The sequence below is a fragment of the Brachyhypopomus gauderio genome, chromosome 1 (assembly GCF_052324685.1).
Source record: "Brachyhypopomus gauderio isolate BG-103 chromosome 1, BGAUD_0.2, whole genome shotgun sequence".
Lineage (NCBI taxonomy): Eukaryota > Metazoa > Chordata > Actinopteri > Gymnotiformes > Hypopomidae > Brachyhypopomus > Brachyhypopomus gauderio.
Genome location: NC_135211.1, coordinates 23,336,789 through 23,625,146, shown reverse-complemented (window position 1 = coordinate 23,625,146; position 288,358 = coordinate 23,336,789). Strand labels below are relative to the sequence as shown.

Here is a 288,358-nt window from a genome sequence, read left to right as displayed (position 1 = left end):
GGTGGCTGAGAGCTGGCCGTGCATCTGTGGATGGTTTACAGTGTGCCTAGACTCAACAGGCAGTTACAGGTGGGCTGACAGACTACAGAGGACTGTGTGTGGGCTGCCTGTATTTTTATGGCTTGAGCAAAAAGATACACACTGGTAGCAAAAATTCGTCATGTAAAGGCTGAGCTGTGATTGTAGATCTCATGAAGGGAGACAAGCTAAGTTATGGGTAGGTGCTGTAGACCAGACCTGCTCATTGGACAGTGGACACACACACACACACACACACACACACATGCACACACACAAACATATTTCACTGCTGCTCCTGTTGAACAAACTTGAAGCAGGCCCTTTCATCAGAGCAGTGACTTTAGACGGAGGGTCGTGATGAGTCTGGTTTGCAGTTTGGAGTCTGGTGCATCTGATTGGCCGAGCTGACTTTAGCTGTGTGGTCCCTGATCCAGTGTGAGCCCCGGGTCGCACGCCTCACCATCACTTCTGCGCTGTCATTTCTGATCAAGCTCCTGCTGCTCTGCGAGTCAGAAGAGGAAACGGTTCGTTTCTGGCCAGAGCACAAGCATGGAAGCAATTAACGGGCAATGAAGAAAGACTCCAAAACAAAGAGCATACTTTTAGTCCTTAAACATTACAGCGTGATAACAACTCCTGGACGTTAAAGGTTTGGAATCACAAATGTTTGCTCTCTTAATACCGGCATATAAAATGCTGGAGACGATATTTGACACAACACCACACGATTAAAATCTGAGCCGTAGTAATACACACGTAGTAATGTTATTGTGATGGTTGTTTGTGCCGAGCTGGAGAACTTGCTCTTCCTGCTTCTAGTCGTAACAGAATTGCGACACTTGGCGGTGTTATGTAATCTTCTACGGCTCCGAAGCCCTGCCTCTGCTCCTTCCTTCAGGTGGCTTCCTTGATGCCGAGGGACCCTGGGGTAATAACGGCCTCACCCCACAGCAGCCCAGCGTGTGGCTGGCCGGGGGCCACTGAAGGGGTTAAGCACGCGGGGCCCGCCCCGGTAGGAGTTAATGATTAGAGAGCAGAGGAGGACAGGCAGCAGGCTGGGGCCACGCTGGGGTGTGTTAGTGTGTGTGAGTGTGCTAGGGAGGGGTGGGGGAGGAGGGGAGGGGAGGGGGTTGTTGGGGGGGGGGGGTTGAAGGGGGTGGGGTTATGTGTATGTAGTGTGTGTGCATGTGGGGGAGTGAAGGGGCGGAGTTATGTGTGTGGTGTGTGTGTATGGGGGGGGGGGGGGTGTTGCTTCTTGCAGCAAAGGCAGAGAGCAGGAGCTGCCGTGGTTAAACCCAGCTGGCGTCTCCGCTGGGAATGTAATCCATATGTGCACGGCAGTTCAACTGCAGGAGAAAGGAAAGGCACTACTGCGCAAAGAAGCCAACGCTTCAACTTTTCTTGTTTAAATTCCACTCATACCAGCCCTTGGATCCTAGCACACTTCCCACAGTCACCGCGAGAGAGGTAGAGAGAGGAGAGAGAGAGAGGTAGAGAGAGGAGAGAGAGAGAGAGCAGGGTAGAAAGAGAAAGGTGGAGAAGGTGAGCGTTAGCGATAGATCCCCTCAGCCCAGAGCCGTGCGGGAGAGAAGGAGAAATGATGGAAGCAGAGGAGTCAGTGGAAGGAGACGAGGGAGTCGTGAGGTAGGTACACGCCAGGCAGCGCCTCTCCCTCTGACCGTCTCTCTCCGCCTGTCCGCCTCCGTGTCTGACTCGTGTAAATGTTTCTCTTTGTTGCTGGGTTTGGTAGTGGCACGTTAACTTCACGCTCGGGTGTTTGGACTGCGTCTGGAGGAGAGGCGAGAGCAGACCATGTGGTGTGTGTGTGTGTGTGTGTGTGTGTGTGTGTGTGTGTGGAGTGTGTGTGAATATCTTGTGTATGTGTGTGAAAAGAGACAGACAGAGGGCGTGGGGCTCATGTATCGTTCAGCACTCTTTGCACAAGAGAACAAAAACGTATCTGAATTTGCAGAGTGGTGTTATTGTTATACTCTGTTGTTATTGTCTTTATTTCAGTTTATGTGCAGTTTCCTTTTTTATCTCCTGTCATTTAATCCTAGAAGGACCCCACTGTCGGGCATCTTATGACATTAATGGGTAACTGACTGCTTGTGGATTTGGCTGAAAGCTTGTGGCTTGCTTAGTTTGCAGTTCCTATCTCAGTATTGCTATAGACCTCATATTGTTTGGTGCCTTATCAGTAACAGGTGGGAGTGGAGGGAAATGAATCTGCTGTTTTTCATGGATAAACCCTCTAGATCCCCAGCTAGGTAAATGATTAGAGACTTAAATGACCTGCCCAGACCTCCTAGTGACCTCTTTCGGTTTAAAATGTAATTTTGGGTTGAGCTTCTAACAGATGTGAAGGGGGGTTGTGATGTCAACGCCTTGCCTTGGAGGTGAGCATGCAGAGTGAGACTGTTGGCTCAGTTGGAGGGGGTGGTCTTGGGTTCAGACATGAAGGAGACCGGCCCACCCCTGGCCCCGCCCCCAGCCTTGGCCCCGCCTTTGCTACCTCTCAGCTCTCCCGGGGCAGCCTGGAGGAATTTGGCTCATTTAAACACAGTTCGACTGTAATAATGATGAAGCCCCGCCCCAAAAAGCTGACAGACATGCACAAAGAACGATGTGTGGTGAAGAGCGGCAACGAGACAAACGCCGGGGGAAACCGTCGCCTTGGAAAGTCGGATTTGTTTGTTCCAAGCTCTCGGAGGCCTGCTGAAGTTGAGACGCCACGGCGACCTCTGGACTGGTCCTGATGCTCAGATTGCTACATTCTAGAGCCCACAGACACACCTGTTGACATACCTCACCTGACCTTTCGCAACAACAGCTGAGCAGATATTGACAATGGCGAGTCTCTTCGCACCTAGATAAGGCCGTCCTGACATGTTTTTGTGGAGACTTGGTGAAAGGCTGTCTCAGTGTGTAATGACAGCCCGGCTGTGTGTGAAGAAGCGCTGCTTCCGTGAAGGCGCTTGGCATCGATCTGAAGTAAGCGTTCTGCTGTCAGCACGGGGCGTTCCACGAGCTGGCATCATGCCACCCGGTTTGCCTCGCCCTCTCCTGCGAGGCCAGGCGTACGAGACAAGTGGAGAAGAGGGCCTTTGGTGCCCGCTGCACAGGAACATTGTTCCTGGAACCGCTTTCTTAACATCCGAGAGCATGTAGTGCTGCCAGACAGGAGTCATCCATCACAGAGCGGCAGATTAAGAATTGCGAAAAAGAGTAGCCATCTAAAATAAAAGCCCCAGGTGCTCATGAATGGTTCAGAAGACTGTTAATCCAGTCATCCTTTTTTTCTATTATGGAAGGGACCTTTTACCATATCAGAGCTTAGGTTACCAGCTTTATTTAGTTACCTGGCTTTTCATGCCCTTCTTTCGCAAAAATCAAGCAAATTCATTTCAACTTTGATGCGGTCGTTGGCATCACAGCAGTACACAGAACCTACCTGGCTTGTTGATTATGTACAGGAGGAAAACCCCCCTGTGGCTGAACCGAAAGCCCACCAACATGACTGGATGTCATTTGGTTTCTGAAGAGCGACACCCTGCACCGGTGCACCAGCCCAAGAAGTCGTGCAGCCTCTGTTGTGGCCTAGATTCCCCAAGCAGATGGGCAGAAAGGAGAGTGGAGGACACAGCCGTGGTCCACGGCCAAGGGGAGTTTGATTGGCCACTTAAAGTGTTAGGTGTTAAAGTGTTAAAGTGCTCCATGTAAACTGATTTATTTCAGTTTTATTTTGGAATTTACAAACAGTACGGTGTCAGTATAGCTTTGTTATGTTGTAAGTTAATGCTTAAATAAGCATATTTCATATTCATTATCGAAATATATGGATGGCTTCAGAAGACTGAGATTTCAAAGATCACTGCTCTTTTAATCTTTGGTCACTGTGGGGAGGCTGTGTGTGTGTGTGTGTGTGTGTGTGTGTGTGTGTGTGTGTGTGTGTGTGTGTGTGTGTGTGTGTGTTTGGATTGTGAGCCACTCTTCCTCTCTCATTAGTTCTCTAAACTGATTTTCTTGTTTCTCCAAAATGAATTTTTAATTATGTTTTAATGAAATTTGATTTTCCACAATCGCGGGCCTGAGTGTGATTGCATGTGTGCTCTAGAGTTGTAGAGCTCTGTTGTGTGTACCCTCTAGAGTTGTAGAGCTCTGTTGTGTGTTCCCTCTAGAGTTGTAGAGCTCTGTTGAGTGTTCCCTCTAGAGTTTGGGTGCTTTGTGTTATTCTTAAGACTATCTGGAAACATTTATCCAGAAGCCAGGCTGTGCATTGGCCTCTCTCCCCTCAGTCATGATAGATGTGTGCGCATAAATCGAGACCCAGACCAATTACACTGCTCTGCCTAGGCAGGTCTGGAGGGGCCTTTACATGTGTTATCACTGTACCCCAGCTTTGTAACGCAACACATAAAGCGTTGTTATTCTCATCACTCTTGCAGCAGCACTGCCATTTTATTGGATCATTAGATATGCTAGACGCACAAACTTCACAGTGCTGCATAATTATTCAAATCATTTTCACCTTTTAAGGGCACATTTGTGGATGCAGTGAACAATATCCACCCACATGGGAGAGCTTTATATCCTTCCTACAGCAGGTTCTTTACTTTCAAAATAGGTAGGTGTATGAAAGGTTCCCGAGCTGCACTGTGGTTAAAGAACTTACAGCAGCCATGCTGAATTGTGGCTGCGTGAAAGGAAAATACTGTGGTGCATATGAGCTATGAATTATATCTGTGTATAGTTCATATATGGTACATGTAATCTGTTCTGTAAATGCTGCTCTGTTCAGTTTCAAGTGCACTGCCAAGTCTACAATGTACCAGAGTCTCCAGAGGAACAGAGGGGTCACCCAGGGTTCACTGAGGGGTGCGGGAATAAACACGTATAGTGATGTTTTCTGTCTTGTTTGCAACAGTCTTTGCTGCTCTTGGAACTGATCCTGACCCGTGTCACGTCTGTGATGCATCTGTGACTCTCACCATCCAGTAAACACACCACCAAACGTAAAAAAAAAAACGAAAACATGTAATACTATCTAACACTGTACACAGAGAATGAATTACAACAACAAAGATGAACTCAGATCATCAGTGGATTAAGGAACATTGAGATGAGGGAGCTGTTGAGTTTTGTTTTGAGATAAGAAAGCACGAACACTGATTTAGTGGTAACGTAATTAGGGGATTAGAATCCTTCAGTTTGGTGTGCTGCTTCAACATGTTTTTGTCTAGCTGAAGAGGAGTTGGTCCGGAAGGGAGAGATTCCAGGTTTAATCTCCACGTTTGCTATGATGCGTGTTGTCAGCCCTGGCGTCCCGGTTCTGACCCATCTCTTGTTGATTATAGGGATTTAACGGCATGCCGTGCATGTTGGGAAGCAGGTCTCTGTTGACTATACCCACACCTTTTGCGTCCGTCCACCTTTATGTCTTGGCTATACCATCACCCATCGAGGCAGATGTTGCTCAAGAATACGGGACCTGCAGAACAGCCCTGGGACACCATGGAGAGGCAAACAGAGAATGTTAGCAGCTGGCCAGAACAAACAGCTGAGCTTCATATACCTGAGACTGTTTTCTTGCCTTCCTTTATTAGGTGTGTGTGTGTGTGTGTGTGTGTGTGTGTGTGTATTTGTGTGTATATTTGTGTGTGTGTGTGTGTGTGGGGGGGGGGGGGGTGGTACATGTGGGTACATGTGTTTTGAAAAGAGCAGAAGCTTTTTCTTTTTGGCATCTCCGTCATGTGTTTTCGTCGTGTATTGCCATTGGCAAGAAAGGTTCACCAAAAGCGTGGTGTAACGTTTAATGTGTGGTGGTAATGGACACAGCACGGGACGCTGAGGACATGACACATTATCATAATTTCACGAGGAGGTCCCGTCTAAATGTCTTTGTCTCCACAAAACTCTTAAAGAGAGATGTGATGGATTCCAGATTTTACTGTCAGTTGAGAACGATCTGGATTTGTTTTTTCTGTGAATTCACATTCATGGGTTTTTTACTCTTTTCTCACTATTTCCACTTAATCAAATCTGAATCTTTATCCCTTCAAACACTCATTCAGCTGTTGAGCCCAACTGTTCTCTGGAATGGAAGAGTCGTGGCAATGGATCTCAAACCACCATTCTGCACATAAATGGCAGACTCATGTCAGTGATGGGGGAGCTGGTTACTGGTTCTGTTCCAAACATCAACAGGCAAAACTCTCAAAGACACCCTTGAGGAAATATACCATTATTTATGCTTCTTAACAAGCCAGACTTCAGCAGCTATTGAAATCTCTATAGTATTTCAATGTTTCAGACTTTGTGTAGATTTATAGCTATAGATCTGGCATTCCAACTTTGCCGAGAAATGTCTGAGGGTTGCGGAGATAGAATGCGTACTTGAAGTCCCAGGTCGAGCATGTCAGCAGCTGTGTATGTCATCAGGTGATGTAAGGCTGAGCGTGCTCATGGCTGGTGTTGGTGTGGGGTTAGTCTTATCAGGTGATGTAAGGTTGAGCGTGTTCATAGATGGTGTTGGTGTGGGGTTAGTCTTATCAGGTGATGTAAGGCTGAGCGTGTTCATGGCTGGCGTTGGTGTGGGGTTAGTCTTATCAGGTGATGTAAGGCTGAGCGTGTTCATGGCTGGCGTTGGTGTGGGGTTAGTCTTATCAGGTGATGTAAGGCTGAGCGTGTTCATGGCTGGCGTTGGTGTGGGGTTAGTCTTATCAGGTGATGTAAGGCTGAGCGTGTTCATGGCTGGCGTTGGTGTGGGGTTAGTCTTATCAGGTGATGTAAGGCTGAGCGTGTTCATGGTTGGCGTTGGTGTGGGGTTAGTCTTATCAGCTGATGTAAGGTTGAGCGTGTTCATGGCTGGCGTTGGTGTGGGGTTAGTCTTATCAGCTGATGTAAGGTTGAGCGTGTTCATGGCTGGCGTTGATGTGGGGTTAGTTTTATCAGGTGATGTAAGGCTGAGCGTGTTCATGGCTGGCGTTGGTGTGGAGTTAGTCTTATCAGGTGATGTAAGGCTGAGCGTGTTCATGGTTGGCGTTGGTGTGGGGTTAGTCTTATCAGCTGATGTAAGGTTGAGCGTGTTCATGGCTGGCGTTGGTGTGGGGTTAGTCTTATCAGCTGATGTAAGGTTGAGCGTGTTCATAGTTGGCGTTGGTGTGGGGTTAGTCTTATCAGCTGATGTAAGGTTGAGCGTGTTCATAGTTGGTGTTGGTGTGGGGTTAGTCTTATCAGCTGATGTAAGGTTGAGCGTGTTCATAGTTGGTGTTGGTGTGGGGTTAGTCTTATCAGCTGATGTAAGGTTGAGCGTGTTCATAGTTGGTGTTGGTGTGGGGTTAGTCTTATCAGGTGATGTAAGGTTGAGCGTGCTCATAGTTGGTGTTGGTGTGGGGTTAGTCTTATCAGGTGATGTAAGGCTGAGCGTGTTCATGGCTGGTGTTGGTGTGGGGTTAGTCTTATCAGCTGATGTAAGGTTGAGCGTGTTCATGGCTGGCGTTGGTGTGGGGTTAGTCTTATCAGGTGATGTAAGGCTGAGCGTGTTCATGGCTGGCGTTGGTGGGGGGTTAGTCTTATCAGCTGATGTAAGGTTGAGCGTGTTCATAGTTGGCGTTGGTGTGGGGTTAGTCTTATCAGCTGATATAAGGTTGAGCGTGTTCATAGTTGGTGTTGGTGTGGGGTTAGTCTTATCAGGTGATGTAAGGTTGAGCGTGTTCATAGTTGGTGTTGGTGTGGGGTTAGTCTTATCAGGTGATGTAAGGCTGAGCGTGTTCATGGCTGGCGTTGGTGTGGGGTTAGTCTTATCAGGTGATGTAAGGTTGAGCGTGTTCATGGCTGGCGTTGGTGTGGGGTTAGTCTTATCAGGTGATGTAAGGTTGAGCGTGTTCATAGCTGGCGTTGGTGTGGGGTTAGTCTTATCAGGTGATGTAAGGCTGAGCGTGTTCATGGCTGGCGTTGGTGTGGGGTTAGTCTTATCAGGTGATGTAAGGCTGAGCGTGTTCATGGCTGGCGTTGGTGTGGGGTTAGTCTTATCAGGTGATGTAAGGCTGAGCGTGTTCATGGCTGGCGTTGGTGTGGGGTTAGTCTTATCAGGTGATGTAAGGCTGAGCGTGTTCATAGTTGGTGTTGGTGTGGGGTTAGTCTTATCAGGTGATGTAAGGCTGAGCGTGTTCATGGCTGGCGTTGGTGTGGGGTTAGTCTTATCAGGTGATGTAAGGTTGAGCGTGTTCATAGCTGGCGTTGGTGTGGGGTTAGTCTTATCAGGTGATGTAAGGCTGAGCGTGTTCATAGCTGGCGTTGGTGTGGGGTTAGTCTTATCAGGTGATGTAAGGCTGAGCGTGTTCATGGCTGGCGTTGGTGTGGGGTTAGTCTTATCAGGTGATGTAAGGCTGAGCGTGTTCATAGTTGGTGTTGGTGTGGGGTTAGTCTTATCAGGTGATGTAAGGTTGAGCGTGTTCATAGTTGGTGTTGGTGTGGGGTTAGTCTTATCAGGTGATGTAAGGTTGAGCGTGTTCATAGCTGGCGTTGGTGTGGGGTTAGTCTTATCAGCTGATGTAAGGTTGAGCGTGTTCATAGTTGGTGTTGGTGTGGGGTTAGTCTTATCAGGTGATGTAAGGTTGAGCGTGTTCATAGCTGGCGTTGGTGTGGGGTTAGTCTTATCAGGTGATGTAAGGTTGAGCGTGTTCATAGCTGGCGTTGGTGTGGGGTTAGTCTTATCAGGTGATGTAAGGTTGAGCGTGTTCATAGTTGGTGTTGGTGTGGGGTTAGTCTTATCAGCTGATGTAAGGTTGAGCGTGTTCATAGTTGGCGTTGGTGTGGGGTTAGTCTTATCAGGTGATGTAAGGCTGAGCGTGTTCATAGTTGGTGTTGGTGTGGGGTTAGTCTTATCAGCTGATGTAAGGTTGAGCGTGTTCATAGTTGGCGTTGGTGTGGGGTTAGTCTTATCAGGTGATGTAAGGTTGAGCGTGTTCATGGCTGGCGTTGGTGTGGGGTTAGTCTTATCAGGTGATGTAAGGCTGAGCGTGTTCATAGCTGGCGTTGGTGTGGGGTTAGTCTTATCAGCTGATGTAAGGTTGAGCGTGTTCATAGTTGGTGTTGGTGTGGGGTTAGTCTTATCAGCTGATGTAAGGTTGAGCGTGTTCATAGCTGGCGTTGGTGTGGGGTTAGTCTTATCAGCGGTGATCTGCTCAGACCGTAGCACCTGCACTTCTGTCAGCACACCTCCATCTCTGTCTTTTACTAGGAACTATGGCCACTAAAGGCCTGTTGTGTTCATTTTGACAACTGCAACTGTAATTGCATTCATACGTGACATGTGGCACGGGGAGGATGGGTGTGTGTGCGTGAGTGCATGCTTGCGTGTGTGTACATATGTGTGTGTGTGTGTGTGTGTCTGTGTGCATATTGTTTGATGCTCTTTGATCTTCTTTCTTCCTGCTGATTGCTCTAGTGTACGTGTTACACTCGGTTAGCATGACCAATGCCACGATATGACAGCACGGTGTGAGTGGGAGATTTTCGAGATGTCTGTAATTGTTTTGTGTTTTGAAGTGTAAGTCAGAACAGTACTTGTCTTAGATTAAGTCTTAGATTCCTGCCAGTGTATAGTGAAAATGTGGACAAATCGTTCTGTTTCTAAGGAACACATGACTATTGCACTCACTGTGCTTTACAGCTGCAGAACATCAGCGTCAAGTCCATCTTTAAAGACATTTTCATTAGCTAGAAGGAGAGAGAGAGAGAGAGGGAGGTCAGAGAGAGAGAGAGAGAGAGAGAAACAGATTGGGTGGGGGAGAGAGGGCAGTGGACCAGACACTGGACATACAGTCCACTGTATGATGTCATCAGGGTGTTTCTGACAGATTTACTCTTCCAGACAGACGGGGAAGTAATATGGCTGTCTCTGTCTCTGTCTCTGTCTCTGAAGACTGATGCTCCTCTGAAGTGCGGGAGATGAAACCACACAAACGTTTTATAGAGTCATCTCCTAATACCACACATTTACTTTTCACAACATGGAGAGTAAACGGCTGACATATGCTGAACAACCAGTTCATAATAGCCTAAATAAAGTTGAGTAATCATCTTTCAGCCACTAAGCCTGGTTTTATGACTTACATGATCTCACGTGCTATTATGGGATGTCCAGACCATGCACTTAACAGAAACACTTACATTGTGACAAGCCTGAGTGAGCATTAAAACAGGATATTAGATGTCCGACATAATGCTATGGTGATACTGGGTGTGCCGCATGTTATCCAGTGGAGGAGGAGGAGGAGGAAGATGAGGAAGGGTCTTTGTCTGGCTTAGTCCTTTGAGAGGAGCTAGGGAGCAAGGGGACGAGGGGAAGATTGTCAGTTCAACTGTGCAGCTCTCTCGGGGCAGTCAAGAAATAACATATCCTTGCTTGCTTAGACTGTAGATTACACATTGAGTGTTGTGCACATGAGGGTTTCCAGAGAGTTTAAACACCTTGTGGTCACAGACGCTCAGAGCTGTTGGCCATAGTTTACTGCCTCCCTACTGCCAGGAGTGTTACGATGTGGATCTCGGGCATTTGACATAGGTTTGGTTTGGAACAGCCTGCCTTACATACCTTATAATACATACATACCAAGATAGAGATCCAGTTTGTGGTCAGGTCTGTGAGTCACAGTGTGTGGTCAGGACTGTGAGTCACAGTGTGTGGTCATGTCTGTTAGTCACAGGACTCTAGCACTGGTCTTCACTGGTGACCAAATGTCAATAAGATTTTTTAAAGCTCATTAATATTCAGTACCTCATGGTCCTCTAAAACTGGAGAACTGTGTGCAAAAGGGCGGTGATTTCTCCATCCAGGATGGACACACACACACACATGCAGTAAGGCAGTGTGAACGGGATGTTTCGGCCCACGTAATTGTCACAAAGCTTGGTGTCCAAACCCAAGTGGCTCTTCACTACACCCAGCCCTGCGCACACCCGCCCCTGCCCACAGCGAGCTTTCATGTGGCTGTGCATATGCGTGCGTGGGTGTGCGTTTGCGTGCTCATGTTGTGAATATGAGGCCGACCACAGGAACGCCATATTTGAATGTATTCTCCTCCTCTGTGCTCATTAAAAGGGCGTGTACAGAGTTAATACGTACACTACAGGAAGAGCGGACCGCACCTGCACCGCTCGTCATCCACCTGCATGCGCTGTCTGCTGATTGATTTGTTTTTTAATTTACTATTGTTTTGGTCTTGCTCCTGGTTTATTTTCATTCTTTTGTTTTGGCTGTAAGGCGTGGCCACAGGAATGGTGGCTATTTCACATTCTGGACACAGACGACTACGGGGCCAGTTTTCGAATGGAGGCTGTGGCTGGCAGTAGCATGGGGAGACTGTGTTTGATAGGACCTCTTCAGGCATGTCAGACTAATCACCGCGTCACCGTGGAGGCTAATTGTTCATGTGCCCCCCCACCCTCACTCTTCCACCGTGTCCTCCAGCAGAGGATGTGGTTGCTGTGATGTGTGTGTGTGTGTGTGTGTGTGTGTGTGTGTGTGTGTGTGTGTGTGTGTGTGTTGGGGACGGGGCTTGTGGCTACATCATCTCTCAATGACCTGAGAGCCAATGTTTTGTATACACATTGACTGTATATACAAGTCTATATGGATACCAGACAATGGAAAGCAAACATGCATGTACACACACACAGACACACATACACAAAGGCAGTAGCTCCAGTATCAACACAGCCAAAATCCAACACAGAAATGGGGGAACTTGGGGAAATGCTGACCTTTAATACATACACTTATGTAATATTTAATATGTACCAAATCAGTACAAGATAAAAACGTGCAGTTTGTTAGGTGGGCAGAAGCAAATCAGAACCTATTTTGATTTATATGCAGTCATGCTTCATGGCTGATGTGCAGGAAAAGAACATGACCAGAACATAAGAATCAAGCGTCTCCTGTGTTGTTGAAAACTTCCCCACGTGTGTTTCTCTGCACATAAGGACTAGTCTGATGTGATCCTCTGTGATCTGAATGGGCTGTTTCAGTCAGAGAGTTAATTGGATTCATTTTGAGTTCTCACACACACTAACAACAGCTCGGCCCTCTGACCGACCTTCCTCGTTTCATTAGGCCCTGTGCTCACCACAATACTACACAGAACCCATGTCTGAAGGCCAGACAAAGGACTTCATAGGGAAGCAAATGGGTGGCCTACGCATCGCATCTCAGCGTAGTTTATCTTAGCTAAATAGCTCGCAGTGGGCATATGTTTAAGTACATTGCCAAAACCTTAAAACTAACCAGCTCCGTCAGTAGCATATTGTAATTGTTCTAGTGTCTAAATGCAGAGCAAACTTCCATCGTCGATAACCAGCTAAATACAGCGGTGTGGCGTGGAGAGTTAGTGCACAGCGTGTGTTATGAGGCTACATACCAAGATCCGTGCAAAAAGTAATTAAAAAATGGGCAAAAAATATACTGAACAGACATGCAGCCTGAAATAAAGACGTCAGTGCAATATAAATCTGAGGTAACGCCACAGGACACTCAAGGCAGGGGGCCCGTAGCTAATCCCTTTTAGAGGCACAGGTAATCTGCTTTCTCCTGCGTGCGTGACTCCACCATGTCCTGTCCGCAGTGGGAGCAGGACAGTGCATATGGAGACAAGACAGCAGATGAGTGAGCAGTGTCGGATGACATTGATGTCAATGCTGTCGTGATTTAGAGACATATCTCATTCATGATCGCAGTGAAAGGCCAGAAAGCTTGTGAATGAATGTGTTAAACCTGTAGAAATATCACAAGGTCACGCAGCCGAAAAGCAGTATGACAACCGTTTGAAAATCTTTCAGTTGTCGCTGGACCAACTGTCAGGTTTACAAAAATACTCTCATCTGTGTTGGCAGCATGATGTCTTGCAATGAACGATATTAGTTATTAGAAATTTCCTTCATGGTATTTTACACTAGATGCTAACTGATATATTTTGTATTATAGAAAATATTATAGATATTTTAGTTGTAAACTCGATTATACTGTGTCCTGATAAAAAACAGAAATCCTGTTTGTTAAAAGCAGGAACGGTAACATCTTTAGAATTGAGGCCATGAATAAAATTATCTGTCATGGATGCCTGTGACGTTGTGACATTTTCACGTGGCCTTAGTCCTGGCTTTGTGGTTTTAATGCTGTGGTTGTCATTATATGAACAAGGATGTAATTTTTTGTGGGTCGTGGGTGGCTTGTGTGCACCTACGTGTGTGTCGCTGGGTAGGATGAGAAATGGGGAGGATCCTAATGTGGAACGAAGCACCTGAATGGCTGGAGCCTTTTGTTTTTTTTTCTGTTTTTTTTTCCTCCTATGCTGTGGCTCCTCCCCTTCCTCTCCCTGTCTTAAGTCATGCTGTCATGGCTCGGTCATCGGTGGTAACGACTGTCCCCGATGGCCCGTCACACGACCTGGGGGACATGTCCACGTCTCTCTGATTTTAGGACCTCATATAGATCCTGTGAGGAGTAAACAAAATGAGGACGAGAGAGAGAGAGATGGAGAAAGAGAGAGGGAGTGGGAGAGGGATATGTGGAGAGAGGGATGGAGAGAGAAATAGTCCTTTAAACAAGCTGAGCCGTGCAGTTCTGGACAGGCAGGAGAGCGTGAGAGAGATATAGAGAGAGGGGGAGCAAGGGAGAGAGAGAGAGTGGAGTAGAGAGAGAGGGGGAGAAAGAGAGGGAGAGTGGAGTAGAGAGAGATAGAGAAGGAGAGAGAGATACAGAGGCTGGCTAGAGCAGTGCACGTTCTCAAGGAGAGAAAGGAGGACAGCAATTATTGTATCCAACACCCTACAGCGACAGTAATAAAGACTTGGGTAGCGCAAGCTAGCTGCTCTCTCTCTCTCTCTCTCTCTCTCTCTCTCTCTCTCTCTCTCTCTCTCTCTCTCCCTGTATCTCTCTCTCTCTCCAGCTAGCCTGTGCTTGCTACGTGTGTTATATGATTGATCCAGGTGAAAATGCTGAAGTTCAGAGCGGACCGGAGAGTGAGGTACGTGAGGCGGGGACACAGGGACGCTGGGACACAGGGACGCTGGGACACAGGGACGCTGGGATGCTGGCGGCGTGCTTTCCTGGAAGACAGCAGAAAAAGAGGAAGAGAGAGAGGGGGAGAGAGGGGGAAGTTTATAGCCACCGAGCTGAGACATGCGGCCAGGCAGCCAGCTATAGAAGCTGCATGATGGGAGATTCAGAGCTGGAGGTCAGAGAAGACTGCAATGCAGTGCTGGAGGGAGACGTCCCAAACTCTACAGAACAGAACCTTACGGGCTTTTGAGTCTCAGCATGGCGCGTGTTTATGTGCGTGTGGGGGGGTGGGTGTGTTTTTAATTCAGCATGACCGCAGCGCATAATGTCTGGTGGTGTGTTGACCATGTGCCCGAGTGTGGCGGTGAAATATGAGTGCTGTTGAAATGGTCTGAAATGGTTTTTGGCATAATGAGGATTCTATTGACAAACAGCCTGCATCATTGTGGACTGATGTATTCGTTATATGGTATATAGTTACATGGTATGTAGTTGTATGTTATACAGATATGCTATGTTGTGCATCTATGTAGGTTGTGGGTTATGCATGAGAAAGCATGCTCAGGTGCAGGACCCTAAGAGACCAAGTCAAAGCGTACGCACACACACACACACACACACACACACACACACACACACACACACACACACACACACACACACACACCTCAAACTGGTCTTTCTGTGGGGATGCTGGTATTCTTCATGCCTTTGTTTTGTGCTTTTATGTGTTATGGGGTACAAGCAAAGCTCTGGCATGTGTTTTTAAGGTCTGTGCCTCTAGAGTGACTGTGCCCCCGGCTGGTGTCCCCTGTCCTCTACCTATCTGTCAGTGTGTGTGTGTGTGTGTGTGTGTGTGTGTGTGTGTGTGTGTGTGTGTGTGTGCGCACAGGCTATGAGACTACCCAGAAAGCTAGTACTTGTTTTATCCTTATGAGCAAGCAGTGCCAAGAATTCCGCTGACCTCCGTGCACGTCCAGAACTCTCTGGAACTTCAGTGCTGGGCACCATGGGCCACACACGAGCCACTGTGCGTCACAGACGAGCCACATTTAGCTATATATGAGCCACACATGAGCCACAAGCAAGCCACCGCGAGCCACACAAGAGCCACACACAAGCCACCACGAGCCACAGATGAGCCACCACTTCGCCCCGACATGCAGACCGTCTGACTCCTCCCCTCCTGAACGCTCATTCAGCAGCACATGGTGCAGCTGGGACTGAACCCCAACCACGAGGCGTGCCTTCCCAGTGAGGCAGTGACTGGGCCTTTCCCTCTGCCAATGGCGTCACGCAGTCCCCTTTCTGCAGCCTGATGCCTCCTGGTTTTGTCTTCCTACTTCCTGTGACTGGCAGTGGCATGCAGGTTAATCAGACTCAGAACGCTCTGTGACCTCACAGGGCAGACCAGCTCTTCGCTCCTTGTGAGCGGCTGTGCCGCCTGCAGCCACGGATGGACACCGGCGCTCGGATGTCGGACATGTCCCTGGGGACCACTGTCTCTGAGAGCGTGGCACTTCCTTAAAGTGGGACGAGACACTGTGGTCAGCCTGAAGTGGGACTTGTCTGACAAGTTAAAGGCAAAACAGGTGTGTGTGTGTGTGTGTGTGTGTGTGTGTGTGTGTGTGTGTGTGTGTGTGTGTGTGTGTGTGTGTGTGTGTGTGTGTGTGTGTGTGTGTGTGTGTGTGTGTGTGTGTGTAAGACTTAGCAGAATGCTGTGACTTTGCAGATGATAAATGTTTAGACAGTCAAAGAGAAGTACCTGTTCTTCCTCCTCCAGTTTCATGTGTAGTTTATCTTCAAATATTTATTTTTGACATTGTTTATGGCTTCTATAACAGTGATGGTTATCAAATACACACAGTTCTTGTATTGCTGTCTCTGTGGGGCATGCTCACACTAACCAAGCGTAAATGTTTTGTAGTTTTTCTGAAGGTTCTTTTCAGTGAGCAACCAAATATATTTTAATGTCAAATGTCAAAAATTATGTTTTCCTCTGCTGAGGACATTTAGTTCCTACACACACCCTCAAAAACGTGCTTCAAAACACACATGCCGATCGGGGTGTGTGCTGACTCTATCGATTAAGTGTAACATTGTAATGCTGGCTGTTGAATTATTAAATAAGTCGGCCGACTCTGTTTTGGTGTTGTAAAGGGTTGCTGTGTTTGATCTGAAGAGGTGCCAGTGTGTTGACGGCACGTTTACTCTGCTTGTATTTCCTCCTTCACATGTATTTTGCTGTTTGTGATTACTTCACATGACTCTCCTGTTTGTGTTTACAGTACTCTCCTGTTTGTATTTACTTATCATTACTCTCCTGTTTGCATTTACTTCACATTACTCTCCTGTTTGTATTTAGTTCACATTACTCTCCTGTTTGTATTTACTTATCATTACTCTCCTGTTTGTATTTAATTCACATTACTCTCCTGTTTGTATTTACTTCACATTACTCTCCTGTTTGTGTTTACAGTAGTCTCCTGTTGTATTTGCTTATCATTACTCTCCTGTTTGCATTTACTTCACATTACTCTCCTGTTTGTATTTACTTATCATTACTCTCCTGTTTGTATTTACTTATCATTACTCTCTTGTTTGCATTTACTTCACATTACTCTCCTGTTTGTATTTACTTATCATTACTCTCTTGTTTGCATGTACTTCACATTACTCTCCTGTTTGCATTTACTTCACATTACTCTCTTGTTTGTATTTACTTCACATTACTCTCCTGTTTGTATTTACTTATCATTACTCTCTTGTTTGCATTTACTTCACATTACTCTCCTGTTTGTATTTACTTATCATTACTCTCCTGTTTGTATTTACTTATCATTACTCTCCTGTTTGCATATACTTCACATTACTCTCCTGTTTGTATTTACTTCACATTACTCTCCTGTTTGTCTGTCTTCTGCTTTTCAGCCAGAATGACCCGAGTGGGGCAGCCGGGCAGCCAGTGATCCTCAGCCGTCTGGAAGAGAACGGATACGCCCAGAAAGCCCTCCTGTATGTCTAATATTACATATACATATATACATATATATGCACTTTACTGGAAGCCCAATGCTACTTTCTGGAAACGACCTCTGAGCAAATGACCATCCCGTCTGGCTACACACACACACACACACACACACACACACACACACACACACACACACACACACACACACACACACACACACACTGCATCAGATACGTTGAAACATATTTTAGTTGTTTTTGATCTCACCTGTCAACCAGGTGAGCCTTTTTTATGCTGCTCTGCAGAAGGTGGATGTGTATGTGTGTATGAGTGTGTGTGTGAGTGTGTGTGTGTGTGTGTGTGTGTGTGTGTGTAGGTTTGCAGCATGTGAGAGTGATGACTGCTGGAGTGTGGATTATAGTCTAGTCCTATCAAAGGGTTGGCGTAGGAACACAGAGTTAGGATCAATTACTAAAAGACCAGGCATCTGGAACAGCCATGCAGTACTGTCACATGACTGTCACATGACTGTCACTATATTCTCAGTGGCATTGCTTTATTTTCTCTCATACTAAATACAAGATACAAGTAGAAATGAATACCACTCTTTCAGAGTCAGTCATGCCAAACTGACACCTAGTCATTTCTTGGACTTGCTGACACACATACTGCATGTTAAGTACTCCCTTCCCAAAATGTTTTTAATAAATGAGTGCAATAATACATCTCTGTACTTCATTCATATTAACAAAGTATTTTTAACAACAGGTGAATAGCGCTGAAATAGGTATTTAAACAGAACATATTCTTCATGTCAAGCTGATGTATATAACATCAAAACCTAACTGAAGTCACCATGTGTACCAACTTTTTTTTTTTACAAAATACGTCACGTCAGAAATGATGCTTAGTGTCAAAAGATAAAGTTTCCTGTAATGTAACAAAACAGGTGTATGTGTCTTTTCCTAATGAAAATCTAGAAAATCAAGATATCTACAATTGTAGTTTTCATGAAGGGTAAAGTGGCATCACATCTGTAATGTTCTTCTTGGTGTTGGAGATGGTTATAAATCTTTGATGTTAAGAGAATGGTCCAGTCTGCAGAGACACAATACACTCACCTCTTGTGCTGCTCTGGGCACTGACACGGATCAATGTAGGGCTGTACTGATGGGCTATATTGACAGCACATTAATAATGTATGACACAAGCAAAAGAGAAGCCCTCATTGGTCTGATGAAATTAATTTCCTGCCCCAGCACGAGGAACCAGTGGGAAGAGACATCTCCTTGCATCTTCACTTAAATTAACTCGAGCGAATTAGCTCAGCGCTGTTTCCTGTCTGGGCTTGTTCAGGTACTAATGCCTTGGGTGCATCGTTTGCTTTAATGACTTCACAACGTACGAGTCTGTGAGGACTCCATATAGATGCGTGCAATGCCCTCGGTTCCCCGGAGCTGTGTTTTGATAGGAGGTGCTTATTGGTTGAGAGTTTGTCCTGTGCAGTCTAGGTCTTGTTGCAGGGAGATTATAAGGCACAACTCTGAGTTGGCTGTGAGCGCTGGAGGTTCAGTCGTAAATTTGTGTGGTCAGCGGATCAATGGCTTGTGCGGAGGGCTAGGATCGGCCATGATTGGCCAGGATAATCAATACAGCTGACCAAGACTGCAGGTGAACATATGCAGCATCTCCCTCTCTTTCCCACTTCCACTCTTTCTTACTTTCTCTGTACTACTCCCTCTCTCTCCCTCTCTCTCTCTCTCTCCTTAGCTCTCCCTCTCTCCCTCTCCTTAGCTCTCATCCCTCTTTCCTCTGGGCTTTCCTCTCCCAATCACATTCTTCGTAAACCATCGCCTGTTTTTAAACTGCAGCCTCCAGGGTGCGGCCATGTGTCTACGCCAGAAGGGGATATAAATAGTGACCCAGTGTGCTCATGTATGCCCTGCTCCCATAGTCCCTCCGTGTCCTTTCCTCATCCCTCCCTTCCCATGCCGAGTCTCAGCGTATTGCTTCAAGAGCCGTCCGAGTTGGGGTGACAGGATGTGCAGCGAGGAGACGGCTCATCTCTCATACTCTTGTGACCACAGGAGCTCAGATTTGGACATGAATGGCAAGGCGGGTGGTAGAGGACCCACGAGCGTCACCGGCGAGGCCAACAGCAATGCAAACAATGTCAGCATGGTATCCGAGCCCAGCCCAGAGCTCCAGAATCACGCACGGGTCAGTACTGCCGCGTTACATCAGTGTTCAGGGGCGAAGAGAAACACAGACTTACAATATAAGAGAAATATACAGAGAAACATTAGGTTAATATATTTGAACCTTTTTATCTTTTGAAGGTTAAAATATACAGTGCCAAAAATTGTAAGACTGCAGAATAAACTAATCTAAATGAGAATTCAGTTTAAATTTTAATCCAGCACCTGCCTTAATTTTTGTCCAGAGGGCCAGTGCAATCCATCACTTTAACAGATTGCCATTTATGTAAAAGAGTATCATAATACAGTTTTCAGATAACAATATTTATGGATTAATTACAATGGCACAAAACTCCAGACCCCAGAGGATTAGAACTATATTTTTTCTCCTCTGACCTTGAGTATGCTGAACTGTAGGTTTTAGTATGGTCATGTTCCAGCTCACTAGCTAATTAACAAGCCCTCTGGGAGCTGCATCAGGTGTGTAAAACCAGAAAAAAATGCTCCATGCAATACTGGTGAAATCTAGAAGCAGGATTATGAAACGTGTTTAGAACTTCAAAAATATGTCTATACTGTGTGGTCTGTGACTCAAAATCACCCATCGTCCAGACTACCCACCCAGACGAGATTGTTATATAGTCTCCCATCCTGCTGCTTTTCAAGCAGGGCTCACGCACGCCCAAGAAAGCCGCCACATTCGGGAAGCGCTCAAACTCGATGCGTCGCAACCCCAAGGCTGAGGTGACCAAGCAAGGCTGGCTCTACAAACAGGTGCGTTCCCCCCAGCTCCCCCTCAGGTCCAGTTCTGTTCAATTCAGACTATTTCAGTCCAGTTCAGACCAATCCAGTTCAGTTCAGACCAATCCGGTTAAGCTCAAATCAGTTCATTTCAGTTCACACTAGATCAGTACAGTTCAACTGTCAGTAGATATATACTAATACTGAGAGGTATTGGCTAATCTCAAGGTGTCAGATGTGATTGAAAATAGTAATAACTAAAAGTAGACTAAATCATGGTACAGTGCATATTAAAAGCTTTCAGTTGATATTTGCCGTGGAGTTTTCCACATTTTTGTGTATTTCAGACTAATCCCAACATGGTTATTCCTCATTAGTCTACAAACAATATTCCAACTCAGTTTAGGTGGCTTTACCAACAATGACAAACTTGAGTCTTCTTGGGAGTCATCTTACAATAGTTCCAGCTCAGCAAGGTTTGATGGGGAGTGTTCATGCATGTCCATTTCCAGCTCCCTCCAGAGATGCTCTGTTGGGATCAGGTCCAGATTCTGGCTGGGGCACTCAAATACATCCACAGTTTTGACTGTATGGTTTGACTGTTGGTTTTGGCTGCTGTTGCTGTGTTTGACTGTAGGGTTTGACTGTAGGGTTTGTAGGGTTTGACTGTAGGGTTTGGTTGTAGAGTTTGACTGAAGGGTTTGGTTGTAGAGTTTGACTGTAGGGTTTGATTGTTCTGAGAGTTGTTCAGGTGTCTCCCAGCAGGCTCTAATGTGTCTGCAAGTGAGGAATGGATTTTTGTGTCTGGTCACCTTGTCATTAAAGCCTAATTGGGTAAAGGATTCACAAGGACCACTGAGGTCTTATTTACCTGCCCTTCATTCCTGATTACTCTGTTTGGTTCTTCTACAGACTTCTTCCATATCTTACATTTGGAAGTGTAGGATGTATGCTAATTAGATGTATGTTAATGTGCGTTTTTCAGCACTTTCAGTGCTGCAAGACTTTTCTTGTATCTTTAACCCATGTTTTGCCTTGGCAGAAGTCTCACAGGTCTACAGATATTAATGGCTTGGTTTTCAATCTGACATACTGTGAGAACTGTGACCTTATATTGACCTGTGCCTTTCCAAATTATGTCCAAATAAGCTTGGACATAACTCATTATATCCAATAAATTAACAGATAGACTCCATTGAGGAGCTAAAAACATTTCAAGTTCAGTTGATGGAAGGAGGATGCACAAGAGCTCAGCTGAGTGTCATAACAAAAGGCCCAATTGGGTACTTCTATTATTTCTGTCAAATGAACTGAATCCATGAAGTCAAACGAGTTGAATCCATTTTTAAGATGAGTCTGAAACATCTAAAAATGTTTATTTGATAAACGTTTAATGGAACAAAAAATCTTCTGTACGCTGTACATGGTGTAGCCCAGGATGCACCCCAGCCTCCCCACCACACTTAAGCACAAACTTAAGCGAGTGTGTCTGTCCAGCTCAACATAGTGAGGTTGACTCTGTTGGTTTGTGGTTGATGGACTATGGTTTCATTCTGCAGGCCAGCAGTGGTGTGAAACAGTGGAACAAGCGCTGGTTCGTGCTGACGGACCGCTGCCTCTTCTACTACAAAGGTAGGCCCACGGGTCTTTTCTCCTGCCACATTCTCATCACAGCAGCGTCTGTATCTATAGCATTTGGTTATTCCATCACTACGAGTTCCCTGAACGTGAAAACTTCTTTTTTTGTCCTCATTTGAATGCAGTGTTTTCTGACCGGGACTGTTCTGCAGAAATGCACTTGAGTTTGAACTGCAGAGCTTTCTCGAAGCATGCTCGCCGCTCGTCGGTGCAAATGTTTGGAGAGCTGCGTGTGGTCGTGCTGATAAACCGTACCCCCACCCCAATGTCCTACGGCACAGGAGGAAAGCCTTGGTGATTTGTCTTGAGTTTGTGTATGCCATCACGATTGGGCAGCAGTGTGTGTGCACAGTCGCTGCGCTGTCACAAGCTGACACGTCAAGACTGCATCAGCTGATTTCCTCATGACAGTGGCTTTCTGTGTGTATTCAATGTCTAAAAGGAGAGCTGCATGTTTAATCTGGGCTGTTAGATCTGTTTAACCAGTTTATGGGCATAGAAAAGCCGTGATGGATGGTTAAGTCTTTGTCGTTTGTTTATGAGTGCATAATTGCAGTCTTTCTGGTGTTTGATAGGCTATTGTAATAGAGCATGCTGTTTTCTCCCCAATTGCTGTGTGTCATGATTATATAATAAGGGTGAAAGAGATATGGCACTTTACTGGCTACGTGCTTAGTCCCTCTGCTGGCTGATTTCATGCCAGGGCAGCATTCATACTACATATACTCCATTTATACTGCACACATACTAGAGATACTCCATATGTACTTCATACATATAGAATACTACAGTCTAGCTGGTACGTACACCACAGTGTTAGCACTGGTTAGCAATAAGTCTGTGGTGCATCTCTACATCACTGAGCTGAATGCAGTGTTTAAGGACAGAACGTCAGTTCTGAGCTGCACAACTGAAAAGGTGAAATGCTTCACTTTAATCAGAAATGAATCCCAGACAAGTGCAGTTGGTGATGAGGATGACGAAGGCCCTCGTTCACACTGTCCAGGACTCTTTAGCCTCTTTAGACAGCCACTCTTTCAGCTGGACTCCGTTCCTTGGATGTCTGAGTAGTTTTCACTGGGTCTGCCTGGGACAGATTAATGGGTTCTCCAAGTCCAGAACCAAACGAGGACACATTTATATGCCCTGTCATCTATTCATTAAGGCAGAAGCTGTCTTTAAGGAAAAGGCTGAGGAGTGATTAGCTGTTTCACTAATTGTTTGTTTGCGTTGTTAATGTGTATCGCTTGGCTAAGGGTGTTTGCCTTTTTATTTGTTGTGGTGCCTAGGGCTGTGGGAGGGTTTCACCAGGGGCAAGATCCGTATTGTCATGCCAACATCACAGCCCTGCCAGGGAGATCATAGTGTCTTATTGTGTATCGAAAAACCCGTTACCCCTCCCTTCCATCCGGACTAGTTTCCTGCTTTTTCTCATTAGCGACCCCTGGTGGCTTGGCTGCTTGAATTTGGCAAGTGACACCTTTCCATAGCGCCTCACATTTTGTGGGTGACTTGCGATGTTGATAAGTTTATTTTATTTTATTTTGGAGGAGATTTCAGTGCTGCCCCAGGGTGGAGGTGGTCTCAGTGCTGCCCCAGGGTGAAGGTGTTCTCAATGTTGAGGAAGCCCTTTAGGTGGTTGTAATACCGGCCTGCAGGCTGTGACTCTGAACACTGCATCAACATGGTACTGTGACTGTGCACCAGCCTACCCCGTCACCCCGGGTAACCATCACTGTCACTGTAACCCTGCACTCAGGATCACCTGACAACAGGTTTCTCTCTCTCTCTCTTTTCTTTCTCTCTCTTTCTTTCTCTCCCTTTTCTTTCCTTCTCTTGTGCTCTCTTTCTTTCTCTCCCTTTCTCTCTCTCTCTTTCTTTCCCCATTCCTCTTTCTCACTCTATCATCTGGGTCTCTTTCATAGCCTCAGGTCTAGGTTCACAAGTCTGTGTTCTCTATTTGGGACTGTGTGTTCCACAATGATAGCACAGGAACCATCTTTATTATCTCAGAACATAATCCTGTGATTTGAGTTCATCTTAGCTAGAACAAAAAACCAACTGTCTGTTACTGAAACTACAGTACAAAGTGTCATGCTTAGGGTGAACTGATTTCAATGTGATTGTGATTGAGTTATTATGGTGGTTAGTTTTGCATTAAAAAAAGATTTGTATTGAGTGTGCGTGTGTGTGCGTGTGTGTGTGCGCGCACGTGTGTGTGTGTGTGTGTGTGTGTGGACCAGATATGAACTCCAGCCCTGGGAAGGAAGGCTGCTGGATACATGGATATCTTTCCCACACAAAGTGCAGATTTCACCTGAGAAGCCATGAGGCAAACCAGTAACTGAAGCTGGATTTACTCTTGGATTTAACAATGAGGAAGAGTAATAGTCGGTGGAAAACCATAACAATACTGGTGAAATGTGTGTGTGTTTGTGTGCGTGTGTCTTTGCGTGCGTGTGTGAGTGCGCATGTGTTTGTGTGTGTAGGTGGCTGCTACTGATGACAGTGTTTGAGGTTACAGGGATAGGAAAAGTGTCTCTTACTCCCTCTGGGCGAAGAGGAGATCAGACTTACACTTCCTGGTAGACTCACACCAGTCTTGTTTTGTTTATTGTGTTATACCTAGAAGTCTGAATGTTTACCTCTGCATACTCAGAGTGTACAATAAAAAGAAAAAAAATAGACAAAAAAAAAAAAGTTGTGTGTGTCTGATTATATATTCGCACCCACCTGGAAACTGCTTCACATGTGAATGTGTGTATAGCTGAGAAAGATTCCTGGTGAGTAACTATGGTGATTTAGAGAAATTCAAAATTGTAGTGAAGTACACAAGGTTTTCATTAAAGAGGTTTCAGACAGAGGTCCTTCATCAGCTGTGATGCAGGACATTTCAGACAGAGGTCCTTCACCAGCTGTGATGCAGGACATTTCAGACAGAGGTCCTTCATCAGCTGTGATGCAGGACATTTCAGACAGAGGTCCTTCACCAGCTGTGATGCAGGACATTTCAGACAGAGGTTCTTCACCAGCTGTGATGCAGGACATTTCAGACAGTGGTCTTCACCAGCTGTGATGCAGGACATTTCAGACAGAGGTCCTTCACCAGCTGTGATGCAGGACATTTCAGACAGAGGTCTTCACCAGCTGTGATGCAGGACATTTCAGACAGTGGTCTTCATCAGCTGTGATGCAGGACATTTCAGACAGAGGTCCTTCATCAACTGTGATGCAGGACATTTCAGACAGAGGTCCTTCACCAGCTGTGATGCAGGACATTTCAGACAGAGGTCTTCACCAGCTGTGATGCAGGACATTTCAGACAGTGGTCTTCATCAGCTGTGATGCAGGACATTTCAGACAGAGGTCCTTCATCAACTGTGATGCAGGACATTTCAGACAGTGGTCCTTCACCAGCTGTGATGCAGGACATTTCAGACAGAGGTCTTCACCAGCTGTGATGCAGGACATTTCAGACAGTGGTCTTCATCAGCTGTGATGCAGGACATTTCAGACAGAGGTCCTTCATCAACTGTGATGCAGGACATTTCAGACAGTGGTCCTTCACCAGCTGTGATGCAGGACATTTCAGACAGAGGTCCTTCACCAGTTGTGATGCAGGACATTTCAGACAGTGGTCTTCATCAACTGTGATGCAGGACATTTCAGACAGTGGTCCTTCACCAGCTGTGATGCAGGACATTTCAGACAGAGGTCCTTCACCAGTTGTGATGCAGGACATTTCAGACAGAGGTCTTCACCAGCTGTGATGCAGGACATTTCAGACAGTGGTCTTCATCAGCTGTGATGCAGGACATTTCAGACAGAGGTCCTTCATCAACTGTGATGCAGGACATTTCAGACAGTGGTCCTTCACCAGCTGTGATGCAGGACATTTCAGACAGAGGTCCTTCACCAGTTGTGATGCAGGACATTTCAGACAGAGGTCTTCACCAGCTGTGATGCAGGACATTTCAGACAGTGGTCTTCATCAGCTGTGATGCAGGACATTTCAGACAGAGGTCCTTCATCAACTGTGATGCAGGACATTTCAGACAGAGGTCCTTCACCAGACAGAGGTCTTCACCAGACAGAGGTCTTCACCAGCTGTGATGCAGGACATTTCAGACAGTGGTCTTCATCAGCTGTGATGCAGGACATTTTACATTTACATTTATGGCATTTGGCAGACGCCCTTATCCAGAGCGACTTACATTTTTTTTATCTCAATTTTTTTTTTATACAAGTGAGCAATTGAGGGTTAAGGGCCTTGCTCAGGGGCACCTCAGTCATGGCCTCAGGTCTGGGGATCGAACCTGCGACCCTCTGGTCACAAGACCAGTTCCCTAACCGCTAGGCCATGACTGCCCACATTTCAGACAGAGGTCCTTCATCAACTGTGATGCAGGACATTTCAGACAGTGGTCCTTCACCAGCTGTGATGCAGGACATTTCAGACAGAGGTCTTCATCAGCTGTGATGCAGGACATTTCAGACAGTGGTCTTCATCAGCTGTGATGCAGGACATTTCAGACAGTGGTCCTTCATCAGCTGTGATGCAGGACATTTCAGACAGAGGTCTTCATCAGCTGTGATGCAGGACATTTCAGACAGAGGTCTTCATCAGCTGTGATGCAGGACATTTCAGACAGAGGTCTTCATCAGCTGTGATGCAGGACATTTCAGACAGAGGTCTTCATCAGCTGTGATGCAGGACATTTCAGACAGAGGTCTTCATCAGCTGTGATGCAGGACATTTCAGACAGAGGTCCTTCATCAGCTGTGATGCAGGACATTTCAGACAGAGCTCTTCATCAGCTGTGATGCAGGACATTTCAGACAGTGGTCTTCATCAGCTGTGATGCAGGACATTTCAGACAGTGGTCCTTCATCAGCTGTGATGCAGGACATTTCAGACAGAGGTCTTCATCAGCTGTGATGCAGGACATTTCAGACAGAGGTCTTCATCAGCTGTGATGCAGGACATTTCAGACAGTGGTCTTCATCAGCTGTGATGCAGGACGTTTCAGACAGTGGTCCTTCACCAGCTGTGATGCAGGACATTTCAGACAGAGGTCTTCATCAGCTGTGATGCAGGACATTTCAGACAGAGGTCTTCATCAGCTGTGATGCAGGACATTTCAGACAGTGGTCTTCATCAGCTGTGATGCAGGACATTTCAGACAGTGGTCCTTCATCAGCTGTGATGCAGGACATTTCAGACAGAGGTCCTTCATCAACTGTGATGCAGGACATTTCAGACAGAGGTCCTTCATCAACTATGATGCAGGACGTTTCAGACGGAGGTTCTTCACCAGCTGTTCAAGCGAAGGGCTTCTGAGGTTCTGGGAGGAACCACTTAATGACCACGGGCTTCTAAAGCTGCAAGTTTCCTAACTTCATTGCTGCCATAGCAATACCTGGCAATACAATCAGACACGTATTTAATGCCTTTGCCAAGGCAGATCCTTCATTCTGATTGGTCCAGAAGTGTTCAGTAAGACAGTCCAATATAAAGCTGACTGCATGTCTCACAAACAATACTTTGGTACTGTAGGTTTGGGGCTCGAGTCCCAACCAGAACATCTCCCATGTGGTCCCGTAGGCAAGATCCTTCACCTACCTGCCTACCTCACTAACAATGAGACTATGAAAGAAGAAACCCACACCGGCTCGGGTGTCGCCTGGATCAACAAGGTGTGTGTCAGATGCTCGGGGACGAGGGCAGTCCGCTCAAACTGGTGGACGGGAGCGGAGAGTCTGAGCCTGTGGGAGGGGATCTGTGGAGGACGTGGGGATTACAGCTGCTTTGATACCCAACATCTAAACCAATACCACAACACCCAGCAGCCCATCGCTCCCACATCCCTCCGCTGCACCTGTGTTTGGCCATTTGTCTGAAGTTTTCCCACTGCTTGGAGGACCTGCCATGTTTGGGGTTCCCTGTGTCTCTAAGGGCCTGGCACCTCCACTACTCACTGTTTGAACTACGCTTGGCACACCTGTGGTTCCCCATGGGAGGAATCCCGTGTGTTTGATCCTGGCTTGTGCGGCGGGGAGAGGGCCTGACCCCTGACTGCACTCGCTCGCATGCATGAGTGGGCTTGTACAGCGGGGGTCAGGCTTGGTTCAGCATGTTCAGAAATGTGCTGCGCCCCTCTCACTTTGTTTGTGTGTGTGTGTGTGTGTGTGTGTGTGTGTGTGTGTGTGTGTGTGTGTATGAGCGAGAGTGCACCTTGGTTAACATGTCAGCACAGTGTGACCCCGAGCTTTGCACGCAGGTAGTGTGTGTCTGCGTGTTTGCGTAAGGGTGTGTGTGTGTGTGTGTGTGTGTGTGTCCATACGGGAGCAGCGTGTACAACCCATCTGGCCTGGCTTGGACTCAAACTGCCAGAGGTGAATATTTATTGCCATGGTAACCTAATTCTGATTGGCCACTCTGGTAACAAGTAACCAATAGTATATATCATGTTATATTATGAATATGATATTAAGGGACAAAACTTTCTCTTTCGTGGAGGTAAGACCCCTCTCTGTCATGAACATCAGACCCCTCTCTTCATGAATCAGACCCCTCTCTGTCACATATATCAGAACCCTCTCTTTCGCATATATCAGACCTCTCTCTGTCTCATAGATCAGACTGCCCCACCTGACCCTCCGTTCTCCACACCACCCCATCCTGCGTTGGGCTTCACAGTGAGAGGCCTGGTGTCTTTCAAACCCGCTGCTCTGCTTCGCTCTCCAGCCACTCCCACAGGCCTCAGGCTCCGTGCCTCGAGGCCGTTGTTTTGTTCCACAACCCCACGCCATGCTCACCCTGGCTGGACCAGGTCTCTGGCTCCATGACGCTGGGCCTTTCTCCCTCTCCTCAGCTCCATGGCATCCTACTGCACACCGCTCATTAATTCGCAGTCAAACTCGGCGAAACGTTGAGCTTGGCTGCCGGCCTTGCCGTCTCCCGCCGCCACCCTAGTTTCCGGCTGGAGAGGCGGGCGGAGGCGGAACACCCAGCGTTGCCTTGACACCCGTTTCCATGTCCCCCATCCGAGCTGTGAGAGACGGGGACGCAGGGGGATTTAATGGCTCGCCGTTCCAGTGAAGAGAAAGCAAAGATAAATGGGTAGTGTTGTTGTTGCTGGAGATATCAGAGCTGCATGCCAGCTATGAGAGAGGGGGGAGGGGAGGGGAGAGAGAGAGATGGGGGGGAGGAAGAGAGAGGGGGAGAGAGAGAGAAATGGAGAGGGAGAGAGAGAGAAAGAAAGGGAGAGAGAGGGGAAGAGAGAGAGAGAGAGAGAGAGAATTGTTAATATGAGATGAAATGGCTCAGAAAGAAGGAGCAGCTGAACAAATCTCTCTGCATGTCTGTCAGAACTGAGCAAGTTTGACTGCTTTTCCAAAGAAGCCAGTTTGCCCTGTTTTGACCAGGTCACTCCAGCTCCTGGATATTGTGTTTGATCTCAGTCCACATTCCTCTTTTAAACTTCCAAATAACTTCCAAATCTCAGCTTTCAGGAGAAACGCCACACAGCTGATCACAGGTCAGTTTGAAAGCACGAGTCATGAGCTGATTCCTAAAAGAAACAGATCAGATCAGATTGTATTGACATTTTGGAAGTTGCATGTTGTAAGAAGGGATGGTTTCTACACTTCATTAAAGCGCCATCACTACACTGACTGCTATAGCTGTCAGACACTGTGGAGTGAGCCGGAGACGGTGTGCGTGGGGATGTCTGCGTATGTGTCTAAGTACCAGGTGGATGAACTGCATGTGACGACATGTCGGTGTGTGTCGTGGGGCCTGTAATCTGGGGAATGTGGGTGTAAAAGTGTGTATTGTAGTTCCCAGAAAAGAGACCTTGAGTCCTTGAGGGTGTGATCCGCTCAAGCAAAATCAACAGGTTGCTGTTATGTTGTAACTGACATTTGAAGATGATTTTCTTAGGTAGCTGTAGACTACTAACTTTTTTTTTCTCTGGACTGGAGTTTGTATTGATTTTGTGTCTGATTTATTGTTCATTTTTCTTTCTGTTATGAACTATGAATATGAATTTTATGGTGGGTGTAAATTTGTTTGTGTAGGGATTATGTATAAATGATGTTATTTATTCAGAGATTACATAGAAAATACATTTACTGTTAAGTTGCTCTTACTGTTAAGTTGCTCAGACAGTTCTCTGTCTCTGAATTTGCGTGTGTGTGTATTTGTGTGCGCTTGCTGGGCGTTTCTGTTTACACTCACCTGTGTGTGACTGAGTATGAATTTTGGCTAGAGCAGGTACAGTACAGTTGGCTGAGAGCCAGAATTCCTATAACACTTAGTCAGAGGACTGATATTTTCTCTCTCTCTTTCTCTCTGACGCTCAGTTGTTAGAGGGGCACCATTTCCACGGCGGTCTTGGTAGTGGCAGCACAGCGGTGGCGAGGGAGAGAACAGCTGAGAACATCGAACCCTCCTGCCCGCCACACTCACACTCCCATTTAAAAATTAACAGCGTGCTCCATTATTTAGACAGCCAAAGTGCCCCATGCATTCCCTCCTCCCCTCCCTCTCTCTCTCCCTCCCTCCCCCTCTCTCTCTCTCTCATTCACTCCCTCTCTCTCCTTGCTATCTGACACTCCGTACTGTTGCTTCGTCAGAGCGTGTGTAAGGGTTGTGCCGGTTAGCGCGGCACCGTGAGACTAAAATGGATGTTTACATCGGTCTTCACCTGCTGCTTCTCCGGGGTTTTTCCGTTACACCTCCCATCCTCTGAAGAGTTGCGGAGTTGTGCTTCTCGGCAATCAGGGACTGTGGACTGTGTTTTTACTAACGGCAAGTGTTCTGAGGTCCCCGGGGTGTGGAGTGTCTTTCCCCTCGCTGCACTTGTGGAGGAATATTTCTATGGTCCTGACCTCTCGTTTTTGGTCTTCTGTTTTTTGCCCTGTCCAGACGAGAAAGAAGAAGTGGTGTTGGGCAGTCTTCCTCTGCTGAGCTTTAAGATCAGCCCGGTCCAGAATTTGGATAACATCAGTCGTAAGTTTGCCTTTAAGGTGAGTGAACGCGGGGGTCTGTGTATGTATGTGTGTGTGTGTGTGTGTGTGTGTGTGTGTGTGTGTGTGTGTGTGTGTGTGTGCGCGCATCTGGATTGGGTCTCTGTCAGTGTGGAGGTGTGGTGGAGTAGGAGGTGAATACTGGGGGGGGAGGGCAGCACTGAGCTGTGAGAGGTGAGAACAGTGTGTGGTCTGTATCTAAAATAATGGGTGTTGAACACAGTTACTGGAATCTTGACAAAACCACAGTACTTGTCAGTGTATTTATAGTATAGTATATAGTAATTGTGTGTGTGTGTGTGTGTGTGTGTGTGTGTGTGTGTGTGTGTGTGTGTGTGTGTGAGAGAGAGAGAGAGAGAGTGAGAGAGAGAGAGAAAGAGAGACTAATACGAAGTCTGTGTGTATTTGTGAAGTGTGTGAAGGGGTGTGAAGATTGAGTGCATTATCACATTCTGTTTCCTCCTTATCTCAAAGGGTTTGGCTGTGGGTGGTACTCAGATATGCAGCCTGATTGGATAATCTGGACTCTGACTGCATCTCCTTTCATACATGTTTTGGCAAAAGTGGTTTGTTTACCTGGGTTTACTGTAGATAAACGCGTTACCTGCATTACAGCAACAGAGGGTTTAGATGGAAGTTGTTTTGCTTATGTCTGCTGGAAACCCTTCCGTCATGGTGTTGTGTGTAGTGTAGTGTTTCCCAGTACTGATCCTGAAGTCGCCCTGCGGTGCGCGTCTCAGTGTTTATGCTGTTCCAACACTAAGGCCTTCTTAATTAGCCGCTAAAAAGCGCCCTTGTGGCACGCGATCAACGCTGACATTCGCAGCGTTGCACAGGACTGGATGAGATGCACGAGGATTAACGTGTGGACGCCGTGAACGCCACCTGCACCCCACCCTGGCCGGGGGTCTTCACCACACTTGTGTAGGGTTGCGATGTCAGGCTGTAAATCACACAGATGGCCTTCAGCGAAACAACAGCCTCGTCGAAGAGTCCAGCGGCTAGCGTGGGTGGGGGTGTGTCGTCCGAGACTCCAGGTGTGTAGCCAGGTGCCCGGTGGGTGGAGAACGCGAGGGTGTGTTTGGCGTGCATGGTGCCGCCTGCGGTATTTGCCACGTCGCCGTGGGGATGCCCCGTGGGCATGGGAGGAGACGGCACGAGCCGTCAGCGAGTCACCGCTCCTCCGTAGTTACGTGGCGTTGGACTGCCGCGATTCCCAAGAACTCTGGCGGTTTTCCAACCGCCACCAAGCAGTTTGCCCATAGGCTCGGAAGAAGGTTAGAGGTGATGACCTTTGACCTCAGTTTTTAAGGGGGCAGATGGGGGCTGCGGGCCTCAGTAAAACCTGTTTAATGCCGTTGGCTGTCTCTCTGAAAGTAGACTGACATCAGTTATATGTCTCCTAAAAACACCACCCTGGTGCTTGTAATGCTAAAAAAATCTAAAATTTTTTGGTTTTGTGCTAATATGTACATTATACCATGGAGAGACAGGTTGAATTGTGTTAAGTGCTATAAAATCCTAATCACACTGGGTGAAATCACAACACCATAACGCGCGAGTGTTTTCCGTATATGACTTGCTATTACACTAGAATCACGTGATCACACTCCGCTGTCATTTTCCTGACTTGTCATTGCGCAAGGTTAAGAATTAACTGGAAAATGTGTGTGTGTGGTTTGGGGGGGTGTCTGATATATTGGCTGCAGTCCTGCTTTGACAACAGTTCTGCGTCTTGGGTTGCCATCACAACCACACCAGCAACACCTCTGGCACCGTGCACCTACCTCCTGTTCCGCCCTCACAGGCCCCGCCTACTGATGTTCACGCCTTTGGGCCTGGCTGTCTACTACCGGCCAATCACAGTCCACCACCAGAGGACAGCCCCGGGCTGGCAGGGCCGAGATGACCGTTTGTGAATAGCCAGGATATTTGCTGATATTCCTGTGTCTGAAGTCCCCTTGGAGTTTGTCGCTGTGGGTGTGAACCATATGCGTTTAGTGCTAGTCAAACAGAGCGGTAAGCCTTTCCCACTTCAGACTCATCACTGGTGTTTTGGGTAGAGTTGAGATCTGGATGGAGGAGTGTTTCCCTTCCCAGACTGGGTGGTGGTGGAGTCTGTAGAGTGTGTGTGCTGCCTCTCTGGTTCAGGACGAGTCCACAGGGGCACACACAGCGCGGGCGGCTTGCCGGAGGGGCGGCTGTGAGCTCGGGTTCGTTTTCTTTCTTTTATTTCTTTTTTCTCTCTTATTCTCTCTGTTTCTGTCTTCTTCGTTCTGTAACAAGGCTCTAAAAATTACACATACACATGCACACACATTAACTAACACACACACACACACACACACACACACACACACACACACACACACACACACACACACACACACACATGCAGGAACCCCATCCTCTGCCTCAGAATAGCTCTGCTTGAATATTGATGAAGAGAGGTTGCATAACTGCAGTAAGACTGCATTAGAAGCCGGGGCTGCCCTTCCCCCAGGCACCCCCCCCCCCAAACACACACACACACACACACACACACACACACACACACACACACACACACACACTTCACTGCAGTCAAATTGCCCAACACGGACACACCACACATTGTTATTCTGTCACTACGTACTGTGACCGTGAAACGTCCTCCGATATGTTCAAAGCACTATTGGACAACCTATATGTTACTGGCAGGGCTGCGTCATGCTCTGTTGGTAATGACCCTCATGCTGTGACCAGTTGGCGGGTCCCATGGTCAGTATGCTGATGGGTGTGTTAAGGAAGGACAGACGAGGAATCTCATACCTCATTTGGATATTTTATAGTCACAGATCCCGAAACACAGGACAGTTCCCAGAGTGTCAGAATTCATGCTGATAAGAGATCAGTTGCACCTGGGTTGTGTCCGTCATGATCTTGGAGGGGGTCTACGGCACCCGCATGAGGGAGTCTGCTCAGGGTTCTGGGCAGTAACGTGGAGAGCTTGGGGTGGCCCGGTCTCACCATTCCCCTCCATCATCACCCAGCTCCACCTTCCCCTCCATCATCACCAGCTCCACCTGCGCATCCAGTCTCACCCCTCCATGAAACAGCTCGCTCAGTGACTCACACTGACACGCCTGTGGCAGGAAATGCTACAGATTTTGAAAACTGATTTAATATTGTGAAGAGAGGTTACTGGCAGAGCCAGCCGTCTCACTTTCAGTCTCCCGTCTCTTCCCTGATTACTTTACGTTGTTTGATTAGTGGATCCTAGAATGTGTGCACAGATCTAGGATGTGTCAAACAGGCAGGAAGGCTGTTTGTCCTGCTGGCTGCCCTGCCTGTACTTTACCCGGCTGCTTGGGTCCGGTGTCCCAGGGCTACTGTTTGCAGGACACCTTGGCCCGTGTGTGGGAGGGAAGCGTCGCTGTTATCGGCGGTGTTGTGTGTTTACTCAGTGTGGAACTGGGACCCCGTGCTCCCTGAGAACACACTGACAGCAGAAGGCTACGCAGTGTGTGGGAGGGTGAGCGCATGCGCGGTGGACGGAGAGCGAGACGGCGTGCACACACGCACACACACACACACACATGTTCGCACTTCCCTTGCGGACGCCTAGTTATTATTTCTTGCAGCAATCAGTAATTACCCAGTCTCGTCCTGGTTGCCGCATGGGTTCATGAGGACGTCTGGTTTGACAACACAGCGGTGAGTGCTCCTGCAGACTGTGGCTAGCATCTCATTGCTTTGCAGTATGAGTTTGAGAGAGAGAAAGAGAGAGAGAGAGTTGTGTGTGTGCATCTTCACCTGTGTTACTGGTCATGTTATATGTTGTGCTCACCGGAGAAGATTAGCTCTACAGGCTGTGTGACGTTTGGTGGATGGGTGAAGATTCTCCTGTGTCCCCTGGCGTGTCTACGGTGGTTCTGTGGGTCGGCCTGCCTGCCTCTGGCTCCAGCTCTTATCAGGAAGCATCAGAGTCAAACGAGGAGGCTACTGTGTGTTTCCCACACAGGGCTGGCTGAAAAAATAGATCTGCCTGGGTGGAGAGAGGAACTTTCAGAGATGGAGGTGGAAGCGAGTCCACAAAGATTTGGGAGGGGTCCACGGAGGGTGATGGAAAGGTGATGTGGGTGGGGCCAATGGTGGGCTAGGTTGAAAAGTGGGCAGGGTCAGTTGGCAGGATGAACAGGGTCGCTGCTATCATGACCTCATGATCAACATGGTGTCAGCATTGCCACAGTGCTCAAGTGCCAAATGTTTTTCTTCTGCTCTACACTGATCTGATCTAGCTCTGGTCTGATCTAGTTTGTGAATGCTCTTGTCTGTACAACACAGCAGGTGTGAGGAGAAGCATCTAGAGATCTGGTAAAGGGCCCATCGTCCTGCACATGTAAAACACGCCTGACCTGGAACTGGCCTGGGGATTGATTAGAGGTCACTGGCCAGACTCCACAGTAACACTTCAGGGAATCGGGGACTTCAGAAAGGCACATTGTTTTAAAATGCTGTCTCTTTCGATAACCTCTTGATCCATAGTGGCTGTTTTTCCTGGTATTCTTAGTCCCACGCTGGGCTGAAAGCTTCTTGAAGGACTTTGCCCTTAAAGCATAACAAATGACTCAGCGGACATGAATCATCGTGTCGTCCGCTATAGTGCAGCGCCATAAATGTCACCGCCGCCTCATCTTCATCCCTTCGCACACAAAGACCCTGCTCATTTCAGGTCTACTGTTGAGAAAACCCAACTGGTTTCACTTCACCCCCCTCTGGTGAACGGCTATCTGATGCGTGCCTAGAGGTCGCCGAGGCCACACCCCCCCCTAAGCAGCACTCTCATACGAGCGAAGGAGGACTGCAGAAACCAACAGGCGAGACTCGGGTTACCACGGGCACGGCTCTAGAACCCACTCTTGTCCTGCCGGTGAGACGCTGTGCCCCCCTACGCTGGAGTTTGTTGCCATTGGTTGCATCAGGTGGCAAATTACACAAAGTCAGTATAATGTTCGACTGTGTACAGTGGGGGAAAGCAGCGGGTGTGTAATGGATCTCATAACGATCTTCCCGAGTCGCGGTTATAAGCCGTCTTCCACTCGCCAATGTAAACTGTGCACAGCATGTCCAGGCTAAAGATGTTTTGCCTTCGAGTTGGCTTAGATGCCTATCAGACTATGATCCCCATCAGATGGCTGTGGGGACCTGGCCCACCGATACTAGTGGAAGAGATTGAGTGCAGGCTCGTGAGAAAAGACCCTCGCCTCTCACGAGCCTGGGCCGTTTCATACAGGCAGTTTCTCTTCACAGGCTGGTGGTGAGTGTTTGATTGAGGTTATCATTAAGCCCTGTCTAAATATAGAACAGTTTAAGACAGATAGCAAGACGGCCACTGACTGTGTTAATGGCTCTTGTGAGTCACCCATTTTGCTCTGGCCAGTGGTAGCAGGAGAAGAAGTTGTGCTGGAAGTCCTTGTGTTAGACACAGCTGAGATGATAGAGCACAGTAAATATATATCAACTCTAAATGAGGGGGTGACAAACGAAGTTGCCGGTTGCTTTCTTCTAGATGGTTCCCATGTCTTCTAGATGGTTCCCCACTTGCAACTTGTGATTGCTGGATTTGTTGGAACAGTTGACCTCATAACACATTAGAACATTTTTTCATATGAATCCTCTTAAGCTTTTGCCACCAACCTCTAATGATATGTGCTTCCTGGCACAAGCTGTCCTACTTGTGCGTGAAAGCTGTTATGCTAACGTCGGTGTTCCTAGTAAGTAATGTGTGATGCATGTGAGTGAGGAGAAAGGAGGTCTCACGTTTCCAGAAGATCAACCACGAGGTGTACCTGCAGGGAGTCGTGCGGCAACAATATCCCAGTGAATTCAGGCACGGAATGGCATCTCAGTTTCCCAAGGCCCTGAAATGAACCAGCGGTTAGGGGAGCGTTTGACATTTTCAAAAGGGAGAGGCTACGTGTGTAGGGAGAAGAAGACAGCTTCTCTGGGAACAGGCGCTGTAGTTTGAAAGGGGTTCGGGACAAACGCGATGTGGAGTGCTGGTTTCACGTGTGACCAGTTTTTCTCTGGTCTCTGTAAGCGGAGCAGCTGTGTGAAATGCAAGCACTTCAGGTGGCTTTTGTCTTGACCCTGTGGCCTCTACCGTTTCGGGCAGATCATAACAGAAGGCGGCAAACTCGCACAGCACATTCTGTGAGCTGCTCCAGAGATATGCACCGGAAATAAGTAGCTTTGCGGATCAGGCGGCGTCGAAGGGTGAAATGCGTTGGGAGATGTGGGTATTAAATGCCGTTTTGTTTGTTTGTTTATGTAAACGTTTCAGTTCCACTGGATGATTGGGAGTTATCTTGAGTTCAGCCAAAGTTCTTACCAGAGAACGTACCAGAGAAGAGCCCCTCTGTTTCTCGGCAGGCCATTCTTCGGTCTGCCGAGTTCGCCCGCGAGGCTTCTGTCCGTAGGCTCGCCCCCATCTGCCTTCAGTGTTGATTTAGATTTGTTATATCAAACAGCTGTGTTCTGCTCATTTGAGCTGATGCTAATAGTGTTGTTCAGTCCATTCAGAGAATCACGATCATCTAGATTGACCTTTCCCATCTCAAAAAACAAACAAAAAAAAAAATCTAATGCTTTCAGAAGCTTCTCTTGTGCAGTAAACATGATAAGGCCACACCCTCGTGTGGTCATTACAGAAGCTCGTGATTCATTGTGTATATAAGATATCGCTGGCACACCTACAGGTGACTAACTGCGCTTATTGGGGTGTCTTGCTCGTGATGAACGGACCGCATTACAGTAGCCGTGATTAGATAAATCAATGGCTTAGTCACGTCTCACGCTGACCGGTTTACTACATGCAATAAAACTGGTGCGGAGAAACACCTTACCAGCGCAGGAGCAGATTTGCGGGGATGTGTTGTTTCGCCTCAATGCAGAATGTTCTGGAAACTCAGCAAAACTGAGGTCATGTCATTTTTGGCAGATTCATGGGCGGTGTTGGGACAGAGTGTGCACCTGGCGTAGAGACATGGCAGGGACAGAAGCTGTACAGGAACGAGACCAATGATGTGATGTTCAAGTATGAGAACACACCTTGCTGATATGATTATAAAGTATCCCATGCAAGATAAACTTTTGATATGTTATCTGGTAGCGTATAAAAAAAGAAACACTGTATCTCAGTGAATTTATGTCTGTGGACATGATAGAGTCGCGCTAAAGCCTGGGGTATGTCCCGCTCGTATATCAGTGCACAGATATTTCAGGAAGAGGTTAGATGATAAACCTTTTGGGGGCTCCTTGATAAAACAATGCCTGCGTACAAGATGGCTTCTCTCTCAGTGTCTTTGTTGCCCCCATGTGGTTCAGTCTTTGAGCTGCAGTGTACCGTGACTGAGCAGTGTGTGTGTGTGTGTGTGTGTGTGTGTGTGTGTGTGTGTGTGTGTGTGTGTGTGTGTGTGTGTGTGTGTGTGTGTGTGTGAGTGAATGAAACAAAGTCTGTGCTTTGATTAAGTCATTAATCTACAAGATATTACAAAAAGTATGTGGAACCCACACACATTCTGTAATTCACAACGCCATAAATATTAAATAATTTAAAACAGAGGGTTGTTCTAGATTAATCTATTTTTATCAGTACTAATGTTGATTAACAATGCCTTACAACAATGCCACAAAGCTATTAACTACCTCCTCTTCCAGGAAATTAACTCCAGTAACATAGCAGTAATGGCTGAATGAAGATAGTTGACAGTGTTCAGTGTTTTTTATAACCTTCCAGACCACACCTAACCCTGTAGCTGACTAGCTGAGCACCATGTCTGAACCAGTTCTCCTCACCATCATTCTCTTCCTTCTTATCCTCACCATCCATACCACTGAGGGACCCCTGAGGGAGCTGGTCTCCACAGTGCCTGTGTAGAAATGAACTCTTTCTCGTAGGTATTTGAGTGTGTCATCTTCTTCCACTCCTCTTTGTTATCTGCATGTTGACATGTTTCAAGAGAAGACCAGACTCACGTACTTGCATTGTAGATACGGACTGATAACAGGGTAGTTGAGGAATTCTTGATTCATTGCATGACACAAACTGCTTAGTGTGTACATGCTGTATTTAGTGTGCTTGGTGAGTGGCAGGAATGTTTACTAACTAGTTTTAAGAGTTTCATACAGGATTTATATAATATACCTGGATTTGTTTTGGATATTCATGATGTGGCATGAACACAAAAGCTTACATGTTGTCTGGGTTTTGTCTTTTGTGGTGTTCATGGTGAAGGTATTTTGAAAAGTAACGACTCCCTTTCTCTCTTTCTTGCAGGTGTGGTTTGATAAAGAGGAAGAGGAGGGGGAGGAAGGCAGAGACCCTAAGGGCAGAGCTGCATTCTGTTTGCAGGTGGAGCACGCAGGGACTCGCACGTACTACTTCAGCGCGGAGAGAGTGGAGGAGCAGCAGGACTGGATCAAAGCCATGAACGAGGCCGCCAGGGTCCACGTCTCACCGCCAACTGGGTAGACACACACGCCCTCACACACACACCCTCACACACACACACACACACACACACACATGAACACACACACCCTCACACACACACACACACACACATGAACACACACACCCTCACACACACACACACAGACACACACGCCCTCTCACACACACACAGACACGAACACACACGCACACAAACACACACGTCCTCACACAAACACACACAGACACGAACACACACGCCCTCACACACACACACAGACACACACGCCCTCACACACACACCCTCACACACACACACAAACACACACGCCCTCTCACACACACACACTCCCACTCATACACACACACATGAACACACATGTTCCCACACATACACACACAAACACTCAGACAAAAACACAAACATACGCCCACACACACACACACACACACACACACACACACACACACACACGAACAAACACACTCCCACACATACACACACAAACACTCAGACAAAAACACGAACACACGCTCTCACACACTCTCACACACACACAGACATGAACACACACGCCCTCACACATACACACACAAACAAAAACATGAACACACGCCCTCACACACACACATGCTCCCACACATACACACATGAACACTCAGACAAAAACACACGCACACAAACACACATGAAGACAGTATCACACACACACACACACCAACACACATCCCCTCACACGCACACACACACAAGTCTACAGACCACACCTCTATATAAAATCTGTTCTCTCTGTATAATAATGTAAGCAGCATCTATTTATGTTTTAAATGCTTAACTTAGTTCTAAAGGTGGTGAGGCACCTGCAATCTGTGGTGATGTCATCTTCACCCAGACCTGCTCTTCCTGTCCTCATGGGTTATACAGGAAGAACTCGGAGCCATGCCTTACGGAGGACCAGGTCAACATCACGGGATCCGGGGCCCAGTCCCACCCAGACACCGCCGCTCCGAGACATGAGCATCTGGAACCCACCAATCACGGGGTCAACGGGGTGGAGACGTCCACCCCCACCACCCCGCTGCCCCCAGATACGAACGGCCGGATGGGGGACAGGCTAGGACCGCCACCCCCCCCACCACCCCAACGGATGGGGCACCTACGGGGTGTCCAATGGACCCAGCTACACCTCCCAGGAGAACGTGCGGGAGGTGCGGGAGGTGCAGCCCGACCTGCAGGAGAACACGGTGCTGCGCAGGGGGTTCGTTCCCCGCACGGCCCCCGAGAGGCTCGCCCAGAGGAAGAGCTCCATGACCCAGCTCCAGCAGTGGGTCAACCAGAGGCGGGGCGTGGCCACCCAGGAGGACCTGCACAGGTGAGGGGGCGGGACAAAAAGGGAGTGGGGGGGGGTACAACGTAGGATGGGCGGAGCTTCAGGAAGGCCTTAGCACCGTTAGAAATGTTGTGGGCACGTCTCATGTAATTGGTGGGGTGTGATGACAGCAGTGCAAGTATGTTGGCGTTGTGACAGAGACTGTAGCGCTGATATTTATGTTCGCTGTAATTATGGCATACCTAGTGTTATCAGATCTACGTTGGTGAACCTCCCATGTCCTGTGGGACTGTGGCTTAAAGATTTATGGTAAAATTGTTTGTTGAATCAATTTGATTGTGATGACTCGACAAAACCCTCATGAGGAACATTTGGGTTTGGTCACAACGATCACAGCAATAAATTACATTGAGATTTATTGGAAAGCTTGTTTTCTAATTGCGGCCGATATGTACAGTCAATGCTGTGACGATAATGAACAAATATATCATGCAGCCCTAGTTTCACAGAAGGAAGGTCTGACTTAACCGCTATAGTGATCAGCATGTCTGCCTGTCCTGCTTCTCTGTCTCCCCCTACAGTCCATCGCGGTACTACACGGTGAACCGAGGCGTGTCGGCGGACTACTACGGCGTGTACGGCGGGCCCCTGTATGTGGAGGAGTACCCCCTCTACCCCCCTGGCGTCCGGCCCGACAGCATCTGCTCCATGTCGGCCGCGTACGACCGGGCGCCCCCGCGCTGGACGGCGGAGGAGAAGCGGCGGTCGCTGCGTGACGGCGCCCTCTACGGGCCTTCCCGAGAGCCGCCCCGCGAGCCCCACTGGGCGATGGGCCCTCCGGCCGGACCCAACGCCGCCTACTACGCCCAGCTGGACTCCGCTCAGGGCTCCATGCGGAGGCTGTCCCTGCAGCCGCGCTCGCGCTCCGTGCCCCGCTCGCCCTCCTCCTCCTCGGCAGGCCCGTACTCACCCCTCCCCCACAACTTCATCTCGCCCGCGCGCTCGTCCAGCACCCGCTTCGACAGGCCCGTGGGCCGGATCCGCGAGGAGGGGCTCTACGCCGACCCCTCGGCTTACGGCATACGGAGGTCCCTTAGTTCCCCCAAGGTACGGGGTTCTCCCTCCGCACTGGTCCAAGGTGTCTCCAGTCCTCGCAGGTTCAGCAGCACTTCCTTTTTTAGAAAAGAATATTTCTGACCTTTTTTCTTGTGTTTCTCACTCTTTCAGTATGATTTTGCTGGCGATCGTCGGTCTTTGAGCCAAAGCATGTACTACAATTACCCAGCCTCCCCCTCTGTACATGGTAAAATGGTACGTCCCGCTAATGCGGTGCATCCTAACAGTCACACAGTAGCGTACGTTTACGATGCATGTAGGCACAAGCTCATCCGCACACGCATGGCTTGTTGCAAGTGCACGTTTGTCAGATGAAGTGGCTTTGCTGATGAAGGGTGATTGAGGAACAAGTGATATTGTGTGTGTGTGTGTGTGTGTGTGTGTGTGTGTGTGTGTGTGGTTTTGTATGTGTCCTGTTAACTGTCTTTGGTATCTGTCCTTTCCTATTTCCCTCTTTCTTTGACCCATTCTGTTTATGGACTTTGTGTCCGTCTACGTCTCTGCCTCAAATTCTGTCAATTTCTTGGTCTATATATATGATGTTTTTCGATGTCTCACTGTGCCTGTTTGTGTGTGTGTGTGTGTGTGGGGGGGGGGGGGGGGGGGGGTGTCTGCTGTGTGTTGCTTCTGGCTGGAACTGACTGGCATCTCTGCTGCTGCCGTTGCTGTATATACCAGGAGGACATTTTAGACCTGCAGCTCCAGAGGAACCTTGAGTACCTCGACCAGCAGGTAGGTGCCGCTTATCCCCGCTTATACCTGTCACCGCTAATGCACAACGCCTCTCACAGCACCGCGGCACGGATCGCTGCTAATGTTCTGACTCAGGCAGGGGACCTTGGGTGTACCAGTGTGGCCAGTCCAACAGGACATTTAGTATGTGTTCACTGTGACCATACACTGTGTTTCAGTCCGTGCTTCACTCGTACTCAATACATGTGCCATCTCTGCTATCACTGTCTTCCCACAAACCCCCCCAAACGTCCTTGTATGGTTACCCTCTTCAAATTAAAGTTTAAAAGTTTATCCGAAGTCAAAAAGCCTTGAAGAAACGCCTGTGCTTAGAAACGAGCAGACAAACGCACACATAATTGTTTTTGGCTACTTTCATACACCTAAAGGCAAATAACATCAGAAACCTGGTCTAGTTTAATTTGCCTTTTATTTTATATTGAGTGTGAACACATCGATAAGTAAAAAAAAAAAACTGACCCCAGATCAGATGGCTCATTGGGAGGTATTCTTACACATGGACATCCCAAACCTGCCCAGCTGATCACATCAGCCTCAAATTCACTCGACAAATGACGGTCTGTTTGCTCCCAGGTAACGGAGGGCGAACACCTAATCGGCATGGTAACCAGAATGGTTGGCCGCTCCTCTCCCATGACAAAGCTATACCCGCAAGTAAGAGAGACTGGAGTGGATTAGAGAGGCAGGCTTCGGGTCCCACCCACAGCCGCAGGCCCAATGCCACGCGTCTGCTTTTCCAGGCCTCCGTTTTGGCCTCTCGTTAGGCCCAACGGGCTCAAACAAACCCTGTGCTGAAACCTGAAGTCTGCCTCTCTCTCCTCTCTCTGGTTTAGAGGCATGTTCGATGTTAGATGGTGTGGTGAGAAAAAGCTTCTCTAGCTCCTTAAGGCGACCGTTTGTTTTATCCTCATTGTTCTCCTTAAGGCAGCTCTCACGGTCTCTGCTGTTTACATTTATCTCCGGCCTGATTTTGGTGCCCCTCATTTCTGCGTATCAAGTTCTCCGTCCATGTGTCCCGTGTTACATCCTCCATATTGCGCGTGCATTGTGTGTTCTGCAGTCTTGTGTGTTTCATCCTTCGTTCTTTGCGTGTGACATGTGTGAAATGCCCCTCATCCTCTGCCAGCTAGCGCTGCGATGGCGATCACGAGTGTGTTTTGTTTTGGCCATGGAGCTTATCATTTGCACAGCTTATGATAATGGCTTGTGGTGCTGCATAGGATATGAAATGCATCATTTTCTGTATGTGCAATATATATATATTTTCTCCATTTTGTATCATTGATGCCTGAATGGTGTGCACCAGCCGGATGGAGATGTGTAGAAGGCAATTGTAGGACCCTCAGAAGCATAAATTTCATTAATAACCTCCTCTTTGCTTTCCCTAGGTGCCTCCTTTCCATGATGTCTACAGGGATTTGCATCCCACGCTGAAACTCAATGAGATCGAGACTAGTGTAAGTTCAATAACATAGCTGTGCTTATTTCACACATTCTCAGGCTAGCTGCCTGTCTTATATGTTTAACAGTGGTGATACTAGTGGCTACACGTTTTGGGTCATATAACTATATAATGATGGAAACTGCTACCAACCACAACTGTGTCAGTTCACTTGGGGGCATGTCAGGGCGATGTGTTTAACATCTAGCCATCAACCCACTAGCCTGCCCAGCCTCCCCACAGCTTTGATGTCATCCTTCGAAATAGACCTTGTCCAGTACAGAAGGAATTACCCCTGGGGCTGTTAGAGTCTTTGTGTGACATGCTGTAAGCTAGTTAGCTAACTGCTTCTATCTGAACTGTAGGCTACATTGCCTACTCTACCAGTGTATGACAGTTTGTGTGGATGCATTAGGGCATGTTCATAGCTACATTATTATTATTTGTAGTATGGTTAGTCACATTTCAATCTGGCTAACGTCAGACAGCATTCCAGTTCTTCAGAGAAACACCTTTCAGATGTATTGTTCTAAATGAACAAGTCAAAATATAAGAAATATAAACTTTTATTTATTAACTACTGAGTGCTTAAAAACCTTGAAGCCCTTAAAAAGCCTTATTAGTATTCCAAACAGTAAAACCAGCACACAGTGACCTTTATGACCTTTTCAATTCCTCCCTTTTTTAATACTTGCTTGTATATAGTTTGTCCTACCTTTTTTGTGCTATTTCCACATAATAGAAGGCACATGTGGAAAAAAATGACTTAAAAATACATCATGTATTTTTGTGGTATATTCATTTAAATCTATGATCTACATTTTCAAGCTCTAGGGAAAAGCCTTGTTGCCTTTATTAGGAAGGGTCACATGCGTTGATCCCTGAAGCATATATTAAGCTATATTTTATGTCACAGCACCTCTTTTGAAACACAGGGCATTGCCTCAAAGTTTAAACTATAACTTTTAACATGAAAGAACACATCCTTTGGATTCTATTTTCCTGTCGCTGAAATCCTGTTGACACTTGAATGGGAATTACTGTGCAGATGATGGCGGTCCAGCAAAATAAGACTTGTCTAGTCTTTGTTCATGAACATTTTTTCCTGTTATTAAATAAACTGCTGGAATTTTTGTCCCTAAATGGTATGCATTTTTTTCTCCATGTGCAGAAACTGCTGAATCGATTATGTGAGCAGAACAGGCTTCTGAAGGAGCAGGAGACTGTTGTTCATCGATTGCGCATGGACAAGGTACGCTGAAGTCTGCTCTTCACCCACACCTCTATGACAGAATCCTCTATGACTCTTCCCATAATCCTCCCCGTTGTGCCTGGGTCGGCAGGATAACCTGGAGTCAGCGCTGGTGGCCACTCACCAGGAGATGGAGCTGTGTCGCGCTCAGCCTCTGGCCATGGACAAGCTGCAGATGAAGAAGGAGAGCCTGCAGAACCAGCTGATCAGCGTTCGGGGGGAGCTGTCTCAGGCGTCCAGCGTAAGCCTGTCCCGTCCTTGTCCCGGAGGGCCACGGATCGCTGGCCGTAGGGCCAAACGTTCGAGCAAATCGTCTTTTCGCCTTTTGTGTCGAATCCGCCGTGTTCTGTCATGGGCAAATCCCAAGTTGCATTGTGGTCCCACGGCGCTGGTCTCTGACAGCCTGGTTCCGAGACAGCGAGGCGTTAAAGGGAATTAGGGTGATGAAATATGGGCCCTGTGGCTGTGGCAATGTATTTGTAGTAGAAACGGGCTCCCAGTGAAGAGGCGATTACTGCTGATCATATGTTTTGACATCTGTGCAAGAGATGCATCAGTGTTTGTACAAGATCCCAGCTGTATGAAACAGTGAAGAGTTTCCTGTTGAAGGCAGTAATCTGTCTCTACACAGTAGCGTGTACTGGGGAAGACCCTGCTAGGAATGAGGGAAATAGATGGAAATGAATAGACTGAAATTAGTTTCCGGGTGTGGTCAGTGCGGAAAGCCAGGAGTCAGTGTGTCCTGCCTCTCTCAGGCCCTGACCACCTCCAGAATGGAGTTTGAAGCCCTGGAGGACGAGGTGAACGCCATTCATGGCGACCTGTGGGAGCAGCTGAACGCTGGAGGGCAGGTGGGTGCACTTTCATCTTCATCTCTGTCTTTATCCTCATCATCCTGTAATCATCTAACCTGTACCGATCACTTTAAGTCTGTGTTCGTCAGGATTCTCATTAAAGCCGTGTCATTTATTCATGATCACTTTCTCATATCGGCTCCTCTAAATGGACTGCATGTTAATTAACTGTTTTTGGAGAGCTTTGACAGTTTAATTTCAGTGACGGATAGCATCCTGTAACAGCTGTGATATAACAATGAAGGCTGTGAAACAGCAGCAAACTGATCCTGCTGTTTGTGAATCGGTGTAACGTCAGAAACCTGCCACACAAATGACCTGCTTCATTTACACGACACATTTGTTAGATCTATGAAAAAAGGCAGCTTTAGTTCTCCATCCAATCAATTATTGATTAGCATATGAATCTCTTATTAATTATTCATGAGCACAAAAATGTATTCCCTTGAAGCTCTTGACAGCACTCATGTATAATTTATATTTGATGATGGTATTGATGTCCTGTCTTAAACAAAAGGATTTTATAGCCAGACTAGCTTGTTAGTAATGCTAGTGTTCAAATGCTGCCACTTCTGAATTGTCAAGCTTCAAATTTTAACTAAAAGGTTTGTCATTTATTCAACAAACCCAGAATGTCCCTACAGTTTTTTAACAAGTACTCCTCCCCTCTCCTCCCCTATCTCCTTCTGTCTCTCCTCTTCTCTCCTCCCCTCTCCCCCTCTGCTTTTCTCCTTCTCTCTCCTCCCCTATCTCCTTCTGTCTCTCCTCTTCTCTCCTCCCTTCTCCCCCTCTGTTCTTCTCCTCCTCTCTCCTCCCCTCTCCTCCCCTATCTCCTTCTGTCTCTCCTCTTCTCTCCTCCCCTCTCCCCCTCTGCATTTCTCCTCCCCTATCTCCTTCCGTCTCTCCTCTTCTCTCCTCCCCTCTCCCCCTCTGCTCCTCTACTCCCCTCTCCTCCCCCCTCTCCTTCCCTCTCTCCTCCTCTCTCCTCCCCTCTCTCCACCCGTCAGAATGAAATGGTCCACCGACACTTGCAGAAAGAGTTCTGGAGGGTTCAGGATGTTCTTGAGGGGCTGCACAAGACCAACCCATCCCGAGGCACAGACACAGCTAAACACAGAGGTGAGACATTTCCCATGACACTGCCACAGCTACACACACACACCTTGGGACAGACCACCTCAGTGTCATACATAGTAGTGCATTACCACATCTATATTAAAGTGCAACACCAATGAAAGTGCAGAAATTTAACAAATTGTAGCAAACAAAAAAGTTGTATTTTCTTTTGAGTGTTTATGACTGTAATCAAGGGGGATGGATCTTTGCCAGAACATTTCTAGAGAAGCCTCTGGATTGCTTTGGGTTAATGTTGCATGCAACAATGTCATGAAGATCAAAAGGCATGGCTTAAAACCACTGAACCCGCCCAAATAGCTGGCTAAATGATTTAAAATGCAACTGTCACGGCAGGATTTTCGGTTTCTTTGGTGTTGGTAACAAACTCTACTTTAATGTGAAATCCCAACATAGCTGAGCTAGTTGTGGATGCTAAGGTAGACAGACTTGTGCTTAGCATGCGTCTGTTTTCTCTTTGTTACACTTTATTTAACTCAAGGGAGGATTAGCACACCCTTTATGAGCCAAGTAAATGTATTTAGGCGCATTAGCTTGGTAAGTTCGTTTCTTGTGGGTTTGTGGTCCTCTCACTTGTTCACAGAACCAAGGGCATGAGTGGTGACTAAACCGAAAGTTCATTATATGGATCAGACAAGGAGGATGGTTGCCTCTGTGTGTGCTGCACCCCTATAGTTACTTAGCTCCTAGGCCTAGCGCTAACATATCATTGTCACAGAGTTGGTCTGCCCATGACTTCACTGCGGCGATCCATTGGTATCTACCTCTGAACCCAAAAAGATGCGCAGAGATGGGAGGCGGGGCTAGAACACTGTTGGTGTTGCTATTTAAGCTCTGATTGGTGTGCACACAGTCCAGATGTAATGCTATTGTTTCTCTCCTGTCTGGTTTCTGCGTGGTGTAGCGAGCGGGGCGTCCGGTTCCTTCAGCACAAACAGTCCGGCGAGTCCTCTGAGCTCCGTGAGTCTCACCAGCCCCCTCAGTCCCTTCTCACCGGTCCCTGGCACCCAGACCTCACCCACCAAACTACCCGCCCCAGAGGTACGTCATACTACACCACTGAACGCCATGCCTCCACACACACACACACACACATAGTGCAAAAGGAGAGTGCAGAGAACGCTCGCCAGGAACCAGATGGTAGCTCACACTTTACAGAACAGTAGTTCACGTTTTAGAGAATGGAATTCCGTACGAATCAAAACGTGCAAACACTATTCAGCCTGGTCCATAACGTTATTACTGTTCAAGCTGCCAGACATAACACAAAGCCCTGATTTAACGTGAGAACTTCAAAATGTCTTTGAAACATGGGCCCATATTCGTTATTCGTGTTTAAGGACATCAACCCCAAGTGGAAGATAATTGATGGTGCTAAGCAAGTCTCCACCGCAAGCACTCGAAGAACATTTTCAGAAAAGCTGTTCACTTTTGAAAGCTTTTTTAAGTAAGCTGATGAGCATACCATGGTATTTCAGTGAAGGCTCAAAGCGAGGGACTGTGTTGACGTGCATGGCGCCCATAGTCTCTCTGCTTTAATTATTTGCCCCTTGTCTTCTCGAGGGCTTTGACCTTGATTTTGTCTTAGCACTACACTTTTTATCTCTTGCCTTCTTTGAAAATGCTAGATGTTCCTAGGCAATCCTACCCTTGCAATTTTGGGCTGACTTCAAAGCAGCCTGCATTTTAAAGAACCTCAAACAAACAGATCTGTGCCTTTTAAATTCTGGCCAAGAAGATTTGTTTGTCTGAACAATATTTCAATGATGCTGTTTGTTGAGGTGAATGTGACTGTCTAGTCCAGAGGTACTCAACTGGCGGACCGCGGTCCGGATCCGAACCTGAACGCAGTCCTGTCCGGACCCAATCTCATTCCTGATTAACTGGATACGGACCCAAAAAAAAAAAAAAATATATATATATATATATATATATATATATATATATATTTATATATATATATATATTAATTTTTACGGGAGAATTAGTTTTAAACCGGAGCATTTATTTCAGGGCTATTGAAAAAACACTCTGTCACGAGTGTTACGTTTGCAGGTCCGAGTTCACGAGTCCGTGACGCTGGCCGCGGGCCCTCTTTCCCTCACCACAGTGCCACCTGCTGGCTGTCACTGAGCAGTGAGAAGATCTTTACAGCAGTGCGGTGTTTGTGGTTGGCCCAGTGTACAAGCCTCTACCTGCCAGTGTAGCCACGTGACCTCAGTCTAGGGACCGCGTTGGGAGGAACAGTCCCACTCTCCTCCCTGCTCTCTGCCTGCATAGTCTTTCTCAATACACGGCTCTCTTCTCCTCTTCTTCTGTCTTGCTCCTCCTTTCTTTCCCTTCTATCTTTTCCCCTGTCTGTCCTGAGCTGTTTTTCTGCTGTAATCTCACTTGCCCTCCTGCTCTGTCTCTCTCAACCCTGCTTCCTCTTCCAGGACATTGGTCCTCCCCGGCCTCCACTCCCTAAGTCCTACCAGCCCCTGGAGTCGGCCCCGCCCATGCCCCCTTCTGTCCCTCCCCTTCCCCATGACAGCAACGCCTGGCTTCGCCCCACGGATGCCCCCCAGGACCACGGAGAGCCCCACAGCCGAAAGGTATCTCCAGAAAGGAAAAGCGTCTAAACAGCAGGATGCAACCACCCCGTCCATTACCTGGCAGCCTCTGATACCCCATAATCCCTAGATAGTTCTGACCCTCATCCCGATGACGCCCCCAAACCATCATCGTCCCCACCCCAGCACTGACATTGCCATAACCCCACCATCAGTGCACATAAGTAGGGTAACATCTTCATCCTTACTCATCTCCTTCAACTCATAACTTCATCTCTCCTCCTGCTTCTTGCTCTGCTTGTCACACCTACAGAGTTCGTTTTGTCTTGACATTTATAGTTTACCCTGACTCATTTCTGATCACATGACCATGAGTACAAAAACGTTCATGTCATTGGGTTGTCAGAAAATCTCTCACTGGGGTTCAGCGGAACATGTGCGCGCGCGCGCGTGTGTGTGTGTGTGTGTCCAACCCAGAGTACCTAGACATTGCCACACCATCATCACCTTCCTCACCTTACAGTACAGCCTGTCCAGCGCAGTATGTTAGCATGTAGGCAGAGTCGGTGGGGGAGGAACCACACGTTTTAGCACTTTGACACGCTTTTAGCACTCTGAGTTTACTCTGCTCTGCCTTTCAGCACAAATACAGCTTAGCAGTGGACACAGCTGGCGATTGTGACTCAGAACAAGACAAACAAGGCAGCCTGAACAAAGGTAGGAGAGTGGAGCCCTCCCCAGACCAGAGCTGACACCAGAGCTGACACCAGAGCAAACACCAGAGCTGACACCAGAGCTGACACCAGAGCTGACACCAGAGCTGACACCAGAACTGACACCAGAACTGACACCAGAGCAAACACCAGAGCAGACACCAGAGCAAACACCAGAGCAAACACCAGAGCAGACACCAGAGCAGACACCAGAGCAGACACCAGAGCAGACACCAGAGCAAACACCAGAGCTGACACCAGAGCAAACACCAGAGCAAACACCAGAGCAAACACCAGAGCTGACACCAGAGCTGACACCAGAGCAAACACCAGAGCAAACACCAGAGCAAACACCAGAGCTGACACCAGAGCAGACACCAGAGCAGACACCAGAGCAAACACCAGAGCAAACACCAGAGCTGACACCAGAGCTGACACCAGAGCTGACACCAGAGCTGACACCAGAGCTGACTGCAGAACTGACACCAGAACTGACACCAGAGCAAACACCAGAGCAAACACCAGAGCAGACACCAGAGCAGACACCAGAGCAAACACCAGAGCAGACACCAGAGCAGACACCAGAGCTGACACCAGAGCAAACACCAGAGCAAACACCAGAGCAAACACCAGAGCAAACACCAGAGCTGACACCAGAGCTGACACCAGAGCTGACACCAGAGCTGACACCAGAGCAAACACCAGAGCTGACACCAGAGCAGACACCAGAGCTGACACCAGAGCTGACACCAGAGCAAACACCAGAGCAAACACCAGAGCAAACACCAGAGCAGACACCAGAGCAAACACCAGAGCAAACACCAGAGCAAACACCAGAGCAGACACCAGAGCTGACTGCAGAGCTGACACCAGAACTGACACCAGAACTGACACCAGAGCTGACACCAGAACTGACACCAGAACTGACACCAGAGCTGACACCAGAGCTGACACCAGAGCTGACACCAGAACTGACACCAGAACTGACACCAGAACTGACAGCTTCGGTCAATGTCCTGAAATACAGTGAAGGCAGTTAAATTTCTGTATGAAGCATATTGTTTCAAAAGCTTATGCCAAGAGGCTAAATGATTTACTTGAAGCTGGTAAAAGTCGACATTAGATACAGTTTTTTCTTGTGCAGTAGGCATTGTACCACCCATGACCAAATCTCCCTCAGATGACAAGGATGCCCCCAACAGGAGGAGTGGAAAATTGGCCAACGGACACATCTCCAGGGTCAGTGGTCTCAGTCCTTTCACAGTCCGTATTAACCACATCATTACAGTAGATATTATTACACCTTGTCAAGGCGTCCAGTAACCTAAAGTGTTTCAAGTTTTATTTTGATAAATTTTTTAAATTCTTTTTTTTTATTGTTGGTGCAGGAGAGGCCAAAGAGTGCTGTGTTCACGGCTGAGGTGAAGTCCAAGATGAGTGTGGAGGAGCAGAACGAGAGGCTTCGTCGGAACCAGAGCAGCTCCGTCCGGGAGAAGAGACGCAGCCTGAACCTGTCCGGAGGCCAGCACGGGGACGGCCTGAAGCCCACCGTCAACTACAGAGTGGTGAGTCACTTTTACCCTGCTGCCCAGAGCAGCTTATCACCCAGTCAACCAGCGAAAAGCCCTCCCGATATCTCAGCTGGTTAGCCTACTAGCGTTCCCTGTTGTATGAGCCCTGTATCAGGTCTTTTGTTAGTTCCAGGTTACCTGTAGTTCTGCTTGAAGTGGAATTCTTTCTTTTATCTGAGGGCGTGGTCTCCTCTTGATTGGCGCTGTTGTTACCTAGGTGAGGAGGCGAGTGACAGCTCATGAGGTGGACATAAAGGACCTGGAGGCGGCTGTAAGGGGCGAGGGGGTGGAGTCTCCCAGGGAAGAGATCGCCCGCCTACGGCGACAGGTGGACCCTGACCAGTATGACATGGACATCGGAAAAGAGGTTAGAGGGCCCAACAGGGTTCTGTGCCTGGAGTTCTTGTGGTCTAAGGTTTAAGAGACTAGCAATGTGATTGGAACTGGGGGATTTCTCCCTGGTGGTCTGTGGCATCAATGTTGGTGGTCCACAACATGCTAACCAGTTTAACTACTGAAAATACTTTTTGAAAATAATTATTAACTAGTTAGCGAAACTAGCTAGCTAGCTATCAAAAGCAGATAGCTATATATCTAAATTGGAACCTAATATTCAGTTATGATTAAATGGATTTAGTACGTTTAGCATGTGGGGCGAAGGTGAATTCCTTAGATAGCCCGTCACTCTTGTGTGTTTTGTTCTTTTGATCAGCTGTCGCCCCCGGACAAGGTGCTGATTCCTGAGCGCTATCTGGACATCGAGCCAAACACGCCGCTCAGCCCAGAGGAGGAGCACGAGAAGCAGAAGAAAGTGGAACGCATAAAGACTCTCATCGCTAAGTCAAAGTATGATGCATCACTAGCAGAGATCCTGTTATCGGTTATTGGGTTTACCAGCAAATCAGACTCGCTGTAGATAACGATCTAGGTTAGGTATAGGTGATCTGGCCAAAATAACGAGTGAATAAAGTGTTTAGGTCTTTACAAGTAATAACAAGTCTATGATATTTCTGTAGTGCTGGGTTAAATGTTACCTGTATATCTGGGCTGTACTGGGATGGGGCGGATAACCCGAGGTCTATGATGCGTTTTTTTGGCTGTGTCACATGATTTTGGGCCAACAGCCCCAACTCTGGCCATGTGTCTCCAGCGTGGTGTGCTGAGGCGTGCTGAGTCGTGCTGAGTCGTGCTCTCCCTCTCTCCCACCGTGCAGCCTGCAGAACGTGGTGCCGGCGCTGGACGGCCCCGTGCAGGGTCTGCCCAACCCTGAGCAGCAGCTGCATGAACAGGAGAAACGCATCGAGATCTCCTGCGCCCTGGCCGCCGAGGCCTCCCGCCGCAGCCGTCTGCTCTCCGGTGAGGAAGCCTGCCGCCCTGAGGAGCCCGGTCAAGCCGTCGCGCCCGCCGTCTGACCCCGGGCCGACCTCTGACCTCCGCTCGGCTCCTCCCCTCTGCTAATCACCGACCCCGTCAGCTCTCACTCTTCTCTCACTGTCTTGAATCCAGACCTCAGAGCCAAGGTTGCACTCTCTGTGCTGACAGAACAGACTTTATATGACGTTGAAGGATTACATAAAACAAATGGAAAAACATATATATAGATTAAACAAGCATATTGCTAAGCAGTAGCCATCTCTCAAACATTCTTAACCTATTTGTACATATTTTGGAAATCTTAACCCCAGTCTTTACCACATTCTGCCGTGACCTCTGCTCTGAAGTGCTCTGTTTATTCCATATGAAGCAGGAATTTTGCTGCCAGCCAGAAAGAGGACATTTTTCCTACCTGAAGAGATTCATGTTAATTAAGGGACAGTGGATTTTCTTATGCCATTGCTCATATAAGAAACATAAACATGTTGACCATGATCATGTCAGCCGATGGAACATGACCACTCATACCCTCCCACAGAGAGAATAAGGGGGAGAAGCAGCTCTCATTATGTGCTGCTTCCTGGTTTGAATTTAATTAGATTTAGTTTTGCTCTGCATAAACCTAACAAAAGTAGACAGGCAGCTTTATTAACTGAAATTGATGGAAAACGCAGAAATCATTTTCTGAAACACTCAAGATTATGAGTTTCATTTCTTGAAGTGTTTCTTTTAGCTTGTGGTCCTTTGAGAATAGTTTTGTTTTTCCCTCTTTGGTCCACAACACTTTATTCTTTGCTGCTCACAAAACATTTGCGTTCACTTTTTTTATTTATTTATTTTGGCATTTCCCATCATTCCATTCCACTGCATTGCAGCCCAGTCAACTCCCAGTTTCCCTGACTTCCCAACCAACCTGGCCCCTCCCCTTCCTGCTGACTTCTCTGACTCTTCCCACATCATGAAGGTGTGAAAGTGTGAAGGTGAGTCCCGCCCACCACACAAAGTTCCCTCCCCCCTTTTTTTCACTTTGCCCCTCCCACAGTATGCCCTTTATGCTTCTCCCTTTACTGCTCCTTATGTTCTATTGAGTCTGCTTCTCTCACCAACTACAATTAGATCAATAATGGAACCAGCATTTCTATTTCAGTTTGGAAACCGAATCAGTACAATGGCATTCGTCCTTTGAGGAAAAAAAGAGTTAAATTAGATGAGATGAAACACACCCATATGAAAGGCTGGGATCTTATTCTGCCCACTGGTAGCATAGTTCCATCTGAAATCTCTGCTTTAGCTTTGCATAGTTAGCCAGTGGGTCTAAACATCGAATAGTCTTGTCAATAAAACTGGTTCAGGGTGTTTAAAAACTGTCGTTAACAGTATTTGCAGATCAGCAGATGCAAATAAGCATGCTTTTGAGGAATGTGATGAAAATGTGTTTATGAGCAATGGCTGTCGCTGAGTACCACTACTGATGTTAGTACCACTACCGATGTTAGTACCACTACTGATGTTAGTACCACTACTGGTGTTAGTACCACTACTGTGGTGGTGGTATTATTGTGCAAAGACAGTTCTGGTGCATGTATATGGGTGAAGCTTTTTTTCTCACTTTCTCACTTTTTTTCTTGTCATTCTCTACACCATTTGCAGCTCAAATGCTGGCTGCTGTCAAGTTCAGTCACGAACCCTTCTGAGCACCAACGTGGAGACGCAACGTTGGACAGATGAAACTGACAAAGTTTGATTCATCTCCCACAGCCAGTGTATTTATTTCACTAACAACAGAGGAATACAGCGATTGGAGGTGGGGACGTGAGGAAGTCTGAGAGATGCAGTTCAGACATCCCTCAGGGGGCGGGGTAATGCCATCTGGGGGCGGGGTTATGATATCTGAGGGGGAGGTAATGCATTCTCACCACTGGCCAACCTCTCCCACTGCACTCACTTACTTCTCTCTCTACTAAGTCTCTACTAATGCCTCTTAACCAGCGGCACGACTGCACAATATAAACCACAAACGAGGCTGACTTGTCCTGAGACGTCTAGCAGCCCCGCGACGGAAGCTACAAAACTAGCCAGAGAGTGGGACCTGTTTACACCAAACATATCTACTATTTGTCATATTAAAAGTGACTGAGGTAAATGTTACAGAAACACTGAAAATGTTACAGAAATACCTGCTGGGATCAGCAGATCAGACAGCAAGTGCAGAAGTGAAATCGGAGACACAAGTATGTTGTTAATGGAGCAACAGCCCGGGTAGGGAAGGCATGCATTCATGACACGTGCTGTGTCACAGAGGAATAATGTCAGTCCCAGGTTGAGGAAGAGGACGAGGAAGATGTAAGTTAAGACACAGCAGGCAGCAGGACTCAGACGGGACTCGGCAGCACAGCGGCAAAGACTACAGGAAGTCGACCAGACCAGCACATCAGCACATCAGAACTGGGAGGACTGGGAGCTAGCTTTACTACCAGCCCGGCGTAAATACGTGTCTCGAGGGGCAGACGTGTCTCGTCCGGCGCCCGCTGAGAGACGTCCTGGTGAAGGATGCATGCGTGCAGGTGTCCCTCCACATGATGGCGCCTCGGTGAGGAGATAGCTTAGGAGGGTCGGATGAAAGAGCCAGACATCGGCGGGACGTCCTGACATGGACTGGCCCCAACCCCCCCCCCCCCCAAATTCATAGGCCCTTCAGAGGAGATCAGGCCCAGCTCAAGACAGACTCACTGTGACGCCTGGCCACTCCGTCCCCTGCCTCCTTCCCTCCTGGGTTATATAGGGCTTGCTGGGACCTGGGCTTCCCAACCTCGAACTGTCTGGTACCTCCTAGCATTGTTAGCACCACAGTGTCTCAACCGATTTGGTCAAGAAACACAGCAAATATACATAGATAGATCTATAGAAAGTGCATATATATTGATTTGACGTGTAAACAAAGCCATATGGGCCTTCATACTGCTTTCACTGCTAGGATTTTATTTAGTGAAAATAGTACATAAAGTGTGTGTGTTGTGTGTGTGCCTGTGAGTGCGTGTGTGCGCACGTGTTTCCTTGTGTGTATGTGTCTAATAGGAATATAATTAGTATTACCTAATAGGCTATAGAGTGAAAGGTGATAAAGTGCCCTTAGAACTGTAAGTCTGCTAGTTGAAAACGTGCGTGTTATGGGATGAGGGACAGAGGGGGGATTCTCCGCCTGTATTATGACAACATGAAACGATGTAGCCCATAGACCCCATGTGAATACAATGCCCAGTAGAGAAACTCTGTGCCATGTCTTTTCATGCTTAGGCGAAACGTGTTGTGTAAATATTGATCTTATTTGATGCGGAACTAAATGAAACGAGTATTTTTCTATTACTGATGAATACCTTGGACCTGTGTAATCAAACGGCTTAATTATAGTGTATCAGAAAGTAATGAATAATTTGCCAAACCATACAAATCTCCTATTTTCTACTGATTCTGAGTTTTGGCTCTGTCATTGATAACCCCTTACTGAAACCTGACATCTTGTGCATTTTCAGCATTTTGGCTGTTTTATAAAGTAAGGAAAATTCATTTATCACCAGTGTAGCTTTAAACTGACTTGTGTACAGTACTCTGGTTTTATAGAGTTGTGTTTCATAAAGGTATGCTTCCCTCCCTCTCTCTCTTTCTCTCTCACACACTCACTCTCTCCTCAGTCTCTCATCTTCACTTTCTGTAACGTGAGGTAACAGAAGTGCGCAATGCATCTGATAGCAGATTAATGTTCTAGGATAAGTTCGTTAGCTCCAAAAAGGCAAGTTGAGAGGGGGAGGTGGGTGTTATATTTTTTATTGTTTTAAAGAAAGGGACAAATAAGGTCACCAAAAAGCAGTAAATATTTTTCTAAATGCATGGATATTTGATGAACTAGATAAAGTCTGATCGATAAAAAGCTCTAACTGAAAATAATAGTTTGGGCATTTTTCACAGCATGGGGAGAATAAGGCTAGAAAATCTTTATTTTGTTACTCTGAAGCTTAGTTTGGAAAGGTCTTGGTTAAGGATCATTTTTATTAACTTTATTTTTATGTAATTGGAGGAGATATGATGAGGAATGCAAAACGGTTGTAACAGAGAAGTCTAATATTTGGTTTAAAATGTAGCATATAAGGCTAACAAGAACTAAACATTGGTCTCTGTACATATTTTCAACCAAATTAAATCTTCATATTAACAGATACCGTTGCTACTTTGAAAAAAATACTGAAAAAAAAGCTTGAACTATGCAAATAAAACTGTCAATATGCTTGCTTTAGGCATTTCCTCATGCAATAAAGTGAATGTATTCAAAGTATGTTTTTGATGTATGTTTTTGTGTTCTCATCAACATAGCTCACACAGATTCATGAGTGAATTAATTTTTATATTATGATGTGTTCTACTGAATATTAATTTAAACAAGCTATGTCAATAAATAAAAGTCATTTCGTTCTTTTTGGATAGTTTGTGGCTGACAGTAATTACATTTGCTTCATATTGCATCATCTGTAAAGCGTTTCCATCCAGGTTTTTACGGCGCTGTATTTAGGCATGTATTATAGCATAGACGCATTAGCCTGCTTTATGAATGGCCTAAACTGGATTTTATAGTTGGCTCTAGGGTTAGTTACTGCAAGATACTTATGTCTCCACTAGAGGGCACTGTTTGACATTCTGAGTTTTTGGGTTCTTTAAGACTGGATGAACGAAGAAGACCATACTCTACAAACTGAAGTCTAAACAAAAACAGAGATAGTTGAGTTTAAACAAGTGTCTCAATAATAATTGAAATTTAATTTGTTCAGTCCTTGGATGGTTTACAAAAGTGTTGGTAGTTTGAAAACAATTTATCTAGCTTACTAAACAGATGGTTGGATATTGAACATCTCATGGATTGATAGTTGGATATTGAACATGGATATTGATCTCCTACTGTCAATGTCTGTCAGGATCAACAAAGTTCTTTCTGGCTTTCTAAACTTATTAATAAGCCAATCCCTTAATCCATAGCACCAACTATTATAATAAAAATACATACTATAATAAAATTTAAATAATAACAAATTGAGCAACAACTCAGCAATAATTTTTATCATGGCCAACTTTCATTTTTCATCACCTCTGTTCTTTGAGTCCACTGAACTGAAGCAACCTCTTGTGGTCTAAGGTGGTAAGCTGGCATTTCTCTGTGAATTTTTTATTAATAATTTTATTTTTCATTTGATCATCCTGAAAAGATGAAGGGAAAATTGTTACACAGCTGCAAATAAATAAAATAAATACATAGAATGATTAATTAAATAAAAATAGGGGAGAATAAATTTAGGGGAAAACTTAGATTCCAGAACACAAATTCATTAATTTAAGGTTTTTGGACAACATGACTGTGATTTAACTGAGAGGTGAATGAATCTCAAGGGTTCACACACATTTTCTGATTTCCTGTCCTTAAGGCCTGCTTGCCTCAGCTCACTGCCAACTATGTTCCTACATAGCAAAGGCTTCCCATTGGTTCAGATGTTGTCACCTGACTTTGTCAGCTGACTGTCCTGACTTTGCACATCACTGAGTTGCACCGTCCTCCATTAGATGTGCACTACTCTGAGAAATGCAGACGTTTCCAAGCCAAAGGCAACGAACCCAGCTTGGATGGCTTGTTTTCTACCACAGATTAGTTATTGAATGTTCAGATGTTTACACTAACAGAGGATGATCCATTTCATCACAGGGCAGTTTGTCTTTTCATTGGGTGTATTAATACATGCGTACTTTCTTATTGGGTGTGTGGCAAATTCATTAATTCAGAGTCATTGTCCTGGTTAATGTTTACTGCATTGTAACAGATATCAGGTTCAAAGGTCAGGTTTACGTGAGAGAGTCAGCAGGCAATTAGGAACTGAAGCAGTGATCATCTTGAGCCAATAAGTGGATGAAGAGTGAACGACATCATGGTGGCGATTACAGAGTTTCAGAGTGAGTGTATTTGATTAACTCCACGACGTTCCTCAAGTGCAGGTTGTGTGACCATGCAGAGTGAGTTTCTAGTGTGTTTGATCTACCCTCTCCTTCAGGATTAGTCATGGCTAAGGTTAAAATTCATTTATCAAGTCTGTCTGGATTATATGAAGGATTACTTCTCCTTTATTATATAAATCATCTTCAGACCAGCCTTTCTTATTGTAACAAGTGTGTTATGACAAGTAATCAAGGCTTTAAAAGTTATTACACACAGTCATTTAAGTGATTTTAGCATCATTGCCTCTATAATACCAAACACTGCATTTGTCAGGATTTTTCAGTACAGTGTCTTCAGTAGTTTTTGTTGTTGCTGTGTCATAATGGAACTGTAGAGGTGGGCGTGGGCTTGTCAGGATTCGGCGTGTTCTTCCTGCTGTTTGGAGTGCTGCTGTACTTTGACTCTGTCCTGCTGGCGTTTGGTAACGTGAGTACATTGCGTCTGAACCCCATGCTAAACACTCCGCCTCTGTGCTGTTTCGAGCATTACACAAGTTACTGTTCCTCTGCTTTGGTTTAGCCCAGCAGGCTCTGTTGAAGACAGCATGACTGTTTTAAAACCTTACACATTTAAATAACAGATGTCAACATCTGGTTGTTTGCATTATAACAATAATAGCAAAATACATTTCCAGTATTCTTCAAGAAGTCAGTGAATGAAATGGTCATTTTATTTTTTCTGTTAATGGTCTAATCCTATCGCCCCATCTCCAATCTCCTATCTCCCTATCATCTATCTCCCTATCATCTATCTCCCCATCTCCTATCTCCCTATCTTCTATCTCCCTATCTCCTATCCCCCCATCTCCTATCCTCCTATCTCCCCATCTCCTATCTCCCCATCTCCTATCTCCCTATCTCCCTATCATCTATCTCCCTATCTTTTATCTCCCTATCTCCTATCCCCCTATCTCCTAATCTCCTATCCCCCTATCTCCTATCCCCCCATCTCCTATCTTCCTATCTCCTATCCTCCTATGTCCTATCCGCTATCTCAGATCCTGTTTCTGGCTGGTCTGGCCTTCATCATCGGCCTGAGGAGGACTGCTCACTTCTTTTTCCAGAGGCAGAAGCTCAGAGGCTCCTCCTTTTTCCTGGGAGGCGTGGTTTTAGTGTTGCTACGATGGCCACGTATGGGCATGCTAGCAGAGACATATGGGTTCGTGCTCCTGTTTAAGTGAGTAGACTTCATTACCCAGTACACTTTGCCTAGCGGGTCTTATGCATTATCTTCAATATACCAACAGTATTTAGCAATATCTGGCCTAAATGGCAAATACAGTTATCATACAGTACTATACTACAGAGAAGCAACTGCTGTACATTCTATTCCACTCTTAGAATGTATGCTTGAAGAGTGCAGAGAAAAACTTTTTTCAGTGATCAGAATGCCTATGGCCACTTATGCAGTCTACACAGTGTACCAGTGTAGCTAGGCAGCCATGACAAACAAGTCCTAAAGACTTGTTCATGTCTATTTGTTTAAACAAAAACAGATTAATGCGATCCTCTACATTCTACAGTATTCTCTGCTTTAATCAGCACCATTTTATGAGCTGGGACAGTTTCTGTATTGTTGAGAAGGTTGGTGCATTAGAATGTCCTCTCTGATGAATTATGATTAATCTGTTCTGCTCCATTTTAGATCATTCTTCCCAGTGGTCTTTGGTTTCGTGACTACAGTAAGTGAAACGTGAGTGTGTTGTCTTCAGTAGCTTCAGCAGAGCACAGTCACAGGGCTGACACACCTCTCCTTTCTCAGCTGTTCGGTTTGTCCAGAAGCAGCTTCTCAATGGTATGAACACAAGGGGATGGACAACGGGATGCAAAAGGCAGAGCAAAAGCCACATGGATACAAAACCCGCACATGTTCCACACCCATAAACCACACATCAGTCAATTCCGCACATCTGTCAAACCCAAACATGTACCACACCCATAAACCCACACATCAGTCACTTCCGCACATCTACCAAACCCACACATGTACCACACCCATAAACCCACACATCAGTCAATTCCGCACATCTACCAAACCCACACATGTACCACACCCATAAACCCACACATCAGTCACTTCCACACATCTACCAAACCCAAACATCAGTCACTTCCGCACATCTGCCAAACCCACACATGTACCACACCCATAAACCCACACATCAGTCACTTCCACACATCTACCAAACCCACACATGTACCACACCCATAAACCCACACATCAGTCACTTCCGCACATCTACCATCAGGCATGAAAATCTGTCACCTTTCGGCGAAATTCGCCGTTTTGAAGTTGAAAAGGGTGACCTACGCGAGATCCGTGTAGATCCGAGGACATTTTTTGGGGGGGGATATATATATATATATATTAGTGGTGGGCCGTTAACAACGTTAACGGCGGTCGTTAATTTCGGTCGTCTTGTGATCATCCGTCTCACCTGTGGCTCGTCTCGTACTCACGTGGGACTTATGTGGTTTGTCTACTTAATGTGCGTTCGCGCAGTGTCTTGTGCTCGTCGTTGTTTGAGTCTGCACGTTGTGTGTGTATGTGTGACTGTTTCTCGTGCGCTTACTGCGCTATTTGTGTTAAAAATAAACAGTGACCGTGAGTGAACCAGCGGACTCGTGTCTCGTCCGTCAGCCGCCTCCCGCGTCACAAACCCTTACTCTGCCGTGCCACATACTCTAAAGGTGTTATCAGTGGTGTTCATGGACACAATCAATGAGAGATTATCTAATGTTTTTGAATTGCAATAATGAATGGTTACTGGAACAAAACATCTACATGGATTTGGCAAGGGTGTATCAAATATTGCCTAAAATGGAATAAATAACCTGGAAAAGCAGTTATGGCCAGTTGACACCTCTGTGAATCACCCCTGATCTTGGGTGTAGTCTAAAATCCATGCCCAAAATACAGGTTTTAGTTTGAGAAGGAAGAGTCAGTGACACATAAAAACACTGACTGTATAGTTTATTCACACATTTTTAGGTTGTAGGAGCAGGTTGTCCATCACTTCTGCAAGAGATGCTCCATGCGCTGGTCGATGAAGGAAAAGCCAGCAAAGGCACTTTGGTCCATGGAGTCACCCAAACCTTTCTCGCACTGGGACAGGAGGGGCTTCTGATCTAACATCTCCTGGTCAAAGTTTCTACAGTCATTCGGTGATGTCTGTGGTTGGAGGAGAATGGAAGCAAATCACATGATGAACAGTATCTGTATTTTTGCAATTTGCTCTATAAGCATACAGTATGAAAAGTAAAAAAAAAAAACAGGAATGAGAGGACTGTAAGAAATGGAAAGAGATGGAAAGAAAGCTCATACCACTTTTGGCTTGTAAGGAGGTTCGATTTCTCTCCTCTCCAGAGCAGACCAGTTAATAGTCTTGAAGAATGACTGAGACCGGATGTTACCCTCAACACCCAGTCTATGAGAAGGGTCTTGCTCTAACAGCTTTGTTCATGGAAGAAAACCAAAAGCAAGAATATTATTCATAATAGAAATATCTCAGTGTGTCTCCTTTTTAAGTGCAAAATCTCTCCGTTGATGTCTTGGTTGTGAAGTATTATTATTATTATTATTATTATTATTATTATTTTATTATTATTATTTTTTTTACTATTATTAATGTGTCATCAGGTGTGGTTTTGTGCATGCTTACTCGCTTTAGCATGTTTTTGGCAGGCACAGTGATGGAGCGAGGGAAGTAAACTGGGCCCCTACGGATGCACTCTAAAAGCTCGTCTTCATCTTCACCACCGAATGGAGGGTGACCAAGCAGCATCCCATATAGGAGCACACCGAATGACCACCAGTCCACTGAAAATGAATACCGCTTCTCCAGTAGGATCTACACACACACACACACACATTCACATTCAGGGCATACTGAATTACATTGACATTGCTACAGGTGAGAACATTCAATGTCAAATTCATTTGATACCATCTCATACCTCAGGGGCAATGTAGGATAGTGTCCCACAGAATGTTGTGGCTAGATCGTTTCCAAAGACGTTCTCTTTGCACATGCCAAAATCTGCTATTTTTATGTGACCGTCTCCGTCTAGCAGCACATTGTCCAACTTGAGATCCCTAATGCAGGAGAGAAATACAAAAATGTGGCAAAAGTGTGGTTTAGTAGACAAGAACAGTAAAGGTGAAAGTACAGAATGTCCATATAGATTTGTTTGTGTGTGTTACCTGTAGATGATGCCCTTTCCATGAAGGAACTGCAGTCCACATACAATTTCAGCTGCATAAAATCTGGAAAGAAGAAACAAACCAGGAGCCATCAGACCGGACTATAATTACACAGACCTACGTTTATATTTATATAAGGCATACAAAAAACATCATTGTGTGTGTGTGTTGCCTCACGTGGCTCTGGCGAGGTCAAAGCATCCTTTCTCCATCAAATGGAACATCAGGTCACCTCCGTTCAGGTACTCCATCACGAAGAACAAGTGTTCCTAACATGCAGACAATGCCATAAACACTTTGGTATGAGTACAAGCAGAATTACTGACTCAACAATCATCTAAATACCACAGTGATTCCATGAAGTATAAGGTACAGTAAACAGTTGTGACAATGGTGTGGTTAATTACTGCCTATACAAAAGAGTCCTGCTGGACATCCGATTACTGTTGACTGAGAGGTGGAGGAACTGTATAATATAACCTTTCATTTGTTCTTTACTACCTTGGTCTGAAAGGTGGAATAAAGATGCGTAAGGAAGGGACAGTCCCACGCCAGAGTTAGCACCCGCTTTTCCACCATTGTGTACTCTACATTATCATTCTTCAGCACCACGTCTTTTCTCAAGGCTTTCACGGCAAAGCAAGCCTCACTGCCCTTAAGTTCTGCCAGAAAAACCTGAGCAGGGAACAACGGAGAGAAATATGAATGAAAGGAAAACACACACACACACAGATAGTATTTAACAATAGTAGGGCAAAAGGACAGACATGTAAAAATGATAAGTGAATAGTCAGGAGAAGTGAAGAGAGACACAGTCAGTACATGTGTGGAGGATGCGGGAGCCGCGTGAAGGGGAAGACTCTACCTTGCCATAGCTTCCCTTGCCCAGTACATTGAGGAACGTGAAGTGCTCGGCAGTGATGCGTGTCTGGTGGCTGATCCTGGATGGGGGGCGAGGACTCGAACCCTCACACAGACCATCGCATGGAGACGCATCTACAGAGATTTACAGTAGTTTTTTTTTTTTTGTAATAAATATTTTCCATCATTCGGTGAATTACAAAGCCAGCCCTGCTCTTCCCTACAGGGATGCATGTGACACCATATGCCAAGCCCCTTCACTGCCCATTTTTAAAACAAATCTTTAAACCCACTTTAATTCATTGGCTTTTAACACAGCATGAGACTTTGTATATTTTTAGTTTTTACTATTTTAGTTTAATTCTTTGATTTGTTCTATTGATTCCTTTTACCACTTTAGTTAATATTGTTTTGTCCATTTTTTGTTATTATTTGTTTTATGTCTAATGTTATATTCTTATGTACAGCACTTTGTTTCATCTGCCGTTCTTAAAGTGCTCTATAAATAAAGTTGAGTTATATGAAAATAACTATTGAACATGTTGATATCAGCTAATCACAATATGTTATCAACTTGAGATTCACCTAGAGATGGGTTGTAGGAGTCCTCAGTCTCATCCAGGAGAACCTGGAGCAGCTCCTTCCAAGCATCGTCCAGAGTACATGTAGTCAAAGAGACCTCAATCTTATCAAGGTCAATGGGGAGATGCTCCTCACAGGGCTCATCTAGAACACTGTTAATCACAGGTGTTTCTGGAAAAACAAGTTTTTTTCAACATACATTAATTAGGTAATATATGATAGTAACATGTGAATGTTTTTCAGCTGAACTGTGTTAATATAAGCATGTCTTGCATTGATATTAAAAGCTATTGAACAGCTTGATGTCATCAAATTAGCCCTTGTGGCACTTGTGGGCATTTGACCTCAACCAGTCTTAACCCTCTCCTTTCTGAGTCCTTGCAGAGGCGGAGTCAACTAAGAACTACTTAGAACTCGTTCGTAAATTTGGAGACTACGAAGTACATAGTTGCCAGGTTCGCGGTTTTCACGGCTTGTTTTGGGCTTGTTTGAAAATCCAGCCGCGGGTAAAAATTCTGGGGTCGCGGGGTGCGGTTTTTTGGGCTACTTTTGAGTTGGGCCACCGCGGGAGTTACAAGTCAACACAAAGAATCGATCGCGATATAATTCTTAATTTGTCTCCATTTTAAACACTCGCCACCCCCCGTCGACAACTTACACTCGCCACCCCCCCACCACCCCCCATCCCGGTTTTACATTGATTTTGTGCGGGATATTTTTGTAGGACCTGGCAACCCTGACGAAGTAGAGGTCTGCGCGGGACTGCTTTTTTAATCCCGCTCCCGTCAAAAAATCGCTTGTTTTAATCCCGCACCCGCCCGCCACATACACATTTCTGTCGCCCCCGACCGCAATCCTAATATGAATAGAATTAATTAAATTTAGTACTTGAAAATGTCTTATGTATTTATTAAAACAGCAATATATTGATGGATCGCGCTGTCCCCTTTCTTACCACAGTCCAAACACATGCCGTCAGGTGAAGTACACCAACGATTTCCATCTCCATTAATTACAATGGAATATGACTTCCATACATCACTTTCCTGTAGTTGTCTTAATTGTGGTGTATTCGCCTGTTTTAATTGAATTTCCCACAGCTGAAACTGGTTGACCTACAATCTCTGCCATTTCGGTATCAAAATGACAAAATGACGCACACCTCATGTTCACGTGATCAGTTGCTTAGCCAATATTTTGAATTAGTTTATTGCTTACTTACTGAATGATTAGTTGTTTTTGTCCTGTTCCTTATGCATGGAAATCATTGCGTTGTTATTATTATAAATTTCTAGACTATTTATTAATTTGCGGGATTTTTCTACATGTATATGCGGTCCCGCTCCAGCATCGCTTGGACTAATTCAACTCCCGCTCCCGCCAGTAACAATTCTGTTGCGCCGCAAGATATTCTAACGGTCCCGCGGGATTACCGCGGGATTACCGACCTCTACTACAAAGGCTTTTGAGAAACACTCGTAAATTTGGCGTTCTTAAAGTTACGTCGTTCTTAAAATTGTTCGTTAAGCGTGACCCTAGATTTACATACGCTTTAATCGTAAATACAGTATAGAAAAAAACGAACAATGTTCTCGCGCGTACAGCGTGAGAAAGAGCGATCGCGTTGCCGAGATGGGCTTATCGTACACAACACTCCACAACACTCCACTGTGCTGTCAAAAAAACTTGGTAGGTGCGGCTTAATACATATTAATTAAAATAAGTTGTCGCCATTGTACACATTTACTCACTCAGCCCATGTGTGTTGTCGGTCTCCTGTTTTGTTTTTGTTTTGTTTTTTCTTTTTAGGGTTCACACACGTAGTGTGGGAAACCTATTGTAATTGCTGAGATTTTTCTTATTAGGGTTCACACACGTAGTGTGGGAAACCTATTGTAATTGTCGGGTTTTTTCTTTCTTATTATTATTATTATTATTATTTTTCTCCGCATAAAACGCATACTGCAGCCTAGACCGTAAGGCCCAGAGACACCAAACTTGGCAGAATGGTGTAGTCTCTTTGCGAGACCGTGCCAAAGCACAGAGACCCACATTGGCCTGATGGTGGCGCTATAGCGCACCATTTTGCGTTTAGGTCCATATCTCCCAAACCGTAGGGCCTAGAAACAAAATTCCACTTCTGATGGATTCCTTGGCTCAAGCCAAACAAAAAAGCCTCAAGAACCATTAAGCTCCGCCTACTTAGATTTTTTGCTAATTTGCATAATATGCAAAACCTACTTTTTTGTACTAGTCCCTGGTTTTTCATCCGATCACCACAACCTTGGTGTCAAAATATTCAGGAGAATCTCATTATCAAAGTTGCTTAAAAACATTTTGAGATTTGCATACAGTCTGGTTGTCACATGTCAATCAATAGCTCCGAGGCGTGGCCAAATTTACTTAAACAGCCATATCTCAGCAACGCTTTGACCGATCTTCATAAAATTTTAACAGTTGTTAGGGCACATGACTCCGAGGTCATAGGTCAAAGCTGGCCACGATTGTCCAATAGGGGGCGCTATAACATGGGAAAAACTGTATCTCAGAAACCGTTAGTCACATCAAGCCAAAACTTTACAGGCATCATCAGGGGCCCAAGTGATATCAAGACACACAATGATGCCATCATCACTCAAAAAACATGGCCGCCATGAGCCAATTAATTTTTATTTGAATTAATTGGCCATTTGACAGACTTACCATTGGCCAAACAACATGAAACCTTACCACTGTGCATATCTCAGGACTATGTGTCATGCTGTGCAGTTTTAAAACATTTGGCCACAAGGTGGCGCTATTTGTGAAAATCATGCATAACTCCTCCAAATTTTCACTTAGGAACATGCAACTTGTTTCTTTTTATTCCTTGCAGTAGACCTGACAACTTTGCAATTACAAGTCCTATTAAAAAATGCATACTTTTGTCACATTCATCTATTGTTTGAAAATAGCTATTTACAAACTAGTCATAGGAATTTGATCCAATTATGGAAAAATTGCTATGAGCATAATCAGTAGACTCTGTAGGTAAAAACTGATTAAAAAAATAATGGATTTCTATTTATCTGATTGGTCCATTTTCCCATTATATCATTGTGGCCATGCCATATATGACCTATATTGCTATAACTCATAAACCATGTATGCAATCAACTCCCAATTTGAAAGGCTTTTATATCGGGAAGTCCTTGTGAGGTATGCCAAGTTTGGTTCAAATTGGCCTGTCGGGGGCGCTACAGTACCCAAAAACCTAAGAAAACATAAAAACTCATGCTGCAATCTTGTTATGCAGAATACAGACAAGTAATTGGTCTTGTATGATCCAGATCAATAAGTTCTATAACATTGCAATTGCATCTTATAACAAAAAGTGCACTGCCTGACCAGAAATGAACCTTTTAATTCACCAAAATGTCATTGCATTACTGATAAAAATGAGATATCAGTATGATGGTACTTGGGCTCCATCTAGTGGCCAAACACCGAAACTGACTGAAAACTATTGCTCACATGAAACACCACACAAACACACACAAAGCTGATCTCAGCATGTGATTTAGTTCTGTGATCTGAATCATTTTGCCAATACACATTATTTTGATCCTTTTCGGCCTTTAGTGCCCCAATTGAACATTTTTTTGCACATTGATTTATTTGTGCATTTTTTCCACTCAAACAGCTTCTTTTGGGTCTAAAGGACCTATTGGGTCTATTGCCTATTGAAGCCAAGTGGCCTATTCGTGTGTGAACCCGCCAATTGCCGCTTGCGGCTATATTTCTTATTATTATTTTTCTCCGGATAAAACGCATACTGCAGCCTAGACCGTAAGGCCCAGGGAGACCAAACTTGGCAGACTGGTGTAGTCTGTTTGCGGGACCGTGCTAAAGTACAGACACCCAAATTGGCCTGATGGTGGCGCTATAGCGCAGCATTTTGCGTTTGGGTTCATATCTCCCACCCCGAAGGTCCTAGAAACAAAATTCCACTTCAGGTGCATTCCTTGGCTCCAGACAAACAAAAAAGCCTCAAGAACCATTAAGCTCCGCCTACTTAGATTTTTTGCTAATTTGCATAATATGCAAAACCTACTTTTTTATACTAGTCCCTGGTTTTTCATCTGATCACCACAATCTTGGTGTCAAAATATTCACAAGAATCTCATTATCAATGAATATCAACAAAACTGTGACATGGGTATACAGTCTGGTTGTCACAAGTCAATCAATAGCTCTGAGGCGTGGCCAAATTGACTTCAGCAGCTATATCTCAGCAATGCTTTGACCAGTCTTCATGGAAATTTATCAGTTGTTAGAGCACATGATTCAAAGGTCACAGGTCAAAGCTGGCCATGATTGTCCAATAGGGGGCGCTATAACATGGGAAAAACTGTATCTCAGAAACCATTAGTCACATCAAGCCAAAACTTTACTCGCATCATTAGGGGCCCAAGTGGTATCAAGGCACACATGGATGACATCATCACTCAAAAAACATGGCCGCCATGAGCTAATTAATTTTTATTTGAATTAATTGGCCATTTGACAGACTTACCATAGGTTCATACACATGAAACTGACATGGTATGTTCATGTACACACCCTCTAAGACATACTCATGTTAGAAGGGAATTGCACCACTAGGTGGCGCTATACTAGAAAATCCAGAATTTCTCCTACATATTTTCACTTATCAAGAAATGCTTGCACTCATATGATTGTATGCAGAATTCCTAGCAACTTTCTAATTACATGTGTTTTGCAAAAATGTACCACTTTTTCACTATTATCAAATATATATAACTTGTCATTTTCATACTAGTCCTAGCATTTTAACTCCATTACCTTTAAATCACACCTTGTAATACTCAGCAGACTCTGAAATGCTAAGATTAGCAAGAAAATCCTAAGGTTTTCACAAATTAATATTTTTCATATGCATCACAATGCTACCATCGTAACACATCAAATTCACAGTTCAATAACTATGCCATAATATGTCTGATTGTTATGAAAATTGACAGCCACATTCAAATGACCATTGTGGTGCTGTGTGCCAAGTTTGAGCCAAATCCGTCCACAAACAGCTCTACAGTGAATATTTTCATTTTCCATACTGACCAGTGCAGGGAGGCATAGACAGCTGCTAAGACACGCACGTTCTCACACACGCTGCCCCCCTCCTCCACTCCCCTATGCTTCTAACACTTTACAACCCTTGGGCTCTCCCTCCCCCTCTCTCTCCTTCACATGCACTCACAAAAACAAAGGCCTCTCTGGCCTATAGGTTTCACATACACACTAATTCTAGCCATTACTACCAATTACCCAGTGACTAATATACAGATATTTAGCCTCTTTTTTCCACACACCCTCACATAGGACTTCCTATATGCTTCATATATACATTTCTCTAGCCATTTCCAACACACTAACTGATATTTAGCTTCATTTTTCCATCCACACTCTCAACACATGCCCTCTATACATCCTGAAATGACATAAGAGAGGACAGACACATGTAATTCACATTTCACACACAACCTCTAAATAACTGCATGCTTTACTTATCATCAAAGTCTTGTTAGATACACATTCCTAGTGGCCTCCCTACTATGGGCACAACAGTGAGAACATGTCAGAGTAGGGATGAGAACATCATGAACAGGCCAAGATAAGAATATTTGTGTTATTTTATTGTATAGTAAGCCATCACTCTTTGGTTTGTTTGAGATTCACATGTGACAGATTTTGTCAGCTAAATGAAAAGGGTTAAAGAGTGGTGTTTACATGTGGGGCATTAACAAGAGCTCTCCTGCTGCTATGTTCACAACTTCTGACAAATTCAGCCAAAGGTATATTTATTTGACTAGGCCCCTGGGTCAGTGTGTCAGTGCTTTTAACCTAATCTCAGCATTTGATTTAGTTGTATGGTCTGAATCATTTTGTTTAATATCTTCCACACTGTATGGCCTAGAAACAAAATTCTACTTCAGCTGTATTCCTTTGCTCAAGCCAACCAAAAAAGCCTCAAGAAGCCCTTACTGCATACATGAAAAAACACACAAACACACACATACAAAGCTAATCACAGCATTTGATTAACTTCTATGATCTGAATCATTTTGCCATGACATTTTGTTTTGATCTTTTGGGCCTTTATTGCCCCAGTTGAATAATTTTTTGCAAATTACTTTATCTGTCCATTTTTTAGACTGAAGTAGCTTCATATCACTTGTTGGTCTAAAAGACCCTTTGGGCTTTTGTGCCTTTTTTTGTGTGAACCCGCCAATCGCCGCTTGCGGCTATATTTATTATTATTTTTCCCCCTGTAAAACGCATACTGCAGCCTAAACCGTAAGGCCCAGAAAGACCAAACTTGGCACCAAGGTGCAGCAGGTGTGCAATGAGAGAAATAGAGACAGGGACCCACATTGGCCTGATGGTGGCGCTATAGCGCACCATTTTGCGTTTTGGTCCATATCTCCCAAACCGTAGGGCCTAGAAACAAAATTCCACTTCTGATGGATTCCTTGGCTCAAGCCAAACAAAAAAGCCTCAAGAACCATTAAGCTCCGCCTACTTAGATTTTTTGCTAATTTGCATAATATGCAAAACCTACTTTTTTATACTAGTCCCTGGTTTTTTATCGGATCACCACATCCTTGGTGTCAAAATATTCAGGAGAATCTCATTATCAAAGTTGCTTAAAAACATTTTGAGATTTGCAAATAGTCTGGCTGTCACATGTCAATCAATAGCTCCGAGGCGTGGCCAAATTTACTTAAACAGCCATATCTCAGGAACGCTTTGACCGATCTTCATAAAATTTTAACAGTTGTTAGGGCACATGACTCCGAGGTCACAGGTCAAAGCTGGCCACGATTGTCCAATAGGGGGCGCTATAACATGGGAAAAACTGTTTCTCAGAAACCATTAGTCACATCAAGCCAAAACTTTACAGTCGTCATCAGGGCCCCAAGTGATATCAAGACACACAATGATGACATCATCACTCAAAAAACATGGCCGCCATGAGCCAATTAATTTTTATTTGAATTAATTGGCCATTTGACAAACTTACCATTGGCCAAACAACATCAAACCTCACCACTGTGCATATCTCAGGACTATGTGTCATGCTGTGCAGTTTTGAAACATTTGGCCACTAGTTGGCGCTATTTGTGAAAATCATGCATAACTCCTCCAAATTTTCACTTAGGAACATGCAACTTGTTTCTTTTTATTCCTTGCAGTAGACCTGACAACTTTGCAATTACAAGTCCTATTAAAAAATGCATACTTTTGTCACATTCATCAATTGTTTGAAAATAGCTCTTTAAGAACTAGTCATAGGAATTTGATCCAATTATGGCAAAATTGCTATGAGCATAATCAGTAGACTCTGTAGGTAAAAAGTGATTAAAAAAATTTTGGATTTTTATTTTTCTGATTGGTCCATTTTCCCATTATATCATTGTGGCCATGCCATATATGACCTATATTGCTATAACTCATAAACCATGTATGCAATCAATTCCCAATTTGAAAGGCTTTTATATCCTGAAGTCCTTGTGAGGCATGCCAAGTTTGGTTCAAATTGGCCTGTCGGGGGCGCTACAGTACCCAAAAACCTAAGAAAACATAAAAACTTATGCTGCAATCTTGTTATGCAGAATACAGACAAGTAATTGGTCTTGTATGATCCAGATCAATAAGTTCTATAACATTGCAATTGCATCTTATAACAAAAAGTGCACTGCCTGACCAGAAATGAACCTTTTAATTCACCAAAATGTCATATTGCATTACTGAGATTAATGAGATATCAGTATGGTAGTACTTGGGCTCCATCTAGTGGCCATACATTGAAACGAACTGAAAACTATTGCTCACATGAAACACCACACAAAAACACACACAAAGCTGATCTCAGCATGTGATTTAGTTCTGTGATTTGAATCATTTTGCCAATACACATTATTTTGATCCTTTTGGGCCTTTAGTGCCCCAATTGAACATTTTTTTGCACATTGATTTATTTGTGCATTTTTTCCACTCAAACAGCTTCTTTTGGGTCTAAAGGACCTATTGGGTCTATTGCCTATTGAAGCCAAGTGGCCTATTCGTGTGTGAACCCGCCAATTGCCGCTTGCGGCTATATTTTTCTTTTCTTTTTCTTTAACTCTGTCTCTTCTGGATTCCTCCTCTGTGTCAGAGTCTTCTTGGGTGCCTCCACAACACCATCCCCAGAGACACGTCCTTTTAATATCTTTCCACTTCATTGTCTTTACATAGACTGATATGGAATTATACTGTACATGCAATTATATACCCTCATCTGTTGTGCCGTCGTTATGACGACAGAGCAGGTATTATGACGTCATGTGGAATTGTGTCAATATTTTATTTATTTATTTATTTTTATTGAAGTTAAAAAAAAAAACATTACAACAAAAATGGCATCAAGATAATGTACTTTTGCCAGTTTGAACATAGACCATAACAGGTTATTACAATATATTAAAATATAGAATATAAACAAATTATTTTTTTATAAATAAACAAAAAAAAAAAAAAAACCACAAGAGATATCACTTGTGGACGAGGGATCATCTGAAAGTTTTCGTTTGTTAATAGCAGGGGAGAAAAAGTGGCCTGGGAGTTCCTGACAGGCCCATATATATATTAGGGGTGGGACTTCAACACGTTAATTTCGATTAATTAATTACAGGGAGAATAACGAACTAATAAAATTTACGCATTTTAACGCATGAGACACTTTTGCACCGTGGAATGTTTCTCAGTGCACGAGTTCCAGACATACAGATTATATGGACGCACAATAAGATGAGCATGATGGAGATGACTGAAGAGGCTACACTGGTGGATGGGAAATTTAAATATAAGAAACTTTCAGATGGAAGTACAAACACAAATAGTGTTATTTGCACTTTATGCAGGAAGGAGTTCGCTTATCACAGGAGTACTTGCACCCTTCATTACACCCTTACGTCTTGTATTGAAGAAATCATCGGTTGTGGGCTAACGCGCAGGTCAGTAATGATAACTTTGCTGCTAAATGTATTACTAGTACGAGCAAACAGTGTCGCCAGTCAACACTCGACCACATGTCGGGGTTCAAATTAAGAAATAAAATGTCCAAGTCAGATAAATTGACCAATTCACTGGCGAGATGGATTACTGTGGACTGTAGACAGCTCTCTTACAAGAAGCGCTGCTTATTGTGTCAGCTGATGCAAGTTACGAACTGCCATCCAGAAAGACAATGTAGAAGAAAATCCAGCAGCTATATGATGAGGAAAGGGAAGTAAAACAGGTTATTGTGAAGAGCGCTACAAATGTGGCTCTGACTGGGGATCACTGGACCTCTGTTAGCAACAAGAATTATCTTGGTGTAACAGCTTATATTATAAATGATGAATGGAAGATCCAGTCATTTGCTTTGAGCATGCAGAAGACCACTTCTAGGCACTATGGAAATGCCTGTGCAGAGGACTTTAGGGCTGTGGCAGAGGCCTGGGAAATCTAAGAAAAAGTCTACCATCTAAAATGGTATTAAAAACGTCTTCTGATTTACTTCAGTTATTCTTATTCTTCCAATACCCTGAGCAAAACTCCCAAAATTAAACAACATTTTTGGTCAGAATTTCCAGTGTTCTGAAAACTGTTTGCTCTGTTTTCTGCACTCATCTATTGGTCTGTGTAGAAGACTGGTGGAAAAATAAACAAGATGTTGAAGTTTATGTTTATGTTCATTGATTCATTCATCATTCAAACTTAAATTAATACTGAAATGCGATTAAAATGCGATTAATTAATTACAAAACGAATTAATTAATTTGATTAATTTTTTTAATCGCGTCCCACCCCAGAACAAATATACTACAGTCTGATATGGCAGAACTACAAAGTGCTCCTATATGATCTGTGGAACTGATCCACAAAGGGTATAGATACAAGGTGTTGTCATAATATTCTGACTTGACTGTGTACTAACAAGCACATTGATATAACCTCATTTAAAATATTTAATTTAACTATGCTGTGTTCTGTTCATATAGATCATCTACCTAGGAGCAGCCACAAACAACAAGGCATCTATGGTCCTAGGATTTTCTCTTCAGTCAGTGGAGAATCATGGTGTTCTAAATAGGTTTGTGCATATTACATTTGACCACTTAAAGTGGACCAACTATAGTATACTATAGTAGGAAAAAAAATAATGAAAGGGGCTACCCCCACTCAAAGTAGAAGAAAGCAAAACTATGTTTGAAATGTTTATTTTATGAAATGGATGATTGTATAAAAATATAAAAATGCAAAAGTAGCTTATTTGAATGATATTTGCATCCTCAAAACTTAACCCTCTGAGTTACTAGCCACTAGATACCCTTTCACCTGCACTGTAGAATACAAAGATGTGACCCAACCTGTGTAAATGTGTTTAGAGAATGACACAACATAGATTAATTAAAATGTATATATTTAAATTTAATTTAAAAAAAATCTTTTGAAGATACATTGTTGGTGTATGTGAATATTGGCAGCAACTGTGTTCATCTGAAGTTACATTAGGTATTCTAGATTTTGAAGTTTAGATACTTTATTGATCACAAAGCTGTGTTCTTCACATTTAGCCATGCACTTCGCAAATGCAAGTTAAAACCCCACTATGCAAAAAATAGACCAGATATTAACAAGATGCTGAAACACTGCCACCTTCTCTGGGCCTGAGATAAATTAAGATACTTTTCCACTTTCACAGTACATCTTAAATGATCTCGGAGCCAGAGAATATCTGATATCAGGCCTTATTTTAGTTACCAACGGTGCTGATGGAAGTCTATTTTCCTGCAGAGTTCAACTCCAGCCTTCACATAACCTGTGATCTTGCTAACAAGGTCTACTCAAAATTGACCCAAAGTTGTTTGGCTGGCACAGGTGTCAGGAAATGTGATCTGCAAGAATGTAAATATCCAAGAACTGAACTGTAGTAACATTTTGTATGTTTGTGTCACTAGGGTCAGAGCAGACCAGGGATGTGAAAATGTGGATATAGCTAGATGGATGTTCATGGTCCGTGGCTGTGGGAGAGGCAGCTTCATGTCAGGCAAAAGTGTTCATAATCAAAGGTATCACCACCTTATACATAAATCTAATCTAATCATGTAGATATGACCGTACATCTAGAGGGGTTCACACAGTATGTCAACTGTCCCACAAGACATGATAACATCCTGGATCTATGTTTTATCAATGTTAAAGATGCCTATAATGCACTGGCCATGCCACCTCTAAGTAAATCAGACCACAATTTGATTTATCTAAGACCACATTATAAACCATGTGTGAAGAGACTACTTCAAGGCCAAGTAGGTCAAGGCCAATGAATTCAACCACTTTTACAGTAGGTTTGATTCATCCAGTAATCTCTCCAACCCTTCTGCTGTGACCATTAGCTCTGCTCCATCCAGCAGCTGTACCTCTTCTAATGATACTGCTGTGACCACCTGCTCTGCTTCATCCAGCAGCTGTACCACCTCTACTGATGTGACCTCCTGCTTTTCTACACCAGGCAGTGACTTTCCCAGATTTACTGCTGTGACTCCACATGGCTTCTCTGTGGATGAGGTCCGGGCTGAGCTACGTAGGCTGCGACCAGGGAAAGCTACTGGTCCTGATGGTGTATCGCCTCGGCTACTCAGGGAATGTGCATCAGGACTGTCTAGGCCTCTACAATCAATCTTTAACCTGAATCTTCACACTGGACAAGTGCCTGTCAAATGGAAAACATCATGCCTCATGCCGGTCCCTAAAGTAGGGAGGCCGGTAGGAGTGAAGGACTACAGACCAGTGGTCCTGACCTCAGTGATTATGAAGACATTGGAGAGGCTTTTGCTCCGGATACTCAGGCCTTAGGTGCAGCAGTCTGGGGACCCGCTACAGTTTGCTTATCAGGAGAACATGGGCGTGGATGATGCATTAGTCTACATGGTACACAAGACCCTCTCGTTCCTGGAGGGGTCAGGGGGATATGTGAGACTCGTGTTTTTTTTATTTTACCAGTGCCTTTAACACAATCAGTCCTCATATTTTGAAGGAACAGCTGGAGAAGATAGGTGTGGATTCTACGATGGTAACATGGATTTACAACTACCTCACGGAGCGTCCACAGTATGTCAAGATGGGTGATCACTGATCTGAGATAGTGGTGACCAACATTGGGGCTCCTCAGGGTACAGCATTGTCACCCTTCCTCTTTACCCTATATACTGCTGATTTTAAACATGTGTCTGAACTCTGTCACATCCAGAAATATTCAGATGACACAGCAGTAGTAGCATGTATTAGAGGTGGAGATGAAGGAGAGTATAGAGATCTGGTGGCTGCCTTCGCAGCATGGAGTAGGAGAAAAGACCTTCTCCTTAATGCACTGAAGACCAAGGAGATGATCGTGGACTTCCGGAAACTGAAACAGTCCCATCAGCCTGTTATCATTGATGGACAGAAGATTGAGAATGTTCAGTCTTATAAGTATCTCGGAGTCCATCTGGACAACAAACTGGACTGGTCAGTGCATACGAGGGCAGCATACAAAAAGGGACAGAGCAGGCTTTACTTCCTCAGGAAGCTTAGATCATTTAATGTCTGTGATGAGTTTCTACACACATTTTATCATTCTGTGGTATCCAGTGCTGTCTTCTTTGGTGTGGTCTGATGGGGAAGCAGCATGTCGGTAAAAGACTGGAACAGGCTGGATAAGCTTATAAGGAAGTGTGTGTCAGTGATGGGGGGAAAGTGGACTCTGTGGGTAAGTTAGTGGAGAAGAGGACGAGGTGTTTAATGCATGGCATCCTCAATAACAGCAGTCACCCTCTGCATGGGACTCTGGTAGCTCAGAAGAGCTGTCGCAGTGATAGACTCCTCTCTCTATGCTGCAAGACTGAGAGGTTCCGGCGATCATTCATTCCTGCAGGAGTTAGGCTGCTAAACAACAACATACGATAGGTGTACTTATTAATCAAGCACTCACTAAGCACTTTAATTGGGTATGGTATGTTCTGTATATCTGAGTGTTCGTATTGTATTTATGTGTGCTGTTGGACAATTGAATTTCCCCATTGGGGATTAATAAAGTATCTATCAATCAATCAATCAATCAAATGTAAAAGGCACCCAAGTATAAACTGTAGCATATCAAACTGTTTATATATACACATTTGTTTGTACCAGTTGTATTGCTCAGAGCTGTGATCATGCATGTTGACCTCACTGGGAATAAAAGCTTGCTATATGTATGTGTGTGTTAAACAGAATAGAGCGTCTGTGGAGAGACCTGTGGGTGGCTGTCACTAGCACCTACTACAATGTGCTCCACAGTCTGGAGGAAGAAGGATTGCTGGATCCTGCTGACAGCAGTCACCTGTTTGCTGCACAGTACATCTTCTTGCCCCGGCTCCGAGAAGACCTACAAAGTTTATCTGCGACATGGGACAACCACCCACTTTGCACTGAGCAAAATCTAACCCCCGACCAACTGTGGGAAACGGGCTGCATCCAGAATCCCGTCTCCTCACCAGACTGTTCTGAGGTATCTTCAGTATAATCATTGTGGTTTTAATTTTTAATTTTTGTGCTGTGTTAAAACTGTCACTATAATAAACCTGAATGTTTCTTCTTTATAGGGCTTCTTTGATCTTGAGACTGAATGCCAACAGGAGGAGATGGCTGCAGGGACCGTATTGCCATCGGTCGCTTGTCCTCTCAACAGCCGAGGCCTAGAAGACCTTGCTGGAGTGATTAACCCCTGCGGGCCATCACAAAACCATGGCCAAGACATTTACATCTCAGTCTTGAATTGCGTTTTGCATGGAAACACAGTGTAAATGTGAATGAGACAAACTGTTTAACTAAACGTTTTAGCAGTACAACAGTATTTAAGTGAATAGTTAATAAAAAGTATAAGCAAAGAGACAGTTGTCTGCAAAAATACCTCAGTATTTTATTGTAATGTCTTACAAAATTCAGCATAAAATGACTGACAGCTGGTATTGCTCATATTTGAACAATTTAATTTGTTATTCTTTGTTTTTGTTTTTTTAAACAATTTAATCTGAACAATTTATTTTATACTGTATATAGAGGCAAAATATATTTTTTAGTTTTGCCTAACATTCTAACACTGTTTACACCCATTTCAGTTCAAGAACTAATTGATGAGCTAGGGAAACTAAATATGCAGTGGTCATCCAGGACCAGGGTTTAGCTTACAATGATACCAAATGGTTATTGTACTCCACTGAACTATGGCAATACAACAGAGGTTTTAAACACTGGTTTACGTAAACAATGTCACACAGTTGTTTTACCCTCTTATTATTGTTTTAACGACGAATACAATAGAACAGAGTAGGGCTTGTATCCCTTATAGTAATTGCATTGCTAAAAGCTATAATGGGAAGTCAGATACTGTAGAATCCTGCACCGTATCTTATTGAAATCAACATATTTTTCTGAAACTCATCAAAATTGTTAAGATGAGCTGTAGGGAAGGTAATGGTATTTGTACATGCACTCACAACTGGATAGCACACAGTATGGTGTGGCATGCGGTCTAGGCAAGAATGGTCAAAACGGATTGCTATTCTAAATCTTTGTCGCTCTGACAGAAGCAGGTGGCTGTGGGATTGTCCTGTAAGCCACCTCAGCACATCAGGGACAGTCAGCTTCTTTTGGCCTTCAGGATCAGCACCTTATAAAACATAATACAAGTGAAATCAATTAATCAAACCAGTTACCACCATATGCATTCCTGCAAATCTAAAAGCCCCCAATCCCTACCAGAAGTCTTTTCATGGTTGCATGCAACAGAATCGCCCTGAGCATGGATATGAAAATGACAAGAAGAATATTAAAAGTAAAAATGTATACTACAGAATAGACAGAAATTCCTGTAAGTGTTAGCTGTGTGCCTTACATCAGTGGTTCTAAAATCAGTCAAATTATTTTGATTTAGGAAATGGACGCCTTAAGGCAGGGCTATTCAACTATATTTTTCTGTGGGCCAGATTTGGCAGAGAGCTCTGACCTGTAGGCCAGACAATTTTCAGACCTATTCCAATACTGTCATAGTGGATGTAAAATTGAAGCAAACACTACAACGTAAATTGTATGATGAGATAAACACAGTTCCAATCTTTAAATCTAGACTTAAGACTCACCTATTTAATCAAGCCTTTAGCTAATATTTCCCTTGTAAGGTGTAGGGGCTTAGGGGCCCCCAGACGTTGAGACTTCTGGTAATCTGAGATGTTGATGCTGTCATCCAGCTGTGTCATGGCATCACTCTAGTTGTGACTATGACTTGACTGGAAAGCAATGTCTCAGTGAGCCCTCATGCCTGTGGTCACCTCTGAACCCCTCCCTTTAGTTATGCTGCTATAGATTAGCCTGCCGGAGCCACATGCTCATCATTGGCACGTGAGCTATGTACATTTAAATCAACGGTGGTTTAAATTCATGTCCACTCAGTCTGTATTTCTATCTTCTTGCATGCCTCCACCCAAGACGATTGGATACAGGCACCTGCAGGCACCTGGGGGATGGTCTGGCTTGCCGGTGGACGTGCTGATGCCGGGGCTGGATGAGCCGTTGGCACGAGGGGTCGTGCTGATGCTGGCCCACCTGAGGCCCACCGCCTGCACCGAGGGGACTGAGGCTGCTTGGCCAGGGAACAGGAGCCTTGACTGTTGCTGTGGAACTGTGGAACCACCCTGCGACCACGGACTTGTGTTAACGGGCCGCCCAATGGAGGATGGGTTCCCTTTTGAGTCTTGGTCCTCCCGAGGTTTCTTCCTAATCCCCACCCTATAGGGAGTTTTTCTTCGCCCCCCCCCCCCCCCCCCCCCCCCCCAGTTTTCTCACCTTTTTAACCCCTTACTATTTTCATGCCTGTACCAAACACTCACATGTACCACACCCATAAACCCACACATCAGTCACTTCCGCAAATCTACCAAACCCAAACATGTACCACACCCATAAACCCACACATCAGTCACATCCGCACATCTACCAAACCCACACATGTACCACACTCATAAACCCACACATCAGTCACTTCCGCACATCTACCAAACACTCACATGTACCACACCCATAAACCCACACATCAGTCACTTCCGCACATCTACCAAACCCAAACATGTACCACATCCATAAACCCACACATCAGTCACATCTGCACATCTACCAAACCTACACGTCTATCAGACCTACGTGTCTACCAAATCCACACATCTACCAAACCCAAACATGTACCACACCCATAAACCCACACATCAGTCACTTCCGCACATCTACCAAACCCACACATGTACCACACCCATAAACCCACACAACAGTCACTTCCACACATCTACCACTCACATGTACCACACCCATAAACCCACACATCAGTCACATCCGCACATCTACCAAACCCTCACATGTACCACACCCATAAACCCACACATCAGTCACTTCCACACATCTACCAAACACTCACATGTACCACACCCATAAACCCACACATCAGTCACATCCGCACATCTACCAAACCTACACGTCTATCAGACCTACATGTCTACCAAATCCACACATCTACCAAACCTACATGTCTACCAAACATACACGTCTACTAAACACACCTATCTATAAAACATACACATCTAACAAAGCCACACAGTCTACTAAACCTACACCTCTATCAAACATACACATCTACCAGACCAACTGACTATCAGATTATTTAATTCTGAGTTTCTCTGTATTGGTTGTATTGTATTGTAAAGATATTTACAGTTTTTTAAATAAATTAAGTTATAAAATAAGACCCCTTACATTTTATTGACTATATGAATAGTGTATAGGATTCATACACTGCATTAAAATTGTGCTTTAAAATAAAGCACTTAAAATTAATTAACTAAGGATGGAACCTTAAAAAACGGGTTTGTCTGTGCTGACTCTTCTGTGATTTCATTCGTCATCATCTCCTCATAATACTGCATATCGTTTCGAAACCTTGATCCACTCTCTAGTGCTCTGCTTACATTTCAATAGAACAAATGTTCATATTATGTGACCCCCCAGTTCCCCTTCTCTGGTGGTCAAAACTGTCCTAAAATAGAATCTAATTTAAATGCATTTTATTGTTGAGTTGTATTGGGAACAGATGACAAATTCCATATAGGCGTTTTTATGATTATGTAGTCTTTCCAATGATTGGCTGGCCGGTAGATATTCAGAGATGGGGATGTGATGCAGGTAACTGAAGCTTCACTACGGCCTGCTGAGATGCTCATGACGCAGGACATGTTGGAGTATAAAAGGAAGGCAGAGAGAAAGAGGGCATGAAAGAGAAAGATCTTCCTACCATCTGACTAGGAATCATTCAAACAGGTAAGTTACTTGCTGTTCAACATTTGGCATGGATCCATGGATTTGTGGTGTGATTATGAGCTATTGAAGCACAAACCACTTTTTTTTAAATCAAAGTTTACTTCTATCTGCTTTTACCCAGTGTGTTTCATGGTTCATTGTGTTGCATGACAGCAGATTTTCTCATTTGTATGTAGTTATGTTTTGACAATACTGGTTGCTGAATATCTGCAGTGAGCCATGTGAAAACATGCTAAGAGATTAACTCAGCTGAGATTAACTCAGCTTGCTTGCAGTTACTGGCACAAGGAAACCAGCAACTTAGTTCATCTATGAACATTAATAGGGCTCTTTATTAGACAGTTGTTGCACTTTGACAGTTTCAAGCTGCAGTCAAAATGAAAGTGAATGGGTTTAATTATGGGAGGCGGGCCTGCAGGGACTGCTAAGGCATCTTTTAAAATAAAGCTGCTTCTTAGATTAAAAAAATGTCATTAGTTTAAATGACATTAGTTTATAAAAGCTCTTCTCATGATAAGCTTTGTTTGGTATGAAGTGCAACCTTTCAGACAAACATCCTAGGAGCACACTGACTGGGGCGGGAGAGGATGGGTGACGTCAAAGGCCTTTGATGGTGTCTATTGACATTTCTGAAGTGTGTGTGTGTGTGTGTGTGTGTGTGTGTGTGTGTGTGTGTGTGTGTGTGTGTGTGTGTGTGTGTGTGTATGGGTGTGAGTGTGTGTGGCGGGCATGTGTAGCTGTGGTGTGTCTGTCTGCGTGTGTTTATGTGTGCATACATGTTTGTATGTGTGTGAGTGCGTGCATGAACATTTATAAATGTGTAATGTGTGTTTGCATGCATTTGTATGTGTGTGTGTGTGTGTGTGTGTGTGTGTGCATGTGTGTGCATGTGTGTGTGTGTGTGTGTGAACAAACGGGGAACACTGAGGTGATGAGCGAACAGCAGTCTGGTCTAGCAGCTCTGTGAGCAGTAGGGAGATGGTAAGCTAACGTAATTTGGTGGTACTCCCAACTTTAGATAAAGAGCGCAATCCCAAGACGCTAGTCCAGGATACTGTTGTGTGTGTGTGTGTGTGTGTGTGTGTGTGTGTGTGTGTGTGTGTGTGTGTGTGTGTGTGTGTGTGTGTGTGTATGTGTGTGTGGGTGTGTGTGTGGGTGTGTGTGAGTGTGTTTTTGGTTGAGTGATTGTGTGTGTGCGTGAGTGTGTGTGCGTGAGTGTGTGTGTGTGTGTGTGTGTGTGTGTGTGTGTGTGTGTGTGTGTGTGTGTGTGTGAGAGAGAGAGAGAGAGTGAGTGTGTAGGCATTGACAGGAAATGTTCACTCATCAAGAGACGAGTAGGTTTCAGAGTCCCACCCTTTCTTCGAACTGCCTCTGTAAAATTGCCTGATTCCTTGGAGGATAATTGGTGTGGTTTATCTGTGGTTGTCTGATTATTCTATATATTTATAGGAAGTGAGGGAATACTGAACATGCTTCTGCTTACTGTGGTACTCATGGTATCAGTTTCACTTGGGCAGACCTATCCCAGTGGGGCCTACTCCAGCCACTCTGAAGGTACCCGTACAGAGTCACGTTTTTACAAGCTATATCACTAAATATTAATATTAAAGTTCACACTTATTTTAAATTTTCATATAGTCACACTTGATACATTTATAGTGTCAGAAGACATAAACAGTCAAAGCATGGTTTGGAAACCCTAACCACAAACATAAACATCAGTGCCTTTTAAAAATATCAGTAAACCTTGCTTCTTGCATTTTCACCATTATTTTTACTATGGCTACCATCTCCCATTTTGAAGACTATTTAAAAGTCTTCAAAGTGTAACTTTAATTGACCTCGTCTCATTTCTCCAGTGAGTCCTGCACTAAAGTGCCTCCATCTTCCCTGTAGATGAAGGTGGAGTGGAGGAAGTCCTTCGGGCTCTGCGGGGAACAGGTGATCTTCCTGGACCCCCAGCCTCCAGACTTTCGCCCCATCTTCTCGTGAACATGGGCCTCCCACAGCTGACCTCAGCCCTGCCCAGGAGGCCTTGGTGGTGGTACCTGCAAAAGCCTCATCCAGAAGTGAAGCGGAGACATGATCCCGCATCCTATAACCTCAATTCCTTTGGCCTGCGCTATGGGAAATGAATGCATGGCTAAGGAGATCCTGCCATTTACGCCTGTGTATAGCATCCTGAGTCCGGTTAGCCATTAGTAATGTCTGAAACTCCCACATTTATGGGTGATATATAGTACTGGCAGTGTTTGTGCTTGGGAGAGGCGGGACCATGTAGTTTATAAGAATGATTGACACAAAGTTGTTTTATGTCTTCTACATATTTAATAAACTTCTTAATCTTTGATACCTGATATGTAAAACTTTCAGTTTCATTTTTTTTCATTCTAGTCAAATTACATGTAAGTAGTAATGATTCATTACAATATGATTTCTATAATTATATTTTGCTTAATGATAAATATGTATATGTTCATGTAGAGCAGTGGTTCCCAAACATTTTCTGCCGTGCCCCCCTTTAGTAGATGAGAATATTTTTGCGTCCCCTCCCCCCTTACACACACCCCCCACATGTGCACATGTTTTACTTTTTACGCCCCCCCTGCAATAGCTCCGCGCCCCACCTAGGGGGTGCACCCCCCACTTTGGGAAACACTGATGTAGAGTATTTGCACACATTTAATGACAAACACAATAAATCTGCAATACCTCTCCAGATGCATTCAGGAGAGAGACACATAGAATCAAACTCTAATTCCTCTTTAGATGTAGTACATACTGAAACATTCAGGAGGGAGACACAGAGTCAGACTCTAATTCCTCTTTAGATGTAGTATATATCGAAACATTCAGGAGGGAGACACAGAGTCAGACTCTAATTCCTCTTTAGATGTTTTCTGCTGTTAACCGCCACACTGCCTCACCACAAGTTTCCACTGACATAAGCTGTGTGTCCTTAGATGCTTCAGATGCTTTGAGTGTGGTTTCAGAAGATGGAGCTTCAGTTTAATTAGAATCAGCTTTAAAAGCATTTTAGACATTAAACAACTTTTTAAATTATGCTCAATGAATACGTAAAACCAGCAGGATTAATATGGATCCTCTTGTCATTATTCCACTCAGTCTGTTCGTTTTGAGTCTATCAGGTAAGGCCGATGACCAAAGGTTTCCTTTATGTTTGTTCTTTATTTGATCATTAAGGAACTTATTTATTTATAGACAGTTATCTCAAACTTAAACTAAATAAAATGTTACATTTGTTGATTTGATGTTTTCATTTGTATAATGTTTTACATTTTTATTTGTTTTCATTTTATTATTATTTTAGTAAGGGAAAGAGGTTTCTGATGGTGCATGAAACAAAATTTTAAAACAGTATAAGAACAATTTATATTTAGATTCTACAGATGAGATTTTTCTTTTTGACTTTTTGAGAAACAGCAACAAAAATAGGCTTTTTGATGAACAGGTTATGGTTATTACATTTAATATTACTAAAGTGTGCTATGGTTTTACACTTCCAGGTACAAAAACAGCAGAACAAAAAATCTTCATAGTGAACAGTGGAAGCTCACTAACATATTCCTTTGTGAATTCAGAATATCGCAACATTATTGAGTCATGTAAGTGTAGGAACAGGATGGCCTGTTGGTCTAAGGACTGTGAATTATTTAAGTACACTAAAGTGACCTTCCGAACACAGAATGGATTTTACAGGATAGAAGTCACAATATCTTCTCTTAGCCCCAAGGATTCAGGGCAATATTATTTTAAACTAAATAAATACCATGAGGAAAATTTTGTTCTTCAAGTATTACCAAGTAAGTAACAGATTGTGTGTGTGTGTACATGTATATATGGTTGGAAAGGTGTATGTGTTTATGTGTGTGTATACATGAATATATGGATGGGCTTGTGTGTGTACATGTGTGTATGGGCCAGTGTGTGTGTGTGTGTGAATGTGTACATGTATATATGTGTGATGCCAGGCGTGTGTGTGTGTACACATGTATATACAGTGCCTCCAAGTAATATTCAACCCCCTGCAGATTTTGCGAATTTAACAAGTTGCAAATAAGTTAGAGCCTTCAAACTTTGAACAAGAGTAGCATTTATTAACAAATGCTTAAATAATAAAAACCTAACATATAAGTTGCTCAGGTAAAATATAATACATTTTAAACATAAACATTAGGGTCAATTATTATTCAACCCCTTGGTTTAATATTTTGTGGAAAACCCCTTATCTGCAATTACAGCTATTAATCGTTTTTTATAAACCTGATCAGGCCAGCACAAGTCTCTGTAGTCATTTTGGCCCACTCCTCCATGCAGATCGTCTCCAACTCATCTAGGTTCTTTGGGCACCTCATCAGTGGCGGAGGTAGACTTTTTTTCAAGGGATGGCCAAAGGATGACCAAGGCTTTATCAGAGGGGTCCATATACAAATGATGAATGAAAGGAAACAATGAAAGGAAACTTTGGAAGGATGTCCAAGCCGTGGACGGTTAACAGTAGTTCCATAAGCCTTCCACTTCCAGATGAAGCTCCCAAAGGTGGAGACAGGTAGGCCCAACTCCTTGGAAAGAGTTTTGTACCGCTTGCCAGCCTTGTGACCCTCCACAATTTTGTCTCTGATGACCTTGGAATGCTTCTTAGTCTCTGCCATGTTGACCATGCATGAGTGCTGTTCACAAGTTTTTTAGTTTTTCTAGTCAGAAAAGTCAGGACAAAACAGATAATGAATCCAAGCAGGCGAAGCTCATTGTTCTTTATGCCTAAATTACTTCTAAATACTTAAGGGAACCCAACAGAATTCTGCTGGTTTGAGGGGTTGAATAATAATTGACCCTCTGATTGAACATTTCACAATTCACAAAATAATAAACTAAGATATTAATTTTTTTTTTTTGCTGCAGTGCATTTCACACATCTAAGCTGATCTACAGTCTAAATGTCCCAAGGCTAAGTTATCTCCAAATGTGTAAACCTGCAAAATCTGCAGGGGGTTGAATACTACTTGGAGGCACTGTATGTATGGCCCAGTGTGTGTGTGTGTGTGTGTGTGTGTGTGTGTGTGTGTGTGTGCTTTACACTCTTCTCTTTGTGCAGACCGTGATCCATCTGCAGTGGTGGGGAAGGTGGGAGGATCAGCCATTTTGTCCTGTACATTCGGAGTGAATGAATGGCAAAAGCACTGGTGTCAAGAAACCCAGGATGGGAAATGCCTGATGAGAACTGACTCATGGACAGACTTCCACATTCAGAGGGACACATTTTCTCTGGTGAAATATCGTCTAAAGCCCAATGACAGTGGAAAGTACCGCTGTGTGGTTACATGCAAAACTGGTGTCCAGTCACACTCTATTGACCTCCAGGTACTCAAGAATCAGAATGGCCTCAGCGTGCCTGGTACTGTCAATGTGATGCCAGATGAATATGTCATTATTGCATGTAAATATATCCAGGAATATCTGGATGCAGAAAAAACCTGGAACTGTGAAACCGACACCTACGGTTTTACTGTAATAGACAATAGAACACAGTCTGTGTTGTTCTTGAAACTTTCTGTGAGTATGTATTATATAAGAATATCTTGCACATGTAGAGTGGAAAAGTCAAATCAAACATACAGTGAGGCTACAGTAACATTGATAGTTGGGTTGAAAGCACCACAATATGTTAATGGCTTAGAAGGACACTCTGTAGAAATACGCTGTAACTACTCCAGTAACTTTGTTATTACATCCAAGTTCTGGTGCAAGATGAACTCTCACGGAGCATGTGACATTATTTTGTTGAGCTCAAGGAGCTCAAGTCAAAACCATCACAGGATGAGAATTATAGACTATTATGACTTTTTTAATGTAATCATTGAGCATCTTGAGATGACAGATGCTGGACTTTATCAGTGTGGATGTAACGATCATACCCAGGGGAATGTAACTGCAGACGTGCATCTAATTATACAAGGTATGACTCTATTCAGATATATGAATGCTTACATAGGCCTGCAGTATTCTGGGCCATCAGAAAGCCTCACCAGTACTGAATGTGTTCACCACAATATGCAGGTTTACAGGTTCCTTCAGCAGTCTCACCGGCCTTAACTGTGACTAAGAGAATGGACATGACAAATCTTGTGAAGACTTCTGCTCACAGGTAAAGATGCACGATTCAGCACCCCAGCAGTTTGTGTAAAGACACACCCTGCTGTCATGTGGAGTGTGTAAAGACACACCCTGCTGTCGTGTGGAGTGTGTAAAGACACACCCTGCTGTCATGTGGAGTGTGAGCTGTGTACCTTTGTGTGCTTCTGGCTTTAGTTTCGGTCAGTCTCCTGTACTCTATGGCATCATCTGTCTCCTCATTGTCATAGTCATCACTCTGCTGATCGTCCTACTCAAAGTTCTCTCTAAAAGGTTCAGTGGTACGTCCATGTAAAATTCTAATTAAATCTCTTAATAGTTTTATAAATGTAAAATTTTTATATGAGCTTCTGGAATAAATTGAAAACTGATGCAGTAAAAGATTCTAAATGTATTTCTATTTTGGGTGGATTTTCAGAACGTGTTCATGATGCTAATTTTGGAGGAGGCAGTTTCCACATAAACAATCTAAGCAACTCACAGCCTGTGAATCATAGTAACGACCTCGTCGCTCTCCCTCTCCAAACCTACAGTACAGACCTTTCTGTTCTTCACATTACCACTCAGAACACCTTCCCCTTCCTACACTTAATGGGGCTCTTTTATTTTGAAGCCCCAGCTGCTGAGGACTCAGAGGACTCGGAGGACTCGTCTTCCACCAGCTCAGACAGCTCTGCTGATCTGGTATGTTTGCTTGTGGTACAGCTTTACTGTGGAAAAGGGAAATGAAGATAACACACATATACACACACACATGCGCACACACACACCACACACTCACACACACATGCACACACACACACACACGCACACACACATGCACGCACACATACAAGTACAAACACACACAACACACACACACATGCATGCACACACACGCATGCACGCACACATACAAGTACAAACACACACCCACACACACACACCACCCACACTCACACACACATGCACACACCCCACACACGCACACACACAAACACACACTCACACACGCACACACACACGCACTCACACACACACCACACATGCACACACACCACACACGCACACACACACACTCACACACACACACGCACACACCCACACATATACACACACCACACACTCACACACACACGCATGCATGCACGAATACACACACGCACATGCATGCACACAAGCACAAACACACACACACACACACACACCCACACACACAAAAGTATATATGTGAGTATATGCATATGAATAATCATATTTAATTACCATTTTTTGCAGACACTAACACCCAATTTCTGAATCTATGTCTCTTTTTTCGAAACTTAACACACAGCAGCCAATGCTACACACACTTCAACCAAAACTCTTGCAACTCTTGCCAAAACCATATTTTTGCATCTAAATGCTACACACAAATATCAGATGAGATCAGTCTCACATATACATGAATATTCACAAATATTGAGGTTATTTATGCATATTCAGTACATTTACATTATAAAGTAAAACGCAATTACAAGGGGAAGGGTTTTTTTTTTTTTTTTTTTTTTGGTTCTGCAACACATGCTGTATATACTGTAAACACATGGACAGCAAACAACAAAAACAACAAAAAAAGAAAAACAAAAAGACAAAATAACCTCAAGCTTCCTCCATCACCTGTAAAATATATTTACACTGGTGGGGTTGGCGACCACCTCCATGCCAAAAAGAACTCAACGGTAATGGAGAGTTTGGCGGAGGTGAAGCATAACAAATCGGGGCTGTTCAGTGAACCAGTTTGTACTTGAGCAGCCCGGTGCAAACGTGTTGTCCCAGACGACAAACCTGGACTGTTCTGGTTCATCCCCCTGGTGATGGAGGATGAGTATGTTGTGCTCTGTGTTGAAGAAGGTGATGATGTGCACAGTGTTGTAGGGACCAAGAGTGGCATGATGATGAGTGCAGGCAAATTCATAGCGCAGGTGTTTCACACTGTCACTGGCCCAGTCCGGAAAGACTCACTGATTGGATGTTGCTGATGACGTTGCCAGTAATGATGTGCTGTTGTAGTTGTCGGAAATGTATGCAGTTGTTTGCTCTGACCATATTGACGATAGTCTCTGTTCTGAGGTGGATAGCCACCCACCAGGGGCTAGTCTAGTACATGATGTAGTATGTATAGAGGTCTACTTATCTATTCTCATTTTGAAATGTCTGGATGATGCTACAGTGTAGCAGCACAGATAAGGTTGGACCCTTTGCCTCCAGAAAACCCAACGCATGCTTGACCACTTAAGTCAACCAGAGTGGCTCTGATCTCATCCATTATGGTTGCTCATCCTCTTCCTCATTCTCATACTCTTCATCATCATCTCTATGCAATTTTGCAACTTGTGGCCTCTTTATAGAGATTAGGCTTTCATGTCTAAAAATTTGTAAAAATTAACTAGAAGTGTTTTAACATGTGAGAACTGGGTATGGATATTGGTAGGTGAGTGTAGCAGTTGCGTGGCAGTGTTTTCCAAAAGAAACACATGGTTTTCAGTCTTATGTGAAGAACTGTGTTTAATGTTTTGCACAAAGTGTGTTTAAGCATATCTAAATGAGTGTAAGGCAGAGCATGTGCTTAAGGTTTAGTGCACCAGGTCAATAAATCAAATCAAATCAAATATATTTGTATAGCGCTTTTCACAACATATGTTGTCACAAAGCGCTTTACAGGATTTACAAGGTTAACAATACTATGGGTCCAAATCCCAAATGAGCAAGCCAAAGGCGACAGTGGCAAGGAAAAACTCCCTAGATGGTGGGGAATAGGAAGAAACCTTGGGAGGACCAAGACTCAAAAGGGAACCCATCCTCCATTGGGCGGCCCATTAACACACAAATTACACAAAAACAAATTATACAGACTAATACACAAGTTACAAATAAATCACACAATCAGGCTAAGTATAAGGTAACTAGAATGAAAGTTTTGGGTGTTGATATTGTCAAAGTAAATGTCTTATGATGAACGCCATGTTTTCATTCCGTTCATTCCGGAGCGATGATACTGGAATTGTAGGCTCCAACTGCAGTGTTACTCCCCAAGTGAACCTCGGAGAAGAAAGATATGTGATGTGGTAAATATGTAACAGATTATTCAAAGGCCAAACTAAACAGATAAGTCTTTAGTTGAGTTTTAAACATTGAGACTGTGTCTGAGTCCCGAATAAAGGCAGGAAGATTATTCCACAGTTGTGGAGCTTTAGAAGAAAAGGCTCTTCCACCTGCTGTGATCTTTTTGATCCTAGGAACAGTTAATAAGCCTGCGTCCTGTGAACGAAGTGAACGTGCTGGATTGTAATGATCAATAAGTTCACTAAGATACTCTGGAGCTAAGCCATGCAGTGTTTTATATGTTAATAAGAGTATTTTATAGTCAATACGGAATCTAACTGGCAGCCAATGTAATGACGATAGTACGGGACTAATGTGATAAATTTTTTAGTTTTCGTTAAAACTCGCGCTGCTGCGTTCTGAACAAGCTGGAGTTTGTTTATCGATTTACCAGAACATCCAGCTAGAAGACTATTGCAATAATCTAGGCGAGAGGATATGAATGCATGGATTAGCTTTTCCGCATCACTAGTATTTAATATATTTCTAATTTTAGCAATGTTGCGTAAGTGAAAGAACGCTACCCTAGTTATATTATTAATGTGTGTATCGAACGAGAGATCTGGGTCTATTGTGTCACCTAAGTTCTTTACCTCTGCACTGGGGGTTATAGTAAAGGAATGTAGATTCAATGCTACATTACGTATCTTGTCTCTCACTGCCCTAGACCCAACTATTATTAGCTCTGGATTTAGTGCTAGAAAGTTACACGCCATCCAATGTTTTATCTCTTCTACACACTTCTTGATTGTACTGTTTACACCTAAATCATCGGGTTTAGCCGATAAATATAATTGAGTGACGTCTGCGTCGGAGTGGAAACTGATGTCGTGCTTATGCATAAACTCGCCTAAGGGTAACATGTAAAGTGTAAATAGAAGTGGTCCTAGGACTGTCCCTTGTGAGACACCATATTTAACCTGAACAGATTTAGATGTTTTATTATTAACACACATTGGAAGCGGTCGGTCAGATATGATCTAAACCAGGAGAGTGCAACTCCTTTAATACCTACTGTGTTTTCTAGTCGATCCAGCAAAATGTTGTGGTCTACAGTATCAAAAGCTGCGCTAAGATCTAACAGTATAAGGAACGAGATGAGCCCATTATCTGACAATATCAGTAAATCATTCACTACCCTGAGTAAAGCTGTTTCAGTGCTGTGGTTCGGTCTAAATCCTGATTGGAACTTTTCATGGATACTATTTGATTGGAGATAATGATTTAACTGATCAGTCCCACCAGGATTTCGCGGGCCTTTTTTGTGATTGTTGCGGGCTAAAATGTTTGATGTTGCGGGTGTTTTAAAAAAAAATTGCGATGGAAGTTGCGGTGTGTTTTTGCTTTTTTGTGAGTACATTTCAATAGGGAGTAAATGTTGTATGGTTTCCTCTATTTAGTAGTCCATTTTAATTATCTATTTACCTATTTAAAACACCATCGGGCTGCTGTGGCGTGCGGGCCGGTTCTAATAGTAATTAAATATCATCCAGGGGGCCATAGATAATCAATTCGCGGGTCGGATCTGGCCTGCGGGCCTTAACTTTGACATATGTGCTCTATGTGGTATGAAATAGTTTGGGCAGGAATGATCCCTCTCAAGATTTTGTATGCCCCGTCCCCTGAAACACAGGTGTTGGGACAGAGAATGCACAATGATCCCTCTCACTTTCTTGAAATGATCCCTCGAAGTGCAACAGCTCGGTGGCAGAAATGGACTTTCCCTTAAAAGACTATGAAAAATCACTTGGAGTGGATGGGCTGGTGCTAGAAATGTTAAACTTGTTGGAAATGCATGTATGAACCCATCGTTGTGAAACAATAAAACACTGAAAACAAAAAAAAAAACAGTTTATCCCCGCTTTCATGTGGTGTACCGGGATACTGCTTTTCCCGATCTTTTTGCCGTTATTTTCGCTCATGCTGCTTTCAGTCCGCTCCTCTTGAACGTATATACGGAAGTAAGGCGGGAGTTTGTTGACGTCACATCAAGACGACATCAGTGATTGGTCAAATTTGCGGGAAAGTTGCGGTGACTGGCTGAAGTTGCAACACCGCCCTGAATTTGCGGGGTTTGCTTGAAGTTGCGTTGCAAATTGCAACATTGCGACTTTCTGGAGGGTCTGACTGATTGTAAACTGCTTTTTCTAGAATTTTAGAGATAAATGGGAGATTAGAAATTGGTCTATAGTTGGCTAGAATCTGCGGATCGAGATTCTGTTTTTTAATCAAGGGTCTAATTACGGCGCATTTGAATTGTTTGGGCACACATCCTAGGTTAAGGGAACTGTTAATCATATTAAGTAAGGGCCCTGCAATAGTTGGGAGTAGGTCTTTGAATAGACGGGTTGGAACTGGGTCGAATATACATGATGTAGGCTTAGACGAATGAATTAGTGTTGTGAGCTCTTTTTGCGATATAGGATCGAAGCTCAGCAATACTTTCGGATGCGTAGCTACTAATACCTATACTACTGGGGTTGGATTGGAGGTTAGGCTGTGATGTATTATGACTCTGTAGTCGGATAATATCTATTTTATTACTAAAAAAGTTTAAAAATTCATCACTAGTGTGTGTAAGTGCCAAATTAAAACTAGTGTCCTTGATATTTCTTGTTAGTTTTGATACAGTCGCGAAGAGAAATCTAGGGTTATTTTTGTTGTTTTCTATTAGTGTCGAATAATATGAGGCTCTAGCTTTTATTAGGGCATGTTTATATTTGACTACGCCGTCTTTCCATGCGATTCTAAACACTTCTAGTGAGGTGTATCTCCATTTGCGCTCCGCTGCTCGAGCTGCCTGTTTTAGAAGACGAGTGTGGTCGTCATACCATGGTGCAAGCTTTTTCTCCCTAATTTTGTTTTAACTGGAGCTACACTGTCTAAGGTATTGCTGAGTGTGGAATAAAACTGTTGTGTTGCCTGTTCTAATTCATTGGGCTGCAATGGCATAATGTTCGGTAGTTCTGGTAGTATGTTAATAAATGTTGCTGCGGTGTCGGATGTGATAGTGCGCGTGGTTTTTGTATGGCGCATCTGATGTAGGTAAAGCTATTTCATATATTAGTAGGGAATGATCTGAAATGGCGTCATTTTAGGGGATAATTGCCAAATGTTCTATGTTTAACCCGTAAGTAAGTATTAAGTCTAAGGTGTGTTTACAGCGGTGAGTAGGCCCTGTCACATTTTGAGCTATACCTACTTAGTCTAGGATGGAATCGAACGCGGTTTTCAGTGGGTCTGATTCATTTTCATAATGAATGTTGAAATCACCCACAATTACAAATCTTTCAATTGTTAGAACTAATTCCGAAAGAAACTCAGCAAATTCCTTAAGAACTTCTGAGTAAGGACCCGGTGGTCGATAGATGGTCACTAGTTTAAGCTTTGTTTTATTGCCTATGAGATTATCGCCTATTTCACCTATCAAAGCCTCGAATGAGTTAATAGAGATTGTTGGTTTTACAGTAAAACCTATATCTGTGTTATATATTGTGGCTACTCCACCTCCACGCCCTGTGATACGGGGCTGATGAACATAACTGTATCCAGGAGGAGCTGCTTCATTAAAACTTACATATTCGTCTACTCTAGCCCATGTCTCTGTTAAACAGAGTGCATTTAGTCTGTTATCTGAGATTATTTCGTTTACTATCACAGCTTTTGATGCAAGCGATCTAATGTTTAGAAGTCCTAGCCTTAGCTTAATATTGCTGCTCACTTCATGTTGATTATTTAATTTAATTTTAATTCGATTTTTAAAACATATCGCCCTGTTATTCCTATATCTGCCACGGTTAACAGACACAGTCTCAATGGTTTGGTAGGTAGGGAAGCAAGTTCTACTTAACAAATGGCCGTTTGAAACCGTTTTTTTCATTTTTGGGTGATGTTGTCCTTAACCGTCTGTCTGTCTGTTGTCAGTTGTATGTATCGGCACCGTTATTTTGTTGTTTTGTTGTGTTAGCACTTGCTAACAACTGTTGGTCGCTGCCACTCCGTTGCCGTTAGAAACGCAGAGCCGTTGCTCTGCCTTACCGGTGCGCCACTGAAGTTCCGCTCAGTTTCGGCTATAGTTAAAAATAAACTCTCGGTTTTGTTCTTGGAAGATGCTCTGGTGTTTCTTATATCCTTTTATCACCTCGATAGATTATATTTCAAATTTCTCTAGGTGAAAATCTCATTCTCATTCTCTCGTACGTTCTCCTCCACAGCGCGGGGTCTTACACCCTCACACGCCGCGAGTCGTTATATCCACTAATTGGTTATATCCAATAGGCTACATGGGTTAGTGTTTTCAAACATTGTGCTATAAGGACCACTTTTTGGGTCTTACCAGCTGCAAAAAACTGTAATAGGAATAAATGTATTATTTTTTATTATTATTTAAACACACCCTGAATATTTAAACATAATTATTTTATATTGGTTTACATGAATTTTCAGTTTTCAGCACAAAAGAAATGTTATTACATAATCTGCAATGTAATTCTGCATGAGATTTTCAAGAGTTGTAATCACCTTAACTGTAAAGTGATGCCTCAGGTGTACAAGCATCTTTGTGCTGGGCTTAACAGCCCAATTTAGAGCTTTTCATGGCGGTTGGTAAGCCCTTTTGTGCCTCAGGGCAGGCAGAACAGGGCTTCTCTGGGCAGGGGTCCAAACATTGCACTATAGCTGCCTTGACCAGCGTCCAACAGTAGCTCACAATAACGTCCAGCAATAGCTCAAAAGCTAGCAGAACACAAAACTTCAGCTAGGCAAATTTCCTCTGTAGCTGTATGAAATTCTAAGATGTTGTTCCTGAAGTCCTGTATGGCACGCTTTTCTAACTGAGCAGTGAAGTTGGGGTAGGGATAGACAGGGGAGAGTCCTGCTTCATATATTCATATACTGTATTTCATACATCCAAATATAGAGGCAATACAATGTGTGTGTGTTTGTGTGTGTTTCAGTTCAGTCCCCATTTTCTGAGTTTGAAAACTTCACTTAAGGCTGAAGACTATGAAAACGTCTGTGCTGAAAACTGCCCGGACTATGAGAATATGATCACGGACAAAGACCAGGATTATGTGAACGTAGGTGAACCTGGCAACATATCGAACACCAAGGACCAAGAGGGTGAAAGTGGCGGGATGACGGGGAAGCCCAGAGAGAGTGTATCCAGCAGTGGGATCAGCACCAGTGATGAGAGTGACAGTGAATCCATCAATTACAGCAAGGTTGTCTTTACAAAAACAGGGATACCCACAAGATGATGCTGACTCTCAGAACCCTTCTTTCTTTTCTTTTGTTGCTATATTACAGATTGAAAATGCTGATCAATTGGCTAATACTAGCCAAAAGATACCTTAACACACAACACACAGCTTCATGAAGCTTCATGAAAAACAAACTTGCTATAGTGTGCTGGTTTTTATTCACTTTCAGTGCTGGCTTAGGTACATGTTTTTATATATAGTGGGATAAAATGTGTGGTATAAGACCCTCTAAAATTAGATCTCAAAGTACACTTTTGATCTGATCAGAGTTTGAACTGGTTGTGATGATTATCGGCGCAGAGGTTTACATCCTGTTAGGAAGGAACCAGGTTATGCAGTTAAACAGGATGACACACCACAGTTCAATACTGTATTCATACACCAGTGCTGATTAAAGTGTGTTCCTTTGACATTTTGCATTTATCAATGTTGATTTAGTGAGACTTTCTACCGACATGCCATGCTGAACACTTGAACTAAATCGCTATTCTTTTCAAATTCAAATTTTATTCTATTCTTTTTGCTATTCTATTCTTTCTTTTTGGCTTATTGAATGTTTAAATCTGTTTGACAGCTTAAGATTGTTCTGTCAATCTTTTATTGTGTGTAAAATATACTTGCTTCTGGTTTGTGTCGTCTGCAGGAAATACAACACTGTTTTGTTTCTTAGGGCCAAATGGACACATTTGGCTTTAAAATTTGGCTTTAAATTAATTTCTGATTGGGAATTTTCCATCACATGTCCTTTCAATATAGATATACAGTTTAATCTGTCATGCAAACCAGCTCTTAGTTTAAAAAAATGGTACAGTTGTACTGTGGTGGATGGTGGATGATGCAATAGAAACCACAGACACATTCAACATTTTCTGCAAGAGAATATTAATAACTGATATTCTGTGGCTTTGAGCTTGGGGTCTGAACTCTGGTTTAAACATGGAACTTGAGTTTGGGTCTAACACATATGGTCTTGGAGACTGAACTACTAAAATGAGCACAAATTACTTCAATGACCTACATCAAATTTATTTTGGTCAAAAAGTATTTGCCTAGTGAAAATGCTTGTAGTGTGGAAGGGAGATCAATCAGTTCTTTTAGCTGGAAGTTCTGAAGGTATTTTAAACTGATTTTAATTTCTAGATTTATTATCTAGAAAAATGCAAATGTCCTGTTGGAAAATGACTGAATGATCAAAGCACTGGCAATACAAATATATTTATGCTTTCTTTTATGTTAAAAGGGCAAAACATAGGATTCCATGGTCATCTCAAGATGGTTCTCAGGAAGGCTTGGTACTTGAATGACAATAATAAGCAGCAATAAGCAAACTAATGTCACATTAATTAGGTTGATATTGATAGGTTTGATGCCTACTGTAAAATATGCTTATTATGAATCCTCAGTTTTGTACTGTAGCTAGTTCATCAAAAGAAGGCACTGATTGCTTCATTAAGAACAATATGTTTATTAATATGAATGTATGGATTAATGACAAAATAAAGAATCTATAAACAAAATAATTTTGTTGAAATGTAATAAAAAAATAAAGGAAATCAGATTCTCCAAGTATTGTAAGCATCAATGGCAGTTTTGGGGGGGCTGCGGTCAGTGCTACTGTGACATGCTTATCCCCCCAACCCCCCCTTACAGTTCCTACAGCCCATGCCTACTGCCCCTCCAGCTCCCCCTACATGAGAAGCGACACCTCTCAGTCTTGGGAACACATGGCCCCTCTAACACAGCCTCTGTCACGCGGCCTGGCCCTCCCCATTTCAAATGGTCTAGAACAGCCTGCTGAAAGGGGAGGGAGAGTGTTTCAGTCTTTCACACACATTTAAGGAGCTTCAGAAGAATCAAGGATCAAGGATGTTTGTGGCAACACAACAGATCTATTTCCCAACAGATCACCTCTATTTCCCAACAGATCACCTCTATTTCCCAACAATCACCTATTTCCTACACAGTTCTCTGACACTAAATCCTATAGGATGGATGTGGATGGTTGAACAATAAAATACATCAAAATCTTGGTAAGCTTCAAACTACATAACAGGAAATAAAACTTTTCAATAGTCAAACACGTGTGCATTTTTAAAAATAAATACCTGTGGGTTCCTCTTTCATTTGGTCTGTGAAGGTGAAGATATGAAGATGTTATGTGAGATCCCTTTGAAACATACACAAGCTCAAAAACAAAGAGGAAACAACAGAGAGAAGGCATGAAGTACGCTTTGCTTGTGGTTTTATTGGCACTCCGTGACAGGGATGGCGCTGCGTGACGTGTCTCCAGAGGTGTATGCGTGCTGACACCAACAACACCAGCGCTCAAGTAGCGACGTGTAGGTGGGACTCTTTCTTGTGAATGCCAACATGGTCCGATTTATTCCAACTGTGGAGCATTGCAGAGAAGATGTTGGCCAGCACTCCTCTGGGTCTGCTATCTAAAGATCTCTTGGCCAGTACAAGAGTTGGGCTCCTGTCTGATGGGAGAGGCCTGGTGGTCCAGTGAGAGCGTTGAGATGTTGATTGGAGAAGAGCATCAGTTCTTCTTTGCGATAGTCTTGGTAATTCCTTCAAGTACGTACTGTGAAAGGACATGACTGATGCTGGTGCAATCTCCAGTGCTGAGAGTGACTCTGAGGTATCTTCCATTGAATATGGAGTGGTGAAGGGGCTTGAAAGATCTTCACTCCTTGAACTATGAGTTTCTTCTTTAAAGAGTTCAGATGTTGTGCCCATCTCAGATGATAGATTAGGATTTGGGGAAGTTAGATCAGGGTGGATCTCAGAAGACAGATTAGAATTTGGGGAAGTTAGATCAGGGTGGATCTCAGATAATAGATTAGGTTTTGGGGAAGTTAGATCAGGGTAGATCTCAGATGATAGATTCGGATTTGGGGAAGTTAGATCATGGTGGATCTCAGATGATAGATTAGAATTTGGGGAAGTTAGATCAGGGTAGATCTCAGAATATAGATTAGAATTTGGGGAAGTTAGATCAGGGTGGACCTCAGAAGATAGATTAGAATTTGGGGAAGTTAGATCAGGGTAGATCTCAGATGATAGATTCGGATTTGGGGAAGTTAGATCATGGTGGATCTCAGATGATAGATTAGAATTTGGGGAAGTTAGATCAGGGTAGATCTCAGAATATAGATTAGAATTTGGGGAAGTTAGATCAGGGTGGATCTCAGAAGATAGATTAGGTTTTGGGGAAGTTAGATCATGGTGGATCTCAGATGATAGATTAGGATTTGGGGAAGTTAGATCAGGGTAGATCTCAGATGATAGATTAGGATTTGGGGAAGTTAGATCAGGGTAGATCTCAGGTGATAGATTAGGATTTGGGGAAGTTAGATCAGGGTGGATCTTATCTGAATTTGAGGTGCCATATTTGACTACAGGTTCAGGTGTGCTAAATCCTGCAGATTGGTTCTTCTGCACAGGTACCAGGGAGCGCTTGGATGGAGATACAGCTGTCGCTGCAAAGGAAGTAGATTTGGTGAACATGAATACAGTTAAAGGTCTAGAACTATTATTATGAAAGAACGTAGGGCCAAAGACATGCGTAACATCTAATAGTCATTTTTAATATGCTGATTTATAAAATCTAATATCATAAATGACTCATATTCTGTAACATGATCGGTTCATCATAGTTACTCAGAATCAAAACAATGTTTTATTCACAAATTAAACTAATTTCTTATCCAGGTTACCTGATATTTGAGTGGGAAATGCAGAGGTGGATTCTGGGTAATCTTCTGCATACTCATCTCCACAGTTCCACTCCACAGGACTGTCATTCTTAGTAACTAGGTTCTTGTACATCTTAATAACCTCCTCTGCTTTCTCCAGCCCCACTCTGGGCAAAGTGCTGTAGACCCTTGTAAACTTCACTGGGTTGTTCTGAGCAGAAGTACAACATAAAATCACAAAAATGTTGTAGAATGCCTGGACTCAATTTTGAAGCAAATTTGTGGTATCCTGGGTGATTTCATAACTGTGCCTTGATCTGGTCTATCTGTAATCTAATATATTGGCAGGTTATATTGCTTGGACCATAGCAGAGCCTCTGGCCATGGTCCTGTGTACACATCTGTAAGTCATGTAACTCTCTTGTTATTATGAATCACATTATTGACATGAGGCAGATGCCTTTTGTCAATTTAAAAGAGCAGTTTGCTTTTCAGGATTGCTTGTGAGTCAGGGGTTTACTAGTTTCTAGACACGATTCAATCACAGTAAGACACACACCTCCACGACCAACAGTGCTCAGCAGAGCAGATACCAGTGTGTTAATTAATGGCAGCTGTGTCAACAACAGGAACACCAACAGTCATACAGTGGTGAGCTACAGCAGAGGTGTTCAGAACTCAAGATAGTGGATGAACCTGTGAGATGAACCTTTAGGAGACATTATCACTGCAGTAACTAATCACAGTTAAAATGACACTCCAAGCTTCTTTTGGAGCTGGTGCAACATTGGAGGAGGGTTTGTTCTAGGCGTGTGTAGCACGCATCTTGTCCTGAAGCCAAAATATTACTACCAGACTGGAATTGTCTTTCCCACATCTCAGTATGAGTAGTTTTATCAAGTATAAAATAAAGCTGTTATAAAGACCAGACTTCAAATGTGTCTGTTCTACTCTATAAGGAGGCATCAACAGGAATATTTCAGGTTATTATCACTATTTAATGTTGCATAAAGCTTTTGAGCATTGCTCAAAGCAAATAAACAATGTATTAGGGTAAAGATTATTAAATAGATAAATAGATTACTTATCTCAGAGTATACCTAAAAGTCTCATAAGTCTCAAAATACCTAAAATTTCATCAAAGATCTTGGTATGTCTTACAATTAATGATATATCAAATCCCTTGAATAAATGAATGAGAGTGTATTGTTCATAAACTATATTACCTCGATTTCCTCATTGAGCGGATGGATGCATTTGTGGGAATAAATGTTGTAGATTAAGTTCTTCAGTGAGCTAGTGTAGCGATAGTTGTCAGACTCTTTGGCATATTGTAGGTTGGTGGTCAGAAGGTCTAGAATGTGAGGGAATGCTGCTTTAATGTAACACACTTCACTCTGGAAAGACAAAAGAACATGAGTTGAAAATGTCGCACCTGACCAGCAACAGTGTTTTAACTCGGACCACACCTGATAAACCTGAAAATGATCATTCAGTAAAGACAGTTTGACGGCCTGAACAGCTTCACATCCAACATAAATCAACCTACATTTGTGGTTGACTGAGCAATTAGGGTTTAACCCTAAAACAATTAGGGTTAAAATGTTTATTTCAATTTGGCCCAGTCAATACAGAGTGAACTTAATTATCTCAATGTGGCATTTTATTATGAAAATTGCACAATACTGCGTATGCTTGGGCCAAAAGTAGCTGGAAAAAACCTGAGGTCAGAGAGGAGTGGATAGATCCATTATCTAAGCATGCTGAGCCAACAGTGTTTCCTGACCATGGATTCTCTGACACCACATTGCTCATAAGACGGTGAGGTCAACAGTGAATCTACTGAAACTACTGAAAAGGTAATAAAGCTACTGCTGAAAAGGAACTAAAATGGTAATAAAAACCTAAGTATTTTTGTGCTGTGTGGACTAGCATGCTATGCGACCTACTCCAGTAATAAGCCATTTTTAATAATACACACTTGGCACTAAAAACCAACCCAGCCCTAAGGAAAAATTAGAAGTTCCATGTTTTCATGTAAACCAAGCTCCCAGCACACCTGTCCCAGGTCAGTGCTTTTCATGTACTGGGATTTGGGTTAAAGCAAAAAAATACAAGTCACACGCTAGGTGCTGAGGGCTGGACTGAGGAACATTGCTATAGACCAGTTTGTTGAAGTATAATCCCGAACCTGCAAAATGTTGCATGCCTGTACATTGTTTGTGTTTAATTAATTAGTTTGTGATATTAACTTGTATATTAAGCATTTTAAAGTATATTCTTTCTAAGATAGAGAAATTAAAGTAATTTCAGATTATGATAAGTAAAACTTTGCAAGGGTTTGAGTTGGTTGCACATTGGAGCCTTTGACTTAACTCCAAAAGATGCAAGTTGATAATTTGATGTTAATTTTTTGTATTTATTTATTTATTATTATTATTAGATGTATATTTTAGTTAGTTATTGCACAATTATATCAATTTTCTTGCACATTTAACTATTACTAATATATCCATGTTTCCAGTCTTTGCTTTAATTTGTTAATTGATCTTTACTGTGAGTTTTTTTTTCTTTCTTCTCTCTTCTTCTGTCTTTACATTGCTTGTACTGTAAAGCAATTTGGGCTGTTTTGTTAATGTATGAAATGCGCTATATAAATAAAGGTTATATAAAGCCCCCCCGCTCCAAAGACAAGCAACCTTAACACGTTACCCAACCTTCTATGTGTTGCTTGCGCACATAAAATAATTCACAAGCAGCGAGGACCGCCCTCTTGTGGACAAGTTAGTTAGCACAGCTATAAAGTGTCGAAATTTTTAGTTGCAGATTACACAGAATCTTTTTCTTTCTCCTAGAGGGCAGGTTTTCTTTCTCAGAGCATCTACTATAGCGACAACCATCAGGATGTGCTAATTAATGCTTGGGCTGACAGTTATTAAAAATAACTGCTAACATCAACTTTAAATTAATTCAACGTTTGATTGTAGCCACATTACAAAGGCTCTTTCAGAGCAATGAGCTGCTATAAAAGTTTTATTTCATTGTTTAAAATACTTGTGGGCATCAGTCAGGAAAAGAGGTCTCTGACACCTACTGTACGAATGAAGAGAGATCTAATTCTTCCTGTGGATCTTTGGTGTGGGACTGATTAAGTGCACATAAACACAGTCACTTAAGTATGAGGAGGTCAAAAGTAAGGATGGAAATAACATACATACCAAATTCTGGCGTTCGATGAAGCTGTATGTTATAGAGCATCCATTCTGGAGTTGGTTTGCAATCTGGAATTAGAAAATGATTAGAATTGAATGGGTTGGTGTAACTTCTTGATACATATCATTTAAGATTATGTAGTTTAGTATAAGGCCACACCCCCAAACGCACATTAGCCTTAGCTCTGTAGACAGATAAGAGGGTTTAATGGTTAAAACCTGATTTAATTGTTTAAATTCAATGACATTCAACATGTTACCACAAAATTACAGAGTTACAGAGTTCAGATTTTGCTTATAGGCCAATTAAGTGTCAGAAACCTAATTATTATAATGAGGTTAGGAAATGTTCATATCTATGGCTCAGGTTACTTAAAACAGCATTACCAGACGTCTTAAAGTGAGGAGATGGTCTTCAGTCACAGAGTGTTTACATGGACCCAGAACGGCGCCGCAGAACCACGGCAAGAGAAGAACAAGGAGGAAGCAGAGATGCCTTATCTGGGGAGAGAAGACGAGCAGCGTGGACATGGAGGACTGGGCTGTGTCACCAGGATGAGGGTTTTACACGGGTGAGTGTGACTGTCACACTCACATCCCTGAACAAACCCCCTGCCCCTCTCCAAAGTTGTCATAAACCATCTTTTATTTAAAAATGCCCATGGTTAATGTGACAGGACTCAGTAAAAGTGTTAATTATGAAGTTGTGAGTTCATCATACTGCTGTTCAAAGGCATTTAAAGTGGTGATAACACTGTCACAGCTCCTGTGGAACATCAGGCACCGGACAGCCAGAGGTGGACAATCCAGGTTCAGAAACTAAAACTCCTTCCCAGCATTTTACTCAAGCTTGATGGATTTTCTAATTAGTGCAAGTCAGGTAAAATTAGTGGAATCAACACAATCCAGGAAGCCTGAGCAAAATCATGGTGAGGACTTTTACTTTCTGAGGTGGGAATGCCCACCTCTGCCGACAACGCAACACAGCTTTAGAAAACAACTGTAAAAACGTACCTTGGCCTTGCGGGATGTTGTGTGTGTGTTCATCTGGCTGGCTTAAGTGAATGGAAAGGAGTCAAGTCCACATCTAGATTCATTTGATTCCCTTTACATTTCTCTTGCTGTCCCAGACGAACATGGTGTAAATGATTCCTGCTATGATCACTGCGACCGTGCAGCTAAAGCCAACTCCATACCAGTCACTCCAGACACAGTCAGAACATGCACCACTGCGCAGTTAGAAGTTCAGTGGACGAGTTTAGTTCCATCCTCACTGGAGAGCGGGACTGTGGGGAAATGCAAGCGTTTTTGACTGCAGAAGAAAATGAGAGCCCACTCAGTCCCTCCTACTCTTCAGTCGTTTCCAGGAAATCCCTCCTTAGCTGCTCACTGATGGACCTTCTCCAGAACCTTGGCATGGTGTCTGCATTTAGAAATTCTCCCTTTTGCAAGACAAACAAATGCAAAAATGCAAACTGAGTTTAAATGCTTTTATTTCTCTCCAATAACAATATGCAGTATTGTAGATGGTTTAATCTCTTAACTAATAACACAGGCTCCTAAACCCCATCTCTGTCTCTGCTAGCAAGTATTATTATTACTCCACTCTTTAATGTATTATCTTCATTACACCAATTACATGGTGACTGGCATATTAATTAGTTCTTGCCTTGAGTTTGAAGAGCGTGAAAATTTATAGTTTAAGAACAGTAGTTGATTATCCATTGTTTTAAAATGAAATAAAAAAGATGTTAATTCTTTCTAGGGATATTATGTAATATTTTGAGAGAGTCAAATTGGACACTTCTGAGTCAGAATGAGTAATCACTTGTGCCTTAGTGGTACAAATTAAAGTGGATAAAAATTTAAAGGCTATTTGTACCTCCAAAATATTACTAATTAACTCCACTATGAAGCAGCTCTTTATGAAGCAGTTTTCTATGAAGCAGTTCTGGCACAACTGGCATCCTGATGGACACATCTACCTATGAAGGGCAGTTGCTATCAGAATGGAGGTCAAGGTTGTTGTTTGTCAGGAATGTTTGTCAGGGTTTGGGGAAGATAACTTAGTACCAGTGAGGAGTAATGTTAATGCTTCACCACTCAAACATTTTTTAAACAATGAAATGCTGCCAACGTCGGAGTGGGTCTTTCCCTGCTCCAGCATGACTCCATCACATGGGCAACGTGAGGTCCAGGCAGACATTACTCAGTGACTGGAGGTGCACAGGAAGTCTAGCAGCCTAACCAAGAATCCTGACCTCAATCCTGCTGAATATCTTTGGGATGATTTGGAGCATTGCAAGCAGAGCCAGTTGGAGCACGTTGGGATGTGTTTTCCAAAATATGTGTGTGTGTGTGAGGGACGGAGCGGGTGAAGAGTTGTGGAACTGGTTGGCCAACAAGCTCCTACAGGAGTAATGGGATAAGATCTGGGACAGATCTTCAAACTAATATACGCATAACAATATGTAGCACTCAAATTATTAAGAGGTGATGTTCACTACACCAGACTATTAATCACACCAGATTATTAATCCTGCAGGTCTAATTAATCTTATTTAAAGCCTCTCAATGGTATATTTGTCACTTCTTTTTTTGTACCAGTAAAATTCCTAGTAATACAGAATTGAAAATAAGTCCCAAATCTTCTGCTATTATCTACTGTTTATCAGGATGACTGTGGACAGAAATATCAGCATTCAGGAGTCCTTACATGACTGTAGTACCAATCACTTATGATTAGTGCATGCATTAGTAATGTAACAGAGCAGCAACATCTGTTTATTTCTTGGAACCAAAGACATGCTTCCAACCATGATGAGACTGACAAAACCAGACTAAAGTGAAAATACTGGCCATGTAGTAAGATCAACAGTTTGGAACATTATTAACAAGCAGGAACTCACTGATAATAAATAATGCAAATAATGGAAAAATATGGTAATGGTTGGCAACCATGAGGACAATGGTCTCTTATATGAATGTAAGCAAGATTACAAGATTACAAGATTACAAGATTACTTCTAAGCATCGTAAACATGTATGTGTCAAACAGTATTAAGAGAACACATCAGCAAGACCTCAGAAGCCATCTTCAGGAACATCAGGCCAGGTCACAGTTTGAGAGAAAAGGTTTTCCTTCCTGATTAAAAGTCGTATTGACAGATGAAGACTAGTCTCCTCCAGAGTGATGTGGAGAAGACAGAAACAGCTCTCCAAAGCACATGTGCTCTCTCACCTGTGAAGCGTGGTAGCATGTGTGGGTATGGCTAGTGAAACTAACGAACACAAAAACATACCTCTTAATTTTATTAGGGGTGCTCAATTCTGGTACTTTCATGCTCAAATGCATCTGCTTTAACTAATCTCTTACACACTCAGGGTTAGAGGAGAGAGAGACCAGGTTATCCTGGACTCTAGGCAACCCAGATCAGTTAGTCAGCCCTGCATCTATGGAAAAACTCAGGGCAAAAAAGAGGAATAGTCTGGATTGAAACAAATAGGTCACCTGTCCTGAAACCTGAAGAGTGTGCAGTTAACACTGTCGAGACAAGATTAAAGGTAAAATCCTGTGCCTTAGTCTAATATCAATAAGCTTCATTAATACCAACAAGCTTTATTTATATATAGTATTTACTGTATATAACAGTAAACAAATGACAAATATAACCAATCATACATTTATTTTTTCTTGGTAAAAAAACTTCATAGAGATCTGATTAACACATAGTCTGATTCATTTATTTCAACAATACACACCATTTGTCACAACAGATTAATACTATAATTAGTCCCCTCAAAAATAGGAAATAAATTAGGCTCAACGACATACTGAATATGCAGTTTTCATCCATTTATGTGGAATTTGGAGTTTAGCTTAAGAACACACTTCTGTCCTCATTTACCAAAACCATGTTATATATTCCCCACTCACATGGTTTCAGCCTTTCCCAGAAGCCTTTGTCAGCTGGTGCTGTGTGACTCATGCAAAAGATATGTGAAGTTACAGTGCAAATTGTGGTGAATAGTGAAATCATTAGTGATAGTGAAACCATTTCCTGTTTACTTTCTTTCTGTGACAGCCTGAACACAATTTGAGATTATATGTTTGATATAATTGTTTAATGTTAAAAAAGATTAACATGTCTAAATGTAGCTAACTCAAACATAAATTATGTTTATAACCATTGTTTTCTGAAGAACAACAATGAGGTAACGTTTGTGTTATGTGGTATCACACCCTTATGTGTCTGGCTGAAGACATCTTTACTCAAGCGTGTGTGGAAGATGTGATGGTGATGAGGGTGTGCAACTCCGCCCTCTGTTGGCCTTAGAGTTAGGCCTTAGATTTAGACTTCAGAATTAGGCCTTAGAGTTAGACCTTAGAGTATCTTGGTAAATGTAGGGTCTTTCTAATAATCCCTGAAGGAATGTTACAATATGTTAGTATGAAAACTAGAGAAGACTGATAGGGAATTACACTGTTATGTTGTCCATTCTGACCAAGATATGGTCATTTACAACCCAGATGGGAGGCTGTAGAGCCAGGAACCCCATTAGTTATTCAAATATTTGATATGGACCAGACAATGAGCCACAGAGAGAACAAGAACACACAGTGAGGAAAATAAGTATTTGAGCACCCTGCAACTTTGCAAGTGCTCCCACTTAGAAGAAATTATGGAGGGGTCTGGAATTTTCATCTTAAGTGCATGTCCACAGAGACATAATCTAAAAAAAAAATCCTGAAATCACAATGTATGATTTTTAAATATTTTTTGTGTGTGTAACTGCTGCACAAAAAAATCATAGATTGTGATTTCTGGATTTGGTTTTCGAGGTTATGTCTCTTACAGTGGACTTGCACCTAAGATACAAATTTCAGATCCCTCCATGATTTCTAAATGGGAGAACTTGCGAAGTGCCTAGACCACCTAGGTCCTTTTTTTGGTTCTACAAAATGTGAGCTGGACCAGGCCAGACTGAGGGACCAGTCTCTGCAGAGAAGGTTAGCTATGGACTGTCTGAGAACTACCGCTGTATTGCCCACAACCAATATATAAAACTGCTTAGTAAAAATGAGGGCATCTACAATACAGTTGCCCAAGTAGCCCAAACCACCAAGGCAAGAGAGCACATGTATACCACCCCACTGCATGAGCCATGGGCCTTGCTACACCTTCTGTGACGACGCTGACCCCAGTGGCTGCACTGAGGATTGTGGCCTCATTGACACCACATCCTGCATTTGCCATAGACAGCTTTATTCTGTATTTAAGAAACATAAATCAACTTTATTATAAATGTGTTTTTCCATACACCCAGATTCTAACACGTTAATAACTCTGAAATGTAGGGACCTCTCCTTCACCCTGTAGAGGGCAACTGAGAGGCACGAACACACACATAGAACCCCTTAAAAAGGAATGTGCTAAAGAGATAAGTCGACACACGCCCATCCACTCAACCAGATACACACACAGAGAGAGAGAGAGAGAGAACTTGCAAAGGAATGAACTAAACAGACAAAGCTAAAGGTGCCCAGTGAGAACCAGGCTCTGGCAGCTCCACAGAGTGCTTGTAAATCCAGGACTGAGTCTCCCTCACACATCAATATCTCAGAGAGAAATGATAATCCATACTTGTAATCTGGCCAATTTGTTGGTTATGCCAGGGAGAGAGGTCGGACGGCAGACACGGTTCAACACATCATTCAGCCTACGTCACCAATAGCTGTATGGAGGGTAGTTTAGCCTAAATGTTGTCCTATCATGTCGATGTTTTCATGGGTGTTGTTGACACATTATTGTAGCTCTCCACATTATAAAAAGCGATCTGTTCATTTGTCTCCTAAGGATCTGTCCAACCTTGTCATAATATCTTAGCGTGAAGTAAGACATATTTTACCCTGCATTATGGAACGTGCACCAAATAAAGTAGCTCATTAAAGTCAAAGCAGGTGAGCTTACACTTATTAGATCTGCGTCTCAACCCCATGATGCTTATTGTGTAATCTAGCAATGCAGCACATGGCTTATCTCAGCCTTATGACTCTCTTGAAAGTCCTGCTGTGAGAAGACAGCAGTTCTTATGAGATAATCACACATACTTATACTAAATCAAGGCCCAGATGGCATTCATTAGTGTCCTCGCAGGCTTGAAAGGCTCATTCTGAGATGTGTGCTCTCTATGATGAATACTTAGGCAGGGGAAAAAAGTCTCTTCATGTTTTTCAACCAAGAGTATGATACGTTTTCCATTTCAATGTCATCCTGGAGCAGATGTGGATTAGATGGAGGGCACTTTTTGTTGATAACTGTTTCACAGTGCAGAGGTGTTCAACTCAAATCAAAGCCAGTAGCCCACTTTGCTGAGGTTCTGAATGAGGGATTAGTGGTAATAGAATGGGAATAAACCTTCATAAATGAATACAACTAAACAGAGATTAAACTGTGAGGAAAATTATGTAAAATGTCTCTCTCAACGGGAAATGACATTTGTTATTCTTTTCATTGGTAATTATTTACTTACTTATTACTGAAAATTGACTATTTTTCCATGCCAAATTAAATTTTACACCAATTCTGGAGCTCTCTGTCTTACACACACAGATTTGTTTGCACTCATACCATTTGTGTGCTGTCGGAAGTTATTAAGACTGCATTTCCACAGAAGTGCTTGCAGATTTCCTCGACAGACTGACTCATTCCAGCTGTCTATACCATTCATCAGTCCAGAAGGAGAACAAAATTCCCAAACGGATTGTTGCATTATCATAGTGCAATGAAGTACAGAAATGCATGACTGTAAAAACAACAACAACAAAAAATGATTCATAATGGATGTGTATTTCACCGCAGTGCCATGACCAAAGGTATAATTTTAACCAATTAAACTCTTAGATCACTCTGCTTTGGAAGACACTAAAACCTATGAAGGGGAAATACACGCATTCCCAAGTGAGTCTGTGCCATTTCCAGTAATGTGAAGTTGATTGCTTTAGTGGAAGAGCTCAAACAATCCTGTGGAATTAAATCATCAGTTATGCAGTTGGGTGGTAATCTGCAACTGGCTTTTGTTATTTTAACTCCTACATTTCCTTAATTCTTTTAATTGACAGATGTTCACATGTGCATGGCCTGATCGTGCCTAAGGGATTAGATGTTCGTCTCAGCTGTTCATCGAAATCTTCATGTCATTATAATTACACCCTCTTTTCCATAGCGATTAATAAATTCCATGCAAACCTAAATATTGTTATGCCATCGCATGCTTACATAAAACTACAGTAACTGAAGCGGCCACGGCCTTACCGTACTGAACCGGTTTATGATTCTGCGCAGGATGTTGTCACAGCACAGCATGCACCCAGCACGAGGGACATGCACCCCTCCCTCCTCTCTCTCTCTCTCACACACACACACACACACACACACACACAAACAAACACACCTCGCACCTTCCCTGCTCCCAGCCGTCTGATTACTGATTACCTGCACCTGTTCCTCGTTGGCTCTCCATCAGTTCCCCCTCTATTTTAGCTCGTCCACTGCTGTGCATTCTTCGCTGATGCATTCCAAGACACCCTGAGTCTCTTTGCCTGCTATCCGCTATCCTTCTCTACCACATCGCTGGGCTTCTACTGCCAGTGCTGTTTGCTCTTTGCAAACTTGCAATCGCGTCTCACTCCCACCCTGCCCACGCTGGGGTGGCAAGCATCAAATACACACTTTACCTTTCAAGTACAGGGTTATTACTGTTTTACCTCAACCTCTCTGTCAGCTAGTAAAACCAAGAACATGTTCTCACAAGTATAGAATAAGGCCATGATGAATTTAGGTCAGAAAAGATTTTGGTGGACAAGGTCCTGCCACAGAAATTCTTATGTTGTTAATTTGCTCATGGCTCCGTGACCTACTGGTCTGATATTTTTGTACTGTTACCAGGGGCACTCTAGTTGCCCTTAGACCCAGTTGCAATAACAGCAAGTCTCTGAGGTGTTACAAGATACAGTGTCCCACCTACACTTAAAACAGATGTCGTGGTCTTCTTGACCCTGTTGGCTAGATGACTCATATTCATTTGTTGGAAATCATTATATCCTTCATCCCACGAGGTCTGAACCAAAAAAAAGATTAAATTAGAAATGAGAAAATATTAAGTACACACTGCAGGTGAAAGAGGTGAAATTTTACGTACACACCACAGTGGTCAGAGGTGAAATTTCTTTAAACATGGCAACCCCTCTTAGATCATATAAAAGTCTTGGAGTTCCAGCAGCCCAGGGAAGATGGCTGGGGTTCAGATTTTATGAATTGCTGAATATGAATTGCTGAATATGAATTGATTATTCAAAACCAACCGGTAGGACTAGAGTATTTGTTTTACAGTTCACCATGAAGACTGTATTTCTTGTATGTTTTTGAGGGGAAAGGGAGAAGACTTATTTATTCATTTTATTTTATTTTGTACTATATTGTGCAAGAGTCTTAGGCCATCATTAGATTTGATCTTTTTGGGAGACTGTTTTGCAGTGTTTTGAAGTGTTCTGCAGTGTTCTGCAGTAATCTGGTTCCATTCCATTCAGAGAGCCAGGCTCCATCTATTGCTCAAGTGTAAGGGGAGATCACAATAAATACTGTAGCCATTGTAGCTTATAGTAGATGCTTTTTTTCTTTTTTCATACTACATACAAATTTCCTGTATGTTCTGGCTGTATTCTAATAAAGAGAGAAATAATTACACATGGTAATTATACCACTGCTAAAAGAACAAATCTAACTGACTTTTGCACACTACATGTATGGGTATATAATAAACTCGTGTTTATAATGTGAGATGACATGGATAGAAAAGAGTTTAGGGGAAAAACAAAAAAGTCAGCTTTTAACACTTACATAAAAGTGTATTTTAACCTAATTATCAATTATAAATAAAAGTGTTAGTTTAAATGCAGACTTGCATGTTGCATTAGAAAACCCCTCCTTCTGGACCTGAGACAGGCTGTACAAACCATTTAGCTGTGGAATGTTTGACAACCTCAACACACAGACTAATGAGGGTGACCTAGTACATTGGGAACAGGAGGAGAAATTAGATCTCTCTCGCTCTCTCTCTCTCTCTCTCTCTCTCTCTCTCTCTCTGTCCAGAGTGCCATGACGACAGCAATAAAGTGTGTGAGGTCAAGGGTCTGCTGCTAAGTCTGTTAATGGTGGCAAGCCTGTGTAAAGTCACAGACCACTAATCTCTGCTACCAGAACCACATGAGCATGAAAACTCATCTTAATTACAGCCTTTGCTTCTCTCTGCTTTTTGATTCTTGGAAATGTGCTGTTTCCCATTTTCAAATGGCCCCTCCCCTCACCATGGTTGGAAGGGTTTTTGAAAATATCTCCGTACCACCTTCCTCCCACTCTAAAAACGTGCTTCCCACGCCCAGCTAAAATACCACCTGCTGGGGGAGAGAAGCTGATTGCAAATCCAGACAAATTCTGTGGCAGAGGCCAAATCTTTGAGAAGCGCGTAGAGCCAATGACAGCTGAAAAAACACAGAGTAAACACAGAGCAAAGAATTTGACTCCTCCACCTTCACCCCCACCAACCACACCCACCAAACATGCCTGTCTGTGCCACCTTATTCACTGAGAGCTAAGCTTGTCCATGCAACGTCACCGAGACCACTGCCACACACAAGGTATGGTTCTATCTTCTTCTCCCCTCTGCGGTGAACAGCAGCCTGGAGTTGTAGTTTGGGTGGTGCGGACTCTGTGGAGCTGGGCTGGTTGAAACATCTAAGCTCTGTTCTGCCAGGCTAAGTGGCATTTGGAGCTGAGGATGTACTGCTGATGAAATCAGGCAGCGTCTGTGGGGCGTGCAGGGGCACCACTGTACTGCAGTTACTCTGACGTAATGATATGCTGCTTATGATCATGAGCAACAATGTGTCTGATTAGAAGTTTCAGTTGAAAGGGAGATTTGCTTTTATCTGCCTTTTGGTATATTTATAGTAAGTTGCAATTAGATATCTCTTGTATTTCTCTCTTTTTGCATTTTATGATCTGCGATTTACAAACAAAGCTTTACTAGTAAGATAAAGTTTACATCAATGCAAAATTGCATTTGCTTTTCTTTATTAGCTAATCTGTTTTTTGGATTCATGCAGGGGGTTCACTAATCTGAAGTGTTTGGAACAAACACTTCTGACATTTTCAGTAAAATTTTATTTCTGCGTATGGAAACATGCAGATGTGCAAGATCATTAGTGATGTAATTTAGTTTAATCAATAGTGATGTAATCTAGTTTGATCAATAGTGATGTAATATACCTGTAGTTTGATCATTATTGATGTAATGTAGTTTAGTAAATAGTGATGTAATCGATTTTGATCATTTGTGATGTAATCTAGTTTGTGTAGTCTTAGGACAAAAAAACAAGAACAAAGCTGCCACTTAGGGTGAGTTTACAAGTGAAGTAGTGCATGACCATATTTAGACCCCTTATTAAGACCCCTTATCAATGAAACATTTGCTAAAATGACTGTTTATGCATGAAAGTGGGTTCAGAAACAATTTGATTAGAGGAGATCAAGTTATTTACGCTTCAAGGGAAAAAATCACATTTGTGTGAATATTTATGAGGCAAAAAATAAGTCAAATAACCAAATAAGCATCTATACCCGCTTGTGAATATATAGGCCTCTTAATAAAACCTTTTTTCAGCACTCAATACATTGCACTCGTAGATCTTGGAACATGAAGATGAATTCGGCCTGCAAGTGAAGATTGATTCAAATAGAGCTGTTTCTCACTTTTCTCCAATGCAGTACTGGTAGATTTTCCTGGTATTAATAAGGGAAGATGAGAAAGGCAGTGACGTAAGGTGTGTTCTCTCCAAGCTGCCACCAGAGACACATCATCAAGGGCTAAACGAGATTTAACTGAGTTACAAATCTGAACTCGCCAGTTCATCAGTCGGCAGCATTGCAGGAGATGACTGAGGTTGAGGACAAAGCCCTATGTTGCAGCAACCATAACCCAGCACGATGATCGTATTTCGTGGCTAAAAGATTGCAGACACAGATACAGAGATGCAACCTTCCTGATTGTGAGCGTTCAGAAAGCACTATATGCTCCTATATCAAATATCAGAACAATAGGCTCAGTTTGTGAGATAATCAGATAAATCCCTATCATTTGTACTTTGTAAACCTTGCAAAGGGTGTGTAAAGCCACCTCCTACCTCTAGGGGCATTGTAAAGAATCAAGATCCCTGATGGAAAAAATATTTGTGACTTAGTAAATAGTAAAAAAAAAACTACTGGAACTACCTTACAGTGGAGTTTGAGTGCTAAGCACAGTTCTGTCTTCTGCTCCTTGCAATGCTGATAAAGAATGAACAGCAATGGCTTGTTTGTTTATCTGGGAAGAATGTCCTTCTGTGTGACAGACTGCACTGGAGGACGCCTACAACTATGGAAATATTTTTCAAATCTCTTTCTGCCCTGTGAGGTGTTTCCACTTCAGCACCCCGAGGTGCTTTTGTTTTTGCCATATGGACTTAAACAGGGTTTTGATGTGAAGAGCAGATAACCAATATTGGGCATGTTCATCACATGGCAGGCAACGTCCAGCCCACCTCTGAACCGACTGGAACACCTGACTCCGGTCCTCTTTTATCAAAAGGTCAGTATCCAATAGGATTCCTTCCTTTTTCCAACATTATAGTTGACATTGACGGTTGAAGCCAATTGTTTAACAACATAAGACAAATTTCTTGTCTTTATTTATTTTTAAATGTAGACTAGCCACCATTTTAGAAGATGTTCATGAAGAAATGCTAATTCTAATTCTAAATGCAAACATCTGCTCCAAACATTTCTTGTCCTTTAAAAAGATGCACTAGATGGATGCACTTTCCCCATAATTCCTGCAGATGGCGCTGCATGTAGCCATTATGGCTGTGGCCCTGCTAGGATCATGTAGTGGAGCCCCTCCAGTTGATTCTGATCCTGCTGCCTACGACTTGGAGAACTTTGACGTGGACTCGGTCACGTGGGACCTAAACAGCTATGGGGAAATCTACGAGTATGACGACTTGGATGAGGAGGTGAGGAGAGAAAGTGGAACATTGAAAGGAGTGTAAACAGACCTTTGTACACAGATAGCTCTGGGCACTGGAAAGTAAGCCAAAATCACAATATCACAACTGTGTATAAACACAGACTTGAATGACAGGCTTGATTCTCTTGCAGATTGAAGTTGGGACCTTGGCTCCTCCCCCAGCTGTCACTCAACCACCTCCTCCAGTTGTTCCTGAGAGCTCTACACAGGAGGTGACTCCTCCCCCGCGGCCCACCAATCCTCCAGTACCTCCCACGCTGGACTTCCTGGGACCTGGGCTCTTTGGTCCAGACACTGGCCTTGGTGAGTGGAGCCATTCTGGCACATGCTGGATTTGGCCTGCAGAAATTGGCCTCGGCTGAGGACTCAGTCTGGTGCATCTGATAATCATACGGATGCGTTCGTTCCGATCACGTGTCGTCCCAGCCACTGGACACCCTATTATTATGTTGCAAACTGGAGAAACTGGCAGTGCCTTCTCCATCACGTCTATTGTGACTGTTCCACCCTCTAGTGGAGGATAATGACATGACACTGTTCATCTGCAGGGATGCCCACTTGCCTGCTGTGTGTGTGTATCGGTGGCAGCGTGTACTGTGACGATGCTGACTTGACTCAGATCCCTCCCCTGCCCAAGGAGACGACACATTTCTACGCCCGCTTCAACAAGCTCACCGAGGTTAAGTCCAAAGACTTCCTCAACCTCAGTAAGATCTTCACATACTGTATCTTTCACTTCTCTTTGCCAAGTTTATCAGTGCTGGCGCTTGTGTGTAGTTCTGCAGGTTCTTGGAAAGACTGAAAAACTTTGAAAGAATTTGAAAGAACTTATTTCCGAGCCTAAAGCAGTATGGAAATGCAAGAGTTGGTTTGTTACAGTATGACTGTTCTGCTGACAAAGAAGTGTATAAAATACTCTGGAAAACAAGTTCTGCTCCAGCTCAGCCCAGATGCTAATGCTAATGAACTGCAAATAATTCCATCATGACCAGAAATATTTGACAACTGTGCATGACCAACATTTAAGTAATCCGCAATCTCCTCTTACTGCCCTACAAAAACAGTGTCGCGTCTGTGTTCCCAGATCAGTTGAAGCGGATCGACCTCACAGGGAATCAGATCTCCGTGCTGGACGAGGACGCGTTCCGCCCTCTCCCACAGCTCCAGGACCTGCTGTTGGCCGACAACATCATCCAGGCCCTGCCCGAGCTGCCAGCCACCATGAGACACATCGATGTCCGCAACAATCGTCTGAGGAGTGCTGGCATGCAGAGAGAGGCTTTTAAGGCGAGTGCCGTATGTCGGAATGACTGAGTGGCAGTAGTGGCAGTCAGACCGAGAGCACAGCGGTGGTTCGGGTAGTAAACCCTGAACGCCTGTGTCCCCTGTCTTCTGGTTTTACGTTTTAAGCCATAAGTGGTTGGATAAAAAAAATTATATTGAATGAAAATTCCACCAACTATTTGAGGTAATTGAGGCTTTGCTCTAAAACTAGGCTAACAGCTTTCAGTAAAACGAAAATGGATGCCTTGAAATTATCTCTACTGCTTTTTGTTCCACTAAAGGCTCTCAGACCAAAATGCAGCTCCCCAGCCCACCAGCACTAACTCCTTACACGTTGGCCACCGGGGAGACTATTCGCCGTCTCACTCCCTTCACCTTTCTAAACTTCTCAACAGGAAATGAAAGACCTGCAGTTCCTTTACTTGTCTGATAACCAGCTGGACTACGTCCCCGTTCCTCTGCCTGACGGTCTTCGAGTGCTTCACATGCAGGTTCCACATTAACGCACTTTCAGTTTTTCAGTCAGTAAATTAGAAGAAACGCCAATGCCTGGATGTGACCTTTTCACTGTGGAACTGTGAAAATGTCAACGGTCCGGCTGCGTGAGGGTGTGAGGCTAGTCTTCAGTTCAGTATGCGGGCAGCGTCTCCTCCTCTCTGAACCCTTCTGTACATATGGCTGCTTAGCTGACAACAGCAGCTTGTTTACTAAGCAAGTTTCACGAGGCACAAATCATGGGATATTCGCAGACTCCCTTAGAGTCATTGTTACAATGTAATGTCGAGGTAAAAGCACTTATCTTTAATGACGTTATCTGCAAGTTTCTATGATCAAAATCCAGGTTAAGGGTTACTCCACTACTTCAAAACAATAGGATGATTCCTTATGGCACATATATTTAAAAACAGCTAAACCATCTATGCAGAAAAAACCCACAATTTTCTAACACTACTGAATTAACATCTGAAGAGTTACATTAAGTCTTTCAGCTGTGTTAACGTAGTGGTGTGGGGTGTTTACACAGCATTGTCAAACCAACAGTAAATATTTCGTTTCTTAATAAATGTGTGTGTGTGTGTGTGTGTGTGTGTGTGTCTCTCTCTCTCTCTCTCTCTCTCTCTCTCTCTCTCTCTCTCTCTCTCTCTCTCTCTCTCTCTCTCTCTCTCTCGCATCTAGAACAATAACGTCCAGAGTCTGAACCAGGATACATTTTGCAACAGTCATGACATGAGCTACCTTCGGAAGGCTCTGGAGGACATTAGGCTGGACGGCAACCCCGTGGACATTAACCGCTACGCCCAGGCCTACGTCTGCCTCCCGCGGATACCGGTGGGAACCCCGTACTGAGAGGCGGGGTGAGCTCTCGTATTATCGTTGTTTGCTGGATTTATAATGGCACATCGTACTGTATTTAGTGTTTATATGCCTTTCCAACTCAGGACAGTAACTTCAACAGTAGCTGCTAGAAAAACTTTACTTATTAAAGTCCTTAAATGTTCAAAATACAGTCTCATTTTGTTTCGGTCGTGGTGTGAAAAAGTATTTTCAATCTGTAATGTTTCTGGACTTTTGTGGCATTTGTTAGTTTAACGGATTAACATGCATTTAAGAAACTGGTTTTACCTATACGACTTACTGAGCAGTTCAACGAACGCACCAGAAGGTGGCGAACTGCTCCTTTGATTTCCAACCGTATTTCAGCTAACGCATGTGTTTCCGGCCAGAATCCCTCATGGGAGTACCATTCAATCAGTATCGATACTGTAGTCCCCGCCATATTATTACAAACTAATTACACATACAGCTTCCTAGTCTACTTTTGACAACTGCGATGTCAAATTTTGTTCTATTGGCTTTTCTATGCCGAACGAGTGGGTTTTTAGTCTGGACTGCAGATGTTGTCAGCCTAGTGACAGCTCAGCTAGGTTACGTCTATTTTTAAATCAATTCGGGCATGTGCCACAGGTGGTTGCAAGGGTTACTTAGCAACTCTAAAATATTTATAGTTTGACATTTGCACATGCACAGAACCTAAAGATGTATGTAAACCATGTAGAGTAAGAGTCTGAATGCTGACACTGTCAGCGCCATTGTTGTGTAATGATTACGGACTGTATCAATCGTTGAGCAGATGATTCAGAAGACATAGGTTAACACTGTGTACTTAAGACATGAAGTGGTCTAGGACCATACACGTGACCTTCAAACACTCTGAGTAACAATCTTAGGGTGTGTTTGTGTTCATTCCTGGTCTCATTACCAGACCCAAGACCCCTTTCACCCGTACAGTTAATATCACATCATGGCAAAGATCAATGCCGCCATATTGAACCGCAGGCAAAAGCTGGATAGAACCCTGAAATATTGTTGGAGAGTAAAGAGTGGTGCTCCCCGCCCTCCCTGTTCAGCCTCACACCCAACACCGCTGCTCCGGCTGCCATAACACTGCCTGCAGGTCTGCACTTCATCACAGCACCAGAGGAAGACGGCGGCTTGCTAGGTCTTCAAATCTCCCACTAAGGCCGGGAATCGATGTGGACCTCTCTTCCCTGTGTGTGTGTGTATGTGTGTGTGTGTGTGTGTGTGTGTGTATGTGTGTGTGTGCATGTGTGTGTGTGTGGGTTTGTTATTTTTTTCTGCTTGCGCAGGCTCAGATGTCCCGTCTCCGCCGTAGTGACCCGCATCGTTCCCCCATCGTCTGGTCCGTTCGGGCTGAGTCTGCGTGTCTCTGCCCCCCTCCCAGTGACTGTTTGTGGTTGACTCACCTACTGAATAAAAATGTGCAGAAGCCCCTCCCCCATCGCTCTGGCTGCGGCAGCTCGGGGGGCGGGGTGGTCGGGGGGGGCGGGGCGGTAGGAGGGAGGGTGTGGGGGGTGCTTGGGGGGGTTGGCGGGCCATTCTGAGCCTCCACACAAGTGACTAATTGCCACATGAAAAGACATGGAGAGTGACTGCAGGAGGGGCGGAGGGGTGTTGGAGAGGCAGGGAACTTCGCTAGGAAACTGTGTGCGCATGCAGAAGCGTCTGAACCTCTGCCGCACGTCTGCTGAGGGTGGTGGGATGCTGGGACGTGCAGGCATCCCGTTTCGCTCCCTCACTCTCGTTCTCGTCTCCGCTTCTCTCATTCCCGTCACTTTTTGATGTCTGGCTTGCATGTGCGTTGTCTGCGATCCTCCAGTTCTACCTGACTGGGTGTCTCCCCCCATCCCTGAGTGTCCCTCACTCACTCCTCTCTCAGTGGTTCCCTGTCAGCTTAATCTGCATTACATCACTGCCTCTTTCTCTCTCTTTCTCGGTCTTCATCCATCTCTCTCTCTCTCTCCCTCCATCTCTCTCTTTATTCCTCTTCTCCACACTTGCTACTCCTCAGCTCCTCCTCTTCTCTTCCTGCTGTATTTGGTATATGAAGGTGACCTTGCGATCCGTCTGTATTTTACGCATTGATTGCATTCCTGGGAGGGACCTGGGGGCCTCCCTCCCACACTCTTCAGGACGGGGAGGGGCGGCACATAGGTGCATATGGTGCGGGGGTGTAGTTCAGTGCACCGCGTGTGTGTGCACACGTGTGTGTGTGTGTGTGTGTGTGTGTGTGTGTGTGTGTGTGTGTGTGTGTGTGTGTGTGTGTGTGGAGGGGAGGGGAGAATGAGGCTAGCCAAACAGGAACATTTAAAATCTGCATCCATCTGCCTGTCAGTGTGCGGCTATGGAATCTGTGTGCAGAACCTCCCCCTCCTGATGAACACATCCATCCTGACCTGCTACACCCACACACACGCACACGTACATGCAATTACATCCTCACTGTAACAGTGGCTGCAGTTAACGGTTCTGCTTAGCGTTGGCCAAGAGTCCGTCAGCTCTGCAGCCAATGTCATTTGGTGCGGTGACCTCATTTGCTAACGCATTATGATATTAAAAGGCGGTTTGTCCCGTAGTGTAATCTGTCTCGCACTTTTATGCAGGACGATGGCAGTTTGCTCTTACACAGTTGCAGTTATGCTCCTTCTGCAGAGGATCATCCATCACGCCTGTAGCGAAAGGGCTTAAATAAAGGGAAGACATGTCTGTTTTTGTACTCCTCTATTCATTTTATAGACAAAAGGCAATCAGACCAATTGAGACTTCAAGGAAGTCATAGTTTGTGCTGCAGCTCAGAAGGAGGTGGGGGAGGGTCAGCACAGGAGCTGTAAAAGTAACAAAAAAGCAAATGTGAACAGTGGGAAAGGGGGAGGGAGAGAGGAGAGAGGGAGAAATAGAAAGGGAGAGAGGAGAGAGGGAGGAAGGGAGAGTGAGGGGGAGAGAGGAAGAGAGGGAGGAAGGTGAGGGAGAGAGAGGAAGGTGGAGAGAGAAAGGGAGGGGAGGGAGGGAGGTGGAGAGAGGGAAGAAGGGAGAGAGAGAGCAGAGCAACGGCCACGCTGCAGGCAGATTGAGTGGGCGGGCGAGTGGCACGGGCATGCGCGTGCACTTACAATCAATAAGGAATGGCGATGCAGACAGACACAGAGAGAGAGAGAGAGAGCGATGGAGGCGGGAAGGAAGACATGGTAATGAAAAAGAGAAGCATCCGTCAGCGGGGACAGGAGCAGAGAGCAGGCGTTCATGTAGGCGCGGCGTTGAGGCTGGCTTCCCCCAGTCCCTCACACCTCACCCCTGCTCCCTTTATCCACACTGCCTCTCCCATCAGCCTCTAACGCATCTCGCTGCTATGTATGCAGATCTGCTTGTGAGCCGCGTTGGCGTGTATTGGCGTGTATTGTGAGCGCCCCTCCGCGTTCCCCTCGTGAGCCAGACGCTCGCGGGAGCTGTTCTGACTCGGGAACATGGCCGGTGGTGCACAGCATCTCTGCGGTCCCGTGGAGGACACGGTGGAAACGGGGGTGCCCCCGCCACAGTGAGGAAGACGGGGCTCCTTCATGACAAATGTGGTGCAAAGCTTCATCGTTCATAAAGCATGACAGCGTAAAAAAACTGCTCGGGGCAAGTCCAGCTGGAGCGTATGGTTCTGGACCAGCCTGGGGGCGGGTCTAGTGCCTTGTGCTTCACAGCAACGTGAACCCTGTGCTTACACAAAGAGACACAGCGCAGATGCCTGGAAACACACTGTGTCGCTGGTCTCTTCCTTTTGTGGAGAAGGTATGCACAGAGGGCGGGTGCCTCAGGGCAAGCCTCACGAACCACCCTCTGCTCCCCACGAGCATTATGGGAGGGCAGCTGGGGTGATGCGGGTCAGATCCAGAAAGAGGCTCTGCCCTCTCACCCTTGAATGGCCAAGTATGGTAGCCTGCAGGGACGTCTTCTGAAAGGTCTGTTTTTAAAATCCTGATGGAGGCGGTTGCATACTCATCTATTTAAGGCAAGGTTTACTTAGCCGATGGACATCCCACTCCACCAGATGATTATCCCTGACTGATAATGTATGCATTTTATCTCCCTCTGTGGTGATGATTAGAGAATGGCACCTAATGCTTCGGTATAAAAAAATATTAGTCCTTGGTTGAAAGGATGAAAGCGTAAAGACCATGTTGAGGTGTTAGATGGGTAAGGGGTTTTAAGCATTGGGGAAGCTTGGACCAGTTGGTCAAATGCTCAGGGGAGATTATAAAATATGATTTTGCTCAAATGCCCAGGGGAGATTAGAAGATGTGTTTTCACTCAAATGGGAACTCAGATCATAACTTTTATTTGATGGCACCTACATATCAATATAATATAAATATATACCCTATACATTATGTAATTTAAGTGTCATCAATATAAATAAATAAATATATATTTGTATGCATATTATATATATATATATATATATAGTCACGTTGTGGGGGGCCCCCTGCCGGTCGCCCCCGTTTACAGCGGCAGCGGTCCTGTTTTGGTCACGTGATGTTCGTCCCTCAGGTGGGCGGGACCCGTGATCCGTCTCACCTGAGGGTCGTTTGTTTGTCTATATATGTCTTGTCTTTGTACCAGTTGACTGCTGGTTATTATTTCCTTAATCTGGAACAATGTCACGGGTTTTTGGTTTGCGCACTTTCTATTAAACCATCCTCTTTCCCTGAGACTTGGTGTGATCGCTTCCTTTTTAGTTGCTCACCCTGCCCGTCACATATATATATATATATGACACATAAATTACATAAAGTATAATGTGGAGATCTAAGATCTAGATCAGATTAATTTCTTGTAAGACACAAGCAAGCCACTGACATATAGACCATATACCTGCCATTGACAAGCATTTAACTGGCCTTTAAGCACAATTTAATATCTGTACTATGCCTAATATGCTAATCCTAATAGTTTAATCCCAATATAATAACATAAAAAGATTCCAGAGTGACTTCAGTTTCTTTGACCTGTATGACCCTCTGTTATGTTGGGTCAGAATGAAACCAATTTGTGTTCTTTCCACTTTTCCTTTGATTCCAGCTGTTACAGGCTCTGGAAAGGAGGAAAATGGGATGGCCGTGTTTTTAAATCTCAGGTCAACTTTAAAGGGACAGCTGATGAGAGTCAGTGTGGAGGACAGCTTTGGCCTGAGGATGAGCTCATAACAGACACACACTGAGTGGAAGTGGGTCATCATTAGCAGAGCTGCTAATCAGCGTTGCATCTGCGTGGTCTGCTCACTCCCGTAATGCAGAAGCAGAAATGCTATTTAGCCAGATGTTTTGATTGGACTTTATTGCCAGCCTTGCACGGCACATGCGTTGAGGTGAAGTCGCTCAAGCGCCCATTAAAAGCTATAGTCATGAGGTTGGGGAGGTCAGAGGTCACACACCCATACCAGTTTTCCTGGTCTCTTTTGCGAGCTGTTAGCGTGTTTCATATTGTGGACATGGACTTTGGTAGACAGCTATCGAACCACTGGTGTGGTGCTCATGTACATGTGGGGGATGTGTATGTGGGTAGGCGTGAAATAGCATCATTGTCATCAATATTGTCAATATCACTTCCCAAGTGGTGTGATTTAGGTACATTAACCTACATGTTCTTCTGTATTGCTCCAAATCTCATATCCTGTCTGTTGAGACGTGTCACACCTTTCTCTGGAGACACCAGCTGGCTGTAAGCAGGGAAATGAAGCAAACTTGTGTCATCAGAGATCACTACCTGCATTTTAAGCGGATTGCTTACAACGTTGTTAATGAGTGAAATCTTGTTTTGTTAGCATAATAATAAGTCCCCAGAATGAACAGTCCTTTGAAGAGCTCTTATCACTGAGAAACACATTCGAGTGAGACTATCCAGTCTTTGTAAAGCCGACCGAGGAGTCAAAAGAGAAGAGTGTAATGTGTGAACGTCCCTCACAGAAGCTCGGAGCCAGTGCATTTGGAACAACACAGACCATAGGCAGCAGGGTTTATTCCAAACCTACATCTGTCCACTAGATGACTCCAACAGTAGGAAACAGTGGGGCAGCTGATCTAAGGGTTTGTCATGTAGGCCTCTTTCTATATGTGAATACATGTATGATGCATTATTCAGCATGATACATTTTATGGGTGTTCTCAACTTATATTACACAGGATGATTTTTTACAGATCTTTAAGGCACATTTTATAAATGTAACGGTGCTGGTGTTGCGCAATCAAGGGGTGGACACATATGGGGAAGAGAGCGGGTTTCCATATTAATAGGGCTAACATATTTATTTTTCCATGGGCAAAAACTAACAATTCGAGACTTACGAGGCATAACACTAGGGATAAACATTCATAAAAACCAACAAAGGAGAGTAACACAAGGGGAGAACAGGTTATCAACCAAAGGGAATATCTTTATATGTAACATAAGTAGCTGTACACAAAAACACAGAACACACTACTCTAACATGTAGGGACTACTGACAAAGACTAGAGCAAACACAATGCAACCAGACAAAGGTATAATGCAAACTGTGTACAACTTAAACCGTGACACCAAAACCAACAGAACTTTAGACACAGACAGGAATTAACGAACCAAAAGACACTAAATAAGATAAGACACACAAGAATGATTCATGAAGGGAGTGACACCGATAGAGGCAAACTTTACCCAACCAGGATTCAAAGCAAACAAAATAGTAAAAAACACAATCATGCAAACATTAACCTACAATGAACATGAGACCAACCAGGAACTAAATACCAGACTTAAACACGAAACATAGGACAGCTGCAAAAGATAACGGGGGCGTGACTAGATAAAAAGGGGAAAATTGATAAGATAGACAGGTGGGGGCGGGGCTAGGCATGACAAAAACCCTGGAGAATGAAGGTAATTAGAGACTCCAGTCACATGTCTATCCTTTGGGATGGAGACCCATCTGTATGAGAATGATTAAATGTTGCCGATTGGTCCTTGGCCTTGAGCTAAAGGAGACTGATAAAGCTCAGAAAGACGTAAATCCCCAGATGGGCTGTGAGTAGTTGCTTCAGCACCTTTTTACTGTGGTCAGTACTGTGTTGCTCTGGCAGACTAACCGGACCGAATCCAACGCTAGCAATATAAAGGTGGAAACATTTGAAGACCCCATCCTACACAGGGCCATGAGGCACGGCTGGATGAGAGCAGGAGTTGGAGAGGAAGAAGAGAGACATGCACTGCCTTCAACATGTCCACAGTTTCCCATGGAGCTTTCTGGACTGGTCCCCAGTGGTCAACACTAAGCTATCAGAAGTTCCACAAATAGGCATTAATGAATTATTTACTAATCTGTCACAAACCTTTATACAATCACCAACCATAACCTAAATCCTACACTCTTTGTAATATAATTATTCTACTCTTTTAAAATAATTATCTCACACATACAGTAATCATTAGCAATTTGTTGCACAAAAAATGCTATTTTTCAAGCCGTCTAGACTCAAAGAGCTGTATCAAAAAGGGTCAATTAATATTTAAGTAGTGCTTAGGGCAACCCAGATCCACATGCACATAAATATCTTACAAGCAATGCATGTGTCTCCCAGTACGCACTATTTTTATTGTGGCCCATTTATGCTTCACAGAGAAATTATCAGATGGTTTCAAATAGGTCCTTAATTTTCACATTATGCCTGCTTCTGCCTGCTTCTACCAGCAATGCTCCATGCACAGTGCACACACATATTTTCTGTTACATAATACTTTTGTGTCAAAACATATCCAGAAAGAGTTTCATAGCGTCGTGTGTGTTTCTCTTTTTGATTTGTTTTGTGTTGAGCTGTTCTCTTTCAAAGAGAACATCACATTCGTAGCGATGGCTACAGGACAAAAGAGTTTAATGGAAGCGGCTCATCTCAGCAGGAGGGATGCAGAAACCAGGCTCTGAGGGGAAAATGCAACGCTTTGTTTCGTAATGGGGCACATGTTTATTTTGATGTGTCTTCCATGCAGAAATTCTCCCTGTTTTAATAACAGTAAATTGATGAGCAAACAGCAGCACAGCAGAAGCAGGACTGAGCAGAGTCAGAGGTTCACACCATGGTGTACCCCTTTCATCTTCGCTTGAAAACCAAACTCTGCTCATTAGCTTCTGCTGAAAACGACTCAGAACCTCCCAGACGCTGCACCCATATCAGTGAGACACATCAGAACAGCGAGACACAGAGACCTCGGCCAACGTCAAGCCTATTTATGATGAGTGATATAATGATTGCAGATGTTCAAAGGATTTAGCAATGACTGTCGAGGTCTAGTGTGATGTGGGTGTTGGATAATTATGTAAGATTTAATGACAGAGATAGTTTTGCTTCTGCCACATCTTCCACTGTTTTTTTATTTCTTCTTGGGAATGAGAAAAAAAGTTCTGTGTAAGACAAGCTCAATCTGAACATCAGTCATTTTTTAGAAGAACCTAGTTGTGCCATTAAGGAATAGTGACTTTGTAGTTTTCCAGTTTGTCCAGAAACGGTTTTCTCAGCATCGGGATAGAAAGAGGTTTTCCTGTGACAGTTACACATTTCCTTCTCTTCCTCTACCCACTTCCTCATTGGAAAAATGAGTTTGCAATTTCCAGTAGCACTGCATCTGCTAGGTGAATGCAATTTCTTCTGCAAATAAACCATTAATAAATGAATTAGCAACAAAAATAAAATAAATAAATAAGAAAATAAAATTCTCATCATCCAAATTGGAAATGCCATGGGAAACTGACCTATGCCTAATTTTCCAGAATCAGGCCTGGCCTATGCTGATTGGTCAGTTCCCCATCCCCCATCAGACCTCCATCCTGACTGGCTCACAGGAGTGACCATAAGCCTGGAGCCTATGGGACAGGCTGTGGAAAGCCAAAGAGGACAGCTCATTGACATTCAGACAGGGCACTCCATAAATAAGCGCCTGACCGGCCCTGACCCCCAGCGTGTCAGTGATGTGGTGTCTGAAATATTGCCTCACATGTGCAGCCCGTTGCCCCTACAGGAGCGCTGCGAATCAGGCTGGCTGACGAACCATGGTAACGGGTCCTGGAGCTGTGTGTCATGACACTTCTCTCCTTTTATTTCTCTCTGATGAATACATTAGCACGACACATGCCACGCTCTCTGCCCCAAGTGTCATACTTGTCAGGAACCAGTTTGTTTGTGTCAGCCGACAGGGAGAGTTGGGTGTTTGGGTGCTATCAGTGTTCATATTTCCATTCATGAAGCTAATTATGAATTCAGAGAAGTGTTTGTGCATGTAATGAATCAGGAAGGCAACTGCACCTCAGTAAAGATTTTCTTTTCCTGTTGCCATCAACAGGCGTATTATACTGGAGGATATGACACGTCTGACATGCACCGTTCACTCACTCCCCTTCACTTCCTAAGCTTTCAATCTCTCTTTTTCAGTTCTTCAATTCTCATTCTTCTCTCCTGCTCTCGTGCATTTGAGTCATTGCCTCTCACCCTCCACAAACACACACACACACACACACACACATGCACGCACGCCCGCACAGTTAGAGGCAGTCAGCAGCCTCCCCCATGCCCAGCCGTGGGAAGCCCTAGACCTGAATGAGAGCTTAATGGAGTGAGCTCTTTAAAGCACAAAGCATCATCAGTTAGTAGAGCAGTATCATCCTCGCCCTGTGGGTTTCGCTCAAACGCTCCTTTCAAACATAGCTGCCTCCCTGTAGAGCTTTGTTGATTTGTGTGTGTGTGTGTGTCTGTGTGTGTGTGTGTGTGTGTGTGTGTGTGTGTGTGTGTGTGTGTGTGTGTATGTGTGTGTGTGTGTGTGTGTGTGTGTGTGTGTGTGTCTGTCCACACGCATGTGCGTGTGTTTGTGCTTGTATGTGTGTGTTGGCGTTTGTGTGTGTGTGCATGCATGTACGTCTGCACCTGTGTGCATGTGCTATTCCTATACAACTCAGCATAGATGGAGTCCCACCGTGTTGATTCCAACGCTCTTTCTTCCCCAGCTCCCACTCCGATCCACCAGTATCCAGTATTTCTGCTCCGGCTCTGGCTCTGATCCACCCCAGAATTTCTTCTCCGGCTCCAGCTCCCTCTCCAATCCACCCCAGTATTTCTGCTCTGATTCTGGGTCCATTCCACCCCAGTATTTCTCCTTCATGCGCATCATGCTGGTCTCCCTGCCTAAACCTTTTCCGTGGCACTTTGCTTTCTGCTTGATCTCATTATCCCACCACTGCTCATTCATTGATCTGCTCTGTGCCAGCTACACAAAGGGCAGCCTGGGGAAGAGAACCTGTAGCCAGGCTGTCTGCTGACTGATAGAGATGTTAACTTCAGGCCTGAATTTGCCTGGATTTCCCCTGATCTGGAACCAGCTTCTGATGTCTGGACTCAAAAGTTCAAGCTTGACTCAGATCAGATTAACTGACCAGAAATAAAAAAATACAGTACATTTTAAAAATGTAAAAAAAATTCTACAATCTCAGTCTTGACTTTGGTCTTGGGGTTTGCAGAGATGTAAGTCTGCCTGTATCGTACGTTTCACTGGGAAATTCAGTAGCATGTGTTACAATAAATCATGATTGATCGTGTTTCTGCACTAACTTGCTGGCTAATAACTCGTGTGTGACACATGCACCCTCTCTGCAGTTGCAGTATTTATTGCAGGTTTGTAGTGCTTCATGTCCAGCTGATACTGTTACCTGGAAACAGAGGCAATGTGCTTCTGTCCTGAGCTCCACAGATGCAGTTATGGTGTTTAGTTAATATGATGTACATTACTGAATCTACCATCCTATCTCTATCATGCCCTGTCCTTAACAAATAAGGTTTCTGCACACACACACACACACACACACACTCACACGCGTGCATGAAAGTGTTCACTGTCTGAGCAGACAGTGGGATGTTCATGTATAATTCTTGGCCGTGAAAACGCACAATTAGAAAGTCTCTACGTGAGCATAATGGCCATAATGTTCTCCAAATAAAGAGTATGTGTGTGTGTGTGTGTGTGTGTGTGTGTGTGTGTGTGTGTGTGTGTGTGTGTGTGTGTGTGTGTGTGTGTTTTGCCAGCCTAGGGCATTCTCAAGTCAAGGGCAGTTCTGTGCTGTTACTTAAATACCCTTTCTCTGCTTTTAACTAAGATAATAATGTGTGAAAATTTGCACTGACCTTATGAAGTGGGGTTTCCACTGTGTATTTAGTGTGAATGTGAGCATTTCTCACGCAGAGGCTGAAAATCTAGCATGACCCGCAGTGAGATCACAATCCTGCAGCTTGCTTTGATGGAGGAGATGGTGGGGATGAGGTTTCCTGATGTAGTCAAGGTCAGAGAAGCTCCTAAGGCTGTTTCAGTCAGGGAGGGACATCAAAGCACGATTAACTTGAAGTTCCTCTCCTCCTCTTTACTAATTTAGGACTGTATCTGGCTGTCTCCGCTCTCTTCTTTTAAAACATCAGCAGTGCGATCTAATATTGCCACGTGGCCTTTAATGGGCACGTGACCTTTCATGGACACGTGACCTTTATTGGATACATGACCTTTAATGGGCCTGCTACCATTATGGTTTTTTTTTTATATTTGCACGGCATCTGTCCAGCTTGTAATGGAGGATGTGTTATACGCTAGATCTGACTTTGTTTATCTGATGGTAAGTGGTGTTTGAGAGCTTGAATAAATGTACCACCAAGTAAGTTCATCAGTGTAGTTTATCATTTTGTAAGAACATAGAAGCTCCACCATGAAGTAAGAGGAGGAGGAGCTTACTACACCCGTGTCCCCATGGAGACCGTTATCCTTCGAAGCGCTTCCTTGAAATAGGGGAGTCGAGGGCCATATAACTTCAGGCAGCTGTAGATTTCTGCTGGCTCTCTCGCCCTCATTGGTCTTCTTTAGGTGCCTGCTCCCAACCTAAATAAAGAAAGAAAGAAAGAAAATTGATTGTTTACTCGACACCGTAAATTACCCCTTTATGGCCTATCTGCTGCTCCACTATGATATCCTTCAGTCAAATGAGGTGGAGGAAATGTGTGTGTGTGTGTGTGTGTGTGTGTGTGTGTGTGTGTGTGTGTGTGTGTGTGTGTGTGTGTGTGTGTGTGTGTGTTCGAAAGACAGAATACCATTGTAGAGTATGGGTTAGTGCCAGAAATCCCTCTAAATAAATGGCTTCATTCAGTCTGAGGAAAGACCAATCAGAATATCAGTCTGATCTCCTCCTTGTACAGGTGTCAGGTGTGCTGTCTGTCTTTAGCCTGCCCCGACGTCTAGTGTGAGATCCATTTACATAGAAATTGCACTGGCTTGTTCCCTCTCTTTTCTATATTTTAGATCTAATTTTTTAGCACAGGCCCGTGTCTGGAGGCATGTGAGCTCTGGACGCGTGAGCCCGGAGCTTCAACAGGACACGCAACTCTGGTATCGTCACAGTGTACAGCACACGTGGCTCCTGTATTGTCACACTCTCAGTGTACAGCACACGTGACTCCTGTATTGTCACACTCTCCGTGTACACCACACGTGGCTCCTGTATTGTCACACTCTCAGTGTACAGCACACGTGGCTCCTGTATTGTCACACTCTCAGTGTACAGCACATGTGGCTCCTGTATTGTCACACTCTCAGTGTACAGCACACGTGGCTCCTGTATTGTCACACTCACAGTGCACAACACAAGTGGCTCCTGTATTGTCACACTCTCAGTGTACAGCACACGTGACTCCTGTATTGTCACACTCTCCGTGTACAGCACACGTGACTCCTGTATTGTCACACTCACAGTGTACAACACAAGTGGCTCCTGTATTGTCACACTCTCAGTGTACAACACAAGTGGCTCCTGTATTGTCACACTCTCAGTGTACACCACACGTGGCTCCTGTATTGTCACACTCACAGTGTACAACACACGTGACTCCTGTATTGTCACACTCACAGTGTACAACACAAGTGGCTCCTGTATTGTCACACTCTCAGTGTACAGCACACGTGACTCCTGTATTGTCACACTCACAGTGTACACCACACGTGGCTCCTGTATTGTCACACTCACAGTGTACAACACAAGTGGCTCCTGTATTGTCACACTCTCAGTGTACAGCACACGTGGCTCCTGTATTGTCACACACACACACACGTGTGATCATCATCACCAAAATTGCCAAAAGCATTTTTTCTATACATACAAAGAAACTGAGTGATGGACTACAGAATCACATAACCCAGAAAACATAATAACCTAAACTCATACCAGTTCATATGTCCATTACAATATGTAACATTTAACTTGATTTCCTTGCACAATGTGGACATTAACATTGACTTACACAACACACACACACACTCACAAAGAAACTATTTCTGAAAGAAATTGACTAGCTTAATCTAACTAGCGCTGGCTGGTCTACTATTAGGGAAGTTCTGTGTAAATTGCAGACAAATAAGTGTGCATTCTGCAGATTGCTGTGACTCAAACAGGCCTTCCTTTTTGTGATGGAAAAAGTGTGTAATGTGCATGTTTGGCGCAAAACTCGACCCTCCCACACGCCAGCCCAGATGACACACACACACCACCCTTACGCACGCCAGGCCAGATGACTCACACACACCACCCTTACGTTAAAGCCCTCTTCACATGCCTGCAACACACATGACCTGCTCGTGTGTCAGGAGGTCTTGTGTATAAGCAGTCAATGTGGACTCAACGTACACAACTCTTTGCTATCTCTCCAGCAAATAATATACTTAAATGACAGAATTGCTTTCCCCCACGCAAACATAAACACTTACAACATGGTAATGTTGAAATAAGTTTTTCAATTACATATTAAAAAATCTTTTATTACACATTGGTCACTTAATTCTAGGGAGACAGAGCTGCAGATTGCGAGTTCTGCCCCATCTTTATTTGGACCTTTCTAGAAATGGTTGTCACGGTACTGAAAAGTGCAGGGGGACAGGATTAGCATGGGCAGATCCTTAGTCATGAGCACAGAACCAGGCAGCATGGCTGAAACCAGAATAACAGAACAACCAGGACACTTGGACAGGAAAGACTCTCTGCTTTACATCAACAAGACTTCACAAGGTAATGCAGAAATCTAAGGAGCGCTCTTGTGTCTGCTCATAAGGCCATCAACAAAACACAAATAGGCCTACAGGTAATCACAAGCAGGTTGGATCAGGGTGTTACCGCACTTGGTGTGGACCAATCACAAGTTCAGGAACAGTGGGGCAGTAACCTAGGTAGGAGCCTAAAAGTGACATTTAGTGATTATATGAGAATTTCCATTCTCTAATAGAGCATATGTTGCCTGAATTTAAATCGCCACCACTTCTTAAAATTCCACCTAATAAATTATTGATCACAAAGGAAGTGTTTCTAATACCTTCATTTAATTAATTTCTGGGTTATTTTGTTGAGAGATTGCCTTCCTTGATTATGGTTTACTGACACACATATTTATAGCTCTGTAGATATTAGAGTTGTTATACAACCTCAGTGTCGTTATAGTGATTGGAGAGAATCAGGTTAGCTGGTTTGCTCAGTAGCACATAATAATCGCTTGGCCAGACATCAGTCTCCCCACCAGCCTCCTCATCTGGGCACATACAGACCCACGCGTGTGCCTGCGCTCACCAACACATTCTTGCACACTCGTCCGTGTACATGTAGGCACATACGCCCCAAAGGCTGGATGGAGTTTGTCACTGAAGAAAGAGAAAGCCAGGGGAGAGCCGAAAGGTCAGAAAGGATAATTGCACTACTTCCTACTGTGCCAGCACCTCACTACTGAACACTGGAGCGAGAAGAAAGACTGGGAGACACACACACACACACACACATACCCTGTATACACCACTGGATACAGGCATGTGGGGAGGATGCAAATAAGGTTTGAAGTGAAGTGATTTTTCATTTACAAATGGGATGCAGGTATGGATTAAATGAACACAGATTTGATTCAGTCAGTGTTCTCAAAAGGGCCCGATTTGTGCTCCTCACACATAAATGAGATGCTGAAATGTACAGTCGGCAGGGTCTTATTCTGTTCTCTCCCTCCCTCCCTCCACCCCTGCCTCTCTCCCTCTCCCATTCTCTCTGTTTGTCGCAGACTCATCTGTCCCAGTGTTAGCTCCATCTCAGGCAACACTTTCTCACCCCTCCCCTGTCTGAGCTTGCTGACATTTTCTATTTATGAGATCTGTGTGAGGGTGTGTTTGAGCGTTACACACGTCAAGCCTGAATAAACATAATCCATATTAATTTGTTCCCTCAACATGGAAAGACCCCTGTAAAAGCCCGGGTGGTAAAATCCAGTCATCCTTTGCTGTCGGTCAGGATGAGGACAGTGGACACTAAATACACTTCTGTGGTGTGTTTGAGGCTTGGATTCATTTGGTATTTGCAAACAAGCAAAGAACTTGGTATGATGTTCTCTGATATTAAGATCATAGGCACGTTATAGGTGGATTACAATGTGTGATGACAATTTGTGGACTTGGTGCTAAGGAAGTGCTATATTTGTGGGTGCATTCAAATCCTAACCAGGTCATCTCTGGTGTGGTCCCCTAAACAAGGTCCTTAATGCTACCTACCTCACTAACAATGCTTAACAATTCAAAACAGGTCCCAATGGCTTAGACATCACCCATGTCAGATACCTGGGGATGAGGGCAGTGTGATGAACTGTGGGCTACTGGACTAAATTCAAGACACTTATGGACAGGGGTGTAGAGAATAGAGGAGGGTTGGAATGCCAATTTGCAAACAACTCCAGTGTTGAGGAGATGTGGAGAGGCTGTGGGAACTGTGGATGCTTCGAAAACATGTAGATTAAAACCAAAACAAGTAGTAACTTGGTGTCCCAACATTCACAAGTGGCAATCAAGATCATCCAGGTACAACATGAAAGCTTTGGAATAGGAGTGCCAAAACGACCACAAGGGGTGAGTGATCAGCATCCTGGTTCCTAGACATTGGGAACCAAGACCCAAAGAACCCTTCACCAAAACTCAATTATAGAGCTACCGAACTGAGACAGGAACTCATGGCTAAGCAGCGTATCAGCTGAAGTGGAGTACCTGATAATGTGCTGAAAGTTGTGAATGCAACACTGCAGATGATCACTAGCGTGACCGTCACTGAGAGACCAACAATCTGCTAGATTCCATCAAGGAGCAGTGTCCACCATGGAGAAGGGGATTGGTACGAAGAAGGTGAAGAAGATACCTGAGATGGCCTACAAGCTGTCCATACCCGAGTCTTTGGAGACTACCAAGCAAAGATTAACAGCTCTGGCTGCCTGACGAGGTACACAAGAGAAACAGAAGCCAAGAATAAAGGATGTTCTTCCAACTTCAAGCCAATGAGTTGCCATCAAGTGGGGAATTTACCAAGGAGATGCCCGCTGCTGTTTTGCATAGATCTGTACCCCCTCAGTTGAATCTAGTCCATCTCATCAGAATATACAGCAACAACTGGATATGTGTGGTCTGATGTTTACAATGAGAAGGAAGGTAGTTAGGACTGAGGGGATTGTACTTACCATAATGTAACATAACCAATGTTGAGGGCAGCTACAAGTACCTAAGTATCCCAAATACCCAAATACCTACAATGAGTTACACATCCTGAGAAGTCAGCTGAATGGGATGAACAAGATTCAGGCTATCAATACCTACACTTTACCAATAATCAAATACACCACTGGAATAATAAACTGGCCAAGAGGTAGAAAGATAGCTAGAGCCTATTGACATCAAGAAAAATCCCAAATCCAGCACTCTGAGACTGAGGTAATAGCATCAGAGCCACTATCCAGGATGAAACAGAAGATTCAGGAGTGTGCCAGGAAGATGGCCCCAAGTAATGGAGTGCTTAGTGAAAAAACCTTAGCAGAAACCTGAGGTGGATGAGAATGAGGAGAAGCATAGGAGGATAAAGCCCTGCACAGAATTTAAAATAGTGAAAGTTGCTGATATGGAGAAATCTTACCAAAGGCTGCATTGAGAGACAACACAGAGGCATTAAACATGGCTGCACAGGAATAAGCTCAGAATATAAGATCAGTAGAGAGTGAGATCTACCACATCAGGCAGGACCCCAGATGCGACTCTGAGACAATCCAGCACACAACAGCGGGATGATAGATGTTAGCAGGCACAGCATCGGTAACGGTAGAAGAGGGCCATAGTGATTGATGTATCAATCCCTAGTGATAGCAACAAAAAATCTCACGAAAAATCTAAAAAAAAAATACAGAGGGCTGTGAGATGAGCTAGAAAAGATGTGGGACATGATGTCAACAGTGGTTACTGTTGTAATCAGAGCAGTAGGGGCTGTGACACCCAAATTGGCAGGACCAGCAGATCCTTGGAACAATATCTGAGATCTCCATGTAGAAGAGTGCAGTCCTGGGTACAGTTGAGATACTAAGCTCCCAGGCCTCTGAACCCAAGCATGAAGGTGAAAGAAACCACCCGGAGAAGGGTGAGTGAGGAATCTTATATACATTTGACTTAAGAAACACTATGATTAGGGTTTTGTCATTTTAATGTTTTTTGGATGACATTTGAGTACATTGTCAACAATGTATAAGGACAAAATAAAAAAAGACATTTGAATTCAAGTGTAAGTCATTTACGGCATTTGGCAGACGCCCTTATCCAGAGCAACTTACATTTTATTTTATCTCATTTTTTATACAAGTGAGCAATTGAGGGTTAAGGGCCTTGCTCAGGGGCACCTCAGTCATGGCCTCAGGTCTGGGGATCGAACCCACGACCCTCCAGTCACAAGACCAGTTCCCTGACCACTAGGCCATGACTGCCCAAGTCCACCTAGTGCCTCTGGGAGTTAGAAACAGGAATAAGGTATAAGGAATAAGACAGATATCCCAGTCCTTTTTATTCCCAGTAAAAATAGAGGAGTTTCCCCAAACACAATGGTCAGACCAGATCTATTGTACTACCACTTTGAGCTTGTGCTTGGCATATTCAAATATATGTAAAAATGTGCCATATATGTCAACTGTGATTTTTCCCCACAATCGAAATTTGTCCACCGCATTTACCCATCTGTGCAATTAGAACACACACGCAAACACACACACTAGTGATTAATAGGGGGCTGTGGTGCACATGTGCCCAGAGTGGTGGGCAGCCCTAGCCTGGTGCCCAGGGAGCAGTTGGGGTTAGGTGCCTTGCTCAAGGGCACCTCAGTCATGGCCTCAGGCCTGGGAATCGAACCCATGACCCTCCGGTCACAAGACCAGATTCAGAATGTATGTTGGCCCCATGTATCAGTTCATCAAGTTTTGAGGTGTTTAGTTGGAACTGTTAAGATGCATTTGCCCACTTCAGAATTTGTCCTCTGGTTCTGACAGCAGTTGTACCATCGGCAAAGACAAGCAAACCACTCCCGCTGACTGGAAAACATATTCATGCCACCTTTTAAAATATGAACTTGCATGCTTTCATGAGTCATTATTTTTTCTTTTATTTGGTTACTTATTCGGTCATTCTGGTTGAAGTTTGTCACCATCCTGTCTGTCCTTAAGATTTTTTGTTCTTAAGAATGTTCTGTTCTTAAGAATGTTCATGTACTCTTTAAGGAAACTTGGTTGTGCATTGTTCGTTGCACTTGGTCGTGCATATCATGGGATTTTGCTGGCTATTTGGCACTGATGAGCTCACCAAAGTAATCTTGCACAATAACAATGTATAACACATTTGATTTATTGTTATGTCTATGTCCCTGATCGACTTATTCAGATTTTCAGCCTCATAATGATGTTTTACCGGACAACATCCAGCTTTATCTCTAGCACCCAGCATCTGGAGCATAGCTGGGCTGCGGATACAATAGCACCGTGTGCTAGCTATGCTGCTGATACAGTAGCACTGTGTACTAGCTGTGCTGCAGATACAGTAGCACTGTGTACTAGCTATGCTGCTGATACAGTAGCACTGTGTACTAGCTATGCTGCAGATACAGTAGCACTGTGTACTAGCTATGCTGCAGATACAGTAGCACTGTGTACTAGCTGTGCTGCAGATACAGTAGCACTGTGTACTAGCTGTGCTGCAGATACAGTAGCACTGTGTACTAGCTGTGCTGCTGATACAGTAGCACTGTGTACTAGCTGTGCTGCAGATACAGTAGCACTGTGTACTAGCTGTGCTGCAGATACAGTAGCACTGTGTACTAGCTGTGCTGCAGATACAGTAGCACTGTGTACTAGCTGTGGACTGCTGCTAGATGCTGGGTGGTGGTGGAGACTCTTATAGGAGAGAATGGTGTACGGTGAGATGTGACCCATCTGTCAAAAGGTCCATAATTCAGAGCAGAATATCAACCATAAGGTCAATGCCATGGAGGGGTCCTTCTATCACCTTTTGCCCTAAAACACACACACACACACACACACACACACACACACACACACACACACACACACACACACACACACACACACACACACACACACACACATGCTCCTCTGCTTCCAGAAGAGCACCGGCATAGTGCATGCGTGTGAGAGAGGGGAGACAGAGAGAGTGTGGGAGAGATTGTGTGAGAGAGTGAGAGACAGAGAAAGAGACATAGACTGAAACAAACAGACAGACAGTGAAAGAAAGAGGGAGAGAGAGAGAGATAGAGAAAGAGAGAGAGAGAGAGAGAGAGAGAGAGAGAGAGAGAGAGAGACGCCTCTCCAGAGTCCAGGGAGACAGGCAGCCCAGAGCTGCGGGGGATCAGAAGGTCTTTGCAGCTTCCCGATCCCTCTCTTCACCCTGCAGGTCCTCAGGAGAACGGGCCAGAATCATCTTTCTAAGCTGTGTCAATAGCAGAGCCAGCCAGTCGTTGGCTGCAAGGATGAGCAGGTTTGGCTGAGTTTCCCATTTTGTATTGAAAATAAAAGTTTCACTCTCTACAGGTCAGGTATAATCAAAATTTACCATTGGTGGTTAATGTCAAACTAGCACATACAAAAACACCTACATAGAAACACACACTCTCTCAAACACACTTTTTTGATAATGACAACTGATGCCATAATTACTATATGACTATTACTGTACAATACTTGTGTACTGAAAGGTGATTAATTTCTTCATACAGAGTAATTGTGATGAACTATTGACCCAATTACATCTAAATTGCATAACTCAGCGAACATAATGACTTAAACCCATACACAAACTATTACAAACTATAACTGACTTGCATGTTTAGTATGACTATTACAAAACATAACATTTAACTGGATGTCCTTGCACATTGCAGAAATTACCACCGTCATATGCAACATACACACACAGATGCACACATAAAAACAAAACAAACAACAACGACTAAATGTTCACTCTTGCTTTTCTTGATTGGGTGAAAAAATGGTTCAGCTGTGTGTGTGTGAGTAGCTGTAAGTAAAACAGCACAAGTTTAAAAATGAGAATAAGATTAAATATGAAATGTGCTTTCTATTTGTTTGTGTGCATGTGTTTGTGTGTGTGTGTGTGTGTGGTTGGGGAAGAAGGAGAGAGGGGAAAAAAGGAGAGGGAGAGAGAGAGATAAAGAGAGATAGACAGACATAGGAAGGATATTACACACTCAAAAGCCCTAGGTATTTTTATTTTTTTATGTTGCATTTATTCAGACTTTGCATATATGTCTGACATAAAAGGGGACTCTCCTAATACAAAAGAGAAAAGCACCAATTTAATGACACGTATAATGAAACGTATGAATCTTTCTTCAAACTCTTATCAGTCTTCCCTGAACCAAATAAACAGCTCTGCTGTCAGTGTGATGTCTAAATCTCTCTCTTGTCCCTTCTGGAGGCAACCACACACCATCCTCACCCCTGCTTCTGGCTATTGACAGGACAAAGAAGACACGCTGTAGCACATCTGAATTGCACTCTGACTTGCAGCCGAAGGCCCCAGATGATGTATGAAAGGATACAGAGGACGGCTCACTGGTTGAGATATCTTCTGTCCCATAAGACCAGAGCAGTTTTAGATCACAGTAAAGGAAATGTGATTAACAGAGGCTTGGGCTCAGGTTCATGTACCATTGCATTTTCATTTATCCAGCAAACAAGGGTTTGTTTGTGTCTAAGCACATGCTGCAACAACGGTTATTGTAAAGCATCGTACATTCACAATGTTGAAAATGCAGGGAATCATTGTCCTCTCCCTAGAAATGTGAAAATACAGGAGTCCACACAGACTTAGACAACAGAATTGAATTCTGCTGGCAATGCCACAAATGCACAAATACAGCTTTGGGAAACTGTTGAGATGACATATTATAAACGCCGCTCCTCTCTTTCTCTACCATTGCCTTCAGAGTGTCCGAGAGACGGTTGATCTACCCAGAGGTGAAGCTCCCACCTGATCACCAGGACAACCCTTTTGAAACCCCCACTGAGGCATTAAACACCCTGCACATTCACCTTCCCATAATTCACCTGGGCAGAGAGCCCCAGACAGAGTTGTGTTCAGAGTTATTTGTGACACAAAGCAGACGGAGATGGGGAGGACCAAGGAAAGAGAGAACGGGGGAGGAAAGAAAGAAAAGGAGAGGAAGTGAGAGGAGGAGTAGGTTGGAAAGGGCAGATGCCAGAGGGAATAGACAGATGAGAGAATGTGAGAGAGCGAGCGACGGAGGTGTGAAAATGACTGAAGGCGTGGAGAATGGGGACTGGGCTGGAAGAAGGAAGGGTTTACTCATCGATGGTGCATCTCCTGCTAACCCCTCTCATCGCTATTACACGCCAGCACACTCCTGCCGCAAGCCAGCACGACTTCCTCCCGGCAGTAGTTCAGTACAAGATGGCCTTTTGTATCACAGTGTCATAATACTGTATCCTAATGTCCCAGATTTAATTTTTCTAAGGCAGATATGTTACAAGGTGTGGAACTAATATAAATTGTGGGGGGGGGGGGGGGGGGGGGGGGGGGGGGGGTACCAGTATGAACACAGTGACTGATGACGATTGCTTTTTCCCCGTAGTGTTGTTTCAAAAATGCTTTAGCCTATATTTGATTCCAAAGCTGTGATTTCCACACTCTGACTCACCCTAGCTACTGTGCACTGATCACTCTCCCATCTGAACTCTGTGCACTGATCACTCTCCCATCTGAACTCTGTGCTCTGATCACTCTCCCATCTGAACTCTGTGCTCTGATCACTCTCCCATCTGAACTCTGTGCACTGATCACTCTCCCATCTGAACTCTGTGCTCTGATCACTCTCCCATCTGAACTCTGTGCTCTGATCACTCTCCCATCTGAACTCTGTGCTCTGATCACTCTCCCATCTGAACTCTGTGCTCTGATAACTCTCCCATCTGAACTCTGTTCTCTGTGCACTTTTCATGCATTTGTTCAGCAGAATTCCAGCAGTATGTAGCAGTAAAAAATTAATCGGCCATTTATTATTAATGTGTAGGCAGTTAATTATGGATGGGCATTTCCATGGAAGCCCTAATGAAATTCAGCTGTAGTGGTAATTAATAAGGGTGGTGCTCCTCTTGGACGGCACCCTCTCGCATGTCTGTGCTAACGGTGGTTAGAAGCCCCCCCACCCACAACACCCTTCCATCAGCCCCAGTGGCATTTTCACAAATGTCATAAGGTGAGTTGGTTTTCGTTGTAGCATTTATTTATTTATTGACGTATTTGCCTATTCCTTCATTTCTACATCCTCTAAATCCCACATCTCCACTTTCATCTACTACATTCCTTGAGTGTTTTTTTTTCTAGTACACTAACAATTAAATATTTTTTTACTTTAAAGTGCTGTCACTTATTATTGGCTAGTTGCTAATAATGTAGTCAAGAGACAAGAAGATGTGACGAGGCAGGTCCTGTTGGGATGGAACACAAGGTTTGCTGTCATTACCATGATGTAAAATCCAAATCCACTATTACCCTTTACAGAAGGGTTAGGGTTAGGGTTAGGGTTATGTTTGCTAGAATGTTTGTGTCCTGTTTGCATCCATTATGAACGGTGGATCTGCAGTATAGCACAGGGCATGATGGGTGTGGATGGACGCACGGACACAACGGGCTTGTGGATACGACAGAAATGGTTGCAGGCAAACCAGCATAATTCTGCTCTACTCACAACTAAATTTACACTGTACTGATGACCGACATTTAACCTGAACACTCAGCGACCGACAGTGTGTTTGTGTATGCAAACGTTTTAGTCTGAGCCTGTGAAGCCTGACTGTAGAAGAGTGTGGCGTTTACAGCACTTCTGCTCTGTGAAGCTGGATTGCATGTGGGATTTACCTGGCTGGACACACTTCCTCACAACGTCTTATATATCATACTGCTTCTCTTCCTCATCCTCCTCCTCCTCCTCCCTACTTATTCTTTCCCCTCCCCTCATTCCCACATCTCTTTCTGCACAGTTTCAAACAGGTCTGTTTGTCAGCAGCTCTGACACAAAATCAATGACCGGAATGTAGAGGACGGAACCACAGCATGGATTTTCAATGAGCCGCAATCACGCACGAGCGCGCGCACATGCGAGAGCAGGAACACGCAGGCAAAGTAACGCACACTTTCTCACCTTTGTGTCCGTGCCACAACAGAGAAGAGGGGTCATGAGGAGGGGTCGTTGGTGTGGGAGACGGCACTGCCCACACTTACCCAGCCGTACTACAGCCAAAAGCACAGAGGCAGGAGGTGAGATCGTTTAAGACAGTCAAGTTGATTTCAAGCTCCGCAACTTGGGCAACAGGTCGTGAAATTGGAAAAAGGCACAGGATCCCAGGACCTGGGATGTGGATCTCTTAAGCACATACAGTAGAAATCGGTTTGCTTCAAAGCACTGCAAAGCACAAAAAGGATCAAAAGGACTGTAGAGATGTAATGTAATTTATCAGATGTTTAAATCAGCAACTTTTAATCAGCAAATTAATCTAAAGTTCCTTTCCACTGCCACTTGGTTAAGCCAGGAGCAATTAGGAAAGGCTGAGTAGGATGTAAACCAGTGCATTCTCATCCTAGTCTTGGAGACATCACGCCGTGCACATTTTCTGTGTGTCTGTGTTTTCACACTTCTTTCAACTCATCAGCTATTTAACAAGCCCTTGGTGAGATGGGTCAGGTGTGCCCGACCAGGGAAAATGCAAAACTGTGCAGAAAACAGGCTTTGCGTGACCCAGGCTAGGAAACACAGCGCTAAGCCACGGCTGAGAAAAATCAGCTAGCCAATGTCGTTTTAGCATGGTCTCCTACCACAGTGTGAAATATGGGAAGAAAGATTACAGCTCACCATTTGTTGGAAGTTCTCCACTCCATTGACCTCCGACAAGGAATTTGGGATCTTACCGTGAACAGGAAGGAAGCCAGCACAAAAGAGGATGTAAACCTGCCCATTCGTACACTATGTTACCTGCTCTGCTGTCTAAACGCCCTTCTAGCATCCATTTAATGCAGAGGTTATTCTGTGGGGGGCTTTAACATGTAACATCAGCTGGCTCTTATCAGGAAGACACATCCCTGAAGGTCGCTGTCCACCCCAGACAAGGTGTCCTCTGTCATGAAAGAGGACAGGGGGACGCTGTACTATCTGCACTTCCATGGAGGCTGTTCAGCATGTGGTGTTTGGGAAGGGAGATAAACTCTCCTCCACACCTAGTCAGAACAACATCAGAGTAGTCCCCCTCCATCCTGTCTGCCTACACCCGCTTTATTTAGGAGATAAATGGAAGATGAGGCCACATGACAATAGATGCAGCACATCCTTGTTTCATAGACGGGTAAATGGACGTGTGTCCAATAGCAGATTCCAGTGTCTCTGGTTTGGAGGAATAAGCCACTTGGGTTGCTCTGTACGCATGTTGTGTTGGGAGTTCCCTCAGGATATGATTGTTGATATCTCCCATTTAACCGTGTATCGATCAAGCCTTCCTGGAGAAAAACAGCGAAAGCAGATATGATTGCAGCTAGCCAAGCTTACCGCCGAGCAGATGGGAAAAATCCTTATGAGAAATCTATGACACTTAGGAAATACAGCAAAGGCAGTACTTCCAGGATCTCACCAGGGGAAATGCAAGGACATACAGCCTGTAACCTCTAATACAGAGGTCCCCTTAATCCAGCGTGGGAATGGATTACGTCCCTTTGCAATTAAAAGGTACAGCTTGGCTGTAGCACACCAGTGACATGCCAGCAGCCACTGGAGTGGAATACGGACCTAGGAGACCAGGGCTTGTCTTCTGGCAAAAAAGCTTCATTGCTGCATCATTTCATGTTAAGGCTCTCCAGCAGTAGTGGCTGGAGTGATATTTTGTTTAATATAACTAATTGTACTTTATATAATATGTTACTTTATATTGCTTTGTGCAGATAATTAATTTGTAAAAAGTACTTTTTAATGCATATGTTACTCATGTAAGTGCAAATACAAATCATCTGAAAAGCATTATATAATTAATATAATCTCTGAAAAATATTTGCTATTTTAAATAATCACATTCTAATTAAGCTTTTAAAATGCTCTTTCAAAACTCACACTCTGCAGTAATGGCTGGTCTGCATTACAGAATGTTCTTGCACTAGTGACGTGTTTTGCGTTTTATTCCTGCGTTTAGCAGCTCGGCTCGATGCGGTTTGATGTAGTTTTTACCCATGTCTGTTTATAGAAGCTACATGCATCTACATGCTTCGTGGTCTCCATGTCCATTAAGCAAGGCAGGGGAAAATTGTCATTATTGGTGGTAGATCACATGGTTGCTATTGAAGAAAAAAATTCTAATGTATCTAATGTAGAAACCTTGGTGTAAAGCCAGAGGCCTTTTGAAAAGAATGTTTTAATGGATCCTCCTCCACCATAAGCCCAACTCCCCCCTCGCACGCGTCGTCTGTGGTAGACGTGCTGAGCTCTCCGGATTTCTCGCTCCACAGACCTCAACTCAAAGATTCATTCCTCAGAGGCTTATGGCATGCAAATTAATATTCAAAATTACTTCTATGGAGGATGGAATTACAGCAGTTTATGGGGGCTGGTGCGGCAGGTGGCTGAGGACTCTTCATCTTGGTCTTAGGTCACCCGTGCTGGAGCTGTTCTTCTTGCTTTTACATCCAGGTTGAAGACGTTCTTCCTGGGCTGCGCTCAGCTGCTACGCTGCGCTCAGGTTTCGTTGCCCCTTTTCTGCTGTGGAGCATTTCAGCTGCACGGGACTCCTAGCGAACTGCGTTAATTAGGTTTAAAATGTAAATAAGGGTTTGCAATAGAGGGATTTAGAATCAGAATTATGACTTGACTTAGACTAATATGGCCGTTTGGAGCAGAACTTTGAATTCAAAGAATATTTCTAGCGCTTATGTATAGTGGCACAGAGGAAATGTGACATGACTACACATGTAGTATGTGGGTGGTGTCTGAAACATTACATCCCGAGTGTGATGATGAAACTCCACTGTAGACCATTAGGGCAAGAGGCTCTGTGTTGTTTGTAACTCAGGTGACAGCTGTCAAATTATCATGTTGTACTCAGCTGCCTCTTTCAATACATGATAAGGGCCTTTTTTCTCCATGGTGAATTGTTTCTCTCTTCTACTCTTTAGACTCTTATTATTTGCTTTTGAATTTCTCACGTTGACATAAATATTGGCAAATACTGAATATATAACACCAGATCTCCAACAAAATTATATAAAATTTAATAACAAGAATAACATCATTTACTTTCCATTTTTCCCCCAATCTTGATGTATTATGATTCTGGACCATTTTGTCTATGTCTTCAAATCCACACAATAATTGCAAAATGCGTAAGTGGAAATCTGCTATGCAATTACCAACCGTCCTCCTGCATTATTAATGATGCAGTGCTGTTATTATCCTAACACCCTGACAAGTCTATCATTAGCAGAAGCTACCCTGTAATGGAGGATATATTTTTGCAGGTCTTCAGATTGAGTGAGAGACTCTGGGCAGGGACCCTTCACTTTCATGGTATCCTGTCTTTTTAGTACAATACTAAAGAATTGAGAGTTTTAATGTTCACAGAGTTGTGGAACACAGAATGGAATCAGAGTGTTTGTGACATTTTGCCTACCACACATCTCATTTAAAGAGCTGTTGAAAACCATCGTCTTGGACCTTTATTGGTACAGTTATGTTAGTGCTATGTCACTTTAAGTGTGTGTGTGTGTGTGTGTGTGTGTGTGTGTGTGTGTGTGTGTGTGTGTGTGTGTGTGTGTGTGAGGGACAACTCGTAATTTAAGACATTTGGTTTGGATGCATGTGCGTGTGTAAGAGAGAGAGAGAGAGAGAGAGAGAGAGAGAGAGAGAGAGAGAGAGAGAGAGAGAGAGAGAGAGAGAGAGAGAGATAAATAATATCCCTATGCATTTTTCTTTGTGGTTCATCACTGGTAGTGCAAATATTCTCCTGATAACGATCTGTACCAAACTGACAACACATATATTCATCATTAACTTGTCTGTTGACGTAAAGTTCCAGTTAAAGAGAAGCAGTTTTCTTGGGTAATTTGCTGTACAAACAAACAAAGTGTCTCCCAACTTCTTGTCAGCTGTGTACATAATAACCCTATGCAACTAAGATTAATCTGAATATGCAAATTAATTAAATAAAACAAAAAGGCATATCCTGCCCTCTCCCTCCCTCTTTTACTCTTTACACTCATTTTTTAACTCATATTTTCTCTTTCACTCTCCCCTCTCATACTCCCCCTCCCAACGTCTCCTGGTCCACACCCCCCTCCCCTGCTCAGGCAGGGATTCCCACTAGCTCTGCTACCCTTGCTGGTGTCATAACTCAGGGAGTTCTGGCTGGGCCCCAGGGCCCACGGCTGTCTTGGGTCCGGCCCCTCCTCCATGTGCTGATTCAGCGTGCTTCCTGGCAGCTTCGCCTCCGTCCCTGGCAATGCACTCCAACAGTTGGCCGTTTGGAAGAGGAACAGCTTTGGAACGGCAGTGGTGGTGGTGGTGGGGGGGACTGAGAACGAGGTGACACACGCTCGCTTCACGCTGAACCACCGGCCGCGACAAAACGCAAACGCGGCGGGAAAGAGGAAGTCGAAGGGATTGTCCGGATCGCTCGGGGCGGGCCGTGGGAGGTGAGTCACAGGAAGGTAGACTTGTGCTCTGAGTAAAACACAAGCAGCCAACGAGGGTGTTAACTCCTGCGAAGCATTCGCACAGGCGTCTTTATCTTCTCCGAGGTGGCGAAGTGCAAAACAGCCGTGGAAGGTGATGTTCACCGTCTTACACTTCTCTGAGTGCCACAGGAGTCCAAGGCACAAGCCACATATTTCTCCTATCCAGCTTGTGCAGTAGAAACCCGTCCTAAATGAGTGTACTCTCTGTGACTCCTACCTTCAATCTTCTGTCTTCAGCAGAAACATGGATTATGCATCTCTATACTGCTTATGCGCCTGTATATTGCTAACTTCAAGCACTGACCACCAGTGACAGTTTGCCTATAACACATTAATATCCATTATGTGTTCAACAGCATACTGCAGCTCAATATATGCACCTTCCATTGGGCCTGTTACACATATACGTTTAACATGTATCCTCCTCGAGTACTGAATGTCCATGTGTGTAATATCACATTGCGCAGGTTTTAACCACACTTACTTACTGCATCCCATTACACAATATGCCATTACGACTCCACACTCTTATTGTAAATAGACAAGACTCCACAAGACCTACACATATATCTGTCAAGGGAAACCAGTCCATGTAAGCACATGTTGAAACAAACATCACCTGTTCTGAGGCAGCTGCAATCACTCAGGCAGAAAGACAGATTAGCAAATCTTATTCTGCTTGTGCAGCACGGCTGTGTCGCTGGCAGGTGATTGGCTGGTGTGACTGTGATGAAAGATCCCAGGATTTATCCTGAGATCAATTCCAGGCGTGTGAGCATGCGTGAAGGACAGTGTGAATGGACAACACACCGGGCGAACTGATATGCCACACAGAGCCGTCGCTCTGATCTTCCTTAGCAATCACCCCAGATGACTTCTACTGTACCATGATATGACCTTATATTCTCAGTGGCTCTGAGCTTCTAATACCTTCACACATCTGGAAGACCTCCTTCACCTCTCCTGGACCCCCCCAACCCCCCGACACCTCTGGAATGTCTTGATATCCCCTCACATCTCCTGGACCCCCCCTGACACCTCTAGCAAATTGTGAGCAATTATTCCACATTTAAAGCTCATGCACTATTTCAAATTTGCTATCAATAGTAATATCAATAGGGTTAATGTATAGGGTATAATAGTTATGGATGGCAAGGGTCTTCATTTCATGATATTTTAATGTGATGGAGGTGATTGTGGGGTATTTGTGCTGCTCAGCCTTAGCTCTGCGTTTGACACAGCTGACTATAACATTTTAAATAAGAGGTTATGGGACTGGGTGGGAATATCAGGTTTCAACCAGCAGTATTAGTTCAGCATTAGACCAGTTTATTATTTATCTCACAGAGAGATGTTTACAGTGACTATTGGCAGTTTGAAGTCTGTGTCCTCCCTACTATCCTGAGGTGTCTGATTCCCGCAGGGGTCTGATTTGGGGCCCAGGCTAATTTCTTTATATGTTTTGCCTTTGAGAGAGATAATAGAAAAAGGAAATATTACATATCACTTATTTGCTCATGAAATCCAACTTTATTGCCCGTTCAACCTCAGTGAGGTTCACAGGCGGAGCTTTTAGACTGCCTGAATACCGTCAGGGACAGGACAGCAGGTACCTTCTTGCATCTTAATGCTGATAAGACAGGATTTGTTGTTCCAGATAAGATTACCCCTTGATCAAGCAACGCCTTGACATGTCTCCTCTCCTGTCCATCCTAGCATACACAATTTAAGTGGTTTATTTGATCAGTCTCTGTCATTTGACAGCCACATTAAGCAACTGACCAAGTCCTGTTTTTTTTCCATTTGTGAGATCTATAGTCTCAAAAAAAGAGTAGCAGTTGCTCATATGGGCTTTTAAATCAACTCACATTCACTACAGTACCGTTGTTTCTTCTCTCAGATTTGCTCTAAATTAACTGCAGGCGATTTAGAATTCAGCTACAGTACTACTCATTGGGTCAAAGAGACAATCCCACATAACCCCCTTACTGAAATCTCTCCAATGGTCTCCTGTTTTGTATAGAATGCAATTTAAGATTCTTACTATTATGTATAGACTGTTACACTTGTCTCAGGATGGATCCCACAGAAATCGAACATTTGCAGTGCCTGCACTCAAACTGTTGAATGCCATGTTGATTCTTTCACAGAGCAGTTAAAGATGTATATTTTTAAACAGGCCTTCGAGCAAGTCCAATATGTACCAATATCATTTGCCAGATTACTGTTCTAATGTGGTTGCATTGTGGTTGTATTGTGGTTGTATCATGGTTTTATTGTTGTATCTGTTGTTTATCGACTTTATCGACTTCTGGTTTTACTATGCTGTAGCCTGACTTAGTGAAGCACTTTGTGACTCTTGTCTGGGAAAAGTAAAACAAACATTACTTAAATTTGGCAAGCATAATTTTTCAGTTTAAACATTAAGACTTTCTTGCTATAATTTCTGAGATAGGTGCTGTATATCAAAGGGTCTTTACATTCCTCCACCAGACCTCTCAGTGCACGCCACGTGATGATTCCATACTGTACCTATGAAAAGGTGGGATTACTGAGATAACAGAATGAAGTTGCTTCTAAAATAGAGGCTTTATCTCGTTTCTGTCAAGTTCACACAATGCAAGCACACATTCTCTTAATCAGCACACTTCAGCAGGGCTGCAGTACATGCCTGATCCTTAGCCCTCCAAGATCCTTTTCTCTGCTAAATGTGGATAATAAGACTTTCCACTCTCATATCTCTATATCACTCCCATCACACAATGTACAGAAGTCATTGTTGGGGAAGCATGTTATTTTTGGCCTGTCTTTCTTTCGTCTGTCTCTATTTTACTCGTTTCATTCATTCATTTTGTTAATGTCTCATTGCCATGACTGGGTTTGCACAAGAGCAGCACACAGATACGTCCTCTTGTGCACTATGTCTGTTCCTCCAAGAAACATAAGGCATGACTGTCTTATTGGTGGCTGCTGAATGAGTTTATAAGAAATGGTAACGTGTTATGAAAGAGATCGTGTCAGATGTGTTCCTTTGATTTCTGGAGCGTCTGGTTGGGGATGTCCAACTGTCCACCACACCAACAAGAGAAACAGAGAGACAGAGAGAAAAAAACAGGAAAAAAGTGAGAGAAAAAGAGGGAGAGAGTGAGCGAGGGAGAGAAGGATATATATCTTTTACTGTTTAATGTTATCCTTTCAGCCAATTGTGTATGAGCGTTATGGGTCAGTTATGCACTCTGAGGATCTTGGAAGGATACAGCAAGCTCCACTGAAAGCATAATCATGTTAGCAGTGCACTTGGGGTCACACTTGATCTACCCAGCTGTTAATGTGTGTGAGAGTCAACATCCTTCTCCATCTATTTCATTTGTGTGCAGCCCATGCAATTATCATTTGACATGTGCTTTACAGGAGCCCAGAGAGAACGCAGCACCGAGAGGAGGTAGCAAACATCTCAAAGCAAGGCTCCACGTAATGGCCAGTGGACGGATGCTTCAAGTGTTCTCTTGTGGTCCGTGTGTCAACGAGACACTCTGCCCACTGCCCCAGACGGGGGCATTAACATGTAAAAGAGCTTTTGTGAGCCACGTACCCTCCTTCTGGCAGATGTTTAGAGGCACGTTTGGCCAACATACCAAAAAAAAACCAGGAATGTGCCTTTTGTGTTCTGTTATGGAGCATGTCACGTTACACGCTAATGTGGCTGTCCTGCGCAGAATTGTCACGTGTAATAAGTCAATTGTCCTCTGTGTATGTCTGTGTTCGTGCTTTATCTGCAAACATTCTTTTCATATGTGAGTTTAATGTGTGTGTGTGTGTGGGTTGTATGTGGTGTTTGTGTGTGTTTATGAGTGTGTGGGTGTATGTGGTGTGTGTGTGTGTGTGTGTGTGTGTGTGTGTGCGTGCTTGTGTGAATGGAGCTTGTCCCCCCCCACTGCAGTATCTTTGATGCAGGCAGCTGCGTGAGGAGCTGAAGCTATACTGGTGTTTGATGTGAGTACTTGGGTGCTGGAGTGTGCACACAAGTGCGTGTGCGTGTGTGTGTGTGTGTGCTGTGTGTGTATGCGTGTGGCTTGTGTACTAATGCCCAGGCAGTGGTGCTAAGCGTGGGAGACAGGGGAAAGGTCTAACACAGCCCACATTATTGACGCAGCTCGAGAGACGCCGTGCAGCACTGCTATTCCCTCCGTTCCTTGTAGGAGTAGAGAGAAGCAGAGACATTAAACATATCATAGCACGAGCCAAATGTTAATTCCAGCTCAGAAACAACAGCTCCTGGCTTCACCTGGCTGTACAAAACTCACAGCATTTAAGACGTGCATGAAGGATTTATTTGGTGAGTGAAAGGTGGGCAACTTCGCACGACTGCATGTGTGTGCGTGTGTGTGTGTATGTGCAGTTTTTCACCACAAATTCGATAGTCAGCCTCTCATTCCATTCCAATAACCACAGCATAACTGTGACACATTCAGGTGGATTTCCTCTGTGGTCTCCCAATGTCTGCCTGCCCAGCCGGTACACCTAGCAGGTAGAAACCATGCGAGTCCCACCATATGGCTTAGGATGAAGGCCTCGTGCTGGTAAGAAACAGGGGAGGGGCTTGTTATCTGTGGCTGACTAGTTTCAACTGCCACCTGTGTCTTTGTGAGATGGAGCCATAATGCTCAAGCCGGCATCCATGAAAAGGTAGTTACTGCCAAAATGTGCGTACGTTTGAAACCAGCAAAGAAAATCGTCAGTATTCCGAAGAGAACTGACTATGTTTTCCGGTAGCTATAGAAACACCATTGAAAAATATTTCTTCCTTAGTCGTTGAACCACTTGATTGCACATAATGGTAACATTGATTCACTTGGAGTACCATTTTCAACAGAATGCACTAATATTTCCAGTAATGTATTTTTTCATATATTGTTAGATACCTCTAACTATGTCCAAAGCAGATACGTGTGTGTTTTAGTGAAGAATGATCTTTTCTCTGCACCAGGGAGTTCTGTTATTGTCTGACATTATTTGAATGATGACTCAGCCGTATTATAAGTGAATACACTGAGCTTATGTTAGGGATCTCACCTGAGCACTAATAAATGGGGAATGTGCACTTCTGCAAATGGAGAATCATAATGCAGGCTGACTGTGAACCGCTCTGTTGTCTGCTGACAGATTCTTTTGCAAGACAGCATTTTGGCCATTTTGCTTTTAGTCACGTGCTTTTAGTCACTTTTTTTTGGATGCAGGTCACATGATTGGTCATGTGACCTGTTGTGACACCGGAATGGAAAAAATCTGCCTCTTCCTTCAAGCCATTGTTGCAAAGAGAAACATTTTTTCTTGAATTCTGTGAGCAATCACCTTTTCCCCCATATAACTTTCATACAGACCACCATCATGTGCAGTTGGCCAAACACTGGCCCAAGGCTCCCAGTGCCCTTGAAGAATTTTCCTTTAGCCTAATGACATCAGATATGCCCGTGACATTCTCCGAGTACATCACAGACAACATAGAACCTTAATTTGTTAGTAATTTTGAGACTTTTGGTTTCTTATCAAGATTATGTTTAGCCACTGTCAAAGTTATGGTGTGTTGATCAGAAAGCCAAGGACATTAGTGTTGGACATTAGTGTACAACGTTAGTGTTGGACGTTAATGTTGGACATTAGTTTTGGATATTAGTGTTGGCCAGCAGGGATATCTGGAGAAGTCTGGTGTATCTGGGGAAGTCTGGTGTATCTGGAGAAGTCTTGTGTGCCTGTATTGCAGATCTCACATCAGCTGTCTGGCACCTTATATCATACCATCACCACGAGGTTCCTGAACCATCACTGACAGTGACTTAGACATGTATATTATGACACTGAGGTGTGTTGCCTTTACATTCAGAAACCTGTGCTGCTGGCGTTGCCGTGCGAATTCTTTTTCTATCCAATACCTAGTGTAACAGAGAGAATTGCACATGCAACATTAGAATTCCTGTGCCAATGATTCTGGTTTAACTTTTGATTAAGAACAGGTTAAACTGTTTTGCTTTACGTCATATAAGAACACTTACAAAAAGCATTTGCATATACAAGGTCATTCCACACAGGAAGGTGCATTCTAACATAAATACATTTTGGTAAGATACGTTTCGACATACTTCTACAGAGTACAGAAGACTTCAGATTGGGTGTAATTGCAGCAGAAAAGGAGTGCATGAAAAAAAAACAGATTCACCTGTTTTAAATTTTTATTATTTTCCTATCAAAATCCTTTATTGCATTAATATTCTTTACTTTGTGCACATTTTTCCAGTCTATAAAATATCTGCACAAACCCTGATTGCAAAGGCATCAATCGCCAGTCATTAAGGGGCAAAACCTGAATAACAACTCTGAGCAAAAAATACTCTGTGTTAAAGAGTAGCCATGGATACCACTGGCCACTCGCGTTCGAGGGTGCACACACTTACACCCACACAACACCTCTATTAACAAAGACATTTATAGGCACTGTAGACAAGGCATGTCTGGGGGTTTTATAGCAGAGACTGTTCTGATCAATCACTTGGTTGGGATGACATAGCTAAGAGCCATGTTCAAATTACTGTTCTCAACTCCTAACTCTATTTCAACATTCATAGATTTGATAACTATCCTTCAATTTGTATGCACTTATTTTTTCAAACATATCTGTATTAAAATAAATATATGTACATGTATACCTGTACTAAATTCCATGCCAAACAATAACATGGCTATAGCACGAATACAGCTCCTTCCACGATATATACCTTTACTGAACTTCTGAGACCTGCAGAGAATTTAGTAGGGTTAAACAAATGATAGAATTGTCTAGAATTTTGGAATGACATTGTCTGAATAATCTAATACACCTCAGTAAATCGTGTGTACATACTGAGGTGTTAATGGCGAGAATTCGCAAAACATCAGATGTCGTACTGCAAGGTGGCACCTTGGCTTGGTGTTAGTGGAGGTGTTAATTCTGGATCAGGCTGAAATAATTTGCACTTAGACCTTTGAAGGGCAAGTGTTGAGTGGTAAAATTTGAGACAAATAGATTGTCCTTTGAGGGAACCAATGCAACTATGTACATGCTTAGTGAATCTGAAGGCTACATGGCTAGATCTTTCATCAGTCAGCCATCGGTCTTGTAAAAAATATGTGAAGAAATAAATCAACTCATACAAATCGTAGACTCCCTAGATTAAACAGAGATTTAAACGAAAACAGGGAATAAAAAAAAACTTTTTCAAGAGGTAATATCAGAAGAATTATCACAGAATCACTTTTGAGAAACATGGTGCGGTTTTCCAGTGACAGCTTTAGGAAACAAACCATAATAAATGTTCTCTTTGGGTGTAGGTGCTCCACTTTGTGTTTACATTATGTAAACCCATTTGCCATGTGCTAAGTGCAATTGCGTTTGCTATGCGGTGGAGGTTGTAGCTGGACTGGTTGTCAAGCCTGTCTCACTTATTAACTCACAGAAGTAAGGAGAGGTTCAATACGTTCTGCCTCCAACGAGCCTTTGGGTTGAGAAGCGTTAAAGTAATTTCGTGTTGGAGAAAAGGCTTTGAACAAGCATTTTTCACACTGACTTGGGGGAATAGCGCTTTCTTAAAGCTTCTCCAGGCCTCTGTCTCAGGGAAAGTGCCTGAATATCAAGGCGAATCATGTTTCAGGGGGGAAACCCAGATGCTTCACAACACTGGGTTTTGATTAAGAGCTCGCGGAGCAGCAGCCTGGAAGATTAAACGTGGTCCTGTTGTTTCCAGTCATGTTGTTTTGTATACGTGTCTTAAATTTTGTTAATATATACTATGCGAAGGTGGATGAATCAGTTCGTCTTCGCACTATACGCTGGGTTGGCACTGCGTATCTGAGCAGGATGCAAATGTCTAATTTGACCATATAATGTCTTTATGTAATTGGACAGCAGCCAATGTTTTGTTGTTTTGTCTTTGTAATATAGCCCACTGGACTTGAAATGTTGAATGCTTGCTTTAATTTGAGGATACAACTAAGGATCATAGAAGGTTAGTGCCCTGTTTTATTATCGGCAGTGTGTATGCCTCTGAATACATATCATCAACCAGATCATGGGCTCTTCTTATATTTATATCTTATATGTATGCACTTGGTTACATATCCATGCAGTAAAAGTTTGAAATCTGCAAACCAAAGACACCGGCAAAAACCTTTCAAGCTTTTTGGGGGGTGCTTAAGCCTAGCCAGCCAATCACATTCCACTTTTTGTTCCCAAAGAACTCCAGAGTTGCTCTGGCTGCATATTTAGTGACATTGTTCCATGTCTACAGCCAGCTGCTGATTTGAAGACGTGAGATTCTGTCTGATTGCCTAACGTGTCTCTGATCTACTGATCCATAACATTGAAGTTATCTATTTTAGACCAGTGTTTGGTACACTGCAGAATTCACCAGTCTCTATCAATGAAGACAAGCTTGTTCCCTTGGTAACCATACATTAGATGAGTTAGTATATGCTATGGATCATAAGGAGCTTCAAGTCAATGTGATACACGTTAACCATCATGGCAGTTGTTCTTATTTTGTTCCTATGCACAGCACAACTGGAATCTGACCTTTCCTGTTTTTAAGTAGTGGTTTGCATTTTCATTTGTCATTGTTGTATTACTTTTTTCTTACACTATCCTGCTTACATCCTAAATAGGGCTCATGAACTATTCATTTTTTTCATGACTGAAAGTATTTGCTAATCCAGTGCTATGGTATTCTGTGTTGTTTGCTAATCCAGTACTATGGTCTTCTGTGGTGTTTGCTAATTCCATACTATAGTCTTCTGTGGCATTTGCTAATCCAGTACTATATTTTGTGGTGTTAGCTAATCAGTGTTAGCAATGTACCAATCAGCTGCATTTGACAGATCTAATGCTTTGTCTTTGTTTCATTTTATCTATTTTAAGTTTCATCATGACATGCTTTGCATGGGGACTCATGTTCAGAGACACAGACCCCAGATGCTGCAACAATTACAATCAACTACAATCAACTGGAATCATCTATAATCAACTAGAATCAACTGGAATCATCTATAATCAACTAGAATCAACTGTGATCAACTTCAGACTTTGTCTGCTCTGTCTTTTAAGCATGAACTGATGATGCAATCACACACAAATGGTGAACAGACAACAGAGCAGCCGACCAATTAGTTATGATGATCCAAAATACACAGCGTTGCCAGTTAATAGTGACATCCTCACAATTACACAATTCATAACTCAAGTGACCAGGGCATGTGGTATAAATTGGACAAGTAACACTGGAATGAGCAATTGAATAATTACAGTGAATGACCTTAGTGTGTCTGACCTTTAGTGTATCCGACCTTAGTATGTCTGAACTTAGTGTGTTTGACCTTAGTGACTCAGAATGATGCTTAGTGTGCTGGTTTTAATGTCTCGCAGAAACAAGCTTGCCAACTGTAGTTGGAAACATGTTCTACATAAAGCTCATAGTTACTGTTTCATTTCAGTTCTGCAATGTTTCATCAAATGTTGTCCTTAGTCTTTGGAAGAATGGATCTTGTTTAGTTTTGCTCTAGTTCCAAAAAAATGTTTTTAGTGTCTAATCCTCAGTGAGGTTGTACAACTGCCCGGCTGTGGGCTTCATTTCTGTCTGGGAAAGGGAGCTGTTTGTGGAGCAGGTTGAGTTTACAGCATCATCCGTGGGTCCTGGAGGACTCGTCCAGTGATGGCGCTTTATGTTTCACTCTATTAAAATGTGAAGAAGAACCTTTTTTTGGCTCTATCCTCCCCATCTCCTCTAAATGTTTCCTCTCTCCCCAACTCCCCAGCGTCTGGGCTCTTCTGCTGAACGGGGGCCTCCTGCTGATTGCTGGGACTGCGACAAACACAAACTCGGACTTCCGCCACCGCATTCACAGTGTTCAGAAGCTTCCCCTCCGTTTCTCCTCTGCAAATGAGACGCTTGGGTAGCGTTCAGCTGTACGCAGTACCTCGCTTCAGACTGCCTGCTTGATTAAGCTTGTTTATGAGGCTATAATATGTAAATAAAAGTCTTCAGGATCACATGCCACAAAGGATGCTGGGGATGTTTACTTACGTGTCCTGCAACAGTTTGACTAAAGATACAGAACAGTGTTATTTCTTCCCTGCCTTGGGTTTTATCTAAGCCGTTTATCTAGGGGTGACCCTAAACTTTGGGCACTCTCTCGGGTTCCTTAAATGTCATGTCTGGTCCACGCCTTTAGTGTAACATGAATCATTGTCTTCTTCATGATACGAGCCGAAGGACGGAGAAAGGAAGCACTGTGTCCGCTGCTGGCAACATTCTCTAAGCTATTACCCGTTAGTGCTGCCACAACACTACATGTATCAAATGTCAATATGGCATCCCATTTTCCGAAACGTGTATGATGGGAAACATGTAGTGTATGAACCTCTGCCCTGTCCGACCACACCTGGGAGGCCAACCTTCAAATATCACGAGGGTCTTCTATTCTATAGATGGTCTGAATGGAGCTCAGAATGTAACACTCTAGAGACTAAATATATTGAATATAAACAATATAAATTGAATAAAAAATTGTGTGGTGAAAAGAAAAATCTAATATCAGTTAATAAACAGTGTTGAGATGCTAGCCTGTCTGCCGTGTGCACTTCTGATGACTCCTTTGTAAAGTTGAAATTGAACTTTTTTTTTCAGGAGACAATGCATGAAATATTTTCCATACTCATAAATACCTTCAAAGTACAAACAGCCTGGAATCCTCACTCTCAGCACTGAACTGCAGCAAAGACAATAATGTTACCATAACCAGGAGTGCAAATCAGTATTTGGGGGATGAAAATTATGATAATACTTATTTACATGAAGGCAGTTTCTTTTATGTTTTTTTCGATTATTTTGCAGTAAAAGTCCTCTCTCTCTCTCACACACACACACACACACACACTACATGAAGGAGTGGCCCATTTATCGGTGAAAATTATTGGTTTGTGCATCAGATTTAGTCCATCGCTTAAAACAGCATTACGTTACTGACGGAACTAGGGCCGCCTGAACAGAAACTAGAACATTAGTGGTACCCATCTGTGTCCCATCTTCATAATTCTACTTTGTTTAATGCGGCGTAAATTGTGTGTCCGTTTAGTCATCATGCTGATAACACTCCCGTTGGTCTCCACACAACCGGACCTTATGATTCATCTCAAATGAGGACTATTTTTCCTTAGATCAGAAATACTGATCTCGGATCTGTTTTTGTGATTAGACTCTGTATAGACAGGGCAGGACTCCGATCCTAGATCAGCCCTCACACTTAGATAGTTTCATGCAGGCCGTGATCCCGAACTAGTCCCTCCCTCTCCGCAGTAACTCCCTCAGATTCTCTCTGTCATCCCCTTCTCGGTTTGCAGGCACGGCGAGCGCTCCAGCAGTGCAACAGTGTGTTTCCGTGGCTCGGTGGAAGCCCGTGTTCATCCGTACTTTCACCCAGTTTCGTGAGGGAGGCGACACGACGGGCTCGACCGCAAATAGACAAGTAAACACTCAAAGAAACTACTTGGATCTGTTGCGTTCCGTACCAAAATCTCTGCCGTGGTCGCTTCCTCTTTTCTCGGGGAGGGAAGGTTACAGGATTGTTCCGAAGAGCTGCTGTCTGCTCCTTTTTTCTGGTGTACGTTGGTGTTATATAAGACATTTGTGTTTGGACTTGGTTATTGTACGCTGAGCTCACGCTTATGTGTCCAAACAAGAAAAACGCCCAGTTCTGTCCTGCTTGTTGAATGGCGCCAGTACTGAAGTTTCCAAATGCAGAGTAATCAACCGCAATTTGTTGCTCGGTGTCCATAGAAAGTGTGCGTCGCTCCGTTGGGCTTGGTGGCGTTAAGAGACATTTTACACACTTAGTCACAGTGAATTTGAGAGCGGCGGTGTTTTGGACCGAAGGAGCGCCGACGGAGGACCGATCTTCTCCATTCTTACTCGGCGGGGGGAGAAAGACGGCGGTTCTTATGCTGGAGACGGGATTTACAAGGTCCAAGACACTTTAATGCACTGAAGGAGGAGGAGCGGCCCAGGAGTGCACGCGTTCTGCGGGGTTCGGTGCCCGTTGCCTAAAACGAGCCGCCTTTTAGCGCCAAGAAAGGTTTGTTCGTTTTGTTTTCTTGCTTTTTTTTGGTCCACGTTGCTGTTTCATTTCCACAGGTGTGTGTTGCATGTACATTTTGTAAGAAGCCGTCGCTTTTAAAACTGGACACGTTGTGTGTTTTCCAGAGCGTTGCTGGTCGTCGAGAGCACAATAACTTGTTGGGCACGTTATATTGTGGACTAGTTGTGTATGCGGAAGTAGGAGCCTTTCTCAACATCTCTAACCCACACACACGGGCTACGCGAGATCCTTCTGGGTGAACGTGTGCGTGTACCACACCAGCTCCCATTTACTCTACACAACATGGCAGGTTTCAATATTGTAGCACTGTCATTTAAAACGTGCACTGAATACTTAATACTTAAAACTGAAAATCTGAAACGTGTGGTCCCATGAAATAAAAGTAATTAAGACGCCGTAGCGTATCGCCTTGAATTCACCGTGATAGTTGATCAAATACAGGAGAAGATATTAGATGGACACCACCGTGAGTCTAAACGCTCACCCATTAACGGAGAAACGGCGGGTCCGCGCGGCGGCTCGTGACGTCACCCTCCCGGGTGATGAGCGCGCCTCTCCGTCCTCGGCGCGTCCTCGCGCTACTGCACACACGGGGAAACCCTGCTGTTTGTTTCTGGTGATGAAACACACTCCGTGACCTCTGATGATATACCTACGCCCTCCCCGCATCAGGTCGTCAAAACGCTTGAATATTAACTGTGCAGTAATGACATTTTAGCGCGTGATGTTTAGGACAATATTGTTTAGGCTGCAGAGTTGTGGAGCTTTATGTGATCTACGAGATTTGTAGACTCTTTCGCACTGTATTCTTTATTGACCGCCCATCACTTGGGCTTAGAATGGGTCGTAATACGATGCGTGAATATGTGTGTAGTAATACAGTAATATGATGCATGTTTATGTGTGTGTGTATATTCATATATATTGTTGTGTGTATTGTGTTTGCTGGATCAAAATCAGTGAATAATACATAATCTGATATCCCTTTGTGTATTTGGTTTGATCAGCTTCTGGCTCAGATAAAATGAGAAAACAGGTTATATCGCATTCACTTAATAGAGAAACGTGGCTGGTACAGTGTTGGAGTTGTGGAGGATTAACATCGCACTGCTGCAGTGTTGGTTTCCCCCATGCCCTTGCAGGCTGGTTTCCCCCATGCCCTTGCAGGCTGTTTATTGTTTAACACTCATTCCAGTAGTCAGTACATGTACTGAGAGGGTAGTACCATTCAATCTGAATGATCTTTCAGGCTGTTTGACGTTATGCTCATCTTCGAGTCACAGAGGGATCTGATAGTGAGCGAGTTTGCACAACAAACCATATACATATAGTTATCTGCAACAGGATACACCCCAGGCGTAGGAGTTCAAAATGAATTAATGTGCATTATTTAAAGAACAACTCACTTCTCTGAGAGTGAGGACATTTCAAAGGTGGTCGAGACTACCTCTTTGGAAGGCGACGCACGGTAAGTCTCCTCAAGCACATGTGCTTATCTAAATTTAAATATTTAAATAAGATTAACTTAAATGGACAGTTAGGGGTCAGTTATTTATGGAACTTGTTTCCTAAGATATGGAAAAAAAAACCCTAACAGAAATGACATTGGGGAAAACTCAGACTTCATATCTTGGGAACACTGAGAAAATGTCTGGATTTGAAAGACTTCAGTGACATTCCAGGGGACTCTGAAGGAATTTACATGGGAACTCCATGGCATTAATTTGTTGTAAAAAAAAAAAAGAAAGCATATTTATTAGATGACATTTGTCAGTCGTCGGTTATGATTGTGCTTGAATACGACAGCTCATTGAAACTTAATTTAAAAAATAATAGCAACTTGGATATTTATATTGTGATTTTTTTGTTATTGGGAGATTCAATTTCTCTTGGTGATAAGTGTCACGTTTTAGGAGAGTAACAAGACGCTTAAGCCTTCAATTGCGAAATGGAAATTTCTATCGCAAAGTGTTAAGTTCTTAATCTGGGAGCTTGGCTGTTTTGAAATAGGAGTCATTGAGAATGTTTATGGCTCTACATACATGTGCAAGCTTGCCCACCTGACCTGCTTTATAATGTGGCTTGAGGAAAACACATTTGATTCCAGAAAGTTACTCAGTACAGGTCCTAAAGTCAGAATGATGAATGAGGTTAAATGTAGCATGCCAGCACTAGGCTAACTAGAAAATACAGATCTTGCTCTTTAAAGTGAAAGCTCAAATTTGTCCTCATATTTTAGGGTAGAATATTTGATCACAGTCTGTTCTGGAAAATCTCATGGCCTAACCATTAAGTGCTGTTCAGTGTTCAGAATGTTTGGTGAATATCCTGACAGATTGGGGGGTGTTTTTTGTGTGTGAGGACCCAATAACTTTTTTTTTACCAATAATGGTCAAAATACTTGTATGTACTCTTATATATAAATTAAGACAGTACCTGATCCATACAAACAGGCTCAGTGACTTCGCTATGTAAACACATTATTTTCTCTAAATTTTTTTGAAATGTAACTAATGCTAAAAAAGGCCATCTGTGTACATCACATCGTCCTGGAACGTGGGCTGATTAATGCTTCATCAAGTTCGCCATAAATGTTGATTAAATTTGTGCGTTGATCCCAGACCAATATGGAGATTTCAAGTAATTTCCTGCTGATGGACATTTATTTTGTATCTTTTGCTCCTTCAGCTCATTGTGACACATGCCATTAGTTCCAATGGCAAACTGCAATTTCATTACAGCTCAATATAATTAGTTTTGTCAAAACGACACAGCCCTCCACCTTCGGTATCGTGCTTTACACCAGGGTGCCCAAGACTGGTCTTGGACATCTACCACCTCGCGCAGTTTAGTTCCAACACTAATGTAACTCCTGCGCCAGAAAAAAAGGTGCTTCAGTAATTTTAGAGTCATGTGTGCTTGATGAGGGAACTAAATTCAGCAAGGCAGGAGATCTCTGACACCAGACACGGGCACTCGTGCTTTAGCTGTGGAAGACCGTTGAGCTGAGGTCTGGGGCACCACCTCTTTCGATAATGACCGCACCTCTTTAAACAACAAGGCAGCGTAATTAGTGCAATCATGGGCTTCTTTCTGTAGGGCTGGCCCACAAACCTGTAGAAACTAGGCGCTCAGTTGAACAGCTCTGCTGTATATGTGTTTGGAGAACATGCAATAAAATGGGTCTTCGTTGTTAGTTATTTGCCTTCTGTTTGTGCCCTTAATGGATGGCTGGAATGGTGTTGTAAGGAAGCGTCTCCTTGATTCGGTCCAGTCCCTGCAGTGAACCTGTTTCACTGCTTCCTGCCACAGTGTCCGTTGCTAAACCACCACCAGTAGCACGTGTACAACATTAAACATGTTCAAATACAGCACTCACATTTGTACAGTGGTTCCTAACACGCTGTGTGTTCTGTTTAACCACAAGAAAACCACACGTGAAGCTATGTCTGCCTACGTGTGTACTTGTGTGTGTGTGTGTTTGAGTGGGTGAGGGGGAGGTTTAGGTGCATGGTACAACCACGAATTTCTTCGTCACTGGTGAAAACACCAGCAGACTGATGCAATTTACTATTGAGTGTATCAAGCTGTGTTTACTTCGCTAGCATCTGTTCCTTCTAATTAAGAGAGAGTGCAGCACTGTCTTGTGTTCCCTCCCTATCCGAAAGACATGGTGCCCAGACCGTGTTAGCGTACAGCTCTGGTGTGCAAGTCTCCCTGGTGAGCACATCTCTCTGGTGCCACTACGCTCCATAAACGGCGAGGGCACTGCAGCAGATCTCGGAGCGTCATGGTATTGTGACCAGGTGCACTTCTAAGGCAGCTTCGTTGGACATGCTTCGTTGGACAGGCTTCGTTGGACAGGCTTCGTTGCCCTGCAGAGAGGCATGCACACCTATGAGTGAGGATGCAATAAGTTTAGGGAAGATATGGATGTTGTCTTTAGGGTTTTTTTTTTATTAAACAACAACACATTCGGGTTATATCTGATGTAGCCCAGGAGTGTAGTGATATAATCTAATACAAGTCTAACATGGTACATGAAGTGAGTACCACATTCTGTATCCCCCTTCCCCACAATCAAAAAGAAAGAAATAGAAAACAAAGTGGCATAAACGTCTCACAGAACACTACACACAAGACTTCTATCATTACAAAAGATTTATCATGTTGGCCTACCTCGTTGAATTACTGAGAGATTTTCATTAGACTTCGCTGTCTTGGAAAATGCTTTTAACTTGTGGCCACCATTCGAAGTTGGCTAATGTAGCATGTACGTAGACGGTGACGGTTTGCTAATAGCGCCGTAGCCCAACCTTCAGAAGGCTGAAAATGGGCAGGCTGCTGTAGTCCAGCCCCTGTAGCGAAGGTCATAAATTTCATTGGACGGATTTCCTGTCATTTTGCTAATAGATTTCCATTACCTTTCAAAATATCAGCAGAAGGGCCACGTGAGCACAGCAGGACGTCTCTGCACTAATGAGGAGTTTAAGTTAGTACCTCAGCCAAGAAAATGCAAAGCAGTCTTTATGTTTTTCACTTTGGTTTAATAGTGAGAAATGGTTATTATTTTCCATCTACTTTTTTGTTACTCCTACTGTGAAGGGTTTAAGGGCCTAACATCACACCACTGTCTCATACACATGGCTTGATCATGCACTGTGCTTAGAACAATGAACACGCCCCCAGCACCCAGGTGACCCAGCGAAAATGCAGAATGCATAGGCTCGTGTCTTTCCGCAGGAATGACGGTTCAGGGAAGTGCTCCCAGGTGTCACTGGGCTCATGTACCCAGCCATCCAGCTGTTTCGCCCATATTCTGCCACCTTTGACCTTTCATGCCCTCCAGTTTGCTATTAGTGGGAAGATTAACACCTTTAAAGAGGCCAACAGTTGTTCTGGAGTCAAGAATGGCTGTGTAATGATTAATGAGTTTCAGGGCATTCTCGGCCTATGGTCCTGTCCTGTGCCTAATGGTGTAGTTTGTTTGTGTGTGCCAGTGGAGAAGGTGTGTAGCGGAGCCAGGTGGCTACGGATCGTGGAGCGGCAGTGTGGAAGAGGCCTGGGGCTTGGCCAGAGACGCTGAGGCGCTGCGGGTGAAAAGGAAGGAAACCGGCTGGGTTGTGTTCGCAGCGGTGTGACATGGGCCCTGCTGGGACTCTGTTCGAAGGACGAGATGGGGGTTGGGTTTTGGGTTGTGCGGCTTGGGTTTTGAGGTGCGGGGGTGGTTCCTGCTTCAGAGCTGATGTGGGTGAAAACCTGCCGCCGATGGAGATGGAGGGGGACGGGATTTCTGTAACGTGTTCGCGCCCGTCGAGCGAGGAGAGCAAACGTGCTTTTGTGAGGGGCCCAAGTGGTGGGTGTGGGCGTCCTCCGCCCCTTCCCCCATCAACCATCAACCAAGCACCGCGCAAGCATGCTCAAAGCATGTCACTCTTCCTCCTTTCACCCCCTCACGGTTCCCCTGGGCTTGTGGAGCAATGAGGCCGCTCACCCGGAGAAAGGCCTCACATGAATTGAGACTTTTATAATGGAGAGCACGTGACTGCATGAATGTACCTGTATGATGACATCAGTGGGTGTCTGTGTGGGTTCCATGCTTCGATTTCCTGCTTTAACTCTGAATGTAATCAGAGCACAGCATATTGGAGCCAGTACAGGGGTACAGTAGATGGGGGTGGGAAGAGTGTCAGTGACTCAGGAAGCTGATCGGCATAAACCAGCCAGGAGCTCAGTGGGGAAGAACCCAGGAAGTTGGTACAGACAAGACAAACGCTCATATACTTTGCTATGCAATGCCATTGTTGCTAGCAGGTCTGGGATCAGCTACGCAATGGTCATCCGATGGTCGAGATGTGGATCTAAGCGAGAGAACATGATGTCAGATCAGTGATAAACGAGGCATCTCCCACCCACCCCTTGTGAGCTCTGTTGAGCTGCTTATCAGGCCCACGCAGCGATGGCGGTTATATAACGCTTGCTGACGTTTCCCTCTGCTCCAGCGGGAGTCGATCGACAGGTCCAACGCACTTGCCCGCGGTTCTGGCCTCGTCCTCCGGGTGGGAAGGGGGGGGGATTGTTTGGAGTGGGTGGCGTAGCCAATAATGCGTACAGAAGAGGTGGAGTAGAGAAAGAGATGGAGAAGTACAAGGCTTCATGGGTGAAAATCCTCAACGGCTGCGCTGTTCTGAGCGGTTCTGCCTGTGACGTTGAATAGGACCGTTGTGCCTCACGTATCACTTAGCAAAGATCTTTCTGTAGGCGACAGAGAGAGAGAGAAGGAGGCAAGAAATCTCACCAGGAGAGCCACTCTGTCCTCTTTGGAGAGCTCTTACTCAGAGAGACTTTGCTTTGCCCATCGTGTACTGTCACGCAGAGAGCAGGCATGCTGGGTAGGGGGTCTTATGGGGCCCAGCAATCACACAGTCACGCCCGCAGCAAGAACGTGAGCGTGGAGAGGGCTGACACTATCAGTGCGGTTGGGGGAGGTCAGGGGTCAAACGTGCCATGCACACCTACACAAACATCTAGAACATGTTGTTCGAAAGGAAATGGAGCAACCGGATATCACTCGGATCTGTCGACGGATGGCACCCTTCCACGTTCCTCGAGAACCGATCGTTAAGCTTTAACTGGCCGGTAAAGTGTCCGAGCGCGTAGTTCCTGCGGGAGCGCACGTGTTTTTGAAACAATGAAGAGAAGAAATGGCGGACAGGTTGCCGGGAGCGACGGGCTGGTCGTCCGAGTGACTGGCCGTCGCGCAAAACCTCTGGAAAGTGACTGCACGTTGATTTGCTTGTTGCATTCATAGCGCTGTGAATTTCAAACAGACGAGCACCTCACAGCCAAAGTGAATAGGCACAGATAGCAGTGCCATCTGTTCCATCTTCCAGGTCTGCATTTCTGGAGCAAAGGACAGAGTCATAAGGGTAATTTCAGTTGGCTGAATACTTTTTTCCTGTGGTTAATCTAATTGGTTTTCTGGATGTTTTAGCAGTGCCAATGTTATGTTACATTCAGAATTCAAAAACCTTGAAATAATAACATAAAATCGATGTACAATATAAACATTTTGTGCAAGATGTATTCTACAAGGCAAATACCTTTGTATCTCAGTTCAGAGTAAGCTGAGTTTATATATCTGTCTTTGTGTTCAGGTCAACAGTAGGTCCACATTGACAGAATTGACTAACATTAAGCAACTAATAACCTTTTATCATCAAGATGCCTAGATCAGATCCTTCTTTGCACCTAGACACTCACACACACACACACTCTCTCTCTCTCTCTCTCTCTCTCTCACTCACACACACACACACACACACACACACACCAGTCTGCTGCATATTCACCTCTCCCGAGATGATCCAGACTGCAAGTGCAGCTTTAGCAGGACTCTGTAGCCTGTGGAAAGCGTCACTTCGCATGCTCCCCCAGGTCCCCCTGGGGCAAAAGAGCGTCTCCCCGCCAGAGCAGCCCTGTCTGACTGTGTCTGCTGGCAGTGGGGGGTGGTGGGGTGTGGGGGTGTTCAAACCCAGAAAAGTCTTCACTAGGTTAACTGCCGAAGAGATTTAGAAGGGGCGTTTCATGGACAGAGGAGTGTTTTCAGTGACAAGTGTAATGAGATCAGAGGAAAGGCTGATAAATGAGAGGAATCTGAACTTGTGTGAAGAGTCTTCTTCACGTGACACATCGACCGTGGGGTTAAACGGTTCAAGCACTCATTTGACACTGTGGGAGAAGCGACTGGACATGGCACTGTGGTCTATCACCGACTGGATGGGTGTCCCCCTGGGTGTTACCTCTACATGGTTCATCAAGACGGGGGGGTCTTTCTGTCCGATATTCATCTTGAGAGTCCAGGGGGGTTTTCTGTCCGATATTTGTCTTGAGAGTGAGCCTAGACAACTGTAGGGATCTGAGGCCTTGATTTAAGCATGGGATATGTGGGGATGAGAGCTAGGTACACTAAAAAATGATTAGTCTCCATGTGTGGTTAGTCTCCATGTGTGAAATGTCTCCATGTGTGAAATGTCTCCATGTGTGGAAGACTGAATAGTTAGCTACAGTCAGTTTCCTTATTAATCCTCTATAGCACTGTGTTGGTGTTCAGAGCAGCTTACTGAGTGCATCCTGCAGACACAGGTGCAAAGTGGTTATGATCTGTGGAAGTTCAGCTGGTTTTGAAATACTCTGAACTTTGAACTGAAAACTGAAGTGTAACAAATGCTAGCAAAACTATACACTGATCAAATAATTAGGATCAAATAATTGCATAATTGCAGTATAGTTTTCTTTGATAATTATCAAAAAATGTATTTTAACAAAGCAAACTGGTGCAGACAGTGTCTGTGAGATTTTTTTTTACTTGAATATTTCTTTCATTTCCTTGTAGGTGAATATTCAGCTGAAATCTTCAGTACTTCCTGAAGGAAACTGTCAGAACAGTATTACTTGGCAGACATGTTTACCTGGCAATAATCCTGTTGCCCTGATGTTTCTCACTAAAACAGAACACCTCACATCTGACCTCCAGCTAGTTCATAAATAAGTTAATGCAATAATTTAGATTTTTGTTCAGAACAACATGCTTAACACCAATCTTCACCTTTTTGATTGATTTCCTTATACAAAAAATGGATGGCTGGATTTGCCTCGACCCCAGCTCTGTTTTGTCTGTCTGGGTCAAAGCTGAAGGGGACACAGCCAGCGTAGGTCTGGCAGGTCAGGTGAATCCCGGCGGGGGAAGAAGGGAGGGTGAGGGTGTCCCGGCGTGTGCCAGCTGAACCAGGCGCTGAGCTGATGCTCTGACGTGGGGTTGGAGGGAAGTGGATGGAACCGGGCGGCTTCTTCCTCATTACTGCTTTAAGTGCGGTTTTCTTTTTCATCTACTCGGCTTTCAGTTCCTCCACTAATCAGTGAGACCCTTGGTTCCAGAGTTGAAAGTTTTTTTTTTTTTTATGCTGTGTTCAGCGATAGTCGGCTATAGTTGTTTGTGTCTAGGATGTGCCTGGCACTAGCACGGTTCTAATTTGGCAGACAGGCGATTTGCCGAGTGGGGAAATCTTGAGTGCAAAGCCTCCCGCCACAACCCACTCCCACTGCCCCCTTTAACACTGCCCCCACCCCCACCATCTGGATCCACTACGCTCCGTCCCCCGTCAGAGCACGTGTCTATAAAGCGTGGCCGACGCCCCCTGGCCGTGTCCTCGAAAGCAGCACCGTGACATCTGAGCAAAGGCGAAGACATGCCAGACTCCCAGCAGGCGTTACCCACCACCCTTTATTGGAAAGGCTGGTCTGAGTGCTGTTTATGAGCACAATGCATTTTCCACTGAGCAGGCAGGCGAGAGCTGGGCTTGTTTGGGTACTTGAGGAGGGTGTGGTGCTTACACATCGGTCCTAAGTGATGGTGCTCATGGAAGACATTTTCACCACAGGCAACAGCGTTAGAAACACTTCGGATGTTATTTTTCCACTTTCCAGCAGCGAGGTTTAATTCAGCAGATTGCTCTGCAGAACTTGGTTTGTGTGCGGTATGATGTTAAGATGTGATTTTTAGCTGTATCTGGTATTTTACAAAAAAAAGCCCTACACAGTGAGTTACATATGTTTTTATATTCACGCTCACTTATAGAGTCTGAGATATCAACACCAGGAGCTTAAATCAGAACTTAAATCAGAATCAGAACAGGCGGAAGAACTCAGTTTGGTGCTTAAGCTTGTTCTGTAAAAGTGCTTATAATTACCCGATACGACATCAGACTTCCCTCTCTCTGTTTTGGGGAAGCCGTCCAATCGTCGTGTGGAAATACTCGTGTCTTTTTTTCCGTGCCTCGCCCTGATTTACGTTCAGGAGAGCGCTGAGGTTTGTCAAGCAGGGCGAAGTTAAGAGGGCTGAAAATACGTGTTGCCCACACGTTGTCTTCAGAAACCCACACCTTCCCCTGGAGCCAGGGCAGGGAAGGGCCCTGTGTCAGAGAGGAAGGCCACAGACGACCATGTGACCTGGGCTCCGTGCCAGAATGCAGTGGAAGAACGACTCTTTGTTGGAGACTCCTCCTTGACGCTTTTTTTCCACTGCTGGTTTCAGGCCAGCTGCTAATGTGATTTAGCATGTGACATAACCAGTGCAGAGGCTCGAGCTAACACGACTAGCATCACACATGTTGTGGGGAGACTGAGAGCTTGTACGACAAATTCCGCTAAGCTGTGTCGTCGAGATGTTTCTGTGACCGTCACCTGACTCCTTCTGTTTCCTTCTAAACATTTTTTCCATCCACAGTCTGCATAATTGTGCAGTGTTGTAATCACATTCCGCTACAGTTTATGTGGTTCCATACCTCATCCATAACAAAAGGGTCCGAAGCCATGTTTCAATTGGTTTTCCTTTGGGGCTTTTGATGAACAGTGGGTATATCACCCTGGAGTTGTAGACATGAGACCCCAATCCAGAAACCCCGACCCCTCATGAGATTCCACGATGGCCCAGAGCTCGCAAGCTGCAGGAACATCTGTTCGCCTCCACAGGCTCGGGGTCTCTGGTCACTTCTTGGGACTTAGTCCAAGTCTTAATGAAACCAGAGAGGCCTTGTGGGGGGTCAAAAGGGTTGACTTCATGACCTGGCTGCTGTTCTCACTGGTGTCTCGGTGTCCCCAGTTGAGCCAAAGTTAGAGCTTAGCAGACGTTGGCGCTCCTTCACAGATGTTGAGAAGCTTTCCAGCTGTTCCACCCGTTGTTCTCCACTACCTGTGAAGCAGGAGAGCTTGACCAAACATTAACGTGTTGCCGTAGGGATTTGTGAGTTCCCAACATGAAACATTTATACAATGGTTGATGTGTTGATTACTTTACTCTAGAGGTGTATTCTCTGATGGCTTTAGATATTGATTCGAAAAACTCCCCAAATTGGCCCACACTGCCATAAATGGGTTTCGCTATATTGTGTGTGTGTGTGTGTGTGTGTGTGTGTGTTTGGCTTCCAAATAAAAATATTTGTTAGTGTGATGGTGTTTTGATCTTTGTGCTTAACTTTGAGGAAGTTGTAGCAAATGGGGGAGCCCAAACAGACGTGTGCAGACAGTCAGATGTCTGCACACATCTATACACCCTGTATGCCTCTCTAATGTGAGCTAATCTCCTTGGCCACCAGCTCCAGTATGTGTTGGGGGTGGGATGTTGTTGTGAATGTACGTTTGTCTGTATTTATGTACAGGTACATATTTGTGGGGAAGTCTGGAATTATGTGATTTGGTTATAGTAAACCAGTTTGCTATAACAACATATATAACCAAAAACTGTGTCTCAGTGCTGCGTGACTGTTCTGTTGCTGGTGGCATTTAGTTCGAGAAGCCTCCAGTGATGTGTAATCATCTGATCTATAAAAGGCTCTCTGAGGAGCCGGGGCGATGCTTGTCGAGCATTCTCTGGCCTGCGTGTCCGGGTTGTCTGTGAGCTCTGCACCCTCACGAAGGCTCCCGACTAGAGGAAGATGTTTCTGGAAGTTTGGCAGGCGCCACTTGAAGGGGCTCGCAGTGCTGGTAACAACAGCCCAAGCCGGGAGAGAGGGGCCGTGCCGATGCCGCAGTATGAGGACCGGAGCCAGGAACGTGTGTGAATCCCAGCTGTCAGCAGCGTTGGAGACGGGAGCTTTCTGATCAGTCTTGGCGCTCTATGCTCTGGACGGCCTATCAATTTTTTTGTTTAAGGGAGAACTCGATGTGCTCAATGTGGACAATCGTGGTCGTTTTCCATCCACAGTTCCCTACTGTAGGGAAATGTCCTTGTGTGTCTTCCTGCAAAGTGAAAGCAAAAGTCATCTTACTGGGCTTGTTGATTTGTTTATAATATGCCGTAGCTGACCATTCCATAACGTACATGCCCGTTTTGCATAAGTATTGTTTTTGAATATGGAGGTGGTGCTTCTTATGCAGGAGGAGCTGAACTTCATCGCAGCCTCTCTGGAACCTCTTAAGTGTCATATCCAGCATCCTTGCTACTTCTGTCACAGGACAATAGGTCTTGTAAGACAAGACCATTTGTACCACGCCCCGTGCATTGAGTCAAACGTCAAGATTGTCTCCTTTTGTCAGTCATTGTTTGCATATGTTGGCAAGTTTCCCAGAGTTCCGGGTCTTTTCTGGACAAAGCATCACCATGGCCCAAATTCTGGTCTGCTCCTACCTCGGTAAATGGGAGTGACTGCTTGTTCTAGGGCCACACCTTTTGGGCCCTGCCCCCTGACTACCCATCCGGTGCACTCTGATGGCTCTAATCAAAGAGCCCAGTTTTCACAGGTAGTGCGCATACCTGTTCCTTAGCACATCACGCTAATTGAAACCGTTGGACTGCCACGGAGCCCTCCCACCCACCCATTACATCAAAGCACATCCCTTTAAAGCTTCCGGAGGGTTCCCACGCAGGTGAGAAGTGGGTGGCGGGTATTGTTGGGACGTTTGAGTGAGCGAAAGGCGGGAGTTGGGTGGTGTGATACGTTTCAGACTGTTTGTCACAGTGTCGGGGACCGGCGGTGCCTACCACCCTCGTAGTGCCAGCGGGCCTGGCTTTTATGTTGTGTGCTAACAAAACAAAAGTGGCAAGGATTTGCTAGCGTTGGCGGGGATCATAGAGCTAGCTCTGCTCTCACGGCGTCAAAGTGACACTTTCAATTTCAGTCTCGGTGCGCAATAAGGATTCTGTCAGATGCCTATTATCTTGGCAGTATTGTGTGTGTATAGTGTGAGTGTGTGTGTGTGGGGGGGTGCGTGTGTTGTCAGTGGTGGAAGCTGGGGGTGGTGCTGGTCATCAATAACGTTTAAAGACTTGAATGACCCTTGACCCCAGTGTATTGAGCATGGGGGTGTGTGCTGATTGGCTTTGTTTAATGAAACCGTGGTTCATCTGGGAAAACTGGCAGTCAGTTTGCAGTAACAAGTAAACACACAGCACCAAGGTCTTCAGAGGGAGGACAGAGCACTGATCAGAGCCAACATGTCTTTCTCCATCAGGGGTGAAAGGTCATTTGAATGTCTCTTTTTTTCTTTCCCCCAAGCTATCTATCTATCTATCTATCTATCTATCTATCTATCTATCTATCTATCTATCTATCTATCTATCTATCTATCTATCTATCTATCTATCTATCTATCTATCTATCTATCTATCTATCTATCTATCATACGCTTCATCCTAGTGTTGAGAAGCCATTGCTCAGTTGGAAGTCGAACACGAAGGCACCTTGATAACTCTGGAAGTTCTGAAGTTCTCTTTGGCGTCTTAAACAAAGCCCTTTACCTTTATTACTCCTGTTCGCCCTCTGGACGTTCAAAGCCAACCTAACACTGTGTGATTGGGCATCGCCTGGCTTCCCATCAACCAACTGAATCTCCGCAAAAGTGACTTGGCAGATCTGGCCTTAAGTCCTTTCGCAGACTGGGCGGTGCCTCGTATATTTCGTGTAGTTCCTCTTTGTCCTCTGGGAGCCGTCTCGCTCCGTGGCCGACAGCATGGAATGGGTTCTACGTGCAGAAGCAGCCCACACTGACTTTAGGACGTGGCCTCCTGGTGCTGGGCATAAATAGGGTGTGTTGTTTTTCTGTCTGCCAATGGGAGGAGTCAGAATAAGAGGGCGGGAGGAGGATATTGAGAAGGAGTCTGTGTTGGGGGTTGGGGGAGTGGCTTGTAAAGAAGGCTGAGGCATGGAAACAGGAAAAGAGGGTCAAGGAATGAATGTGTTTGCTGCGGAGAACGGACCAGGGAGTGGAAAGTTTTCGAACAAAACCACCCCCACATCCATAAGCCTTTCTTCCTTTGTTGGACAGTGTTTTCCAAACTATACTTTGACAGCAGGACAGAAAGATGGAGAATGAGGTGGCCGAGAACAGCCATAATAATGTCTAAACCTTCCTCGTCCTGCTGGACGACAGTACAAACTGGCACACAAGAAGGGAATGCTTGGAATTAGCTTTAGAAACAACCACTCAGTGAGAAACAGCTGGGTGGAACTGCTTTACAACAGCACACACACACACACACACACACACACACACACACACACACACACTACATGTCATATGCGGGTTTACAGAGTTGTATTCTGGAAACAGGAAGGAATCTTGAAGCAATGTATTGCCAAAGCATAACCGCTCCAAAGAAGCCTCATTAAAATATTCAATTCTTCATTAAAATATTCAATTCTTCATTAAAATATTCGATTCATCATTAACGTATTAGATTAGTTTTGTTGTTACATGGTAAACATAGGGAACCTTGTTGCAGTATAACTTTAGATTCTTGATGCGCTCCATTTGCGGTCTGCTTTGACAGATAAGGAATTGTTCCTGGTCTGTTTTGAAAGAATTCAGGAGGAATTCAAGACGTTTGTGGTTTGACTGAAAATGCAATTTTTGAATTGCTCCCACAGTATGGCAGCTTCCGGGAGGAGATGTACACGTGTTGAGCATAGTGATTAAACATCTAGTTATGTTGAGGGCTCTAAAACATAGAACAGAATTACAAAGACAAAACATTAATCTTAAAAGCTGTTCCCATTGAAGATCAAATGCTTTCACACACATACAGACACACATACACACACACTTATACACTCACACACTTGTGTGCATACAAACTAAGTCATTTAATCTTAGACATACTAGCAAACATTTACACTGCGAGTCGGGCAAACGGAGCATGGCTTGCTCATGTGCACCCACGACATGCTGGGTGGGGGTGGTGGGGATCAGCTGCAGTGGGGAGATGGAGCAGTGAGCCATGGTCAGATCAACCAGGCATGGTCATTAACGCAGGGATTCCCTCCCTGCACACCTGCCAACACCTTATTAATAGTCCACGGCCTGCCCCACTTTCCCCAGAGTGCACGACGACGGCTCATGACTTTGCCTTCCCTCCTTCTCATTTCGCAACTTCAGCCTCGAGGCTTCCCCTCCTCCCCTGACCCTGGAACTGCTTCGTCTGCCCAAATCCTGCCCTCGACTGTCATGAGCGGCGACTGCGGTGCTGATCTCAGCACGGCCGAGTGGCGTCTGCCTCCCTTCCCTGGCCACCCCAGTCTCAGTTTGACATGGAAATAGCCTGAGATGACTCATACTGGCTCTGAAATCTAAACCTGCAGTTGGATGGTGCAGAAGAGGGACTAGGCGACTGTTAGCTTCCCTGAGTCTGTTGGGAAGTTTGGAGGTGAGAGATTTTTTTTTCAGGCTTACATTATTCATCTTGACAACAGTTGAGAAGAATCTGTCATAAATTACACATGGCATTGTGGGAAGGTAAGCAAGGACACTGAATGTCACTTTCAGTAACAGTCCGTATGGTGCATCTCTAAGGCTGCAGCAGACTTATTAAACCCAAACACCCATTGTGACATCACGGGAATGGAAAGCATCCCATAATAATAATAAAAAAACAAATAAATAAACATTTGCAAATGTCACTGATGTTGCAGGAGGGTCTAAGGAATGGCCATCCTCTCTGTCTGCCTATCAGATTGCAGCGTGCTTTCATACAGGGTGTTCTGCTACAAGTCTCTTGGCTTCTGGGGCCAAAATATTTACCACAGTGCATACCACTTCCATAGAGTCAGAGTCATGGGACTGCCCTCGGAGCGTGTGGGGGTGGGTGTCAGCTGGTGTGGTTTGGCAGACTAGCTGCAAACTTTCATGTGTTGGGTGGCAACAGTTGCTGGGTTACTTACAGTACAGCTACTTTCTTTTCTTGCAGTCGATGGTTTGGCTGTGGACACCTGCTTTTTGATATATACATATGTGTTTCAGGAGTCCTGAATTCACGTGCTGAAATATCTTCCTCACAGCTTCACTACAGACTCAATAACTGCAAACTGCGCTTTCATACTGCAGCAGCTTAAAGTGTGTGTGTGTGTGTGTGTGTGTGTGTGTGTGTGTGTGTGTGTGTGTCTCTCTCTCTCTTCCTTTCTGAGAGTGTGGTGGTGATCAGCCATTGTGCCACTACTGTTATACCGTAATCGTCTCCCCCCACAGTCCACTGTGTTGATTAATTAGCAGGGAGATGATAATAAATGGGAGAGATTTAGATTGAAGTTGTTGGTCGATGAGACGGTCTGGTCTCCGGAGCAGGATGCTCTGGTGTGTTGTACTGCTGCGTGAAGCCAGAAAGGCACTTTCATCCGAGCCCTTACGGCGAATCTGCCGGAGGGGATAGTTGATGAGTCTATGTTAAGTGGGGAGAAAGTTGGGACTGGAATTTCCTTGCATTAAATTAAATGAACTGAGGTTTTAACAGGATGGCCGTCGTTGAGAGTATAGCAAACCCACACGATCCGTAGATAAGAAACGCAGACTTAATGTTTGACTTGGATTTAAGCTGTGAATTTGCTTCCACGTCCTGCATTCTTAATCTCTGAGTGTGGAAGTGAAGGGACCATGTGGGAAATGACTTATCAGGCATTCATCCCATCCTCTTTTTCCAACCTCCAGGGATGAACGAGGCTCGTCTGCTGACACGAACGGCGATCATGCGATTAAGACTGCTGCTCCCTGAACGTGGCTAGAGAATGCAGCCCGGTCCTGGGCGAGTCCCCGAGGCTCTTGTGTGTTCGTCAGAATTCTCTGGTGCTCCCTAGTACGTTCATGGCTGCCGGTCTGAAATCTCAGCCCCGGCGTAAACTCGAGCTGACCGTCACCGCTGAGACGGAGCAGCAACCTCGGTGGACCTCATGTCAGGAACATAAACATTGCCTTTCCTTTCCGTCGCACACACACACACACACACCCGAGGCCCTGTCCTGTCATGTTTGTTCCTCCTGCAGCCGGTTCGTCCTGAGGGAGCGTTCGTTCGCTTTATGTTCTGAGCGCAGCTCTCTCGGGGGACAACGGGAGACGGCAGCGCGGCAGATTCCACGTTAGCCGTCTCCTCGGAGCGTGTTCACCAGACCTCGTGCCAGCATTGCCTCCCTGTTGCGTGCTAATACGCTAGCTTCACTGAGACTCGTGCGCTCGCCGTTTCTCTGACTTACTTGCGGCTTCCGCTATGTCGGACTGGTGGTAAAATGGCATGTGGTTTATTTTATGCTGTTTGCTTGCTAATCCCAAGTAGAAGATATAGTAGACCACCATGTCGCATGTTAAGTGGTGTTAGCTGTCTCTCCCGTCTTGACATATTCTGGGTGCTCCCGTGCGCTTTCTACTAGCATCACGCTCACGACTCAGAGATGATCAATATGATCCATAGGTGCTGTGTGGGTCTTTAGTCAGTGAGAACTAAACATCGGAAACAGGTTACAGGGGCTTGCTCATAGTTCTGCATGGCCACGATCAATACGGTGCCACTCCAGCCCTGAAAACACAGATCTCTCCATTCTGAGATACTTTTGGGACTCTCATAGCCACTCCGGTTAGAATGATGAGGCCCCTAATCCGGTTGTGAAGGACTGATGGTTCATGTGCTTTGTCGATACCCTAAGGCTGTTTTTTTTTTTCATCTTTCTTTTTTTCCCTTTGTGATTTTCTCTTTTGGTCTCATGGCGTGACCAACCATGCAGCACTAATGGAGACCCAGCTTGCCCCGCCCCCGTCCTGCCTATTTACATAGTCATTTGATGCCCTGCTTTGTGATTGTCAAAGGAGCGCGTTCAGGTATTGAATGTGTTCTGGGTGCCAGTAAAAATGGAAGCAAAGGTCAGGGAACTCTACATCTTCTTACACATTTTCATTTGCTTTTTGCCATTGGATCTTACACTCTGTATATTCTATTTTTCCCCCTCTGAGGTGTTCTAAATCTCTCTCTCTCCCCTCTCTCTCTCTATACACCTTCCTCTTTTCCTATGCCAAGGCCATTACATTTATACTCTCCCCCAGATGCCATCTCTCTCTCTTTCTCTCTCCCTCCCCCTCCGTCTCTCACGTGCTTTCTCTCTCTGTCACTCACACGTACTCCTCTCCCTGTCTCTTTCCTCTTCCTCTCTTGTTCCATTCAGCTTCATTCTCCCCCTCCCCCCTCCCCTTCCCCCCTCCCCTTCCCCCCTCTCCTTCCCCCCTCCCCTTCCCCCCTCCCCTTCCCCCCTCCCCTTCCCCCCTCTCCTTCCCCCCTCCCCCTCCCCCCTCCCCTTCCCCCCTCCCCCCTCCTCCCTCCCCCCCCCTTCCCCCCTTCCCCCCTCCCCCCTCCCTAGCAGGGGATTTCCTCTGGTTCTCTGGCCATGAGTCTGCAGAGTCTGCAGGGTGTGGCTGAGCAGAGTTTTCTGTTCCAAAGGCACGGGCCCGGGACACGCAGTGTGTTCCACACACACACACACACACACACACACACACACACACACACACACACACACACACACACACACACACACACACACACACACACACACACACACACACACACACACACACACAAGTGCTGCTGCTGAGGTTCAGACGCAGAACACTCCAGTAACGTGATGCCACTCAACCATCTGACCAAAGAATTTAGAAGCGTAGCAGCTGTGCTGAACCGAAGCATGTAAAACACGTGTGTTAGGTTCTTGTAAACAGTCGCTCCGCGCGCTGTGTGAGGGTCCTTGTCTGGTCCGCATGCAGCTGTTTGTGAAATCAAAGCAAGTCGAGTTTCGTTTGCGCTGTGGTTCCCTGGGGTCGGACATTGTGAGGTTAAGCTAACGTAATAATGGCAGCAGTAGGGGAGTCTCCGCCTCCCCTCTCCCGCGGTCCAGGTGGGCGTTCCCGTGTGCTGAGATTGAGACCCCACTCTGCATGCTAACTCGCTTCAGTGAATTTCCTCTAGGCCGCATTGCCCATTACATAGATATTACACTGCTCAGCGCTTTATGGCAACCAGGGGACTTCCCCCTAGCTATTGTTTGTGCATGTGTTTGTGTGGGTGGTGGGTGGGTGTGTGGGTGTGTGTATGTATGGGTGGGTGGTGTGGGTGGTGTTTGGTGCAGCGGGGGCAGCGGTATTGAGGTCTCTGCATTCTTCCGCTTTAGTATGCAAGGCAGGTGTGGCTGCAGTCAGATGGAGGCTGGGTGCAGGCCCCCGCCCACACACCCACACTCCTACACACACAATGCGAAATTCACAACAGGCCCATCCCATTACACGCCTCCAGTTATATACACATCGGCTCACTCTCCCTCCCTCCCTCCCTCTTCACATTCTCATCACTCTGTTCTTCTCCATCACTCTATTCCCCTGTCTCTCCTCTTTCTTTCCTTTCTCTCTCCCTCTTCTCTCCAGAGCGGTCTCTCAGCCGCTGTTATTTCCTGGGTTTGTTGTGTCCCCACCCCTCTCTGCCTCCCCCTCCTCCATCATACAGTGTCTCCTCCTCTCGCTGGGTCTCCTTTCTCCGTTCTGTGTGCCACACTGCTGCAAAAACATCCACATTCAGTCCTCCTCTTGCTTTGATCTAAAACCTCCACTCTCTCTCTCTCTCTCTCTCTCTCTCTCCCCCCCCCTCCCTTCCTTCCTTTCATTCTCCCTCCACTTTCTCTTGTTTTGCACAAGTGTGCAGTCTGGACCCACCCCCCCCCCCCCCGGCCACACACACACACACACACACACACACACACTCACCCCACCCTCCACCCCCCTGTTGGGAGCCTGGGCAAGTGATGAATGAATCCCAGAGAAGAGGTACCTCCATCTGTGCGGGAGGTGGTGTGGAGATGAATGTCCCCTCTGGCTGGCCACGGGAGGAGGACATCAGGACCCAGAGTGTGAGGACGCTATCAACCTTGCTGACTGCTGCAGACACTGCCCTGTGTCGGCTGCACACAACAGCGAGGCCTGTACAGAACTCAAACTCCACCTCCATTACTGAGGAAACTGTTGCATTCCTTAATATTTAAATACATTTAAACCAAGACGAACAATGTTTGCCAGTGGGGGACTTGCCTGCCCGACTGCTGGCTGCTCATCCGTATACCTCACTCACATTTTTCAGGAGCGACTCAGTAGCTATTCGGGTCGAGGACACTGGCGTTAATTATGGGAAGTGCTGTTTGACCCTCTTGTCCACCCCACCACGCTGTAATGACCATCACAATTCTGCTTCGGCTGTTTTTGATGAAAGGGAGATAAAACTTGCTTTGTCATTTCGGTAACCGTATGAAATGATGTTTTCCTGTTTAATCAGGTCTGGGACAAACGAGCTTGATTAAGGCAGGCATGTAAACACAGGATGAGTGCTGAAGGGAGGGGTGTGGCCCGTTAGTGTAGGACGGCCCCCTCTTACTGCTGCACTCACTGCAAACGTAAAAAATTATAATTGTGTGCAGAAACGATTTAAACACACTTGGAGGGAAAAATCTATTTAAATAATTTCAATTATTTGTTGAGGAAACTCCTTCTCCACCAGGAAGCTGCATCTAAACATTCAAGCGAATTACAGAAAGCAAAAAAAAGTTTCCACAAAGAACAAACAATGAACATGATCAGATTTACAGAAACCAACAATGAACGTGATCAGTAGTGATAAACAGTGAACGTGATCAGCTTCCTCTTCTTCTTCTTTTTCTTTAGGCAATTCCCGTTTAGGGGTCGCCACAGCAGATCAAACTCCTCCATCTGGCCCTGTCCTGAGTGTCCTCAACTGACACACCAGCCACTCTCATATCCTCTACCACTGCATCCATAAACCTCCTCTTAGGTCTACCTCTCCTCCTCTTGCCTGGAAGTTCCATCCTCAAGACCCTCCTACCGATATACCTCTCCTCCCTCCTCTGTACATGTCCAAACCACCTCAATCTCGCTTCTCTAACTTTATCTCCAAAACATGCTACATGTGCTGATCCTCTAATAAACTCATTTCTGATCCTATCCTACCTCTATCCTACCTCTCCTCTAAGCCTAGCTTCCACCACTCTTTCCATGAATTTCAGGCTGTGACTGATCAACTTTATTCCCCTGTAATTACTACAGCTCTGAACGTCGCCCTTATTCTTGAAAATCGGCACCATTATGCTTCGTCTCCACTCTTCAGGCATCTTCTGACCTTCCAAGATTCTGTTAAATAACCCAGTCAAAAACTCCACTGCTGTCTCTCCCAAACATTTCCATGTCTCCACTGGAATATCATCCAGTCCAGCTACCTTCCCACACTTCATTCTCCACATTGCAGCCCTAACTTCCTCCTTGCTCACCTGGGGCACTTCCTGATTCACAACCTCTACCTCTTCTAACCTTCTTTCTCTTTCATTCTCTTGATTCATCAGTTCCTCAAAATACTCCTTCCACCTTCCCGAGACACTCTCCTCACCAGACAACACATTTCCATCTTTATCCTTTATCATCCTAACCTGCTGCACATCCTGCCCATCACGGTTTCTCTGTCTGGCCAATCTGTACAGATCCTTTTCCCCTTCCTTAGTGTCCAACTTCTCATACAGCTTGCTATATGCCTTCTCTTTAGCTTCTGCCACTGCTCTCTTTGCCTTCCGACACATCTCCTTGTACCTCTGTCTACTTTCTTCATCTTGCTGAAAATCCCAGTTCATTTTAGCCAACTGCTTTCCTCTCAAACTTTCCTGAACTTCCTCATTCCACCACCACGACTCCTTGTCTATCTTCCTCTGTCCTGAGGTCACACCAAGTACCTTCCTAGCCACATCCCTCACTGCAAGTCTCATCCCAGGTATCCAGAACACCACCACCATTACCCAGTACCTGCCTCACCTCATCCCTGAATATTACACCACAGTCCTCATCCTTTAACTTCCACCACCTGATCTTAGGTTCCACTCTCACTCTCTTCCTCTTCTTCACCTCCAAAACCATCCTACATATCACCATCCTATGCTGTTTAGCTACACTCTCCCCTGGTAACACCTTGCAATCACTATCAGCTATAAATAAATATATTTAGTTTGCTTGGAGTAATGTAAAAGGAGTGATGTTATTATATATTAAATATATATAATCAATATAAATATTTGTCAAATTTGAAACCATGTTACATGTAATAAATATGTTAAACATTCATAAGTTAAATACGTTTTCATTTCTACGTTTGTTGGCTAAAAATACAAACCTCTATAAATGCAGCTTCCAGAGATTCCACTGCTTAGGCTAAATGTTTCCACGGAATCACGTTCATGCAGCACAACTTCAAGAGTCAAACAGAATGTCTGATTCATGAAACACTTTTAGATACTTCCTGCTATCGCATTAAACACATTTTTGGTTGAATAACCAACTGAAACAAACCCGCTCATTCCTAATACCCTCATTGTCGTTGCATTTTACACAGTAGCTTAAATTTGTGTGATTCCTCAGATATTGACAAACGTTTTTTTAATTTTTTTATTTTTATTTTTTTTACTGGGCTTACATTTATGACTCCCCCCCCCCCCCCCCCCCCCCCCCCCCCAATTTAAAACATCATCCTGTGCACCTGGCATGACTGTTGCCTGGCGACCGCGTGGTGGGACCATTCGTGCTGCTGGCTGTTCAGATATCCCCTCCTTCAGTAGCACACTGGGTTCTTTAGGGCTGGAACTTCTAAAGTCACAGAGATGTAACATAGGCAGATGACTCACCTTCTAAAGAGAGAGATGGAGGGAGGAGAGAGATGGGGAGATGGAGGGAGGGAGCCTCCTGCTTTTCATACAGCTCCTGTGCTGTGGAGGCGGATACAGTGCCTTAAGGCCCACGCCAGCACTGCCATTACAGGACTGCAGAGGAAACAGATGGGCCCATGATTTACATCTGCTGCCTACCAACCCAGACTCCTACTCTGTAAACTAGAAGCAGAGGCTCTCTCTCTTTCTCTCTCTCTCTCTCTCTCTCTCTTTCTCTCTTCTCTTATTTGCTTTCTCTCTCTGTCCCCCTCTTTGTCCTTCTTTCTGAACCCCCTCCCTCTGTCTCCCTCAACACACACACACACACACACACACACACACACACACACACACACACACACACACACACACACACACACACACACACACCTGCATCTCTTGTTCACCCTGCTCTGTCCCTGTGCGCTCAGGCAGAGGTGCTGCTTTGACTTGAGCTCATATGCTGTAATGTTCAGTCATATTTTACGCCCTCACACTTCACGAAGGGCTACTTAGTGTGCACTAATTAGTGCACACTCTTCTGAAACAGCTCACGGCCACGTTCCGCTGCCAGTGCTGAGAGCGAACATCACCTTCTGCCTTTTACTAATTTATCAGTGTACCCACAATGCACCAGTGCTTTCTCACTACCATGCAGCGATTGTCAGACGATACAGAAAGGCACAATTGCTACAGACTCCGGATGGTACTGCTCACTTATCGTTTAGAGCCTTTAATAGTTTCATTAAAATAAGTCATAAACTGTCTCTCTTTTATTATTGTACTGCATCAGTGACCTTTCAACGTTCCTTTCTGGTGACTAATAAGTTCTAGCAACAGACCGCCTGTTAGCAGCTTTCTGGTGGTCGAGCGACGTGGCTTTTGAAATGCCATGGCCACAGAGAGAGGTGCATGAGGTTGTCTGTATTGGGTCTGCCGTTTGTATGCTCTGGTGCGAGGTTTGCCCAGGCGTGCTCGGGAGTGAGCTCGTGCATCACGGGCTGCACGTGCACAGCTCTCCCCCCACCCCCCGTGGGTTTCCAGTGATTCTCCACGTGCTGTCTTAACCAGAGGTTCGTCCATCAGCCCCCTGACTACACCCACCCCCCAAACTTCCCCACCTGTGTTTTTTCCTGGACAGCAGTAACTGCCTCATTTGTGATCAGTTAATTGGGAAAGCCCAGGTGACCTGGCACAGAGCCAGCCAAAAAATGTAAACAGACAAATATTTAAACGAGTTCAAATATTAAAATATTCTAGACTTACAAAAGCGGGTTTGGAGGCGTGTGCACTAGTATTGCTGCTTTATAGTAAATTAAGTTTGATTCAAGTCAGTAATTTCATAACACCCTGCAGTCTTTCATGTTTGATGGCACATATTCAGTAAATATTCACATATTAAATTAATATTCATATTCAGGATTCAGTATTCTCTGGGAGCAGTTGGAACAGTGAGCCCAGACTGGGAGAAGAGGGTTTTCTCATGGTTTTCTCATGGTTTTCTCACTGCTCCTACAGAATGAAGAGTAGCTCTAGCAATCTTCCGCGTGCAGCTGCCAGTCTTAGCTTCTTCACACCCGCACGATTGGCGCTGGCCATGTGTGGGCGGGGCCAGACTTTCACACGCCGCTGTTACCCCCCACCCCCCTACTGAACCAACGCAGAATGATTTGCAAATGGCTCCACTGTGCTTCATCATATTTTCTTCAGATTGTTTTTTTCTTCCTCATAATCATTTGTCTTAGTGGGTGTACTTGACTTGTGGGTAACACTTCTGGCTAATATCCCTGCACATATGAACACCTGTTCTCAGATGCTTCCGCCGCCCACTAGATGTGATTTCCCCTCAAACCTGCTGACTCCTCCCTGTCTCCTCCCTTTTCTCTTATTGCCTCTGATCATTTTTACGGCTTTAGTCTCTTATTACGGCACAGAAGGGGTTAGGACATCAACTCACAGCACGACACCAGACCTTGGCTGCAGGCGGAGTGCTTCAGAGTTCCCTCCTAATTATCCCGCGTGATTCCACTGAAAATATCTAGCTCACATAAATCTGACATTCATTATGTGGTCTGTGCTCATGCCTTTAATACGGATGCAGATTTTGTACAAAATTTGTTTGTGTCTGAATGTTTTGGAATCCTCTAATGTCCCGAGAGTGTAGGATCCTCTTTGACATCGCCTTTCAACGTAGGTTCTTTTCTGCCATGAACGTCTTACACTCTTATGGCTTTTACCCAAATTGGGCATATTTGATTTGTCAGAATTAAGTGGCTAGCCCAATTAACGGCATAGATTAACATCATATTTATTCTACTAATCTCTTTTTTTTACTGCCTTTAGATAATGGTGGTAGATGTGTTTAATGAAAGTACATTTTGGTTATTCATGAGGCTGTGACAAATTAGCTTAGCTCAAGGACATTTTGCAGAATAGTGGAATTAGAATAATGACTGTATATTTTCAACGGCTTCTCATTGGACCGAACACAGAGCTAATGAAGACGCGTCACCCATCAGTCATCCTGGCGGACTGTTCCTCAGCAGGAGACAGGAGTCGCTCCACCAAACCCTTCTTATCTCAGCGATTCATTTGATTATTTGGCAGTTCTCAAACCTTTTGGACCAAGATCTGGAAGAACCTTCAGCACTTGGGGACATTTGGTAGGGTTGATGTAGCTTTACTCGGAAACACAACATTCACAGGCATCTAATATTGAGTTGTGGGCAAAACTCATGTGGACCGCATAATCTGGCATAAACGCCCACACACCCCCACCCTCCCTCTAGACAAAACTGCAGGTCTGCCTCTTCTGATAACCCTTGCTCAGCATTTATCAGTTACTCCACTTTACTCATAAGGGACGCCTGTTGATCTTTAACCCTCATAAGCTGGTTGTGGCTTTAGTGAGCTGTCTGGACAGTGAAGGCACTCTACACCGGACCACCAGGTTTTCTGCGTTTTTGGACATCCTAGGTCCTCACGCCACATGTTTTCACCCCACTGCGTGTGACGTCGGCAAAGAGGGCCATCACGTTGAACAAACGGGGAACACTGAGGTGATGAGCGAACAGCAGTCCAGTCTGGCAGCTCTGTGAGCAGTAGGGAGATGGTAAGCTAACGTAGCTTAGCAGGGGTCCAGCTTCAGCTAAAGTAGAGCGCAAACCCAAGATGCTAACCCAGAATGTGTTGAAACCTACTTCTGATCTTTACAGCAGCTAGCAGCATCTCATGGATACTGTAGTGTGTGTGTGTGTGTGTGTGTGTGTATGCGTATGTGTGTGTGTGTGTGTATGCGTGTGTGTGTGTGCGTGTGTGTGTGTGCGTGTGTGCGTGCGTGCATGCGTGTGTGTGGTGAAAAAGAGAGATTGTCTACAGAGTGGATTGCTGTAGTGGAGTCTCACTCCTGCATTTCATCTCGTGTCCCTGAAACACATACATCAAAGGGTGACCTCCATTTTGAGCATTTGAAGTGTTTAAGAAAGCCCGGTGGACCTGGACCCCTGACTATCTCCCATTAGCACAGAAAGCTTATCTCAAAAACTGGCAGGCCTTGTCCTGCCAGCTTAATCTGAGCCCAGAACCTCCCTTTGTTTTTCCCTGTCTATCTCTCTCTCTCTCTCTTTCAGGCTCTCTCCCACCCTTGTCCAATGTCCAATCCCAGCCATTCTGCTTCTGTCTGTTGCTCTTGGGTTCAGCTCTAGCTCTCAGCCTCATTGATTCACTTCATTCAGCCTCACACACACTCGAAACATGCACAGAGGACTGGAGTAAATGCCAGGATTGGGGATTCCACCAGAGTGCATCATTTATGTATGACCACAAAAAACGAAACTGGAAATTGTTTTTCCTCCTCCCCAGAAAATCCTGTAAAATGTGCAAATTCTTCACTTTTGTGGGTTCTCCAAGTTTCCTTTTTTATAGAAATATAAGTTTGAAGACTTGATGCCTTGTGTTTGTTCTTGTGCAGTACGTATGCTACTGTGACACTGCAGATTCCTTTGGGATCAATACAGTATTATCCTGAGAGCTGAAGAGTCTTCTCTTCTGGTTGAACATTGTGTGCTTTTATTTTATAATGGATTTTGTTTTAGTCCTCTATTTGCCAACCCTCTTGCTCGATTCGTAAAGTACAAAGGGTAGTCCCTAATGTGTCTACGTAGTTACTTCTTGTTGAATTGTTGAATCCTGCAGAATCTTATACTTCTGTCCCAATGACATTAGAGCGTTGAGTGTTGAGTTGTGTCTAACCTGGGTTTCTCCCTTCTCCTCTATTGCAGTTGCTCTGAGTGGAAGACTGGACGTAAAGCCGTGGTAACATGCTAACTGTGGTTAGCCTTCCTCTCCAGAGCTCCTTCCTCTAATGGTTCTTTCCCCTTTCCTGCAAGAAGACGCGTTCTATTCATTTGCTCGGAAAGTGAAAGCCCCTGCACTGGTGAGAACTTCGCCGTCCGTCGAGAGTGTTCCTCTTTGTGTCGTGAGACTCGTGACGTATTGAAACCAGCGGCCCGAGTGATAGCTGCCAGTCCAAGATGGCCAACAACACCGCGGACCACCCAGCGGGGAACTCGGTAGCCGAGGGCAACCATGAAGGGGACTTTGGCTGCCGGGTGATGGATCTCAGAGAGCTGATGGAGCTGAGGAGTGCAGAGGCAGTGGGGAAGATCCGAGATACGTATGGGGACGTACAGGGCATCTGCTGCAGGTTGAAAACTTCACCTATTGAAGGTAAGACAGAGCACGTGCATGCACAGACATGCACACCACATGAACACACACACACACGCGCGCACACACACACAGGCATGTGCATGAGCACAAATGCACACAGACAAACGTGCACATACAGACACCCAAACAAGACACTGTAGTTCCTCAGTTCTTGATCAGTGACTTGCAAATCTAACACGTACACCAACACACACATTTACAACTCCTACTCCACCAGTTATGACAGAGGAAGGATCTCCTAAACAAATACTCCATCCTGACGTACGCTGGAGTCAGGAGAGACGACACTAATGGAAGCACGAGGGAGGAGTCTCATTAGGGAGCTCGCTGACTTATTCTAGGACCTTAAGTGACATTTGATGACATGATAGTTTTGCTCTGTGTGCGCTTCACTCGTTCTGTGCTGCTTCAGCACAAGGGACTTATTTATAGACGAGGCCTTAGTTCTGTAACGTAGAGAGTTCTGCAGAAGCGTTGCCAGTGTCTTCAGTGTCTTCTCCAGGGTTGGTGGTGGAAGTGGTAGCACACTTAGAAATCCTCCTGTGGGAACTCCAGAGGTTTGATCCTAAAGTCAGGAAAGCATGCGCCTATGACAACATCTGAGCAGGAGGTGTCCATGCATGCTCCTCCTCTGCCTGGTGAGCCTCAGGGTTGCTGGACTGGATATTCCTGCGATTGGTGAGTTCCATGCAGTGTTCCCAGCAGAATTAAAGCACCGCTGTATACCACCGAAGGTGCGGTGAGGGAACACCTCATTATCAGCCTGACAGGAACACGGGCTTTAAGGGTCCTGAGTTCATCTGAAATCAGTAGGGCTACTGCAGGGCTTTGAGGGCAGGCGGAAAGGTTTCTGCGACAAACCCGTTTACAGAATGGGTCCATGGTGATTTCCTGTTTCCCCCTGCTGCATCCTGAAACCTTTCTGGGAATGTGGTGCCATCAATAATTTCCCTTTAGAAATGAATTTGTTACTGGTGCAGTTACAGAACCACCCAGCTCCTCTCCGCTTCTCTCCTCTTTTCTTTTCTCCTCTTCTCTTTTCTCCTCTCCTCTTCTCTCCTTTTCTCTCTTCTTCTCTCATCTCCTCTCCTCTCTTCTTCTCTCCTCTTCTCTCCTCTCTTCTTCTCTCCTGTTCTTTACTCTTTTCTCCTCTTCTTTCCTCTTCTCTTTCTCTCCTCTCCTCCTCTCTTTTCTCCTCCCCTCTACTCTCTTCTCCTCTCCTCCTCTCTTCTTCTCTCCTCCCTTCTCCTCTCCTCTCTTCTTCTCTCCTCTCCTCTCTTCTTCTCTCCTCCCCTCTCCTCTTCTCTCCTCTCCTCTCTTCTTCTCTTCTCTCCTCTCCTCTCTTCTTCTCTCTTCTTCTCTCCTCCCCTCTCCTCTTCTCTCCTCTCCTCTCTTCTTCTCTCTTCTTCTCTTCTCTCCTCTCCTCTCTTCTTCTCTCTTCTTCTCTTCTCTCCTCTCCTCTCTTCTCCTCTCCTCTCTTCTTCTCTCCTCTCCTCCCCTCTTCTCTCCTCTTACTTCACTTCACTTCACTTCAACATATGGCCCGTTAGTCCATTCCAGCACTGAAATTTGTTCCATGCCATCCTCCTAATTACTTCATAGATCATTGCAAGGTTCCATTTAGTAATCAAGGAACAGCTGTACTGATGCTCCCCACACAAGAAATTACTCATTTTAATGAAGGGAGCATCATTTTGTTTTCTCTTTCAGCTTTAAATGGCGGGGTAGGCGGAAGGGTTCCAGCCGGATTAGAAAAGCTGTGTTTAGATTCTCAGCATGATGCTGGAGATACTTGGGAACTTCAGATATCCTGTAATGGATCGGTGGATCAGATAGATTACGCAGTTCTCCTGAATGAGGATGTGACAGTTAAAGGTTCATTTAATCTATTAACTGATTTTTTTAAAGCGTGGTGAAGTGTCTGAACAGAGTTGGCATTCTCTACCCCTCTTTCCTTTCATTTAATGACAGAGGTGTTTTGTTTGCTTGGCTGTTGACTGGTAGCTGTTATTTTCCATTGGCTGTGGGACATGTGATTCACTCTGTAATGTCCTAGTACCAAATATTTACTGAAATATTTCCATTCTGGAAGAAATGCAATTGTAAGTGGTGTGCCTGTACTACCGGTAAGGCAGTGTTTGGATAGTGTGGTCTGTCCAGGTACAGTGTGTTCACCTCTACTGCCTGCAAGGCTGCTCAGTGATGGCACGGGCCAAGTGGTTGGCAGCTGTCACACACACCACACAAGGGCCAAGAAATGTTCCCAGAATGCTTTGTAAAACAGGTGGCACTTAAAAATAGAGGATTGGAATGATTTATGAACCATCATTAAGGCTGTCAGGAGCAGTATAAGGTAATTTGTTTGCAGTTCTAGAGGCCATTTTTATTAAGGGTCTATTTTGAAATTTAGAACAAGAGTATGTTTTACTCTAGTTTATAGTTCTTCAACCTGATATCCTTATTCAGCATCTGTATATGTGTCAAAGCCATTGTGTAGCTTACCGGGGTACAGTAAGAGAAGGGCTTTCTCACAGTGGAACCAGCGTGACAACATCAGCGATGGCAAGTCCCCTAAGAGAAGAACTCCCTCTTCTTTCCCTAAATAAGGTACTACGGCATCCAAATCATGACAGTGTCGCTTACCAGATATCCTGTCAGTTCTTTATTTCATTTTTTTGCCACAGTTTATTTGGAAACAAATTACCTTGCGAGGCTGGCAATGGAAAATTAGCAACTGTGTTGGGGGAGGGGGGTTGCTTTCATTTCATTTCCTTGGGTTGTAAGAGCGACTATACCAGACAGACTCGTGAAGACGTGGTGTCTTCATGAAGACTCTTGATTTATATCAAACCGTCTGTACCTTATCTGTCCTTGGGCTGAGGGGGTGGTGAGAAGGGGTGGGCGAGGACAGAATGCATGCAGAGGTACCTGGTAGTGTCCTTTAGTATTATTTACAGCGTTGAGGACAGTGTGTGATGTGGTTAATCAGCTGTGAATGGCTATCGGAACATGCCAGAAACTGCAGGTTTATCCAGGATGCATCAGCCTGTGAAATGCGATGGGACTGACTTCATGGTGTGTATTGTTTGGTAATGAGCAGCTACAGCGAGGTGCTAACACCACCAAGGTCATGGGTTCGAGTCCCAGGAAGCACACACTGCTGCCTCCTTTGAAGTGTGTGTAAGTCGCTTTAGATAAGACCATCTGCTCTGTGCTGGAGATGAACACGTGTAAATGATTTTGGTTAAACTGATGCCAGCCAGTTTTTAACAGTATTAGGGGTCCGTTAATATGTTTGATTATATAGCAAGACATTTTAAAACTAAACTTTATAGTATGTTTGCCATAAATGGCTGCCCCAGTGTACAAGATGGTTAACCGCATTCATGTGTTTTGAAGATAGAAATTCAAAAAACTGGTCACACACATAAACCCCTCATGGATTTTAAGGGGGACGTTGGGGGGGCATCCTGTTGTAAGGGCCCTAAAGCCAGATGCACTAGTGCCCCAGACCTCTATTTAGTCTTTCCTACTTACTGAGGGTGAAGATACGAAATGACTAACAGGACCAGAGAATATCAAAAAGAGTGTGTGTGTGTGAGCGCACACACACACATGGCAGGAGACCAGCCTTTTGACCCTGGGAAGGCTAAAAGAAGCATTAATCTCTTTGATTTTAGATGGTTGGTTTGAGGGCCCAACCCAAGAGGTCATAGAGAGGTCAAGGGACACCAAGCTGTCAGGAACTGTCAATACTGCTATGTAATGGTTTGAACAATTGTCTGCGTGTCCCTATGTGTGTGTGTGGGTGAGTGTTTGTCTTTGAAAAAGAGGATCAGGGTATTAAAATTGAATTGAGATTTACCTGAGGATTACCTGAGTTATTTCAGCCAGGGCCTCCGATTTATGTCCAAAGGCCTCCTTTGTTTGCTAGAAGCAGTGAACCATTTTTGGATGGAACTCCATTTACATCTGCTAACCTGTTCTTTCCCCTTGAGGTGGTGGTTTGTCAAGTCATAATGGTCTGTTACCAACTGTAATAAAACTTAAAGTATTCCGTAAGAAGCACGTCTCTGGTGGTTTCCACTCTGCGGTTTTCTTACACACGGTTTAGTCCACGTGCCATCGGACAGCCATGTTTAGAACGCTCAAATGTCATTAAACAGCCATTAGGGCCGATGTTACTCAGTCACTGCTCATCACCAGACTTCATCATGTGGAGTTAGTGAACAAGAATGATAATCGACGTTTGTTATGGCAGCATTTCTGTTTGCCTAATGTTGACCACTGAATGCCTTTAGAGAGTTAAAAGTTACATTTCCAGTTTCGGCATAGTATTTGTTTTGTATAAAGGAAAACACTAAGGTTGGAAAGGTGAAAAACTTCCCTTGCAGAAACTTCCCTTGCTGTTCAGAGTGACCTACAGATGACTGAGTCATGACAAACCGTGTAATTAAAATGCAAGCATACATGGCACTTTTAAAAATTAAAATCAGTGATGCTTGCCTCATTGAATATGCAAATCGATTGAAAATGAGCATTATCCTTGGAGATAATGAGCAATGTCCAGTTGTTTGCTTTGATGTCGCATTGTTAGACACCCATTCTGTTTAAAACCGTTTTACAAGAGCTCGTACCATTTTGACTCGAATCCATTAGTGCAAATGTTATCCTAATGCATCTCTTAACCTGTATCTGCGAGGTTGTTTTAGTCACATGAACAACGTTAGTAAATGAGAGTTTCTGCTTTTCCATTTTTGATTCTTTAGTAATGATCTTGGCCCTTGGAGTGAATTGGCTGACATTACTGTTGAGAGAAAGCACACACACACACACACACACACACACACACACACACACACAGACATACGTGGTGGTGTTCTGAACAACACATCCTTTCTGTAAAGGTGGTGTCCCATTTCTGTAATCCAAACTGAGGCTAATATACCTGCTGTAGGCTTACGTAATAGGTCGTGCGGTGATTACTGTTCAGGAAGGCCGATAGGAAGGTGATGATGGTGTTTGTCCCACACACACACACACACACACACACACACACACACACACACACACACACACACACACACACACACACACACACACACACATGTGCAAGAGTGAATGAGCCTATGTGTGTGTGTGTGTGTGTGTGTGTGTGTGTGTGTGTGTGTGTGTGTGCGTGTGCGTGTGCGTGTGAATGGCTGTGCTCCAGAACGTGCAGCCCTTGGGCTGGACCCATGTGTGAGAACTCTCTCTCACTGCTCGCCATGAGAGCAGCGTGGAAGAATCACGAGCATGATGGGATAGGCGAGTCCTCCCTCGGGACGACGGCGTTCGTTTAAAGCTGGAGCTAGAGGCGCTGCCGTTCCCTAGAGCCGCAAGCTCAGTTAGCTAAGGACATAGCTGTTGAGTATGGTAATGGTGCTGGCGCGATGGTGGAGATGGTGGTGGTGGTGCAGGTGGGGGAGAACTTCACAGCCGACAGAAGCACCTAACCCACTGCAGCTGTGTGTGCTTCTGACTCATGCATGTCACAGCACAAAGAAAGTGTGAATGTGAACCGGGTGATGAAGCCACTTTCCTTCTCTCTGTCTCTATCTCTCTCTTTCCTTCTCTCCCTCTCTCTCCCTCTCTCTTCTCGAGTCGTTTGTGTCCTGCTCATTGGAATGCAGCCTCTTCTGCTTGGCCATCTTCCCAGGCAGTATGACCACTGCAGCGCCCATTTAACACTCCTCCTCCATCGCCCTCGCCACGGACTCCCCCCGGACGCATTCACACACACACACACACACACACACACACACACACACACACACACACGCAGGCTCGTGCCCCGCCTTCACCATCGGTCACCTTGACGCTCGCCAGCCTCAGGAGAATACACGCACGAAGATTGTTTTGGTCTGACTATTCTATTACATTATCTGCTGGCTTATCTCAGCTGCCGCTGGGCTCATCGACGCTGTGGTTTCAGCACCAGGGTGATGGTGTTTGCGGTAATACCTCCACCCGCGGCACCACCTTCCCTGGCCGCCCTCCCTTCACCCTGCGTTGGTCATTCCCAAACGTGGGAGTTTGTGCCGCTGACGCTGCGTGTGTGATTTGCGGGGCTGGCGCTCGTTCCGTGTCGCGGGGGTCCTGTGGGAGAGGCGGCCAAACCGAATACGGGGGCTCGCTGCTGCTGATGCTTTCGGATGAGATGAAGATTTTCGCATGCGATGGAGCTTTTGAAGGCGCCGCGTGCGGTGGGAGGCACTGGGTCGTTGGCCCTGATCCCCTGGAGCAGGCTTGGGCCACAGTTCCCAAAATCCCCTAAAGTGCAGACGCACGAAAAGATCCTATGACAGCTAGCCAATATGTCAAGATCCTCTTTGCAGCTAATGTCAAGACAGAAAGGGGGGGGGACAGAGACACTGAAAGAGACAGAAAGAGGGAGTGAGACACAGAGACAGAAATGACTCCTGCCCTTTTATCCATCCATCCAGCCAGGACTATCCGGCCAAAACAAAGAGGGGTGTGCTGCCAGGGACGTGTGTGATGAGAATTGTGATGGGAGCTCACCTCTACTAGCTGTCACGCTTCAGGAGCCATGGAGCAAGTCTGAGTCCAGCAAGGGACTCACCTGGAGTCCCCATGAGCCGTCACACACAGCAGAGCAGTAATGAAGCAAGAGGGACGCGTGGGAGGAGACAGGGAGCAGTGCGAGGCGGCCGCTTAGCTTGGGAGGGATTTTCTCTGCAAGGTAACCAGTTTTTGCCCCGTTAAGAAGAGGCCCGCAACCCTCCTCACTTTTGTCGTTTTACCTCTGTTCTCACACAGTAAGGTGCAGCTGACATTGTTCCGTGTTTTTTTTTGTTTGTTTGTTTTTGTTTTTTTTTCTCGCGAGGTAAAATTTTCCTGTGAGTAGGCATTTTTCCATGACACCATGTCTAGTGAAATTTTGCACTGCCAGTGCAAGGCTGTCCACCCACCCCCCTACCAACAACACACACACACACACACACACACACACACACACACACACACACCAAAGCTCCCTGCCTTCTTCACAGCTCTGTCTGTAGGCCAGTGAAGCATCAGGTCAGAGGTGGGCTGGGCTGCTGCTGGCTGTGCTGGAGGAGTGATTTCTGTTCAGCTCTTTCTCTTCTCTGCAAGCACACACTGCCCACCTGCTCCATCTCTGCACTCCCGCCTGACGCCTCCCCGCGGGAGGGGGGACTGCGGGCTCTCCTCCTCCAGGGGCTCCAGTCTTCTCCAGCACCTCGTCCCCGTCCGCTGTCTTGCCACGGGGACAGGACACAGATGCAGATGACTTTTAGCAGTACCTTTGTTTTTGTTTTATTTCATGTGCGTCACGCTCGGTTAGTGTCCCCATCGCCCGTGTGAGGAGAGGGACCACGAGGTAGGGTGGCATCATTAGAAATGAAGAACACCTAGCCAGCAGAGCATACAACATAGAGACCTCAGGGAGAGGTATATAAAAGATGCCATGCACACACAAACACCCTCATATACAGGCCTGATAGTGGAGCTGCAGGGAGTGTTGGTGTAAAAAAACAAGCATAACTTGCACACACCCTCATACACACACACACACACACCCTCATACACACACACACACCCTCATACACACACACACACACACACACACACACACACACACCCTCATACACACACACACACACACACACACACACACACACACCCTCATACACACACACACACACACACACACACACACACCCTCATACACACACACACACACACACACACACACACACACACACACCCTCATACACACACACACACACACACACACACACACACACACACACACACACACACACACACACCCTCATACACACACACACCCTCATACACACACACACACACACACACACACACCCAGACACATCTATAGAAAAATGCCCAAGGAAGAGAGACACACACACACATAAACACACACACACACACACCCAGACACATCTATAGAAAAATGCCCAAGGAAGAGACACACACACCCACACATAAACACACACACACACACACACATACACACACACACACACCCTCATTTGCCAAAATTACGCAACAAAAACCTTTGTTCCACAAAACATTCCATTTATTTTAATTCTGCCCCACCCTGCTGCTGCCCAAGTGCAGCCTCTGTTCTTTGGCTGATTAAATCCCGCTAGAGGACAGTGTTGAATATGTACGGCTTTATCTGCTGTCTGCGCTCTTCACTTCCTGTACTGATTAATTACTCTGCTTCTCCTCTAAAACCTTCCCAGTAATACCCAATATAATCCACCTGTTGTAAAACCGTTTCTTTCACCTGAATTGGGCAACTCTTTCTGGGTATTAGAGGGCGCGGGGCCTGATTAAATGGACAGACCCATCGTTATTTGACCCATTTCTCCCCATCTGTTTTCCCATTACCTGCAGCAGAGAAGGACAGAAGGAGACATTAAATGAAATGTAGCCTGACCCCATGGGCGGGGAATCACCCGGGTCATCATCCTCCCGGTTGTCCAGTGAGGCAGGGCGTGGAGGGGCGGGGCTCCACCTGTAAGTGTCTGGGCCATTGTCTAAATGGAAGACAAGCAAACGGAAACTTCAGTGCAGCCGTGGTTGGTGCAGCCGTGCGTTATCCACACCGCTGGCTTCTTTACACAACAAGGGTTAGGCTGTTGTTCCAACATGACACCTGCTTTTAGAGAAACTCAACAGATTTTCACTGTTGAGAAATGATTTACTCCCAAAAACGGTTAATTACCAGCTCGGGTTCAGCTCCTCTAAGGCTACAAAGCAGATCAATGATTTCCAGCAGAGATTCCCTCCTGTGAGGTGGAATGGAAAACTAGTGCTGGGGTTTCTGGACACTCATTGTCACATATTTATGGAGATGACGCCACATTTTTTGAAAACAAAATGTGGAGTCACGTAAATGATGAGGGCAACTGGAAACATTTCACAGACTCGTTCTTTGAGATGAAACAACCCATAGTGCCTTGCTACAGGTCACTGGCAGAATCAAGGGGTTTAGTGGATGTTCATTTTGCTGTAAGATGTCATTCAGTTGTCATTGTCTGCTTTGATAAAGACACATGAAACAGAAATGTAATGTGACTACAGTCTGTGATTCAAACAATGACAGTATTTCTAAAAAGTGATTTATGATACGTGTTCTCCAGCCTTTGCCTGGGACTCGTTATATAGAAGGAAATACTTCACCTAGTCTAAATCCTGAAGGCAGTGATTTATGCTTTATTAAAACAATGTTATTCTGTTGTATTAACAAACCTTTAGCTCTGTTTACCTTGACAAAATACTTCGTTTTTCATCAGAGCTTTTCTGGTGATTGTGACTGCTGTGGTTTTGTCCCCGTGTGCGGTGCTGTTTTGCAGGACTCTCGGGAAACCCTGTGGATCTGGAGAAGCGCCACGCTGCTTTTGGGAAGAACTTCATCCCCCCGAAGAAGCCCAAGACCTTCCTGCAGCTGGTGTGGGAGGCCCTGCAGGATGTGACCCTCATCATCCTGGAGATCGCTGCCCTCATCTCGCTGGGCCTCTCCTTCTACCACCCGCAAGGAAATGACACCAACGGTGAGCTCGGGGCCCCTCCCCCTCCTCCACGTGCGCCCTGAACGTGAGCAACGTGTGCTCGTGCTGTTGTTATTTGCTGTTAATTCGCATTGTTTCATGCCGTTTGCTAGTCAGTCATTGCTATGGAGGCAGTGGCGGTGTGCAAAGCTGTAAATCCCTGAGCGGTTGAACGTTCTCCCTCAGAAAACGTTGTTGGCACGCTGTGTGTCGATAGCCATGTCGTGTGGGACGGTCGTCCCCTGCCTCTGATCCACACGAGCTTGAATTGGCTGCTAATGCTTCCCAATATGGTTGAGAGCATCGTTAAAGTTATCTTAACTCTCCAGAGACAAAATTAGGTCAGTGATGTGTAATCCAGTGTTGGTAAATAGTCCTGGCAGGCAGGGTAACTTTTCATGTTGTAAAATATATAAGGAATATATATATATATATATATATATATATATATATATATATATATATATATATATATATATATATATATATATATATATATTTTTTTTTAACATTCAAAAATAATGCTAATAAACTTTGTTTTTATGGTGCTTTGCACTTTCTCATGGAGTCAAAAGGAATCGCTAGTAGATTTTGGGCGACCTTTCTGACATGTGAACTAACTTAGGATGATTTCATCATAGGCTCTGTGTTCTGTGTGTGGTGTGTGTTTGGTGTGTGTGTGTACAGTGTGTGGTCAGGTGAGCGGTGGTGTTGAGGATGAGGGTGAGGCTCAGGCCGGCTGGATTGAGGGTGCTGCCATCCTCTTCTCGGTCATCATCGTGGTGCTGGTGACGGCCTTCAACGACTGGAGCAAGGAGAAGCAGTTCCGGGGCCTGCAGAGTCGTATCGAGCTGGAGCAGAAGTTCACCGTCATCCGCAACAGTCAGGTCATCCAGATCCCCGTGGCCGAGATCGTGGTGGGCGACATCGCTCAGATCAAATACGGTGAGACGTTTCTCCACTGAACAACCCCTATCTTCAGGCATCTCATTAAAAACTACATGTTCTGTGTCTAATTGCATAACCATGAAGATGTCTGCTCATAGGCACACGTTGACAGACACAATGCGTACTCCACACATGCGTTAGATGGTGAGTTCCGTAGAACGCAATCTAGAATCCATCAAGACTCACGGCAACCACATCAATGAACTCCGCCCGTACAATAGCGGTGCTAGCCGCATTTGTGCTGTAGCCTCTGTGTTCGCCCGTGAATCACCGGGCCGGAGCGCTGTGACATTTCTACAGCCCTGCCTCTTCGGCTGCCCGAGTGTGTGTGTGTGTGTGTGTGTGTGTGTGTGTGTGTGTGTGTGTGTGTGTGTGTGTGTGTGTGTGTGTGTGTGTGTGTGTGTGTGTGTGTGTGTGTGTGTGTGTGTGTGTGTGTGTGTGTGTGCGCGCGTGTGTGTGCGAGTGGCGGTCAGAGGCTCCTGTTTCAGCCCCCAGCCTCTGCTATGAGTCACAGCGCTGCCACTCGCTCTGGCCCAGACGTGGGCGTCGCGTGGGACCACGGAGCCGTCTCCATGGTGGCCGCGAGCAGCCCTCCTCTCCCTGTCTCTGACAGTCGGAGATTTGCTCTGGTTCTCCCTCACTCTCCTCCCTCGCCTCTCTTCTCCTGTCTGTTTCTTAGTCATTCTTTTTTCTGTTTTGCCATTCTTTTTCCCCAGGCGACCTCCTTCCTGCGGACGGAATCCTGATCCAGGGCAATGACCTGAAGATCGACGAGAGCTCGCTGACCGGAGAGTCCGATCAGGTCAGGAAGTCCCTGGAGAAAGACCCCATGCTTCTGTCAGGTGAGTGCCTGGCCGTCCTGCTCCTCAGAACCGTCAGAACCGTTCTGGGTCTCCTTTGGCTCCATGTGCTGATTCAGAGGCTCCCACCCACCTGTTTGCTGCCTGCTGAGTGCAGGGCTTTGTCAGACAGGTCATGTGACTTCTCATCCCTCCTCCAGGCACTCATGTGATGGAAGGTTCTGGGAGGATGGTGGTTACCGCCGTGGGTCTGAACTCCCAGACCGGAATCATATTCACCCTCCTCGGAGCCGGCGGTGAGGAAGAGGAGAAGAAGGTTAAGAAAGGTGAGCCCGTTCCCCGGACGTCGAAACCACGTTTTCATATTAACGATCCAACCTCACCAGACACCTTCAGACAGTCCCGCCCCCCCTACTTCAGCGGTAGGATCAGAGTGGTACACCGTGCAGATTACCTCCACCAATCACACTGCACTTTCTACCAAGCCAAAGAATCCAGTGCCCCTGAGGCCAGGACAAGACCGAAGAGAGGAAGAAAAAAATCTCAGCAGTTCACACGTCATATGCATGAAGATTTGGATTAAGTTATTGTTGTTGTTTCTTAGTCAAACTTGAATTTCATAAGCGTTCATTCTTGCCAGGCCGAACGCGTCATTTCCAAGGAAAGGCTATTGGAGAGACTACCAGACGCCTGTGCAGTGTTCACAATTTGCCGCGTGGGTGAATCCAAAAACAAACAAACCCACCCCCACCCGGTCCAAAAACGTCCTGGTGACACTACAGGTGCAGGCGTAGAAGCTCTGTCACACTGCGCCGAATGTCCCCCCGTCCATCAGCAACGTGCCTGTCCTCGTCTCCGCTGGGGCAGCGTGAGCTGGCCTTCATGGCACCCCCCGGGCATGTGTGGGTGCTCTCATACACACACGCAGACACACACACACACACACACGCGTCATCGCTCCTTGGGCTCTATATTCGATGTGCGTGTGTGCAGGGCCCTCTTGAGCTAAGTTTAAAAGTGAAATAAAAAGGGGCACTGTGCCAGTTTTGCTGGCTGTGACGGGGGCGTGCGTGGCCATGCGGCTACACAGACCTTCCGGGCCGGCCCTGTCGAAGGGCGGCGACTCAACCCCCCCCGACTGCTGGAGCTGGTGGTTATTTCGTGATTCGACTTGCAGTCCTCACATAAAATGAGATGCTGATATCATAGGGCTGTTTTGGAGTGAAATGAAGAGACAAGCGTGATTAAATGTTGACTCGCCTCTAAAGCCATGAAATGATCAGAGGCTGGAACCGTTAGACCAGGAGTCTATCAACTAGCAGTAGCACTGCAGGGTACACGCTCACGGTTCTTGTCTCTCAGACGTTGGACTACAATATAGTACAAAACTATTGCGACACAGAAAAGGGTTTTTTTGTTTGTTTGTTTTTGTTTAGTTTTTTTGGTTTGGGATGACGCATTCTCTTGAAAACCCATGCATGTGTGTGCTATTGATTTTTATTAATTTATTTTTTTAGAGTCTTCTTTCTTTGCGTTCTGTTTTTTAATCCTTGTTTTCTTTGATTTGTGTCTGGTTCATTTACTTTAATCCATGTTATATCAGCGCTCCGCCCTCTTTCTCTCGTTCTGAACAGGTAAAAAACAAGGAGCCCCCGAAAATCGCAACAAAGGTAACCCCGCCCCCTCCCCGCCCCCTCCCCGCCCATCAGCGACAAGTCTTGGAGTCTCGTGTCAGTCTCACTCACTCACTCACTCTTTCACCCCACTCTGGCTCTCTGTCTGTCTCTTTCTCTCTCTCTCACCTCTCACTCTGTCTCTCTCTTTCTCTCACCTCTCCCTCTGTCTCTCTCTCTCTCTCCCACACGCTGCCGCTTTGACTCTTTCCTGCTGAGCCCGTGGGAGTTTTTTCCCGCCTCGCTTTACCTGTGAAAGAGTGCAACTCTCACATGCTGACACAGAGCCGCGGCCCTGTGCACGGCACCCCCACCCCCACCTCCACCTCTGCTGCCTGCCACGCACACGCACACACACACACACACACACACACACACACACAGCCAGGCGGGGCCAAAGAACCACACGACCTTATATGGTAATGAGCGTCTCAGCATTTGGGTGAGCCTTCACTGGCTCCGTGTGGCTAACATCCTTGAGCAAATGGCAAGAGTACGAAGTCCAACACAAGCTGTTATGAAAAAGTTAAACAGAGTGGCAGAATTAGATTGTTTATAAACATTACAAGAGTGGGTATTGTGTATGCTCATGGGCGCGGGTGTGTGGGTGGGTCGGTGCGGTGTGTGTGTGTGTGTGTTTGTGTGTGTGTGTGTGTGAGAGAGAGAGAGAGAGAGAGAGAGAGAGAGAGAGAGAGAGAGAGAGAGAGAGAGAGGAAGGAGGGGGCAGAGAGACATTCCAAGGCACCTTGTAATTGAAGAGGTGAGTGGTGTGTGTGTGTGTGTGTGTGTGTGTGTGTGTGTGTGTGTGTGTGTGTGTGTGTGTGTGTGTGTGTGTGTGTGTGTGTGTGTGTGTGTGTGTGTGTGTGTGTGTGTGTGTGATCTAGATGGGTCGCGGACGCGTCCTCGGTACTCCACCTGGGCTCCCCCTGCCCTCGCCCACTCCGCCCTCTGCTTCCCTCCACACCCTTCCTGTGCTCACAGACAGAGCATCTGCTCCAGACCAAGGCGTTCGCACAGATCACACAACCCCCGTCTGTCCCGGTCCCCCTCCCCTTGGACGCGTTCTCTCTCTTGAGAGAGAGCGTGAACCACACGCAAGTGTCGAGACGTCCGGTTCTTAAACACAAACGTAATGTTTGCGTATTTTTATTTATTTTTTGTTCCCCACAGTTTTTCATTGTAGCTGGTGTGCGATATGACGCTTCACCGGCGGTGCACGTTTGTGTGTCAGTATTAGGGGTTGATGGGGTTGATGGGGACAGCCCCAGGGGACGAGTCAAGTGGGAGTTGCACCCTTGCCAAATCGGTAGAGTGTGAACCGTTGTGGATTGTTTGTTTATTTGTCCATTTCTTGGTTGTTTTGTTGTCTCTCTCCGTTCCCTTCTTCTAGGGTGTATATCAGGAAACCCATGCTGTCTCGTATACTGTTGAGATGCTCATTTATGTGTTCCTTTCTGTGTCTCTTAGAAAGAGAAAGAATGCAAAACAAAGCAAAATCTACAGATTTTCAGCCTCTTGGTCTTCCTTGTTTACCTTTGTGGTGATCAATCACTAGTTTTTATTATTATTATTATTATTAGTGTGTTTGTTTGTTTGTTTTCTACATCTTGAGTTTGAGTCAGTGACACACCCCCACACCCCCCTCCCCCATTGTTGTGCGTGCGTCTGTGCGTGCTGTCCGTCCATTGGTCAGTCTGACCGGCTCGCCCGTTAGTCCTCCAATCGGTGTGTGGCTGCACTACCGTGCTCGTTGCGTGTGCTGTGTGCTCCGGGAGCAGTATGGTCTCAGAGACCAGGGCACTTCCCCATGCTGGCCCCGGCCATTAGAGGGCGCATCAGTACCTTCTAACACTGTTTCAGGGCAGTGATATGTGATGCTTTATATTTTCATACACTACCATAACAGTATTGGAAAGATGTTCCAGAATAATTTTGCATGTGTGTACATAGACCTGGGTTATACACTGTCCCTTACAGAGAGAGTAAATTGAGGGGTGGGATCAATGTTTAACCATAGCAAAAAGCCTGAATTGGATCTTCAATTCTATTATGTTTCTATTTTAGTCAGAGACCTAGTCATGCAATATGTCGGTCTGCAGAATAATTGAATTATAACAATCAAAGGCCAAGATATTGCAATAAGGGTTTCTAACAAAGATGGTTTTTTACCCAGATCATATTTCTTTTTTAATGTGTAACCCCCAATATCTGTCTTGCAAATAAAGGAGCCAGTACTGAAGGGTACTGAGGGTTACTGTAGTGTGGGGTTAATAGGCAGTACTGAGGGTTATTGTAGTGTGGGGTTAGTAGGTAGTACTGAGGTTTATTGTATTGTGGGGTTAATAGGCAGCACTGAGGGTTACTGTAATGTGGGGTTTGTAGGCAGTACTGAGGGTTATTGTAGTGTGGGGTTAGTAGGTAGTACTGAGGGTTACTGTAGTGTGGGGTTAGTAGGTAGTACTGAGGGTTATTGTAGTGTGGGGTTAATAGGCAGTACTGAGGGTTACTGTAGTGTGGGGTTAGTAGGTAGTACTGAGGGTTACTGTAATCCAGGGTTAGTAAGCAGTACTGTAGTGTAGTGTGAGATTAGTACTGATGATTACTATTGCAGAATTATGATCTTGCTGTAAAAAAAAAACAAAAAAGAAAACAAGATATATGTCTGTTCTTTCAGTTGTATACATGTTTGATCTTCAAATAAAGTTTTAGAGGATCAAGTCAAATCATGGAAAAGGACATTTATATACATACATTTATATACTTAAAGCAACAGCAATGCAGTGAGTCTCCAGTTCACGACTTTTTCCATTTCCCTTAGCAGCCCATTAACATTCAGAAGCAGCTCGCTCTAACAACCGTTTCTTCTAAACCACGCCAGATTCATTCCACAAGTATCCACTAACGTCAAGAAGATGAAAGTGTAACTGCCTTTGGCTGCTCTGCTGACTGACTCTCTTTGACTTCAGTGCTCACTGAACTGCCCACTCTCCCCCCTCCATCCTTTCTCCTCCCCCTTCATCTGTGTTTTTTGTTACTTTGTTTGCTTGTTTGTGTGTGTGTTCGTCTTAATTAATTTATTTTTTGGGCACGTTCTTCCCTCATTTCCCGCTGTTTGCTCCAGCTAAGACCCAGGACGGCGTTGCCCTGGAGATCCAGCCCCTGAAGAGCGAGGAGGGGGTGGAGTGTGAGGAGAAGGAGGAGAAAGTGATGAAGAAGGTGAACGTCACCAAGAAGGAGAAATCTGTCCTGCAGGGCAAACTGACCAGGCTGGCCGTGCAGATCGGGAAAGCAGGTGTGTGGGTGTAGCTCTGGGTGTAGCTGTGAGTGTAGGTGTTTGGCGAGGGGGTGGTGAACTGATTATGGAAGTCAAGAACATCTGCCTCAGCGTGTTCGGCTGCTGCACCGCCTTTTAAATTCATAGTTTGCGTGCGCGGCTGAGAAAGATTAGTGCAGGAATATTACCTTCAACACACTGACCATTTCCCACAATGGCACAAGTTAGCAGATATTAAATTGTTGCTGCTCTTTTGTACCGAGCACAGTATTTATATTAATTAGTGACTGGAGGTTATATGTGAAGCGACGGCTTGTTTGCATTATTGCAAACACACGAGGCCTCCACATGGACTTCTTCAGATCCTAGCTTTGTAAATGAGTTCATTTGGCACACGCTGTCCTGGTTCAGTGAGTTTATATCACTGGCTGTGTAAAGAAACAGTGTCACCGAGTATGAAAACAGGCCTGTCCCTTTGGGCTGCTCTCTACGTAATTATCCCACTTCCACCAGTATGTCTGTGGCGATCAGAACACACTCACACGGCACCGCGTCAGCTGACAGCTGTTGCTGCCATGGCCAGACGGAAGTTTTCACGTTCAACGTCCTGCGTGGTGGTCTCCTAACAGCCTTCGGGCCCTCTTTCCCCAGGCCTTATCATGTCTGCTGTGACCGTCATCATCCTCATCTTGTACTTTGTCATCGACACGTTCGGGGTGCAAGGGCGGGAATGGAAGGCGGAGTGCACGCCCATCTACATCCAGTACTTTGTCAAGTTCTTCATCATCGGCGTCACTGTACTGGTGGTGGCCGTGCCGGAGGGGCTGCCCCTTGCCGTCACCATCTCGTTGGCGTACTCGGTCAAGGTGAGCGCCCGGGACCAGATCGCCCATAAATCTGTCAGGAGTCATGCGTAGATATCGTGCTACCATCAAGAGTAACGTGTAAATATCATTCTACCATTAATAGCTTGACTGATGTCAGATAACTATAGTTCCAGCATTTGAAGTCCCAGACTGGATAGTTTGGCTAGTCCAAATTGGTCCATAATTTGATGGATTCATGCGCACATCTCTGACTTAACAAGCTCTCTGAGGTCTGTACACTATCCAGAATGTTTGTAGAATTACCTTGTTTATGTAGAAGAATGACTAAAAAGACCCAGTTGGCTCTGTCCCTAACAGACTGAAGTTGACCTTGATACTGAGGGCCATGTGCTCTGCTAAACTAGGTCAGGCTGTGTTTTTACTCATCAGAAAATGATGAAAGACAACAACCTGGTGAGACACCTGGACGCCTGTGAGACCATGGGTAACGCCACCGCCATCTGTTCCGACAAGACGGGCACGCTCACCATGAACCGCATGACGGTGGTGCAGGCCTACATAGGCGACACGCACTACAAGAAGGTGCCGGAACCCGAGGCCATCAAGCCAGAGACCCTGGAGCTCATGGTCAACAGCATCTCCATTAATTCGGCCTACACCACCAAGATCCTGGTGAGTACAGCTCTCTTCAGATCCCTTCCGTCCTTCACCAAACGTCCGTCGTTTTGATGCACTCGTTGCGACTCTTCTTGCAGGCAAACTTCTCTTTAGTATATCATTAATTTCCACAGATTTCCACATTCACACTTGTTCTAAGTAGAGAACTGTGAAAAATAAAAGTGAATGTGTGGTATTTGGGTTAATCTTTGAGAGCCTGAGGTTGGAAACTTTATCAATATGTCAGTGTTTAACATCCTAGTGGGAGTTGTGTCCTTCAGGAAGACCCTTGACGACATGACTCAACTCCTCTCTGCTTCCACTGCCCAAAGTCCTTTTAATGGTCTAATACAGGTGTAGTCATGTTCAGTGCAACTAATTCACTGATTCCACTCAAAACCATTAGAGAGAGACTTCATTCATGCCAGACTGGTGACAAGAGCAGTTTTGAGCAGTTGAGAGAGTTCATGGTGTTTCTGTGGTATTCATGTAAACATTACCCTACCTGCAAAAAATTATCTATTTAGAAGCCCTCCAAAATGTTTATTTTTCAGTTTTTTATGTACAGGTGGCCAGTCTAATTTTATTTCATCATTCACTATTCGATTGGTAACTGAATCCTCCATTCAAACCTTGAACAGCCTCCAGAGCGAGAGGGTGGTCTCCCAAGGCACGTGGGTAATAAGACTGAGTGCGCCCTCCTGGGGTTGGTAATGGATCTGAAGAGAGACTACCAGCCCATCAGGGACGAGGTTCCTGAGGAGAAGCTCTACAAGGTCTACACCTTCAACTCCTCACGCAAAAGCATGAGCACCGTCCTGAAGAATGCTGATGGATCAGGATTCCGCATGTACAGCAAGGGCGCGTCCGAGATCGTCCTGCGCAAGTACGCCTCTCGCGTCGTTTTCCTCCTCCATCCCCGATGTTTGTTATTCATTCATTGTTCATCATTCAGTGTTTATTCATCTTCTACATTTGGTAATTTTTTCCCCATTATTTGTAGATTTTCTTGCATCTTTTGTCTTTAACTCGAAGTGTAGCGTTGGTTGGCAGCCATTTTAGTTTTGATGAGGTCCTTAACGAGGTGTGACATTAACCCTCATTCATTGTTCCACACCAGGTGTTCCCACATCCTGGATGCTGCAGGCCAGCCCAGGGTCTTTAAACCTAAGGACCGGGATGAAATGGTGCGGAAGGTGATCGAGCCCATGGCCTGTGACGGCCTGAGAACCATCTGTGTAGCCATGCGCGACTTCACGGGCCCAGAGCCTGACTGGGACAACGAAGCCGACATCCTCAACAACCTGACCTGCCTCTGCGTGGTGGGCATCGAAGACCCCGTCCGTCCAGAGGTGAGGGTCCACTCATGGGCCTTGGCGTAGATCTCAAACCTGGGCTCTCCGTTGATGACTGCGTTCATGCCTGAGGGATGATGCTTTTCTACGCAAGGACGAATGTTGACTGTTGGTTGTTCAATTAACTTTACCAAGGGGTGTCACATCCAAAGAGCTGATGAACTTGTAAAGAAATCCCAGTTGAGGTTACTCTTCACAGCACTATCTTCATTCTTATTGCACCACTATTTTCATTTGCCTCTAACTGCCCATAGTGGAGGTACAGTTGTGGTTGATGTGCTACAACCATCAGTCATTAACCAGCCTTTACTGGCTGATCAGTCAGGCCTGACACTGTCCTGTCGCTAGACACGCAACGTTGTCTACAGACTGCTTGCAAACTGATCGAGTGGTGGCCCAGTGGATAGTCACTTAGCTTCAGAGTAGTAGATGACTAGAATAGCGCCATCGCCGGAGGGAGTCTCTGAATTGATTCCCAGGGTGGAGGTTCATGAAAGACTATTTTTGACAGATATAATCAGAACAGTTTTATGTGCCAGCTACTCTGGAGTTGGGTGGCAGGTGTAGTAATGGTATGTAAAAGAAGCTGTAATGGGGAGTGGCGCTATGATGCTCTTTGTGGAATGGGATGTTTTGATGTTTCCTGTGGCAGGGCCCTGGTGCACAGAACACAGTACAGTCAGTCCTCCTTTAGCTCGGGCCGGTTTAGCAGGCCAAGTGTGACACCACAGAGACATCTCTGTCTGCCAGAGTGCTGGGTGCTTTTTAATCATCTATAAATAAATGAACTTATTGGTTCTAATGAGGGGTATGGTGTGATTCATCACAAGAGTGAGTATGGATAATTACACAGAACTGTACGTCCCCAACACATGCACGCACACACGTGCGCACACACACACACTCACACACACACACACACACACACACACACACACACACACACACACACACACACACAAATGTGCGCAAACACACTCCGCCCTTTGGCCTCTCTTTGTCACAAGTGGTGTCAGCAACCCTACGGCTGAATGAGCATCGCAGACTATAATGGTGTCACGCAGAGAGCGACTAAAATACACTGACCACCCACTGATCTGAGACCTGCGCTCATACCCCAGAAGCCACCCAGAGCCAGACCTGCTGCGTGATGCGCTGAACTAACACCAGCAGCTCTGGTGACCTGCTGCTCCACCACAGGTTGATAGCCCTGCTGATCCATTACATCAGCCTAGAAGTGAATCGATGAGATGATTAAGAGTTAAAAACAGCCTGCTAGGCACGCACATGGTCGTTTGCGCATTTGAGCGCTGTTATGGAGACAATTCTCTTTGTGGCTACAGCTTCCTGTTTGAACATGCCCGGACTCATTGTTGCTATGATACATAAGTTGTGGAAGTGGACCCATACAGCATTTATTTTTAATCCCACCGGAGTTCAGCCAGTACATCAGCTCACGTGCTTAAGGTTGTAACAGTTTATTAGTATTTTTCTAGCACCACACTTGGGCTGTGTGGTTTAATCTGGTTTAATCTGGTTTAATCCCAGTTTAACCTGGCACTCTTCCCTGCTAGGTTCCTGAGGCCATTTCTAAGTGTCAAAGGGCGGGCATCACGGTGCGCATGGTTACTGGTGACAACATTAACACCGCCCGAGCCATTGCTACTAAATGTGGTATCCTGCTGCCTGGTGAGGACTTCCTGTGCCTGGAGGGCAAAGAGTTCAACTGTCAAATCCGCAACGACAAAGGAGAGGTGAGGAATCTCAATGAGGACCTCCCGCCCAACAAACACTGGTCAAATGCTGAAGCCACTACTGGGGCTTCAGGGGCAACCAGGCAGTCAGGCAGTTTTAGCCCTCAGCTGCCGTACAATGTTTTGATTTTGTTGTTTATTCTGAGCATGACTTTTTAGAGATTTTGATCTAGATCTACGAAGGCATTTAATGATGCGTACAATTGTGATTTTACAAACGTTGTGCCCTCCCAACCTCTAGGTGGAGCAAGAACGACTTGACAAGGTCTGGCCCAAGCTGCGTGTCCTGGCTCGTTCATCACCGACAGACAAGCACACTCTAGTCAAAGGTAAGCATCTACAGCAAGGTCTTTTGAAAACTTCCAATAAAAAGGAAGTTTCAAAGTTTCAAAATGACATTTACTGATCACTTTGCCCTTAGCAAAAAGGTATTATACTTTTATTTTTATTAAGTATACTTCAGTATAAGTATACAGACCATATACTTTAAGTGGACTAGAAAGTAAACCAATTTAATACTTTTTTAATACATTTCTAGTTTAAAAGTACATCATAGTACACTTTAATAAACTTATTTTTGCTAAGGGTGATTCAGCTGCTGTGTTTCTGCCCTTGTTTTAGCTTTTTGAGTTTGTGCATCCATGCATAAGGCAGGACCAGGTTTGGTTTTTCACATCTAGGGCAGTTGTCCATCAGGTCTGGAGCCATAGATTGTGCCAGACTGTAGCCATAGATTCCTTTCAGACAGCCTTGCTTTCTATGCACAGTCCACAGTTTAGTTCATGGTTCAGCTTTATATTCATTTATAATATAACTGAAACAGCTCCATGTCTACTATTGTGTCCATGTCTGCTAGAGTGTCCATGTCTGCTAGAATGTCCATGTCTCAGTACAAATCTGTTGGAGCAGAGAGAGTAGCTTGCTTTTGTGTGTTGTGCCCTAGAAACACATTAGGCTTGCGTCTCTGTATTTCAACCAATTATATTAAAATCTCGTCTGAGTGCGTAATGAACCCTGAGGCACTTACCCGGGTCGCATGTCTTTCAGGCATCATTGACAGCACGGTAGGAGAGACCAGACAGGTGGTGGCAGTGACCGGGGACGGCACCAACGACGGCCCTGCCCTCAAAAAGGCTGATGTCGGCTTCGCTATGGTAACAGCCATCATCTTCCATCTCCTCGCCTTGCCTCTCGTGAAGAGTCTTCCTTGGGGAGTTCAGGGATTTTGTTTGTTTAATGGTGAAGTGTATATTGGCTCATGTTGGCTCAGTGCTCTTTCTTCCAAACCCCGCTGAACTATGGGATGTAATTTGAGCTCACTTGGACTGTTTATTCTGTGATTAAATAATCAATCCATAGCTACTTTGGTGTAGTTCATCTATTAATCACAGCTGACAGTTGCAATACTGGAGCCACTGTGAGCCTTATTTGATGAGAGTCAGGTTTTTTTTGGGGGGGGGGGGGGGGTCTGTTCTCTCTTGGCGCTTGGCGGGCTCCCAGGTCTCCTAGCCCCACCCAGCATCGTTTGTGCCACACCGACCCTCTCGGCCCCACTCTGGGCAGGGGTGACCCCACCACTAATTTGGTCCACCGAGTACTGTGTTCACATCCCAGGCAAAGTTAATGATATTGGCATTTCCCAGCAAGAAGCCCACAATGTGATTTGATCATAACCAAGAGCTTGTAATCTTAGGGGGTTAGAAGTATCAACAATACTGCTCTCTGCAATTATGGTGATGGTGGATAAACGGATGTTGGGTTACACTGAGAAAAGGGGCAATTGTCTGATCCCTTTGATGCATTCCTTTATTAAATGAATACACATTATGTGCAGTAAGTTGCTTTAGTAAGAAGTGGGTTCATGGCGAAAACCACAATTAACTCCTGTTACTCAAACATTATGCCTCCACTGTAGATGTTGTTCAAAGGTTTGCCTGTTGTCCTAAACCAAAAGGCACAATTACAGTTCTGTCTCTTATGGCTTTTTGTTAATATACACCTACTTAGGGTCTTCAAAGACCTCCTCAGCGTCCAGTTGGGATGGTACCAAAGCGCTGCAGCTTAGCCCGAACTGTTGTAGTGTAATTGGCAATTCTCTGTGTAAGCATCCATCCAGTGGTATGAGTCTGGTTTAGTTCCCTCTCAAAGAGCACTACTGGATAGACATGGATTAGGAGGCTTCACACTTCAATCCGAAATTGCAGCGGCATTGAATAGCCCAGGCTTAACGAGTCCAAGATCAGCATGCACAGGCTTAACAAGTCCAAGATTAACCTGACAGGCTTAACGAGATGTGTTTGATGTGGTTTTTTTTTTTCTTCCCTGAACAGCAGTGCAGTGACGTCCAATTTTACTGACTTGGTCCCCAATTCTCACAGGGCATTGCTGGCACAGATGTTGCTAAGGAGGCCTCTGACATCATCCTGACTGACGACAACTTCACCAGCATCGTGAAGGCCGTGATGTGGGGCCGCAACGTGTACGACAGCATCTCCAAGTTCCTGCAGTTCCAGCTCACCGTCAACGTTGTGGCTGTGATCGTGGCCTTCACCGGGGCTTGCATCACACAGGTAGGGGGTGGTGCCTCCGGCTTGAGACTCAACCCACCACTTAGGAGCTTGGACCTGACTGATTAGCCATTGCTCTGGGCCTTTCACTAACCTTGTGATCCGATTAGACGTTATAATGAAATTCAAGTCCTCTGTGAGAATCACAGAACCAAAGAGGAGACAAACTAACCAAGTGCTTTGTCAGATTCCCATCTAAAAAAGATCTATAATTCTTTCGTTATATCATTGATTGCACTCACAACCTTGATATCAGATTGATAAGACTAAAGTTCTGAACCAGCATATGTTATGTTCCAACTGTAACCCTGGTGGAGAGGGAGGGGCACACAGTCAGACCGTCTGGCATCTCTGGCCCGCGACCTTTCATGTCCTGTGTTACGCGGAGCCTTGCTGTTGTTTGTGAGGAGGGTGGCCAAACTCTGGTGTGTGTGTGTGTGTGTGTGCGCGCGTGCGCACGTGTGTGTGTGTGTGGCAGGATTCTCCACTGAAAGCAGTGCAGATGCTGTGGGTAAACCTGATCATGGACACGCTGGCCTCTCTGGCCTTGGCCACGGAGCCGCCCACCGAGTCCCTGCTGCTGCGCAAACCCTATGGCCGAGACAAGCCCCTCATCTCCAGGACCATGATGAAGAACATTCTGGGTCACGCCGTCTACCAGCTGGTGGTCACCTTCACCCTGCTCTTCGCTGGTAAGGATGGGGCACTCATTGGGGGATGTACAGGTGTGTGTGTGTGTGTGTGTGTGTGTGCGCGCGCGCGTGTGTGTGTGTGTGTGTTTTTGCATGCTCTGACAGCACTGTCCATTCCTCCATCTAAGGAAACCTCCACAAAAATGTTAACAGATCATCCATAACCGGTTAAACCTGCTATATGTTGCAGCAGACTGCTCAGAAGAGCCGTAATGTCCTCTGTCTGACTGCCCTGTTGACATGGCTGAGCTCTCACACTAAATGATACCACACTCATCTCAGAGCACTGGGCTACCACTGTCAGACAGACCTGAGAGGCTCGAGAGAGACACCTGCCAATGTTCCCGCCTGCACAGGCTGGTTCCAGCTCTTCAGACAGGTCAAAAGTATCTTCGACTCTGATAACGCCACTGATAGCCATGGTCTCACCTCATGGGGAGTGTTAAGGTGTGAAGTAGAGGGACTACTGTGCAGTGTGTGGTCTCTCGCCGCCATACTCTTGTCTGGAATTTTGCCTTTTGGCATTTCAGGGTGCTCTTTTCCCCTATTGAGCTGTAATTTATGTGCAAGTCTCTGTTATAGTGGGCTGAAAAAATGTGATTGGTGTTGGCCCTTCGAAACTCTCTTTGAAAGAAACTTCACATCTTTGTGTGACTTGTAATGATAACACTGAATTATGTGGAACATGCGCATTGTGTTCAAGAGTGCTATGTGAGTGGGTAGGAAGGCCGGGTGTTTGGTCCGCCGAGCCTGTCTCGCTGTGACATGTATCTGAACCTTCTTCCCTGTGCACAGGAGAGAAGTTCTTCAACATAGACAGTGGCCGCAACTCTCCGCTCCATGCGCCGCCTTCTGAACACTACACCATCATCTTCAACGTCTTCGTCATGATGCAGCTCTTCAATGAGATCAATGCTCGCAAGATCCACGGTGAGAGGAACGTGTTTGAGGGTGTGTACCGCAACCCCATCTTCTGCAGCGTGGTCCTGGGAACCTTCGCCCTGCAGGTGAGGCTCACGGTTGTCACCCATCAGAACCCTGACCAGATCCCCGACCACAACCCTGACCAGATCCCCGACCACAACCCTGAGCAGATCCCCAACCACAACCCTGACCAGAACCCCGACCAGTATCCTGACAACAACCCCGACCAGAACCAGAAAAGCTCCAGTTAGTTCTGACTCTGAATTTGTTTTGAAGTTAGACGATTTAGGTTGGTCCCACTAGAACTTCACAAAGCCACTTTTGTTTACTGCAGATTTGTGCTCTGCGTGTTTATACATGACTTAACTGCAACTCATCTGCCCTGTTATGAAATACACTGTCTATAAATCTTTCTACAAATGCAAACGTAAATAATTGATTTAAATGTGGTGTGTTATGGGCAGCTGGATGATGACTTCATTCAGAATGTTCATTCAAAATGTTGTCTGTGCACAGGAGAGTCATGTCCACCGTCCTTGTTGTGGTAAAACGAGACCAGTCATGCCTCTGAGTTTCTCCATCTGTAGCTCCAGCACAGCTGATGTTCAGTATGCAGGCTTAACCGAACGGCGCATGATTAACTCCAACCTCCCCATCTCCTTTTCAGATCATCATCGTGCAGTTTGGGGGCAAGCCCTTCTCGTGCACGGCCCTGACCCTGGATCAGTGGCTGTGGTGCGTTTTCATCGGCGTGGGGGAGCTGCTCTGGGGACAGGTATGGCACAGGCTCCCTGCTGCACATCACACCCCTAATGGGCACCGGCGCTTCTGTTTTGCCTGGCGCAAGCATCTTCTCTCCCACCGAACCCATTTCAAAAAAGCCCCACTAGTTTGCATAAAGCTGCAAGCAACGCCTAGACCCGTGGGTGCTTCTCGCGTTGAAAGATCCCATCTGCAGATGACAAAGTGTGAAAGAATAGTGAGAGAGAAAGAGAAGGAAAAGCGCGATCACTGCTTTCTGCACGATGGTATAACAAAAACATCGCGGCATGAATGTACGGCTGTGGGTGAGGCTAAACAACTCTTGCCCGATGGCGGAGATGTAGGCGGGGGTGAAACCGGGTGCGAATCCAAACCTGTCAGGGTGGGTGGGGGTAGAAGGAGAGTGCGGAGGGGGGGTGGGGTGGTTGGGGTGGGGTGGCAGGTTGCCCAGCAGTGCCTGGAAACAGTTGCCACTGCCGAAAAGCTTGCCTCCCAAAGAAGCGACACCACAGGGCACTATAATGAGACCACAATTACCCACAATCCCACAATTACCCACCCTCATGGGGGAACGCGAAACCCGTGTGTGTGGTATTCCCGCAGTGCTCCTGCTCTCTCTGACACATGCACACTCACTCACAGCAGCCTGCTCTCTCTGTCAGACACATGCTCACACACACACACACACCAGTCTGCATTCGCCCAACTTCACCAGGGGGGTGGAGAGTGCCTACATACATTGATGCTCAGACCACAATAAAGACAGTAAGGCAATCGCATCATGCACAAGTCACATCCCCTCAGATTTCTTAGCTTGGTTAACCCTAGGGACGTGTGTGTGTGTGTGTGTGTGTGTGTGTGTGTGTGTGTGTGTGTGTGTGTGTGTGTGTGTGTGTGTGTGTGTGTGTGTGTGTGTGTGTGTGTGTGTGTGTGTGTGTGTGTGTGTGTGTGTGTGTGTGTGTGGGTGGGTGGGTGGGTGGGTGGGTGGGACAGGGGGCAGTTCATCCCACCAGTGTGCATTTTTACATATATACTAAGTAAAAGACAGTGTATTTCCAAAGCTTTATGAAAGTCTCTCCTGGCTTGTCAAGCCAGTGACACAGCACTGACGCCCACAGAGGAGCCACCCAGAAATATTGAATTATTTCTGTGTCATCAGATGGACAGCAGAAAGTGTCAGCTTTGTTCGTGGGGTCTTTCGCCCCTCTCCCGTCCTGACCACCATTAAGTCCTCAGATTCCGGGACATTCTGTTAGCTTGCTCATTCAAACGGTAATCCAGTTTCTCAAAATCCAATATCTGTGACCCAAGAACGTCCACCGGGGGTCACTGTGTCCTGTCCTAAAACTGGATGACTAGAATTTGACTAGAATGAATTATTAAAAAAGCACATTCCATAATCTGTCTTTTTTTTGTTTTGTTTTGTATTATAATCTTTTGAGAAGTAATGTCGCCTGCTGGTTGCCTGCCGTGCTGGTTGCCTGCCCACATTACCCAATTGAACTCATCTCTCCTCCGTTCTTATTCCTCACCCTAGTTCATCTCCGCCATCCCCACGCACCGCCTCAAGTTCCTGAAGGAGGCCGGTCATGGCATCACCAAGGAGGAGATTCAGCAGGAGGACCAGACGGAGGACGTGGACGAGATCGACCACGCTGAGATGGAGCTCCGCCGTGGCCAGATCCTGTGGTTCCGAGGGCTCAACCGCATCCAGACTCAGGTAGGGCGCCCCCTCCTGGAGACCCCCCCCCCCCCCCCCGTCACAGGGCCCTCATGGATCAGAGATGACCGCGGCTGCTGATGTATGGGCAGAAGACCACGAGACTCGTTCGTTCTTCCTTCTTTATAACAGCGTGGGCTGCAGTTGTTTCTCCGTAGGAGCAAGCGCATGTGTCTACAACTGTTTGGAAGCTCCAGACGGTTCCCAGCGGCTGGTGTGCTGCAGCCTCCTGGTCATGTGTTAACTGTGTAGTCCGTACGTTTGACGTCATACGTGGAGTTCAACAGTGCATCACTAACACCTGGATAGTCCATAAATGGTCAAATAGACTATCCATCATTTATTATTTATACATCCAATTTAGTCAAAATTGGTCACTGTTAAATTCCCACCTGCTAGCTCAGTCTCCCCCTACGTCACACTCCACCCACTTAGCACTAGCGTTCTTCCTCCTGGATACCAACCTTAGACGGCTGCCCCTTACGGGACTCATGTTTGGTGAGCGTAATTGGCAGGTAGAACCAGCTGGGTCGTCCAGGCCGATGCAGGACACCTCCTTCTCTGATCAGGTCTGAAGAACGTTACAGTTCTGTGGCAAATTGCCACTAGCCCCGCGGAGCTGGACATGCTTGGACTGTCATGCTAAGCGCCCAGTTCTCCAGACGTGACCCAGCAGATTGGCTTGCCTTGCTCTCGCCCCGAGAGACGGGTCAGTGACGCCCTCTTAAATTCCTGGTCACGGGAGGGCTGTGATATTGCTGGGACTCACACCGGCATTTTCCTAAGGCGAACCCTTAGACAGGCAGCCGACTTAATTGGCTGGTTTATGAAGCGGCGGGCGGTGCGTTCTGTGAATAGGTGAGAGGTGGAAGCATCATCGATGTTTACCTGCAGGCCCATACCCCCGACGGCCCTGACTCCTCCCGTGGCCTCGCTCACGGAAACATGGGCCCTCCCTCAAGACTCCGAGCTAAGCAGTCTGGGGCATAAATGAGCCACCTCAGGGGGGGATGTCCCGCATGTCGGAGTAGATGCCAACAAGGAAGCAAAGGTCCGCAGAGACCTGTGCGAGAACTGGCAGAGTCCACACCCATCCTGGTCGCACGATAATTTAACTGCACAAGGCAAAGGGTGTGGGATAATCTCCTCACAATCCAGATTTTATTCACGCACTGCAGAAGTAACCAGCGAGTTCTGAATAGGTTTCTGTTCCAGTCTTTGTTTATCTGTGTTTCCCAGGATTTTGTGTGAATGATATGTTTGTGTGCGTGTGTCTATGGGCATTATCGTGAGATTGTGTGTGTGTGTGTGTGTGTGTGTGTGTGTGTGTGTGTGTGTGTGTGTGTGTGCGTGCGCGTGTGTGTGTGTGTGTGCGTGGGCGTGTGTGTGTGTGTGTGTGTGTGTGCGTGCGTGCGTGCGCGTGTGTGTGGGTGGGTGGGTGGTCGTGTGCGTGTGTGTGTGGGTGGTCATGCGAGATTCTTTATGGGGCATCACAGCGGGGGTGAAGTGCTGCCCCCTATGTGTTGGGCTTGTTCCATGTGAATATCCACAGGTAACATGAGTCCCTTTGGGCTTCATTAGCTGCTTCTCCACTGCAGAAAACAGCATATGAGAGACGAGCACTCAGCTTGCACCAAAGCGCTGGTGCTTTCCTGCTAAAATATCACATATGTAGTAAACCAGGTCAGGTAAAGTTCAAGATTTCTCTTTCTGTCTTAATCTATCTCTCTCTCTCTCTCTCTCTCTCTCTCTCTCTCTCTCTCTCTCTCTCTCTCTCTCTCTCTCTCTCTCTCCCCCCTATCCTTTATGTTTTCTGCCTGATGTGTTGAAGGTATTGATGTACAAACATATGGTACATTATTCAAATTTGCGATTAAGAAATATTTGCCTGAACTTGCTCTGTGTGTTATTGTGAAACAGTTGTCTGGTAGGGATAATGAACTTCTAACGATTTCTTGTTTTTCCTTTCCCTCTTAATCCTTCATTCTTTCTACATTCAATAACAGGTGACATAACTTTTGTCAAAGGAATTCAGTTGAACTTTTGTGTAGTTCTTATTTGGTGTGTAACTTTTACATACATTTTTTAACTGCTCTTTTGGTAATGTTGCTTTGCTGCCTTTGCAAACCTTTCTTATCCAAATTTGAACTCCAAATGTTCTAGCGTAACAATGTCAAATATAAGGCACTAATTAATCGTTACTGAAGAACATCAAACCTCTATCTTGAAGGTCCTAGTTGAGCTGTTTGTAAAGGTCCTGTAAGACGCTGGTCTTTTACTCGGCGTGTGATGACAAGCTGAATGAGAAATGGCCCAGTTATGCACACAAATGAGTGCCACTTTTATCTGTGAAGGCTGATTTGTCTCCATTGGGTAATTGGAGCAGACAGTGATGTCCAGAGTCCATATGAAGCAGCTCTCGTCCTGGTTTTGGTTCTGTCCCCCTTGCTCTAGTTTCATTGCCCTGTCCCTGATCCCCTGTCCTACTGATAGAGGAACTGCTGAATGTCTCCACCCCTTGCTCCGCCCCCACTCCTTATGTCTCCGCCCTCCAGCTGACCATGAAAACACTCCTCCACTAATTAGTCCCTTATCTTCCTGCCTCTTCCTGTCCCATCATCCTGTTTTTTATCCTCCTGGATTTCTATTTTTTATCAGTCATGCATGGTTAGCAATACACAGTGAGGCCATTAATTGGCACCTGTCCAACTCAGTCGGTGTGTCTTCCAGGGTTCCTTGTCTCTTTTCTGCATTCAGCATTTCCTTTGTCATAAATATATAAATTAATGAATTCCCTTATCAATATTTTGATACGCTTCTCTTCCTTCACCACCCCCCCCCCCCCCTCCTCCACCCCCCCTCAGAGGTGTTAATTCCAGGTTCAGAAAGTAAAAGTCCTCACCAGGATTTTGCTCAAGCTTACTAGATTTTCTAATTAGTGCAATCCAGGTAAAATTAGTGGAACACAATCCAGGAATCCTGAGCAAAATCCTGGTGAGCACTTTTACTTTCTGAACCTGGAATTGACACCTCTGCCCCCCCCCCCCCCCTCTTTCACCACCCCTCTCTTCCACCCCCCCTCCTTCACCACCCCCCTCTTCCACCACCCATCTCCTCCATCCTCCACCACCTCCTCCACCCCTCTCTTCCACCACCCCTCTCCTCCACCGCCCCTTTTCTCTGACTGGCTCAAAACTAATTTTTAATGATTTCACGTGCTTCTTTTTCTTGATCTTAATAACAAATATGTCTGCTCTAACCAGTGCTTCCTTTGCCCCCCTTGGTGTTTCTCTTTCTCTCCTTCCCTCTATTCCCTTCCTTCACCCGGGCCTTTCCCTCCTCTTTGCAGATGGACGTTGTTTATACATTCCAGTCGAGTCAAACTGCCATGCCAGGTGCCCTGCGCCGCCAGCCCTCGGTGGTCAGCCAGCACAACGATGCAAAAACTGTTTCTAGCCCCACCCATGTAGGGATTTCCTCTTCTTCACTGTCCGCCAACTCGGCTGTGGCTGGTGGGCTGCCTGCTCCTGCCTCCCCTCCCGCAGCAGGCAGTGAGTGGCATATAACATACCGGCATCATCGCTCCGCCCACTGCATGAGTGCTCCGCCCCCGACTCCGCCCATCACCTGCCAGCTTTCTGCCAAAGCAATATAACCGCCTTCTTTCTCATCTCCTTCCCTCTTTCCAACTGTCTGTCTTTCTGTCTGAAGGCTCACTATGAGCCAAGCGTTTGGGGTTTCCGCTCTAATTGGGATTGTGTGTGAAATTCGTCTGAGGATTACTGACTGTAAAAGTGCTAATTTTGGAAGCCAATATCGCAATTTAATGTAGCAAGTTGAAGCCTAGATCACCTGCTGCTTACTTCCTGTGTTTAACACAGGTGTAAAGGTTCTTCTGATACCTTAATGTCTGTTTAAGACAACTAAAAACAGAACAAATCAGTTAATGCATGTTTTAATTAGTGCTGTCAATTCCAGGTGCCGCTATTAAAAGTCCTCACCAGGATTTTGCTCAGGCTTCCTGGATTGTGTTGATTCCACTAATTTTACCTGGATTGCTAATTAGAAAATCTAGCAAGCTTGAGCAAAATCCTGGTGAGGACTTTTAATCGCGGCACCTAGAATTGACAGCACTAGTTTTAATACTTATTTCCTTAGGCCTAAAACCTGCAAAGTTTTCCAAGTGTAGAAGCTAGTTGAACACTATCGAAATTCTTGTTTGTGTCATTTTTACAGACATTAAGGTCTGAAAAATCTTATTAAACATTTTATTTCACATATCATTCACCATTTCTAATTTAGATTTAGAGTGCAAATGTCTTGGAATTCACTGGAATGCACATGTCTTTTTTTTTTTTTTGCCTTAGTTTTGAAGTCTGCAGAAAAGCTACAATCTCTACCAGAATATGCAAGACTGCTTCAGAATCCTGAATTTATAAGAATTTTTATTTTTAATTCCCGCTCACACTCTCTCTCTCTCTCTCTCTCTCTCTCTCTCTCTCTCTCTCTCTCATCTCTGTGTATATTTCTCTTCATGTATCTCTCTCCTTTCCTCCCTCTCTCCTCTTTCTTTCTCTCTCTCCTCTGCTGTTTCCTCAGCTGTCTCTCTCCCCTCCCCTCTCCTCTCCTCTCTCTCTCCCTCTACACTTGCCCTTTCATTTAAACTGCTCTGTTTTACTTGACTATGGATTGCTCGGCCATTATCTGCATGCATTAGCCCTTGTGAGAGGCAAATGGATGGAAGCCCAAGAGACTTCCCCTTTAAAACACCAGAGACTTCCCCTTTAAAACACCAGAGACTTCCCCTTTAAAGACTGCCCACTTAAAGGACCATGCCGCGCTGTACCACAGGAGTGTTGCTGAGCTGCATCCGTTGGCTCTTCCTCCTCCTCTTCTTCCTCCTTTATTCCAATATTCCTCTACTTTCTTCCCCGTATGACTGGGGAAAGGTGGAAGCAGTTTAGCATCCACTCCCGGTGGAGGTGGGTTATTTTGAACATTTTCTAATTAAGGGGTCTCACAAGGGTTAATAGCTGAAGGTTAAGTGTTTTTTTTCCATGACAGTGCATCCATTACTGGACTGCATGCATATCTACAGAGTGTTTGTGCACTTGATATTGTGTGTGTGCACGTGTGCATGTCTGGGGTTCTGTTTACATGTGTGATCACGTGTTTCTATTGGTCAATAACGCTCACAACTTGCGAGCTGACCTCTCTCTCTACAGCAGTCAGTGTTGATCGCACAGGGCTAGAAGGGTCAAGCAGTAGGTATTAGGCTGCTTAGCCCCCCCCCCCCCAACCATCATGCGCGCACACACACACACACACACACACACACACACACACACACACACCACTAAAAGACGATAAAAACACACAGTAAGTAGGGGCACGTGGTGTTGCTTTGGCTAAGGCTGTAATTGGCCACGTTCCTCTCCAGTGACCTTGGCTGTTGACCTTGCCCTGTCCCAACAGGAAGAAGTATCGCCAAGGTGACCCCTGCACCACACGCTCGTCATCTGCCCAGCAACAGTCTAGAGAAGGAGAAAGAGATATAGTGAGAGAGAGAGAGGAAATGAAGGATGAGGAGGAAGAAAGGCAGAGGGAGATGAAGAGTGGGAAAGGGAGACAGACAGAGAAAAGGGGAAGGGGGTGAGAGAGGAAGAGAGAGGGGAGAGACGGAGAGAGAAAGGAAGGGAGAGAAGAAGAGGGAAAGAGAGATGTGTAGAGAGAGAGGGAAAGAGATGCAGACGCCCACTCTCACTTTCTCTCCACTGCTGAGAGAGAGCAGACGCTACATCTCTCACACATCTCTCTCCAGGCCTCCGCCTTCGCTCCTTTGCTTCTCTCTATTTCTCACACACACTCCGTTCTCCTCCCCCCTTCTCTTCTCGCTCTCTCACACTTTCACACCTCTCTCACACTTTCACACCTCTCTCACACCCCTTTCTCTTTCTATCCATCTTTCAGGCTTTATCCCAGCTCTCTCTCTCTCTCTCTCTCTCTCTCTCTCTCTCTCTCTCATACACACACACACACACACACACACACACACACACACGAACACAGCTACTGTTCTAATCTCATCCCTCTATTGTCAATCCATGTCATGGCTGTCATTCTTACTCCATCCATCAGGGGGAGTTTGGTCAGGACTCTTCTGCTTCTGTTATGTTGTTTACCCTTCACATTCACATTTTCATAGCACTGCTTTATCTTTTAGACGAAAGAAATATGTGGGAATGTGGTTCTGTGGGTGTGGGGGACTTTTATTTTGTATATAAAGTACTCACTGATGCTTGCCTAAGTGCTGCAGTTCGTCAACCCAGGACATATCACAGATATGCACACAATGTGGATTGGGGGAGGGAGACTTGCAGTCTGCTTACATTCCTCTGATAAATGATTCATAAATAATTATTCTCAGAGTAGATCTAAAAGAATCTTTGCCTCTTTTCATGGTCAGTGAGAAGGTTTATTTTGAAACCAGGCCATCACTCCTGTCTCGTCTCAGACTCACTTGAGTGGGGTTGAGCTTTATGGTAAAAGGCCGGTTCCTTAGGGGCTGAGGGCTCCTGGCTTCACTTGAACACTTCAGGCACTTTTTAGAGCCGTTTTGTTAGTGTGTATTTAGTGTATTAATAGTTAAAGAAATTCAATACTGGTGCCATTTCCACCTGGCCCTGGAGCCTAAATATGTGCTACACCAGACTGTGTGAACTACAAACCTGTAGAAGAAACATGTTCGCTTAGTCTAGCTGCCCGGAAACCTTATAACTGCACAGAGTCAAGATTTATGTGAGTCTGAAGACACAAGAAACCAAACCAGCATAAATTAAAGCCTTTCTTGCCATTGGCCTCTTGACCTCCATAAAGGGAAGAGGGTGGTGTGACCTCTGACCTTGCTGCAGTAACCCTGTATCGTCAGGTCTTCTGTGAAAGCACATTAACAGAGCCATGTTGTTTCTTCCTCACTATCTCCTGTAGCAGTTTGACAAGGTGAACTCTGACAGCAGAATGTGTTAGTCAGCATTGCCATTATCTCTCGTGTTAACCATGGCCCAGTTAGTGCCTAATACCATTTTTCATATGGTCTTCCCATGATATCTGCTCCACCATTTCAGGGAAACTCTGCATGTGTGTGCGTGTGTGTGTGTTAAAATGTATTTGGGGTGCACTGTATCTGATTCTTCTCATTGTTCTCATGCTTTCTTCTACTCTTACATGCTTGGTACCTATCATCCAAGCCCCTCCCCCTTCCAGCCGAGTCCCTCCCACTTCTGAACATAAGATTAAAGTTTTGTCCTGTGTAAAGTGCACGTGTTGGGGTGAAGCCTGTTAACCTGGTTTAGCGTGTGTCCTGTTGGTGACGTGACACCTGTCAGCCCGGTTTTGTGCATGTCCTGTTGGTGACGTGTCTGTGCTTGTGGAGTGTTGTGACTGTGTCCTGCTGGACGTTCCTGCCTGTTCTCATTATTTGCCTGAATATGATGGGAAGTCCTTGTTCCCTGTGGGATTCAGATTTAATTTTTATTTTTTCATTTTGTGCCTGTGTCTGTTTTAAGTGTTTTGTGCAGTTTTGCTCCAGAGATTGTGTCATTTTTATTATTGTTACTATAATCATTCATTTCTCACCAGTGACCATATTTTGGATTTTGTTTGTTTTTGGTTTCTTTCCTCTGCAGATCCAATGCATCCACCCATACCCCCCCCCCCCCCTGCCCCCCGCCCAACCCCACACACACACACACACACACACACACACACCGTGTGCTCATACCAATGTCGTTCAGTTGCCCTGACTCTAACCTTCTTTATCTCCCTTTCTCTCTTGTTCCTGCTCCCCCCGGGAACGCTGACCCTTGCTGACCCCTCCCTTCAGATTAAGGTGGTCAATGCATTCCGCAGCTCGCTGTACGAAGGCCTGGAGAAGCCAGAGTCCAGAAGCTCCATCCATAACTTCATGTCCCACCCTGAGTTCATGCCCCAACTCCTGGAGGAGGCACGGGTGCCCACCATAGAGGAGAGCAGCGCTGAGATTGAACTACACCCCTCCACCTCCACCTCTCCGAGTAAGGATGGCGGTGTACACCCGGACAGCACTCTTCACGGCCATGAGTCCTTCTTGTGAACCTAGCCCCACCTCCCTCCCCGCCCCCACCCCCTCCAAATGCCCCATCCCCCACCTCTCTGCTGCATCCTCTCACCCCGTAGACCGGACGCCACCGTGGGGCGCTCTGCCCACGCTCACCTGATGCGTACGCCCTGGCTGGCAGGATCACACCACCCCCCCTCCCCAACACACACTCTCCACCCCCGGTCTCCACACCACCACACCTCCACCTCCCTCTGCTCCACCTCAACTTGCACTGTGGCGTAGGTGCTCTGTAAGCACGCGTGGCAGTGCCCTGGTTGTGCCACTCATGCTGAGAGGCCAGCTCCGAGGTCACTGCCCCCTCTCTCTCTCTCGCCCTCTCTCTCTCTCTTGCTTTCTCTCTCTCTCTCTCTCTCTCTCTCGCTCTCTCTCTCTCTCACTGACATTCTGTCTTTTACATGTGTTAGGGTTAGGGCTTTTTTTTTTCCTTTGAAACGTCGTCTTCATGATTTATTTCCCAGGACATTTTCTTTTTTTTTGTTTTTTGCTAATAAAGCAACTTCTTGTATGTCTTATGGTGGTGTTTGAAACTCATAGGATATGTAAATACACTCAGCAGTGTATTTCAAATTTTTACCCCATATTACTTTCTTTTTTAACTGCTATGTCTATGGAATGTCTTAAGTAGTTCAGACACACTACATTCTTGCAATTTTCCAAATACATTCAGTCATGTATGAGTCCCTGAGTTCATTATTGGTTCTCTATTTATTTGATTGTTTCTGGTTTGTCTGCAGACACATGGCTGCTATAGAGAACGCTATAGGGTGGCTGTGTCTGAAAGCGCAGGTGAACCCAGCCCCCCCCCCCCCCCCCCCCCACCCAGCTTAGTAGAATTGCTTCTTTATAAGGTACAGCACGTCACCATAGAATGCATGTAACGTAGTTTCATCTGTGTTTGACTTTTCTGGGAATGGGACGTTTATCTTTTCGGGGATGGTGGTATCAAATTACTTTAATGACGTTTTCTTCCTTGCCTTGTCTCACCAGATGATGATGCTTATAATACTACTATTACTACTACTACTAATAATAATAAATAATAAATAATAATAATAATAAATGATGGGTGTGGGTGCGCGCATGCACTCGGTTTCAGATTCTGCCATCCGAGTTGTTTTTCAGCTCTCGAAGGCCTCGCGATGCCCCCTTTAGTTTGTCAAGCATTGGTCTCCACCTGTTATTTTGCCCATGGGATGATGACTTGCACCAGAAGCCCGTAAGAGGGTATGTGCAGGACGAGGCCTGTTGCTCACCCCACAAGCGTCGGGCCTAAACACATATTACACATGCTTACCGACTCAAAGAAAAGAAAACTGAACGCGGCATAAGAAAACACTGAGTAGTGTGCAACCCCCAAGCCTCTGTCGAGCCCTGCCAATGGCACGCTAGTGGAGCAGAGAGCACCGAATCAGCGCTTGAGCTTTGGCACGAGTTCAGCCTGCTCCACACGTGCTTTTAATTACCAGAACCGTAGTAATGCCATCTTCCAGTCCGCACTCCATACCGATCTGGGTTAAACGGAGTCCTCGATGTGGTCCTTTTTCTACTTGCTCAGAGCCATATTTTATAGGTTTTCTTTTATATCCCTTTTTTATTTTGTTTTGATGTTTTTGTTGTTTTCGTTTATTTGTTTTTTTCTGCAATGCTTTATATTTACAGCCAAAACGCAGAATGTCACTGCCTAAAAAAGAAGAACACGGATCACTTCCATATGGAGCAATGGCGAAGTTTAGATGAAGCCACACTTCCCCCTACTGGTCATTTTCTTTTTCACTTTAGTAAAACATGACGTATTACTCTGGGGAAGCCTGTGTGAATTTCATATAAAACTCAATGTTCGGTTCTTTTTTTACAACTGTTCTGTATTTTTATATTAAGTACTTTTTAATATTTTGGAAATATATAAATTATAGGTGTATAGGCTTGGAAAGCGTAGTGATGTAACAGAATTAGTAGAGTAAGCCGAGTACATTTTTGCAGTTATACTAATACTTATGCCACGTTTGAAACCATGTTGGGTATGAGATGGTATGGTCAAGGAGAGAAAGTGGGTATGACTTGTTTACTGTAAAAGCCATGGGTTTGGTCAAACTCGCAGCTGAGATACATTTAAAATCTCCTCATGTGATCCTGTTGGCATGGGGAAAGGGTCTGTGTACTTTGGCAAAATAAAAGCCTTTATAATATCAGCTTGTCATATGTCCACTAAACTGGATACTTTAAATGTTACAGACAATTGTGTTGATATGACTAGTTCTAATAAGGATATTATGTTACTAATTAGGATGCACATTTTCATACAATATGTGCATTGATACTGTTTTGTTCATTAATATGGTTTTAGGGTAACTTAATTTTTCATTTTTGTACTCCACCCCCTGTGTAGTTTGTCATGAGCTATTCCATCTCATGATGCACTATTAGAGTTCAGCTGAAGCATAATTGGAGTGAAGTCATGTCTCCCTGGCCTGTCTTTATACTGTTGCAATTGTCCAACTTCAATATCAGCCATAAAGATGCATTGAATCTTTCGGTCGATTTGCTCAACTCACGACCATGTCTGGCATGCACTCCGTTCAGTGTAGTATTATTAAAAATTATTCTCAAAGCGGTCAGTGGTAACCAAGTGAAGCTTTAAGAACGTTCTGCCAAAGTGTTGCTCTGTACAATAATTTCTTAATCCATCACCTTAATGTTGTTGTTCCTCAAAGGTCCCTCCATGAATGTCTTCTGTGTTATTGAAATGACACTATTTTGTTCCCACAGACCACACGGTCCTACTGAGGGTGTAGAAATGTAAGGATTACTTTTGAAAGGAACTTTTAATGGACCCCCCTCCCTCTTTCATCTTTACATCCTTGGACATTCAGCAACTGTACACTTGCGCAAATTGACAGCATTTTGTCAGCCATTTTAATTTAAATGTTAGCTTAAATATCTGCAGGACAATGTTGTTACACCAGTGGGTTTTTTTTTTTTTGCATAGTGTAAAAAAAAAAAAAAAAAAACAGACAAGCATTCTGGTGAGTGATGACTTGAATCTGATAGCATTGCTACTCTGCTGAAGTTCACTCATAGCTCTGGATTGATTGGGAGATCAGGAGTGATGAATCACACATGTAAATAAAAGATTTGCATTTTAAAACTGGAATATTAGTCATAACCACCTATTTTGCATATTTACGCAAGTGAGCTCCTGCATTAAGTACATTCAGAATCGTATTGGATTGTGAAGAGGAAAAAAAGAAATAGAACTTCAAATTTCTGTAATTCATATGAATACAGTAATAAGCACTGGTGTTATTTTTGTATAAACATAATATCATCTATGTGGCATGCATGACTTATAAACAAATTGGTGGTTCCAAGCAATATGTACAACCTGGTGTGAGTGGTATTTCTAGTGTCCTGTGTTGCTTAAAAGATCTTAACTGTTCAATATATGTGTTCAGTGTTCTGCATGATTACGAAGGGAATGGACATCCCAAAATCTTTGCTTCTTCTCAGAACGAAGGCCACACGACACACACTTTCACTTTAACAATCAACAGACTGTCTGACCAAGAGAAACACACACTGACACAATGCTGTTTTAAAGGTCTGTTTTGCCGATGGCAGAATGAAAAATCATGGATATCCCTGTTTTTCTTCGTTTATGCCATGATCAAATTGCTAAGAGTCGAGGCTCAACAGTTCCTTAACCAGCTTGAATGTAAACACGTTTATTCTATCTTTCATACAGTCGTCATCCTGTCTCATCTACATTGCCACTCTCTCCATTGCTCATCCAAGCATTAGTCACCAGAATTAAAGAAACATGGCCATGCTATTAAATATGATTAAATACAGATCATTTCATTGTGAAGGTAGGGACATAACATTCATTGCTGTGTCCCATGTTTGTAACCTTCAGATGATTGTGCACGTGCACCTTTTGTTTGAATGATTTCTGATTTCTCCGTATTCTCCATCCTTCCGCTTGCTCAAGCACATCCCCATCAACAGCAAACGGGCAAAGCAGCGATTTGATATTGGTTTGAAAAAAAAAAGCAAAGGATTGTTTATTTTCTCTATATTAATAGTTTAAACAACATTTGATTGGTGGTTTCACAGATGTAGACAAGTATCTGCAAAGATATTCCTGTCTTTTTGATTGTTGTTTGAATGTTTTCAGTGACCGGCAATTACTGTGACTTGCTGTGGTCACTTAGACAAACGTGAAATCACTAAACTGTGATTTAAAATGACATCGATTCTGTTTGTTTCTCTGCTGTTTGTATTATAAAAATGACTTTTAAATCAGAGGCAAATATGCTAATCATATTTAAGAAGCATTAAATATTTATTATATCTTCTTTAAGCATTATGCATTGGTATAGTACTTAAATGATGTGCTTTTTTTTGAAGTACAAATATTTCTATCTTAAGATGATTGAACATAAATTAAAAATAGCTGTGAAAAGTCAAAAGAAGAATGATGTTTATGTACATATAATAGCCAGTGAGTAGATTCTTTCTCAATTTTAGTGTACTTAAGCATACTAAGTTGGGCATGAGTAGGCTCTTTAACTCAAACCTAAGTATCTGATAAAGCTGTCGTTTTACTAGATTATGAATCTGATGCAACTTTTGCTGATGGATAGACCATGATGAGCTGCAGACATAGTGTATGAAGGTGAAATGTGTTTACGTTTTGTCATAGCAGTTATGAGAGGTTGTGTCAGGCTAAGTTGGCCACCCATGGCATGGGACTTTTATGTCTGTGGTCATCTGTTTACATGGGCCACCGTGGTGGTGTGTTTACGTGAGGCGGATAATGCGGTGTCTTGCGCCTTTTCTTCTGAGGCTTGCTGCCCTCCCAATCACAGAAGTGCCCACCGCCGACGGCTTGGAGCAAAACATACAACTGTGTCAGTTACCTGAAAAGCTTTACTGTTTGAGTGGCTGAAACAGGCTGTGATTTGATTGAGCGGTTTGTTGTGCGCATTTCGTTTTTCCCCAATATTATGGGCTGCTGTGTATGCCTTATTAACTGCTCTGAGATAACAGCGTCTTTACTAAATGAGAGTCATGCCTCATTATTTCTGACAGGAGGAAAAGTGTGAAGTTTTATCATTGTTTTTGAATTCTGATATTCAAGGGTGACCATTCACATGCTAGATGGGCAACTCGCTAATGAATTTTGGCCCTATCTCTGTTTACAGTTCAGCTACATCTGCCCTGTCTTGTCAAGATGACAGAAAATCTGTTCTTAATATGTAGTAGTTTAGTACATAAGGGCTACAAGTCAACAGTAGTTTACCAAATCTACTTTAACGAATTCTGAAAGTTTGATTCACAGCTGTCCATGATTTATTCATTTATATTTTGGTTTGACTCTGGTGTCAAATTATTAACTACCATCTGCCATATTGTGAATCATCACCACATCAGCTAGGAGATGGCTTCAGCTGGAGCTTTTTGATAATGGCACAATGAATCCTTCGATGTTTCATTAGTTGTCAATATGTTCTGGGTAGGATGCATAGTCAAGCTTCACTGAAAAACATGTAGTTTTCATTTGACGAAGTATGTGATGAAGTGTTTGAACGATTAAACGTGGCCTATCTTATGGATAAACAGCATCTTTCGTCGGTGTGTGTTTCAGCTGAAAAAAATATAACATTTGTTAACCCCTCCCCATAACACTTCACTTTTTGTAAATATGAATCATTATTATGCCAAAATGTCAGTCCTGTTTGCTTCCAACTATGCAACAGATTTATTGATTCAGAATATGATAAATTATTTATCATCTTATTCTCCTGTCAAGTTTCACTCTCCCTCTTTATGCTCTCTGTCTCGGTGGATACAGCCATGCCCATTTTCATTACTTTATACTAATACAAACGCAAGTGTATTATGTATGTATGTGTGGGATGTGCACACATTCTAATTTTCTTTACTCTTTTGTAATATATGATCATGTGGAATGCCTTGTTCTTTATGTCTTGTCTTTGAAGTGAACAGAACAAAGGAAAAATAACTATGATAAGCAATTAAGGTCAAAGTTATTATATAACCTATATATATAATATATTATATATAAATAAATAAAGCCATTAGGATTTGAAATACATCGAGGCTGATTTCATTATTGATTCTTTTCTCTCTTTCTTGTGGCTTCATTTCGTGCACCAAGTCAAATATTTAATTTGCACACTTTTATTTTGGAAGCAGGAAATGTCGAGGTCTTTTCGTAGTCGACTCTTGAGCACACTGATCTATGCAGACTGGAGAATCGATTCTTCTAGAATCTACTCTCCTTCCTGCGTCCACCACATCACGTCAACTGTAGGCGGCTATATCCCTCCGGCTAACTCAACCGAGTATTAGACGTTCGTTTATTACACGTTAGTACGTCGGTGTGCTGTGGAGAGTGGCAATAATGTAACCCCTTATTACATTGCAAGGTGAGTTTGTCCTATTTCCTTGGAAAGTTCAAGTTACTACTTTAGCTACACAACTATAGCTAGCGGTATGCTACCTGACTGCTAACCCCCTTAGCTGCTTAGCTAGCAAGGTAAATAGGAACACTTTAAATTAAATGTTGGCACATTTACGCGTCGCATTTCTATACATTTACTCGTGTAGGTCGCTAGTTAACACGACTCTGGATATGTGGCGGTCTAGTTGTGTAGCCTGGCGTGGTGAAGGTCCAGAGAAATCACCCGCCTAGACGTTAGCGGCTAGCCGAGGTCCCCTCGCCGCCTGTCACCCGACTAGCCCGCTAGGGAGAGCGTGGCTGACCACCGTTACAGCTGAACCCCCAGCGGAGCTCCTTAACGGCTCCTCCCTTCACGATAAAGCAGCACTGAGACCGTGTGGTCTCCTGGAACTAACCCCGTAATTCAGAGCCAGTCTGAGTGATGTGCTTGTCTCCTGGTGGGTTCAGGTCCCAAACATGACCTCGCTGTCGTCAGCCCTGCGCCAGGGCTCGTCGTGCAGGGCACTGCCAGGGGAGGGCAGCCAGGTACGTGCGGTCTGCACACAGGAGCATCCATCAGTTAAACGCCAACATCATGCTTTAAAAGCAAACGAACCGATTAAATAAGCTCTTTGTTGACGCTGCAGGTACAGCCAAAGGCGCCTCTGCTGCAGATCCTCCGGGTAGGTGGAGCCCAAGAGGAGATCTTCACGCTGAAGGAGGTGAGTGGTGCTCACAGCTGCTAGATAGTCGGACATTTACCCTTTGGAGCTCGTATTCCCTGTCTGTAGACTCGATAAGTTTAATGTATTTTAGCCAGGAACATCTCCTGATGTGCTCCTAATTTCTGCAGGTCATGCACTACCTCGGCCAGTACATTATAGTGAAGGAACTGTATGATAAACAGAGACAGCACATCGTTCATTGTCAAGATGATCCTCTTGGAGAGCTGCTGGAGGTTGAGAGTTTCTCTGTTAAGAACCCCAGGTAGGTTCACTCCTGCCATAAACCAAACTGGTGTCACTGGTAATAACAAGAGACATTATAGTCATTTCTCAGCTAATATCAAAGTAATAGGCTGCTGTCTGTTTCTTAGCCCTGTGTACGAGATGCTGAAGAGGAATTTGTTTATTTTGAATTGCTCTGGTAAGTTGCCCATAGCTAATAGTGCTTTATTTATATGAATGTATTTAGCTTAAATGTCTCATGAAATAATAGTGTGTTCCAGTAAAATGTGAGCTTATTCTGTGTAGCACCCAAAAGGTCATTTGATTTTGGTCAGCTTGCTTGTGAAGTAAGAACTTTATTGATCCCAGTGGGTAAATTACGGTAAAATGTGTGTTTTGAGACAGGTTGTTTGTTTGTTTGTTTGTGTGTGTGTGTGTGTGGGTGGAACCAAGTAACTTTTAAAAAATATACCTGCTAATAAAAAAAAACCCTGCTAATGGCATGAATTTGGCCTCATTCCTTAAAATCCATGGTCTGTGCTTGGTTACCAAAGGGGCAAAGGGTTTTTTTTTTTTTTTGGTTGTTTGTTACCATGTCTCATTTGAAATGCAGACGCAGCAAAGAATGTTTCAGTCGACAAGGAATCTAATGAGTCTCCATGTGAAGATCCCGGTCAGGTAAAGCGACAGCATGGTGCACAGGAGACGCGCTGTTCCTCGGCCCCTTTCATGGCAAATACACGGTCGTGGCCTTTGTCGTAGCATCCTCAACCATCATAGCATGCGCTATGAGTTTAGGCTTCACGATTTAGAAGCTGAGAGCAACGTTGAGTTATTTGAGTTATTATTTAGCTTCTGTTTTGGGAAAGGAACTCTGGCCTATAGAAGAAGTAAATAGAGGAGTGTTAACTCTGATCTAAAACGACACACATGCTCACTTTCTCCATGGCACTTGTGCCAGCCAGTTCCAGCTTTCAGGTCAGTGCTTTGTCTAATGCTGATCAGTTAGCCAGGGGAGTCTGCCAAAATTTGAGTCGACGTTGCTTCCAGTGCAGTTGCAGTTTGCGGTTGGATTCGGCGGCTGTCCGGTGCAGTGAGCCTGCTTGTGGTTTTGCCATGAGAGGGGAAGAGAAGAGCAGGCAGCTCCACCAGTCGTGTGTGTACAGAGTGGCACCGTCTCTGTACATCCCCATGGCTGGCTCCGCCTGGTGGCCCTTAGGGGAGGGGCGGGGCCCCACCAGCATGGGCCGGCCAATGGGGAAACAGAGTCCCTGTCTCTGTTTGTCACTCAGAGTTTCCTTCTCTGCCCCGTCGCTTCTTCAGGCAAATCGGCAACTCCGTTTCCCTCTCGACGGCCTCCCCCCTCCACCCTTTCCCCGTCTGTCCTGCACCCTTCTGTCCATCAGCCACAGGCCATGGGGTGGTGTGGGTGGGGCCAGCGCAGGAGCAGTGTGGTGGAGTTGAGAGTTTAGGTTGGGTGGTGAGAGTTTGGTGTGAGCAGCGTGGCAGTTTGTTGATTCTTCTATCGGTGCTTGTAGTGGCTACACCTTTTGGGAGAGGGTGGGAGGAGCTGTTTAGAACAGAGGAGCAGGATGTAAATACGGACAACATTTGCGTAGAATGCATTTGTGTATTTAAAAGGTGTGGCCACTTTTGATTTGCATAATTTACCTGATGCAGTGCTTTTACTTAGTATTAACACTAATATTTTAGCATCTCTTGAGGTAGGCCTCATGTTTACTTTTAATGACTGCCAAATGGTTTTTAAGAGTAAAGCTACGTGGTGTTTGTGATCCTCTGAGGGTTTTTGGCCATGTGTAACCCTCATGATAGCTCCCTCTCCCCCTCTCCCTCTCTCCCCTCTCCCTCTGTCCCTGTGAGCGAGGGGCTCTCCAAGCTGCATGGTGAGGCCTCTCCAGGGAGGGAGCTGCCGTTCTGCCTTTTTGCCCTTTGTTGCCCCAGGTTCTCATACCCGCCCTCCTCCCCTTGTAGGTGTCCAGTTGCATGTGGGGCACCGGGCCAGGCTTCAGCGTTGGCACTGCCACTGTCTGCCCTGCGCAGAGCTCCTCACAGCGCAGGCCACGGGATGCAGATGAAGGTGTGTGTGTGTGTGTGTGTGTGTGTGTAGCACCTCTAAATTAATTCCACATTGATTCTACTTCAGTAGCACAAAATAGTTTTGAATGTGATTCAAGGATGAGATCATTTGAATGTGGTTTCAAAGAGTCATTCACATATCACATGAGGACCTGCTGGTTAACATGGTCTGTTCATGTAGTCCCCCTGCTCTGCTCTGAGTGCCTACAGACTCCTTGGATGGGCTTCCTAGATCAGCCAGCAAACGGCCAAAGCTGGACGTCAGCCTAGACGAGTGGGACCTGTCCGGCTTGCCCTGGTGGTTTCTGGGAAACCTGCGTAACAACTACACACGCAGGAGCAACGGCTCCACGGACATCCACACGAATCAAGTAAGAGGAGGCACCTTGCACAGTAAGAATGAAGGTTTCAAAAGACACCTGATATTAAAGTCATAGCTCCACTGACGTGAGGTTGCAGTAATGGGTCATAGCTCCACTGACGTGAGGTTGCAGTAATGGGTCATAGCTCCACTGACGTGAGGTTGCAGTAATGGGTCATAGCTCCACTGACGTGAGGTTGCAGCAATGGGTCATAGCTCCACTGACGTGAGGTTGCAGCAATGGGTCATAGCTCCACTGACGTGAGGTTGCAGCAATGGGTCATAGCTCCACTGACGTGAGGTTGCAGCAATGGGTCATAGCTCCACTGACGTGAGGTTGCAGTAATGGGTCATAGCTCCACTGACGTGAGGTTGCAGTAATGGGTCATAGCTCCACTGACGTGAGGTTGCAGTAATGGGTCATAGCTCCACTGACGTGAGGTTGCAGTAATGGGTCATAGCTCCACTGACGTGAGGTTGCAGTAATGGGTCATAGCTCCACTGACGTGAGGTTGCAGTAATGGGTCATAGCTCCACTGACGTGAGGTTGCAGTAATGGGTCATAGCTCCACTGACGTGAGGTTGCCTCAGGGCGAGACAGGGCAAGCACAGCGCGGTTTGTCACACAACTAGACTGAGGAAGCAGTTGTCCCCCGGACAGGAGGAGGACACAGCCATCGTGTCGGACACCACGGACGACCTGTGGTTCCTGAACGAGGCGGAGAGTGAGCAGGTGAGCGTGGAGATGAAGGAGGCGGCGCTGGAGCAGGGCAGCGATACAGAGTGTCCTCCAGAGGAGGAGCAGGAGCATGGGCAGGGCCTAAAGGAGGACAAGGAGGTGAAGGCTGCCACTCACATCACAGTCTCTCCCTCACTCTCTCCCTCACTCTCTCCCTCACTCTCTCTTGTGGCATGTTCACGTGGCACTGGGTGGCGTTTGAGTGTTTGCGTTTCTCTTTGGTGTTTGCACTTTTCAGATGCAGGAGGACTTGGATGATGACTCGCAGTGCTTGAGCGATGATACGGACACTGAGATCTCCGCACAGGTGAATATAGAGAGCTGTGTGAGCATAACTGGAGACCGGCGGAGCTAATGAGACACGTCCTGTCTCTCTGATGTCCTCAGTGTATTTCGCCTCAAATGAAACTGTAGATCCTCAGCGCAGGGCAAGCAGACGGGAGCGTCCGTGTGAGCCTTGTGTAAAACGCGGCGTGTCTTCCCTCCACAGGACGCCTGGCAGTGCGGCGAGTGCCGCAAGTTTAACTCCTCCCTGCAGTGCTACTGCATGCACTGCTGGGCCATGCGCAAGCACTGGTACAAGGACTGTCCTCGCCTGGCGCCCTCCGTCTCCACGCCGGACATCGCCGCCGCCCACGAGGACGAGGACGCCAGCGGCGTGGACGTGCCCGACTGCCCGCGCACCGTGTCCGACCCCGCCGTCCTCCCGTCCCACCAGGTGTCCCGCAACCTGCCGCCCTGCCGCGGCACGACCAAGGGCAAGGCGCCGGCCCGGGCCCCGCGCGGCTCCCAGGAGAGCTCGGAGAGCGAGGGCCAGGAGCTGGCGGAGGGCGAGGCGCAGGGCGGGCGGCGGGCCATGCTGGAGCCCTGCAGGCTGTGTCGCGTTCGGCCGCGCGACGGCAACATCGTACACGGCCGCACCGCCCACCTCATCACCTGCTTCCCCTGCGCTCGCAAACTGCTCCGCTTCCACGCTCCCTGCCCCGGCTGCGGACAGGTCATTCAGAAGGTCATCAAGACCTTCGTAGCCTGACCAGGGCGTCCGGACGTGCACGTATGTCATGTCTGTCACGCACACACTTGCTGTAAATATAAGGGCGCGAGACCCCAGAAGAAGAAACGCGGGGAAAGTGAGAGTTGTACAGCGATGTATCGGCAGAATATGTCAAATTCAGTCTTACATAAAGGCTTGTCTCAAGCTGATATTGTGCTCGTATGAGAGCGGCATGCAAATGAAGAGATACCTACGTATTTTCACGCTGTTAGTGTCTGGTGAAATGACACGCGTGAATTGCTGCTAGAAAAGGTTATAATCAGTAGAGTTCACAATTAAATTTCTTACATAAGAAAGAACAGCTTTCTGTGTCCTTACTTAGTATGAAGACTTTTGTTCTCGATGCATGTCTGCAAGAACACTTTGAATGCTTTTATTAACTTTAACAATTTGTTTTTCTCTTTAGGACAGCATATAATTTATTATTTTTTTGTTTTAGGGAACAGAACATTTCTTGTTGCAAAGACGTCTGGTTCCCTAGCGTTGTAATATCGGTTCGCTGCACAAAGGGTTTTGGGTGTGTGTGTGCTATCTGGCTGCATAATTTATTTATTTATAAGCATTTTCCTGTTCAGGGCTTTACTTTCGAGTTTCCTGTCTGGTTTGACTGGTGAGCGTGTTAATTGTGAGATTTAACGAAGCATGCTCAGTAGACTGGTGCCTTTTGGGCTCACGGAGTGTAGCACTTTGTACAGCTTAATCTTTGTATATACTGGGTGTCTGTGAGCTTGCAAATAGCAACGGTATTATAAAAATGTACAAATGTAACAACTGGAACTCCAGCGTGCACTGTGTCCAACAGCTCCCCCTAGTGGTGGTGCTCCTCAATGTGTCTGGATCAAACAGGCCTATGGGCGGCGACTAGCTTAGCTGATTGCTTCCCCAATCCCACCCTCACCCTTTTCCTTCTCTTCAGCCTCTCATTCAGCTTAACAAGACTGTGGGCGTGGCCATGGTGGAGTGAGCACGGCCACTCTACTTTGGCCCCGCCCTGCCAGGCCCCCTCCGGTTCCTCTGTGTCATCCTGCCTGCTTCAGCCTCTCATGTGCACCCAGCCTGTGTGGGGAGAGGAGGGTGTGAAGACAGCTTGCCATGCTGAGCCCCAGGGCGCCTCGCAGCCTTCTGAGGACCATGTTTAACGGCTCACAGGACGCCTTTTCTTCCTTCAGCACTTCTGATTTTCCAGATGTCCTGCAGACATAGTTGGTTTTTTTTTTTTTTTTCTTGCCACCTTTGAAAAGCTTTCATTTAGATTTGCTTCCAGTGCCACTGGCGTGTTAAAAAATATAAATAAGAACGCAGCGTTGGCGTTTTCCCAGTGTTGCGGCATGTGATGTGAGTTTAGTCCGGGTTGCCCCTGTGGAGCGGTGCGGTTTGCTCAAAGCCCTTTTTGCCTTTGCTTTCGTCACCTGTGGTCAAGTTTGTTCTCCGATCGCAGTCGACAGGAAGCCGCCAAACGTTTCTGCCTTGCCTGGTTAGAACTGCCCCTCTGTGCTGCTTGACTCAGGCAGCACCAATTGCGTCATCAGCCGGAGGATTAAACAGACTATACAAGCATCTCCCCTGCCACCAGGGGGTGTTAGTGTTGACGTTTATAACCAACACAATGTGCGTACTTAATACCTTTCCAGTGGATGTGGTGTATCCAAAAAATGTTCTTGTTTTGTTTTTTTGTTTTTTATTTTTGTTTTTTATTTTTTAAAGAGTGTGTAATATGTAAATATACAGAGGGATATTACTTGTTTGTATAACAGTTGCCTCTCCTACACCCCTGAATCCCATTTGGAGCCCTCAAATGGTGGAAATGGTGCAGATTGCACAGATGTGAATTTTTACTTTTATTGTACCGTATGGTATTCATCCTCAGATTGCTCCTTCGTGCTGAGATCACTGCCATAATTATTAATGTTTGTTCTTTTTATTTTCCCCAGATGCTCTTCTGCTTCAGAGAAAGTCAACTGCTTTATCGTTTTAGTTGAATAAATATATAATAAAAAGAAAAAAAAAAACTTCCACTTTGACTCAATTTCTCTTTTGAATGTTGAATTTTTGCTTCAAAGTGCAGTTTTTCTCTGATCCACAAGAGGGCAGGAAGGTTCCGTTTTGTGGCTGCGTGGCTCGTCTATAGCTGCATGAGGAGTAGGCCAAAGCAGAGTCATGCTGTATTCCTGTACTTTCTCTGAGACCCTGCTGCATTTGGTCTGTAAGAACGACAGTAGCTGCCAGTAGCAGCAGTTATGGTTCTTTATCGAATGTTTTGATGGGTGCAAGGATTATACACCTTTGCCAACTTGTGCTATGCTGCTCTTCTGCCCTTAATTAGATAACAGTTGCACGGGGTGTTGAATAGTCATCAGTGCTCTCGCACACGTGCACAAATACCCGTACTTACGTCAACTCAGTACGGTTGTGAGCTGGAGCACCTCCAGTAATGGAGGCTCTACAACCCCATCATGGGCTGTTGGTGTCCATCTCTGGCTGGAGTGCGTCCTCAGGCCTCAGTTGAGCGTGCACTTGTGAGCCCTCCCTGCTCCGCACATCCTCAGCTCAATTCATCCCTTGTTCCTTTGACTCTGTCAGCATTGTTCTGCTGTATTAGTGCCAGGCGGAGGGCTTTATGAGTTCTCTCGTTTTTATTCGATTATTGTACGGCGTCCGGCTCGTGCCGCACTGCTGTGCTGGAGAAAGTGCTGCGCGTGCCTGATTAAGGTGTTAGCATTTTCTTTCTGATTTGATCAAGTACTGATCACTGTACTAAGTAGTAAGTTTCCACCGCTGGTTACGGAATGCTGGTGGGCTAAATGCCGTTAACTGTACTTGCCATGACAACCACAGTATATGTTTGGGAACAGTATTGCACCAAATGCTTTACTATTGTTTTCCTGCCCATAAAAAACAGGAATAAAGTTGCTTGCTTGTCATTTGATTTTTATTTGCTTGCGATAAATGCTGTAGAATCTCTTAAAGACCATGATGCACCGGGTGCTAATGGAACCTAACCTGGCGACGCAATTAATCACCAGTAGCAACACGGGACGTGCATTTGCTCTGGGGCTAGCAGCTCACCCACAGGCAGCTGGACTGGGAGTACTGGTGTCCTCCATTTGCCGCTTTATTGTTATATCCAAACAAATTTAAATTAAAATGCTCAGTGATGTCTGACTAAGAAAACCACTGGGCCATTTCAGTCGCCCTTCAGGATTAGGGAGAATGAGTGCAGTTAGGGCAGGGCTGCTAAATGCAGTGATCTGTCCACGTCAGCACCCCACCTCCACCCCCCCAACCTACATCCACCAACCTCCACCCCCCAACCTACATCCACCAACCTCCACCCCCCCAACCTACATCCACCAACCTCCACCCCCCAACCTACATCCACCAACTTCCACCCCCCCAACCTACATCCACCAACCTCCACCCCCCACCTCCACCCCCCAACCTACATCCACCAACCTCCACCCCCCAACCTACATCCACCAACCTCCACCCCCCAACCTACATCCACCAACCTCCACCCCCCCACCTCCACTCCCCAACCTACATCCACCAACCTCCACCCCCCAACCTACATCCCCCAACCTCCACCCCCCCACCTCCACCCCCCAACCTACATCCACCAACCTCCACCCCCCAACCTACATCCACCAACCTCCACCCCCCCAACCTACATCCTCCAACCTCCACCCACCAACCCCCTCCCTTCGCCTCAATTTTCACCCCACCTGAAGCAGCCCAGTTCTACTCCATTAACCAGAGTCACTTCCCATTTCTGGGCGCTCTCTACCCCATTTCATATTCCATTATCTTACACACCCAACACACCTTCCTTCTCCTTATGAGGAAATCAATATCCACACTAAATAGATTTCACAATCAATTTTACTATCGTCGCCCCCTACAGCTGCTTTCCAGAACTGAAGGTGTGGATGGTTGAGGGTGGAAAGGAGGGTGGGGGGTGCAAAAGGCTTCCAGGAATGGAGGACCCCTGCTGACTTCACATTATTAGGATATTCCCAGCACGCCATTAAGCATGACATGGTATGGGAATGATTGTGGGTGTTGAGCTTGTACAGATTAATCAGGCACAGCAGTAGCCAGTGGCATTAGGGGAGGAGCCCGCAGACAAGTGTGGGTGTGTGTGTTTGGGGGGGTGGTCCTCTAGGAGGTCAATGTAAAGGAAAAAACTATATTTTTAATGTGAAAAGCCCTCTGCCCTGGATCATGCAGTGAGGTCCCAGAATTCAGCACTACGCCAGTGGTGGTGGGGAGTTTACCCTTAATAACAATAATAATGATAGCAAAAATGTATTAAGAGCCCTTATGTTATTGCATTGTTATTTATTTGAATATTAGGCCTGATGCTCTGCCTAGTAAACTAGACAACCTTTCACCAAAACAACATTAAAACTTTTGAAACTTGTTTACATGTACTGCATAATTCTTTCCAGCAGGTTTATTTGACCAGTGTTTCAGGCACGAATTTGATTTCAGTCATTTCTTATGTATGTTTAATCAACAGTTCCGTGCAGATCATGCTTATAAGTAATCACGCATGGACTCATTGATTTGACATTGATTTGTCTTTCAAACATCCCTCTTAAGCAGCTGATAGAGGACTGTGTGCTGTTGTCTATTACATAGGTAGTGTAGAAACATAACATTTTCAGCTAGGCGGGAATGGAAGTGGCTGTTATTAAGCTCAAGGTAATCAAATTCATCTTGAGGTGTTATCTCTCATTGATCAGGAAATTGTGCTGAGTGGGTCATTCATTACATTCATTAATCTTGCAACCCCACCGTTTACGCTGTCACGCTAGAATGTTGTAGTATAGCTTGTTGCAAAGTAGTTAAGATATTTACGCTGTGATCTCAAACTGTGAAAATAGATTTTTCCCCATTAACTGAAGGGGTTACAGTTCAGTGATGCGTCAAACCTCATGTTTGGCGTTTGCATCCTGAATAGGTTAGAAGGGGGTCATTTGAATTCAGAACGGTGTTACACATGAGACAACAGGATGATGCCGCAACTCCATCCATACAAATGGTTTAGGTGTATTCAGAGTTTAGTAATCCCCCATTTTTGTGAAGATTATATACACACACTATATTCCTGCTGGATATTCGGTGCCAGCAGGAATGACCACTTATTAGGAACACAATAAAAAATAATTGAACAGAACAGAGTCGGTCTCTGAGGCACGAATTTCATATGGTATTGGAAACACTCCTTTGATATTTTGGTTCATGTTGACACTGCATCATGTGATTACTGTGTGTCAGCTGTACATTCACACTGTGATTCTCCTGACTTGCTCCATCACAGAGATGTGGTACTGGACCCAGATCTGGTGTCTGGCGAGGATACTGATGTACACCGACTTCAAGACGTCTCGTCATGGTAATAGAAACCATTTAAAATGTGCTTTGGAAAGAACTGCATTGCCATGCTGAATGTAGCCATTATAAGATTGGCCAACTAGCCGTAATAGGGAATGAAACATCCCAGCAGGAATGGAATACCTAAACCACCCTGTCTGGCATACAGCAATGCAATGACCAAAACCATATTTTCCCCTGTTCTGATGTTTGACATGAACATTTACTGAAGCTCCCTGCATCGTTTTATGCATTGCCCTTCTGACAGATGATTGGCTGACTGAGTGGAGGTACAGGTGTTCATATGCAAAGTGCCCGCAACTTTGATCCTCCATAATAAAAGAACTCAAATCAAATTCTGCATAATTAGTGCTTTAAAGTCACATATAATTGACAAAGTGTAAGGGTTATGTTTCGCCCCACACTGGAACTGGTATGTCAGTGTTGTAGTCTTTTGTCTGTATTACATATGGAGCAAAGCACCTTGTGAAGCTGATTTCTAAATCACAGGTGGCTTATGTGCATACAGCTGCAAAACAATAAATATTCTGATTTGATTCTTATCTGATCTTCCTCTCAATCATGATAATGAATATAGATGGTCATATTTAAGAAACAACACAAAGCATATTACATTTCTGCATCTTTATTGAAGATATGATTTAAACATATCCATATTATTGATGATAAAAGCATGTGAAGCTCTAGGAAACCTGTCTCTGTAAAGAGGATACTCAAATGGCAGTCCTCATCTCAACGCCTGAGAGTCTCGAGGTAACTAATTTGACATGGTCTGTTTAAGGTTGTTGTATACTGTGATATATCATTAAACCCAATAACCGTTCAGTTCCCAGTGAGAGCTGCTATGAATTCTGGGATTAAAAGGGGAGGGGGATGGTGTGTGTGCACACAATGTATCAGATGACTTGTTATGTACTGTCATCATTTTGTTTGCCAAATTGTTCTAGGGAAAATGAGGCTTGTTTTTTCAACCTTTTTATTGTTCTTTTTTTTTTTACCACAGAAGATTTACATGTGAACTGGATATCAGTCCACATTCCTCATGCCCTGATACTTCCTCTCTCTGAAACTGTAGAGTTGGTCTTGTGCATATTCAGTAGTTCAGATTCTTATTACACATATCACATGTGATGTGTTCGGTTGACATGATTGTGTCTCCCATGATGATAAGATCACATTTTTGCTATTTGCTGTTCACTATTCATACAGAAATCTAGATAGTTCTAAAAGGATCAACTTGTGTGTGTGTGTTTTGAGGGGAGTTGTAAACCATTTTTCAATGTTTGTCCTTACATCAAATACATCAAATATACAGGGATCACTGCCATCACACCAATGGTGTTAAAACCAGAACAACTTCCACATGTTATAAAGGACAAGCTTAAATTAATTTAGAAGCTTAAATTAACCTCAGCTCCACCCCCTCCCCTATTTAACCTAAATATATGTCCTTGAGCTGGGAGAGGAACACTAGTTCCATCAGGGTGCTTTGTGAAACTAGTGCTTCTCATCTCTGACACTGTCTGACAAAGGCCTACAGAGACATATGCGTCCCGTGCTTGGTACACTCTAAAGTCAACTGTGTTCTTATCATGCAACCTTCTTTTGTAAGATACTGTTTGTCGTTTGAAGAACACTAGAAAAAGCAACAGGTCATGCTCAGCTGGCACTGCAGTGGATTTTGTTTTGGGAATCGACCCCCTCTCCTCATTTCTCTTTCTCCTCCTCTCCCCTTTTCTCTTTCTCCTCCTCACCCCTTTTCAGCTGCATACTCTAATCACTCGTCCAAAGTTGCTGTTTCTTAAGAAATGTGATCTATTTAATCGGGGGTACGTTTGTGAGAACCGGAGGCGGCGAGAACTTCGGGACAGCGTAACGGGGGTCGTCTGCGCTGAGACGACCGAGTGCCTCTTCCCTGCGGCTGTTCGCTGAGAGATTCAAAGGAGCCAGAAGCTTCTCCACAAACCTCCAGGAAGCAGAGCGGCTTCCTTCCGCTCCGAGTCCGCTTCAGTGGGATGAATATGTATGCTCATTATAGGTGGAAGTAAAACTACTCTAGGTGGATCAGTGGTAGTGATGTGAAATGATGCCCCTCGTGGACTCAAGGCATATCGAGCTCATGAAATATAATGATGAGAAATTGAAGCCCAAGACCTTGCATTTGAATATGCTTAGCATTTAAGCTTAATTTAAATGTTCCACTTATTCTGAGTTGCAGTATAATCCGCCATGTCAAAGCTCACCAATTAACCAAGCCAATTATCAGTCCAAAATGATTTAATGATACCTCAAAATAGAATTTAACACACAATCATCTAAATTATTTCTGAAAGTGAAGCAGAGCACTGAATAGGAAATTCAGGTTGATTTACTGTATGTACAGCTTTGAGGTGATAGAAAAGAACCAGTAGCCAACAAATTATATCAAATGAGAAGGAAAGCTGGGAGAGGAGACAGTTAGAGTGTGAAACAAGGGGGCACATCAACCACAAACTAACACAACTCAAACAAAGCAGGATTACCATAAACGACATACTGTAGAAAATGGGGTTTCCCACCCTTGAGAAGTGAGAGGGACAGAGCTCATAATCCCCAGAGCCCCTGACAGTTAGCAAAAGATGGACTCTCTCCTGCTCTTACGCACCGTCCTGCTGTACATGCCACCCGCTGACGCAGAGTCCCCTAGTGCTCAGTGCTGTGCACTGAATAAAGTCACCTGGCAAGCTCTTAAGGAAAAAAATGTTTTCAATCTTCTCTTTTTAAAGAAGAGTTGGAGTTATCTTTCCTTGGAGTACATCCCAGTTAGCTGTGTGGCAGGTTAATGTCTATCTTTCCGTAACTTCTGAGAGAGAAGGAAAACTCGACTCTTTGTTTCCACCCCCAGAGAACAGGACATGAGAAAGAGGACACGTCTGCATTGACTATTCACAACATGTTGGCCTGCAGTGCTGGAACTGAGGAAGAGTTGGTGCCCACACAAAGTCCTGCAGATGTTCCTCACACCTCTTCCACAAACTTTTTGTCCCGTGTTGAACGTAAGCTCTAACACACACTTAGCCAAGGCTGGAGGTAAGCTGCAAATCAGTCTTTTGGCAGAGCTGTTTGTTGTTGTTTGTTTGTTTGTTTGGTTGATTGGTTTGGAATACAAAGAAGGAAGGGATCTGCACCTGAAGGGATTTCTGATTGGCCCACAGGTGTGTGTGGTCTCTGTCAAATGTACAGATGTGTGGATTATGAAGAGAAGGTCACACCGGCCTGTTGTCCTTGCATACATATTTTTCTGAAATTAATATACCACTCGAGAGATTTGGGCCTTCCTGTTCTGTGCTCAGTTTAGCCCATTTTATCAAAAAGAAATACTGGATGTATGGTTATTAAAAATACCTTTCTTTCTTTATGTATTCTTTCAGTGACTACTTTAAGACATCTTCATTTTCAAATAGAACTATGTCATATTTTAAAAAATATAAAAGTGACATTTACTTCTTTAACAATTCATACCAGGAGAACATTCTATTATATGAATTTTCTCACCTTTTGCCACAAAGTTGAGAATCTTGGAATGTCACCCATTGAATCCTTTGCCATCTGCCAAGTCTCTTTAGCAGTATGAAAAATATATCAGTGCTTCAGATTATCTTGCAACCTTCATGTCTCTCATACCAGTGTTATAAAGTTGCTTACAAACAGAATCAGTAATAATTCTCTTACATCTGGCACTATTCCTTCAACTGTCTCTGTGTGTACTGTATGTGAATACATGAACAAATGCTTTCAATATACATATATGTACTGTATCATTTTCATTATAAAATAAATAAAAATGAAATCTCTGTTATTACATCACTGCACTTATAATTGGAACACTCTGTTTGTAATGCAGATCTGGCAAGTAAAGTTGTTGCAGTTGACTGTTAGTTTTGACGGTCTGGGAACTGTACTGTGAGTAGCTTTACAAAGCTATGGTTTCATTGACACATCCTCATTGCGTTGTGGGCACTCAACACGCTTCCATTGTTGGCCCATCGTGGCCCACCTGAGCATTAGCGATATCTTTTCCACCATGTCCAGACGACAGTTTATCTCCATGCTGCTGAATCGGTTTGTTCAGAGGCCCTGCAGGCTCCATGAATGCTTTTGCCTCCTTGATCAAGATGGAGGTGTGAGGTTTCTCGAACTCTAGTGCCTGCACTTTCCAGTTGAGCATCGCTCCCCCTTGACAAGCTCTGGCCGCCAGAAGGAGAAGAAGGGCGGACACGGCCAGAAGGACCGCTGGAGTGAGGTCAGGAGAAGGAGCCGGCATGAGCACCTCTTTAGTCCTGAGATGGACACAGGAGGTGTCATTTGGCCCCATGTGCAGGCAAACATTGTAATGGGTCCCTGGTTGGAGACGGGTCAGGTTGAAGCCCCTTGTGCCAGCCAGTATTCGAATGCTATGCCTGTGGTGATCTTCCAGGCTTCCGTTGGCAATCCAAGAGAGGCGGGCAGCAGGGACGTTATTGCCAGTCTGCCAGTTGAGTAACACGTATCGCTCTTTGACATCTCGCACCATGAGGCTCTCTTCACTTCTTTGAGGACTCGTCATGTGACCTTTGCTTGCGCCTTCCACTCTTAGTGTCAGGCTCCTCGTGTCAGCCCCAACCAGATTCTGTGCAACACAAGTGTAAAACCCAGCTTCCTCGGGAGTGACCCCAAAGATCTCCAGAGTGCCTTCAGTTAAGACCTGGTATCGTCCAAATCTAGTGGAGTGAGTCAACTTCAAACCCCTTGGAATCACCCAGTAGATGCTTGGTTCTGGTTCTGCCAGTGCACGGCAGTGCAGGGCTATATTATCACCGTGTTTGACTTGAATGTAAGTTGGAAACGTGCTGGGGGCAATCAAAGGCAGGCAGCTATCTGCCATCTCTCTAAAAGAGACTTCTTTCACTTTTCTGGCTTTTAATTCTGGGGGTTCTGAGCAGAATGTGGACTGAGGTTCAATGAAGCGGACAGGTTTGTCACTCTCTGCCCCTACCCAACGAATGAGGCAGTCACAGCGAATTGGGTTGGTGTGCAGGCTGATCTCTTGTAAGCTTGGCAGAGACTGCACTGTCTGACGATGCAGGGCACTCAATGCATTGCTGTTGAGCATCAGACTTTCCATACTCGGAAGCCTCTGGAAAGCCTGAGGATGAATGTACGACAGTTGTGGATTGTTTGTAATTTCCAACTTGGTAAGCTCTGGCAGATTTTCCATTGCTGATTGCTCAATGGAGACCAACTCCTCCATGTTGTTCAAGCCAAGCTCCTTCAGGTGAAGCATGTCCCTGAAGTCCCCTCTCTGCACCAACTGGATTGGGTTCTTGTTTAGGTCCAGGAATTTAAGGCCTGGCAGTTTCTGCAGTGCCTCTTTTGGAACTTTGGTAAGGTGGTTGTCATAGAAGCTAATGCTCTCCAAGTTCAGAAGCCCCTCTAGAGCTCGTTCTGAGATCTCACGCAAGCCCATGCCTGCCAGGACCAGACTGCGCAAAGATCCAAGAGGTTTAAAGTTGAGATCTTGGATTGTGTCCACTGGATTTCCACCAATCATGAGAACTTCCAGTTGAGGCAGAGCATGGAACCAACGCTTGTCAATTATCACAAGGTGATTAGAGTTTAGATGAAGTCTCAGAAGATTATCTAAACCTTTGAAAGCCCCAGGAGAGATGCTTCTAATTCGGTTGTGATTGAGATACAGCTCCTGAAGGCTGGGCAGGCCAGAGAAAGAACTTTCAGGCAAACGTCTTAGCTGATTCTCCTCCATGTGTAGGCTGAGAAGAGCTGGCATGTCAGTGATTCTCAGGTTATGGGTACTGGTGAAACTGTTGTGTGAGAGATCCAACTCAGTCAGATTTCCAAGACCCTGGAGTTCATCCTGGTCCAGGGAGCTGATGAGGTTGCTCTGCAGCCTGAGTGTTTGTGTCTCTGGAGGGAGGGCGGTGGGCAGCTGGGTGAGCAGCAGATCGTTGCAGTCAACAGTAGGAGCCTCTCTGTACACTGACTGGGGCGAGTACCAGGGCTTGATCTGGCACACACACTGGTGAGGGCAATGCACCCTCCACGGCATGGAGTGAACAGCAAGGGAGGCTGCAACTCCGAAAAGGAGATGAATATGCACAAAAAACATTGTAATCTCTCTCATTTGCATTGCTCAAGTTAATTAATTATGTTATCACTGTGTGTAGGAGCCGTTGGCTCGTGTGTGTATTTTATTTATTTATTTTTATATTTTATTACCTCTCACTTATCTGTACATAAGTGCCCAAAAGTTCCCTTTTTGAATTAGGCAAAAAGGTTGTGACTAAATGCAAGTTTCCTCTGTTTCATCTTTCCCACTCTTGTGGACTTGTCAAAAAGAATGAAAGAAACAAGACGTTCTTGCTTTGATGTCCTTGGAGTGGAGCTAAGATGGTTTTGGTTGTGTTCTCAGTCCATGAATCTTACATCCTGGTACAATAGAGAGGTAATCAGGATTACTTCAGAGGCATACCTGAAAGACACAAAAATAGGGCACTCAGTCAGGACACTGCAAATACAGATTCAGACATGCTGTCTTTCCTGATTCACACATCCAAGTCATTTTTGTTATCTTGGAATAATGTGACAAATAGAATTGGTAATTTCTTGAATTTCCAAGTACGCGCTTGCTAAAGTGATATGATATGTATGTGTAAAATACAGTGATATGTATGTGTAAAATACAGTGATATGATATGTATGTGTAAAATACATATGTGTTATTAGGTACCATCTTTTTCTTTTTACATCCCATCCCATTAGAACCAATAGCATTCATCCATAAATCAAAATTATTCCAATGGCCTCTCAAGTTTTATGTCAGTTAGTAGCAGCTTATGTAATTTACAACATATACATTTCTTTCCCTGTAACAAGAAGAGCTCAACACGGTTTTGGGACCGCACAGCTGAAAATGCTGCACTGCTCATCACCACTGCAAGATTAATACTATAGAGATGTGAAATAAATGGAAGAAAAAAAAATTCAATGAGTGTAATTCATGGCTTAATTCATGCTGGGCCACTTGCTAAGTCTTTTATATTATTCTTCCTCAAGCAGCTTTTGTGGCATTACCTTGGATAGGTTCATGTACAAAAACAGATTTAGAGGATAAAACAAAATATAAAGGAAATGTGATCAAACGTTTTTGAAATCTTGATGTTGTAGTTTAGCTATCAGCCATTCTGAGCAGCAATAAATGAATTCACAATCATGATTTGAATAAGTAGCATCTTATTCAAATCATGATTTTATCTGAGCAGTTTAACATGCGGTAACCAATTCTATTATTTATTATAGTACACAATGTGTGCCATAAAGTTGCTGTTGTAGTGGTGTGGTATTAACATAAAGTTACAAATCTTCATTTCCATAATCCTTAATTGTGCAGTGACTATGCACAGAATATTATGCATTATGTATATTTTAATAAATAATACAAAACTGCATAAGTTATCATTTTTTTGCATATAGCTCTCTAAGCAAAATGCAGGCTTGTGGATTGTTTTCAGTTCTTATAGAATATAAATATGCTTTTCTTTTCTTCCACCTCAGGTTGTTGTATAGCTTCTTCTTGCAGATTGTCTACACTATTTCCACTCTTAGTTATTCAGGCTTCACGTGGCACTAAAACTAAATGGCAGATTGGTAACGCCTTTTCTCCCTGACTGTTGAATCCACCCTCTTTCGCATTTTCTCTCTCTCTCTCTCTCTCTCTCTCTCTCTCTCTCTCTCTCTCTCTCTCTCTCTCTCTCTCTCTCTCTCTCTCTCTCTCTCTCTCTCTCTCTCTCTCTCTCTCTCTCTCCCTGCTGTCTTGATAATCCATCCTTCTGAATGCCCAATTAGAACTAATGTTCTCCCTGTCTTCAGTCTCAAGTGCTCCAGGGAGATGCTTGACATCTTGGAGACTGCGCCGTTTTCTCCTCACGTGTGATGGTTCACGGCGGCGGGGTGGTCTTCAGCTTTGGGCACGTGTGTGTGCACGAGTCTCAAGCCTCTATCCTTCCAGCTGTGGGTGCGGGCAGCACGCCTTGGAGCTCGTTTGCAAAGTGTCAGCATCCCAGTGGCGTCTCCAGCAGAAGCCCTGGCCCCCATGATGCACTCCGCCTATCCTGCTCGGCTGGTTGTCTGGCCGGGCGGGAGACGTGCTGGGTACTGCCGAAACACCATCCCACCCCCACCCTCCACCCCCCGCCACGTTCACTCAGAGCCCTAATTGAGTGAAGAGGGGGCTGTGACCGCCTTTAATGTGAAGCGGATGGCGCTGTTTGTTTGTGTGTGGGCCCGTCTCCACCCCCCAACCCGTCATGCCTCCTCAATAATGTGTTCACCACCCATGCCTGATCTGCTTCTCCTGTTGCCGTTTCTCTCATATCCACCCCGACAGAACAGACAGTAAAAAGCTTTTTTCTAAATTAGGGCTGGGGTAGTGACGCAGGGTGCTGGGTGGGGAGGGGGCCATAGCAAGAGACAAAAAGACAGCTGTTGCCAACTGTGGTTCTGCGCAGCTTCGCCCCCTACAGCTAGCCCTGGAGTATTGCAGCTCTGTGTTGCTCTATATCTGTCATCACCAGATAAACAGGCTCTCACCTATTGCCAAGCATAACGACATTATAATGGCTCTGTGGCTGACTCTCGTAGGCTGACACATATCATTTGCTACTCTGCACACTTGAGCTATTCGGTGACGGCTTGCAGAAACAGCTTCGAGGAGCCTCGAGGTGAGCCTTGCGTCCCTCGTGGTCAGCGTACGCCGCGGAGTAGCTCTGCCTATCACTTTTCCTTCTCTCCATGCGTTGTAGCTGAAGATCTGTTAAACTCCCCACGTGTGTGAAGATTAAGGCTGAGGCAGGTATGTGGGTACTCATGTGCAATAGAGGTTGTTTTTAGTTATTTATTTATTTAGATATATATATATATATTTTTTTTATGCACAGCTTTGGTGAAGGATGGACAAAGAGAGACATAAAGGCCAAAACAGCCTTGGGAGGAGCGCGAGAGGTTATGAGCTGCGTATAGATCAAACCGAGATCTCCCCAAGATGAGTGAGACGGCAGAGAGACAAGGGGAATGAAAGATTTTCATTCGAGATTATCGCTGATGGCAGCAGTGCCTCCACAGAGGCATAATAGCCCTGAAAGCCTTGTGTCCATAAAAAGCTTCTTTTGTCAACAGCGGGGCATGCGAACTCTCCCATTCTCCTCACGTAGACAGCGGGTATAATAGAGATATCGATGATTATAGGCCTTGCACCACACGCCAACAGGAGCTCAAATAATACTTTCAAAGTTTCACAGGAGCACTGCCTTGTTCTCCAATAGATGCTGCCTTGATTACCATAATCCTAGAGATAAACAACGGCACTGCGCGGCTGTATTATAATATTTTATTCACTTACACCAAGCACTTTAGAGATATGGAATCTATTTAATGAACACCGCTGGATGTAATCAAGCTTGTGTAATTAATCATATGAAGCACCAGAGTCATAAACATGTCATTCTTTTCACTGACATTAGCTCATCTTAATGGGCAGACGTCTGTCTGGAGGGTGTTCCCACAGCTACACTCCCAGCTCATTATCGATTTCACTCTGCGAAACGCACAAATAAACTAATAACGAAATAAAAAGGTGAAGCTTGTCTCAGCAGCGCGGCGTTCTGGCGTTGAACCACAGCCTGCTCTTCCATTGCCTTTGTAGATCAGCAGGGCAGAGGTGGATTCGCCTCCGTGCTGTTTGCCTGAGCCCTCATCCCTGACTGTGGTGGTGAGCGAGCCACTTCAGAGTGCAGTCCTTCCTCTGCTATCTGACCCCTCGTCACCCCGCCGCTGAGCTTAACTGCAGGTGGAGTGGAGATTTGGCCAAATCGAGCCTGGACGTCAGATATAAATCTGCAAGATTCTTTGTATAATACAAAGGAATTCGTTTGGGATACGCACACCTGGGAATGCCTGCTGGTTTAAATGAGAAATGTCTTTAGTTTGGTGGGTACTGAAGAACAATGTCATCCCAACTTTTCTTAGCTTATTTTATTACTGAGTGAGTTATCCCTCCCATAATCGTAAGGTATTACCATCTATCTCCTGGTCTATTGTTTACTTCAACAAGGCACTTTTCAGTGGGAAATTGTATAGCCGTTCTCGTTTTTATTGGAGAGATGGATTGAGTGGTATTCATATTTCGCGAAGTGTGACTTCAGCTTATTAAATAAAATGAAATGTTTGAATCAATGTGGAATGCATAAAATCTTCTGGTATAAAGGGAGGAACCAGGAGTCCTCCTTTCAGTCCGAAAAAAGGAACATGGGCTACCAGGAGTGTGTGTGTGATGGAGTGTGTGTAGCAGCAGAAATGTGTGTAGAACCAGGAGTGTGTGTTGCACCAGAAGTGTGTGTGTGGTACCAAGTGCACCAGAAATATGACATTTTTTAAATCATGTAAGTAGCTTTAAAAGTAGCTTTGTTGTAAAGGCCTTTGCTCTGTTGTAAATGTTGCCTATAGCAACATTTTCATCCTTCATCCAAAAATCATCTGCATATGTTGAATCAATAACAGTACACCCTATAGCACCCAGTAGTTCTACACCAAGTGTACATATCCATGTTTTCCCTGTTGTTTTTCTTTCTCTGCGCTCTACAGTCAAACGCGATGGATATCACCTCCCCAGGTGTTCCCACTGTCTGGCTTTCTCAGCGCTCGTGTCTGCTCATGTGTGCTCGCGTCTGCTCGCTCGTGACCCGGCTGATTGATTTTGTGGCGAGCTCGGCGCCTGCCTGAGACGGGCGGGCCTGTGGTTCCCGCCATGCCGCTGCCCTCTCTGCCCCGCCCCCTTTGTTCTGCTCACATGGGCCCCTGCCTGATCCCCCTGTGCTGAGAGGGGATGTGCACTTACCCTGCCTTTACCCAGGGTGCACAGAGGCAGGCTTGATGTGGTGAGAAGTTGATGTGAGCCAGCCTCTCTTTCTGCACTGGTAATGGGCAAAGGTGCACTGTATCTCCCTCCTCGCTGGTTGGAATATTTACAGATCGTCCCTTTTCCTTCTGTGTGCATTTACAGGGCAGCTGTAGACCTCTCTCTCTCTCTCTCTCTCTCTCTCTCTTTCTCTCTTTCTCACACACACACACACAAACTTATGAACATGCAAGTAAGCTTTCGGCCAGAGGTGGGAGCAATCTCACACTCCCCTAACCCCTGAGACAAAGAAGAGAGCGCTTGAATAATAAAGAGCCCGTAGCCCCTGAAGCTCTATCCACACAGAATTAACTGAATATTCTTTACCCATTAAATGAGGTCACAGTACAGCAGGGCGGAGGGCCCCTCCAGCACCAGGACACGCCCCTTACTGGAGTGACAGAGCGCCCAGTGCACTGTGAGGGCAGAGCTACACTTCATCTGCAGACTGAACAAAACCTTTCACATCAGGCTGGGCCAGTGGATCTGTGCTGCACACCTGCGTGAGACCAGCGATGGAGTATCGGCATCTTAACACATTACACCCAAATCCTGCACATCACATCTTCATCTGTCCGTCCGTTCTTCTCACTGTTACTCAGAGATGCGTCCTCGCTCCATAACATTGCTAAATTACACCTAGTGAAATGTGAGCAAAAACTGATCTGATCATTTTATAATGTACCAGTAATGATCAGATACCACGTATCACTACTGTGTTATTAGTATCATATTTGAGTGTAATTCCCCTTTCATTCACAGTAAAGCCTTATCTTTACCACATATCAAATGTTTTATGCCCATATCTTGAATTATTTTGTAAGGATGTAGGGACTCTTTCTTTCATTCTGAACTAGGGAGGTAGTTCATGCTTCACTGGCTCCATCTAATGGTTACGAGACGGAAAAGACCATCACACCTTCTTATGCAAGAAGACACTTTTAATCTGCCAAAACGACACAACAGCAGGATGTTTTGCGAGTGACGCACAGCAAGTGTCGGTGAACGGTTTGATTACACCCATATTCGCTCATAAATGTTCTCCATTCTTTCAGCATATGTAGAACTTCTCAGAGGTCGCTGAGCTGAGCCCCTCTGATGGATATGAACTTTAACTCATTGTATCAGTCTGATTAGCTATTCATTTTGTCCCGCTGCTGCCACACAAATCAACCCCCCCGCCAATCCCCCCCCCCTCCTTGCCCGGGTCCCCGGAGAGCTCCGTATATTGCGTTCACCTTCTCAAAGAATATTGACCTTTATAATAATTGGATGGGTCCTGCACCACAAGCACACAGGGAATTGATGGCAGTTTGTCAGGGAGGGAAAAAAGAGGCTGGGGATTATATATGCTCCCACCATTTAGACTGCAGCACCACCGCCGCCAGTAGCTGTTTGTCATTTGTGGTTTAAAAGCATTTCATCATAACACTAAAAATAAGTTGTGATATCTCTCTTGTTTTCTGTCTGTGTGTCTGCGCCTGTCTGTCTCTCTCCTGTCTCTCTCTCCTGTCTCTCTCCCTTGCGCCGTCTCTCTCACTGATCTTCTGCATAGCCACCGTCATTTATTCCTTGGAAGGAGCTATTGCGGTGGTTGCTGCAGAGTTGCCATGGAGATCTGCCTCCGTGTTTCACAAGGTCAGTGTGAAAGTTGAGAGAGCTCTGCTGTTCTTACACACTGACACACACACACACACACACACACACACACACACACACACACACCAGGCTATGAGTTGCCGTATGGCTAAATGGATTTCTGTTTTAACTTTTACTGCCGTGCCAGTTCACAGTGAAAGAGGGAGGATTATGTAACATGATGCAATATTTTCTCGTATTTTGCATCCATATGATACAGTGTAACACACTAGTAATGACCAAACCAGGTCAAAGCATGACGGAACAGGACAGAGCAGGACAGAACAGGACAACACAAGACAGAACAGAACAAAACAAGGCAAAAGAGCAACTTTCAGCATTTGTAGTCTCCCTAGAGGTCAAACCATTTAGCCGAAACAGTTTAGGTCTGCATATATAAATCATAATTATATTAAATAAGAATTTCACGCTCTGTTACACGGGAAAGCGAGCTGGACGACTGGGGACTGACAGTTCGAGGTCTCGCTCGTCAGAGGTAGTGCACGTAACCAAGCATGAAACCAAGTCATGATTCATGAAATAAGATGCAGGCAGGCTATGGTGTTCAGCTCATCAAAGCCGGGGTCTCCTTTAACCCTGCGAGGCCCAGAACACAGGTTGAACCTGTGGAGGGCGCAGCGGTGCGCTTGGATCACGCCTCGTTACAGTTCCACATCTGTGGATCAAAGAACCACTGATCAAGGGGACAGGCATTTTGGATTCAGTGGGAGTCGTCACTTCTTAAATCTCAAATGATTAAATTAATAAGTCCCAGTATTACTAACTACTTTGTGCCTGAAATTCACTTCTCTCTGCAGTCCATGCAAGTTTTTCCCTCATGTGCTGATTTTCTATAACAAGAAGTAATTGGATTTGGCAATTTCTATAAACACACAAGTCTTCATTTGTGGAATAATCCTTTGTTCATTTTGAACATTCAGCTGCTTTAGCCCTGTGGCTTTGTGCCACTGATAATTACACCTTTTTACCTCTTTTTTTCCCCAGAAGATTTTATTTTTCCCTTCACCGCGTGTGTTTCCAGTCAGCAGTATTCTTGCTTCTTTTCCAAGACTTTTTCTTCTCCCTTTCTAAAGGTGTGTTTTCAGTTACCTGACGCTGTGAACATTTTTTACAGTTTATTTTAGGTCAGAGATACTCAGTGATACCGTGTCTGGTGACTGAGAGTGAGCACGTGGGGGTGGGGGAGGGGGGGACAGTAGGACCGTGAGCGCTCATGGCCCGCTGAAAGAAAAATGCTCTGAGACTCTGAGACTCTAAGACTCTGAGACATTGAGACATTGAGACTGTACTTGCTCGTGCTGCTTGCCCCCTCACTGTTGGTCCATTCCAACGTGAACACAAATGAGGAGAGAGTGGAGAATGGCTGATATACATTTTGTGTTGAGAAGGCAGCAAATTAACCACAAACACATTACGTGGCAGATACAACCCAACACGCAACATTATAAGACCGCCTTGCTAAATGCTTCCATTACCAGTGTTTACCAATTGCTGACACTTTCATTAGCCAGGTCCCTTTCATTAGCTAGGTCCCTTACAAACGACTTGTTAGACTGAAAGAGTGGGGGAGCGAGAGAGAGAGAGAGAGAGAGAGAGAGGGAGAGAGAGAGAGAGAGAGAGAGATATGTCATCAAGCTTTCCCTGGAGCTAGTGGTGGTGGTGGCTGATATTCCAAGTCTGACCTCTGCTGGTGGAACGGCTCACTGCCGGGGGAGAAAGGGAACTCATCTTGAGAGTGACCTTCTATCATGCCACCCTCAATAATATTGACAGAGACTTGCCTGTGGACCCAGTATTCATCTTCATTAACACAAGGCTTTAAGCATCAATGTCAGCCTCCGTTCCCTTGTGGACTCACTGCCGAGTCCGGCCCTGTCCATGTCAGTCTCTGCCATCTTTTTCCCCAGCTGTGGCCATTCCTCATTGGCTCAGGAGAAGCTCGATCAACTTATCACCTGAGGGAACTGCTATCCGCCACGCCTTACAGTCGGTGCAGAGTAGGTTAGGGGTGGGGGGTTTTGGGGGGAGAGAAGACAGAACGACTTGGCTGTGGATGTTGAAGCTGCTTTTGAGGACACAGGGAGTCATGGCGGGTCAGACAGTGTGCTCCTGTCTCAGCCTTGTGCCTGAAACCATGAGTCAGATCCTGATTGGTTGATACCATGAGTCCAATACTGATTGGTTGAAACAACGAGTCCAATCCTGATTGCATATCCATTGTCCTACTCCCAGCACATCACTGAGCACCTCAAAGTTAAAAACAAAAGTCTTAAGGATGAACAGGGTGTACGTGTCTACAGAAACCGGGCTACATGTCATGATGTCATACCTTTGATGGAATCATAGATTACGATTAACCATTGCTACTCCCAGTTAGCATTAACTTGGTGTGTAGTTTTGATGTCCTGTTCCTTTGCAAGGCAAATGTAACTGGATTACATGACTTGTGGTAAAAAAAAACTACACATTTCCAGCATAGTTTGACTCACCGTACACTGTGTGTTACAACAGGGTCTTAAATCTCGGAATAAAGCAGAAGGCTTGGCACCAGGCTTCTCTTCGCTCTGAAGTGGATCAGGTTGTTTGAAAAAACACAAACTGCTATGTGCTGTAGACAGGAGTCTGCCTATGGCTCACAGTGAAAGAGGAAGACGCGATAAGGACAAGATAAGCTTTGGGCAAAACAACTCCTCTTTCCCCGTGACAGCAGTTTTTCTGAGTGTGCATGCTCACCTGTGTCTGGCAAGAGTGGGTACACTCTGACATATCTGCCACCACATGCACACCCCTCTCTGACTCTCAGGAGCCCAAAATGCATCCAACGGTACTGGAGCTACTTATCACATAAACCAGCCCTGCCAGACCAGCTGGTAGCGACAGTCTCCCTCTCTCCTGTTGTGAATACACAAGACCTTCCTGGGGGGTGGGGGAGGGGCGCCCCGCAGTCTGCTGCTCCTCGGGACGGCCCGGGACAGGCAGTGGGAAGATGAGCGCTCTCTACTGCCCTTTAGATGGAATCTGCGTGTGCAGGAGAAAACTCACGGCATCTGTCCACCTCCTCCACCTCCTCCACCTCCTCCACCTCCTCACGCCGCCCCGTAACGCCGCCCCCCCCCCCCCCCCCCCCCCCCCGCTGTGGGTTTAAACTCTGCTCTCCAGCCTGCCAGCAGTGATGGATAGTCAGAGTCAGGGATGCCGGCCCGCTCGGGTGAAGAACGCACTTCATCCTGCCTCGTTCCGCAGAGCTGCCTAAGCACGCGCACACACACGCGAACATGCACACACGCACACACACACACACACACACCCCGCTTATATGTTTTAAAGGGCCTCACCCAAGCTCAAACTCTGAATCACCAGGCACCACTGACAGCCTGACACTCTGTAGTAAGCGATGGTAGACGGTGTTTCTAATCTCTCCTCTCTCCCCTTCCGCTGTTATCCATCTCTCACATCCCAGAAGCCCAGATCCTCATCCCTCCTGCTTCTGCGCCTTCACAAACACCAGCCGTGGATCAGGGTCTTACACAACGTACCTTTGTTTACAAATGGGACAGGCTAGTGTGTGTCACGCATATTCATGAAGAGAGTTAATCACACACAATGGGGGCGACCGAGGCAGAGCACTGCCAAGGTCACATTGGACAAAACAAAATTAAACCCAGAAAAGACAGAAACATCCCTGCGCATCTGTTCTGAGACCTGTGGTGGTTCTGTCTAAATTATGAAAGAAGTGGGAGTGTTAGCTAAGGCTATTGGGGGAGGAGAATCTGAGAAGAAAGACTTCGGGCGGTGAATAGTGAGCAATCTACAAAGGATGCGTGGAAGTGAGGGGGACACTGGTGCAGTCATGCGCAATTTACAGAAACCAGCGGCCCAAAGATCAGCAGATCCGAACTGATCTGCATAAAACCTGCAGCAGTCAAATGAAAATTGCTCAGCAGCACAGGAGCTGCGACTAGCGTCTTCCCACCATACAACCTCTGCGACGCAGCATGGCTGGGGCTGCTAAACATTAGTGTGCATTAGTGTGCGGCCCAGCACATGGTGGTACGGGGGACATACCTATCAGAAAAAATACAGTCTAATAGCTAAAGCTTGCAGCCAGACAGATGAGGAAATGACACCTAACTTTAAGGCTAACGAGTCACAGGGGCATGTTTAGATATTTATGGGAGCTAAAGTGTCTCCAAAGACCCAGTCCTGAACATTTGGCAGTAGAGCCACACCTTGCGATAGCAAATGAATATTTCACTCATCTAGGGACTGCAGAAAGCGAATGGATGTGCAAAAGACTTCATGGCTGCTTGCTCTTTCTCTCTCTCCTTCTCTCTCTCTTTCTCTCTCCCTCTCTCTCCCTGAAATCTCTCTCATGCTCTCACTTTGATCTCCACACATTTTCCAGATAATGTATTCGTGTTCATTTATTTTTGATCACCTCTCCTTCTCCTCCTCCCTCCCTCAGTCCCCCTTCGTGGGCGATTTGCTTGTTCTTTGGTGGCGAATCGCGCTCACATGACGTGACAGCCCGGAAGATGGTTAGAAAATCCGTAGGCCTCGCCTTTTGGATGAGGGAGAATTCCTGTCAGATGAGGGCAGACTTTCTGAACAAATTCTCCCAAAGGCAGATGGAAGGCCTCGAAGATAAAGGTTGTGTCGCGATCCCAGATTTATGATTTAATTGTCAATATGCTCTGCTGGAGGAATGCACGCCCTGCTCCATCCATCCCCAGACTGAGCCCAGGCTGGTGTCAGCTGGGAGGGGCAAAGACAGGCATGTTTGTTATAAAGAAGGGAGAAAAACAACATCAGCGACAACAAACACAGTGAAATGTCCTACAATGGTATTTATCCTCAAGCATGAAAAGATCGCCCCATCTCCAAGAGGACGTGGAGCCATCTGTCAGGTTAGAGCTAAATTAATTTCCGTTAGAGTGCTTGGATTGTGAAAATAATACAAATTAAAATCGGAAGTCGTTTGATTGGGAGGGGGGTTCCCTGTTGGGCAGACTGACACTCTCTGAAAACTTTTAATTATTTAATGTTGTTTTAGAGGATGCTGCATTAGATCGATTGCCAATGTGATCGTGGTGTAACAAAACTTCTGTCTGTGCTGAAGGAGTGGAAAGTTTCCCGCAGGTGTTCATTCTGGCTCTGATCCCGTAGCTCCACTTCAGTCCCGCTTCAGCCCCGGTTCAGTCCCGCTTCAGCCCCTCTTCAGTCCCGCTTCAGCCCCGGTTCCGCCCCGGTTCCGCCCCGCTTCAGCCCCTCTTCAGTCCCGCTTCAGCCCCGTTTCAGCCCCTCTTCAGTCCCGCTTCAGCCCCTCTTCAGCCCCGGTTCCGTCCCGCTTCCGCCCCGCTTCAGTCCCGCTTCAGCCCTGGTTCAGTCCCGCTTCAGCCCCTCTTCAGTCCCGCCGTGTTGGTGCATAGTGAATGATTTCCTCTCGCCTGACCCTCAAGATGCCAGCAGAGTAGCTGAGGTGAAATGAAGATAAAATAAACAGTATTATATTAATCTGATGGTGCTCGTCTTAAGGAGCGGCAGCTCCAGGATCAAATGATCAATAGGTTTCACAAGATCAGATGTTTTCTCCAAGAGCAATGGCTGTAAGGTCTGTGTTTTTATCCCCTCCTCCTGACCCGTGTTTTGGTTTGTTTACTGTGTTCTGTAACTCTGAATGGACTGAAGCAGCTCCATACTTCCACTACTGCTGGGTGTCGCCCTCAGAGCCTTGGACCTCAGACTCATGTTGGTGTATGAGAAAATTGCGCTTTTTTATTTTCCTAGACTTCTGAAACCCCCTCACAACTCACACTCCTCATGCCCTCACAACTCGCACTCCAAACCCTCTCACAACTCACACTCCTCATGCCCTCACAACTCGCACTCCAAACCCCCTCTCAGCACACACTCCTTGCCCCCTCACAACACACAACCTCACACTCCTCACCCCCTTACAACACACACCTTCACACTCCAAACCCTCTCACAACACATCCTCTCACACTCCTCACTCCCTTACAACACACACCCTCACTCTCCAAATCCCCCCAAACAGTCCAAAACCCCTCATTTCAGACCCCCCCCCCCCCTCCACACACACACACACACACTCCACACCCTCACCAACACTCTGCCTTATTTCGGTCACTTTGTTTCCTTATTTATTCTCATTTCCGTAATAAAATCAGATTGTGCTTCCAGGAGCCGGCACTATCGATCCAAGTGCCACTGATGAATGACCCGGTTTCCCCAATGTGCTGACGGATACACTATAGCCTCTCCCCAAGCTCAATCTCCACCCTGCTATGGCAGCCGCCCCCACCGGCGGGGTTTAACTTTGATTAACTAAAACTTCCTGCAGGCCACCAGGAGCCAGATGCCTAGCCGCTGAGCTATGACCCGTAGCTAGCCATTTACCAGCTCACATATCCTCTTAAATCTCTCATAGTGTGTGTGAGTGCATGTGCGTGTATGTAGGTGGGATTGTGGTTGTGTGTGTAGCTGGTTGTGTTTGTGTGTGTGTGTGTGTATAGATATATATGTATATATATATTTCAAACACTATCCGTTTTAACTTGACATTGTCTCTATTTCTGCATGTTTGTTCCCTGTTTAACCATTTTGCTCAGCCTCCGAGAGAAAGATCCTACCAGCAAACCTGCTTCATAAAGAATCACCATAGCGACTGCAGGCCTGCCTAGACTATGTATGGCTGCTCTGTCCTGGGGATGTTGTGAGGACATTGGACTTGCTTGGGGCCTGTGACTCAGCGCTAGCTACATGTAAAGTGTGTGTAATCCTATGCTTTATGGGTATTTGGCAACTCAACAAAGCTATGTACTGAAATGAATATGATCTCTCTAATCCAAGGAGCTGGGTTTGCTGTCAACTTGTAATCTGTCAATTTGTAATCTTTAATTCTCATTAATAGTCTGTGTACCAAATGCATAATCCATTATTTCCTCTGTAAACGGGATGAATGTTTAATTGATTTCCCTGTCAGATGGTCTTGTACTTTTGTCCTACGGGCACCGAGCACTGTTTTGAATGCACGGTTGCAGGCCTTGTTATACACTAGTCCAGGTTGAAGCGGACTGAATGCCCACAGCAGATCTGCCCTGAGAACGATGTAATAAAAGGTTTTGAGACTCATCTTATGACCCATGAAGGGTAAGGAGCCAAGTGGCTATTAGATATATCCGCCTGGCCTCTCCCTGGGCTGGCTTTGTCCTGGCCAACCAATTGGATGATGGCACGTCAGACTGCGTCAGTAATCCCAGAATGCATTACAGTCCCCCTCCACCTCTGGGCATTAAGGCGATGCAGAACACCACTGCCACTTGTAAACTAGAATTATTGAATAACCAGTAAAATAGAATTATGGAATAAATTTGGGAGAACAGCTAATGTGCTTCAACCTACTCCGTTTATACTCCCTAACTCCATCTTTCTTTCCTCTGTGAGGAACCTCACACTCTTCCTGCTCCCCACCTCCTCCCTGCGTTCTGTTCTTCTTGCTTCTCTGCCTCTCTCCTCGTCTTTCAGTAGGCGGCCCGGCTTTTCTGACCTACAAAGGCCACCAGGAACTCCACTCCAAATGCACTGAAGATCTCCACCCTCCTACAGTTTCACGATCGCCTCCGCTCTGATCAATATGGAAAGCACAGTCGGACTAGCAAATCTTTAATTCTCTATTGAGTAGGAAGGTCTCCGTCCTAACTACGAGCACAGTATCCAAGGCTCCAGGGAGACAGAGAAGAGACGACTCGTCTTTGTTTTCACCGTAGTCGATGTTCGTACTGTATTCCGCTTCACATTCCGCTTCATCTGATGCCAACGGCCACGCCAGGGACACGTTTGCCTTCTTTTGGCTACTGCTCGCTCCGCATAGGATCCTCACAGGAGATCCACGATGGTGGAGAGGTGTCTCTCCACGACACTTCACAGAGGCTTTTATCCCCTGCTAAATCACAGCACCCCAACGAGGACATCAGTTATGCATGATGAATTATGCGATTCTTGTGTGTCACTTCATGAGAAGATAACGTCTCTCCATCTCTCTGTATTTTGCACGTGTCATTGAAACTGACTTCCCCTCCACTCAGTGTCCTTGTGCTGCTTTAGATGCTTTAGGCTGCTGTACTGTGCACAGACTAGGCTGTTCTAGGTCTAGAGCGCATGGATTAAGCTGTTCTAGTGTGCACAGATTAGGCTGTTCTAGGTCTATAGCACATGGATTAAGCTGTTCTAGTGTGCACAGACTAGGCTGTTCTAGGTCTATAGCACATGGATTAAGCTGTTCTAGTGTGCAGTGCACGGATTAGGCTGTTCTAGGTCTAGAGCGCATGGATTAAGCTGTTCTAGTGTGCACAGATTAAGCTGTTCTACTGTGCATGGATTTAGCTGTTCTAGTGTTCACAGATAAGGCTGTTTTAGCAGATTAGGCTGCCGGACTGTGCACAGATTAGAATGCTCTAGAGTGCATGGATTAGGATGCTGTTGTGTGCAGGTGTTAGGATGCTCTGTCTTCATGGCTCCTCTAAAATTTGTGTCTTTGTGATCTCCCATCACCACAGGTAATTGAAACAAAGCCATGTATCGGTTCTGTCACGCTACGGTCCCCGAACCCTTCCTTTGGGGCGTGTGTTAGCGTTGTCTGCGTCTATTCGTCTGCGTCTGTGTACCTCCGTGGGTGCGGGTGCGTCTTGTCATTATCCGTCTCACCTGTGGCTCGTCTCGTCATCACGTGGGGTTGATGTGGTCTGTCTATTTAATGTGCGTTCGTGCAGTGTCTTGTGCTCGTCGTTGTCTAATGTTTGAGTCTACACGTTACGTGTGTAATTGTCTGTTTAGCGTGCGCTATTGCGCAATACCTGTATACATTAAAACGTGTCGTTGTGCCTGTGAAGCTGGATTTGTGTCTCGTCCTTCGCCTCGCACCCAACGTCACAGAACGACGAGCCGTCAGAGACACAACAAGCCATGCCAGGCTACACCACCCGGCCAAAGAAGGGCAAGAAGCCCAGCAAGCGCCGCCATGCCTCTGCTCCTGCCCAACACCGCGCCGCCACCGTTACTCCCGAACTTATGGAGCAGGACCCTTTATGCAGCATCATGCTGCTCCGGGCTCGGGAGGCCAGCACTGGGGAACTGGCGGAGTATTTCCGCCAGACCGCGGTGCGGATGTGGAGGGAGCGACACCCCTCTCCCACCAGAGACCTCTCGCCCCTGAGGGTCGGCTCCCTCGAACTCTGCTCCACAGAGAAGACCCCTGAGAGCGAGTTCGAGGGGGAGGAATCGGAGGGCGAGGAGGAAGAGGAGGATCAGGCTCCCTCGGTTTGTTCCGCCTCCACCGTGGACTACGGCGAGGAGGAGGATTACCCTCCCTCCGTGTGCTACGCCCCCACAGTGGATTATGGTGGGGGAGAGGGGAACGAGGAGGACTACCCACCGTCCGAGTGCTCCGCTCCTGCCGTGGGCTACGGCGAGGAGGAGGAGGAGGAGGACGACGATTACCCTCCGTTCGAATGCAACGTACCTGCCGTGGGCTACGGTGAGGAAGAGGAGGAGGAAGACTATGATTACCCTCCGTCAGAACGCTCCTTCCCCGCCGTGGGCTACGATGAGGAGGTGGAGGAGTTAGAGTCGGAGGAGGAAGGCAGTCCGCCTCCCTCTGAGTGTTCCGCTGGGACTGTGAAGGGGAGGTGGACACCAGAGACGGTCCCATCCTCCGATCGTTACGGTGGAGAGAGGATGGACTGCTCCCGGGGTGGCAGCCCGGAGCAGTCCATGGAGTGGGACCAAGGAGAAGAGGAGGAGGAGATGGAGACCGCAGGGGATCTCCCAGGCGGTCCGCTCGGGGCGTCTACCGGCCGCGCTGCACCCGGCGCCTACGCCGGTCGCGCTGCACCCGGCGCCTACGCCGGTCGCGCTGCACCCGGCACGTCCGCCGGTCGCGCTGCACCCGGCATGTCCGCCGGTCGCGCTGCACCCGGCACGTCCGCCGGTCGCGCTGCACCCCGCGGAGGGTCTGCTGCGAGGACCGGAGGAGGACCGTCCGCTGCAGCACCGGCAGCTCCCGATCTCTCTCCCCTTATCGCTCTACTCCTGGCGCGTAGTCTGGCGCCTGTTTCATGTTTGTGTATGCCAGTGTTCGTAAGTCTTCCCATTTGTGTGCCTAACCCGTTTTTCCCTTTCGTGCCACTATGTGTAAGTGTACCTGTGTGTGTGTTTGTGAATGTCCCGTTAAATGTGTCTAACGTGTTTTCCCCCATCTTCCCAGGGAGGGTGTTCTAGACTGTGCGTGGCGGACTCTCCGCCGAGGGCGTTCATCTCCCAGACGCAGGACTGGGCGCTTCAGATCCGCCCATCGACGTGGGTTCGGGGCACTCAGTCCTGTTGGCACCCCGGGACGGGTAGTGCCCTTGGTGGGGGCGTCTGTCACGCTACGGTCCCCGAACCCTTCCTTTGGGGCGTGTGTTAACGTTGTCTGCGTCTATTCGTCTGCGTCTGTGTACCTCCGTGGGTGCGGGTGCGTCTTGTCATTATCCGTCTCACCTGTGGCTCGTCTCGTCATCACGTGGGGTTGATGTGGTCTGTCTATTTAATGTGCGTTCGCGCAGTGTCTTGTGCTCGTCGTTGTCTAATGTTTGAGTCTACACGTTACGTGTGTAATTGTCTGTTTAGCGTGCGCTATTGCGCAATACCTGTATACATTAAAACGTGTCGTTGTGCCTGTGAAGCTGGATTTGTGTCTCGTCCTTCGCCTCGCACCCAACGTCACAGGTTCTCTGCACTAACGTTTCTGTTTTCAGCACCGTTTGGACAGATGAAGTCTGCCTAGCAAACAGATTGTAAAATGTCTAGCAGATGTCTTATGATCGCTTGCTATAACAGGAGCCGGAAGGGATGTGCAGTCCCTCACCTGTTTTATTTTTATCACTTACTCATTTCTCCCCATTCCTGGATGCATTGGCCTTTGCATCTACAATGAAATGTAACATTTAACTGAGGACATTCATCAAGGCAGGCAGATGTGTGGCAAACAGCCTGATGGATTGCGGTTTGCCTCTATGACCTTTTTTTTGTCCGAGTGTCGGGCCAGGAGGCCGTCGGGGGTGACGAGGGTGCCGCCCCACCAGGGGGGCTTGAGTGAGGACTCCCAGAATGCTGTGCACCTCTTATATAGTATAAACTGAATTATTTAATGTTGTCGAGTAGCTGCATCGTGTTTTGTTAGTACGGTTAACTTGTGAAAATGCTCTACCCTCCTTGTGTTAGGCGTGCCATAGTGACCCATCCCTCATTCCCCCGTCTCTATTCTACTTGTTTGCTGTGTCTGAGACTTTTTTAAAGACTTTGCATTGCATGGGAGCTCTGTTCTTTGAGCAGAGACGGCATTGTCTGCTTCTTCTTCCGTGCTGATGCTACAATATAAAAGGAAGAAATGTGGAGGGCCGATTCGCTCACAGATTGCTTACGAAAATCAATACCTCCGCCATAGTGAAAGTGCATGTGGTGTGTTCTCTCTTTGACTAGGAACAGGAGGGGGTGGCACACATAAAGAGTGTTCAGTGGGCCACATTGACGCAAATCAACGCAGTGAAAGTAAAATAGGGGGAGAGACGAGAAGAGCGGTATCGCTACAGTAAAGGATGCTACACAGGGACTGCGGTGTTCCTACAACACGGCCTCGCTCGCTGTGCAAGAGCAATTGAGCTGGTACAGTCTTGTACTTATTAGGTGTGACCTCCTGCGTTCATTTCTTATGCCCCTGGTGGGTGTAATTCAGAGATCTTTGACGCTGTGCGGCATTTTAAGAATTCATTGCTTGCTTGGGCCGTTTTCAGCAGGGTATGAGCCAAGCAGATGAGACAAAACGCTAAGTTGGCCTCGAGGCGGCTTGCATGCATAAGCGGACACCTTTTTTGCAAATAGTTATGATAGCTTTTGTTCCGTTATTCCAAGGTATTTTCCTTTGTTAAGTTACATATTTTTGTTAGAATTATTTGTTCTGCACTCTTTAAATTGTTGAATGCAATAAATAAATAAATAATCAATACAGTCATGGCAAAGCGAGTGTCAAAGCCAGAATGTCCGTGTTTATTGCGTGTATCAACAGTCTGTGCCCACATTTGTTTAGCCACAGGAAATTAAGCACGCGATTATGACTACAACTTTGCGCAAGAAACTGTCATTCCTGAATAAAACAACGAGAGGCGGGTGCTTCCTAAATGCTACAGTAATAACATGCGTGCATAACATCCAATGCGTCGGCTTGACCCATGGCGTTAGTTGGGATCTTTTTACCGGCGATAAAATGAGCTGAAGGTAGCACAATTATCACAAGTCTCCATCAGTCTTGTAGCAATCCGACACGGTTGCTTGCCGGACGATGCAGCAGGCCGTGGGGTGGCCGCTCTTCTGCCACGCACGCACGCACGCACGCTGCCATATTATTACGCAGCGAGCGATTTCTTCGCCGAAATAGTGATGACGCTGGCTGAAGACACCCACGGGCAGCTGCATTGTGCTCGGAAAGCGCCCGACCATAAATCATCGTATCAAAACGATTCATTTCCAACCTTGTTCGGAACTCCATTATGTGAGCTTGACTGTACAACAGTCACCAGAATCCCGAAGTATTTAGAGGTTTTTAAACGGCTTTTGCAGAAGTTCGTAATTGCATTTCATCAATGAAATGATTTATGGCCTCTATTAGCCGTTGAATAAATATACACTGTGTGCTATGCCAAAGCGATAGAACGGTAAACTAAACCTAGCTGAAATAAATATTTACCCCTCCCACCAAAATATGAATATATAAGTAGGGAGAAAATTGTGTGAAAAACACATCTTTGTGTTTGGGCGTATGAGTGTGTGTACTTTCAAACTAACACAGATACTTTAATTCTGTGGATTTTCTGTGTAGTGTAAAACTTCTTTATGAGAATGACCATGTTAGCAGAAAGCTGCCTTAGTGACCACTCAGTGGCTGAGGATGTGAGATCACTCTTAGTGCTCTGGAAGTGCTGGCTGGTCAGACTGGGCCAGAATTCAATTAGCGTCCAGCCGAATAGCCGACGCAGGGCTTTGAGAGATCTCATCCTTCAAGGTGAAGGAGAGGTGAGGGGAACAGGGGAGGGGAGAGGAACAGGGGAGGGAGGGGAACAGGGGAGGGGAGGGGAACAGGGGAGGGGAACAGGGGAGGGGAGAGGAACAGGGGAGGGAGGGGAACAGGGGAGGGAGAGGAACAGGGGAGGGAGAGGAACAGGGGAGGGGAGGGGAACAGGGGAGGGGAACAGGGGAGGGAGGGGAACAGGGGAGGGGAACAGGGGAGGGGAACAGGGGAGGGAGGGGAACAGGGGAGGGGAACAGGGGAGGGGAGGGGAACAGGGGAGGGAGGGGAACAGGGGAGGGGAACAGGGGAGGGGAGGGGAACAGGGGAGGGGAGAGGAACAGGGGAGGGAGGGGAACAGGGGAGGGAGGGGAACAGGGGAGGGGAACAGGGGAGGGGAGGGGAACAGGGGAGGGGAGGGGAACAGGGGAGGGAGGGGAACAGGGGAGGGAGGGGAACAGGGGAGGGGAACAGGGGAGGGGAACAGGGGAGGGAGGGGAACAGGGGAGGGGAACAGGGGAGGGGAGGGGAACAGGGGAGGGGAGAGGAACAGGGGAGGGAGGGGAACAGGGGAGGGAGGGGAACAGGGGAGGGGAGGGGAACAGGGGAGGGGAGAGGAACAGGGGAGGGAGGGGAGATGGCACTCCGCCATTGCTATCACCCTCTGGGCCTACTGAGATGTGCTTACAGCTTATGGACACTGGACCTCAGAGGATGTGTGTGTGTGTGTGTGTGTGTGTGTGTGTGTGTGTGTGTCCCTACCTCTCAGTCCGTCTGCCGTGTGATCTACATTAGGCATTTGTTGTTTTCACAGTGACGAGAGCTTTCGCACTGACCTAATGGCTTTATATTTACACGGTTCCAGGAACCTTTTGCACATGGAGGATTTGTGCGGCTTCGGTTTCCAAGGTCAGAGTAGACGTGCGGTCATGGCACAGTGCGTTTAATCTGAGGCGGTGTGTGTGTGTGTGTGTGTGAGTTAGAAACAGATGGATGAGAGCAATGAAAGGATTGGCTTGGAGTTGAGGAGGGGTTGAAGAAATGAGGGCCAGGACTGTAAATCAAACACTCCTGACAAAACAAAAGCGGAGAGGCTGAGGAAGATGGTACAGATGGCAGTAAAACACACGGCCCATCCATGGCCATCTATCAGCGTGAGGACGAGGCTATTAGCAGCACGACAGGGCTATGGACCAGGGGGAACTTCTCTCACACACACCTTTTCTCCTTCTTCCTTTCTGGATTTAGAGAAGAGCCCTTTTGAGTTTCATGTCTGGATTAGTGAATGTGTGTGTGTGTGTGTGTGTGTGTGCGTGTGTGTGTGTGTGCACCTGTGTGTGCACCTGTGTGTCTGTTTGCATCCTGTATTAAGGCAACCAAGTAAATGTGTGTTGTGTAAGAGAAATGATTTACACGAGCATTATTGGTACTAGCAGGGTTTCCTATGTTCCGACACCAGGATCATGATTAACCTCAGAGAAGGGTGTTGAACCTGTGGAATATACATGGCAGAAACAAAACCTCTACCTTCTCATATTCAAAAAATCCCACCTGATGTAATTCTGATATTAATCTATGCATGTCTACCATTTTTTGTAGGGGCTTAGACTACTAAGACAAAGTGCTTGATGTTTAACATATTTTGCATATTGTATATGTTTAATATGTGTATCAAAGCTTAGATTAGATTAGATAAGATATGAGTTAGTCTAATGAAGCTGACGCTAAGCAGATGTCTAGGCCCCTCCCCCCAGCCTACTCGTTCTATGCTTTCTTAGCCTTCGTTACATACGATCCGTCTCCATCGGCTGCGTCCCGAGCTCGCAGACTGTGTGAAGATGATGGCTTGCTTTACCGCTGAGGAACAGAATAACAGGAATCACCCTGGTTGAAATGACACAAAGCAGGGCTGACTTTCATCAGCTCATTGCAAGCCGTTCATTCTCAACATACTACTGTGATATTCCTTCCACTGGCTGGCGGCAGAAAACTACAATGTAACGCATCCATGATCTTGACATAAAATTTTGACAAATCAGGTATGACGTGGTGTCTATTCAGCGCTTGAAGTGTGTCCCGGTTAGCAAGCTTACGTCTCTCTACGGGGACACGACGTCCTGCTCCTGTTGTCTCAAATGCCTGCTAGGACACCGCTGCTTCACACTACACAGTTGCTAATGTGTTATGTTCACGAATCCATACTTCTGGTGTTTGCCTGGGTTTGGAAATAAGTGACTTAGTACCCATGATCTGGGCCTTTGTGTCAAAAAGACCCGGTTAAGGCATTGGGTTTGTAATGCGCTTCAGTTCTGCACCCTTAAGAGAGTGCGGGAACTGGAGATATAAGCCCCATCTGTGGCCTGTTCCACACCTTATGTATGGCGCATCTTAACGCGTGTGTGAACACAGAGGTGCTTAATAATACTTCATTTGGACCGTGTCATCTCAGGGCAGCTGTCCAGTCAAAGATCAATAGCTTTGAGCAATGGAACTGACCCCTCCCTCCCCCTACCAGAAATAAGTGCAACTCAGGAGCATCTTGCTACGTGACTGGAGTTACGTCTCTGAAGGATGCTGGATTAGAAGCTAGAAGCAAGCAATAATTAAATATATTTGAATTATTGAGAACTTTTTTCTTTCTTAAAGAGTGTATTAATGCATTTTGCAATAAAAAAGTATAGTTTTAGAATCAAATATACAAATATTAAGAAACTCTGTTGCTGCAAGTCCATAATAAGGTTATAACAGTGTGCTAATAGAATTGGCCAGTGCTCTGTGAGACAGCCAGCCGAGTAGTTAGTTGCAGATAAAACAGCACAGCAAGGAGCAGCTTGAGAGTCTAATCTGAGACAGCAGGCTGTGGCACCTACTGCAACGGCCATCTTAAACACAATTTACATGAACTTTGTCTGTGTGTGTGTGTGTGTTTGTGACTATTTGGCATATAGTGGCACAAGTGCAGGTATTTTTTGTAAGAATTGTGAATTCTGTACAGTCCACTGCTATCCACAGGTGGAGTTATTTTCTTTTTGCTGTGGTAGTCATCAACATGAACATGTATTAACATGTATTGTGGCAACAATGCTGAGGAAACCTATACGAGCAAAAATATGCCATGTGCTTGTGGAGTGGTCTTCAAAACCGCAGTTTTGCACAGAAGTGCAGTCAGGGCAGGGATGGAGAGGACTGCTAAGCATTGTCATGCTTATTCCTGACGCCCTCTTAAACGCAGAAAAACAAAACAACACCTCCAAATCATGCACTCATCTTTCGTAGAATGAGGCTGGTTTGGTTACATCTGACTTGAGACCTGGTTAGGCCTGGTTTTAGAGTGAGAACAACAGTGACGAGGAGATTAAAGAACAGGGACCACAGCCTGCGTGTCACGATCCGCGGTATTGGGGTCACGTGCTCAGACCACCCCTCTAATCCAGGACGACGCCCTCCTGTGAGCCTTTTCCAGCCTTCCCACAACTGCTGCTAAGCATTAGATGTCCTACGTGAAGGTGAGTCAAATGTAGGGAAACAAATGCTGAGGTGGCAGAAGGTTCGTGCTGCCCTGTTTTGCTAGAGGGGCCCACCACCCTGTCTGCTGAAAATGAATTAAATGGGCTTCTTGCCCATTGCCTGAGATGAGTCCACCAAAGTCATCCCGTTGGAACTACATCCCAAAGCAAATAAGTTAAAAAATGTCCTTAGGTGTTGGTTTCATCTCTAATGGAAAGTGGGATCACTCTCTTTCACTCCTTTATTTGCTTTTTTTAAGCTCTATCTGAAACTATGATGTCATTCTAGCACAAAAAACTCATCAGATGCCCCCTTGAGCAGTAGTAATTTACCAGCCGCACTGATAAAAAAGCACCCAGTCACCAAGAGGTGTTACACGTGTGCACCTCTTGATGTTTCCGTGTTCTGTTTCATACAAATCTACGATCAGTTCTGCTTTACTGTTTAAATTGCTACAGATTGGTACAGCACGGTGGGGGCTGGTCCCAGATCATTACATGCACTCGGACCCCCAGACCTGCAGTGCTACCTTGCTGCTGTGATGTCCTAATGAAGGAGTTCTGAACCGAAATGATGGATGAGCCCCACCCCACCCCACCGCACCCCCCTGAGCAGGGTCTCTGTTTCACCTTCGCACAGCAAAATGGTGAGTCTGGATGTGTGCCTCTCTTAACAACGGGCACACAGGAGTTTCAGTTCTTGAATGTTGACCCAGTTGATCAGTGGTTCCAGGAAGCCTGTAGTGGGCCGGTTCTGCCCGCCTTCCTCTAATCTCGTCTTCTGGAAGAGTGTACGTGGAGGAAGGGGAAAAAAGTCAACCAAAATGGAGACTGTAAAAGTCCATTGCCACCCAGAAATCCTGTCCTTACCACTTCTGCCACACAGATCGATGGCATTTGTGTAATTGGCTTGCTGAGTGGGACCTACTGTAATTTCTGCCCCCCCCTCATCTTCTGAGTTCGATTGATCCCAGTGTCATACATGGATCTGTCAGGCAGGGAGCACAATCAGGGAGGCTGTCTGAGTCATGTGGGTGCAGCTCGAAAAACAGCAGATCCTGCTTTAACACAACAGTGATTTTGAAGAGGCAGTTGGCCAGAAGAGAGCCTGTTATTTCTGTCATGGTGCAACCACTCTGGAGTCTTATTGATTGAGCCCGACGTCAATATGGTCTGTGTAATGTCTCAGCCAAGGAGTCTCTTAACAGAAGCATCAGTTTGATCACCATGAGAGGTGATTAAGGACGTTGCTTTATGGTCCACGGAATGGTTGTTTCGGAGGCTATAGGAGGCACACTGATTTCCGCTCATGCTTAATCAATGTTTTTCGAGCTGCCATTTCTCAGCTTCTGTGGATTCACTTTCATTTTGACCTTTTTCCATTTTAAAACATCCATTGTTTTAGCTTTCATGTAAATCCTCAGGGGAAACTGGTAATGCACTTCCGTCTAAACAAACTGTGTTATAACGCTTTCTTCCCAAAGCACCTGATCTGATCAGCCAATAAGCTTTTCGATTGCTTTTCGCCACAATTTGATTGTTGTTATTTGGTAAGCATATAATTGATCTATCGGCCCAATCAGAAGCCTCGGTTCGCTCTGTTTAGGACCGTCAGCTGTTGCATTAAGCAGCTTGCTAGCAGCCGCGAGGCAGCGCCACAGAAGGTGCGTGTGCCCACGAGCACACACGTCCCCGTGCCACCTGCCTGTGTTAAGCAGGGGAATTTATGCAACACATTTGGAGAGGGCCTTCATGCGGAGAGAGCAGGAGGCCTCTCCTTTGCTGTATGAACACAGCATTCAATTAAATGCAAAATGGTCCTCTCCAGCGTGCGGTACAGGGGGATGAAAGAGGGATGGAATGGCCTCTTTTGGCAACTGCATGACACGCTCTCGCTTTCTTTTTGTCTGTTCGTTCTGTTGAAATGGAAGAGAGAAATGGAAGAGATGTCGCTCACGCTCATCTGTACTGCCACATTGTTGTGTGTGGATGTTTAACTACGTTCCGTGGCCCCTGTGAGCACAAGAGGCTGAAAATGCTGTTGCTAATAAATGGGGCCTTGCACAGAGACTGCTCACAGACTGCACACAGACTGCACAGAGACTGCTCACAGACTGCACAGAGACTGCTCACAGACTGTATAGCGACAGCACAAAGACTGTATAGGGCCTACACAGCAACTGCTCAGGGACTGTACAAAGACTGCAGAGAGACTGCATGGGGACTATGCAGGGACTACTGTAAGATTGCAGAGACAGCAGAGAGATTGCAAAGGCACTGTACAGCGACTGCACAGAGACAGCAGAGAGACTGCACAGAGACAGCAGAGAGACTGCACAGAGATGCACACTCAAGCGCTGTGATGAATGCATTTGCTTCCCCTCTTCTGAAATGTTTGAATGTGGAAACTAACATCAGGCTGTTTTTTTACGGGCTGTTAAGGGTGATTGCAGGTGCTTTGATAAAGGTCAACATTTGACTAATGGCAGTGACGCATACTCGATCTTTAACTTGGTAATGGAATTCTTAAAGGACCAGCAAATTGCTTTTTAATGCTATGTATTGCTACTTCAGTGCTATTTTTTGCTTCATTAGTTTTTAGACCTTCCCTGCTGAGTACATTGACGTTTCCTGTATCGCACAGAAGAACGTTGTGTCTTAAGGTAAGCAGAAATGTTTTTAATATATATGAGGTGTTGCCATGAGCTCTTCACCACGAACATCACCACTGCATCCCAAACTGAGGATGAGCAATGTTAAGTTTTTTGCTTTTCTGTAGATGCAGTCATGATTTCTCCAGTGTCGTTTTCCTAAACTGAACCGAAGGAGATTTAAAGTCCTTTCTGCTCTTTCTTGAATGCTGGAGCACTTCCAAGCTTTGCAAAAGCAACACGGCCCTCACACTGTATGACAGACATGTTGCTGCATGCAACAGCCTTGCACGAGCTGCCCGTGACCTCAGGATGACCCTGATCTTCCCCTCACTCTGTTCTCTTCAGCTCGGATTTACTGCACCTCGAGTGCTATAGCAACTTAAAGCTAATCGGCATTCACTGGCTTTAAATGATCTCAGACAGACGCCAGGTATCATTCAAAGATGTACATGTACGTATGTGTGACTACCTATACTCTTTGCATATATTCTCCACCTATAGTTTCCACCTATACTTTCTACCTATACTCTCCACCTGTACTCTACACATATACTCTCTATCTATGCTTTCTACCTGTACTCTCCGCATATACTCTTCACCTATAGTCTCAGCATATACTCTCCACCTATACTCTCAGCATATGCATTTGCATACTCCACCTATACTGCGTTCAAATCTGGAGCTATTTGGATCAGTGTCGCTCACGGAATGGGGACATGTGTGTGCATGTTCACATATGCACCACATTAATAAGTGGAGAGCCCAATGGTTCATGATGGAGATGTGTGAACATAACCGGAGTGCTGGGATCGACCAGTGGTGTTCCTTCTGGGTGTGTGTGTGTGTGTGTTGGGGGTGTCAGCAGCACTGGACATCATCCAAGTCTGTGCACCTCAGCCTGCCGGATCTGTGCGCCAGCACACCAGCTCCCTCATACAGAAGACTGGGAGGCATCATGAATATGAATACCAGCACTCCCCAAGGAGTGTGTGCAAGTGTTTGTGTGTGCGCGTTCGTGTGCGAGGGGGTGGATTTGTGCGTGTCTGTCTATGTGTGTGTGTGTGTGTGAGGGAGAGAGGCAGACAGAGAGAGAGAGAGAGAGAGAGGAGAGAGAGAGGAGGAAGAGAAAGGAAGAAAGAAAAAGGGAGAGAGAGAGAGAGAGAAGAGAGAGGGAGCATGTGTGTTGCCAGAAGAGGGGAGGGCTTGTCTCCTAGATGCATCTCTGCTCCATTTTAGACAGTGTTCATTCTTGAAAGTGATCTGAGCAAGTGGAGGAACAGACAGCAGCAAATGGCGCTGGTGATGGTGGAGCTCCATCCTGAGCACCGCGTCCATGACACGCACGCGTGTGAATAGAGAGACAGAGGCATGCACGAAGGGGGTTTTCTCTGTCTTCTGTGTGTGTGTGATAAAAGAGAGTGAGCATGCAAGCCTAAATGTCCCATTAGCATGCTGAGCTGTGGGGAGCTGCATTAAAATATGCAGAGGGGTAAATGCTACAACACTTAAGCACCAAGCAGCCAGACAGAGTCTGTCACTGAACAGATTCATGAGGCGTCTGCACCACCAGCTCTTCATGTAGCATGCACACAGTGTTCTAGGCTTGGGCACGTTACAGAGACACCGTCAGCTGCTCAGAGGTCTGAGGTTACCTTACTAATTCAATTCATTTATTGATGCGGTCGGGTTCACGTTTTATTCCTTGTCAAGAATTCAAGGAGACTTTATGTGGCTTTATATGTGACAGCTTCAACGGGGCGGGATGTGACTGACAGACTGCAGTGTCTGGTTTGCCAATATAAGTGCTGTTACTGTCTTCCCGTTGGAGCACTGCACGCCTTTTACACGACGGGCCATTAAATAGGTCTGCCTCTTTACTCTTTTAACATCCCTGGCAGTGAGCATGGTGGTTAAACACACAGGACCTGACCCAAGCCCCCCCAGCCAGAAGCAACCCACATATCAGCGACCGGAGAGACCCGCCCTCCTCAGCAGACCGGCCGTTACGTGCGCGAAGTCGCCGTGATTCACAGCCGTCTTCCCGACAAACATAAATCTCAGACCCGTTGTGTCGGCAGAGCAAGCCCCTACTTTTCATTAACGAACACTACAGGGTCGGTGAAGCCGTACCGTAAGCGACGGCAGCCCCGCGACTTCCCTCTCTGTTTTCGACCCCAGCGTAGATTCCCATCTCGTTGCTAATTGCACAAAAGGTGTTTTGGAAATGATCGTGGCTCTATCCCCACGTGACGGATTAGCTTGCGACGGAGCGCGGCTCCGTTTGCGGATCCTCACGCCACCCGCCGATCAATTTCCTGTATGTAATCAGTCTTATTAGAGGCCCTTGGAGGTGGAGAGTCTCCATCACCACAACAAGCTAGGGAGAAATAAAGGGCCTCGGCGGAACGCAGAGTCGTCCGAGGGCTGATGGGATTTTTTCCCTTTCCATCAGAGATAAGCACTCCATGAATCAGGAGGAAGTCAGGAAATGGGAAGCATCTGCTTCTAATGAATGGCCTTGCGCCCCCCCGACGTTTTCTGTGGAAAACGGGCGTATTGAAGAATATCATTTAATTTCGCGTTTAAATGGCTCAATGAATCAGATAAGCAGAGCGCGCTCGCAGCCAAAGAGCGGCGCATTAAATTAGACAGAATCGCAGGACATCGGGAGTGAAAAAACGCGAGTGGGGTTGCGGAGTCTCCGTCGGGCGTACGCCCATGGGCGACGCCCCTATTATGAGAACGCCAGGCTTTCGGCTGCGCATGGGGGTTGATCAAAAACCCACCTTTAATTACCCAGACACCCCAACACACCTCTTCCTCCCGCCGATGATTCTTCCTGTTGTCTCTTAAGAATGTGTGCTGGGCACAGTGGTTTAATATTAGTGCAGATGATAACATCTAGCAGCTCATTGTCTCTGCCGTCACTGAATAAATCACAGAAGAAACACTTTACAGTTCTTTAATGTGCAATGAGGAAGCATCAGAATGCTCTCATTTCCCTAATCATGTCAAACCTACACAAGTGGAAAATATGAATTGCAAATATTTAAATTCCTATAGCTGCGATCCCTGCCATGGCCCACATCTACTTTCAGTTCAATTCAGTTCAATCGTACACAATCAGTTTTGCATAAATTTGTATATGGACAGCAAGTGCATCTGCACACACATGTAGAGTCGCTGTTTATAGCACTGAGTTGTGTTGAGCTGTCCCCACTTTCAAGCATGTGTTGTGGGCCCATGGCTTGCTGGTGTTGTAGGGAGCTGGAGAAAATACAAACAAAACAGCCACCAGAAGAGCAACCCTCAGGTATGTGTGTGTGTGTGTGTGTGTGTGTGTGTGTGTGTGTGTGTGTGTGTGTGTGTGTGTGTGTGTGTGTGTGTGTGTGTGTGTGTGTGTGCGCGCGCATGACATGGAGGTGATTACACGCCTCCATCCCTCCACCAGACCCATATGGCCCATGGCGGACTGGATCATGTCACAGGGAGGTGGTGTGAGCTGGGACAGCCTCTCCCTGGCCTCCGCCCGCCGGCCACTCGGGCCTGTCACCAGCCATTGATGTCAGGTGATGCCGCGGGGAATAGACTGCTCGTTAGGTTCCCCTCCATTATTCCCCTCCCCTCCCCTATGGCCTTCTCGGGTGGAGGGAACAACTTTCAATTTGTGTCAGTCATTAGGGCCGTTATTTCTGACGACATGCAGCAGAGGGCCACTGCTGCCGTCTCACCGCCAATGAGGAAGATGACTCGTCTTTATTGGAGGGGGGAAGCTTGGATCTGCTGTGCAAGACCAGGACCACCCGGAGCTGAAAGTGGAGTGTGTGTGTGTGTGTGTGTGTGTGTGTGTGTGTGTGTGTGTGTGTGTGTGTGTGTGTGTGTGTGTGTGTGTGTGTGTATGTTTTGAACAGGGACAGAATAGAATGTATGTGTGAATGCATTTATTTACTTTGAGAGATCTAAGTATAACCACATGTTTCCTGGCAAGGAAGGCATTTTAGCATAACTGCCAGTATCCACGCGGTTATGATACTGGTGTGAAAACAAGGTGAATCTTGTAGTAGATAAATGTAGTTGGCTGTATACCTCACAGTCTCTCCATCTGTCTTAAATAGGTCCTTGACCATGCAGGAACATTGTCCTCTGGCAAAACAATGTGCCTAATCACTGCTCTGTGCCTACACTGTGGCATCAGTACGGCTGGTGCACTATATAACCTCAGTGGCATCAGTGGGGCTGGTACACTGTATACTAACCTCAGTGGCATCAGTGGGGCTGGTACACTGCATAATAACCTCAGTAGTAGCATCAGTGGGGCTGGTACACTGTATAATAACCTCAGTGACATCGTTTGGATGGGTGCACTTTGTAATAACACTAGTGACTTGTGGCATCAATAGGGCTGGTGCACTGTATTATAACCTCACTAGCATCAATAGGGCTTGTTCACTGTATAATAACCTCAGTGGCATCAGTGGGACTGGTTCACTGTATTATAACCTCAGTGGCATTAATAGGCCTGATGCACTGTATTATAACCTCAGTGGCATCAATAGGGCTGGTGCACTGTGTTATAACCACAGTGGCATCAATAGGACTGGTGCACTGTGTTATAACCACAGTGGCATCAATAAGACTGGTGCACTGTATTATAACCATGTGGCATCAATAGGGCTGGTTCACTGTATTATAACCTCAGAGGCATCAATAGGGCTGGTGCACTGCATAATAACCTCAGTGATTCAGTGGCATTATAATCTGCTCCAATGTGTTGAGCTGTGAAGCAATTCATGAACATGGCGGAATACAATTACAATGGATTCTTGTTCTGCATCTTAAGTTATTTCCTGTCACAACACAACATTTCACTCCATAGCTGTACTGTTGCTTCCTCAGGAAACCATGGCATTGTAGGCTATTTGCATAATATTCACTATATTTCTTTCCCTGACACTGTATTACTAGTAAGGGAAGACACATATTCCAGGGTAACTCCTATTATATGCTATCTTCGGCTAACACTATATGATTCTCCTAATATTATATGATTCAGCATATATCATGTGTGTGTATATGTGTGTGTTTGCTACATTCTGTTACATAAATCTCATTGCTGATATATGTGTGTGTCTATGTGAGTCTGGGAGTCTGTGTACACCTGTTTCACAAGTGTGTGGACTGAAATATACCATCCATTGAAACTTTGACTGCCTATGCAAAACCCCTCAGCCCTGAGATCACCTTCACCTCTGTTTGTGAGCCACTCTCCCTGTAATTGAATTTACCAGAGTACCGTATGAATTATTCAACTTTCTACACGGTGACATTACATGAATTCTGTGAGCCATAGACTGCCCCCGTGGTCAGTCTCTCCCCGACATGTCCTGGGCTGGTCCACAAAGCCCAGCCTGTTCTGTTCACTAGCGCCACATAGACTCTGCAGTATGACGCGTATACACACTTTCCCAGCCATAATTACAGGCATTTTACTGATACATAAAAGTGATCTTATCCGTGTATTTCTTTCCAGATAACATTAGTATTGTATCATACAATAACTAGAATAACTGAAGCACTGTTGTAACAGTGTTGGAGGCCCAACCCTAAACTATTGTGACCATTTCTTATATATCTTAATGATGTCCAATCACTTTAACTCTGTGGTCTTCAGGGGTATTGGGTCTGATTGAATGATTCCCCCCAGTGGATGAGATTAGTAATAATTGGATGGAGACCAAAAAAATGAAGCTGACCTCAACTAATCTCGTCATGAAAGTAATTAGAGGGGCTAGGCTGCTTCATATTTGAAATCTGACTTAGCGGGGTACATGAGGAGGAATGTGTATATGTCGAGCCCAGAGTTATCTCTGGGACTTTATTCAAAGTGTGGAGATTGCTTTTGACTGTTATAGCTTCATCAACTCCTACAACCCTTGACAGTTACTGTCAAGAGTGAGCTGGAGAGAAGATTCTCTTAGTAATTACGATCAATAAGATCCATTAGGATCCGCTTTGGCGGCTTTAATGCACGGCACACGCCTCGTGACATTTCTGACCTGCCCTCCGACACATTTGCACAGTGTGGCACTCTCAGACGAGGCAGGGAACAGAGATCTTTCTCCGCATTATTTATGAATTCCGCACCATTACGGGTGGGAGCCACGGGACGGAACACTGACGTTTCTCTGAGTTACAGACGGACAGATATTAGCTGTCTCGCTGATAAATCTCTCCACATTGCGTCACCCTCGCTGCACTCGTCCTAGGCCGAGCTGTTTGCTTCCTGGGTGTGTCCTTGAGTACGCGTGCGGCGTCTCCCCGGCTGTTTTGCCTCCTCCTATCCACGCTGCTCGCTTTGGGAACGCCGGCGGTCTCTAACAGCGATGGGTAGTATGGTGCTCGGGCTACACTCCATGGCCCACACGCTGCCGCGCGTCGGGGGATGAGGCCCGCATCGTCACAAAGGCGTCTCGCCGCAGAACTACTCTGAGCGACAAAGATGCTATCAGAGCAGTGGGCCACGGATGGCGAAGCAGTCTGGCCCACTGCCAGTCCACCATTACCTTGTCTAATACCTCGCTCTTTCAGTCCCGCGAGGTCGTGTGTCTGCATATGGAAGGGGAAGGGGAACACGCCATACAGTAAAGACATCGTGTCTGAGAAAGACCTGTGTGATGGACTTTGTTCTGACAGCACAGTGTCTCTCTCCCTGTTACCCAAATGTCTTTGACACCTGTGTTCCCCACCTACGACAGGAGGTGAATCCTAGCTGCATTTATGAGCTCATCACACACACACACACACACACACACACACACACACACACACACACACACACACACACACACACACACACTTGGCTCATTCGTTGTATTATTGTTACCCATCAGCCAGGACTCTCTGGGTGTCCGAGCCAAGTCTGACTCTCAAGAAACGTGTCTGAGAGAGAGAACAAGTAAGAAAGAGAGAGAGACAGACAAACAGATGGGCAGGCAGTCGAGCAATCAGAGAGAGATTGAGAAAGACAGGTGGGGCTGGAGAGAGAGAGCAAGGGAGGGAGATGGATAGAGATAGACGGAGAGGTAATCGGAGGGTCACCTGTTCAGTGTAATGCTCATTGCATGGATCGTCAAAATATAAGTGGTGGAAAAAACCTGCTGGCCTTCCACACTACTGCCATGTCCAGCAGTCCTAATCAAGCAGTCCTCTCCCCAGACACCCACGCACCTCTTTATTCTCCAAGATCCTAAAGACCTTCTGATTTGATTACTCTCAATGCCTTCTCTTCACTGCTTATTGACTTGACTCACCTATAAAACTTTAGCGCTTCGTTATTTTTATGACCATAAAAAATAATTGGGATTATTTTCAATTTCTCAGCGGTCCACCCAAGTCTGTAAAAGGGGTTTATGGCAGATTAAAGACTAGGACAAAAGTGTAGGGGATGATGTCATCTCCAATGAAGAAATAAACTTGCATGCTTCTCTGGACCATCATAAACACCACCCATGACAAATGTACGTCTGCTTTGTATACAGTAAGTAACACAAGATGTTTTCCCAACGTGTCTGATCGATTAGCACCATTGACCTGACTGCTGTAGTCAAAGTGGCACACATGTGACAAGATCTACATCTGCTAAGGCAAACTAGCCTGTCGCAACGTCCTAATCATTAAAACATCTGTCTGTATTGACTCTGCTCATCTGTGGGAGGACTCTCTCCCGTTCACAGACATCTGCTCCGCCAGACCCCCACCCCCCTCTTTAATGGCACTAATGCGGGGAGGAATTAGCAGATGGCTGTGTGACAACTCCGACATCTCACGTCCTCACACACTTACCTGTGGAATGGAGACGTCGCTGGGAGCTCCCGGTGCCGCCTGCGAGGACGTGGCCCTCGAAGCGGCGCTGAAAGCAGCCTAGAACAGGGCCGGATTGAGCTGCACTGGGCCCTCCAAAAGGGTGTAGCGCTCGGGCCCTCGCGCTGTTATTTTTAGCAGGCTGAGCGGGGGCCGTTTGCGCCCCCTCCTGTGGCGTTCTCGTTCAGCTGAGCTCAAGGAGAAGTGGCCTGTTGACTGTTCCAGGAACAGCTGGATCTACAGCGAGAGCGCCAGCCTTTGCTGCTGTTGCTAGGCGCTAAGGCCTCCACGCTGTAGGGCTTTGCTACATCCAGTTTAGTTCCACTTTTTTTTGCGGAGACAGAGAGGTCACGAGGCGGACGGGCAAATGCCAGCAGACAGAGGGAGATCCACCTTGGCCAGCGGAGCACCAGAGAGACACATGGAGATGGAGGGAGAGTCCAAACAAGAGTGGACTGTTGAGCACACTGCCCACTGCTGTGGGTATAATCTCCACCCTGATGTGCCCACTGCCTTGGGTATAATCTCCACCCTGATGTGCCCACTGCTGTGGGTATAATCTCCACCCTGATGTGCCCACTGCCTTGGGTATAATCTCCACCCTGATGTGCCCACTGCTGTGGGTATAATCTCCACCCTGATCTGCCCATTGCAGTGGGTATAATCTCCACCCTGATCTGGCATCATGGCATTTGTAAATCGAGGGCAGAAAGCTATGAGAGCTTTGAATAAACAACAAAATATAAGACTTCAGGACTGAAAGGAGACTTTCATTTGTGTGAATGAGTTCTTGGATGGGCCCAGAAAGCTCAGACGTGTTGGAGCAGTGCACCAAAGTTTGGTGAGCTTCTCACTCCAGAGCAGCTCTGAGATCTTCATCAGATCTGAGTCTTTTTCTTCTTCATCTGTCACCTAACTGCTGTAGACTTTCAAAGCAGAGCCGACAGAAATTGGCATTGCGGCTTTAAGTGAACCAGAGGCGGGTCTGTAAGGTGCCGTCTGTTAGCCTGAGTCCTGCATTCATCATCCCCCACCTGCTCTCCACGGGCCCGTTAGCCTCACTGCTACACCACGGCATCAAAGGGCACCAATCCACTCAATGACAAAGAATTGTAAAACTTATAGTAACGGTGAGACCAACTTCGTCATTCAAGAAGTAAATGCATATTTGCCTTCTGTAATCACAGTCCTACATAGAGCTGAAGGCTGATCAACATTATGATGAACAAACGATGTAATTATCTTTCCAGTCTAGTTGGCCAGCCAAGCCATGTGTTTAATTCCTCGGTGCGGCATTTTAGCGATTAATTCATTTATTGCTAGGTGGAGTTTCATGAGCCGTGCAGGCACTCTCTAAATTGAAATGTAAACTTTGAGGTCATCTGTCTACCTGTTTCCTGAGTGGTCAAATTTAACATGATGGCTCATATTTTTCTGCACTCGATTCTAATTTGTATGTATGGAAAATAAGCATGCTCTGATAATAATGCTCTGATTAGAGAAAATTGTATTTAAGGATAGGATTGCTTGTATATACCTTAGCAAATAGTTGGAGAATGTCAACACCCACCCATATTCAGACATCATCCCACATGTGTTCCACACTCTCTCTCCTTATTGTTCACACATGTGGACAGCATGCTCAGGTCGCCTGCTAGCACACTCGTGTGTGTGTGTGTGTGTGTGTGTGTGTGTGTGTGTGTGTGTGTGTGTGTGTGTGTGTGATACCAACCATGCAACATCGCAACAAACACTATGCTGTGGCTTTCTGTGCACACACAAGAAGGGAGGGATGAGACCCTTCATCCTAGAGCACTCAGAAGGGCTCGCGGAGGAGGAGAGAGAAAGAGAGTGAGAGAGAGACAGAGAGAGAGAGCGAGAGCATGAGAGTGAACAGGATTACTCTGGAAAAGCAACTGCGCCATCGAAAGTGGTGGGCACGTCCAGCTAGATAGCAACAGGAGAGAAGAAGAGAGGAGGAGAGAGGAAGAGAGAGCAGGAGAGGAAGAGAGAGGAGGAGAGATAGCACTGGAGGAGAGGAAGGGAAAGTTGGGGTGGGGGTTTGATGCCACTTCTATGAGGTGACATGTGTATCCTCCCGGATGCACACACACTGCCTCCCATGTATACACACGCATACACACAGACACACACATGCTTACACACACACACACACACACACACACACACACACACATGCCTAGACACGAGCCGTTCAGTGGCGGCACCCCACAGCAGCCTTGTTTTGCGAACGCTCTGGCCACGGAATTTGAATGCGACACGAAGCACGCCCTCTCACTGCTGCCAAGTTACTGGGAGAAATAGGAGTGCACAGAATCAGAATCCTGGAGAATCAGGACCACATAGAATCAGAAGCCCGGAGAATCAGAAGCCCGGAGAATTAGGAGTGCTTTCTCCCTGTGTGCACAGCATGCTGATGCTAACTGGCACGCAGCATGAAAAACACACATTCAGAGCTGATCTTTACACAGCACAACTTGCGCCCACTAACTTGTATGATTTCCAGGGTTGATGTTTTGACGTTAAAGCAGAAGGGTAAACAAGTGAATCAGGAGCCTGTCTGTTTACAAAAGCATTTTTTAAGTCCTCGACCCACCTCCCCCCGTATGATGTAGTTCAGTCTCTAAGCTGAAGTCATTATTACTGCCATAATTCTTTAAGCACATACTGCAGTGCACCTCACACAGAGACTCCAGTGGTACTTACACGTTCAAGTTAAGAGAAAAAGAGATCAACTTCCTACCGTTGCACGATGGCGTGTCTACAAGGCTCTCTGCTCCTGCTGCTCCTTCTCTTCTGTCCTCCCTTCTCTGCTGTGTGTGTGTGTTTCTTCCCCACGTTATTCAATCAGCACGTCTCCTTCCTCCCGATGCCACATTAGCACAGCTCCCAGGATTATACGCAGAGCCCCGTCTTTAGCCCTGACCTAACGCTCTGTATCTCTATTACTGACACTGTGTGGGTGTTCTACAGAGGATGGATCTGTGTGCTCGCCTCTCTGCTTCCTCTCCTTCTCTCTCTCTCTCTCTCTCTCTCTCTCTCTCTCTCGTGCACGCGCCTTCTCTCTCTCTGAGCGGCTGTTGCTGTCAGCAGCTAGTCTGCCTGAGTAGCATAGACAAAGTGGAGGCAAACACCATCTCTTTCTCTCTCTCTCTCTCTCTCTCTCTCTCTCTCTCTCTCTCTCTCTCTCTCTCTCTCTATCTCCTCACCATTCTTTTATCTGTCTTTTTGTCCTCCTATACCCTCTTTTAAGCCTCTTGTTTTTTTCCATCTCATCCTCTTATTGCATCTTCTTTCTCCTTGTTCATTGCTTTCTCTCTCCTCTCTCTCTCTCTCCCTCCATCTCTCCCCCTTTCTTCTTTTCTCTCTGCTCCTCTCTCTCCCTCTCCCCTCTTTCTTCTTCTCTCTCTCTTCTCTCTCTCCCCTTCTCTACCCCCTCTCTCCCTCTCACTTTGCTCCTCTCTCTCCTCCTCTTCTTCTCTCTCCTTCTCTCCCCCGCTCTCTCCTCCTATCTCTCTCCTCCTCTCTATCTGCCCCTCTCCTTCTCTCTCTCCCCATCTCTCCTCCTCTCTCCCTCTCCCTCTATCCCTCTCTCTCTTTCTCTCTAAGTTAGCATGAAACCTGCTATTTCAGTGTCACTTCCTCTTTTTGCCACCAAACAAGACTGCAATTGTTACTTGTTTCCACGGCAGTGCTGCAAAAATGAGTTCCCCCCTCCTTCATCTTCCTCCCCTCTAATCTTCCTGAATATCTCTTGTGTGACCTCCATGGCAAAGACTTTGACTGAGCTGCACTTACGCTCAGCCTTTGAGAGGTACAATGGCTTTTTCACATTCCTCACCATTGACCGTATGATCCCTGTGTCAGGGGGGCAAAGAACTCGTGTTCCATCTTTGATCTCTAGTCTTTTGTCATCTACCCCAAAGGCTCAAACTGCCCCAAACACTTATGTTGCATAGCTAACAAGTACTTAAACTTGGCATGCAGGTGTCCGTAGTGATATAGAACATGACAGGTTATGGTGACCAGCCATAAGGTGAAGGCACCCATGTGCTCTAATTTCAGTTGCTTTGCTAGAAGATCTGCTCGGACCTGAGTCAGTGTCCCTGGGAATTCTGGGAACAGCAGCGGCACTGACAGCTCCACTCTTCCCCGAGCGCTGCTTTGTGTGAAGACATTTCACACATGACTGCGTCACAGAGCACGAGGGCTCGCTGCTTCCCCGGGTTCTGGGTTGGGCGCTGTTCTTTCAGCACCACCCAGCACCGGGTGTCAATGGCACCCTCCACCGATATTTTGGTGGGTGGAGAGAAAAGAACAGATGTGTCAGTGGGGGAGTGAGCCACCGATAAGGGGAGAGGACATGAATAAAGACATGACATTGGACTGGAGATGGTGGTGGAGGGAAAGACGCTCATCTGCGGTCATGGACGGGAGAGGAAAGAGACTGGAGACATGGAAACTGGACGGGGCATAGGGCCTGGCCAAGAAGGTTCTGCTTAACCCGGACGTCTCCGCCGTGCTGCGGTCCGGCTGGGTCTCACAGCAGGGCTGCCAGACCCGCTCTCATTCCGCGACGACACAAACAGGCAAGAGCCTTTTCCATTTCGCCGCCCGCCGACTGTCCGTGACTTCATGCTGGAGAGACCGATTTCAGGGGCCAATGAGGGTTTGAGTGGGGGGCCGTTCCTCGCATTCAGGGGTTCGTCCTGAGCTCACTATCCGCCACTTCCGAGCACTATCTGAGCATGTACTACACAACACGGAGCGCCGTGCCAGGTCCTGTAATCGAGAAGGTCACGGGCGCCGGATGAGGTTTCCGACATGTGCCGGTTTCGCCGCAGGATTTAATACCGAACGAATGCGGGAGAATTTCGCCGGTTCTGCCGGGAAAGAAGCTGGCACTCATATTACGATTGAAAGGGAGGAAAAAATAAAAACACAAAACAAAATACAAGCTGAGCTTCTCTTCCGTCCGCCAGGGAATTCAAAACATGACAGGGTTGTTGTGCGCATAGTGTTTCCAAACAGTTTGCGTGGCCTTTTGGCTTTGAGATGGCTGGTGTGATAGAGAGGAGAGTGTGGGTCAGTTACACCACAATGACTTATTCACACTTCCCACCCCATATCTCACACACATGACGTAAAGCAGTGTAGTCATCAGAACTCAAGCAATGCAATTTAAAAAGAAATACAGGAATGCATTCTGGGAAGACCATGAGGATGCACGTATTTGCGGATTGAAGACCACAGGATGCAGGGTGGGGGTTTAGAAGCGAGCCCACTGCAGGGAGTGTGCACACACCACTTCATCCCATGTGTAATTTATCTTGCATAGAAAAACATTTGAAACATACAGCAACATATTTCATGCCATTTCACATGTATTGATGCAGAATGTGTGTCTGCGTGATGGATGTAGTATTACAACATTTTATGTATGTTGGTATGTGTGTGTGTGTGTGTGTGTGTGTGTGTGTGTGTGTGTGTGTATGTATGTATGTGTGTGTGTGTGTGTGTGTGGGGGGGGGGGTATCAAGACCTGGCACTGACACAAGTGCAGTCACAGTTGTGTCTCAGTCAGCTTTGGCTCACTTAGAGAGCAGAGCAGGCGATTTGTGTTTGTCACACTCCAGTGATGCTGTAATGAAACTATCTCTCACTCCTCTCTTACTCCTCTCTCACTCCCCTCTCACTCTTCTCTCTCATGTCTCTCTCACTCCTCTTACTCCCCTCTCACTCCTCTCATGTCTCTCACTCCTGTCACTCCTCTCTCATTTCTCTGTCACTCCTCTCACTCATCTTTTCTCTTTTCCTTTTCCCTGTCTTTCTGTCCTCATATCCTCCCCTCCTCCTGTCTCTCCTCCAAACCTTGTCTCTCCTCCAAACTCTCTTCTCTCTTCTCTCTTCGTTCTTCTCTCCCTTGGCCCCCCTCTTTTTAACTCGAAACCTCATTTCCATTCTTTCTACCTCAGTGGTCATCATCCGTCGTCCTGGAGATGAGCCATGATTCGGAACTCAGTTCCATCCCAGACTGAACACGCCTGCCTCGAACGTTCTGTCTTCTGGAGACTTTGATTTGCTGGATCAGGTGTGGCAGATGTTGGCTGAAACTAAAGTCTGTTGGAATGTGGAACTCCGAGCGGAGGCTCGGTGATCATTGCTCTCTGTTCTGCTGTCTATCTTTCTCTTTCCCTTCACCACTCTCTCACTTCCACAGGCCCTCTCTCATTTCCACTTCTTCCTTTCTTTTCGGGTTGGGTTCTTCCCCCCACACACCTTCGAGTCGTCCCGTATCTCCCCGGCGCTGTTCCGACACTTGATTTAAAGTGTTCCGCCGCATGGAAGCTTCAAGCAGGACCACGGAGCAGCTCGTACATCAGAGTCATGGAGAGAGTTGGGGGCCTCAGATGCCTGTGTGACGGATGGGGGAGTTGTTTCCTTCACAACGTGATCCCCCGCTAAGAGAAGCTGGGTGGAGGTGGCAGCTCTTATGCAAGATGAAAGAGCCGTCACGGGGCTATACCGTCTCGCCCGGCTTCCTTCCTCTTCCTGCAGCCAGCACTTCCTGTGGCCTGTAAACGATTCCATCTGCTGACGGATATCATGCATCAGGGGGTGTGGCTAGAGCGTTATTCTTTAAAGGGACTGCTGCCAGCACATCGACAACACTGCAATACGAAAAACACCGTATTCCAGGGAAATCGCTTTAGTTCATTATAGACATGCAAGCGAGTTTGAGGCAGAAGCTGATCTTCTAGCACAGGGGTGGCCAACCCGCGGCTCGCGAGCCGCATGCGGCTCTTTGCCTGGTTTCATGCGGCTCCCCAGCCGGTCCGCGGGCTCACCTGCACAAACGGGGCGACACACTGCTACATTTTCGTGGTGTGCGGTTAGTTTACAAGCCTAGCGAGCCGCTAATACTTTTAAAACCGGCGTAGTGGAAAACACGCATTTGACTGTCTTCACAGCTAATAATTAACACTCGCCAACCCCAGAAGTGGGCATCTCTGGTGGAGACAGTCTCCGCACAACTGGCTTTCCTCCGCCGTGTGTGAAGATGGCCCTGGCTCCATCTTACTGCATTTACTACCATTCCTCCAAACCGCTGTTCCTCAGCTGTGCAAAAGCAAAATATGCATCTGCTTGGTTTCTTATTCAAACACAGTGATGGGAGAAGGGGCAGCGGGAGGACTGGAGGGCAGCTGAGCGATGGTGGGTTTGCATCTCGCAGCATCTGCAGAAAGGGCATAAACGTTTTCCTCAAACGTGTTTACCGTGACTTAAAAGCCTGACGTGCATGGCCAATGTTCATTTGCAGGATCTGACTTGGAAATGGACCATCTGGCTAGGACGGGTCCCCAGGGCCGGCCGTCTTCTTTACGCTACAGTAAACACCTACTCCAAATGTCAGGGCGCACTTTGGATCAAAAGATGTCAAAAACGCAGAGGCCGCATGGGACCAGAGCGCCCCCTATAGGTAAGAATGAGGGTTATAGGTGCAGTCTGCACCAAGCCGCTACCTCACTGGGGACGCGGGACACAGGTCTGTAGAACTTTCAGAAACTGCTGTTTTTTCACCACTTTTTGAAAGTCCATAAAAACATTAGTGTGCCATCTACAAACTTTGCTTCATTTATTTAGAAATAATTTGAGTGCTTGTTTTAGTCTTGTTTAACTTATGTTCATTTGCTAGCCCGTAAAACAAAATGTGTTATGACAGAATCAGAAAATGTTCTAGCCTATATTTTATACTCCACGATGCCAAGATAAACATGGCACGAATTTCATTTAAAAAACTTTTATGATGAAACTCATCCTTGCAGGTTCTGCTTAGAGTTCTTTTCTAGACTTGGTTACGTGAAACACCTGGTATTCATTCTTGTCCCCAAGACTTTTCAAAGCAAAGATACACTCATGGGTAGGGGTGGTGTAAGGATGGTGTAAGGGAAAGGTGAGGGTGAGGTAAGGTTGCTATTCAGTAAGCAACATTATACCGTTACTACAGTGACCAATGAACTACATGGACCAACTCCTGAGCAAACCAAGATCTAATATTATGTTCTTTCTGTTTTACACTGGACTAAGTTGTATCTCAGCCTAACAAAAGTGTAACGGTCATCAAAATGTTTGTTTTCAAAACTTATGGTGAAACTTGGTGCAGCGCAATTAACTCTGCACACATTTGACTGATCAGATCTGATCAAATTGACCAAGAATGTACTCTGTACTTACTACAGCCCCAGCAATCCAATTGCGCTCATTTGGTAAAAAAGACAGTAATGACTGTGTGTAAACCCTTTCCTACAGTCTGCTTCCAGCACACGGACGCTTGGGAATCAAATGTGAGCATGCGACTAAGCTGTTTGCTGTACTCACTCAGCCTTACATCTCCTGTGACAATTGGCAGTTTGGGGAAGGGTGTCTCATCAGAATGAACTGCATGAGGGCACAATACCAGCCTGACTCACTGGGCCTCATTAAGGACATAAGCCCCGCACTCTTTCTTATTCCTCCACCTCTCAACTTTCTGTGTGTGTGTGTGTGTATGTGTGTGTGTGTGTGTGAGAGTGTGAGAGTGTGTGTGTGTGTGTGTGTGTGTGTGTGTGTGTGTGTGTGTGTGTGTGTGTGTGTGTGTGTTTGTGTGTGTGTGTGTGTGTGTGCGTGCATATGCATATAGGTGTGAGTGTGTGCATTTGGGATGGAGAGAATGAATCGAGGTGAGTCATTTGAATGTGCATTATTGAAAGTGAAAAGGATTTATTTGAATCAATTGGCGAAGACCGCCCCAATGCCATGTCTCCTGCAAAAGCTTAAAACACGGGACAGAAAGTAATAGCCTGTCACATGCTATGAGCATAAAGGATCCTTCTAGTGCAATAGAGCTTACATGGTCCCTTAATAATTATTTTTAATGGTACCGAGAGCATTACATTCAAACTGAGATGACAAAGTATGATAACCATTGCTTATTACAGTATACTGAAATGTGTACTTCCCCCATGTTACTCTGCAAATGTCACTTCATTGTATTTTCCAGTCCCTTCATCTATCAGGTATAGCAGCGTTAAATGGGCTCGCCGTGTCCAAACCCTGCCGACTGTGGGGAGCTCGGGAGACCATTGGTGGAATGACACCCCTGTTGGAGAGCCGTCCCAGTGAGTGCAGCTCCCGTTGGAGAGGACCTTCTCCTAATGACCCACACGCAAGACTAATGAGAGGCACTTGAGAGCCTGGAGTACCATCCCACCACCTGCTGGGTAATTGGCTGAGGTTTCAGCTGATGGTGTTTCTCGTGTGAGTAGTACCCAGCTCTCCTGGTTTCTCACGCCTGCTCGTCCTCTCTTGCTCCCAAGAGGCCACAGCTATCTCAAATGTGACCAAAGCCGGGGTACAAGGCTCCGCTGAGACTCAGAGAAGTCCCTTTTGTCCCGCCTAAGCAGAAGAAACAGGGCTCTTCCCTGTTTTGCCACTGCTATCGAACTTATATTTATATTTATAGTATCACTGACCCATTTTTACAACTTTATCTCATCATGGGGGAATGGGCCTCTGTTGACAGACTGTCACAGTATTTACATGTACT

The 288,358-nt window shown here is 45.4% G+C and overlaps 10 protein-coding genes across 19 annotated transcripts; 7 read left to right on the top strand and 3 right to left on the bottom strand.

Moving 5' to 3' along the window:
• Positions 1–1,271: 1,271 nt before the first annotated feature.
• plekha6 (pleckstrin homology domain containing, family A member 6) lies at positions 1,272–57,708 on the top strand. Its single transcript, XM_077003956.1, is given in 27 exon segments — positions 1,272–1,665; positions 17,018–17,101; positions 19,148–19,280; positions 19,928–20,032; positions 21,559–21,631; positions 30,570–30,670; positions 39,066–39,181; positions 40,072–40,270; positions 40,272–40,519; positions 41,059–41,584; positions 41,705–41,788; positions 42,272–42,325; positions 43,735–43,803; positions 44,959–45,039; positions 45,131–45,280; positions 45,795–45,890; positions 46,901–47,012; positions 47,932–48,068; positions 49,463–49,621; positions 50,221–50,296; positions 51,437–51,531; positions 51,681–51,857; positions 52,081–52,230; positions 52,576–52,709; positions 53,077–53,219; positions 54,113–54,217; positions 54,888–57,708. Coding segments are annotated over 26 exon segments (3,444 nt in total). The 5' UTR covers positions 1,272–1,618; the 3' UTR covers positions 54,208–54,217; positions 54,888–57,708.
• Positions 57,709–58,835: 1,127 nt separating this feature from the next.
• golt1a (golgi transport 1A) lies at positions 58,836–76,061 on the top strand. Its single transcript, XM_077003946.1, has 8 exons — positions 58,836–59,222; positions 59,600–59,691; positions 60,263–60,441; positions 60,910–60,946; positions 61,027–63,710; positions 73,875–73,967; positions 74,997–75,088; positions 75,957–76,061. Exons 1-5 carry the CDS (start codon positions 59,198–59,200, stop codon positions 61,063–61,065), a joined length of 372 nt encoding a protein of 123 aa, XP_076860061.1. The 5' UTR covers positions 58,836–59,197; the 3' UTR covers positions 61,066–63,710; positions 73,875–73,967; positions 74,997–75,088; positions 75,957–76,061.
• Positions 62,255–76,739, bottom strand: LOC143514054 (protein kinase C delta type-like). The gene is made up of 11 exons (XM_077005227.1): positions 76,735–76,739; positions 66,663–66,712; positions 64,915–65,082; positions 64,334–64,464; positions 63,970–64,143; positions 63,646–63,737; positions 63,469–63,531; positions 63,222–63,360; positions 62,927–63,115; positions 62,590–62,718; positions 62,255–62,436 (listed from the first exon to the last, which is right to left on the bottom strand). Exons 1-11 carry the CDS (start codon positions 76,737–76,739, stop codon positions 62,278–62,280), a joined length of 1,299 nt encoding a protein of 432 aa, XP_076861342.1. The 3' UTR covers positions 62,255–62,277.
• Positions 76,740–83,830: 7,091 nt separating this feature from the next.
• Positions 83,831–84,657, top strand: kiss1 (KiSS-1 metastasis suppressor). The gene is made up of 2 exons (XM_077021935.1): positions 83,831–83,931; positions 84,274–84,657. The coding sequence occupies exons 1-2, from the start codon at positions 83,847–83,849 to the stop codon at positions 84,510–84,512; spliced, it is 324 nt and encodes a 107-aa protein (XP_076878050.1). The 5' UTR covers positions 83,831–83,846; the 3' UTR covers positions 84,513–84,657.
• Positions 84,658–85,369: 712 nt separating this feature from the next.
• On the top strand, positions 85,370–98,334 carry LOC143513007 (uncharacterized). Its single transcript, XM_077003917.1, has 8 exons — positions 85,370–85,526; positions 85,905–86,201; positions 87,494–88,354; positions 88,456–88,543; positions 88,708–88,811; positions 88,949–89,062; positions 89,144–89,214; positions 96,609–98,334. The coding sequence occupies exons 1-8, from the start codon at positions 85,475–85,477 to the stop codon at positions 96,909–96,911; spliced, it is 1,890 nt and encodes a 629-aa protein (XP_076860032.1). The 5' UTR covers positions 85,370–85,474; the 3' UTR covers positions 96,912–98,334.
• Positions 98,335–98,363: 29 nt separating this feature from the next.
• On the bottom strand, positions 98,364–111,452 carry csf1a (colony stimulating factor 1a (macrophage)). Of its 2 annotated transcripts, XR_013130563.1 has the most exons (8): positions 111,321–111,452; positions 104,839–105,266; positions 104,212–104,325; positions 103,831–103,893; positions 101,839–102,009; positions 100,634–100,823; positions 99,020–100,396; positions 98,364–98,708 (listed from the first exon to the last, which is right to left on the bottom strand). XR_013130563.1 is itself a non-coding variant. In XM_077003931.1 (7 exons), the coding sequence occupies exons 2-7, from the start codon at positions 104,869–104,871 to the stop codon at positions 99,240–99,242; spliced, it is 1,728 nt and encodes a 575-aa protein (XP_076860046.1). In that variant the 5' UTR covers positions 104,872–105,266; positions 111,321–111,452; the 3' UTR covers positions 98,364–99,239. The 2 variants fall into 2 exon arrangements, 1 of the variants encoding a protein (XP_076860046.1); XM_077003931.1 differs by having other exon boundaries at positions 98,364–100,396.
• A 1,916-nt stretch (positions 111,453–113,368) lies between these two features.
• On the top strand, positions 113,369–157,301 carry optc (opticin). 2 transcript variants are annotated; one of them, XM_077003897.1, is made up of 9 exons: positions 113,369–113,521; positions 115,447–115,509; positions 115,760–115,933; positions 116,079–116,250; positions 116,496–116,654; positions 117,032–117,234; positions 117,627–117,722; positions 118,408–118,586; positions 156,580–157,301. In XM_077003897.1, exons 3-8 carry the CDS (start codon positions 115,760–115,762, stop codon positions 118,576–118,578), a joined length of 975 nt encoding a protein of 324 aa, XP_076860012.1. In that variant the 5' UTR covers positions 113,369–113,521; positions 115,447–115,509; the 3' UTR covers positions 118,579–118,586; positions 156,580–157,301. The 2 variants fall into 2 exon arrangements, with proteins under 2 accessions (XP_076860012.1, XP_076860020.1); XM_077003905.1 differs by lacking the exon at positions 156,580–157,301 and adding an exon at positions 128,597–128,959.
• An 833-nt stretch (positions 157,302–158,134) lies between these two features.
• atp2b4 (ATPase plasma membrane Ca2+ transporting 4) lies at positions 158,135–228,022 on the top strand. Of its 7 annotated transcripts, none has more exons than XM_077003883.1 (22): positions 158,135–158,895; positions 185,741–186,188; positions 195,599–195,796; positions 196,481–196,738; positions 197,458–197,583; positions 197,742–197,867; positions 199,176–199,211; positions 202,336–202,506; positions 203,140–203,354; positions 203,745–203,987; positions 204,614–204,858; positions 205,093–205,324; positions 206,902–207,081; positions 207,323–207,410; positions 208,129–208,235; positions 209,460–209,651; positions 210,127–210,340; positions 211,136–211,347; positions 211,932–212,039; positions 213,564–213,746; positions 217,096–217,185; positions 221,629–228,022. In XM_077003883.1, exons 2-22 carry the CDS (start codon positions 185,993–185,995, stop codon positions 221,875–221,877), a joined length of 3,669 nt encoding a protein of 1,222 aa, XP_076859998.1. In that variant the 5' UTR covers positions 158,135–158,895; positions 185,741–185,992; the 3' UTR covers positions 221,878–228,022. The 7 variants fall into 7 exon arrangements, with proteins under 7 accessions (XP_076859998.1, XP_076859980.1, XP_076859948.1 ...); XM_077003865.1 differs by having other exon boundaries at positions 217,096–217,297; positions 221,629–221,767; XM_077003833.1 differs by lacking the exon at positions 217,096–217,185.
• Positions 228,023–228,182: 160 nt separating this feature from the next.
• Positions 228,183–236,497, top strand: mdm4 (MDM4 regulator of p53). Of its 2 annotated transcripts, none has more exons than XM_077003820.1 (11): positions 228,183–228,356; positions 228,839–228,916; positions 229,018–229,092; positions 229,224–229,357; positions 229,467–229,516; positions 229,931–229,995; positions 231,310–231,415; positions 231,625–231,785; positions 232,437–232,613; positions 232,753–232,821; positions 233,005–236,497. In XM_077003820.1, the coding sequence occupies exons 2-11, from the start codon at positions 228,848–228,850 to the stop codon at positions 233,545–233,547; spliced, it is 1,449 nt and encodes a 482-aa protein (XP_076859935.1). In that variant the 5' UTR covers positions 228,183–228,356; positions 228,839–228,847; the 3' UTR covers positions 233,548–236,497. The 2 variants fall into 2 exon arrangements, with proteins under 2 accessions (XP_076859935.1, XP_076859925.1); XM_077003810.1 differs by having other exon boundaries at positions 228,184–228,356; positions 232,422–232,613; positions 233,005–236,494.
• Positions 236,498–239,583: 3,086 nt separating this feature from the next.
• Positions 239,584–282,134, bottom strand: lrrn2 (leucine rich repeat neuronal 2). Its single transcript, XM_077003797.1, has 2 exons — positions 281,516–282,134; positions 239,584–245,473 (listed from the first exon to the last, which is right to left on the bottom strand). The coding sequence occupies exon 2, from the start codon at positions 245,129–245,131 to the stop codon at positions 242,966–242,968; it is 2,166 nt and encodes a 721-aa protein (XP_076859912.1). The 5' UTR covers positions 245,132–245,473; positions 281,516–282,134; the 3' UTR covers positions 239,584–242,965.
• Positions 282,135–288,358: the final 6,224 nt, after the last annotated feature.

Coding starts and splice junctions, on each gene's coding strand:
- golt1a (XM_077003946.1), top strand. CDS start 59,198: ATGGTGGCGATTACAGAGTTTCAGA. Junction 59,223..59,599: donor GGCGATTACAGAGTTTCAGA/GTGAGTGTATTT, acceptor ATGGAACTGTAG/AGGTGGGCGTGGGCTTGTCA. Junction 60,947..61,026: donor TCTTTGGTTTCGTGACTACA/GTAAGTGAAACG, acceptor CTCCTTTCTCAG/CTGTTCGGTTTGTCCAGAAG.
- LOC143514054 (XM_077005227.1), bottom strand. Junction 65,083..66,662: donor CGACAACACACATGGGCTGA/GTGAGTAAATGT, acceptor TTGTTTTTCCAG/AAACACCTGTGATTAACAGT. Junction 63,361..63,468: donor GGAAAGGGCATCATCTACAG/GTAACACACACA, acceptor CTCCTGCATTAG/GGATCTCAAGTTGGACAATG.
- kiss1 (XM_077021935.1), top strand. CDS start 83,847: ATGCTTCTGCTTACTGTGGTACTCATGGTATCAGTTTCACTTGGGCAG. Junction 83,932..84,273: donor CTACTCCAGCCACTCTGAAG/GTACCCGTACAG, acceptor TCTTCCCTGTAG/ATGAAGGTGGAGTGGAGGAA.
- LOC143513007 (XM_077003917.1), top strand. CDS start 85,475: ATGGATCCTCTTGTCATTATTCCACTCAGTCTGTTCGTTTTGAGTCTA. Junction 88,812..88,948: donor TCTCTCTAAAAGGTTCAGTG/GTACGTCCATGT, acceptor GTGGATTTTCAG/AACGTGTTCATGATGCTAAT. Junction 89,063..89,143: donor TCTCCCTCTCCAAACCTACA/GTACAGACCTTT, acceptor TTTATTTTGAAG/CCCCAGCTGCTGAGGACTCA.
- csf1a (XM_077003931.1), bottom strand. CDS start 104,871: ATGAACACACACACAACATCCCGCAAGGCCAAG. Junction 102,010..103,830: donor TCATCGAACGCCAGAATTTG/GTATGTATGTTA, acceptor TTGTCTTTCCAG/AGTGAAGTGTGTTACATTAA. Junction 100,397..100,633: donor ATTTCCCACTCAAATATCAG/GTAACCTGGATA, acceptor CTTCCTTTGCAG/CGACAGCTGTATCTCCATCC.
- optc (XM_077003897.1), top strand. CDS start 115,760: ATGGCGCTGCATGTAGCCATTATGGCTGTGGCCCTGCTAGGATCATGT. Junction 116,251..116,495: donor TGGTCCAGACACTGGCCTTG/GTGAGTGGAGCC, acceptor GTTCATCTGCAG/GGATGCCCACTTGCCTGCTG. Junction 117,723..118,407: donor TTCGAGTGCTTCACATGCAG/GTTCCACATTAA, acceptor TCTCGCATCTAG/AACAATAACGTCCAGAGTCT.
- atp2b4 (XM_077003883.1), top strand. CDS start 185,993: ATGGCCAACAACACCGCGGACCACCCAGCGGGGAACTCGGTAGCCGAG. Junction 203,988..204,613: donor CCTACACCACCAAGATCCTG/GTGAGTACAGCT, acceptor AACCTTGAACAG/CCTCCAGAGCGAGAGGGTGG. Junction 210,341..211,135: donor CTTCACCCTGCTCTTCGCTG/GTAAGGATGGGG, acceptor CCCTGTGCACAG/GAGAGAAGTTCTTCAACATA.
- mdm4 (XM_077003810.1), top strand. CDS start 228,848: ATGACCTCGCTGTCGTCAGCCCTGCGCCAGGGCTCGTCGTGCAGGGCA. Junction 228,917..229,017: donor TGCCAGGGGAGGGCAGCCAG/GTACGTGCGGTC, acceptor TTGACGCTGCAG/GTACAGCCAAAGGCGCCTCT. Junction 232,822..233,004: donor ACACTGAGATCTCCGCACAG/GTGAATATAGAG, acceptor TTCCCTCCACAG/GACGCCTGGCAGTGCGGCGA.
- lrrn2 (XM_077003797.1), bottom strand. CDS start 245,131: ATGCAAATGAGAGAGATTACAATGTTTTTTGTGCATATTCATCTCCTT.